Below are 229,772 nucleotides of genomic sequence, written 5' to 3' on the forward strand. Positions count from 1 at the left end.
TTTATACCTGAAAAAAAAGGTGCTGCACGTACCTGAAAGACCACTTCTTCCTGGATTTGGTTAAGTAACTATAAAATCCTTTGGAAAAAGAACCGAGGAGGCCACAGTAAGCTTATGCGCTGAAGAGACCATAAATATTCTTGTGTGACATAAAGAGTGAGAATCTGAAAAATGTCTAGTTTATGATTGAGAGGGCTCAGCTTCCTATATGACTCCCTGACATGGAGGTCCTTTTCCAGCTATTGGCACCTCAAGTACCCAAATGAGTGAATTCCATTCAAAACTCCATCTTCTGCCTATTTTCAAGTTTTGAAAAGCATAAAAATCTTAGTATCTCTGAGCTCATCCAAAGTTTACCCATATACACTGGTTGGAATCTTCACATAGCAACCTTCTTCTGTCAACTGAAGAAAAGCTCTAAAACCTCCAGGAAGATTTCTAATAGAGGCCTCTCCCCAACAAGTGTTTTTGTTGCAAGCAAGAAAAAATATATATATTTAGTCAGTTAGTATAATAAAGTTATATTTTATTAATGTATATAAGTTAGTATAATAAAATTATATACACATATTTAAACATTTCAATTGGTTATTTTTATGTACATTTCAAATGTATCCCCCTTCCCAGTTTCCCTTCTAAAAATCCCCATCGAATCCCCCTTCCTTCCTGCTTCTATGAGGTTGCTACTCACCCAACCATCCACTCCCGCCTCACCAACTTAGCATTCCCCTATACTGAGGCATCGGGCCTTTACAGGACTAAGGGTCTCTACTCCAATTGATGCCAGACAAGGCCATCCTCTGCCACATATGCAGCTGGACCCATGGGTCCCTCCATGTGTATTCTTTGGTTGGTGGTTTAGTACCTGGGAACTCTTGGTGGGAGGGGTCTGGTTGGTTGATATTGTTACAAACCCCTTCAGTTCCTTCAGTCTATCTCTTAACCCCTCTATTGGGGTCCCCATGCTCAGTCTGATAGTCAGCTGCAAGCATCCATCCTCATCTGTATCAGTAAGGCTCTGGCAGAACCTCTCAGGAGACACCCATATCAGGCTCCTGTCAGCAAGCACTTCTTGGCATCAGCAATAGTGACTTGGTTTGGTGGCTGCATATGGGATGGATTCCCAGGTGGGGCAGTCTCTGGATGGCCTTTCCTTCAGTCTCTCCTCTACTCTTTGTCCCTGTATTTCCTTTAGACAAGGGCAATTCTGGGTTAAAATTTTGAGAGGGGTGAGTGGCCCCATCCCTCAACCAGGGGCCATGCCTAATCTTTGGATATGGTTTCTACAGGTTCTCTTCCCCCTTTGCTGGGTATTTCAGCTAATGTTATCCCTGTTGGGTATTGGGAGCCTCTTGCTTTCCTGACACCTGGGGCATTCTGTTGGCTACCCCCAGTTCCCCATTCCCCATTGCTACATGCCTCTGTTAAATTTTCTGACCCTCTGTACATCTCCTGGGCATATAACCAAAAGGTGCTCCAACATATAACGAAGACACATGCTCCACTATGTTCATAGCAGCCTTATTTATAATAGCTGGAAGCTGGGAAGAACCCAGATGCCCTTCAACAGAGGAATGGATACAGAAAATGTGGTACATCTGCACAATGGAATATTACTCAGCTATCAAAAACAATGACTTCATGAAATTCTTAGGCAAATGGATGGAACTAAAAAATATCATCCTCAATGAGGTAACAGTAACAAAAGAACACACATGGTATGCACTCACTGATAAGGGGATATTAGCCCCAAAGCTCAGAATACCCATGATACAACTTACAGACAATATGAAGCTCAAGAAGAAGGAAGAACAAGTGTGGATGCCTCAGTTCTACTTAGAAGGCAGAACAAAATAATCATGTATGGTAGAGGGTGGGAGAAACTTGGGATGAGGAGAGGAGGGGAAGAGGAAAAATGGGGGCAGGATCAGGTGTGGGAGTGCATGGGGAAGATAAAACTATATTTTATTATGCTGAATTTTATATAATGCTTATATCTTAATTTTTAATTATGGTTTCAAGCTTATTTTAAGGCTGTGTATTTATGTAATGTATTTTAGCTAAAGGTTAGGCTTAGGTTTGAATGGAATTTTTTGATTTGAGGGTCAGGATTTTGGGGGAGATTTTTAAGACCCAGGGCAGATTAGGTGGCATTTCTTTTAGATGTGCAGAGCTGAGCATTACTTTTAGTTTTTGCTTATATGCTGTTTAATTGGTGTTATTGGATTCTAAAGCTGAGTTTGATTATTTTAAGTAAGTAATGTTACTAAGTTTTAATTATTAGGTGCAGCCTTGGGTGTAATAAAATTTTTAATCAAGTTATTTTACACTTAAGCTGCACTTTCTTTTTTTTTTTTTTTTATTAACTTGAGTATTTCTTATATACATTTCGAGTGTTATTCCCCTTCCCGGTTTCCGGGCAAACATCCCCCTCCCTCCTCCCCTTCTTTATGGGTGTTCCCCTCCCCATCCTCCCCCCCTTGCCGCCCTCCCCCCAACAATCTAGTTCACTGGGGGTTCAGTCTTAGCAGGACCCAGGGCTTCCCCTTCCACTGGTGCTCTTACTAGGATATTCATTGCTACCTATGAGGTCAGAGTCCAGGGTCAGTCCATGTATAGTCTTTAGGTAGTGGCTTAGTCCCTGGAAGCTCTGGTTGCTTGGCATTGTTGTTCATAAGGGGTCTCGAGCACCTTCAAGCTCTTCCAGTTCTTTCTCTGATTCCTTCAACGGGGGTCCTGTTCTCAGTTCAGTGGTTTGCTGCTGGCATTCGCCTCTGTATTTGCTGTATTCTGGCTGTGTCTCTCAGGAGCGATCTATATCTGGCTCCTGTCGGCCTGCACTTCTTTGCTTCATCCATCTTGTCTAATTGGATGACTGTATATGCATGGGCCACATGTGGGGCAGGCTCTGAATGGGTGTTTCTTCTGTGTCTGTTTTAATCTTTGCCTCTCTATTCCCTGCCAAGGGTATTCTACTTCCCCTTTTAAAGGAGGAGTGAAGCATTTGCATTTTGATCATCCGTCTTGAGTTTCATTTGTTCTAGGCATCTAGGGTAATTCAAGCATTTGGGCTAATAGCCACGTATCAATGAGTGCATAACCACGAGTGTTTTTCTGTGATTGGGTTACCTCACTCAGGATGATATTTTCCAGTTCCGACCATTTGCCTACGAATTTCATAAAGTCGTTTTTTTTTTATTAATTGAGTATTTCTTATTTATATTTCGAGTGTTATTCCCTTTCCTGGTTTCCAGGCAAACATCCCCCTAACCCTTCCCTCTCCCCTTCTATATGGGTGTTCCCCTTCCCATCCTCCCCCCATTGCCGCCCTCCCCACAACAATCACGTTCACTGGGGGTTCAGTCTTAGCAGGACCAAGGGCTTCCCCTTCCACTGGTGCCCTTACTAGGCTATTCATTGCTACTTATGAGGTTGGAGCCCAGGGTCAGTCCATGTATAGTCTTTGGGTAGTGGCTTAGTCCCTGGAAGCTCTGGTTGCTTGGCATTGTTGTTCATATGGGGTCTCGAGCCCCTTCAAGCTCTTCCAGTCCTTTCTCTGATTCCTTCAATGGGGGTCCTGTTCTCAGTTCAGTGGTTTGCTGCTGGCATTCGCCTATGTATTTGCTGTATTCTGGCTGTGTCTCTCAGGAGATGAACCCCATTTTGTAATAGGGTTATTTGTCTCCCTAGCTCTAACTTCCTGAGTTCTTTGTATATTTTGGATATAAGCTCTCTATCAGTTGTAGGATTGGTAAAGATCTTTTCCCAATCTGTTGGTTGTCATTTTGTCCTAACAAAAGTGTCCTTTGCCTTACAGAAGCTTTGCAGTTTTATGAGATCCCAAAGGTCGATTCTTGATCTTAGAGCATAAGCCATTGGTGTTTTATTCAGGAAATTTTCTCCAGTGCCCATGTGTTCGAGATGCTTCCCCACTTTTTCTTCTATTAGTTTGAATGTGTCTTGTTTGATGTGGAGGTCCTTGATCCACTTGGACTTAAGCTTTGTACAGGGTGATAAGCATGGATCGATCTGCATTCTCCTACATGCTGACCTCCAGTTGAACCAGCACCATTTTCTGAAAATGCTATCTTTTTTCCATTGGATGGTTTTGAGTCCTTTGTCAAAAATCAAGTGACCATAGGTGTGTGGGTTCATTTCTGGGTCTTCAATTCTATTCCACTGCTCTATCTGTCTGTCTCTGTACCAATACCATGCAGTTTTTTATCACTATTGCTCTGTAATACTGCTTGTGTTCAGGGATAGTGATTTCCCCGGAAGTCCTTTTATTGTTGAGGATAGTTTCAGCTATCCTTGGTTTTTTGTTGTTTCAGATGAATTTGCAAATTGTTCTATCTAACTCTCTGAAGAATTGGATTGGTATTTTGATTGGGATTGCATTGAATCTGTAGATTGCTTTTGGTAAAATGGCCATTTTTACTATATTAATCCTGCCAATCCATGAGCATGGGAGATCTTTCCATCTTCTGAGGTCTTCTTCAATTTCTTTCCTCAGTGTCTTGAAGTTCTTATTGTACAGATCTTTTACTTGCTTGGTTAAAGTCACACCGAGGTACTTTATATTATTTGGGTCTATTATGAAGGGTGTCGTTTCCCTAATTTCTTTCTAGGCTTGTTTCTCTTTTGTGTAGAGGAAGGCTACTGATTTATTTGAGTTAATTTTATACCCAGCCACTTTGCTGAAGTTGTTTATCAGGTTTATTAGTTCTCTGGTGGAACTTTTGGGATCGCTTAAATATACTATCATATCATCTGCAAATAGTGATATTTTGACTTCTTCCTTTCCAATGTGTATCCCCTTGATCTCCTTTTGTTGTCTGATTGCTCTGGCTAGAACTTCAAGAACTATGTTGAATAAGTAGGGAGAGAGTGGGCAGCCTTGTCTAGTCCCTGATTTTAGTGGGATTGTTTCAAGTTTCTCTCCATTTAGTTTAATGTTACCTGCTGGTTTGCTGTATATGGCTTTTACTATGTTTAGGTATGGGCCTTGAATTCCTATTCTTTCCAGGACTTTTATCATGAAGGGGTGTTGAATTTTGTCAAATGCTTTCTCAGCATCCAATGAAATGATCATGTGGTTTTGTTGTGGTTATGACTCCCTTTTCATTTCTGAATTCATTAATTTGGACACACTCTCTGTGTTCTCTCGTTAGTCTGGCTAAGGTTTTATCTATCTTGTTGACTTTCACAAAGAACCAACTTTTGGTTCTGTTGATCCTTTGTATGGTCCTTTTTGTTTCTACTTGGTTAATTTCAGCTCTGAATTTGATTATTTCCTGCCTTCTACTCCTCCTGTGTGTATTTGCTTCTTTTTGTTCTAGAGCTTTTAGGTGTGCTGTCAAGCTGCTGATACATGCTCTCTCTTTTTTCTTTCTGCAGGCACTCAGAGCTATGAGTTTTCCTCTTAGCACATCTTTCATTGTGTCCCATAAGTTTGTGTATGTTGTACCTTCATTTTCATTATATTCTAAGAAGTTTTTAATTTCTTTCTTTATTTCTTCCTTGACCAGGTTATCATTGAGTAGAGCATTGTTCAACTTCCATGTATATGTGAGCATTCTTTCCTTATTGTTATTGAAGTCCAGCTTTAGCCCACCTTTATCTGATAGGACACTTGGGTTTATTCTATCTTTTTGTATCTGTTGAGGCCTGTTTTATGGCTGATATAGTCAATTTTGGAGAAAGTACCATGAGGTGGTTAGAAGAACGTATATCCTTTTGTTTTAGGATAGAATGTTCTATAAATACCTTTGAAGTCCATTTGGTTCTTAACTTCTGTTAGTCTGTCTATGTCTTTGTTTAATTTCTATTTCCATGATCTGTCTATTGATGAGAGTGGGGTGTTAAAATCTCCTACTATTATTGTGTGAGGTGCAATGTGTGGTTTGAGCTTTAGTAAGGTTTCTTTTTTGTATGTAGGTTCCCTTGTATTGGAAACATATACATTTAGGATTGAGAGTTCATCTTGGTGGATTTTTCCTTTGATGTATGTAAAGTGGCCTTCCTCTTCTTTTTGATGACTTTTGGTTGAAAATTGATTTTATTCGATATTAGAATGGCAACTCCACCTTGCTTATTCAGACCATTTGCTTGGAAAGTTGTTTTCCAGCCTTTTACTCTGAGATAGTTTCTGTCTTTGTCTCTGAGGTGTGTTTCCTGTAGGCAGCAGAATGCAGGGTCCTCGTTGCGTATCCAGTTTGTTAATCTATGTCTTTTTATTGGGGAATTGAGTCCATTGATGTTGAGAGATATTAAGGAATAGTGATTGTTGCTTTTGTTATCTTCGTATTTGGAGGTGTAATTATGTTTGTGTGCTTGTCTTATCTTTGTTTTGTTTCAAAACGATTAGTTTCTTGCTTCTTCTAGGGTATAGCTTGCCTTCTTGTTTGTGTTGGGCTTTACCATTTTTTATCCTTTGTAGGGCTGCGTTTGTAGAAAGATAGTGTGTAAATTTGGTTTTGTCATGGAATATCTTGGTTTCTCCATCTATGTTAATTGAGAGTTTTGCAGGATACAGTAACCTGGGCTGGCATTTGTGTTCTCTTAGGGTCTGTATGACATCTGTCCATGATCTTCCGGCTTTCATAGTCTCTGGTGAGAAGTCTGGTGTGATTCTGATAGGTCTGCCTTTATATGTTACTTGTTACTGTGTCAGGAGTGCTGTAGACCTGTTTTCCTGTTTTCTTTCAGCCAGTTATGGAAACAGAGTGTTCTGCTTTCAGGCCTGTATTTGTTCCTGCCACTGGCTTTCACCTGTTCCTGTGGGCGTGTGTCCTGAGTCCACCAGGCAGGTCACTTGGAACAGAAAAGTTGGTCTTACCTCTGATCTTGGGCCTGAAGTTGCTCCTCAGGGCTGGCTTTCAGCTCTGCATGAGGGCAGCATCCAGAAGGTCCTGCCCCTACTTCTGGGTCCCTGTGCGCAGGAGGCCCTGATGGTGCTAGGTGTTTTCCTTTAGAGTCAGAAATGTGGGCAGAGAGTAGTCTCCTCTCATTTCCCAGGTATGTCTGCCCCTCTGAAGGTCTAGCTCTCCCTCCTGCGGGATTTGGCTGCAGGGAGCTGTTTGACCAGGTCCGTTCAGATCCGGGCGCAGTCTGGACCCCAGGGCTCCTGCAGCTTGACTGCCCCAATCTTCCTGTTCCCAGAGGCCCTAAACAGTTTTCTCCTGTGACAGGGATGTGGGCAAAGATGGGGAGAAGCGGTGGTCTCTCCTGCCCTGCAGCCTCAGGATTGCCCACAGGTCTGGGTGATCAGCTCTCTCTCCCATGGGGTTTGGAGTAGGGAGCTGTGGGCCTGGATCAGCGAGGTTCGAGTGCCAGCTAGAAACTGCTGACAGCAATATAAACTCTAACACAAAGCTAAGGAAATTGAAAGTAAATTTTCCATAATGATCCTAGGGAAGGGTGGGAGATTAAGTCCAGGAGTTCTGGGGTTGAATATAGCATCCCTTGATGCCAGCTCTGGGCCAGAGACCAAATGATTAGAGCTTCCTGCTTCTCATTCTCAGGTACCCACAAATATCCTTGAGAAAGACCCCTGAAAATAGCTCTAAAAGCATTAGAAGCTCCAAGGCTTCTTCCAATCTGTGTTTATTCAATTTATTTAAGTTTGTGTTCTCTCTCCCACTTTCTTGCTCCCATTCTCATTTTCCCCAGAACTTCACATGCAATACATTGTGGCCAAAATAGGCAGCTTTGTGTTGCATGAAATATTTCAAAAAGCAATCCACGCTACCACGGGGGCTTGGCACCAGCAGACAGGCTGGCCTGTTCTCAGCCCAGCAGATACTCTGATTCAAGAGCTCTGAAATCTCTCCACCGCGCACACCCTATGCTTCCAAATTCTCGTGGCTGGCTGGGGTGCCCTGCCAGTGTACCTTTCTCTGGTACTCAAGTGAGTCACCATGTGAAGGAATACACCACACAAATTTGGTTTAGAGTCAACCGGTAACACAATCATTGGGTACAGCAGCTAGCTTCTTGATTTGTAAGCTATTCTAAGTTATAAATCCTTTGGTAGCAGATCCCTGCGGAACTGCCACCTGAACTGGGGTGGGGGGTGAGGGTGGGGGAGTGGGGGCTTGGGGGACCTTCTGCTACCTACATTTCGGCCATTTTGCTCTCTCCTGTCCCAAAAGCCATATCTTTTCTCTTGCTTCCCCTCTTCCTCTCTCCAACTCAAAGCCCCCCCCCAACTCGTCCAATGATTGGCTCCTTGAAATCTTTATTCATTAGGGAAAGGTTCTGCCACAGATTTGTGTGTGTGTGTGTGTGTGTGTGTGTGTGTGTGTGTGTGTGTGTGTGTGTTTGTGTATTCATTCTTTCCAGATATTTTAATGCCACATCCAAGGGAGACTTGCATTCCTCTTCTATGTGGAAAAAAGGGTTAAGCCCTGCAAATGAAGGCTACTAGTGAGTCAATAAAAACTCTCAATGGTTGGGAAACAGTCCTTGGTGGGATTGTAACTCCAGAATTACAGGGAGAACATACTACCTAAATTTCCAGTAAACTTTTAGACCTTGATCTAAACAAAGTAACTCTGGAATTGAGAAGTATATGCTGCTACTTTCCCACATGACTTGTGTGCTTAGATCTCTGTTGGTCAGTCTGTGTGACTAAGATAACTTTGGATTTCTATTAATTTACCTTTCCGATATGGTTCTCCACAATTACAGAAATTCTCTCAGATGTTCAGCTAGCAAAGACATTCTCCCAGTTTCTAACTATTTCTACATTGTGACAGCCGTTTCCTTTGCTATACAGAAAATGTATACATTTTTATTTTTTAATTTAACTTAAAAATTAGTATACAAAGCAATGTTTTTCAGCCTGGTATTTTATGCTGTCCAGTTCCCTTGGTCTCTCATGCTGGTGTCCATTCACCACCCACTAGCTTCACCTCTGCTTTCTGTTCACCTCTTTCATCTTCTTCATAGCCCCCCACTATAACCTCATTTTCCCCTCTTAGGATCCCATTTTAAGTGTTGTAACCTATGTAACATCCACATGCATATACACATACATAAAATTTAAAGCTTAGGATCTGTGTGTGGCATTGCGTTTGTGAATCTGGGACACTCCACTTAATAAAACTTCCACCCATTTTCCTGTAAATGTCATGATTTGGTTGTTTTACAACTGAAGAACATTCCAGGGCATAAGTGGAATTTTTCCTTATCCATTCAACTGTCAATGAACATCTAGTGAACTGTGTGGCAAAAAAAAATATTCTGAACAAAACTTTTTGGCTCTGTCCAGATGTGGTACAGCTGTATCATGAGCTAGTTTTCCTTTTAGTTTTCTGAGAGAGTTTCCTGCTGATTTCCATAGTGGCTACAGTACCTTATACTCTTGCCAGCAGTGAATCAGTACTCCTCTTTACACATATCCTCATTGCATTTGTTCTCACTTTTTTTCCTTATGCTGATGTCCCATCCAGGGTGAGATGAACTCTCAAAGTAGTTTCAGTTTGCATTTCTCTGATCACTATGGATGTTGACCACTTTTCAAGTGTTTATTGACCATTTATATTTCTTATTTTGAGATCTGTCTGTCCAATTCCTTGTCCCATTTATTGGTTTGAAAGATTTGGTGGTTTCGTATTTATTCTATACAGCTTTTTGTGTAAATATAATCTTGAAGTAGTTACCTGTCTGAGGTATAACTACTAACAAAGACTTTTCTCCCATTCTCTAATTTGTCTCTTCACCTCAGTTTCCTTTGATATGCAGAACGTTTGTAATTTCAGATAACTTCATTGGTTGATTCTCCAAGTTATTTACTGTGCTACTGGAGTCTTGTTTTTCCCTCCAGAAATTTTTTCCCTATCCTGTATTTATTAATCATTTTATTCGTTCACATTTCAAATGATATCACCCCTTCCTGGTTTCCTCTGTGCAAACCCTCCAACCTCTCCCCTGCCCCCTTTCCCTCTCTCCCTCTCTGAGGGTGCTCCCCCAACCATCCACCCACTCCTGCCTCACTGCCCTAGCATTCCCCTACACTGGGGCATCAAGTTTTCACATAACCAAGGGCCTCTCCTCCCATTGATACCAGATAAAGCCATCCTCTGCTACATATGTATGTGGAGCCATGGGGTCCCTCTATGTGTACTCACTCTTTGGATGGTGGATTAGTCCCTGGGAGCTCTGGGTGGTCTGGTTAGTTGATGTTGTTCTTATGGGGTTGCAAACCCCTTCTGCTCCTTCAGTCCTTCTCCTAGTTCTTCCATTGGCATCCCAGGGCTCAATTTTCCTTGTTTTCCTCTATCAGCCTTTCAGGCTTTATAGTAATGTCTTTGATTCATTCTTGTTCTAGCTTGCTTTTCTACTGCAATGATAAAATACTAACAAAAACATGTAGAAAAAAGTATTTATTTTGCTTACATGTTCCAATCACAGGCCATTGTGAAATGAAGTCAGGGTAGGAGCACAAAGCAAAGACGTCGAGGTAAGAACTGAGGCAGAGGACATGGACATATACTGCTTACTGCCTTGCTCTCCATAGCTTGTTTGGTCTGTTTTCTTATACAATTCAGGGCCAGGAAGATATTGTCCCCAGTGAACTAGGCCCTCCAACATAAATAATGAATGAAGAAATGTTTCCACAGACTTGTCTACAGACCAATCTGATGAAAACATTTTGTCAGTTGAGATTCCCTCTTCCCAGATGACAGTACCTTGTGCTAGGTTGGCAGAAAACTAACCGTCACACAGTCCTCAATTGCTTTTTGTACAGAATGAGACATGCACAATCAATTTGCTTTTGTGTACGTATGACCAGTTTTCTGGTATCATTTAGTAAAGAACTGCTTGCTTTCCAGTAGTTTTTCACGCCTTAAGTTTTTTTTAAGTTGGTTGTATTTATGTGTATTCATTTCTAAGTGCTCTATTACACTGGTCTACATATCTGCCTGTGTGCAAGTCCCATGCTGTGTTTGTCATGGAGGCTTTGCAACATAATCTGATGTCAGATGTTATGATCCTTCCTGTACACTTTCTGTGTATGCTGGCTCTGACTGTTTGGAATCTTTTGAATTCCTATGTGGATTTTAAGAATTCTTTCTTAGTTCTGTAAAGAATGTCACACTTGTTAGTTTTTGTCAACTTGTCACAAACTAGAGTACCCTGGGAGGAGGGACCCTCAACTGGCAATTATTGCCTCCATCGGACTGGCTTATAGGCAAGTCTGTGGGGACATTTTCTTGATTAATGATTGATATAAGAGGGTCCAGCCCGCTCCTGGGCAGGTGGTCTTGGGTTGTATAAGAAAGTTTTTTATTGAGCCATGGCAGTAAGCAGAACTCTTCCATGGTCCTGCCAGCTACGGCTTTCAGGTTCGTGTTTTGAGTTCCTGCCCTGACTGACTTCCCTTGAAAATGGTCTATAACCTGTAAGCCCAATAACCCATTTATTTCCTCACCAAGGTGTTTTGGTCAATGGTGGTTATCACAACAGCAGAGAAGCAAACTAGAACAAATGTCATTGGACTTTTGAATGGGATTTTGTTGAATATAGACACTGCTTTCAGAAATATACTTATTGGCACACTGTCATTTGCCAAAGCATGACCATGGATTCTTTCCCGTCTTCTAGTGTCTTCAGCTTCTTTCACCATTGTGGTAAAGTTTTCATTTTAGAGACTTTTTCCTTCCTTAGTTAAGATAATTCTCAGGGTTTGGTTTGCTGTGTTTTGTTTCTGAAACTGAGAATAGGATAAATTTTGTCACTTTATTTCACAGCAAGTTTATTACTGCTCTATAGGAAACTTCAGGGAGTGTGGGAGGTGACTCGGCAGTTAAGATCAGTGGTAGTGACTGACAACTCTCGACAATTCCAGTTCCAGGAAATCTGATACCCTCTTTTAGCTTTCATGGGCACCAGACACTGATGTGGTTCACAGACATATATGCAGACAAACCACCATGTTTTCCTCTAAGAGCTCCAGTATTTCAGATTTTAAAATATTTTTTATTTTATCATTGTTTTCTTTGAATTGACTTTTGTGCAGAATGAGAGATAGAGATTTCCAGCATTTGTCAGAAAGGATATCTTTTGTTTTCCACAGTAAATGTTTTTACATCGTTTTAAGCTTTAGTTTTAAGCTCTGTGGACTTGGGTCTCAGTCCACTATTATGATTCCTTGCAGTACATGTCTGTCTTATTTGTCTATGCTGTCTTTGTGTCTACTGATGTGTACTATAGTTTTACGTCCAGTAGCGTGATGCCTCCAGCAGTGTTCATCCTTTGGTTAGTTTGAGTATCCATAGCCTTTTATCTTTCGAGACAAATTTTACGATAGCTTTTGTAGTTCTTTCAAGAATACCATGGGAATTTGGATGGGAATTGCACTTAATATATAGATTACTTTGTACTCTAAGCACTTTCTTATATTAATTCTGTCAAGCCAGAAGAATGACAATTTCCTTTTCGTCTTACTGTTTTGAAGTTTACCTTATAAACTTCCCTTCTTAGTTTTATTTCTAGATTTTAAAAAATCAAGTAATTAATTGAGAAGTTTTGTAACCATGTTCATCATGGAATATGCTATTTTCCTTTTTGTTTCTATGAATTTGAGTGTCAGGGTAATATTAGCTTTGTAAAGTGAGATTGTTCACTTTCTTTTCTGTTCTAGTGAATGATGTGGGAAAAATTGGTATTTGTTCTTTAATGGGCTAGTAGAATTCATTTGTGAATACATTTGGGCCTGAATTTTGTTGTTGTTTTGAATCTTTATTACTACATTAACCTTATTGCTTACTATAGATCTCTTAATATTGTTCATACATTATTTTTAGCTTTTAAAAGATTTTTTATGTGTTTACCTCCATATGACTGTGCATCCAGTATGCACAGTGCCTATGAAGAACAGAAGAGAATGAAAGATACCCTGGAACTGGAATTTCAGATGGTTGTGAACCAGAACCAAACTCAGGACTTGTGCAAATGCATCAAGTGCTCTTAACTGCCGAACCATCTCTCCAGCTCCTTCAAATATCATTGCTTTAATTTTAGCACAAAATGTGTGTTTAGATATTGATCTATTTTATATTTTTCAATTTATCATAGAATAGATTTTTAAAGTCGTGCTCTCATGATTGTAATTTTATTGGTATCTTTGTACTATCTTCCTTTTCAATTCTAATTTTTTAAATTTGATATTCTCTCTTTTAAGTTAGCCAATAGTTTGCTAATATTTTGTTAATCTTTTCCAGAAGCAAGTTTACTTTTTACTTCATTGGTTTCTGTTCCATTTCTTTAGTCTTTGCTGACATTATTCATTTTTGGTGCATGTTTTTTCCTATGACTCTGAGGGGGCCTCCTTAAGTTATTTCTGATATATTTTCAATAGAGGTAGTACAATTATAAACTTCCTTCTTAGAACTTCACATTGTTTCCCACAAATTTTGATGTGTTGTATTCTCATTTTCTTACTTTTTAATTTCTTGAATCATTATTTCATCATTCAATAGTGTTTTGTTCGGTATCCATGAAATTGTGTATTTGTGTAGCTCCTCCTACTTTCACCTCTAGTTTGACTCCATCATGTTCACATAGAAATACAAGCAAGAGAAAGGCTCAGCAGTAAAGGGCACTGACTGTTCTTCCAGAGACTATGATAGGATTGAACTCATTAGTATAGGAAACACTTTCTGAATAAACCCTAAACAGTACAGGCATCTTAAGCAATAATTAATAAATGGAACCACATGAAACTGAAAAGGATCTGTACAGCAAAGGATATTTATCTGAGAGAAGAGGTAGTCTACAGAATAGCAAACCATTTTTACAAACTATACATCTTGATAAAGGGTTAATATCTAGAATACAAAAAGAATTTATAAAATGATCATCAAGAAATCAAATAACCTAATTAAAATGGAATATAGAACTAAACAAAATTCTCAGAAGATGAAACATAAATGACTGACAAGTATTTAAACATTTTCAACATCCTTAGGTATCAGGAAAATAAAAATTAAAATTACTTTGAAATTTAATCTTACCATAGCCAGAATGGCCAAAATTAATAAAACAAATAACAGGACATGCTGGTGAGGATGTGGGGAAAAGGGAATATTTTTCAGTACTCGTGGGAGTGGAAATTGGTGTAATCACTATGGAAATCAGTGTGGACGTTCTTCAGAAAGATAAAAATCAATCTACGACAAGATCCAGCTATACCACTCTTGGGCATATAATCAAAGGATTCTACAACTTACCACAAAGATACTTGCCCATCCACGTTCATTGCTGCTATATTCATAATAGCCAGAAATTAGTAAAAGCCTAAATATCCATCAATTGATGAATGGATAATAAATATGTGGTACATTTTACATGATGGAAATTATTCATCTGTTAATAAAAATGAAATTATGAGATTCACAATAGATGGAGCTAGAAAGAACAATTGAGTGAGGTAACTCAAAATCAGAAAAAAAAATTGTTTTCTTTTAGATGTGTAATTTAGCTTTTAAGCTTTAGAAATGTGCCTTTCATTTAGAATATCCACAGGTGGAGCAGGGCGAGGAGAGGCTCTTCCACTTTTTTCTTTTTTTCCGGAGCTGAGGACCGAACCCAGGGCCTTGCGCTTGCTAGGCAAGCGCTCTACCACTGAGCTAAATCCCCAACACCTGAGAGGCTCTTCCACGTAAGAGGAACTACAATATAGTGCCACAGACAGATAAAAGGAAAAGTAGAATAGGGAGATTAAGTGAAGGGGGATGGAAGGGCAGGAATATAGAGGGATTACTAACACTAAAGGCCTTTTGTTTTGTTTAGTTTTTATTGGATATTTTTTATTTATATTTCAAATGTTATCCCCTTTTCTCGGTTTCCCATCCATAAACACCCTATCCCATCCTCCCTCCCCCTTCTTTTATGAAGGTGTTCCCCCACCCATCAACCCACCCCTTCCCGCCTCCCTGCCCTAATATGCCCTTACACTGGGGGCTTGAGCCTTGGCAGGACCAAGGGTTTTTCCTCCCATTGGTGTCCAACAAGGCCATCCTCTGTTACATATGCAGCTGGAGCCATGGGTCTGTCCATGTGTACTCTTTGGGTAGTGGTTTAGTCCCTAGAAGCTCTGGTTGGTTGGCATTGTTGTTCTTATGTGGCTGCAAACCCCTTCAGCTCCTTTAAACCTTTCTCTGACTTTTCTAATGGTGACACTGTTCTGGGTTCAATGGTTGGCTGCGAGCATTAGCTTCTGTATTTGTCATGCTCTGGCTGAGCCTCATAGAAAACAGCTATATCAGGCTCCTGTCAGCATTTCTTGGCATCAACAATATTGTCTGGGTTTGGTGGCTGTGTGTATGGGGCTGGATCCTCAGGTGGGGCAGGCTCTAGTTGCCCTTTCCTTGAGTCTCTGCTCCAAAGTTTGTTTCCATATTTCCTCCTGTGAATATTTTTGTTCCCCCTTCTAAGAAGAACTGAAGCATCTGGACTTTGGCTGTACTTCTTGAGCTTCATGTGGTCTGTGGATTGTATCTTGTGTAATTCAAGCTATTGGGGTAAAATCCACTTATCAGTGAGTGCATACCATGTGTGCTTTTTGTGATTGGGTTAGCTCACTCAGGATGATATTTTCTAGTTCCATCCATTTGCCTAAGAATTTCATGAAGTCATTGTTTTTGATAGCTGAGTAATATTCCATTGTGTAGATGTACCACATTTTCTGTATCCATTCCTCTGTTGAAGGGCATCTGGGTTCTTTCCAGCTTCTGGCTATTATAAATAAGGTTGGTATGAACATAGTGGAGCATGTGTCCTTGTTATTGCCCTTGTTAATGTTGGAGCACCATTTGGGTATATGCTTAGGAGTGGTATAGCTGGGTCCTCAGGTGGTACTATGTGTAATTTTTTGATGACTAAAGGCCTTTTGAAAAGCCATATGGAGACACTAATCTAGAAGCTTCCTGAAATATATACATATATAAAAGGAATTTAAATGGAGTCATCACATGATGGGGGAGAGACAGTGCTCAAATTAGACACCATGTGCTACCAAATACAACTCCCAATACCACACAAGTTTTCTAAACAAATTTAAATTAATAATTTGATACAGATTTAAGATTTATTGTAATGGCTACTTAGAAAAAAGTTTTTATTAAAAATTTCTTTTTTGTTCTAGTTCCCAAGGCAAACAAGAGCAGAATAAAGCCTGGTATTCTGTTATTTCAATAATACCCTATCTTTTTTTTATTAATTGGCCATTCTGTCTAGGATGTGATAACATTTCAATGTAGTTTTATTTTGCATTTCCTTAATGGCTAATGGTGTTGAACATTTTAAAAATGTTTGTCAACAGTACATCCAGAGGGATCTTCATTCTACCATAAGGACACTTGCTCAATTGTATTCATTGCTGCTCTACTCATAATAGCCAGGAATTGGAAACTACCTAGCTGTCCCTCAACAGAAGAATGAATAAAGAAAATGTTCATTTCCACAATAGAGTATTGCTCAGTTGTTAAAAAAAGTGATATCATGAAATTTGCAGACAAATGGATGGAAGTAAGAAAATCATTCTGTGTGAGGTAACCCAGACTAAGAAAAATAAATATGGTATGTAATCACACACACACACACACACACACACACACACACACACACACACACACACACACACAAAATCAAAGCTACATTCTGTAGACTCAGAGAAGTTAGGTATAGAGGAAAGGATTAAGGAGGGAACATGGATTTCCTTGTGAGGGGAAATATAATATATTTTATGGGTACACTGGTGGTGGGGTGGGGTACTAAGACAGGATGATCCGATGGGGACAGAAGGGGTGTCTGAGGGAGGGAATGCAGGGAGAGACAGGTAGAATTGAGGGGCATTTGAAGGGCCATATGGAAACCAAGTGCAGTGAAAACTTCATAATACATGAAGGTTATTCTAATAAAGTTTCCAAATAATGGGGAACTGATCATCACTTGGCACCAACCAAAGCTTCTAGTACTAGGTCTGGGTTGCACTCAATTGAATTATTGGCCAAAGGAGTCCCATGGAGATCCCCAGGCGGTTGCTTTTCACAAACTGACAACAAGACTCTATTGCAGAAGACAACACTCACAAAAGTCAATAACCATGGAGACATAGACTCTGTGTTCTTGTGTCTTTGGTGTAGGAAAGTACTCAGGAGGGTTCTAAAAGAGAAACATTAGTAACAGCCACAAACCTTTGATCTACAATGCTGTCCTGCCTATAAAATATGCTAGGGCAATGGTGGCATAAAACTTGTGCCAATATTGGATTTAAGTTAACGACTACTCCACTAGGTGGAATCCAGGCCCTGCAACTGCTTGAGTGATCAAGAATCAGAGACTAGATTTCCCAGGAACCTAAGGGAAAATCCAAATATTACTGGTCTTAAAAATACTGATAAAATAACTCCTAATGATATTCCGCTGTACTCATAGATCAGTGCTGTATTCTGGAATCATCAGAGAAGTTTCCGCCTGCAGAAGGTGGGAATAAATACAAAGACACCCAGCGCAACATTACAGAGAGAGAGAAAGAGAGAGAGAGAGAGAGAGAGAGAGAGAGAGAGAGAGAGAGAGAGAGAGAGTTTTGTGATGCATAGCTCTAGATGGGATGCCTCAATTAAATCCCTACCCCTTAGAGCTCAGGGAACCCTGAAGAAGAGGAAACAGAGAGTTTAAGATCCAGAGGGGATGGAAGGCATCAAGAAAACAAGGCCCTCTAAATCAACTGAGCAAAGTTTATAATATGAACTCACAGAAAATTGAGGCAGCACACACAGGACAGACTTGGGTCTACACTAGGTCCTTTCTCTCTCTCTCTCTCTCTCTCTCTCTCTCTCTCTCTCTCTCTCTCTCTCTCTGTATGGTTTTCAGTTTAGTGTTTTTGTGGGACCCCTGAGTTGCCAATGTATGGGTCTCTGATTATTCTACCAGGTCTTAGGATTCTTTTTACTTCTAATTGTTTCTCCTTTCTAACTTCAATGTGATGACTTTTGTTTTGTCTTATTTGTTTTGTTATGTTCTGTTGGTATTTCTCAGAAATCTTTCCTTTTCTAATGAGAGATGCAAAGGGAATAGATCCAGACGGGAGAAGAGGTGGGGAGGAACTGGAAGGAGTAGAGGGAGGGAAAATTGTAATCAGGATAGGTTGTACAAAAATAGAACCTATTTTCAATAAAGGGGATGAAAGAACAAAGGACTATTGTCAAGATATGATATGCATATAAAAAAGACAAATGATATGGAACTAGCCTGCAATAAACTCAAGAGCAAGTCTTCCATTCTTCTCGCATCACTGGATTTTATTTCTCTCTCTTCCCTTAGCCCTCGAGAAAAAACTAAGAAATTGCTATCTGCTTCAGATTTTCAAGGGAACAAATGCCTTGTGTATTTTCTCTTCTGACGTTTCTTGTTTACAGCGTACTTTGCTCTCCAACATTATTAGAAGTTCAGTTACCTCTAGCAGCTATTGCTGCTGGTAGAACCTCTCAGGGAACAGTCATACCAGGCTGCACTTTTTGGCATCAGCAATACTTATAACTTATATAAGTCATATCTAATATGAGGAGACATATGGTATTATAAAGGACTTTCAAACTTGTTAAGACAATATTTAAAATCAGTAACAGAATCTTTCCCCAGTGGGCTCCCAGGAAACAAAGAAATCTGTGATTTCATAAATGAAAAATTAAATATTATATCAAAAACTTCCTTAATCCTGAGGGGAGAGGGTACTGTTAGGTACTTCTCACCATGACCTATGTTGCAGAACTGTAAGTGATGAACTCTTAAAATCTTACGTCTTACCTCAAATTTGTGCAGTTTTTGTTGTTTGCTCCTTGACAGTCAAAGTATAGCTCTAACGACATTTTTTTCTGATGTCTTTGTTTACAATTTTCAAAAGTCTTTATATTCATTTCACAGGAAAAGGACAGGGCAGTTATATATATTCTTACTTGATAGATGATGAGGCCGAGGATCAAATGAATGAGGGAGTACCAAAAGTAACAAATGGACAGTATCTGTGAAAAGACTCTATTTTCAGAACAATGAGGGCAACTTCCTTAGGACTTATTGTTGACCGCATTTGGTGTTGGCTATTCATGACTCAAGTGGCAGGGAATTGTTTTCCTTTCCCTTTATAAACTTTGTATACTTTGTAAACCCTCAAGGCAGAAAAGTAGCCATTCCAGAGTAGCTACAACAGCCAGCAAGCACACATCCCAGCAAGACTAAAAGAAATCTTGACCTGAACTTCATTTTTTTAAGTGAAGAAGTCTTTTACTTATTCGCTCTACATCCCACTCCTTCCCCACTCCTGGTCACCCCCATCCTCCGTCCCCTTCTCCTCTGAGCTGTTGAGCCCCTCCCCAGGGATCTCCCTACCCTGGTACATCAAGTCTCTGTGAGGCTAGGTGCCTCTTCTCCCACTGGAACAGAAAAGGTAGCCCAGCTAGAAGAACATAGTCCACAGACAGACAACAGCTTTAGGATAGCCTCTCTTCCAGTTGTTCAGGATCCACATGAAGAGTGAGCTACATGTCTGTTACATATGTAGGGAGAGGCCTAGGTCCAGCCCATGTATGATATTTGGTTGATGGATCAGTCTCTGAAAGCCCCAAGAGTCCCAGGTTAGCTGACTCTGTTGATCTTCCTGTAGACTTACTACCCCATTTGGGGCTTGCAATCCACCCCCAGACTCCCTTCAATAAGAGTCCCTAAGCTCTACCAACTGTTTCACTTGTAGATATCTGCATCCCTCTGAGTCAGCTGCTGGGTGGAGCCTCTCTGAGAACAGCTATGTTAGACACCTGTCTACAAGCATAACAGTATCATTAACAGTTTCAGGGATTGGTGCTTGCCCATGGGATGGGTCTCAAGTTGGACCAGTTATTGTTTGGCCATTCTCTCAGTCTCTGCTCCACTCACTGTCCCTGAATTTCTTGTAGACAGGATAAATTTGGGTGTCAAAAGTTTGTGGCTGGGTTGGTGTCCTTGGGTTCCTTTCTGGCTGTAGGAAGTGGACTCTTCTGGTTCCATATCCCCGGTCACAGTTACAGTCATCCCTGTTGATTTTTGGTAATTCCTTAATACCAGGTCTCTGTCTCATTCTAGAGATGCTCCCTACCTCCCCACTCCTATCAGTAGCAGATTTCCATTCATTCTTATGCTGTCTATCCATCTTCCCTGTCCCTCTCCACACCTAATCCAGGACTCATCATTGCCCATCCCATCCCCCTCACTCCCAGTTTCCTCCCTCCATCTGTCTCTTGTGACTATTTTATTCCCCCTTTTAAGTGAGATGCAAGCATTCTTGCTTGGGCCTTCCATCTTGTTTAGCTTCTTTGTGTCTATGAAGTGTAGTGTGGATATCCTGTGTTTTATGGCCAATATCCACTTAACAGTGAGTACATACCATGCATCTCCTTTTGGAACTGGATTACCTCACTCAGGATGACATTCTCAAGTTCTGTCCATTTGCCAGCAAAATGTATGATGTCTTTGTTTTTAATAGCTGGACAGAAGATGTACCACATTTTCTTTATCCATCCTTAAGTTGAGGGGCATCTAGGTTGTTTCCAGTTTCTGGCTAGTACAAATAAATCTACTATGATCATAGTTGAGCAAGTGTCCCTGTGGGATGGTAGAGCATCTTTTGGGTATATGTCCAGGAGTGGTATACCTGAGAACTATTCTGTTTTCTGAGAAACCACCAAATTAATTTCCAGAGTGACTGTACAAGTTTGCTCTCCCACCAGCAGTGGAGGAGTGTTCCCCCTTGTTCCACATCCTCCCCAGCATGCACTGTTGCTCTTACTCATTCTGATGGGTGCTCAGCCTTGTTTTGATATGCATTTCCCGAATGACTAAGGTCTTTGAAAATTTCTTTAAGTACTTGTCAGCTATTTGAGATTCATCTGTTGAAAATTCTGGTTAGTTCTCTACCCCATATTTTATTTGGGATATTTGGACTGTTGATGCCTAACTTCTTGAGTTCTTAATAAATGTTGTATATTAGCTCTCTGCCAGATGTAGGGCTGATGAAGATCTTTTTCTGATCTGTAGGCTTCCATTTTATCCTATTGACAGTGTGTTTTGCCTTGCAGAAGCTTTTCCATTTCATGAGGTTTCACTTATCAATTGTTGATCTTAGAGCCTGAGTCATTGGAGTTCTGTTCAGGAGATTATCTCCTGTACCAATTCTTTCAAGGGTATTTCCCACTGTCTCTTCTATAATAGTCAGTATATATAGTTTTAAATTGAGGTTTTTGATCCATTTAAACTTGAGTTTTGTGAAGGGTAATAAATATGGATCTATTTTCATACTTCTACATGTAGACATCCAGTTAGAACAGTACCATTTGTTGAAGATGGCTTCTTTTTTCCATTGTATGGTTTGGACTTCTTTGTCAAAGGTGACGTGACCATAGGTATGAGGTATGTGGGTTTATTGCTGGGTCATCAGTTCTATTCCATTGATCTACCTGCCTATCTCTGTACCAATACCATACAGTTTTTAATCACTATTGCTCTGTAGTAAAGCTGGATAGTGATCCCCCCAGTTCTTTTATTGTTGGGAATGCTTTTTGCTGTCCTTGGATTTTTGTTATTCACTATGAAGTTGAGAATTACTCTTTCTATTTCTGTGAAGAATTGAGTTGTAATTTTGATGGAGATTTCATTCAATCTGTAGATTGCTTTTGGTATGATGATCATTTTCACTATCTTAATCTACCAATCCATGAGCCTGGGAGATCTTTCCATCTTCTGAGATCTTCTTCAACTTTTTCCTTCAGGGAGTTGAAGTTCTTGTCATACACATCTTTCACTCCCTTGGTTAGAGTTACACCAAGATATTTTATATTATTCATGGTTAATGTAAATTTGGTGTTGTTTCCCTAAATTTTTTCTAGGTGCATTTGTCATTTGTATAAAGGAGGGCTACTGGTTTCTTTGAGTTAATTTTGTATCCAGCTACTTTGCTGGAGGTGTTTACCAGCTGGAGTTCTCTGGTAGAGTTTTCAGTAGAATATATTACAGGAAAATCCTTGTTTGACCACTACAGAGATACACCTCCCTCTCACCACTATCATCTCCTTCTCACCTACCCATTTTATCCTACGTGTCTACACATGCCTCTTCTGTGACCCTGTACTTCTGATGCCACATTAAGTATCTTTCTTGGATGACGGTTTCAATTTTGATTGTGCAGTCTAGACCACTTTCCAGATGTATTTCTCCTTATTCCACTTATTTCTCATTGCCAATACGAGAAAAACTTGCCACTGATTTCTCTCGTACTCTCCATTCTCACCTTCACTCAGGACACCAGTGTTGGTGTTGAAAACTGAATGTTGAACATCTATTTGTAGACTTCAATGTGGCATCCACATTCTTACGTCCCCAGATGCTGAGGCCAACTTGATCAGGTTCACCCCACTGTAGTGTCCATATCTACAAAACAGCCAAAAGGAGACCACCTATATATCAACAATGGGAGATACAATGATAGCTAAGATTTGTTTCAATCTGAACAGTATGTGCCTAAGCATTAGAAAAAAAGACTTTTTTATACAGACATTATTGCTAGTCTGTACAACAAGGTATAGCTCATTTTTCCTATTTTATATATTAAGACACTGAGGCTAGCAGGCCTAATTTATCCAATGTAATGCAGTTGGTATGTTTTAAAGTAATGTATAGGATCCAGGTCTATCAGTCTCGAAAATTTGTAATACTATGTAGGCTCTTATGTGTTTTAATGAATAATGACAAATGAGCTCAGGAAATTTGTCTCACATTCACAGTTAGTGTAATAAAATAAATAGACATAATTATTTTTGAGGTGGCCTTTACAACTTTATGTATGTTTTGTTCTTTAACCAACTTCTTCTTTTTTTTAACTTACAGGTTTAGCTCTTTATTGGACATGTTAACAAAAGCAGTTTAGTCAAAAAGACAAAATCCCATGTCATCCTCGGATTCCTCAGATTCTTCCTTCTTTGCTTCTACTTTCTTCTCCTCAGCTGGGGCAGCAGCGGCGGATGGAGCTGGCCCACCAGCCCCTACATTGTAGATGAGGCTCCCAATGTTGACATTGGCCAGAGCCTCTGCAAACAAGCCAGGCCAGAAAGGTTCAACATTGACACCAGCTGCTTTAATGAGGACATTGATCTTATCCTCCGTGACCGTCACCTCGTTGTCATGCAGGATGAGGGCGGAGTAGATGCAGGTGAGCTTGGAGACAGAAGCCATGTTGTGGACTGCCAGCATGGTGCTAGTCACCAGATGAAGTGAGGGCCTCACCCCAACGCGGCCTTAACTTCCTCGGAAGGACCGAGCACCTTGGCGGCAGCTGAGGAAAGGCTTTAACCAACTTCTTGACTTCAAATGTTTAATTGGAACTGAGATTAGGAGGCTGTTGAATGACCTACAACATTTCTTGGGAAAGATTAAAAATCTACTTGGAGAAATATCTAAGTGCAGAAGTAGAGAAGGATAATAGATATAAATCAACCACCCTAAAATTATTGCCATAAACTTTCACATTTTCACTTTTACTCTAACACAGTGTAGACTTAGTGTGAAATCTAGTTGTTCAAGAGTGTCTACAATTGAACATACATTTGTAGACTAGAGTATCACCACATATGAGGTGAGTCAATAAAGTTCAAATAAAGGCACTGACAATACTAAAAACTAAAGTCAGCTTTGAAATGGTGTTAAGAACGAAACATCTAGGAACATAATGGCTCTAAACACCTCTGTTTACATTAGGTAGTCCCTGAGATATCATGCTGTGTTTGTGGACCTACATACACTAGGAGCATCTAAGATGGGGCAAAGCTAAGACCCAGACCACATGGGGAAATGGAAAGAACTTGCCATGGTCTCAGTGTTTACGAATCCTTAAAATTTATGGGCTGAAACCTAGCCCTAAGTTTAATACTATTAAAAGATGGAAATATTAGAATGTCATTGAGTCTTGAGTATTCCGTCCTCATGAATTGAGTTAGCTCTTTTTTAAAGAGGCCTGGTAGGATCTCTTTCCTTTGCTCTCTGTGTGAGGACATTATGCAAGTGGCATTCATAAGAAAGCGAGTCAACCCCCCGTACACACCAAAGCTGCTGGTGCTATGGTCTTGGATGGTATAGCCTTTATAACTGCAAAGAATACATTTTAGTTGTTTACAAATAAGTTGATTAATGGTATCTTATAATAGTAACCTGAGAAGAACAAGACAAAACTAAAGGTGTTAATCTGAGACTATTTCAAGTGACAAGTGACATGAGTCAGTTCATGTCAATGTTTCCATGTCAGTCCAAAAGCCAGAGCCTTTAAAATCTACAACTCCCTTTTAAATTACCAAGCTCTAGAATTACATCTGTAATTTTTTTTACCCCCATCACTGTTCCTTTATTCACTCTGCTTCAGCAACACTGGACCCATTTGTATTCCTCAAATACATTATCAGCGCTCACCATGGCGCTTAGCTCATCTCTCAACTATGACCTACTTAGTGAGTCTTTGCTGATCATTTTATTTAAAACTGTGATCATCATGTCTTTTCCTTGGCTGTACTATTCATCATCTAGTTTCATTTATTGTTTCCTCTGACAAGCCGAAGGTTTGTGCCCTCACAAAAGGAAAGATAAAATATCTTTCCTTTTCATCACTGCATCCACAGTCTAGAACAACATCTGGCACATCAGAGACACTAAATATTTGTTGGACTAAAGAACACTACCTTTGCCTTCAGATTTTGAAACATTGTAAATGGGGGGGGGGGGCGAATTGGTAACAGAAGAATTTATGTGGACCCCAGGGACTAAGCTAAGTCAATTCTAGCTCTGTAAGAAGAAAACTCTCCAGTAACCTGTGTCCCTGGAGGTGAGCAGGCATAGGACAGATACAACCGAAGTAAACAGGTCCTCAATAGGCTTCTTATTCTTTAGTTTGGTCTTCACATTTGCTTTTTGTCTTTTGAAGCAGGATCTTTCTATACAGTCCACACTGGCCTTGAATTAGTGATCCCCTTGCCTCTGCCTCTGAAGAGCTGGGTTACAGGTAGAGATCACCTAGTAAACTACTGGTTACTAGGATTTTTGTTTGTTTTTATTATGTTGGAGTAAGAAGTCATGTAGATGAACCTAGAGCTTCATGCATGCTAAATGTGTGCTCTACTATTGATCTAAATCACCAGCCATACAACTTTGCAGTAAAGAAAGCTGAAAGCAATAAAATCATCTTCCTTTTCACAATAGCCTGAAAACCCTAAAGGGGAAAAAGGGAGAGAAGAAAGAGATCTTGGGGAGGAGGTAGTAGGAGGGAAGGAGATTTATACTGATCTTGTGTTTGAGTTGGTGTTGGTGGTGGTGGTGGTGGTGGTGGTGGTGTGTGTGGCTGGGGGTTGTACTGATTCTGTGTTTGAATTAGAGGAATTCTTAGCAGAGGAAAGCAGAACTTAAATCTCTAGATCCTTCTCCTTCCCTGTTGTAGGCATGGAAAATAAGATTATCAGATTTGAAATTAGGAGCCTTTATCTTAATTTCTGGACACTATAAACTTCCTTTGTTTCCACTGCTTACATGTGCAGAAAGCTCATTCACAAGCAAGATGGAATTTTCAGTTTCCCTATTCAAACAAGGAGCTCGAGGAGTTACAAGTAAGCTACTTTAAAGTATATAAAAATGACTATTTCTTGTCTACTAGTGTGCGAGTTTATACGCAGAGATATTCATTTCTTTCTGGTTTTTTTTGCCCTCTTTTAATCTGAATCTGTTTTCTATAAACCATGTACTTCCTGTCAATGATGGCGCTACAGGGAGACCTTGGGAAGGCACAGCGAACTGTTTTGTGGGTTAGAAGGATGAAAAGGAAACTGCACTAGCATCAGGTAGAAAGAAATGGCGATAGAAGAAAGAAACTGAAGGGACAAAAGAAGGAGTTCTCAAAAGCACACAAGACAGGCATGGTGCTAAACATCTTTAATCCCAGCAGTTGGGAGGCAAAGGCAGGCTGATCTCTATAGAGTTCAAGGCAAGGCTGGTCTGCATAGAGCTCAAGACAGCTCAGCCTGCACATCCTCCTTACAAAAAAACAAAACATAAGGCATGAAAGCCCAAAGCACACTAGGAACAATTGTCTCAGAGAAGGAGACTTTGTCCCTGCTGAGGCTATGAAAGTGATTTACAATTAAGTAACTCTTCTTGAGGATATTCTCCAACTGATGGTGAAGGTCTGAGTGGGAGAAAGATTATTTGCCAAGTATCAAGGTACTCATATCAATCGATTCATTTCTATCTATCATATTTCCTCAGCCTACTTATTAGCAAGTTCAAGTAGGAGGAGAGTTGGGCCCACCTGATTAGGTACAATGACTATGGACCAAAGCGTGAGGGTGGGAGTGAGGAGAGGTAGTTCACCTCAATCCTCTGAGTCCAAAAGAGGATTCAGATCCTGTTACGCTGAACTAGGCCTGGAACTGTATGTCTAGTTTAGGTCTCAGGGGGATGGGAAACAGCACATGGTGTGTTTCAGCAGCACTCTCTGATCTGGGACAAGGTACAGGAGTCACTGCTAGAAACCATTACGTTATTACAGTGTATTGGGAAAAAATAGTGAGCTTTGAAGTCCAGCCAGAATACTGATCTGGCTGAGTGAATTTAGCCAAGGGTTTTTAAATGATCTGAGATTCCCTTCCATTTTTTATCTTAAGGCAGAGATTTATAACAATGTTATTCTCATAGATTTATGTGAGGCTTACATGAGAAAACGTAGTTAAATTGTCTGGTGTCTGGAATGTATCAATGATATTACTCATGCAGTGTTTAAAGAATTATTAGCAATGATCTTTGTCTTCTACTGCGGCCTGCATGGCACTGACCCGCAGTCACTATTCTGTTCAGTGAAATATGCAAATCTCTTTTCAATATCCTGATTTCTTGTGCATAAAACATCGATGAAATCACTTGCTCTGTCCATATGCCTTTTAGGGTCTTAAAGAAGGAAGAGGTGATGGAGGAGATTTTAAACTAGAAATTGATGCCCTTGAGTTACTTGATTTTTCTGGCTGAATCTAACTTGTAGAAATTTTGTAGTCTAGATAAAACTTAGGACTTATCCAGAGGAATGGATAATCAGTAGAACCAAGACCCCTCCTTGTGGAGAGCGGTGGGAAGTTAGCAGCTTTTCCTTAGCAGTCCCTATTTAGCATGACTCCTTATCTGTTTACTTTTGTTCTAAAGGAAAACAGAAGAAAGGCAGCTTGCTATGTAGGCATAACCCTGACTCTCAAACCACAGAACGGTGTGGAGTGGACTAAAGTGAGAGTTATGTGGTCTGGGAGGAGTTGGAGTAAATGAGCTAGAAGTGAATATGATCAAAATACGGGCCACATGTATGACATTCTCAAACTGTGTGTGTGCGCGCGCACGCACGCGCGCGTGTGTGTTTAGCAGATTCCTTCCACAGTTATGTCTTCATTTGAAAAAGACTTCCCAAGTGAGCACAGCCAGGGCAACCATCTGTCTATCTAAAAATGGAAGCATGTTTTCCACCTATTTTGTCTGGTGGTCTAATATACCAGTCATGTGGGCAACACAAATAGTAAGAGAATCCTACTTCAGGCCAAATGAATTTCTGTTGTAGGGAATACTGTTCAACTTAGTTGAAAAAAATCCTATAGGATGCTGGGTGTGGTGTTGCATGTCTTTAATCTTAGCACTATGGGGGTAGCCACAGGTACATACTGAGTAGAGGTTAGCCTTATCTACATAGCGAGTTCCAGAAGAGCCAAGGCTAGTGAGACCTTGTTACAAAACAAAAAGTCATGTAGGTTACAGACACAGTGTAATATTTTAATCTGTACTGATGGAAATTACCAATGATCAATTGATTGAGGCACAAAAAACAGCACAGAGGCCTGGGCCACTTTTGATATCTTAATGCCAGTGAATTTCCACTGAATGCAATCAGACTAGGTAGACTTCAGCAATGCTTTTGCTCCATACACCCACCCCTTGGCAATCCAAACCTACCATTCCCTAACTAAGCAGCACAGGACACAGAACTAATGTTCTGTAAAATACCCACTTGCCTCAGATGATATTCTCTATCTCCTAATTTCCTTCTGACTTTCCTTGATTCATATGATCCTGGGGTCACTTAGCTTCTTTGCTGGTTTGAGAAGGGAACCCAGGGATCTTTTCCATGGTGATCCTTTTTCAGAGAGATAGCATGACCTGAGACTAACTGCAGAAGTGCAAATTAGTCCGTGACAATGTCCAGATACTTCACGGACAGGTCTTAGAGTGTAGATGATGTGATGAGACTGACTGGGATACATGGCACAGGTTGAATGAAATATGTGAGTTTCTTCTAATTTCAGTTTCAGCTTTGGCTTGTTTCCCCTGTTGAGTGACTCCCTTAATATCTTGTTTTTTTTACAGTTTCCCTTTAAGAGAAAACCCATCACCCATAGATCACACGAATGCTGTTGTGAAACAAACAACAAGAAAACACTTTAGTGACTGGAGGTCCCTCATGAGCATAGAAGTTTATTAGCATTCAGCAAATGAAATATATGTTGTAACATACAGGCAGTGTATTAAGATATCCAGATGCCAGTGAGTGCTAGGGATGGAGAGGTCACAATGCAGATGATTCCATGGTGTCTCAGGAATGGGGAAGGGAAGCTCAGGCACAGCAAAGAGCTACAGTCCCCTTTCTATACCGGAAGAGAGAACTCTTAGACCTAGACTGGGGATGTACTGCACTTTCTAATATCTTTCTTCTTCCCCCAGCCATTTTATTTAACATGACCTAAATATACATTTCTGGTATACCCCAGCCCTTCCCCACCCCCATATACAGCAGGGAAAATAAGCACCAATAGTAACAGAAATAATTAAAGCCCCCTCTTAATAGACCCAACCCTCACAAATGTACACGCCATGTGGATTTTCTTCTTTGGAATGACTACAGGATGGAGAAACCGTGGATCAGGCCACCCAGCCATGACTGTAATAGTCACCATTCCCAAAAGTGCCATCCTGGTTAAAGAGGCAACTCAGCCATTAAAGGCTAAGACTTACAATCAAAGGACAAGAGTTCGGTTTCCAAAAGTACCATCCACTTGTGAGCTGGAACAGGGAAGGGAAGGAGGAGGCAGGATGGGGAGTCTCCCAAAGTAGCAAGAGGGACCAAGGAATCACCTAATGCCTTTTCTGGCATTACTAAATTCCTGGTAAGTCCCATTCAAGGGTTTCCCCAAGGAGATGACCAATTCCTGGAGGTTGAAATGGCATTGTCATCTGCCATCCCAAGTCTCTTGGTGTTAAATGAGCCCCTAATGCTCCTTTGGAGAAACTTAATACAACAAATCACACAATGTGGGCATGATACTTTGCAAAAACAAGCACAAACAATAAAGAAAGGAAAAGAATAAAAGTCAAGAAGCATGAGTACTTTTAAAACGTCTACACAAGAGAAGGGAGGGTTCAAAAGGAAAAAAAAACCTTAAAGCTAGAAAACATGCTGTCTGCCAAGTTCCACATGCTTGAGTTACCTGGTATTGGTCTTCAGTACATGGGCATCTTCTGTTCTTACCGTGTGGAAAGAGAATGAATAGTGTGACACAGCCAGGTGGGAGAGGGAAAAGAGGGAGGGCCCTAGACAGTTGAGATGACATCCCTCTGCATGAGCAGCAGCAATTTTTATGTCATCTATTTTTTTGTTTAAAACTGTAAACAGCACCGCTTAAAAATAAAATATATCAGAAAAGAACAATTGATAAACATTGTTTCCATGAATATAAAATGCAAACAATATAAAAATAGATAATTGGCTTTTGATATATATATTTATATATATATTAAAAACAACTTGGATGCAACATACATATGGGTAAACTTGAAGTATCCCTGGTAAACCCCCATGCCTCCCTCTAGCAAGTGAGCCTAGGGGCTGAGGGCAGTGGTGGCACTGGTGCAGGTGAAAAAGCCACTGGCGGCAGGATGAGAGCATGCACCCAGCATTCTGAGTGTGGAAAGCTACTTCCCTCCTTGAAATAGCACTAAGAGGAGGGACACTGGCATTTACTGAAACCATTATCCACGAGGCTTGTGGTCTGGTATCTAAGCTAAAGCCAGATGATCCCCAAGGTAGAGCTTCCTTGGAGAATCTAAAGCACCAAGTAATTGGCATCCTGGCTTTGGAAGAGGCCTGCTAGGTGGCTTTCCATACCCACAGTCACTGGTCCTCTATGAACTGGGCTATCAAGAAATCTTCAGGATCAGAGCTGACAATATGTAGTAGTACTGAGTAACAAGATGAAGCTAGCCTCCTTCTGTCAGCACATCTTCCCTTGAAGTCACATCCAAATGCATTGTCCAATGACCTACAATGGAGACAGGAGGTTCATCTGGCCACAGCCTTAGGGTGAACATAATAGCAGCACTTCTGGTAGTTTGTAGCATATTTGGTGCCAGCCAAGGAAGTACTTGTCCATGTTTGGACAGATACCTGGAGATTAGTTGCATATTCCATTGTTAACCATGTTGCCAACACCATATGTCCTCAGCCAAATCTTGCTTCCCCTTCTAGGCTGCAGTTAGCGTTTGCTTTAGAAACTCAAAAGGAGTCTGCTTCTGTAGACATCTTGGCTGTCCCATTTCAGGTTGTAAATATTTTGTCCCTAGGCTAGCAGCTAGGTCAGTGAAAGGACTTGCAGGCAATGATGTTACCCAATCCACAACCTTCTACTTTGCCCCAGGTCCTACTCTAAGGTATAAATTTTCAAAGTATAGCAAAAATATGTCCGAGTTATAGCAGGTCCCTTGAGAGATATTGCACTGTGCTGTCCTCCTGAACTGTTGGGGGTAACCCTCAGTTAAAGGTAGATTACCTCTTCCAAAACAGGCTGCTAGCCCTTCTCCAGTGGGCTATGGAGGCTGTTGACAGTTCTACTGCCTGCTGTAGATGGCAGCCAAATGTAAACAGGAACTCAAGCTACCTTGAACAGGCAAGAGGTGTGGGTTTTTTTTCCTGTTGTAAAGGCATTTGGTGCTTACTTCCTGCCACCCAACCAGGCCAAGTTCAGCCTCACCTTCCCAGAACAGCTTTGGTAAGAGGCCAAGTGGTTAAAATCTGGGCATGTGTCTCTTAGGACAATGTGGTTGGGGTGAGGAGGCCCTTTCTTACTCTCTTTCATTATCCAGTTCCACAAGAGATGCACTTCGTGATGTAGCCCAAGTCATCCAAGAGAGCTTATCACAGGTCCTTGTGGGGTGGTTCTGCTGATGGTGCCATGCAAAGTTATGTAGTTACTTCCAGGGGGTTAGATTTTACAATCAAGTCTGCTCTTTTGGGGTAAAGGCACAGGGCCAATCCCAAGCTTAGAAACTGTGACAGATATGAATATATCCCCTGGCAAAGAAAGTATGTCTACAAAGTAATCTTGACTCAGAAGGCCACCAGCATCTGTTCTCAAGGTAAATTGCCATATTTCCAGCAAGAGCCCTATGGACATCTTCACTTAGGAGATGTGAAGATGGCTCTGAGGTGAAAAGAAGGACATGGGCAGAAGATAAAAAAGTTCTAACTTAGATCAACATATCCATCCCCAAAATATTTCATATGGCATTTCCAATAAAGAAATCTTTTAAAAACAAGGTCTTTTCTTGCTATGTAGCCCTAACTGGCCTAGAACTCACTATGTAGACCAGGCTAGCCTCAAACTCATAGAACACCAATTGCCTCTTCCTTCCGAGTGTTGGGATAAAAGGCACATACCTCCATGCCGGACCTGATGGAGAATTTTAAAGAAACTGTCTCATATAGATGGTTAAGGAAATGTTGAGCCTGGTCAAGATAAGCCTGTCACAATGTCTTCCTGACACCAAACTCTTCCCTGGTGTTTCCAACTTCTAGACTGGGCTTGGTAGGAGGCAGAGGCAGGTGGATCTCTGTGACTTAGAAGCCTTCCTGGTCTACATGGTGAGTTCCAGGCTAGAGAGGACTACAATGTGGGACCTTGTCCGAAAACAAAACAAAATAGAAAAAAAGCTGCGTGGATGCAAGAGAAGGGAGGGTGCTGTTCAATTTCAGAAAGGATTGCAACTGCCATGCAAATCAGTCCTTTAGCTTGGCAGAGCAAGGGCACATTACAATCTTTCCTCTCAAGAAGCCTGGTCCTTGGATAATACTAAGAACTTGGCTAACTGAAAGATGAAAGCTTTTTAGCGTGCCTGCAACAGGTGAGGTGCCTTTGGCATCCTGTCTTAGACAAGCTTGGATCCACTTCACAAAGGGGTGGGCAAGGGTTTATTGATTTCTTTTTTGGTTTGGGAGGAAGGGTGGGAAACATTTTCCCTCCTAAGCTGAGTTGCTTCAAGTTCCAAAGTCTGAGGTCCCTTCTTGGTGTCTGGAATCTAGCTTTCTGTTTTCCTCCTTTGCATCCCACAACACCCAATGCTCTATGGAGTCAAGGCCAATTTAGGTAGCTTCTCTTCCCTCGTCTCATTTAAGAGACTACATTCCTTGTGATGAGATTATGGAATTTTCAGTTACAGGAAAGGGAAGATCTAAAGGGCCTGCAACAGTTACAGGCTTAGGAAACAAACAAGATATATTATTATTATTCCACAGCTCAAGACCTCACAACATTTTCCATGATCTATCTACCTTTGTATTCTGCTTGAATATGGACAGATTTAATCACTCCATTATGAGGGCTAGTGTTTTTGTCTTCAATCTAGACTATGGCAGGCCAGGTTAAAAGGACATCATCTAGTTGTGATACCAAAGTCCACAGCAACAGGGAGCGAGACACATGCTACTTGACCCACTCTAAACATAACTAACTGGGATAAACAGGTTATAGTCATTTGATGTGCTGGAGAGGAATGGGGTTAGGAAGGATATGTACCATAACTTTATATTGCTAATAGCCAGCAAGCCTCCCATCTCTGGGTGAGAGTCAGTGCAAAAACTAGGCTGCTCATCAGTGGTTCATTAGTCAACAAGGGACCAGAGAAGAGGGGTTCAGCCTGCAGTAAGGATGCATCCCAAGCCCTGTACAGGTTAGAAGAAACTCCAAAGCAAAAACTGGAGCACAGAAGCAGCAGCCTCCCTGGGCAGATGTACTTGAGCTGAACCTGGCCAAAGATGGCAGAGGAAGGTGGGCAAAGTGAAAACTCAGAGGAGTTGATCTTGGCCAAAAGGATTTTCAAGTGAAACAGCACTACCCACCCCCACCCCTCTGCTCAAGCCCTGACCCCCATTCACATGCTCAGGTCTCCACACTGGAATTGATGACTACTTGGCTAGGTTTCCATTCATGGCAGTGGAGGAGTAGCTGGTAGAGAGAGAGGCACCTTGTTCACCCCTCTCCTTTGAAAGGTCAAGGTTGGAAGCTCGGTAGTGATTGGGTTGAAGCTGAAGGGGTTCAGGCCGTACCCTGGGCAGCTGAGGGATACCATGGGTGATGCCTACAGGCTTGGCTTGAGACAGAGAGTTGGCTCCAGAAATGGAGGAGCAACTGGGCTCATCTACAGGCAGCAGTACATCCCGAGGCCTGGCCCTCCCACTCTGGGAGGCCTGTGATTGAAGGTTATAGCAAGGACCCATGGGCAGGGGTAGGTGTGAAGGTCGAGCTGGCTGAGACACAGAGTCTCCAGGTGCTCTTCCTGGCACTGACATTGCCACAGGAGGTACACAACAGGTTGCTTGCACATATGAAGACTGATTGAAAGGCTCATCCAACTGATTAGGGCTTAGCCAAGCAAGACCTGGTCCCACTGGAACAGGACAGTGAGCCCAGGGTGGCCAGTCATAGACCCCTGGAGGTTCAGTGTAGAGTGACAAGGGGCTGTCCCGGCCCCATTCTCCTTCCTCTTCTTCACCTTCTTCATCTGAATCTTCCTGGTGGTCCTGTAGCTCATCAGACTCCACATAACCCTGGGCTAGGTGAGAACTGGAGAGCTCCAGCTCCAGGGTCTCTGCATTGTCAAGGGAACGGCTTCTCCTATTGAGTGCCATTGCAGCGGGTGGAGGTCGAGGATGTACACCCGGGAGTCCTAAGTATCGAGGGAGGCTGCTAACACCCCAGGGCAGGCCTTGGTAGAACCGGCTGTGATAGCTGTTGAAGGCATGTTTGTGGTAATAACCCAGCTCAAAAGCTTCCAAGGAGGCCGTAAGATCTTCATCATTGTTGAACTCAGGATTCTCTTCACACTTGCCTTCTCCATCCCGTTCCACATCAGCAATGTCAAAGGTGACCATGGGGGGCAACTCAGGGAGATTTTGAGTGAAGGATGAGTCAGAATCAGAGCTGTAGGACATGCTGGTAAAAAGGTTTCCATTGCTGGTAAACTCTACTAGAGCTTGTGAAAAACTCACAGTGGCATTCCCTTCGTTCTCATCTTCCTCTTCCTCTGGCTCTTCAGGGGGTGAGTAACTAGGGTAGGCCTTCCTGGGAGAGCCTCCGAAATTTGCTTCTTGCATGTCTGGTTCAAACATGGCATCACTCTGAAAGAGCTGCATTAAACAAGTACTTTGATCTTTTTTGGAGCAAGTCCCCTCAAAACGCTTCTCCAGAGGACGGAAATCCCGCCAGTCTGGTTCACTACTGGAAGTAGCTGGGAAAGCTGAAGTGGTTCCCCGGTGTGAAGTCTGAGAACCTCCTGGTGTCCCTGGCACCAGACCCATCACCGAGGGGCCTAATGGCCTCATCTGATATTCCAAGGCAGGCTTCTCTTGCCGTACTTTGGTCTCTTGGACTCGACCCTCTTGAGAATGAACCTCTAGGGCTTGGGTTTCTCGGGCTCGGGTATTTTTGCCGTAAGATTCCCGAGTGTGGGTGTCTCGAGAATAAGCTTCTCTGGCATGAGCCTCTCTGGCACATGCCTCTTGAGCCTCACGCTGCTCCCGGCGAAGTTCCCAGTACAGCAACTGCTTCTGGATGGTTACCAGCCGTTCTTCTTCTGTTTCCATTGCCCCAGGTGGTCGAGAAGAAAAGGGCTCCAAGTTCAAGAAAGGATCCAACATCTCTGAGTTGCGTCCACGGAGGTCATAAAGGCAGTCATCCCCAGGTGGGGAGTGCTCAAGACTGTCATCTGGCTCATAGAATTCATAAAGAGCATCACCACTATAGCTGTCTCTGGGTAGACAATCCCTATGGACAAGCCCCAGGGCCTCACCCGAATCATCCTCAAATCCTGGTGTGGTAGAGTCATAATAACCTTCATCACTATTGGGAGCAGACTCTTGCTGGTCACTCTGAGGTGTCAAAAGTTCTCCCAGGCCTAGGTTAGGATAAGACTGAACTGGGTCAAGAAGCATGTAGCCCTGGTGGCTGGGAGATATAGCAGTATGATAGCCCAGGTTCATATTAAATCTTGGGTATATCTGGGCACTTGCCCACAGATACTCTAAGTCATCATCTTCCTCCCCATCCTTGACCTCCTCTTCCTCATCCTCTAATTCTACCTCCTCATCCTCTTCTTCTTCCTCTTCATTGTCATCGTCATCTGGCAAGGCCATTTCCTCCCCACCTCCTTGGTAGGTCACCAAGCAGGAACTTCGCTTGGTCCCATCTCGGTTGGCCCTCTGGCCACCAGAGGCCATGCTATCTGTCATACTGTCCATGTCCTGTTCTGCTATAATGTCACCACAACCTGTCAGCGAGTCAAAGCTTTTCAGGGATGTAACATCCCCAAACAAGAGGCTTAGCTGATCCCCAACCGGGCCATTGGGTGGGTTTGCGTCTCCTGTTACCACTTTTCCTTCTGTTTCTGAAGTGTGGGGCTCTTCTAGACTACTAGCTTCAAGAATAGGCTTGGGCTGCATGAACTCTGAGGCACAGGTCATTGTAAGTTTTTCTGGATTTTTACAAGCTGTCTTCTCAGTAGTTAGTGAAAAATGTTCTCTTGCTGGAGACATTTTTGGTCCAGGGGCATCCTGGGGTTTGGTATTTTCCTTTATAGCATCTCGGAATATCTCCTCAGAGCTGGGCAGAGAGATTGAACTCACATGCTCTTGAGACATGGTTCTTGTCCCCTCAAGTTCCTTGGCCCCTAGCCCACTTTGGTCAGCCCCAGAAACCTTGCTCTTTCGGTGACGGCGGATACTGTTTAAAAAGCCTTTTAGGCCTTTCTTCGGCTTGTGCACAGAGGGTACCTTCTCAACTCCAGCTTTCTCTACAGCTTCAGTCACAGATGTCTTATGTCTAGAGCCTATCTCCAAAGCTCCATGGGCACTCTGGGAGCTAGGAAATTGAGAAGGTGACTTGGACAAAGGTGTAGAGAGCTCTGTTTCTTCAACGACAACATCTTCAGGGCCGTGAGATGATTCACTCAGACCATCGTGGGTCTTGCTCTTGTTTAGACCCTTCTTGGAGCTGCCTTTCCCAGAACCTTTGCTTCGTCCACCCCCAAAGAAACTAGGCAGAGTACAGATTCCCTTCTTGCCACCAAAGAGTTTCAAGGCAGTTTTCTTCAGCCTACCTGGGCCTGATAAGGGTGGCTCTGATGTTGATCCTTCTGTTGTCTCAGCTGTCTTATTCTTGGCTCCCTTCTCAGCTCCCTGATCTTGGGCATCACTGGAAGTTGATGTCCTCTTGATTTGAACTGTTTCATCCTGTTGAATCTCCATGATGATGAAGAGAACTCTCCAATTGGAAACGCTGCCTTTGGATTCCAGGCACACTTATAACATGATCAGTCAGGAAGCATCACAGTGGGGTCTGAAGGAGATAAGAGAGACAAACACAGAGACAGATACTGGTGAGCAAATACACAGGCTGGGCTTGTCTTTATGGGTGCTTTTTGCCTAAGGATCGAATGGGAACAGAGAGAAAAGAAGTGAACATTGGGAAAACCTTCATCTATTTCAATGTTTGGTTTGCTGGCCTAGCGTCTTCTGGGCCCTGGGGCAGTTAAAACCCTACAAGGAGCAACAGGCAGCTATCATTAGCTACCCCCTTACTAGTCCACTCCCTTTAAGCTGTTGTAAGTACAGAGCAGGATTTGGCAGAAGCAATTGTAGGTGTGTAAAAGCCGAACTAGGCTATTGTCTGTAAGGAAGCTTATCAGTTATCAGGTGGGGGTCAGGAAAGGAGTAGAGAGGTTGCTTTTTAACATCACTGAAGTTTTGAAATTGTGTGGGGAAAGTTGCTCATTGAGTCTTCATGGGGCTCCAGGCCTTAGTTGAACATTAACCTGTACTATCACCAACATTTTTGTGAGAGCTGAGAAGACAAGTGTATCTACAGCTTTATCTTCTGTCTAGAGGTTCTCTTAATTGCCCCTAGGACAATGGCCAAACCTTTGAAACATCAGAGAAGGAACAACATTGAATTGCAGAGCAGGGCTGTAATGTAGCACTGGCAAAATGACATGGCAGTCTCAGAAAAAATATCCTCCTGGCTTCTGTATCCTCTGTCTAAAAAGCTTACCAACATCTACCTCTGTAAGTAAATCCCTTGTAGAGACTATGTGAGGGGTAGGTCTAGACCAGAATCCCTATTAACTGTTCCTGGCATGCAGAACCACCAGATTCTACTGCAGAACTGTAAGGCAAATTTTTTCTTCTACTTTGTTTCTCTCAATTTCTTGGTCCCCATCTGGGTTGCTATCTAGAAGAGGAACTTGAGAACGCACAACCGTAAATGATTCATGCTCCTAGTATAAGAAATATTTAAGTATGTAAACATGGTATAAGCTGCATAATTCTGGGCAAGGCTACCGAGTCCCAATGTCAATAGAGCTGGAATAAAAAGAAGGGCTAACCACCTTCTACACCAACACATCTCATCATTCCCTCGGTTCCTGAGAAGTCTGGTATTTTCCACTGACAGTAAACATCTGGCATTTAAACTAGTGATTAGCCTGCAAAAATCCAGTCATCCCTTCTTAGAAAGCCCTTCCCTCCTCTGAACCGTCTTTGTAGATCTAGGGTGGCAAAGGGAGACAGAACAGCTCTTGGGCTTGAGAGATCGAGACGCTAGAAACAGGAAGGGAAGGGAGAGAGTGAGACTGCAGCATTCCCAGGAACTGGGACCAGAACACTAGTCTAGTGAATGAACGCCACATTAAGGAGATTCACACTGTTATCTTCCGTACAATAATGTAGTCCAGCACTGGGGATGAAAAGAAACCAGCAACTCTACTCCAGCCTGTGATTTCACTAGACAAACCTTTCCTACTACCTAGGCTTCTAGCTTCCAGTTTTGTGCCTGGTGCCTCACTTAGTTTGATACATCTAAATCATCGGAGTAAACCGAGTTCCAGTGCTTTGCTAAACAAGCAGAGTCATATCCTCCAGACAGAGTAATGCATATAAGAGAAAAATTCATCTGATCTTCCCAGTGCAGAGATTTAAAGTACTATTCTATCAGGTTATGCATTTCTCTGTGCAATACATCTTGACATTACACTCTCCACACTCAGCTCTCTAATAAACAGACAGTACCCTTACCACTAAGCATGTGACTACCTAGAATTCTGGGCCTCGTGTTATAGTGAAAATATGGGCCCAACATATATCTGAATTCCTTACTTTTCATAGTATTAATCTACTCACCTCAGCTTGAAATTACTAACACGATTACCATTATGACATTGGGGATGGGGGTGGCAGCTGTGAAGTTATATGTGAAATTGTATTTTCTGGTGTGGAATTTGTAAATTAAATCTTTCTGAACATTCAGTAAGTGACAGACACTCACGTTGGTGCATTAGGCCATACCAAGAAGTGGAAATCTTGAGTCCTAGCTTTAGAGAGCTTACAGGCTAGTAGGGAGGGAATCTTACCTACAGAAGTTTGAAGATGCAGCATAAGGTAGGTCTTCAAAGAATAGTCTCTTATTTCTTTTTGTTTGTTTGGTTGGGTTTTTTTTTATTGATTTATTTATTTTTTTGAGATAGGGTTTCTCTACATAGTCCTGGCTCTCCTAGAGTTTGTCATATAGACCAAGATGGCCTAGAACTCAAGGAGATTTTTGTGCCTCTCCCTCCTAGAGCTGGGATTAAAGATGTCTTGTTATTTCAAACTAAGTAATGTATATTTTGTTAATGAGCCTTTAGATAAAATTAAAAGGTAAAACATACTCCCTGGGCTCAGAAAAGTTGCCTTGTCCCAAAACCCACAGCTGGAGAGATTACAGACCCTAGGAGAAAACCTACTACTATTATTTTGCTATACAGATTTACTACCAAACTGTTTTCTAAGTACTTTATACTTACACATCAGTGCAGCTCTCAACCCCCATCAGAGCTAATTATTGTAGTAGACAGTGATTAATGAGATACTGTGGAGTACTCATTCCTCAAGAAAATTCTGTATCATGCCTTCCACCCCAAAACTCAGGGTTCATCAAGGACGATGGGGCAGAAGTACTGTAAGAACAAGAGATAATGGAAGGATATTGTGAAATCTTTCCTGGATATATAAGACTACTGCACTGATGACCTCTCAGCATCTGTGACTGTATGTGCAAGACCTACGGTAGATCAAGCTAGCCAAAATTTCAGCATGGATTGGTAGAGAACTCGAGAACCCCTTTCCCTACATGAAGAGCTACTGGTGGGTAATGATGGCTGCTGTGGGGAGGGAGAGTCGGCTTTCTTCCGAAGTGTGGCTCCTAGTGTGTTGCCTATGTTCCAGTGGATAGCCCTATATCCACAAACATATGGTGTCACTAATTGAATTCACTGTGATAGAAAATAAAGAAGAGTGAATGAAGCTGTAAGGGAGATGGAAGGTGGGTCTAGAGGAGGAGAGGGGAATGATAGCTGGGTATAGTCAAAATCACTTTAGACATATATGAAATTCTCAAAGAACAGATAGTAGGTTGGAGATAAATAGAAAGACAGATACACTGCCACATAGATTCATAGATTTATGATAGAAAAAAGAAAAAAATGGAAGGTAAAGAGGCTTTTAAGAGGAAGAAGCTTCAGTCTGGACTTTGTTAAGCAGTTGTGAATGGAAATAGCAGTAATCTAGATGGGGTATGTGTTCTTATCCATCAAAAAGGGACTCATTCTGATGGAATCAAACAGTTCGTGGCAATGATGATTACAAACTCAATGCCCTCATCCAGTCTCTTTGGACCTTGCAGGGCGTGCTATATGAGGGGAGAGACCAACTCATCACCACTCTCTACAACATCGGTTCTCAACCTTCTTAATGCTATGACCTTTCACACAGCTCTTTATGTTGTGGGGACCACCGACCATAAAATTATTTTGTTGTTACTTCATAACTGTAATTGCTACTTTTAGGAATCATAATGTGAATGTCTGTGTTTTCCCATAGTCTTAGACAACCCTTGTGAAAGGTCATTTGACCCCCAAGAGAGTCATGGCCCACAGGCTGAGATCTGCTGCTCTACATTATCAGCTGTCATAGGCTTTGTCACAGGGCTAGAATCCACATCCTACCAGCCCCCTCACCTGCCGGGAGACACCGATCAGACCCAGGGAACGGTTCTGGTTAGAATGAGACTATCCCCCATAGACTCAGATGTCTGAACACTATCATATGGTGGTGGTGTTGGAGGAGGCTTAAAGATTCTTGGAGGAAGTTTTGTCACTGGAGGAAGGCTCTGAGAAAAACTCCATGCCATCTGTAGTCTGTTGTCTCAGCTTTATGTGTGAAGTTCAGGCTATGCACTCTCGGCTTCCTGTTGTTGCTGCCATGCCTGCTTCGTGTTGTCCATACTATTCCAATCATTATGGATTCTAAACTTCAGGAACCATAAACCAAAGAAACTCTTTTTGGTTTTTTTGTTTGTTTGGTTTTTTTTTTTTTTTTTTTTTTGAATGAGGAAGATTTTTTTGACCTTTGGACTCGAAAAGCAGTTGAATGGTGTAAGCAGAGCTGAACGTTAGGGCTGAGCCTGGAGACCGTGCTAGAAGCCTGAGTCAAGATGCTTCAGCAGGAAACAAAGACTTTAGTAGCAACTACACTAGAGACTTCGGTGGAATTTCGGCAAAGAATCTGGTTGTATTTTGCCTTTGTCACAAGAACTTGGCTGAGGCTAAATTAAAGAGTAATGTCCTCATTTCTTTGGTGGAGAAATGTAAACTGTATAGTTTGAAGAAAAAAAGAATCACCAGGAAACTTAATGCTGCACCAAAGCTTCCAAAGCCCGAGGCCATGGACTATATCTCATTTACCCTGGGGCCGAGCTTCTAACATCCTAATGTAGATCTCCCTCTTAGCCAGACCCCAGTCACTTTTTGCTAAGCAAGGATCAATCTTGAAACTATGTTATAGTTTGATTAAACTATGTTATAGTTCATTATCTCTCTCTTGCTTTTTTCCTCCAGAACCATGCCCAACCCCCCTCAAAGCTGCTCACAGCATCTTTGCCTGGGTTCCACAGAACACCTTGAAGGGGTACAATAGAAGTATTTTAGAGCGTGAAGCTCTCTAATCTGATCTTATTTAGCTATCTCTACCTCAAGGCTTCTTCACACTCCTTATTAATCTATCGTGTACATAAACTGTCCTAAAACAGGCTATTCTGCTTTGACTTAGGGCAAAAGAAATTCTTCAGGAGATAGAACTGGAGCCTAAAACAAAAGAAACAGCAAAGGACAAACTGAAGTTCCCTTAGGCTGGGACTGGCTTTCCTTAGGCTCTTGCCAAGAAGCTGGTCCTGCCAAATGCAGAGCTCCTCAACACTCAGATTTCTGGCTGTTTTTCAGATGGGCTGATGGGAACCCTACCAAGATACTTGATATTCCCAGATAGAGGCTGCAGCCCCGGTCCTGTGACTGCAGCAAAGAACAGGCTATGGTAGAAAATGATGGAACCACTCAATATCCAAGAACCAACCTCAGTCCATTCTGGGACAGGTAAGGGATGGCTCCTAAGGAAGTATGGCTTTCCTTTGACCTCCACTCAAAAACCAAGTAGAACAGCCACAGACCTGTCTGAAACCCTTCTCTTGAGGAAGAAAACAGCTTTAGCCCAACCTTTACATTTTCTGCTCTTGGCCAAGCTTCAAGAGATCAGCTTAATAAACTTGGGAAAGGCTGGGCTCAGAGAAGAACCCAGGGTACAGCTTCAGAGGCATGGCCTTACCCATTATAGTTCCCAGACTCATTCCAAGCAGTATTTGTGAAGACAAGCCCACTCTTAATTTATCCACTCCCTCAGTGTGTTAATGGAGAGGGGGTAAGGAAGATGTAAGAATGCTGAGTGTCCTCCCTTTAGAGAGCCAGGCAGTTCTTCACTGGAATTAGCTATGCCACACAGGGAGAATTCAGCAAGTTATCCAACCTGTCTGACCCTCAATGTCCTGAATTGTGAAATGGGGTTATTGAGAATGTCTACTTATTGAGACTATTGGAGAAACAAAACCAATGCATGTGAAGTAGAAAATAAAATTCACTGCACAGCAGAAGCTCAAATGTTATGGCAGATTGTATTGATGTTTATTCCAACAATGTATGGCCGGACAATTTCTAGCAGTCAATCGACCCCAGTCAGGGTTGACTAGGGTGTTCTCAAAAGCTTTACAGGGATCTCTGAAACCTTTCCAGTTTCCCCTAAATAAACATTATAGTGATTTTATAGTTATCCCACAGGAAGCCTTACTTGTTCATTAGACCAACTTTTAATGTTCAGGGAGCTAACAATGCTAGATCATCTGGTAGATTCTTGATAGGATCCTTAGTCCAAACCAGAAAGATCAACATTTTAAACTGAGCTAAAAGTGCCACAATCAACAGAAATGCAGTTAACAGGTACCCTCCAACCACTTTGGTACCTATCAGTATACAAGACATGCCCTATTCACCATTCCCACTATTTCTTCCCCGTACCCCATTAATCTCTGCTACTTTCATATGGCGAAGCCTTGTTGCAGAAAAGAAAATTGTGCCCAGACTTGGGGAAAGATTTGTCTAAGGTCTCTAATGGGATTATGACAGAATTCGAGTAGCTTTGAGGCCTTTTGAATTTCACTTCCATGACACTCTGCTCTACTGTGCAGGGCCCCCCATTAAAGAATTAGGAGGGGTGTGAATATGATTGAAACACACTTAGGAAATTTTCAAAGAACCAGTAAAACATATTTTTTAAATATTGGGCCAAAATATTGGGCTGGGAGAAATGTGAAGGTTTCCTTTATACTGGTGAATAGCTGGTGAATAGGTGTCATTTCCTTTCCTTATTCCACCCTGTCCCAGCTCAGTTTAACTTTTCCTGAAGGATTGCTTGTCTACTGCTGCTTTCAAAAAACAACCTCCACTGCTGACTTGAGTACTCAGGTGCTGTCTATTCAGCTGGTGACCTCTTCCCTAATCAACAATGCTATCACCACTCCTGTAAATTACTGGACATAGCTTCTGATTTGTTTCCTTGGAAGAGAAGTTTAAGGTTAAAAAAAAATGGAAAGGTGACAGTGGACAATTTTGAAAAGTTTGAACTACTTAAACATAATGACCTCTGAGATTATCTGGTACTCAAGTAGTAGTACATTACTGGTGCCCATAAACAAGACCCGAGGTCAAAATGTCCGTGGTGTGAAAGAAGGGCTTCTGGTTTGGATCCTTTTGGTGGAACAGTGGAAGTGGTAGAAAGAGTCCCTCTTACCCACTCCTATACCACTCTTTGCACTCTGCAGCATTCCTGCTGTGGAATTCCTTCTTTGTAGAAAACAACCCATCAGTTCCAGATGATCCACAAATCCCAAACCTGGCTTCTATCCCTGCCTCGATTCCCTCTGTCTTCAGCTGCCTTGCTCACCCGTGCATCCTTGCTGATGTCCTTCTGGCAGACGTCAGTCTGTCCACTTAGTTCTGTCACAAGGACTCTGTCTCATAGTCACTGCATTTCCCACGGAGCAGGTGCTTGGGATGCTGGTTCAGTTGGACTCTAACTGAGCTGAACTTTGCCAGCCTAAAACTGGAATGGCACTCTCACCCCTTTCAGGCAGAACTGTTTGAGAAAGCATCTCTCTGAGACAGAAGTGCCTTGTGTGTGAAGAAAAAAATACCTACCGCGCAAGATGGTGGTTATGGATTAAAGACGATTAGAGCAAAGGCAAGCTGATTACTATGCATGGAGCAGATACTACATAATGGGCTCTTTTGATGAGGCTGCTTGCAGTCCAGGCACCTTCTCTCTACTTTTTACTCAGTCTCCACCCAGAGTCCTCTGAAGAGGATACAAGCTTTCTAGACAAGCCCCTTTGTCTGACCTTCAACATTTGCTTTTCCCAAATGTCCACTGCAAGTTTTTAGCTTTACTTCTCTATCCTAAAATCTCAGCTCCAAAAAATATATTGGGATCTTATTCAGTTCAGAAGCCAGGGTACCAAAACCCAGCCTTGAAACAGAGCTTTCCTGATGAGTTCTATTTTTCTGTTTTATTGTTGGGTTGTTTGTTCTTTGGTGCTGGGTGAACACACACAGTACTTCATATGTGCTGGGTCGGGATTCTAATACTCAGCCACACCCCACCCCTGAGGATCTTCCTGATGTCGAAGCACTGATCATTTCTTACTTGCCCCTGACTTCGAGTCTCATCAAGAGAGATATTTTGCCAAATTAGGAGCTATGTGTGCATAGCCCCTGCTGTGTGTCAGTACTAGTCAAGCAAAAGCAAAATCAGAGACAGGCTGTACCTGTTCCATTATTCAGAAAGGCTAGGAAATACTTCCTCTTGGGGATAAAACTTTATCATCTAGTTCATCTGCCTAAACTGGCTTTGCACAGAGGAACTCAGAAGATAACACCCGGAGTTTCCCTATTCAGTTTCAGGCTGCCTAACTGCAAGGGAGTGAGAGAGCTAGAACTCCTTTCTCTGTCTTTGGTTCTGAGGGACTGGGATTTTGGAATTACATATATTCCCTGATAGGCAGAGAGACAGGGAGAGGGGTCCATGGCTAGGTGATAAAGATGGTGAACTTCCAACGTGGCTAGCTTCTTCCTCATCCCCACCAGACCTGAGACAAAAGCCTGGCAGCTTAAAACAAAAGCCTTGCAGGCTTTTTCTCCAGGTAGAGGGCCCCTTGCTGATGGACTGGCTCAACAAGTTCAAGGCCAGATCAGGGCATGTTTACACAACAGTTATGGGTCAATTGGCCACCTGGTTTTCTTCAAATTGACCAATCCTAAATTAGGGAAGGAAGACCCTTCACAAACTTACAAAAATAACCCACCTCAAAACAAGCAAACAAAACCCAACAACAGCAACAACAACAAAAAGAAAAATCAACCAACCAACCAACCAACCAACCAAACAAACAAAAACAAGCTCCAAGGAGCCACTGAGCTATGACTTCCTGAGTACCCCTCTATTTTGCGATGGGTCTTTCCCTCCGTATGCTTGCTGTGTGTGTCTCTGTATATGTTTCCTCACCCATAATAAAAGCATTTCTTTACTTGCTGTTTCTATCTGCTCCTGATTGCTGTATTCCAGAATTTTCTCACTGCTACCTGCATGTTTAAGATTTGTCCTGCCTTTTAATTATTTAACAGGCAGAGAAAACAAACCTGATCGAGACCTTTAGACAGTAACAGTTGTACAAGTAAACTCATGAAATGATAAAGCTTGCTGCTGTTTCTCTCCTTTATTTCTATGGACCAGTGAAGCAGGGGTATTTTTTCCATACACTTTGAGTGCAAATATTACAGTTCTTAGGTGCCCCGATACCTCCCTTCTCCAGATACTTCCAGCCCCCAGCATGCTGCAGGCCTTAATATGCTGAGAGGCAAAAAAAAAGTGTTCCCAGGATGCAACTGCCACAGAAACCCAGGTAGCTTTCACTTTTTAAGGAATGGGATAGTGGGAGGAGGGAGTAGTAATTCATCAAATGTGCACTGAATGGTGCTTCCTGGAGATCTTGGGGCACAACATAAAGGTTTACACGCAAGAGCAATAGGCCATCCCCTCAAATTGCTGTGTACCTTGCTTGCTTTCTAGGGCACATCTATGACCACAGGGGTCTTAACTGCTAGTCCACACAAGGACCTGTGTAGCTGAGAGAAGGGGAGTGAAAAAGAGGCCTGAAAGATATGTTTTAGCTTTTAGCTAATAAGTATTTAGGCCCAGGTGCACCTCCCTCCCCACCCCCCACACCTATGAAAGGTCAAAAGGAATTTTACACTGTGAAATTTCCCTTTTGTGATAGCATGCCCCTCCCCACACCTCTATTTAGAACTTTGAGCTGGCCTTTTACCTGTCTGACTTGTAGGATGCTTTCAATCTCTAAGACCCCATTTTAAAACTCTTTCAAAAACTCCATCATTGGGCTGGTGGTGGTCTACCTCTTTAATCCTAGCATTCAACACTGGCGAATATCAATGAGTCCAAAGGCACTGGCCTACAAAGCAAATTCCACGACAGCTGGGACTACCTAGTGAGGTCCTGTCTCAAAACCGTAACAAAACCCCAAATCCCCCAATACAAATACCCCCAAAACAAACAAACACAAACCCCTCCATTCTTATCATTGGTTCACCGTGTGCCCTCCCACCCAGATCCAGTGCTCTTCTCCTAAAAAATATTACATCACCATTCCAATGCCTGATGTTTTGGAATTTCCACCACTCGGTCCTAAACTCTTTTGCACCTCTGAGCTACGCCATTTCAAGCAGATTCATGTGGCCTGCTGGCCACTCCCTTTCATTTCTAATTCTGTCTATTCTTTCTCTACCAAACTCCTGCACTTCCCAGATGCTTTCCAAAAGACACCCCCACTGCATATATAGATCTCTCCATGGCACTTTGCCTGTAGGCTCATGAATCAGCAACCAAAGGTATGCAGAGCCCCAGGGTTTGAGCAGCCCAGACCCTGATAACAGACGGGACTAATTATGACTTTCTTTTTCAATGGAGTAGCAACCCAATCACTCTTTCCACCCACATTAGGCATATTATACACATATCTGAGCCTTAGGCACCTTTACTTTATGTTTCATGAATTAGGATAAACGCAAGTTGCTAGGTTAAAGGCATATTATACACATATCTGAGCCTCAGGCACCTTTACTTTGTTTCATGAATTAGGATAAACGCAAGTTGCTAGGTTAAAGGTCTTTTCTAAAGTTCTACAAAGACAGCAAGTCCTTCTGGAACATTCATTCATTAACTAGTTTGTAATTCTAGGATCCAAGAGGGTTGTAGCTGGGGCCTAGGTTTTATTTACCCATATGAGGGTTCTGAGAGAACCTAGATATCTCGATTAGGGAAACAAAGCAGAGTCAGGGAAACTTAACTGTACAGGAGTTCCAAGAAGGAAGTCTGGTCATCAAGAAACAGCCCGAAATGCCACAAAAGAGAAAGTTGGTTGAGAACTGGGGCCTGAAAGGGAGGGCCTTGGACAGGTATAGTCTGAGTGTTTGAGTGCTGGAAAGATAGCTGCTGGACTGAAGTAAAGGCAGGAGAGAGCCAGACGTGGGAAATAAAATACCAGCTGCAAGTAGAGGCTTATGTTGATGTCTGGTCAGTTTAGGTAGGGGTGACAATAATGTGGTTGGTATCCACAATCCTGGCTAATATAAAGAAAAAAGGTTCCGTGTTAACGTTAGCAAACAAGAGATTTATTTACTGGGTCTCAATGCCCCATTATAAAGATGTCCAGCCTGCAAATCCCTTAGTCAAATCCCCTTTCTTATTCTTCAGGAATGCCTTACTGGTCCAGAGCGGTGCACAGAGTACGGCACTCGAAAGAATGGGCTTTGTTGGAATCTCCACTGGTAGGACAGAAAGTCCAACAACGCAGTGCCCTGGGTCCAGTCCATACCAGTGCTGCTGAGGCGGCCAACCAGAGACGCAGAAGATGTTTGTATGCGGACTGTCTAGACTTCTCTCAAGGCGAGTCCAGTGACAGGGAGGATGGTTCTGTTCTATTAGTCCTGCTGCTGCCTCTGCCTCTCATGGCTCATCTGGCAAGCTTAGCCCCTCAAAGGGGAGCTCAGGAGAAGTCACGCCTTTGGGCGGTCACCAGTGTCAGAGGTGTCTGCAGCAGACAATGACAGCAGTCTGGCAGGCTGGGTATTTTAAGTAACTGAGAAGTTGTAGGATTTGTCTACCTTACATACACCGTTTGCTCTTTACTACAACGACAGCCCCCTCCGACTCTAGCGCGGAAATCCCCCTACAATATTGTGCCTATTGCTATTTTAAACCGAAGGCTAGAGAGAAAAAAACGCGCCCTATGCCCTACAAGGGAAAAGAGGCGCGTAGGGGGTGGGGGCGGCAACAAAGCGGCCTTGCAGCTCTAACCCAAGGACCAGTAAGAGCTCCTAGTCCATCCAGCCTGCCTGCAATGGGGGTGGAAGCCAAACGAGAAACTGGAGGCCCAGGAGGGGGTGCGGCTCATTGGGACCACAGGACCAAGGTTCCAGGATAAGTGGGAAGTTCAGAAACCCAACTGTGCTCCCTTGAGCAGGAACAGACTGGATATCTTAATCCACCCTAAAGCCAGTCTCAGTCTGGCCGTAAACGAGCGCGCCAGCTTCCTCTGCAGAGGAGAGACATAGGAGATGCACCGCAGAGGGGAGGGGCCACAGCAAGGCCTCGCGGGTGAGCAGCACCGGCCTAACAGCTGTTCCAGCAAATGCACTACAAACAAAGCTAAGGAGTTCCCGGCCTGCAAATGCATTCTTGGGGTGCTAGCTAGCGGCGCCCTTCCCGGAACCACGCAACAGCACGTGTGGGCCCATCCCAGCTTCCCATTACAACCTAGAGGCGTAGCCCAGGATAGTCCGCCCGCCTTCCGGCCCTCCCACCCCACCCCCCAGCCACGGTCGCCTGTACCCTAAAGACTAACGGCCGCTGGGCCCCTCGCTGGACAGTACGCAAAGCGAGTTCCAAGAAAGACCAGCAAGAGGCTGGGACTCCGACCAGCCAGGCTCTGGATGCCCTCGTCCAGGAGACCAGAGCAGAGCACGCGGGGATGCACTAGACCTTCAGCAGGATGGCTCCTAGCTGTGCGTAATGCTTACCCTGCCAGGTCCTGCTCCCAGCGCGGTTATTGTCTGCTGCGCTGCTCGGATCTGAGCTGGAACCTCTGCTGAGAACGCCGCCACCACTGCTCCTGCAGCAGCCCCCACCAGGACTACAACAGTCTCCTGCCCCGACTACCCTTCTCCAGGCTCTGAGCAGCTCCCCCATACCCCCTTCTCCCCGGACTCCACAGTTATAGGGTGGGACGTCCGTGATCTGATTGGCAGGCATACAGTCCAATCACCACGGTTGGAAGGCATGCCCTCTCCCGCCCACTGTTTTCCTTGGTGCTTCTCTCTTTAAATGCAAATAAGTCGGGCGTGGTATTGGCAGGAGGCGGAGAGGTTGCCGAACCCCTTGCAGGGGCTCCCCACTTCCGCTCCCACGCGGGGCGGGTTTCAGCGTGGCTACACACCCGACTCCCAGAGCTAGTCCCGCCCAGATGGGACTTGCCAGATTCTTGGAACTCGGTTTCGATTTTGCATACATTCCCCATTCCATAGCCCGGTGCTTTGGCGCTGCTGCTCCCGGGTTGCTACCAAAGAGTTTCTCCACACAGTTTGAGACTAGCTAGGAGAAATGGGACAGAGAATTGGGGAGCCAAGGATTGTGGGGCCTGCAGAAACCTTTAGCACCGTAGCTGGCCAATTATTAAGAGTGACAGCAGGGTCGGGTGGCTGGTCTTTCCTGAGAGAACATCACCTGTCAGGAAAGTGACCGGCCTCTTGGTCTTCCCACCACCTGCCTCCCCAGCCCTGCACTTTCCGAGCTTGCTTAAGGCCCTAAGGGGAGGCAAGATTGAGGTCTACTGCCATCAGCCACCAAAGGGCCTAGTGTTGCCCAGGAAAAGGAAGCGGCTTCACCTAGGTTATTTGGACTCCCAGTGACTGGGATATGTCTGGAATAAAAACCTATACTCACCTTTTAGGGGACCTTTCACTTTTCTTCCCTAGGAAAATAACCTTTTTTATAGTTTACTATTTCAATAGTTTGCCTCACACCCAAATTCCATACCTCCCAATGAACATGGAATGATTCTCAAGATCTCCAGAACACACTTCATCGATTGTGAGTCTGGTCTGTGCAGATCTCTTTTCTAGATAGGGAAAGAAGTTTTGTCAGAGCCCTAACCAGAGGTCATACTGAGGAACAGTGAGGAGGCCTGTCAGACCAGCCTTGCAGGCTACTGTGTCTGGAATGTGGCAAGGGGCCAGCTGAGCTTAGGCCTCTAACTAGCCTAAAGACATTAAGTGGCATTAGTAACTGCCTGTGCCAGGTGAGCTGGAGCAACAAAGAATCCGGTTGTATAACCAGCTCTGGAATGCACAGAAAATCCCAGCTCGAAAACTCTGTCAGGGTTTAAAAGGGGCGGGAGAAGTGGTTTGAGGGTAAGGAGCTGGGAGGATTAGAGAACAATGATAGTCCCCACCCCCAACCCCAATGTAGAGTTGTCTGCTGCACTGTCGGATCTTGTCGACCTTGTGAAGACACAGATGCAGAACTAGTAAGACATGAACTGCTGCCACTGCCTGTGTGAAGTTACGGAGCAGTTGAGAGCTGGCGTTTACTCTCCTTTCTGCCTCAGACTTGCTAGGAGACCTTGGCCAACCTGGTCTTCCTTCTGAGCCAGTCAGTCTATTTTCCCAAAGAGGGAATAAGCTCTATCAGTTCAACTCAATCCTTTCTATAATATTCCATGACCTTCCTTGAGAGTCTAGCTATCTCCACCAAAAATTAGCACTATGAATCAGACAGTCCTAGTCCTGGGTCTCAATAAATGTTAATGGCAACCTGCTGCTAATGTCTCTGTGTAAATCGTTCCCCCTAGCCTGGTTTGAGTGACTGGACTCTTAACATTTCCTTGGATCTCTGCTTTCCAGTTTTGCAATCTGGATTCTCAATTGTTGGGCCCGGCATGCCACACTTTCTTTTTTAGCACCTCTGTCATATTCTGCTAACCTGTGTCTCTGTCATTGAAACTTGCTCACATTTCACACAGATCCTTGCTTAAAAAACAAAATTAGACCGAGATTATTATTTGGAAAAGATCATTTTAAAATATGGAGTTCAGGGAAACAAAAGGCCAGACAGTCCTGGCCATGGGAACGTACAAAACAGCCAGATTGTGGGCTTGAAGAAGCCCTGGGCACTACTGCGCTGGTGGCAGGAGATAGTCAAGCATGACCGTTTCTCAGTTTTGAAACACACTATCTTTGTTATACTTTGTTACACAGTATCTTCTAGATCCAATGAGAAATCTATGTCAGGTTCCTGGGAGGCCTGCTCTTTTCTGAAGAGAACCAGAGGAGGAGTGGGTCTGGGGGAAAGGGGAGCTGCAGTAGATTGGAAAGGGAAAGTTCTGTAGAGTGGAAACTGAGAGGAGGGAAAGGAGGGGAAACTGAATCTGGATGCAGTGGACATACCAGTCACCTCTGGGAGTGGTAGACATTAGGCTGAGATCAAAAGGAAACAGAACAAAAGGAAAAAAACAGGAAAAAAGAATAAAAGAAAAGGCCTAAAAGCACTCTTTGAAATGCTAAAGGCTTCAAATCGGACTCTTGTTTGTGATCGAAAGTCTCAAGACTTAAGAGCAGAATACGGATATTTTACAGCAATGAATAGTACCAAGAAAGACTGTGGGAAGGGCTGGTCTAGTACCTCAATGGAATATCACTCCCGCCTAAAGAGTTGAAGAATGAAGTAGGAATAAAAAATGCCTCCTCTCAAGGGGGTCCTCTAAAGCAACCATCTCACTCGATGAATGGTGGTCAGATCCTTTAGGCAGGCGAGAAGTTCCTTTAGGCAGGCCAGGAGTTGACAGTGGGAAGCAGAATTTCTTTCTTGTTTTAAATTCTTTTATCTGTAAAAACAAAGACCCTCATTTTGTTACACAGCGAAAACCTTATGCCAGGTTAAGTTGATATGCCTGGGAGGCCTGCTCCTATCTGAAGGGAATTGGAGGAGGAGTAGATCTGGAGGAAGGAGGAGGTAGAGTGAGGTGAGGACTGGGAGGAGGGGACAGAGGGGAAACTGCAATCTGGTTGTATTGAGAGAAGGAGAGATAGATAGATAGATAGATAGATAGATAGATAGATAGATAGATAGATAGATAGATAGATAGAAAGAGACCTATGAGACTGCTATGAGGTGTGTGGTGGCAAGTCCATAAACAATTTGACAGTCATGTATGATTACATGCATTCCATGGATACTTCTTCCAGCCTAGGCCTGGTAATATAGATTAGAAGTTTCCATAGTAATATTCTTAGGGGACCTGAGGATGAGATTCTGAGTGGAGCAGAAAGTTAAATCAGTTATCAGGCAATAATGCTTTGGAGCAATATACACAGGATGATTTCTTCTTTACAAGTTGGTAAGGAGTATTCTGGGGGATGGGTTCAATAGAAGATGACCTGGGTAATGGAGTCAAGTCAAAAAAGTACAGGAAGGATTCCTACCCAAAGTAAGAAAAAAAATGCCCAGTGCTGTGATCTGGTAAGCTGGATTGAGCAAGAACTAAAATTCTGATTGGCTACTTTTGTATTTGTAATAGTGAAGAGGGAGAAAACGTAAAGTTAGAACTAGAAAAATAGATTGGAGCCAAAAATGTAAAAAAGCATGACTAACTGGGCATGAACATGCCAGTTAGCTAATTTCGTCATTTCTCTGGAAGCAATAGAGAGAGTACAGTGTGGCACATTCCCTGGGCTGGGATACCAACTCATGCTGGCTGGTTTTATGCAACTGGACACGGGATAGAGATATCTGAAGGAAAGAAACCTCAATTAAGAAAAAGCCTCCATAATATTTGACTGTAGGAAATTCTGTAGGGCATTTTCTTAATTAGTGATTGGTGGCAGAGGGCCCAGTGAATTGTGGTTAGTGCCAGAGGGCCCAGTGAATTGTGGTTAGTGCCAGAGGGCCCAGTGAATTGTGGTTAGTGCCATCCCTGGCCTGTAGGTCCTGGGTTCTATAAGACTGAGCAAGTAAGCAGAATTCCTGCACCTGCCAACCCCACCCCCCAACCCCCAGCCCCACCCCATGGTCTCTGTACCAGCTCCTGACTCTAGGTTCCTGCCCTGTTTGAGTTCTTGTCCTGAATTTCTTCAGTATTGAACAGAGGTGTGGAAGTGTAAGCCAAATAAACTCTTTCTTTCCAACTTGCTTTTGGTCATGGTATTTCATCATAGCAATAGTAACTCTAAGATAGAAATTGGTACGAAGATTGTATGGTTGTGACAGACTTGACCATCTTTGGGGACAGACTCCCCCATGTTTTGGGGAGGATTGTGGAAGGAATTTGGAACTTTGGGCCAGAAAAGCCATTGAGTATTTAAAACTTGGTGAGCTGTTTTGTGGGAGCTTGGAAGATAAGAATGTTAGAAATGCAGATAATAGAGTCTTGGCTTCTGAAGTTCCAGAGGGAAGTTTGAGAGTCACTTAAAGACCCTTTCAGGGTTATTGCATAGTCTGAAGTAAGAATTTATGGTTCTGGTCAGCTAGAACTGAAGAATCAGCCATGACTAACAAGCACCACTAAAGTAAAACCTTTGTTTTATTGGGACAATTGATGCTGGTCAGTTGGAGCTGAGAAATTATCAGTGATTAAGACCAGTATCATTGACGTAAAACATTCTGGGAATTGTTTCTTTATGACCAGCACGAACAAGCTGTGTTCCAGAGGTTACCATGGTTGTACCTTGTGTTGGCAGCCGAACTTGGTAGTGTAAGGGTCACAGATTTGGTACTGGTTTTGAAACCAGGAAGGGGTCATGGAGAAAAGTGGAGGGGTTGGCATCATGAGCCAGTGTTAGAGTCTCTGAAGAGAGTCCAGGAGAGGTTATTGTTAAAAGCGTAGCCCAGTTGCAGCAAGAGATACCAGAATATGGAGAAGAACCATTGGATGACCACCAAGAACATCAGCAGGCATGTAACGGAGCTGACTGGAGCTGAGAAGACAATCTGTGTGTTGCAAGGACAGAGACAGAGATGTGACCCAAGTCCTCTTCAAGGAGCTCACAAGATCATAAGTGGATTGGAAACTAAGTTGTTTACACAGTTGGAGTTTAGTTTTGCTTTGTTCAGATTGTGACTATGCCTTGGCTCTTCCCTATTGAAGAAAGTTATTAACTTATTTTTGATTTTACAAGACCTCACAGTCAAAGACTTTTAATTTTTAAAGAGATTTTGGAATTTTATAGAGACTTTGGATTTTACAAGAGACTGGGTATGGTAAAGAGATGGAAGTTTTTAAGTGTTTGAAGTTGAAGGACTGTAGGAATTTTAAAATTTGGAATGTTTATATTGCAATGTGTGATATAAAAGAGTGATCTTGAGGATGAACAAGAAAGGAAAGGTTATGGCTTAATAGTGATGTGTTTGGGTCAAGTTGGCAAGGGGTGAGTTGTCCTGGCTAGTTTTATGTCAACTTGGCACACATAAGAGTGATCTGAGAGGAGGAAATCTCAATTAAGATAATGCCTCTATGGCACCACTCCATTGTAGTTGGTGCCATCCCTGGGCAGGTGGTCTGGGTTCTACATGAAAGCAGACTGAGGAAACCATAGGAAGCAAAACAGTAAGCCGCACTCCTCCATGGCTTCTCTGTACCCGCTCCTGTCTCAAGTTTCCTGCCCAACTTACATTCCTGTACTGACTTCCTTAAACATTGAGCAGTGATGTGAAAACATAAGCCAAATTCTTTTCTCCTTAAGTTTCTTTTGGTCGTGGTGTTTCATTGTATGAATAGAAACTGCTGACTAAGGCACAGCTCTATCACTTAGGGGCAACACAACCTATCTGGGAAGGTTAATCATCACTTTGAGTCTTAATTTCCTCTTCTAATTAGGATACCATCCTTATCATTTCTCTGTTCACTGTAATAGAAACAAGTTAAAAGGAAGGTTTTATTTGACTCTTAGTTCGAGAGGGTATAGTTCATCATATTGAAGAAGGCATGTCAGCAAGAGTATCTCACAGCCATAGTGGCAGACAATAGTTATGTAGTGCTGACCAAGAAAGAGAGAGTTTGTCCCAGAGATCGAGTCAGGCTAACCTCAGTGCTTGCTCCAAGTTACCCAATTTCTCTAGCTAGGCTCCACTTTCTAAAGGCCCAATATCCTCCCCCCAAAAAGTGTCACAAATGGGGTGAGCAAATATTTAGATACTTTAGGGGACATTTCACACTCAAACTATAACTTCTGCAATACAGTGCATTCAACTCAATTTCATAAGTCCTCATGGTCTGAGCTGCCCTAGTGCCGCTCAAAATTTAGTCTCTCTTGAGTCTCTTAGCTATGAGCTATTTGTAAAATAATTACTTATTTTTAATACATATAGTGAAGAAAAGTTACCCATTCCAAAACAGAGGAATAGAGGTATGTTAAGGAAATATTGGGCCAGCTGGGAACTTCAATCCCAGATCTCAGGAGGCAGAGACAGATTGATCTTTGTGAGTTCAAGGCCTGCCAGGCTTACACAGAACCTGTCATAAATAAATAAATAAATAAATAAATAAATAAATAAATAAATAAATAAATAAACAAACAAACAAACAATAAATGGAGAGAGAGAGAGACTAGACCAAAGCAAGACAGAAACCCTGCAGCTCAAATATCAAACTCTGCCACTTTATATCCATGTCTGTGGTTTATGATTTGGGCTCCAAGTAGCTTTGTAGCCACATCTCTGCCATCTACCATGGATTACAGGCTCTGGTTCAGGCAGACTCCATTGAGTGCCTGCAGTTTTCCTGGAACCTTCCATGTTGTTGGCACCTCGACTTCTTGATGTTTCCATTGCAACTTAGACTTCATCTTCACAGCTTCATACAATAACACATCTTTCACTATTTCATTGTTTCTTGTTATTATACGGATGAAGTGTATGCCATGGCACAAATTGTGGAGGTCAAAGTATAGCTTTGTAGAGTCAGTTTTCTCCTTCTAACTTTATGTGGATTTGGAGATTAAAATTAGGTTGCCAGGCTTGTGTGTCAAGCTCCTTTTACCCATGGAGTCATCTCACTGGCATGCATACAATGTCCTCTAAGGAGTTCCTTGCAGGGAATTTGATTCTCACATACATTTGCTGGCCTTAGCAACTTTTTGAACCTCTCTGACCCTGTGACTCTTGCATTCCTTGTGGGTGCAAAACGAGCAATATGTGGATTATGACAATTTCTATTTTTACTATGAGTTATAATAAATAGTCTACCATCTTTTGGTCGCAAATGCAGAGGCCTATGTGGGCCTTAATGCCTGAAGCTTGGAAAATAATTATCTAGAGGTTTGTCTCTTGAATAATCCCAAATCCAGTCAAGTTGGCAATGAAGAATAACTATCATAGCCTTGGAGCTTTCAAATAGTAGGATATTATTCTTATTGTCTTAGTGCAGAGGGCATAGTTTGTCTTAATTTTCACTAATCACTTTAACAGTTCCTACCTCTTCGTCTCTATCTGCAGCTAGTCTGTTGATGGCATTGAAAGAGCTCACACTCCTTTCTAGCACTCCTTTCCTTGCCAACTGCACATTTTTCATATGCTTTGGCTCCACTTTTTGTCCTCTAGCACCTTAAATCTTCTGTCTGGCTAAGAGCAATGGGGATGAATGCTTTGCTGCACTGAATTTTTCCGCAAACAACTTAATCCATTACTCTTATGTTCTGCCTGAAGATTTTAGGACCTGGGCAGATCATGATCACTTTTTTTGCCAGAATATAGCACAAATAGTTTGTAGCCAAGTTTCTGGATTCCATCAGTCAATCCACAATTCCAGCAGTAGTCTGGTTTTTCAAAGTCTGACAAGCATTTATCATTAAGCTCTGTTTATAACATTCTTGGACTTCTGTAGCCTACAGTTCCAAACTCTTCCATATTCCTCTTACAAATCACTTTGCAGGGCTTGTCACTGATAGAACATTACATTGTGTTGAGTCTTCTTGTATTCAGAAGTATAGGACGTTGTGAGCCACTTGATATGAGTGCTGGGTACCAAACTTTGGTTCTATGTAAGACTTGGTTCTCTGAAAGAACCATATGTGCTCTTAAATGTTTAGTCATCTCCCTAACCCTAAAAGGTGATGTTGTCATCAAGAAGTTTGAGTCATATCTCAAGAAAGTAACATTTGAGTAAAGAATGTAGGAATTGAGAGAACAAAACATAGGATATCTTGAAGAAGGCTGATGAGGCAGAGGCAACAAAAAAGTACAAAAGCCCCAAGGCAATCCAGTTCTTTCTAATGAGATCAACTACATTATATGAGATATTACGGAAATAACAAGACAGATAGTGCAGCTAGAATAGAATGATGAAAGACAAAAGGAGAAGAAAGGGACAAAGAAAGTATAGGGACAGGTGACACATGGCTTTGTGGGTCACGTGAAATACTTTTGAACTTGCTGAACCTAGAACTGTGGAGATTTGTTATTTAGGGAAATGTCCAGGGAGGTGTTGCAGCATGACAAAAAGTGAGGGAATTAGGAAGGAGGCTTTATCTGATTTGATTTGATTTTGGTTCCATAGTCCAATGCAGATGTGGATGCTTGGAGTCAACCGTCAGATGGAGCTCAGGGAACCTGGTTGGGGAGCTGGCAGAAGAACTGGAGGAGTGGAGGGGGATTACAACCCCATTGGAAAAACAACATAAGCTGGCTGGACTACCCAGTTCTCCCAGAGTCTAGACCACCAATCAAGGAGTGTACCTGGAGGGAATCCATGGCTCCAGATACATATGTAGCAAAGGATGGCCTTGCCTGACAGCAATGGAGGGAGTTTCTATTAATGGTCCAGGTGAAAGGTAGTGATGTGCTGAGAAGGATTTGGATTCTGCATATGTTCTGAAAACAGAGGTAGCTGAACCCAGTGATGGCATCTTAGACGAAGATTGTGAGAGAAACGGTACCCACAAAACTCTGAGAGAAAAGCAAAAAATAGACCCTTGGGTATGAACTTAGAAATTTACCGGGGATATGGGCAACACTAGCTGGAGCAGAAATAGGATAGACACCTACCAGTATGGGTTCAAAAAAGAATTTCCTTATTACTGAAGTTTGGTTACAAAAGCTGGTGACTGGGGCAGGCCATAGAGTGCAGGTTTGTTTTTACACATTCAAAGAATGTGAGTTTGTTTGCATGCTGATAGAAAAAGATCAATTAATTAGAAGAGAAATAATCTATCTTAATGGATAAAGGTGCTTGCCTCTAAGCATAAATACCCAAGTTCCATTCCTACAACTCACTTAAAGGTGGAAGCAGAGTTGACGCAACAAAATTATCCTCTTTTTTCCACATATGTACTGTGTTATACACTCAACAAATAAATCAAATGTATGTGGTGTAAAATAAAAAAGAAAGCAGGTTAATCTGTTGAGAGTCTGTATGACTGGTGATACATGGAACCCAGAGTCCCTAAAGATGAGTTAGGCTTGGGTAAAAGGAAGACTAGGAGGATTCAGTACTATGTTGACATAAAAGTTAAAGATTTCATACCTACCTGCTCTGGGAAGCAGGAGACACTATAGTTCAAATTTGATAGTGAGAAGAAAATCAGTAAGAGGGGGAAATTTTAAGAAAGATTGATATTACTACACAGACAGAACTCTTTTAGAAAATGTCTAATTAATAAAGGCCCAAGTAGTATGTTACCTAGGTAGCTACATTCACCCCATTCGGTAGGTTCATGAGGGCCTACTCTTTACTTTGAACCACTTAACAACAATGGATCTCAGTATTCTAATCTATAAAATGACCATGAGTATAATGTTGTAAAGTCAAATGAGTTAATCTACACAAAATTATTATTTGAGCACATTTCCCAATGTATAAGAAGTGTGAGTGAAATTAACTCTTAAAATATTATACTTGATTAATACAAGATAATTTTATATACAACTGAGAATGTAATATTTTCATTAAATGTAGTATGATTACATCGAGATGGTTGACATATCCATCACCTCATTTTCCTATATTTTTATGGTTTGACATGTAAATTTTACTTTTAGTTATTTTGAAAAATATACTGCAGAATTATTGACTATAGTCACCCTGTATACAACAGATATCAAAGTCTCCTGTCTATGTGAAAATTATATTCCTTTGATCAGTAATTCCCCATTATATTTCTCCCCATACCCTTAGCCTCTGTTATCAATCAGTACTCATTATGTTGAGAGAAATAACTCAGGCATAGAAAAGGAAGTGCTCAATGATCTAACTTATACATGAATTATAAAAATAAGTTGATATCTCATAGAAGTTAAAAGCAGAATCATAATATTCTTTATAAAATGGCCAAGAAATTCTTAAGTACTTTATACTTTAGGGGAGCTCTAGTTTCTTTCCTCTTTGGGAAGACAGAACAAAACAAACAAAACCATTATCTATCACCATCCAGTTTATAGCCTGCTTACTAGTTCCTTGATAGCCAATCCAAGAAGGAGACTTTGGTTCCTTATTCTTTTCTAATTCACATTAACTATACACAGCATTGTTGAACTATATAAACATTTCAAAAAGCTAAACAAACTAAAATTTTTACCACAAAATTTTAAGTATTTAAGGAACTAATCCTCTTAACCTGATTTAAACATTAGACCAATGTATAAGTGTATTGAAATATTGTGCACTTCATACATATGTACATTTTTATATTTTTACATATAGATTAAAATAAAATTAAGATTGAAAATGTAAATAAAGAGAAAAATGGACAGGAAATAAGTCAAAGGAAGGGGGATGGAGAAGAAACCAGGGGTCATTTATTTCTGAAATATAGTACTTTAGCACAGAATAGAGAGACTATGTGGAACTAAGCCATGAAGTTCTAGTAATGTAATTTCTAAAAAAGAGGGCAATTCCGACGAGAAAGAATGACTAATGAGGCAAATGCTTCTAAAACCAAATTGTAGCATTGAAGCAATTTAACTACAAGCCAGAGCACTGGTGAGCATGGTCACTGAGCCAGATCCTACTCTTAGACGATCATGCAGTGCTTTTATACTGAATAACGGAAGTCTCCTTATTGGATTGGCTATCAAGGAGCTAGTAAGCAGGCTATAAACTGGATGGTGATAGATAATGGTTTTGTTTGTTTTGTTCTGTTTTCCCAAAGAGGAAGGAATCTAGAGCTCCCCTAATGTATAAAGTACTTAAGACTCAACCTTGTGAAAGTTGGCAGAAGCACCTAAGGGAATGGAGGTAATAGATTCTTCACACTGAGGGCAAGTGACAGGAAACAAAATGCCAAGGGGAGATTGTATTTAGTAATGTTTTCTCAACTTACTTGTCACACCTCATAGGGAAGATACTCTTGGAAGAGTTTGTAGAATTTGAGATGATCTAATCCAACTCTTGACCCATTGTCTAGAAGGGTCTAGTGAGATGTGGGGAGAGGAAAGGACTGGGGCACTAAAACTTTTCATATGCAATGGGAATAGAAAAAGAACACATAGAAGCAGGCTAGAGAGCCAGTTTACCCCAAACATAGACACTCAATGTTGCCAGTGTCTCAGTAAACCCCATGTACTTAAATAGGGCTATTTCAGCCACTCTTCATTGTCCAAAATTTGGCATGCACCAATAATAGTCTCAATTTCAAAGGCTTTTGAAATGCCCAGTGTCCATATGTTTTCATGGGTCAACCAGAAAATATATCTCATGTGCCTAAAAAGGCCACTCTGGTTATGTCCTATTCAAATGGGTGTACTTCTGTAGACCCTAAACCAGATGGAGATGCTGACATTAACATCTAATTCCCAAAAGCTTTAGATTTGAGGAAAGTTAGCATGGGCTAGAGTAGATTCTAGATAAATCACTTTCAGAAGCCTACTTGGTTTCTTTCACATTCTTACATTTTTCAAAACCCTTAAACCAGGGCAGCAAACTCTTACTAAAAGCCTTGTTGAGAAGGTAGCACAACAGACTGTTTTTGTTTTCTCTTCATTTTTGAGCAGTCAAGATCCCTACACTTGTCAAGATCAGACTTATGGTCATCCTTCCCTATGGTTAATAAAACCCTTTCCCCAGTGGTCCTCCCCAATCCCCACATACAAACGTAAGACACTATAGCCGCCAGCAATTACTTTGCTGAGGATTTTATTGTGGAGAATAATGCGCCAGAAAAGTTATGGGGTGTATTATTCTCAAGCAATCTGGGTTACCAGGTGTATTTTTGGAGGTATCATGCATTAGGTTCCTGAGAAAGTTGAAAATTTATTGATGCTTGAGGTAGCTAATCAACACAGGGGGGATATCCAACTGGTCGATGGCTTGTGGCTGGTTGGCTCGGCACAGGGATCTGCGGATAACTAAGCGGGCCTGGGACAGGAGTGACCGTGGAGTAGCTGCAAAAATGAGAAACAAATTATGAGCATCGATTCTCTGTGTACTTATTCTGTCCAAGTGTCTATCTATTCTGCCATGGCTATTATAATGCCTTCTCCCGTCTAAGTATTGTCACAATCATCTCCAAATGCATGGTAACATACACCAAGGCCTATAGAAGAGAAGCTCAGGGCATCAAAAGAGTGAGTCATTGGCAGATCTAAGGCCAGAGACTGTATAAATGCTTTCTACACACCTCATCTTAGTAACCCTTTCACTCTTGTGAAATCTTTAACTTTTTCTCCACAGGGACCACAGGAGAATGATGGAGCCATTTCTAGGTCAACCCAGTGGGAAGGTCTTATGATTTGGAACCCTGAGACCTCCAATAAAGAAGCCTATGAGGTATGCCTGATCACTATTCACCTCGGGCTTGTAGCAGCAACTTGATGCCTTTATCATCTTGAGATGTTGGGTCCAAAGGTAGAGATGGGAGGTAGATGTTCGCTCCAAAATCTATTAAAAGCTGTATGTACTCTGGCTCACAATTATGATGAAGGCAGATTTCAAGGAGTGTGCGAGGCTGTGGAACTCGACTTAAGAGGGCCTGGTCAATACAGTTGTAATCAGGATCTGCCCCATAGAGCAAAAGCAGGCGGAAACAATCAAGATGACCATAGACTGCAGCCAAATAGAGGGGGCCAGAACATGAAGCTATGTTTGATGCCCAGACTGGCAGTTTCGCCTTGACATTAGCCTCTGCACCATGCCCTAGGAGCTCCTGTAAGATGGCAAAGGCCCCATCACGTGAGGCAGTGAGAACAGGAGAGCAATTGTTGTAGATGCTACCACTAGGACAGGCACCAGCTTCTAAAAGTATTCTCACACACTCCAGATGACCGTGACTAACAGCAGTGAAAAGTGGTGTTTGTGCTTTGACATCCAAGCTATCAACATCAGCACCATGTTCCAGGAGGACTTTCACACAATCTAAGTGACCATAAGAGGCTGCCAAGCGCAAGGGTGTTCCAGGTATACCCCAGCCACTCCTGCTGTTGATGAACCGTTTATAACGTTCCTGGTGTAGAAGGTGGTCCAGGGTACAAGAGTCATTGTCATATACAGCTTGATTGAGAGCCTGCTTTTCGCCTGTGTCGGCGTCCTCCTCCTCTTTTTCTGGTTGCAGAAGAGAGAAGATCTTGGCGATATCCATGAGGTTCATTCTGGTTTATTGGAATAGAGCTATTCTCATTGTAAAGAGGAGGAAATTCCCGATCTGAGAGTAATGAAAAAAGGGAGGGTGTAAGACTAAGCATCATTATCAATGCCAGACTCTATGTTTACTCTCTGACCTTCACCATTAGGGTACTCATCCATGGGTGTCTTGTTTCCCAGTTTCAATGTTATTTTAAGACACAAGATAGCTGTTGAAAAAGTCAGGTCATTTCATAGCTTGGCGACTTAGCATATACTCTTCTGCCTGTCCTTGGAACTCCTGGGAAGATTTCCTTGAGTTCTTGGAGATTTCAAATTATCATAATTGGATTTCATCTACAAACAGACAATCATATTTACCTTTGTGCCATTAGTGAATCAAATGTATGGCAAAGGCCCTATATCCACCTGGGATTGCTAATAGGACTTACCTCATACATGGAGACTTGGAGATATACTTACCTTAGTTTAAAATGTGATATTAATGAGTTAGCCTAGGCCTGGCAGTTAGGAAATCAATGGAACAAGAATTTGTGCTATCAAACTGTCATCCATAATCTTTCCAATAACAATCTCACAAAGTAAGCTTGCAACACTACCTCTTGTCATTTTAGATGAATTTAAACTTTTGCAATCCCCTCATCCACAACTAAATAAATATTCCTCTCTTGAGCTTTCTGTAATCTTGTTTCAGATTAAAACCCTGAGGGGTTCTGGAAGAGAGGTACCTAACAAATTAATGCTAAGGGTATTGGCTAATTAAATGAAGAGGTGACATCACAAAGAATAGAATTAAAATGAAGGAAAATAGATAGCAGAAAGAACAGGTCTCCGGAGTAAGTTCTCTTTGATAAAGATTAGCTCACCGGGCCCCAGTACTATTTCAAACCAAGACTGCCTTTGATTGCTAATATTCCTCAGAGTCTTCTGATTCTCCATCTTTTGACTCAAGCCTTATCCCATTCTTTGTCAAATACAGTCTAGAGCTTTGTCTCAAACCTCAACTCTTTTTCTTTCCATAATCATTATACCTCAAGGAATCACCTATGACCCAATGATGGACTCAGCTTAAACCCTAACCATTCCAGTCCCTTTCTAGCTTCTCTAAGTGAGGTTTTCTCACCATAATTATAATGCCATCAGGGTGAGATGGCAGGATTTGCAGAGCCCAGGGCTGCTTACTTTGCCAGATTTTTTACCCTAGGCCTCAGGGACTCACACCTCCATTAATTCTCTACCCCATTAATTCGCCCTACCACTCTTTGTTTGATAGGAGCCTCAGGTACATGCCTCTTTAAAGAATATTATGAGGTAGATGGGTGAGGTCACCCTCAACTTTAACCCTGTCCTCACTTGCCAGCAAATGACCTGAATATTTATTCTTGGGTTCTGATGTAAATAGAATTATGAGAATCAATCAGACCTAGGTTTGTTCCTCACCTCTCCAAGATCCTAACAAGACACCTTGGGCAAGTCTCTTCTCTTTTCTGACTTAGTTTCTTCAGTTACAAGACAAAAATAGTAGTCCATACTTTGTAGGACACTTAGGATAAAGATAACTACCTCAAAATAAAAGATTCAAAGACAAAGTGTATAGCATTTTCAACCTCTTTACACTAGGTCCTCTCCTTCAACTAACTTAGTAAGTAAAACCACTTAGTTTTCCCACCACTTTTCTTTACCAAACATAGTCAAACAGATATCTATTATTTATATACCTAACCCCATTTACTTCTTTACTCTGTGCAGTGTGGCTTCATCCACGATCAATCATGAAAAGCACTTAAAAAGAAAATCTGTGTAACTAAACCTACCAGAAATTTTGAAAATCTTTTTTGTCTTCATCTCCTTCATTTCCTTTTCTTCTCCTTTCCTCCCTTCCTCCTTCCTTCCTTCCTTCCTTCCTTCCCCCCTTTCTTTCTTTTGTGGTATTAGGATTGAACCCAGGGCTTCACGCATGCTAGACAAGCCCTTTACCACCCTCTGCTTACTTTGCAGACTTTTCTAAAGTATCTGTCCTTATTGACTGTTCTAGCACCTAAAACCACATCAGCATCTTAAGGAACTGACATTACTCCTTACAGTTCTTCACTGGAATATGTATGCTCCCCTGTTTTCTTCCTGTCATCTTCATTTTATTCCCATTGCTTTAGCCCTCATTTTTATTCTAATGTTTTATAGTCTGTGACACCACCACTCTACCCACAGGTTTCTTTTAAGTTCCGGGTATATATCCATTGAATTACTACAGGTACTTAGTACTAGAACCATTACTACCATGAGACTCAATCCATATCTCAGTTCCTCATCATCTGTCAAACTAAATCTCCAAGACATATCTAATCCCCTATCTCTTACCACTCCCATTCAATTTGATCAAGTCAAATTTTGTACCCTAGAGATTCTTCCAGACCATCTATCTTTCTTAGAGTTTCATACCTAATCTACTACTTTATCTAGGCCTCCACTGTCTTGCCTCAACTGTTATAGTTATCACCTAACTAGTTTCCTAAAGTTGTGACATAAAAATAAAAGTATGGTCGTGTGTGGTGGTGCATGCCTTTAATCCCAGCACTTGGCAGAGGCAGGGAGGCAGGGAGGAAGAGAGGAAGAGAGGAAGAGAGGAAGAGATGCAGAGAGGAAAGGGGACAGAGAGACAGAGGGGCAGAGAGACAGAGGGGCAGAGACAAATGGATCTCTGGAAGTTTTAGGCCAGTCTGGTCTACAAAACTACTTCTAGGACAGCCAGGACTGCTACATAGAGAAACTGTCTGGAGAGTGGGAGGGGGTAAGCAAACATAAAACAAACACGATCTTTTCTAAATCAGTTAATAAATTCTCCTTTCTTTGTTTTATTTTCTTCTTTTCAGTACTGGGTATTGATCACACAGCTTTGTACATGCTATTGCTCTATCACTGAACTACACCCCAAGTCTTTTTATGTTTTAATTTTCAGGCAGAGTTGCATTTGAACTTGGAATCCTCCTGCCTTAACCTCCTTAGTAGCTGTATCTCCAGTCCAAAACAATGCTTTTTCTTTTGTTCAAGCTACATATCAAATATTTTATTTAGCTCATCTCACACAGCTTTGTCAACCTATCCAGTCTTGTTTCAAATTACACCTTGAAATACAGTGATAAGGGATGAAAAATGATACCTCTTCATTCTACGTCATCATTCTTTCTGCCCTTACAAGTCTTTTGGGTTACTTCATCCATAATTTATGTTTTCATGACTCTAATGCCTATCATAGTATTAGCACTGTAACTTATATAGGGATCTCCTTTGACTCCATTGCAGATGAAGAGGTCATGCGGGGGTAATGGTAAAACACAGGTCTGGAGTTGGGTTTCAATCATGAATTTACTGCTTACATAGTAACTGTGTGGTTTAAAGGCATTTTACTCTCTCTGTATGAACGTCTTTATCACTACAGAGAAGATAATTGTAGTAATTAATTTCTTAAAATATTCCTAAACATGTTTTTCAATAGCTAACTGGATTAAGCTCCAACTTTTATTATTTTTAAAGGCATATAGGTCAGATTGAATTGGAAAATGGCAGACTAGGGACAAACAGTACTCTCCTAAGTCTTCAGAACTCTGAAAGAAAACATCTGACTCCTGACTCAAAAAGAAGTTAAGAATCATGGGAAGGCAAGAGAGGATCACAGTAAAGAAAGGACTGAGATGTTTGGAAAAGAAAAATGTTTACTGTTTGATGCATGAAGGAAATAAAACTTTACTATCATCTCAATAGATTTTAAGAACACTTAAGACAATGTCCAACATTATTTGATGATAAATACCTGAAGAAACCATAAATATAAAGAACACAACTCAATATAAAAAATGTTATATATAACAAACCTATGGCCAACATTATACTAAATAGGGAAAAATTCAAAGCATTTCCATTAAAAACAGACAGGAGACAGGGGTCAATATTTTTTCTATTTTTGGTAAATGTAGTCCTTGAAGTCCCAGTCTGACCAATAATACAAAGAAATAAAAGGAACACAGATTTTTTTAAAGGCAGAAATCAACTTATCTATACAGGCAGAAGTCCACTTACCTGTATTTTCAGACCATATGATACTACCCTAAAGAATTTGCAAAATCCGCAACCCTCTCATAACGGATAAACACTTTCAGTGACATAGCAAGATAGAATATCAGCGTATAAAACTCAACAGCCTTCTTGTATACTGACAATGAACATGCTGAGAAAGAAACCATGAAACCATTCCCAGTTGCTTCAAAGGATATAAATTGGGATAAACTTTTGACTGGAGTCCTTTTTTGTGAAAATTTATGTAACTGAATAAAATAAAACTGACTAAGATAGCAGAGGATGGAAATACCTCAGATGATCATGGATTAAAAGAATTAATGTTGTGAAAATGGCCATATTGTCAAAAACAATCTACAGATTCAATTAAGTTTCAATCAAAATTCCAACAACATTCTTCACAGAAACAAAGAAAATAACCCTAAAGTTCATAGTGAGCCCCAATAGACCCCCAAATAGCCAAAGTAATCCTAAGTAAAACTACCTATACTACAAGTATCAAAAACTGATTTTAAATTATACCACAGAGCCACAGTAACAATATCGGCATGGTACTGGTACAAAAACAGACACATAAACCTACAGAATAAAAAACCTAGAAATAACTCCATATCTCTACAGTCACCTGATTCTTAACAAAAGTGCAAAAATCCAACCAATCAACCAGACAAAAAACCCTAAATCACAGAAAACACAACCTGTTCAACATTTAGTGATGGGAAAATTAGATATCTATGTGTAGCAGAATGGAGCTAGATACATATCTCTCAGTTTATATAAAATCAATTCAAAGTTTATCAAAGACATCAATATAAGACTTGAAACTCTCAAACTGCTAGAAGAAAAATAAGACTAATGCTTAAAGAAATTGGCATTGGCAATGATTTTCTGAAAAGGACTTCAATAGGACAGAAAATATTTTCCAAACTTCACAAATATAATTATGTAAAATTAAAAGGTTTTAATTGATAAGAGAAGCTATTCATAGAGTGATGATGCATTTTACAGAATGGGAGAACATATTTACTTAGCTATACATCTAACAGAGTATAAAAGAGAATGAAAAGAAACTCAAAATAGAACAGCTATATGACTCATTATTACTCCTCATGGGCACATACCTGAAGGATCCGTAAATCAACATAACACAATTATTTACACTTCTACATTAATGGTGCTATTAACAATAGCCAAGTTGTGGAATCAACCTAGGTATCCAACAATGGATGAATGGTAAAGAAACTGTAGTTTTTATAAACAGTGTAGCTTTATTAACCCATAAAGAAGAACAAGATTATGTCACCTGAAAGATGATGGATACAACTGGACATCATATTTTGCAAAAATAAGTCAGATTCCGAGAAATATATTTTCTCTCACTTGTGGTTCTTAAAGGTTTTATATAGATGTATAAAATCATCTAAGTATATATTTCAAAGTAGACATAGACTTTCTGGGACAATGAAATGAAATAGAGAAAGAGAGTTGTAGGTCTCAGTCCCATTGAACTCAAGTTGAAAGAGGCGAGTCTGGTCTCAAAATGGAGGGCCATGATCCAAAGGAACCAGAGCAGCCAAGGAAGCTGTTTATTGGTGGTCTGAGCTTTGAAACTACAGATGATAGCTTAAGAGAACATTTTGAGAAATGGGGCACACTTACAGACTGTGTAGTAATGAGAGATCCTCAAACAAAACCTTCCAGAGGCTTTGGTTTTATGACGTACTCTTGCGTTGAAGTGGTGGATGCTGTAATGTGTGCTCAGCCGCACAAGGTTGTGGAACCAAAGAGAGCTATTTCTAGAGGGGATTCTGTAAATGCTGGTGCATCATATATTTGTTGATGGAATTAATATAGTCTGAGAGACTACTTTGAAAAATATGGCAAGATTGAAACCTTAGAACGTAGGGAAGACAGGCAGAGTGGGAAAAAGAGAGGATTTGATTTTGTAACTTTTGATGATCATGACACAGTTGATAAAATTGTTCAGAAATACCACACTATTAATGGGCATAATTGTGAAGTGAGAAAGGCCCTTTCTAAACAAGAGACGAAGTCTGCTGGATGGATTACAGAGAGGTCATGGAGGTGGATCTGGCAACTTTATAGATTGCGGAGGAAACGTGGGTGGAAGAGGAGGCTATGGTGGTGGATGTGGAGGCAGCAGAGGCAGTTATGGAGGTGGTGATGGTGGATATCATGGATCTGGAAGTGATGCTGGCAGCTATGGTGGTGGTCCTGGTTACAGTAGTAGAGGAGGTTATGGAGGTGGTGGACCAGGATATGGAAACCAAGGTGGTGGATATGGTGGTGGTGGAGGAGGACATGATGGTTACAATGAAGGAGGAGATTTTGGTGGAGGTAACTATGGTGGTGGTGGGAACTATAATGACTTTGGAAATTACAGTAGACAGTAACAGTCACATTACAGACCCATGAAGGGGAGACAGTTTTGGTAGAAGAAGCTCAGGCAGTCTCTCTGGTCGTGGCTATGGACTGGAGGTGGAAGTGGTGGATATGGTAACAGAAGGTTTTAAAATAAAACAAACAAATGGCTACAGTTCTTAGCAGGAGAGAGAGGCGTTGTCAGGAAAGCTGCAGGTTACTTTGAGACAGTTGTCCTAAATGCATTAGAGGAACTGTAAAAGTCTTCCACAGAAGGAACAATGACCCCTAGTCAGAAAAGTCACTGTGGCTTAAACAGGAAGCCCTTCTTGTTAGGACACTCACAGCCACAGTTTACCAAAGTGCAACTATCGATTAATGCAATGCAGTGTCAATTAGATGCACATTCCTGGGGTCTTCTATCTGCTGTAGTTTGTCTTTTTCTTTTCATTACATCAGGTATATTGCCCTGTAAATTGTGGTAATGGTACCAGAAATAAAAAAAAATTAAGGAATTTTTAGCTTTTCAATCTTTGTGTAGTTTAGTTTTTCTACATTTTAGTACAGAAACTTTTACAAAATGCAGTTTTGAAGGTGTTTCCTTGTGAGTTAGCGAGTAAAGAAGATCATTGTTAATTATTATTTTGTACGAATTTTGCTAAAGTTAACTGTAAAGAAACACCTACTGACTTAACAATTTAAAGGGAATCTATTCTCCCCATTTCCAAGACCATGATGAATGGGCGCTGACATGTGGAGAGGACAGAATTTGTATGTTTGTAATGTGTGTATTAGATATTTCAGATTGGGTAATAAAAATAACATATTTGTGAATTTAATAGCACTAAGATTACCTTCAAATGAAAAAGATCTCAAAAGTTAAAAAAAAAAAGATGATTGTAAGGGGCTCGGGGAAGAGGAACACATCCAGTGAACATGGTCAAAGCACACAACACATTTGGATGAAAATACCCTTTGGAAACCAAACACTTTGGTAATGAGTATACACTAACAAAGCAAATTTAAGTATAATTTCAATTTTACTAAGTACTGATTTCATTTTCTTTTTTCTTTTACTTTCTAAAGACAAAGTCACTCTACATAGCCCTGGCTGACTTGGAATGTTCTATGTAGACCAGGCCAGGGTAAAACTTGCAGAGACCCTGTCTCTGGCTCCACAATGCTGGAACGTGATTATTGATTGCTGATTTTGTTGACTATTCTCTATTGTGTGGTGAAGTTTCCTTATCTATAGGCACAAATGATAGTCCATGCTTTGTGGGGCTATTAGGAGAAATACTTATTCCTATAATATTATTTTCTTTCTATTTCTTCCTTCTATTTTTTTCATAATGGGATATCAACTACTATATAGAAGAAAATAGAAAAACAGCTATAGTATGTATGTTGTGTTTTTCTACAGTTGTTGCTCCCTACTTAATATTTTAAAAACTCAGAGCTAGAATGAATGGATCTTATAGGTAAGTTTCTTCACCTTAGAGATGGGGAATTCGAAGATTAATAGGTATCAGGAACTTTTTTTAATGTTACATCATTGTTATTGTGAATTATCTTATTATCATGAATCCAGAATACATCTATAACCTTGTACTTTTCAAATATATTTCACATAGTTGCATAAATAATACCGTCAACTTGAAAGTGGTAGAAACTAGAGCTTGGGAGTTAATACATTTGCGAAGTGCCTTACACCAACCAGATGCATTCTACCAGAGCTCAAAATAAAATCTAGATTTCCCTAGTTGCTATCCACCCCCTTTTTTTTTGATTACATGATGAAACATACATGCCCCTCCACTTCTTTGCTTCATGCTTAGCTACACTGCAGCTTTTAGCCTTTAAGCACCATAAGGAATTCCCAGACCTTTTGTAAAGGAAGTTTCATTCCCATATTCTTTTTCTTGACATTCCACGAGGGTTCCCTTCTTATTTCATTTTGGAGACTTGGGGCTGGTGGGGGGAAATGCTGAAGTTCTCACCTAGGTCACACAGTGAGTTCATAGTACAGTCTATATTATAATGAACCTCCAGAGAGAAATGAAACCGTGGCTCAATTAGATACAGACAAGTCTCCTGTGTAGCTTCACATTGCTCTGATTATTTAATCAAAGTTAGTCTTCTTTTTCATCCCCATAGTGAAGGTATTTGAAAGATTTTCTTTGCGACACCGATAGTGATAAAGTCAAAGACTGTGGGTCCTTTTCATTGTGTTTTTGGTACATGATGTAAAACGTATATGATCAAAGAAGCAGCTATCTTGAAATGTTGCTGTCAATACATTTTTAAAACTGTATGAAATAGTAAACAACAAGATCTATTAATAATTTGTAAGTGGTGGTTGATGGTCAATGTAATTCAGGACCTCTGCCACATTGTAATATGATATACTTGTGATTTATTCTGGTACGATCAAGTCACACAAACGTGTAACATTACCACTACTTGTCGCCTACATTCATCTTAGAAAAAGATGGCAAGTTTCAGTCAGAGGTTAGAGGTTAGGGAACAAAATTCGTCTTGTTTGCTTATTTTTCCAAGTTTTTAAAACCCTTTATATTTTATCTAAGGTCCTCTTAGAATTTGTGAAGCCAAAGTAAGAACTTACAGAGGAGTTAGGTTTTTGTGGGTGCTAGAACATTCCTGCAGACATTACTAGACTCTTTTAAAAGCTTCACCTTTTTTTACTCCAACTTGAGAAACTCTGTCCTTATGTCCTTAAGCCCATTCTACTGCAGTTAAACACATATTATGAATACATAAGTGTGGCCACACATAGTGACCCATACTTGTAATCAACTACTAGGAAGCCTGAGGTAGGATTTCCAGTTTGAGGAAGTTCAAAGCCAGACTATACAGTGGGGTGAGACCCTGCATCAAAAAGCACCACCACAACCACCAAAATCAAGCAAATAATATTAAAAAATAAAAATAAAATAAAAAGCTGAAACCGAAACGATATAAAACAAAGTGACAGAATATTACAGACACACTTTGGGACAGATAGGGCAGGAAGTTAACATGATATAGTTTCTCCTTTCTAAAAGTTCTTCCCTTTCTACCTTCTAAGCACTCCCGAATTCTTGGTTCAATAAGAACAGGGCTTTGATTTAATGTCCCGGATAGAGCTGAAAGTTAGGTTTGAAGTACTCACAAGACTTCAGCTGGAGTCCGTGCTCAATGGAGAGTTGCAGTCCTAGTCTCTGCGAAGCACAAAGGTCCTGGTGGGCCCTCTTCAGAAAGCCACTACCACCTCAGGCTGGAGCTGTTTGGGACCTCTGTTCCCACTGGAAAGAGTGGGAATTGGTCCCTAGGCTGATTTATTCTAGGTGGCTATTTTTAGTCTGCCCTCCTTCTCCCTCCCTTGACTGTGTTATCTTGCCAGTGACATTCTGGGAGTGATCCCAGCGAGAGGAGGGGGGCTGCCACAGGGTAGTCCTAGAAGGGCTGATTGACAGATGGGCATCTGGTAAGGCTAAAACATGCTCTCAGTATGTCCTCACATACTCTGCCACAGTGCTCACCAGGACACTCAGATAAGTGCTGTGAGCAATAGACATTCCTATGTACCACAAAGGGGCAAGAGAAACCCCAGCTTTAACTAACTTACTCACTTTCCTCTGCACTACACTTTCTTTTCCCAAATGAAACTTTCTATATTCTCTCTTTTTTAGGGCTCTGCAATATATTACCCCATTATCTACAGAGTGAAGAGAAAGATTGGTAGGGGGAAATGTCATACTGGAATGAGCTCTCTCTCATCTTTTCTAACGCTTAAGCAAATCTTGTTGTCTTATAGAACTTCCTCATGTTCTCAGCTACCAGTTCAGTCTGAATGAAAATGCTCACCACCTCCCACTCTTCTTACTAAGAGGAAACACTACAAGATTAAAGTGTGCAGCACCAGAAACTTAGTCAAATCACAGTTTGTAAGGGTATCATTTTTCTCTCTCTGATTACTTTTAAATGATGGAAATGGTATAAAACTCATTTTTACAAATAACTACATCGTCAATTTTAGATGTTACAAACAAAAGTGGAAGCAGCATCCTGCCTCCCTCTGGGATAAAAACCAGCCTGTCTAACAGGATTTGCAGCACATTCCATAGATAGGAATGTATATGGTGCTATAAAACCTGGCCAAAAGCCTGTGGCTTAAGAGGTCATAAGTCCTACTGGGAAATCTTCTGCTGCTTTTACAAATGATCATGACATCCCCATCACATTGTCTTCTAAATAACTGTTTATATCTACAGATGAGTGCTGCTAGAGAAGCCTCTTTTTTTTTTTTTTTTTTAGTGACTTCCAGCAACTGCACAAACTCAACTGGTCAAGGCACTAAGAATAAGTGATTGTTGAATGCTGAGCCCCAAATGCAACATCAATACCCACCCCTTTCAAAGTTTAAGGAATGTAATGAAAGGAGGGTTGGAAAGAGTGAGAGAGCCAGAGGAGGAGAGGGGAATGGTGAGGAATTCTGTTTTCCTGGCATGACACAGACTTGGATGTTGCACTCCAGAATTCATAATAGATATGATTACATGCACAACACTGGGCTCCATCAAAAGCCTGTCTCTTAGTGGAAGGAGCTTATGGAAGGATTTGTAACACTTAATGGTTGCTAGGGAAGGGGAAGACATTTCTGGTAAGGTTCCCATGTTCCTGTAAACAAAACTCTCACCCATGTTTCCGGGTAAGTAACCCTAATGAAACTCACAGGTATACACGCACACACACACACACACACACACACACACACACACACACACACACACACGAGAGAGAGAGAGAGAGAGAGAGACAGAGAGACAGAGAGACAGAGAGAGACAGAGAGAGAGACAGAGAAAAGTAGAGAAGAAAAGTGATTCCACTTCTCCAGTGGCAATGGGAGAAGGATGTGAGGATAAGGAGAAGTGAAGGAGATTGATATACATTATGAAAATGTACATGTATAAAAATGAAATAATGAAACCTATTGCTTGTATAATTAATCCATGCTGATTTATTTCTTAGTCCTTTTTAGTTCTTCTTTTGAGAACTTTCTGTTCTGATCCATCCTATCTTTGATAGGAAGATGAAAGGAAGAAGATAGCAGAGGGATGTTAGGTACGAGCAAAGTATAAGTATATATCAAGATAGTATATGCACTGTCATCACCAGCTATGGTATATATGGTAACATATGGTATAATAGGTCTAGAATTATTTCTTGTAACTCCTAAACCTGCCTACACCAAGGCTCCAGAAATTCTTCAATTACAGCCTTTTTTACTGTCATATTAGTTCTTGTTTGTGGTTTCTGCTTACAGATTTATGCTTTGATAAACTGTGATTCTTTTACATTGATATGTCTATTCCTCCAAATTAAGGGCCAGTGTTTTGCTCCATGATCTTGTTACTGGCCTGCCAAAACATCAAAATATTCTAGAGACACTTTTGCTTCTCAATCTGACAATCAGATTATTCAAACAATGGATCCTAAAGAAATAGGAATTTGCCCTAAAAATCTTACGTTGGTAGAAGGACAGGCACCAGTCCAATGGAAAATGTATTTCCCAGGAAGAGAATTCACAGAGGCCTAACAACTTGTAAGATCACTTTAGAGGATGAGAGTGAAGCCCAGACAAGAAAGGGTAAATGGCAGGCAAGGCCATACCTTATCCAGAACAGCTCAAATATGGATATCTCTAGCCCTCCATTTAAACTTTAATCTCATTTAGACATCAAGATGGACTAGAAGAAGTCAATGGATCTCTTTGTCAATGTTGCCAATGTGACCACATTGAATAAATACCCTTTCTCTGCTTTCCACTAACTGACTCATTGAGGACGGGTAATAAAACTTGGCCTGGAGCATAGAACGTGACTCACCAAGTTTGATGTCAAACTCAGTTTGGATTTAAGAAAAGTTGTTAATTTTGTTTGCTTACCTCTTTTCTTCTTATATAAATTGGAATGACAATTTCCAAAATGTTCCCATGCTGAATTACAAACAGGAAAGCCTTTTAAGGTTTTACAGTTCCTTCGAGGCCTCATAGATTATATAGAATGTTTTCATAACAAATTGCCTAGAGACTTTTGCTGTTATCTTTCTGCTATAAATGCCTAGTTTTACGACTTGTGGTGAGAATGTCCAATCTGCATGACTATCATTCCTTTAAAGTTGTTGGGGCTTGTCTTAGGGATAAGGATAGAGGTTCCTTGGGCATGTTATATCAGAGCTTGAAAACATCTATTCTGCAGTTGTTAGAGACATATACCAGACTCTGTTCATTGGAGGGCCCCCCTCATTACTATATTCTAAATTTTCTTTTTTCTTTCGGAGCTGGGGACCGAACCCAGGGCCTTGCGCTCACTAGGCAAGCGCTCAAATTTTCTAATAATTTTTGAGTTGCTGAAATATAAATGTTAAAGTTTTTAACTATAATTATGAGTCTACTCATTTCACTTTTATCTGGGTTTGTTTTTATGTATTGTTGGATTTGTACTCATTTTGGGATACAATGTCTATTTCCTTCTCTGGTTGGTTTTTCCATACTATGTTTTATTATTTGTCATCCTCCTGACTAGGCCTCCTGCTGGCTACAAATATTCGTCCTGTCCTTTTTTTTGTTTTTCAGGGACAGGATTTCTCTGTGTTCCTGCCCATCATGGAACTTGCTCTGTAGGCCTCAAATCTAGAGAGCTATCTGCTTCTGCCTCCTGAGTGCTCAGAATAAAGACACGTGCCACGCTGTCATTTCAGTTTTTGACATAGATCAGATCCTGATGTGTAACCTGGAATGAACTTAAACTTGAAGAAAGTATTTCTTTCTTTCTTTCTCTCTTTCTTTCTTTCTTTACTTCCTTCCTTCTTATCTATTTATCTATTTATTTATTATTTAATATAAGATTTCACTATTTAGCCCTAGTTGACCTAGAACTTGCTATATAGAACAAGTTCTGGTATGAAAGTAAGGGTGAGTCTCCTGTCTCTGCCTAATGAGTATTGAAATTACATGTACTATCAAATCTGACTTTCTATTACTCTTTTCTGCCAATCTACCTATGTTGATGCTGAATGTCAAGTGAGATACTTCTATTCACTATATGGTAAGGTTTTGCTAATAGTCTATGCTATTCTCTTATAGTATATGTAAAGTATTTTAATTTAGCTATTATTTATGCTGATTCTCATTCAGAGTTCATGAACATTACCTGATATGGTAATTTTTAGTATTATATACTTATATTATTTTTATAGAGATTGCAAACAATATTAAAATATGCCTGCACCACTGGAGAAAATTTCCTGAACAAAACATCAATGGCTTATACTCTAAGATCAAGAATCCACAAATGGGATCTCATAAAACTGCAAAGCTTCTGTAAGGCAAAGGACACCGTTGTCGGGACAAAACGGCAACCAACAGATTGGGAAAAGATCTTTACCAATCCTAAAACTGATAGAGGGCTTATATCCAAAATATACAAAGAACTCAAGAAGTTAGACTGCAGGGAGACAAATAACCCTATTAAAAAATGGGGTTCAGAGCTAAACAAAGAATTCACAGCTGAGGAATGCCAAATGACTGAGAAACACCAAAGAAATGTTTAACATCTTTAGTCATAAGGGAAATGCAAATCAAAGCAACCCTGATATTTCACCTCACACCAGTGAGAATGGCTAAGATCAAAAACTCCAGTAACAGCAGATGCTGGCGAGGATGTGGAGAAAGAGGAACACTCCTCCATTGTTGGTGGGATTGTGGACTGGTACAACCATTCTGGAAATCAGTTTGGAGTTTCCTCAGAAAATTGGACCTTGAACAACCTGAGGACCCAGCTATACCTCTCTTGGGCATATACCCAAAAGATGCCCCAACATATAACAAAGACATATGCTCCACTATGTTCATCGCAGCCTTATTTATAATAGCCAGAAGCTGGAAAGAACCCAGATGCCCTTCAACAGAGGAATGGATACAGAAAATGTGGTACATCTACACAATGGAATATTACTCAGCTATCAAAAACAATAACTTTATGGAATTTGTAGGCAAATGGATGGAACTGGAAAATATCATCCTGAGTGAGGTAACCCAATCACAGAAAAACACACATGGTATGCACTCATTGATAAGTAGATATTAGCCCAAATGCTTGAATTACCCTAGATGCACAGAACACATGAAACTCAAGAAGCATGACCAAAATGTGAATGCTTCACTCCTTCTTTAAAAGGGGAACAAGAATACCCTTGGCAGGGAATAGGGAGGCAAAGTTTAGAACAGAGGCCGAAGGAACACCCATTCAGAGCCTGCCCCACATGTGGCCCATACATATACAGCCACCCAATTAGATAAGATGGATGAAGCAAAGAAGTGTAGGCTGGCAGGAACTGGATGTAGATATCTCCTGAGAGACACAGCTAGAATACAGGCAATACATAGGCGAATGCCAGCAGCAAACCACTGAACTGAAAATGGCACCCCCGGTGAAGGAATCAGAGAAAGGACTGGAAGAGCTTGAAGGGGCTCGAGACCCCATATGTACAACAATGCCAAGCAACCAGAGCTTCCAGGGACTAAGCCACTACCCAAAGACTATACATGGACTGACTCTGGGCTCCAACCACATAGGTAGCAATGAATAGCCTAGTAAGAGCATCATTGGAAGGGGAAGCCCTTGGTCCTGCTAAGACTGAACCCCCAGTGAACGTGACTGTTGGGGGGAGGGTGGCAATGGGGGGAGGATGGGGAGGGGAAGCCCATATAGAAGGGTAGGGAGAGGGGTTGGGGGATGTTGGCCCGGAAACTAGTAAGGGCAATAACAATCAAAATGTAAATAAGAAATACTCAAGTTAATAAAGATAAAAAAATAAAAAATATGCCTGCACTTAGTATGATATGTGACTAATCAGAGACAATTAGTATTAATGTTTTACCACTCATTAAAATATAGAAACATGACACCAGTTTAGATTTCCATACCTCCTTTAGATAACATTGTCTTTGGTATCACGTGGTATTACTAAACAAACAAACAACAATACCTTCAAAGTAAGGTTTGGAGACATCAAAACTTCAAGAAACCTTGAAAGTCCCCAAATCCTATCACATATACTAGAGTCAAGAGGTCCCAATCCTGGAAGTCTGACTTAGGATCCGTCCCATAGCTTCTGTTTAAAAAGGCAGTGTCTGGACTAAAGACAGGCCATCTTTCCCTACTCTCTGCCACAACAACTATTTCTTGAGTTCTGAGCCCTTGGATACTAAGCCACAGAGTTTGGAGGCACCAGCTTCTCAAAGTTTGCTCTTGTTTTTAAGTTGAATCAATCTATTCTTTCATTTTTGCCCACCAACTCATCTCCTACATTTGGTACAGACCTCTGGGAATGGATTCCTGGTAGATCCAGCCTGACCACGCCCTTTCCTTTGCCAGGAGCTTCTTTTTACTTCCCATCTCTCATCTTTCCAGAACCTTTGAAGAGTCATCCTACTCTCCAAGCACACTATGACTGAACTGTGGCTGGTACACAACCCAGAGACCTCAACCCTTCTGGGACCATGACTACCAGCAGCCTTATTGCAACACGAGTGGAGAGAATTTTATCTACACTCATGCCCTTTGCTTTGTTCTACCATTTCTATCAAACTTCTAAGTCCAGCTCACCAATACTCTCTGACACGTTTGAGCTGGCCAGTGAGGATGCTCCCTATCAAACTGCTCCCCCACTCTGCTTTTCTACACACACCTTCTCTTCTTCCACACCCCCATATCTACAATCTACCCACTGCTGTCATTATTCTCTCCCTCCAGCCCTGCTGCTCACTCTATATTCCTCAGGTCTGAACTGCTGTCCCATCGATCTCTTTTCCTTTGACACAAAAGGTCCAGTTGATATGTGAGAACTCCTCCCTCCCAAGGGACCACTTAAGGCCTGCTGAGAATAAAAAGATGGTTCTGGACTGTAAGATTCCTGATTATTTTAAGTTATCCCAAGTGTGCTACAGTAGTATTTTGTCTGTGCTATGGCACCAAATGGGAGTGCTAGAGCAAAAACAGTGAAGGCAGAAACAAAACAATCATTATGTATAGGTTATGTTTATCCCATGCTGTTGAAACTCGATAACAAAATGACTTGAGAGATGGGAATTGGCTCTGTGGCTATATTGTCTCAATATCCTCCAAAACCCTTATCCTGGATCAGGCTAGGAGAAACAGAAACAACAAACCAGTTCAAGAAATAAAGACATTGTATACATGTAGACAGCTGATGGGTGGACTATTTCCAGTGTAGCTTACTATTATTAATTTTCTATGTAGAGATGTTCATAGTAAAACAACTCCAATACAAGATACAAAGGTGTAACTATTGAACTACTGGGCACACTTTCCCTAATCCTTGGATACTAAGCCACTGAGTTTGGAGGCATCAGCCTCATAAGTTTGCTCTTGTTTTGAAGTTGAATCAAGTCTATTCTTTCATTTTTGCCCACTAACTCATCTCTTACATTTGGTACAGAACTCTGGGAATGGACTCCTGGTAGATCTAGCCTGACCACACCCTTTCCTTTGCCAGGAGCTTCTTTTTACTTGTATTTCCTTCTTCTCTGTAACAAGAAAGGTTTCCTTAGGTACTCCTCCTTCTAACACTAATGTTTGTATATCATAGGAAGCAATTTTGACTCTTTGGTGACAAGAGACCTGTGGATAAAAACTAAAAGTACATTGTTAATCTAAGGCTTGGCTCCAAAGTAATGTTGCCTCATGTTGGTCAGGGTGTAACCTGATCCAAGTGACAGATGGAGGGACTTTCCTTAGTGAGACTTGGAAAGTTACTCTCCACTTGGAGACAGGCTAATCTTCTGATCTTTCAAAACATATATATCTCCCACCCTTCCCTTATTGAGAGAGGGAGGGAGGAAGAGAGAGAGAGAGAGAGAGAGAGAGAGAGAGAGAGAGAGAGAGAGAGAGAGAGAGAGAGAGAGACCCAGAGCTATTTGGGAGACACCTCTTACTGATTCTAGCCCTTTTAACAACTACATATAGACTCTGCTTTGTTGAACAGAGACCATAGACTTTTTTTCCTCTGTTTATTTGATAATTTGGTCTTACCTGCCTAGGCCGTAAGTACCAATTCTTCATATATCTATACTAACCTAACTAATGTATCTTTTTTTTTTAAAAAAAGTTATGTAATGGTCCACATTTATTCAGTGAGATGGTGAATCCCAGAGAGACTTCTGCTCTCATGGCAAGTAGGCTCACTTTACCATGGACCTGGGCTCACTATGAGCAAAATGCAACCATATGGCTTAATACCATCTTGGCTAGTAACAAAATGTAAAGGATGAATGTCATATGGCATCAATATCACCTAAACTGATGGAACCACATGGCATCAAACAAAACAGCAGCACCAGAAAACTTCCCCATCCCACTGAGCCCTCAGAGGATCACTGCAACCCTTTTGATATTAGGCTAAGAAGGTAACACCAGGTCTCCAAGTTGTTTTCTTTTTGTCATTTTTAATGTTTTGTTTGTTCTAATTTTGATAATTTTTCCATGATACATTCATAGGCTTCTCCCAATCTAGATTGCTCTCTTGAAAATAAAAAAATAAATAAAACAAAACAAAATCCCAAATTCTCAAAGAAACAAAAATAACAAAACAAACCCAAACTAACAAACAAAACTCCCAAAGTTACATTGAGTACTGATAGAGCTTGCTTTCTTATTTAATTTTTTCCTTTCTATTTCATCAGGAACAATATGTAACTTCATATCCTCCTTAACCCAAGAAACCACCCTCCCAATATTTCTAGAGCTCATGTCAGGCCAAGGACTCGTTATTAGCTCTCACTTGTTCAGGCTACTGCTCAGGATTCATTGTTGAGAGAAAAGATATTGATTTACATCACAGTTAACACCTTAAGCTATTACGTAGCTTTAAAAATAAAGTTCTATTTCTTTGACAGCAGGTGCTTCTTACCTTGATTTGTCCTACAGATGAGGTTAAAAGAAAACCAGTATCTAGCACATAGAATGCAGGACTTCTGTTATGTGGTGCTTTGAATAAAAATGACCCCCAGAAGCTCCTGTATTTGAATGGCTACTCGTTAGGGTATGACATTATTTCAGAGGACTATAAGGATTAGGAGATGGGGCCTTGTCAGAGTAGATATGGTCTTGCTGGAGGAAGTATGTCAGTGGGGGTGAGCCTTGAGATTCAAAAGTCCATGCCAGGTCCACTCTGTCTCTGTCTCTGTCTCTCTCGGTCTCTCTCTCTCTCACCTACTGCACCAATGCCTGCCTAAATGCTGTCATGTCCCTCTCAACAATGAGAATGGACTAAATGTTTGAGAGTCTAAGCAAGCCCCTAATTAAATGCTTTCATTACAGCCGCCTTGGTCATAGTGTCTCTTCACAGTAACAGAACAATGACTGAGACATATTCTGTCTTCTATTAAACAGCTATACTTTTAGGTGTACCTTCCTAAATGATTATAGCTGGACTTGTTAAATGTTATATTTCTTCACAGAAAAGATGAAATAGACAGGGTCACCTCAGCCAGTTGCATACAATTAGGCCCTGATAACATGAGACCCTAAAGTTTTATAGAAGACCTAGGGTAATAGACTGGGAAAGGCTAGAGAAAGGAAGATTTACCTATGTGGCTAAGAGAAAGCCACATATATACAGAGGGTGAAGAGTCTTCAGTGTGATTACTTTTGAGTTATCAAAACTCCTGTCAGTAACCTCTCACCAATTCTCTGTAAGTAATCCCAATAAACTCATTGGTTTCTGCCTCCCCCACCCCCGGAAAGGGGAACTCTGATGAAATGGGACTTTGGTTTGTCAGTGGAACCTTATGAGCATGGGCTATAGTATAGACACCACTTAGTACTCCTTACCACCACACAGGAAGAAAATTTCACATAGATAATAAATTAATTTATTAATACTAGTATGTCTCCCAGTATTAAGAAAGGAAATTAGTAAATAATTGGAAATGCTGGAAGAATATAAACATGGACTTTGCTTCAATAAAGAACAGATTCTATGTATGAAAATTAAAATGCCTACATGTTTCCAGAATGGAAGACTGGATAGATTACACAAGTTATAAAAGTAACTTTTATATTTAAGATACATAAAGATTGAAACTTAAAGATAACGTATATAGTATTAAATTTTCTAAGGTCAAGGATCAACAGTTACAAGAACTAGATGAATTATATGCCTAATTAAAGTATATTTAACGTGTCTAAAATACAATACAGTAATTAAAAGTAGTTGAAAGTTAAAATATAATACAGTAGTTAAAAGTTTTAAAAGGAGAGCAGAAGAGACCACCAACACTGCCCACCCCTGCCCACATCCCTGGCCCAAGAGGAAACTGCATAAGGCCTCTGGGTTCCCGTGGGGGAGGGCCCAGGAGCAGCAGGACCCCTGCGCCTGAGACACCGCCGGAACCTGAAGGAACAGACCGGATAAACAGTTCTCTGCACCCAAATCCCGTGGGAGGGAGAGCTAAACCTTCAGAGAGGCAGACACGCCTGGGAAACCAGAAGAGACAGCACTCTGCACACATCTCTGACGCCAGAGGAAAACACCAAACACCATCTGGAACCCTGGTGCAGGGAAGCTCTCAGAAAGGGCGGCGCAGATCTTCCTGGTGGCTGCCGCCCCAGAGAGCTCATAAGCAACACCCCACGAGCAAACTTGAGCCTCGGAACCACAGGTAAGACCAACTTTTCTGCTGCAAGTGACCTGCCTGGTGAACTCAAGACACAGGCCCACAGGAACAGCTGAAGACCTGTAGAGAGGAAAAACTACACGCCCGAAAGCAGAACACTCTGTCCCCATAACTGGATGAAAGAAAACAGGAAAACAGGTCTACAGCACTCCTGACAAACAGGCTTATAGGACAGTCTAGCCACTGTCAGAAATAGCAGAACAAAGCAACACTAGAGATAATCTGATGGCGAGAGGCAAGCGCAGGACCCCAAGCAACAGAAACCAAGACTACATGGCACCATCAGAGCCCAATTCTCCCATCAAAACAAACATGGAATATCCAAACACACCAGAAAAGCAAGATCTAGTTTCAAAATCATATTTGATCATGATGCTGGAGGACTTCAAGAAAGACATGAAGAACTCCCTTAGAGAACAAGTAGAAGCCTACAGAGAGGAATCGCAAAAATCCCTGAAAGAATTCCAGGAAATCATAAATAAACAAGTAGAAGCCCATAGAGAGGAGTCACAAAAATCCCTGAAAGAATTCCAGGAAAACACAATCAAACAGTTGAAGGAATTAAAAATGGAAATAGAAGCAATCAAGAAAGAACACATGGAAACAACCCTGGATATAGAAAACCAAAAGAAGAGACAAGGAGCTGTAGATACAAGCTTCACCAACAGAATACAAGAGATGGAAGAGAGAATCTCAGGAGCAGAAGATTCCATAGAAATCATTGACTCAACTGTCAAAGATAATGTAAAGCAGAAAAAGCTACTGGTCCAAAACATACAGGAAATCCAGGACTCAATGAGAAGATCAAACCTAAGGATAATAGGTATAGAAGAGAGTGAAGACTCCCAGCTCAAAGGACCAGTAAATATCTTCAACAAAATCATAGAAGAAAACTTCCCTAACCTAAAAAAAGAGATACCCATAGGCATATAAGAAGCCTACAGAACTCCAAATAGATTGGACCAGAAAAGAAACTCCTCCCGTCACATAATAGTCAAAACACCAAACGCACAAAATAAAGAAAGAATATTAAAAGCAGTAAGGGAAAAAGGTCAAGTAACATATAAAGGCAGACCTATCAGAATCACACCAGACTTTTCTCCAGAAACTATGAAGGCCAGAAGATCCTGGACTGATGTCATACAGACCCTAAGAACACAAATGCCAGCCCAGGTTACTGTATCCTGCAAAACTCTCACTTAACATAGATGGAGAAAACAAGATATTCCATGACAAAACCAAATTTACACAATATCTTTCTACAAATCCAGCACTACAAAGGATAATAAATGGTAAAGCCCAACATAAGGAGGCAAGCTACACCCTAGAAAAAGCAAGAAACTAATCGTCTTGGCAACAAAACAATGAGAAAAAAACCACACAAACATAACCTCACATCCAAATATGAATATAAAAGGAAGCAATAATCACTATTCCTTAATATCTCTCAACATCAATGGCCTCAACTCCCCAATAAAAAGACATAGATTAACAAACTGGATATGCAACGAGGACCCTGCATTCTGCTGCCTACAGGAAACACACCTCAGAGACAAAGACAGACACTACCTCAGAGTGAAAGGCTGGAAAACAACTTTCCAAGCAAATGGTCAGAAGAAGCAAGCTGGAGTAGCCATTGTAATATCAAATAAAATCAATTTTCAACTAAAAGTCATCAAAAAAGATGAAGAAGGACACTTCATATTCATCAAAGGAAAAATCCACCAAGATGAACTCTCAATCCTAAATATCTATGCCCCAAATACAAGGGCACCTACATACGTAAAAGAAACCTTACTAAAGCTCAAAACACACATTGCACCTCACACAATAATAGTAGGAGATTTCAACACCCCACTCTCATCAATGGACAGATCATGGAAACAGAAATTAAACAGAGATGTAGACAGACTAAGAGAAGTCATGAGCCAAATGCACTTAACAGATATTTATAGAAATTCTATCCTAAAGCAAAAGGATATACCTTCTTCTCAGCTCCTCATGGTACTTTTTCCAAAATTGACCATATAATTGGTCAAAAAACGGGCCTCAACAGGTACAGAAAGATAGAAATAATCCCATGCGTGCTATTGGACCACCATGGCCTAAAACTGGTCTTCAGTAACAATAAGGGAAGAGTGCCCACATATACGTGGAAATTGAACAATGTTCTACTCAATGATAACCTGGTCAAGGAAGAAATAAAGAAAGAAATTAAAAACTTTTTAGAATTTAATGAAAATGAAGGTACAACATACCCAAACTTATGGGACACAATGAAAGCTGTGCTAAGAGGAAAACTCATAGCTCTGAGTGCCTGCAGAAAGAAACAGGAAAGAGCATACGTCAGCAGGTTGACAGCACACCTAAAAGCTCTAGAACAAAAAGAAGCAAATACACCCAGGAGGAGTAGAAGGGAGGAAATAATCAAACTCAGAGCTGAAATCAACCAAGTAGAAACAAAAAGGACCATAGAAAGAATCAACAGAACCAAAAGTTGGTTCTTTGAGAAAATCAACAAGATAGATAAACCCTTAGCCAGACTAACAAGAGGACACAGAGAGTGTGTCCAAATTAACAAAATCAGAAATGAAAAGGGAGACATAACTACAGATTCAGAGGAAATTCAAAAAATCATCAGATATAAATATAAAAGCCTATATTCAACAAATCTTGAAAATCTGCAGTAAATGGACAATTTCCTAGACAGATACCAGGTACTGAAGTTAAATCAGGAACAGATAAACCAGTGAAACAACCCCATAACTCCTAAGGAAATAGCAGCAGTCATTAAAGGTCTCCCAACCAAAAAGAGCCCAGGTCCAGACGGGTTTAGTGCAGAATTCTATCAGACCTTCATAGAAGACCTCATACCAATATTATCCAAACTATTCCACAAAATTGAAACAGATGGAGCACTACCGAATTCCTTCTATGAAGCCACAATTACTCTTATCCCTAAACCACACAAAGAACCAACAAAGAAAGAGAACTTCAGACCAATTTCCCTTATGAATATCGATGCAAAAATACTCAATAAAATTCTGGCAAACCAAATCCAAGAGCAAATCAAAACAACCATCCACCATGATCAAGTAGGCTTCATCCCAGGCATGCAGGGATGGTTTAATATACGGAAAACCATCAACGTGATCCATTATATAAACAAACTGAAAGAACAAAACCACATGATCATTTCATTAGATGCTGAGAAAGCATTTGACAAAATTCAAAACCCCTTCATGATAAAAGTCCTGGAAAGAATAGGAATTCAAGGCCCATACCTAAACATAGTAAAAGCCATATACAGCAAACCAGTTGCTAACATTAAACTAAATGGAGAGAAACTTGAAGCAATCCCACTAAAATCAGGGACTAGACAAGGCTGGCCACTCTCTCCCTACTTATTCAATATAGTTCTTGAAGTTCTAGCCAGAGCAATCAGACAACAAAAGGAGGTCAAGGGGATACAGATTGGAAAGGAAGAAGTCAAACTATCACTATTTGCAGATGATATGATAGTATATTTAAGTGATCCCAAAAGTTCCACCAGAGAACTACTAATGCTAATAAACAACTTCAGCAAAGTGGCTGGGTATAAAATTAACTCAAATAAATCAGTAGCCTTCCTCTACACAAAAGAGAAACAGGCTGAGAAGGAAATTAGGGAAACGACACCCTTCATAATAGACCCAAAAAATATAAAGTACCTCGGTGTGACTTTAACCAAGCAAGTAAAAAATTTGTACAATAAGAACTTCAAGACACTGAAGAAAGACATTGAAGAAGACCTCAGAAGATGGAAAGATCTCCCATGCTCATGGATTGGCAGGATTAATATAGTAAAAATGGCCATTTTACCAAAAGCAATCTACAGATTCAATGCAATCCCCATCAAAATACCAATCCAATTCTTCAAAGAGTTAGACAGAACAATTTGCAAATTCATCTGGAATAACAAAAAACCCAGGATAGCTAAAACTATCCTCAACAATAAAAGGACTTCAGGGGGAATCACTATCCCTGAACTCAAGCAGTATTACAGAGCAATAGTGATAAAAACTGCATGGTATTGGTACAGAGACAGACAGACAGACAGACCAATGGAATAGAATTGAAGACCCAGAAATGAACCCACACACCTATGGTCACTTGATTTTTGACAAAGGAGCCAAAACCATCCAATGGAAAAAAGATAGCATTTTCAGCAAATGGTGCTGGTTCAACTGGAGGTCAACATGTAGAAGAATGCAGATTGATCCATGCTTATCACCCTGTACAAAGCTTAAGTCCAATTGGATCAAGGACCTGCACATCAAACCAGACACACTCAAACTAATAGAAGAAAAACTAGGGAAGCATCTGGAACACATGGGCACTGGAAAAAATTTCCTGAACAAAACAGCAATGGCTTATGCCCTAAGATCAAGAATCGACAAATGGGATCTCATAGAACTGCAAAGCTTCTGTAAGGCAAAGGACACTGTGGTTAGGACAAAACGGCAACCAACAGATTGGGAAAAGATCTTTACCAATCCTACAACAGATAGAGGCCTTATATCCAAAATATACAAAGAACTTAAGAAGTTAGACCGCAGGGAAACAAATAACCCTATTAAAAATGGGGTTCAGAGCTAAACAATCAATTCACAGCTGAGGAATGCCGAATGGCTGAGAAACACCTAAAGAAATGTTTAACATCTTTAGTCATAAGGGAAATGCAAATCAAACAACCCTGAGATTTCACCTCACACCAGTGAGAATGGCTAAGGCCAAAAACTCAGGTGACAGCAAATGCTGGCGAGGATGCGGAGAAAGAGGAACCCTCCTCCATTGTTGGTGGGGTTGCAGACTGGTACAACCATCCTGGAAATCAGTCTGGAGGTTCCTCAGAAAATTGGACATTGAACTGCCTGAGGATCCAGCTATACCTCTCTTGGGCATATACCCAAAAGATGCCCCAACATATAAAAAAGACACGTGCTCCACTATGTTCATAGCAGCCTTATTTATAATAGCCAGAAGCTGGAAAGAACCCAGATGCCCTTCAACAGAGGAATGGATACCGAAAATGTGGTACATCTACACAATGGAATATTACTCAGCTATCAAAAACAATGACTTTATGAAATTCGTAGGCAAATGGTTGGAACTGGGAAATATCATCCTGAGTGAGCTAACCCAATCACAGAAAGACATACATGGTATGCACTCATTGATAAGTGGCTATTAGCCCAAATGCTTGAATTACCCTAGATGTCTAGAAGAAATGAAACTCAAGACGGATGATCAAAATGTGAATGCTTCACTCCTTCTTTAAAAGGGGAACAAGAATACCCTTGGCAGGGAAGAGAGAGGCAAAGATTAAAACAGAGACTGAAGGAACACCCATCCAGAGCCTGCCCCACATGTGGCCCATACATATACAGCCACCCATATAGACAAGATGGATGAAGCAAAGAAGTGCAGACCGACAGGAGCCAGATGTAGATCGCTCCTGAGAGTCACAGCCAGAATACAGCAAACACAGAGGCGAATGCCAGCAGCAAACCACTGAACTGAGAATAGGACCCCCGTTGAAGGAATCAGAGAAAGAACTGGAAGAGCTTGAAGGGGCTCGCGACCCCATATGTACAACAATGCCAAGCAACCAGAGCTTCCAGGGACTAAGCCACTACCTAAAGACTATGCATGGACTGACCCTGGACTCTGACCTCATAGGTAGCAATGAATATCCTAGTAAGAGCACCAGTGGAAGGGGAAGCCCTGGGTCCTGCTAAGACTGAACCCCCAGTGAACTAGACTGTTGGGGGGAGGGCGGCAATGGGGGGAGGGTGGGGAGGGGAACACCTATAAGGAAGGGGAGGGAGGAGGGGGATGTTTGCCCGGAAACCGGGAAAGGGAATAACACTCGAAATGTATATAAGAAATACTCAAGTTAATAAAAAAAAGTAAATAATAAAAAAAAGTTTTAAAAGTACCAAACCGATGTAATTGACCTTCTAGGTGTTCAATATTTTAGGAAGCTATATTAATGTGCTCAGAAGAGTTAAAAAGAATAATATGTCCTCCTTGCCCTCTAAGGTAAATTCTAACTAATGTCCATTCTACCAAAGGAGAATTAAGACAGAGGAAAAATTTCTGGCCACCTACATGGTCTTAAACACCCAGCAGGAAAGCATAACCAGAATTAAAATGATATAGTATGTTTGTTTAACAGTACTCAAATACTATACTTAACCTTATGAGATGTTATTTGGAGAACTATTTATCAATTTACCACAAAATAAGGCGTTTCTTGATTTAAAAATTGTATATATATATATATATATATATATGTGTGTGTGTGTGTGTGTGTTATATAATAGATCTTGTCTTTCTATATATATATGTGTATATTATAATATATATATATATATATATATATATATATATAGAGAGAGAGAGAGAGAGAGAGAGAGAGAGATCATACAAAGACAAGACCTTGGCTCAGTTCAACACTTCAGTATCTACCTGCAGCTAAACATTCACACACACACACACACACACACACACACACACACACACACACACACAAAGACACACAGACACCTATCTTCTTAAATGTCATTATTCCTTTCTAAACTCTAATCACACATTTTCCCTAACTAAAAGAGATCATTAGGTAACCCATCATCAAACTCACAGGTTTGGGGAAATTATTCAAGGACTTGTGTCCTTGGGACATTTCTAGATAACCTTATAAAAAGGAATCAACAGGATTCCATTTTTTTCTTGTCTAGATGCTGATTTTAACTGATTTCCTTCACAAAGTTTCCAGGTACTTATTCCTTATACTGGAGTCTGACATAATAAACAGCTGATTACATGGTTACCTAATCATTTAACAGGACTCTGGTACAGGACAAGAAAACCCCTCTTGCTAATACCTATGATACCAAGTGTTCTTTAAGTGGTTTTCTTACCTGTTCTCATTCTCTAATGAGAAATACTGTTCCAACTATTTTTAAGACCTCTCTCAGTAAAAATTCTAATAGTACCCATAGCCTCAATTTTTTATATTACACATGCTACCTTGCTTGCATAACATGTTCCAAGGGTGCATATTATCATTACATGACTTCCTTATTTTCTGGATTTTTCTGTCCAGTTTTATTATGGGCCCTAAACGGACCCTCCTCTGAGGCACTCCAGCTTGTTCCTCTTCTACAATGCTCCTCTTGCTAGCTATGAAGCAGTTAAAGTGTCTTTGCCCTGAAACCTCTAATACCAGTTAGATTCAGCTTGACATCCCTCAGAATCAAATAAATTCATTAACTGTGATGGTTCTCCAAAATTGAAAATAGTTATATTTCCAGACTAGTGAAATGGAAGGATTTGGGCCCTTCTCCAGGTAGAATCTTGCATCTACATCAGAAGACTCAACCTGGTTCAAGACAAAGTCCAAAGACATACGTACCAGGCTCAAAAAAATCAACAAAAAGACCTCTTCCTCTGGATGGGCTTTTTGTTCTCTCTAATCCTTCCCTTAATCACTCCTTTCTTCCTTATTATCCTCGTACATATATTTTTACATTGTCTTTTAGACTATTTATAGAAGTTCCCCTTGGATGGTATCACGACCATCACTAGATTCACTACACAGGATAAATTCAAAACAATGCTTCTCATAAAGTCACTACAGACTGAAAAGCTTCTGAAAGAAGCCCCTGCTGCCAGCACAAAGTAGCTGGACAGAAAACAGCTCCTCCTACCTTTTACATGTAAAGGGTATGAAAGAGATCAAATCACTTACACCAAAATCAGGCCTATGAAACAGGCCAAAAGCTGTAGAAGCCTGATGCCCAAAGAATTCTAGAAAATAATCATCCCCATTGTGACTGGAGCCTGAAGTTTATAGCAACAGGCACTCTGACTTATCTCTCTGCATTCACACAAAAGGGGCAGTTTCTGAGCCAGTAGAAGTCAGTCCTACAGTGAGATTTTCAGTTTCTTTTAAAAACATAGGCATTAAATAAATTAAGTCATGGAAATAAAGAACTGGGTGGGAGACTGGGTGGTAGGGGAAGAGAGAGAGAGAGAGAGAGAGAGAGAGAGAGAGAGAGAGAGAGAGAGAGAGAGAATTGATACTGATGGGGTGGTGGAGGGGGGTTTATTTCTAGGATTTTAGGACATGCCAGAGACCTGGGATGAGGTAGTCTCCAGGAAGTCTATGTGGATAACTCTAGCTGAGACTCCTAACAGTGGTGGATATGGAGCTTGAAGTTGCCTCTTCCTGCAGCCATGCAGGACTCTCAGTGGAGGGATAAGGACACCAACCCACTCACAAAACCTTTGACCCCAAATTTGTCCTTCCTAGAAGAAGTACAGGGACAAAGATGGAGCAGACACTAAGAGAATCGCCAACCAGTGACTGGTCCAACTTGAGGCCCATCCCGTGGTCAAGCACCAATCTCTGACACTAGTAATAATCTGTTATGCTTGCAGACAGGAGCTTAGCATAACTCTTCTCTGAGAGGCTCCACCTAGCAGTTGACTGAAACAAGTGCAGAGACCCACAGGCAAACATTGGACAGAGGTCAGGGAGTCTTATGGAAGAGTTGGGGGAAGAAGTGAAGGCCCTGAGGGGATAGGAACCCCACAGGAGGACCAACAGAGTCAATTCACTTGTACCCTTGGGAGCTCTCAGAGACTGACCCACCAACCAAAGAGCATACACAAGCTAAAGCTAGCTCGCCTGCACATATGTAGCAGATGAGCAGGTTGGTCTTCATGTGGGCCCTAAACAACTGGAGCTAGTGCTGTCCCTACTCTGTTGCCTGCCTGTTCCCCTAATTGGACTTGCTTTGTCTGGCTTCAGTGGGGAAGGTTATGTCTAGTCCTTCGGTGACTTGATTTGCCAGTTGGGTTGGTACACAGGAGGGAGCCTCCCCCTTCTGGGAGGAGAAGAGGGGAATGATAGGGGCTGTGTGAGGGGAAATGGGAGGAGCAGGGACTGGGAAGAGGGGGGGGCGCTGCAGGTGGAATGTAAAATGAATGAATGAAGAAAGTAAGAAAGAGAGAGAGAGAAGGAAGGGAGGAAAGAAAGAAAGAAAGAAAGAAAGAAAGAAAGAAAGAAAGAAAGAAAGAAAGAAAGAGAACACATAAATATAAGAATATGCTTTCACTTGAATCCCACATGTGGGATATGGGCCTGCTTCAGGTTGTCCACAGCAGCTGACACCGATTTGTGTAATGCTCTAGCAGGAGCATGATTTTGCCAGCTGCAGATAGTTTCTGTGCTTGTGTTTGGAATTCTGAAACCTTTCAGAGGGTATATAAACGCTAGAGCCCTGATAGGTGGTTGGTTTTTGGTGAGCTGCTGGTTGCTTGGTGGATTGTTATTGGTTGCTCCTGGTTGTAGTTTGTAGAGTAATTGTGTGTAAATAGAAGAAACAACAAGAAGAAACTAGACATCCTGATCGCAAAGATCAAATTTGCCCCCAAAGAACTCAATGTACCTAATTAGCAGGAAGTAGTATAATGATTACATCATCTTTTTCTGACTGCTGGCTTTTTTCAGGGATCTCTTTCCTTTCTTCTCTATCCCTTTTTCTCTCTTATCTAGGAAGGGTGGAAGAAAGAAGTCACAAAGTAGCAAAAGTCTGGCTACACTGTCCCTCCTCACTCTCTTCTCTCCTCTACAAAATAATGATTCTCAAGCCCCATGTAATGTATCTTGCTGTATCCTTGGATACTGGGCCAAAGCATTCTGATATGCCAGCCTCTCAGGTCATATCTGCTCTTGCCGTTTCGGTGTTGAACTGAGTCTGTTCTTTCACTTTTCCATGATGACTTACTTCCTGCAGCTACAATGACTGTTTCAGTTATCAAATATGGTTTATAAAACCACTTTTATTAGCTGTAGTCCCAGTGGAAATTTAATTTTAGAGTCCTTACTAATGTTATTTTATCCTATTTGCTTATGTGTTACTAGCGAAATTCCCACCTGTTTTCTTGTGCTGCTTTTTCAGGATGAAAGAACTTTCCTTATTTCCACTGTGTCTTAGCTAGGGCTGGGATTGAAGGTACTGATGAACAAAAATATTTCCCTACCTTTTGTCTTGTTTTTGCAGGCTGTGGCGGTGGAGAGAGCTTCTTGGATCACTGATTATTGTGGCTATCCTCTGGTTGACTAATGCCTACGTGGAGAAGATTAGAGATAAATGTCCTTAATTTGCTTATTGTTGAAATTGTAATGTTAAATGTTCACCATACTCTATATATGTAAGCCAAATAAATCTTTTCTTCCCAAACTTAACCTTTGGTTCCAGTATTTAATCGAAGCACAGAAACAAAACTAGACGACTTAAACCCAAGGCCTATCCACAACCATAAGCGTAACCCCAACCATAACCCTTAAACTAGCCCCATCCGTAGTGTTAAAATTAACCCTATCCCATGCTGGCACCAAAAATCCAAAGTCTAGACAAAATATTTATCCTAACCCAAGCTTCAACTATAGCCCTAGCCCTCACACCAGCCCTATCCCAAATGTAAAACCAAAACATAATATTAGCTTAGCCCTAGCCCTAACACTGTCTTGAAAACAATATCTAATCCTAATTAATATCAATACTAATAATAGATATCTAAATTAAGACCTAATTAAATTTAGACCTAATCTGAAGGATAGATTCAAGTCTAAATTTAATCTTATAACCATCCTAGTTTATCCCTAAGCAAAACCCAAAGAACTACCACTATCTTTATCTGTAATTCGAACCTTAGCCTTAGCTAGAACCCTAGCCTTCACCCTGTCCTTGCCCTAGAATTAACCCTAGTCAAAGCCACAGCCCTCTTAACCCTAGAAGATAACCCTTTCCACAACCCTTCCATTTACCTGTTCTTAATATAACCTAGTGACATTAAACATTAAACTTAACCTTAGCCTAGACTTATTTCTTACCCTAGCCTTGGCCATAGCTCAAACCTAAATCCTAACCAAACTCTAGCATTAATCCCAATCCCATCTCTAACCTTAACCCTAATCCTAATCATAGGCCTAAACTTCAGCTTGGGTTATATACCAAGACTGTGCTTGTCTCAAACACACAACAAAAACAAAAACTACCTCCCAGAATAGATAAAAATATCTACTTGTCTGTATATGTAAAATTAACCCCAATCATAAATATTACCATGAAACTAACTCTAGGCCTATCCTTATTCTAAACCTAGATCTACCCTTAGTCCTAGCTCAACGCCTAATCCTTACCCATAGCCTTAAACTCAACTATAAAATTAGCCCTAACGTGAACCCTATTCTTTGCCCCAACTTTTGCCTCAGACCTAACCCTATCCACAGCCATAACAATAACCCTAAATACAATATAGAATTAGACTGTAGCATTAGCCTTAGATGTAATTATAGCACACCAAAAGTCCAGCCACAGCCTAAAACATAACCCAAAGTCTTTCTTAAAAGATTTACTTTTATGTATGTAAGTGTTTTGCCTGCCTAAAGAGGATGTTCAATGACTTAAAACTGAAGTTACAGATGGTTGTAACCTGCCATATGGATATATGAAAATAAATATAGGTCCTCTGAAAGAACAGCGATTGCTCCTAATTGCTGAGCCATTTCTCTAGTCCCCTTGCTGAAACTTTTAACCTAGCCCTATTCCTAGCAATAGTCTGAATTCCAGCACAATCATAGCCTTAAACTTTACAAAAGTTAAATCCTTGCCATAGCCATATCCCCTAATGCTCAACCTAGCTCAATTTCCTAGCACTGATCCCAACTCTAGTTATAGACATAGCCCTAACCCTAAACCAAGACCAAACATTAACCATACACCAAATTCTAATTGTTACTGAAAACAAGACCTCAGACTTAGTCATATGGTGGCCATAGCCATAGCATGAGCCCTAACACTATTACTACACATAACTCTAGAATTACCCTATTCTTGGTCTGGAACGAACATTCATCAAAGCCCCAAGTCCAACCCTATGCCCAATTCTAACCAGAAACCTAACCTAGGATTAACTCTAGAATTAGTTTTATCCAAACCTTAACCAAAATCCTGAGTTTAATCCTACAGAGTACCTATTGTGTTGGTTGATTTTTGCCAACTTGACACATATCCAAGACGAGGGAATTATGATTAAGAAAACACCTCCATAAAACAAGCCTGCAGGAGGTGAGCAGCATGATGCCCCCTCACCCCTCCCACTGAGCTCTATCACGTTTCCTCCTGAGGAGTCCTGCTAGATCCCAGGAACATCCAGGCCTCCTGGACCCCAGGAACACCCAGGCTAGACCCTTCCCTGCTTATCCCCCTTCCTGCTTAATCCATCTGGGGCACAGTCAGCAGAGGTGAGCTGCACTCTGTCCTCTAAGCTCCATGACTCTGCCTCTCTTCCTGAACAGGCCTGCAGGACCTTAGGAACATACAGTTCTACCTGGAGCAAAGCCAGCAGTAGTGAGCAGAGTGCTGTACCCTGAGCTCAGCTGTTAGGCCTAAGGCTCTACCTGTCTCCCTGAAAAGTCTTCTTGGCATTTTAGGAAGATCCAGCCAACACCAGGGACAAACAGATGGTGAAAGGCAAGAGCAGGAACCTAAGCAACAGAAACTAGGACTACTTGGCATTATCAGAGCCCAGTTCTCCCACCAAAGCAAATACTGGATATCCAAACACACCAGAAAAGCAAGATTTGGATTTAAAATTACATCTCATGATGATGATAGAGGTCTTTTAAAAGGACCTAAATAACTCCCTTAAAGAAATGCAAGACAACACAAGTAAACAAGTAGAACCCCTTAAAAAGGAAACACAAAAATCCCTTAAAGAATTACAGGAAAACGCAACCAAACATGTGAAGGAATTGAACAAAACCATCCAGGATCTAAAAATTGTAACAGAAACAATAAAGAAATCACAAAGGGAGACAACCCTGGAGATAGAAAACCTAGGAAAGAGATAAGGAGTTGTAGATGCAAATATCACCAGCAGAATACAAGAGATAGAAGAGAGAATCTCAGGAGCAGAAGATTCCATAGAAAACATTGACACGACCATGAAAGAAAATGTAATACACAAAAAACTCCTAACCCAAAAATCCTGGAAATACAGTACACAATGAGAAGATCGAACCTAAAGATAATAGATGTAGAAGAGAGCAAAGATTCCCAACATAAAGGGCAGGTAAATATCTTCAATGAAATTATAAAAGAAAACTTCCTTAACCTAAGGAAAGAGATGCCCATAAACATACAAGAAGCCTACAGAACTCCAAATAGATTGGACCAGAAAAGAAACTCCTCCCGTCACATGATAGTCAAAACAACAAATGCACAAAACAAAGAAAGAATATTAAAAGCAGTAAGGAAAAAGGGTCAAGTAACATATAAAGATAGACCTATCAGAATTACACCAGACTTCTCAACAGAGACCCTAAGTCCTAGAAGAGCCTGGACTGATATCTCAAAGACCTTAAGAGACCATAGATGTCTGTCCAGACTATACCCAGCAAAACTTTTAATCACCATAGATAGAGAAAGCAAGATATTCCATGATAAAGCCAAATTTACACAATATATTTCCACAAATCCAGCCCTACATAAGGAACTAGAAGGAAAACTCCAACCCCAAAGTTAACTACACCCACGAAAACAAAGAAAATAAATAGTCCCACACCAGAAAAGCCAAAGACGGGACACACACACACACACACACACACACACACACACACACACACACCCTCTACTACCACCACCATCAAAATAACAGGAATTTGTAATTATTGGTCATTAATATCTCTTAGCATCAATGGACTCAATTCTCCAGTAAGACACAGGTTAATGGAATGGATGCAAAAACAGGATCCATCATTCTGCTGCTTACAAGATACACATCTCAGTAGCAATGGTAGACTTTACCTCAGAGTAGAAGACTGGAAAAGGTTTTCAAAGCAATCAGATCCAAGAAGCAAGAGTAGTTGTTTTTAATATCTAATAAACTAGAATTTCAACCAAAATTTTTTGAAAGAGGTGGAGAAATGTAGACTTATATTTTCTAGAACCTGTTTTAATAAGTGTACTTAAATGCTTTAACTTCCCTTCTAGCCCACCACCTACCAGAGGTAGTGGAAAGGAAAGATTAATACGGCAAAGAAGGATGTGGACCTGTTTAGAAATACTTCTTTGGGGTGAATCCAGTCTGTGTTGTTAGGATATCAGCAAGTTAGTTCACATGAATCACCAGTGGCAATTCATTCCACTTGCAAACAGTGATGGCGGTTTGATCCAGAAGAAACCTTCCAAGTCTCTGTCACTCAGCCAGAGTCTGCTGAAGCTGCAAGAAGCTGCCTGGACACCACCAGGAGTTCTTTCTATAAAGACAAACAATGATCAGTGAGGAAGGCAAGGCAAACCAATGGCACAGCATTGTCAGCGAAGAGTGGCAAGGCAAACCAATACCACACAGGGTCATCCACTGTCTGTTGGATTTTATTTATACCCTTTCCAAACTACATGTGTTCTCTCAAACATCGGTCTGCTCTAGCAAAACATCACCTACCCGTTTCCCAAGAAAAACACCATGTGTCTGTTCTCAGCAACCCATCTTCCCAAGTTTCTGCTTCAGCAAAAAGAAAATCCTCTCATTAGAGAGTTTCCAGAAAAAAAACATCATATGACATAACCGAGTCTCCAAAGCAACCAGAAATTTTGATACCAGGGAAGGACATTTTATGCTCATCAAAGGAAAAAAAATTTACCAGGATAACATCCCAGTTCTGAAACTCTATGCCACAAATGCAAAGACACCCACATTTGTAAAGGAAACTTTACTGAAGCTTAAATCACAAATTTATCTCCGCACATTAATATTGGGAGACTTCAACACCCCATTCTCACCAATCTCCTGGACAAACAGACATAAACTAAACAGAGAAATAATGAAATTAACAGATCAAGTGGACCTAACAGATATCTATAAACATTTCACCTAAACACACACAAAAAATACCTTCTTCTCAGCACCTCATGGAACCCTCTCCAAAGCTGACCACATACTCCGCCACAAAACAAGCCTCAACATATATAAGAAAGTCAAAATAACTCCTTGTATCTTATCAAACCATTATGGATTAAGGCTGGACTTCAACAACAAAAGAAACAACTAAAAGCTTACAAACTCATGGAAAGTTAACAAATCTGTACTCAATGATCACTGCATTAGGGAAGAAATTATGACATTCTAGATATCAATGGAAATAAAGGCTTGAACACCTGAACCTATGGGACACAATGAAAGCAGTGCTACGAGGAAAGTTCATAACACTAAGTGCCTTCATATGGGAATTGGAGAGATCTCATACTAGCAATTTAAAAGCACACTTAAAAGCTTTAGAACAAAAAGAAGCAAACATACCCAAGAAAAGTTGGTGGCAGAAAATAATCAAACTCAGGCCTGAAATCAATAAATTAGAAGCAAAAAGAACAATTCAATGAATCAATGAAACCAAGAGCTAGTTCTTTAAGAAATTCAACAAGATACACAAACTTAGCCAAACTAACTAAAAGGCAGAGAGATAGTACCTAAGTTAAGAAAATCAGAAATGAAGAGACACCGAGGAAATCCAACGAATAATGAGATCTTACATCAAAAGCCTAGGCTCCACAAAATTGGATAATGTAGACAAAATGGATGATTTTCTTGATAGATTCCACTTAGCAAAGTTAAATCAAGATCTGATGTAATAAAACCAAAGTCAAATGTAAATAGTCTTATTACCCTTAAGGAAATAGAAGCAGTCATCAAAAGTTTCCTAATTAAAAAAAAAAGTCCAGGACAAGATGGCTTTAACAGAGAATTTTACCAAACTTTTGAAGAACAGTTGACACTAATACTCCTCAAAATATTCCACAAAATATTAATAGAAGGGACATTGCCAAACCAATTATTCAAAGTCACAGTCACCCTGATAACTAAACCACACAAAGATACAATAAAGTAAGAGAATTTCAGACCAACCTCCCTAATGAACAAAAGGGTTGTTCATGAACCCTTTTGAAAAGAGTACTGATGCAAAAATACTCAATAAACTCACAAACTGGATGGGGGGAACAAAAACACATAATCATCTCATTAGATGCTGAAAAAACTTTTGAAGAAGAATTCCACATCCACTCTGGCTTTTCACATGCAAGTGCTTTCCCCATTGCACAATCCACCTTGCAGAATACAATGTGATGGTCAGTGATAAACAGACTCTAGGATCACATGGAAAATTAGTCTCCAAGCATAGATGTGGAAATTATTTGATTTTTTAAAAATAAAACCTGGCCTGTAGGTATTGTCTCGATTAATGTTTGATGTAGGTATTGTCTTGATTAATGTTTGATGTAGGTATTGTCTCGATTAATGTTTGATGTAGGTAGATGGAGTCAGCCCAGGGTGGGGGTTGTCACTACTGGGAAAGTGGTCCTGAGTTGTATAAAAATGTAGGCTGAGCAAGCCATGGAAAAAAACCAGTCAACAGGTAAGTAGTCTTCCTCCAAGACCTTTGCTTCGTTTCCTGCCTCCTCCAATTTCCTGCCCTAACTTTCCTCAGTGATGGGGAGAATTTCAGGATGAAATAAACCCCTTCCTGTTCAAGTTCAACTAGACACCTATCTCTAACATTGAGTCAAACCACAGCCTAGCCCTTTACCTAGGCCTTGCACTAGCCTTAGCACTAAACCAAGACTAACCATAGCTCTATATTTAACCATAATCCTAAGGGGGATCCCTAACAAAATATTAAGCCTGAATATTAGCACTAGGTCTAACCAAAACTTAATTCTAGCCTTATACTTATCTCTAACCTCTTATTAGTCCTAGACCTAGCCTTAGCCCTATCCCAATCCTAATCTTAGGCCTTAGTCATAGATTTCAGTCAACTTTGTGGCCCTAGTCCTAACCCTAACCATAATCCTAGTTCTAACATTAGGATTTACCATGTCAAAAAGTACTCAGAACATTTGGCTGTATAATATCAGATAATGATTTAGCACTAAAAGATCCTCAGTTAATGAACAGATTTTCTTCATTTGAATGCTAAATGATCTATGAGACGCATGTTAACAAAATTATACAGATATATTTAAAAAGCATTAGTATGTGTTATTCTAAAAGCACTAAAACTTGTTAACTCTACTTAAGCAGTGCTAAACTGGAATATAGAACATGTTATGTTTCAAGACCAGAATATGTACTTTCTTTTTCTCTCTAGGAGTCACAAACATAAACCATAGGCTCTCCAAGTGTGACTAAGGTGGAGACTTGAGGATACTTCATGTTAACTGGTGTATGGTCGATAACATTTGAGGCAGGACTAGACATGTGTCATTAAACACTGATTACCTAGAGATTTTGGTGTATACATTTTCTCCTGATGGCTCAGTTAGCCAATGAAACTTTAACTATAAGAAGCAAATGGGGGCGTTCATGAGTCATCCTTGGGGATATTTTAAGAGGAAATAAAGCCACTCTCTTTGATTCTCTAAGACAGTGATTCTCACCTTCCTAATGTGACCCTTTAATACAATTTCTCTTGTTGTGGTGACCCTCAACCCTAACATAATTTTTGTTGCTACTTCATAAGTGTAATGTTACTAGTGCCAAGAATTGTAATGCAAATAATTTTGGGGACAGAGGTTTGCCAAAGGATTGCAACCCACAGTTTGAGAAAGAAAACCCAAGAACATACAATCCATCAGAGAAATGTATTGAGAAAGAAAACACATCTCAAGGCATTCTTAACAAAAATTCCTATGAGGATAAATGTTATCCTGGGAAAAATAGTTTAACTACAGTACTTCTCAGAGAATACCCGTTTTGAACTTAATTGCAAACAATTTAGTTTCCAAGCATGAATAAGGTTTAACTGGTCAAATGTATTTATCTATTACCCTCTCTTTCTTTCCTGTAACCTTATCCACAAGTGGGATTCTATGAAGGCTGATGTGTGGTCTTCAAAAGAGAAAACACTCTTTAAAAGCTATAACGGTAGTTAAAAGGCACAAAGCTTTTGAAACAGAATTAAGCTTTTCATTCACTCACACATCTTTAGAACACACCAAGGGACAGGGCACTGGTCTTAATATGGAAGGCATCCTTTTCTCACATGCCAATTCATGAATATGTTTTGTTCAGCCCTTGCAAGATACACAGGACTAAATTTCAAAGCTCACACATTTACTGTGAAGTAAAAAAAATCACAAAGCATGTAATGTCTTTTACTTGCTCTGGTATCTAAAGAAGATGTGGGATACCATAATTGGCAACAATACCAGTACTTTCTGTTTAAGAAGCAGACACAGACTCTCACTTTCACAGCTGGAGGGTAACATAACACATGTTCTGTGGGACTTCAAAAGGAACATTTTTGCTTTTGGAAAGGCGACATTCTATGCTATCACAAGAGACTTTGAAAAACAGGATTTCCTTTAAAGGATAATAAAGCAAGAGTCCTTTATGATCCCTAATCTTTCCTTTGTCCTTTGTCTGTTTGGTGTCACCTAACAGGCCAGCCATTTCTTTGGATTTTATAAAAACAAGTTCATAAGAAAAAATTCAGAGCTTAAGTTTTGTCTACTTTTAATTCAATTTAAAATGTTTTTATTGAAAATAAGTTCTATATTTGGCTAGGAGAAAATGTGAATTAGTTGCATTCATACCTGCTTATATCAAATATAGAATTAAACCTTGTTATAATTATTATTAAATTGTTGATAACTAAAGAGAGAACAAACTATCCAGGCATGACCACTATAGAGCACAGTTAACTATTTTTAAGAGTATTTTTTATTAAAGATTATTTACATTTTCCAACACAACTGAAAAAGGCCACTTTACAAAAAAAGATTTTTAAACAGTATATCAAGGCTTAATAGCACCAAAAAGGTATTATATGTTTAATGAAAGCCAGAAGGTAATAGAAATGTTACATGAATTTCTTTAGTTTACAAACATCTCTTTATGTCAAATTCAGGCCAAGGTTAATTTGAAAATGCCTATTAAAACACTCACGTCTTAAAAATGACAACAAAAATTAAAATGAAACAAAAATTCCCTTCCCGACACAAAATACATGGAGCCCCTTTTGTGTTGCCCAACTACTAGTGGGCATGAGGCTTGCCCTGGTGTATGGTTGGTTTACCCAGTGACTCTTCTTTGGAGAAAATTAATTTTCTCATTTCCCAGCAAGTATCAATTGCAAATTATTTCTTGGCTGATGGTGGGCCGTCGTGTCTACTTCCTCTTTTCAGTGCAGTGATTCGTCTGGCTTGAACATGTGTAGGTGCTGTGAGTGCTATCACAGTCTCTGTGAGTTCCCGTGTGCATCGGGACTGTTCTGTCAAAGAGATATTGTTTCCTTGGAGTCATTCATTACCTCGTCTGACTCAGAGTCTCTTGGCCTCCTCTTTCTCATAGATCCTTGAACACTGACAGGAGGAGTTTCATGAAAGACACTCCATTAAAGACTAAGTGCTCCAAGGTCTATGACTTTCTTCTTATTGCCCAATTATGGGTATGTTTGTTAGTGCCCATCTACAGCAAGCAGAAACTTCTTTGATGAGGTTGATTGCAGCACTGATTGATGGGTATTGCAGTCTGTTAGTAGAGTTCTAGTAGGCTTTCTCCTAGGCCCATGCATATCTGAGCTCAGGTTCTTGGCCACTTTAACAGTTTCAGGTATGTGTTTGATCTTGTGAAGTGGGCCACACATCCAATCAAAGTTGGTTGGTTACTCCCATAACATTTGTGCCACTATTGAACAAGTATATCTTGCAGGTATGTTGTTGTAGTTTGCAGGTTTGTAGCTGGGGTAATATTAATGACTACCTTTCTTCTCTCTGTTAGTTTGTTTTCATTTTACTTTTTTTTAAATTTTTGGCTTTTGATGAGGAGAGATAGATTAAGAATGGAGTTGGGTTGGTAGGGAAATGGGCAAGATCTGAGAAGAGTGTGGGAAGGGGAAAGACATGATCAAAATTATTGTATAAAATTTTAATAAAATAAAGTAAAACAAAAACAATGAATATATACTTTTTTAAAAAAACTGCTTAGATACAGGGGCCGGGTGTAGATAAATTGGTATAGTGTTTCACTACTATGCACATGATCTATTTCCAGTATCATATAAACCATCAACAGTGCTACATGCCTATGACCCCAGCATTCAGAAGGTAGATGGAAAAGGAGTGGAAATTAAAAGCCATCCTCACTGTAAGGGAAGTTCACTGTTAACATGTACTAGAGACCCTAAGTCTTCAAAAACCAAAAACAAACCCCCCAACACACACACACACACACACACACACACACACACACACACACACACACACACACACACACCCCAGAAGGAAAGGGAGGGAAGAACAAAAACATTTAGATTCAGGCCAGGTATGGTGTTTCACACCTATATTGTCAGTAGATGAGGGAGGAGGACTGCAAGGTTGAGGCCCATCTTGGCTATTGGGTAAGGCTTCACTTTCTGGGCAGCAGCTGGTGTGCTTCAGACAAAAGATTGCGTGTTGGCCGGTGATAACAATTTACTTGGTGATAAGTGTACAAAATTTCCAAAGTAACTATCCAAAAATACACATACCTACTATGTCTACCATAAACTTTACATTATTTCTATTTGTTATGGGAGTTTCAGGCTTTCTTACATTAATGCAAACCCTATTTCTGAATTGCTTTTTTTTTCTTTATGAAATACTGCCTTACTATAGATCAGGTTGTTTTCAAACTGATGGTCATCCTGTTTCAGCCTCACACGCACTAAGACTAATATCTAAATTACAGCATATAGCTGGATTTTTTTCAAGAAAGTCAGAATGTTAGCTTTTACCTGTTTGTTATTTAGGATTTTTTAACTGTGATAAATCCATCATTCTAACAGCTAAGCAATAATAACGACTTGCTTTATTTTTAGCCTATTAATAGGAATACTTTAATTTGGAATCCTTTGAAGTTATGTTTTAAAGGTCTATGCTATTTTCTTCTCTAAACAATCATTCTCTTGACATTTTTATCTTAAAAAGTTTTATTTTTCTAGGATATCCCGAGTTAGTGCAAGATTCACTTGTGACAGACTGAAATTCTTATCCATTTTTTATATTTGATATTAAGGGATATTATTGGTCTATGAAATAGTCTTTCAATTTACTTAATTTGTAAATGAGTCCATTATCCCTCTAGTTTTTCAAATGTTTTATTTTCTTATAATATATAAATATGCCATGCAGAGAGAGAGAGAGAGAGAGAGAGAGAGAGAGAGAGAGAGAGAGCGCAATTAGGTGTCTCTCTGCAGCTGCTGACATCAACTTAGTAACTAAACTGCATGAAGTGTATTTCTTTTATGTCAGATTACTGTTACAAATTGAACTTATTCTTATTTTTTCCTTTAAAAATATTTCATTTTTATTACTTTAATTTTTTTGAGATTAATTACATTCACCCCTTCCCTTTATCCTTTCCATACCTTCTCATATATCCCTCCTTGCTCTCTTACAAATTCATGGGTTCTTTTTCATTAATTGTTATTGTATACATATATGTGTATGCACATATATTCTGAAACATAACCTGATCATTATATACGTTACTTGCACATATGATTTCGGGACTGACCATTTGGTACTAAAGAACCAATTGGTGTGCTCTTCTCTGGGGAATACTATTTCTCCTGCTGCCTGCCTGTAGTCCTTTGGGTAAGGTTGAGACCTCCTAATCTTTCTTCCATCCACCTTGGCATGTCTAGTGTTGTCCTCCATCAGCTAATGTTTAGGCTGTCATAATAATGAGTCTATGGGTATAGCTTCTGTCATTCTTTTTTTCCTTGTTTCTCCATTTATTTTGTCAATTTATTAACATTTTAGTCTTCAAATTGCAAACATATTAAAAAAGACAAGCTTAAATAATGCCTTGTGTGCTCATAACTGATCCTCACCATATCTGCGGAGGCCACGCCAATCCCCTGGGTATTATTCCTTTCCCTGTACTTTGACTTTGTTTTACTTTCTGTTTTTTTATTAGATATATTTCTTTATTTACATTTCAAATGTTATTCCCTTTCCCGGCTTCCTGTCCATAAGCCCCCCATCCCCTCCCCCTCCCCCATACGGGTATTCACCCCATACATCCCCCCTTAAAGCCCCTGACATTCCCCTGCACTGGGGGTCCAACCTTGGCAGGACCAAGGGTTTCCCCTTCCACTGGTGCCCCACCAAGGCTATTCTCTGCTACATATGCAGTTGGAGCCCTGGGTCAGTCCATGTACAGTCTTTCGGTGGTAGTGGTTTAGTCCCTGGAAGATCAGGTTGGTTGGCATTGTTCTTCTTATGGAGTTGCAAGCCCCTTCAGTTCTTTCAATCCTTTCTCTAATTCCCCCAAAGGGGATCCTGTTCTCAGTTCAGTGGTTTCCTGCTAGCATTGACCTCTGTATTGGACATGCTCTGGATGTGTCTCTCAGGAGAGATCTATATCCAGTCCCTTTCAGCATGCACTTTTTAGCTTCATCAATCTTATCTAGTTTGGTGGCTGTATATATATGGGCTACATGTGGGGCAGACTCTGAATGGTTGTTCCTTCAGTCTCTGCTCTGAACTTTACCTACATATTCCCTCCTATGGAAATTTTTGTTCTCCCTTTTAAGAAGGAGTGAGAGCATCCACATTTTGGTCATCCTTCTTGAGTTTCCTGTGGGATGTTGATTGCATCTTCGGTAATTCGAGTTTTGGGGCTAGTATTCACTTATCAATGAGTGCATACCAAGTGTGTTTTTCTGTGATTGGGTTACCTCACTCAGGATGATATTTTCTAGTTGATTCCATTTGCCTATGAATCTCATGAAGTCATTGTTTTTGATAGCTGAGTAGTACTCCATTGTGCAGATGTACCACATTTTCTGTATCCATTCCTCTGTTGAAGGGCATCTGGGTTCTTTCCAGCTTCTGGCTATTATAAATAAGGTTGCTATGAACATAGTGGAGCACGTGTCTTTGTTATTTGTTGGAGTATCTTTTGGGTATATGCCCAAGAGAGGTATAGCTGGGTCCTCAGGCAGTACAATGTCCGATTTTGTGAGGAACCTCCAGACCAATTTCCAGAGTGGTTGTACCAGTTTGCAGTCCCACCAACCATGGAGAAGTTTTCCACTTTCTCCACATCCTCCATAGGTTGTCACCTGAGTTTTTTTTTTTTTTTAATCTTAACCATTCTGACTGATGTGAGGTGGAATCTCAGGGTTCTTTTGATTTGCATTTCCCTGATGACTAAGGATGTTGAACATTTCTTTAGGTATTTCTCGGCTATTAGATATTCCTCAGCTGAGAATGTTTTGTTTAGCCCTGTACCCTATTTTTAACAGGGTTATTTGGCTCTCTGGAGTCTTCTTGAGTTCTTTGTATAATTTGGATATTAGCCCTCTATCAGATGAAGGATTGGTAAAGATCTTTTCCCAATATGTTGGTTGTCATTTTGTCCTAATGACAGTGTCCTTTACCTTACAGCTTCTGTCACTCTTAGGAAACACAATCTCATTACAAACTCTCTGATCCTCTGTCTCTTTGATTTATTCTTCCCCAATTTTCTAAAATGTTCTCTGAGATTTTTATGCAGGAGTGTTTTGTAAATGTATCCATTGGTACTGGGTTTTACCATTTTTTCATAAATTGTTTTTATTTTAGCACATCCTTAATTCCAGAGCTACATATCAAATTATGACCAAAAATACTTCTTAAAAAAAAAAACAGAAGTCAACTAGACAAATAGCAACACCTGATTGTTTATTGTGGTGGCATGTATATGTTTGGCCAGGGAATGGCACTATTAGGAAGTCTGGCCTTGTTGGAGGGAGTGTATCACTGTGGGAGTGAGTTTTGAGACCCTTCTCCTAGCTCCCTGGAAGACCAGTTTTCTCCTTACTGCCTTCGGATCAAAAAATAGAATATCTGACTCCTTCTCCAGTACTCTGTCTGACTGGATGCTGCCATGTTCCCACCTTGATGATAATGGACTGAACCCCTGAACCTGTAAGCTAGCTCCAATTAAATGCTATCCTTTATAAGACTTGCCTTGATCAGGATGTCTCATAGCCATGGTAACCCTAAACTAAGACAGTTATATGAGGAACCAATTGTGGACGAAGATCAGAGAAGATTTATTAGGGTCACTGGACATGGTAGCACATATATATGTAATCTCACCCCTGGAGAGGATGAAGAAGGATGATCTTAAGTTTGTGTTGTGGGTACATAGCAAGGGAAGGGTGAGGTAGAGTGGGAAGAGAAAGAATACTACATAGAAAGATGGAGGAGAAAGAGTAAGTTGGAAAAGGGTCATTGGAAGAGGGATTTAATTAAGTAATACAACATTTGGCTACCATGCACAAAATTTTAGGTTTCATCCGCAGTAACATCAAAGAACAATTGCAATATGAGCAGTATATTTGTAACTATTCACCTTCATTGTTACTCTGTAAATCTGTTTTCTTTAAAATGTAATGAGGAGGAAGGAAAATGCTTTTTATTTATGGATTAAAAGCACCCTAATAAATTCGAGTTGAGAACAGAGAACTAGATGACTTCCAGAAAGCCAGGTACACTGCCTGCAGTGCCTTCCCAACTCTGTTACTCCAGAATCAGCTCTCAGGGTTGCCCCTAGCACTGCAGCAGAGCACCAGCTGTAGCATCCCTTCTCTATTATATACACTTCTTGGAGATCCCATGGATCATTCCTCACTGCTCTTCCTTTCCCACCTCATTGTTGTGTCCCAGCCACCAACCCAGTAGACACACCCTGCTCAACCACAGGCCACACCTGCCAAAAGACTAGGTAGGCTGCACAGACATCCTCTACTCTATTACCCCAGACCCAATTCTCAGGGTTGCCTCTAGTGCTGAAACAGAACACCAGAGGCAACTTCCCCAACTCTGTCCATGCTTCCTGTTTATCCCTCACAGCATCTCCCACTGGCTTCCCTTCCCCCAGCTTCCAGTAATAGCAAGAATTTTTCCATGAGCACACCAGTCAAACAGACCTATAAAACAATCAACATTCGGCCAACACACTGTGTGTATATCCAGAGAGAAGACAGAAATGAAGGGGGGGATGGAATCCTACACAACAAAGACAGACCCAGAATACAGTACCCAGACCTATAATCACCCAAATCTCAGATAACTAGAAGCCAGCATAAGAACACAATAACAGCTAGGACAATATGACACAATCAAAGCCCAGCTATCCTACCATAGCAGATCCTGAATATTTCTAGCATAGCTGAAGCACAAGAAAAAGACTCTAAAAGCAGCTATATGAATATGATAGAGGTCGATAGAGGAAATGAATAAATCCCTTCACGAAACCCAGAAAAACACAAAGAAACTATTGGAAGAAATGAATCAATCCCTCAAAGAGAGCGAGGCAAATACAAATAATTGGAGGAAATGAGTGAATCCCTTAAAGAAAGCCAGAGAAACCAGACAGTTGAAGGAAACAAATAAAACTGTTCAAAAACTGAAGATGGAAAGAGATGCAATAAAGAAAACTCAAACAGCGGGAATACTGGAAATGCAAAACGTGGGCATTCAAACAACCACATAGGCAAGCTCATCAACAAAACACAAGAGATGGAAGAAAGAATCTTAGATATTGATGATACAATAGAAAAAATGGATAGATAGGTCAAAGAAATGTTAAATCTAAAAATTTCCTGGCATAAAAAAATCTGGGACACTGTGAAAGGTAATAGGAAAAGATGAAATAGAAGAACACTAGCAACTCAAAGGGCCAGACTACACTTTCAACAAAATTACAGAAGAAAAACTTCCTAACCTAAAGAAAGGGGATGCCTATAGGGAAGGAAGGAGTCCACAAAGCACTAAGTAGATTGGACAAGGAAAAAATATCCCCTCAGCACATAATAATCAAAACACTAAACATACAAAACAAAGAGGATATTAAAAGCTGCAAAGGAAAAGCACCAAGGAACATATAAAAGCAGACCTATTAGAATTGGTCGTGACTTCTCAATGGACGCAATAAAAGCCAGAAGGACTTGAAGACTTGTGCTGCAGACTCTAAAAGATCACAGATTTTACCCCAGACTACTGTACCCAGCAAAACTTTCAGTCACTGTAGGAGAAAACAAGACATTCTATGACAAAGCCAAATTCAAGAAATATGTGTTGACAAGTCTAGCCTTACAGAAGGTGCTAGAAAAAAAATCCAAACCAAGGAGGTTAACTACACCCATGAAAACAATAAAATAAATAATCTCACATGTACAGAATCAAAAGAAGGGAAGTACATACATACACACACACACACACACACACACACACACACACACACACACACACCACCCCCTATCAACAACACTATCGCCAGCAACAACAACAAAACAACAAAATAACAAGAATTAATATTCTTTGTTCACTGATATCTCTCAATATCAATGGCCTCAATTCCCTCAATAGAAAGACATACTGTAACAGCATGGATATAAAAATAGGATTCATCCTTGCTGTATACAAGAAACACCTCAACATTGAGGATAACTATTATCTCAGTGTAAAGGGTTGAAAAATGACTCCAAGTAAATGGACCCAAGAAGCAAGCTGGCATACCCATTTTTGATATCTAACAAACAGACTTCAAATCAAAATTAGTGACTAAGAAATACTCAAGGAAATGTTCAACATCATTCGTCACCAGGAAAATGCAAATCAAAAGTACTTTGAGATGTCATCTTACACTTCTCAGGATGGCTACGATCAGTATCTTGAAGAGACATATGCTGCTGAGGATGTGGAACAAGAGAGACACTCCTCCATTACTGCTGGGAATGTACAGATACTAGGGAAATCAATGTGGAGGTTCCTCAGAAAGTTGGGAACCGATACACCTCAAGACCAGCTATAACACTCTTGGTCATAGACTCAAAGGACACTATCCTACCACAGGGACACTTGGTCAAACATGTTTAGTATAGCTTTTCTCATAATAGCCAGTATCTGGAAACAACCTAGATGTTCCTTAACAGAAAATGGATAAGGAAAATGAGGTATATTTACATAATGGAGGATTACTCAAATTGTCCTGACTGAGTTAACCCAGACTCAGAAAAACAAATATGATTTGAATCCACTTATAAGTGGATATTAGCTGTTAAAATGATAATTAATCTACAATCTACAGACCCAGAGAGGTTGAATAAAGAGGAGGGCTTGGAGGAAGGGGCACATGAGAAAATTCTGCAAGAAGTCTGCAAGTAGTGGGCAGGTAGTGACAGGAATGGGAGGCAGAACATGGAGAGGGTGGAGGAAGAGATTGCAGGGGAAAACAGCTGGAATTTTGGAGGCATTGGGTGGAATGTATGGAAACCCAGTGTAGTAGAAACTTTCTGGAATCTGTGAGGATGACCCTAGCAAGGACTCCTACTACTGAAGGATATAGAGTCTGAACTTCTCATCTTTTGTAGCCAGGCAAGGCTTTTGGTGGTGGGACTGGGTTACATTAGCTTTAGTTATAGTGTGTGTGTGTGTGTGTGTGTGTGTGTGTGTGTGTGTGTGTGTGTGTGTGTGTCTCCCATAAGCCTGTCTGAACTTGAACTCTCTATGGAGCTGAAGCTAGCTATTGAAATTCTTATTTTTCCCTTTACTTCAAAAATGTTGGGATTATAAATTTGTACTGACCATGCCTATAAAACCTATTAGAATTTTTAAATTGTGTCAACTGTATAAAAATCTACAAACTTTATGTGATACCTAGATGAGTAAAATAAGAGGTCCTAAAAAAGCTTGTTTTGCAAAACAATTAGATGAGCATATGAATTATGTTTCAGTAAGTGACAGAACATTAAGTTTCTCAATTGCTTGTGTAACTATGTCAAGAATGCCAAGAGTATTGATTGGTCAAGAAAAACAAGAACCATGTTTTGTCCTGCTTGTTTTACCTATAGTATCACAGCGTGAATAGAGATACAAAACTTACTGTAAAAAATTAACTTTGGGGTTAACAAGATGTCTCAGAGAGTAAGGACATTTGCTACCAAGTCTGATGACCTGAGTTTAACCCTGGGATTTATAAAGTAAAAAGAGAAACTCCTGAAATTTGTCCTCTGACATCTGTATGTACACTGTGACATGCACGCTTGTAGCCCTGCCACATACACAGAAAAGAATAATAAAAATATAACAAAACACTTGAAGCCAAAAAGAATCATATTACTCAATATTAATACAGACCTCCACTGATTTGAAATTGATGATTTCAGAGTAGATTGGATTAAACATTTACCTGTGGGATATTTATAAAAAAGGAAGTAAGCTAAAAGAGTATTATAACAAGAAAGAGCTGAGGTATAGGCTGGGAAAGGTGACTAGTGTAAATAAAATATTTTTGTGTTACAAATCTTTAAGCATTTCATGCCCTCATGCTAACATGGCTGTGATTCAAACACATCTAAAAGTAAATTTTTTCTTAAAATACTCTGCAATTCATGGATGCCTTCTGCATAACACCTCTCCACCTTTTCAACAAGGTTGTAATTTTCCCCTGTGATATTTTTACTTTAACCTCAGGCTAAAGCCATGAGGGTAGGGAAGCAGGAAAGGGTAATCATAATCATTAAGGAAGCAGGCAGTGTAAGGAGGCCTTTCACCTGAAGGGCAATGTTTCTAAACTTAAATCCCATCTTAAAAATTAATAACATGTTATTTTCTTAATTGCATTCTAGACAGTTTACACTGGCCACTAAATCAGTAAGGGCCCTAAATCTCCTTCTAGAGATGAGGACTGCCCTGGTCTTACCAATTTAAACCAACTGAAAGAGCAGCATAACCCTATTTGTGACAAGGCTAACTGTGGTCTCTGTAGATATCCCTATCTGTTTCTAGAGACACTCATATCACCCATAATGTCCATGCCTACCAGTAAGTCCATGTTTCCAGGAAGCCTCTGCCTCGCAACTATCCATGTTCCCAGGGATACTAAGCCTTTATGGATTCCAAAAGCCTTAGATGTGTCTGTGTTCCCACAGATTCCCGTATCTTTGGAGATAATCACACTCCCAGAAGATTCATTTATGGTCATAAAGAGGTTTATTTATGATCCTACAGCAGTCATCATGAAGGTCTGCATATGAGTTTTTGCTTGATCTATCTGATTGAAGGACTCCTCTGGACAAGGTGCCATTTAGACCTCCACTGACACTTACGAAGAGGATTAACAGACTTTCCAAGTGCTAGGGCAATGCATTCCTTAACTGACAACTCTTCTAGTGCTTCATCATAGGTTTCTAGTTTCTATCTCCAGAAAAAAACTGACATTAAAAAAAAAAAACAACAACCAAAGACAAAAAAAATGGCCTTCAGCGATCCTGCTTCTATTATTTATATGTAGCAAATTATCTTTTCTACTGACCAGCTTGGACACTAGACAGCAGGTGTGCAGAGAAAGAAGTCCCAGGATCTTTAATCTGTAAATCCTGGGTAAGTGTGCAGAGCAGTGGAAGTATGTATAGAAAAACAAAGTCCCAAGGCTTCTAACCATTCTGCATATGTTGGGTACGGAAAGATGGAAATGTACAGTGGGGGTTGTGAAATGGTTCACAGGAGGCAAATGGTCCTTTGAAGGCAAATGTAACAAGTAGTGTTCATTGGAGGCAAAAGGTTGCAATACCTCTAATCTGTCTGGCTGGGATGGACATAAGGCCAGGAATGGCACAGTATATAATCACTGAGACTTCTGGCCTGATCAAGTTGGCCAGGTTGGTTGTAAGGAGTGTGCAGCTGAGGGAAGGTGTCCTGATACATGAGACCTGAGAACTCTAATCTGTCCTGTTGGTATGCGCACAGCAGAAAAATGGAAGAGTTCTCCAAGGCTGGGGGTTCTATGTTCTCTTAACTGTACCAGCAAGGGCAGCATAAGTACCCAGCGGTAGTGGTACTTATGCAGATCTAGCCTATCTGGTCAGAGTCATGGCTAAGAGTATCCTTTGGGGACTTTTCTAGTTCATTCACTTTTTTTCTCAAGCACTGCACTGACTTTTTAATTTCTCCAAAGCTCCCTGATATACTCTCTCTTTGGTGTTGCTGTCCTGTGTAAAAATATATTATATATCCACACTTGCACCTTAGAAAATAAAAAGGAAAAAGTGGATTAGTGAAGTATTTTAGCTGGAGGAATTAATCACCAATACTTTTGTATTCCAAAAAACAAAACAAAACAAAACAAAAACAAAAACAAAAAAACAAAAAAAAACAAAAAACAAAAAAAACCACAAGTGTAGGTGAGTATGTGTCAAAAGTAATATAACTTTAATGATATTGAAGACTGGACTTACCAATAAATAAAGGACAAATACTCCAGTAGAAAGATCCCTGCAGAAGACACATGGACTTCAATTAAATATAAAATTCTTTTTTTTTTAAATCAAGTTAAACTTTTGAGAAAATTGTAGATCTCATGTAGTTTTAAGACCAAAGTGGGAGGACTAGCGGTAAGATGGCAGAGTACTAAGGTGTGGTTTCTCCTTCCCTGTATGGCCATCCTGATTCAACGGCAACAGAAGGACAGATCCCTTTGTGAGAAATCCAGACACATGATAGGCTCTTGTTCCTGTAAGTGTCACACTTTCCACATTAAAACTAATGGGGAAGGTAGGAACATCTATTCATAATGCTTACTGCAACCAGATGTTCTACACAGGAAGGAACCTCAACTCTCAGCTTCTGCCTGAGATGTAATCTGAATTCTGTAAAATAATTGAATTACATATCTACTTTCCCGACTCTCCAGGTTCTACCTGAATGGCTGGCTTCTGCCATGTCTTAGCGCTAACAGAGCCTTGCATCTCAGTAAGGACTGAAGAGAATTACATGGCAGCTTTAACTAGCAGGCAGGCATTCAACACACCTCCTTTTCTGAGCTGAAGAAAGGAGTGGTCGAAACGTCTAAGTCTGATTCTCTCTAAGGCAGGAATGAGTTGAGCCAGGCATTCAATATTCTAACTTCTCTAGAAGCATCTGAAAGAAATGTCATCTGTAGAATTTGTGGAGGAGTGTGGATGGAACTGGGCATGGTCTAGATACTGGGGATACATTAATAGCAGTTCAAAAACTGGTCAGGTAACCTGCTGAAAAGTCTTTTATACAAAGTTGATCCACAGAACCTAGCTTTTTCTAACTAGATATGTCAAGATACAAACATGGTCAAGAATAACGAAGAAAAAGTGAAGCATAAATCAAAGAAAAAGAAATACTGATTCCTTAACAGTTTAAAAACAATCATAGAAATGATCAGAGAAATGAATATGCAAAAAAAGCATTTCAATAAAAATAAAGTTCAAAAAATGAAAAGAACATCAGAATTCTTGAAGACAAAAGAATAAATGAACTCAACACTGAATACAGGAGTCTAGAAGCATAAGAAAGAATCAATAAATTTAAAAACAGATTATTTAAATTTTCATTCTGAGACACAAAAAGTCATAAAACAAAACAAATGAAATGAAACAGAACGACAGGGAAGGCAGCTTACGTCAACTCTGGGACATCATCGCACAAAACAGTATATTCAGTGTAGAAATCTTAGGGAAAGAAACGAAGAAAAAATTTATTTTAAAAATTGGCCAGGCGACAGGGTAGTGGTGGCATCCACCTTTAATGCCAGCACTCAGGAGGATCTCTGTGTATTCGAGGTCTGGTCTACAGATTGAGTTCCAGGACAGCCAGGGATTGAGAAACCTTGCCTCAAAAAACAAACAAACAAAACAAAACAAAGCAAACAAACAAACAAAACCCAAACCCAAAAATTGGCTGTGTGTGGTGATTCACACCTTTAATTCTAGTACAAAGGAGGCAGATTTCTGTGCATTCCAGGCAAACCTGATCTACATAGAGAGTTCTAAGCTAGTAGACTACAGAGTGAGGGCCTGAAAATTCTGCAACTACAAGAAAAGAAATAGATATCCAGGTTTAGAAAGTGAAAATACATAAACACACACACACACACACACACACACACACACACACACACACACACACTCACACACTCACACCGAATTAAAAGAAATACACACTGAGGTGCACAATAGTCAAGCATTCAGAAGTTAATGACAAAAGGAAGTGGAAGAAGCAGTAAGTGAAAAGTAAGTAATGTGAGAAGGGAATTTTCATATAACGATTCAACAAAATCTCTAATATGTCAGAAGCAGGTCATTCTATTGAAATATGTTCAAACTACTAAAAATGGGGAGAAGAAAAAACTTGCCAATCAAGAACGCAATAGAAGTCCCCAGGGGCTTACCAAAAATGTGTTATCTATTGTGAGCCCCGTTCCCACAACCCCAGGAGCCAGAGAGACCATGTATGAATGTAAAAATGCCACCTCACTCTCAGGCAAGCTTTTTCAGTAAAGAAGAGGGGTCAGGGACAGTGTACTTTGCTAGGAAGGAGAGCTCCTTACCCGCTATAAACATGCCTAGATTGCCTGTCCTCCAGTATTGCAACCATAGCAAGAGTTAGGGCCACCCCAGTGCAGGGGCAAAGCAAACCTGATAGATCATTTTGTCTTTTCTACCCTCACCCCACCTTATGCCCCCCTTTTTGCCACATTGGCAGAGGGACCTAAAGGTCCTACACAGTCCCCCCTGTGTGTTCGAATTCTTTCATTAGCAGTTCAGGCTGGTTGGACAGGTTTGAGTCAAATTATACTTTATTCCATTGTTAATTGAGAAACTGTTACAATAAAATATTCTTTTTCATAAAAAAAGGATGCAATAGGAGGTAAAATTGTCTTACAAAAGTTAAAGTGAGAAAAATAGTTTCTGGGACAGACAAATATGGAGGAATTGTTACCATTAGACCTGCCTTGTAGAAAATGCTAAGCGAGTTCTTCAAGTTGAAGGAATGATAAAGCAGCACCAGACTCATGAGAACATATGGGACTTAGTAACATTGATAAATATAAATGTTTAGATAAATGTGGAATGTTGCATTGCACTGTTGTTGGTGAATAAAGCCATGTGTATATTCCTACTCAGGACACTAAATGAAGACATTGTAACTTTAAGAGAGTACTCCAAAATCTGAGCCTTATTGGTGACCTTTTTTCCACCAGATCTGCTCAGACCGGAAGGGAAAGGCTGATTTGTCACTTTAGAAAGAAACACATCCTTTCTTCTACCCTGGGGTTCAGTTTCTTGTTTAAAGAAACGAGTATGGTTTGAAAACCCCCATCCATTTCTCTAACCAATAGATGATCAACTTGGCAGAATTATTTAAAGAAGCAGTAACCAATTGATTATTACAATTTCCACAGTTCTGTGTTAGGTTTTGATTCTGGTTATACTCCATGAGGTTATTCTCCCCCCCCCTCTGTTATCTGAATGACATCTTCAGTCGCCAAAGTAAAGCCCTTTTTTCTCTGTGGATCATGATGATTTTTATTCAACAATTTGATATAGTTATCTGCATCCTTTCAATGTAAACATTATATCATAGTGTCCTTGAATATTTATTCACTTGCTTCTCCTTTTGTTTTCTTTTTGGATATTCTTTAGACAAGAGTTTTATGTATAGCAAGTTGACCTCAGAATCACTTTGCAGCAAATTATGGCCTTAAACATGATCCTTCCAATGCTACTTCTAAATGCTGAGAAAACAGGCCTGCACTAGCAGGCTCAGCTTCACTAAATTTTTTATTCCATTATTTATTATTTTGGATATGCAAATATTTCTGTGGCTTCACTAATTTTTTCTTGGGGTTCAAATATTATTTGAACTCAGAGCAGTGTGCACGCTAGGCAAGTGTTTCATCAATAAGCCATCTACCTATCCCAGAAGAGTTGTTCCTTAATGGGACATTTTAAGGTCATATTAAATTCCTATTTTGTTCTATACAAAAACATACTTGGATTTTGATAAACCTTATCTAAGTGAAATTGTGCTCTTTAATTGTCTACAAAAGGAAGTGTTTTATGTTAGAAGAATCATGAAATCAATTAATCCCCTGTAGGAGTATCAAAATACTTTGCTGAAATGGCTGAATTATCAATCAGGTTCATTTTCCAAATGATACATTAAATTTCTTTCATTCCAACTGTAGGTATGTACAGGATGCTTTTTAAAGTTCCTATGATTTTACAATAAATTATTATGTATCAATGCATAAATCATAACTAAATACAATTCTGATGAGCATAATGTGAAAGTCAATCTCTGACAACAGAAATACAAAGCAGTATTTGAATTAGTATGGAGAACTTTAGAAAGAAAAGTCCAGTGAGGATAAACCAGTATTTGGGTTCTGTTTCTTAGAAAGACCAAAAAGAAGTCTTGGAATCTGAACCAGAAAACAGTAAGTATAATATTCAGACAGATGAGCCCAGAAGTCAGCCTATGTATATGTTATTCATCAACTTTTACAATCGTTTTTGAGTCTTTCCTACCTATGATGGTTTAAAAGAAAGATGTCCTATGTATGCTCTGGCATTTGAATACTTGTTCCACTGTTGCTGGCACTGTTTGGGGCAGTTTAGGTTGTGCAGCCTTACTGAAGAAAGTATGGAATTTGAGAATTCAAAGCCTTGCTCTACTTCCAATTTGCTTTCTGCTTTCAGTTTGTGGTTTGTGATATGATCTCTCACTTCCTGTCCCTGTCACCAAGCCTGCCTGCTGACAGCCCTTCCATTTGGTAATAAGTAAGGAGAACAGACAGAGAGGAAATTAGTTTGGAACTAGGAAGACAAGTGAAGGAACTTCTCGTATCATGAATGTCTATAGTATCTGAAAAAGGGAAACCGTAGTGAAGCCACAGAGATGTTTGCATATCCATGTTTATTGCTATCTAAATATGAAATCACGGAATTTTAAGGTAAATGGATGGAGGAGAAAAATCATCCTGAGTGAAGTAAACCAGATCTCCAAAGATAAATATAGTATGTACTCACTTACATGTTGAGGTTAGCTTTTTTTAAGCCTTCGTTTTGCATGCTGCAATCTATATAACCACAGAAGTTAGGTATGGAGTAAGGAACTGGGAGAGGGGAGATCACCAAAGTTAGGGTAAACAGAATATATAGTTATAGACAGACAGGGGGCTGAAACAGGATGACTAAATCAAGAAGGAGGAGAAGAAGGAGATTAGGGAGGGAATACAAGGAAAGGCAACTAACACTAAGGATCATTTGAAGAGTCATATGCAAACTTTCTACAGATCTAGAAGCTTCTTAAATATATATTCGAACACGAAAAAATATAAATGAACTTACCAAATAACTAGAGGAGACAATACCTGAACTAGACATCATTTTCTGTTAAGAGAGATGTCCAGTGCCAAGAACAGGTTGCAACGAAAATGAGTTGTTGGCCAAAGAGGCCCCATGGAAAACCTCTAAATTCAGGCTGTTGCCAACATTATTGATTGCAACCCACAATCTGGTGGTAAGGACATATTGTTGAAGACAACACTTAAATAACTCACCAAAGATGGATAAGTTGAGTTTGTGCTTAACTAGAACCTTTACACCTACTTACTAGTGTTCAGGGTAGTGGAACTTTTCATGCTCCTAAGAGGAGAAAGAAAAACATTAATCCAGTAACAAACCTTGACAATTACTATGGTAACCAGCCTGCATGACATACCGATGCATTAGTGGCACAATCATTGTGGGAGTAACCAATCACTATCTGGATGGATTTGACGCCCACTTTATGAGATAAAATCCATGCCTGATACTACTCAGGTGGCCAAGAACCTAAGAATAGATAGGTTATGGGTCAAGGGGAAAACCAAATACTATTGTTCTGATAAAGCAGTGGTTCTCAACTTTCCTAATGCTATTACCCTTTAATATAGTTCATCACATTATGCTAATCCTCAACCATAAATCCATTTTTATTGCTACTTCATAGCTGCAAGATTGCTACTATTATGGATCATAATGTAAATATCTCTCACTTTTGGTAGTCTTAGGTGGCCTTTGTGAAAGAGTTGTTCAACTCCAAAGGTTTCAAAACCCATAGTTTGAGAACTGTTGTTCTAAAGGAACATAACCATAAAATGACTGCTAAGGACATTCTATATTATATCCATAGATTAGTGTCTGACTCAGCCATCATCAGAGAAGTGATGTCTTGTAGTAGATTGGAGTAGATTCAGAGACTAAAACTGAACAATATAGAGATGGCCTTGGAACACAGAGTTCTAAATGGGATGTTTCCATCAAATCCGTCTACTCAGGGCAAATCCCCCAAGGAAGGGAGAAAGATTGTAAGAGCTGATGGGGATTGATGACACCAAAGAAAATGTAACTTCTAAATAAAATGAGACCAGTGTATAAATGACCTCATAGAAACCGTAGCAATGTGCATAGAGCCTAAAGGTTCAAGCCAGAAAAGACCCAGCACTGAGACAGGGAGTGGACACAAGCTCCAGTTCCTAACCCTATCTTTAATTGACAACCTCTTGCAAAGAAAAGGCTATATTTTCCAATGGAGTATCATGGATATATGAACCACAAGCACCATACCCACTAGTAAGTGAACAACACTAAGAACTAAATGGTATTTTTGTAATTTTTGTATCATATTGCTTTTAGTATTTAGGTACTTTCAAACCTACTGATTGTATAATGGTTTTCAATTTTTGTGGTTTTATGGGTTTTGTTTCTATAAGTGTGTATCTGTTTCTTGTGCTTTTGCTTCATTTTTAAAACTCTGGTCTGGTTGAGATTTTTCCCATTTATCTTCCAAAGAGAAAGAGAGAGGGGGCATGGAATTTGATGGGTGGAGGGTGGGGAGGGGATAGGAGGAGAAAGGGAAAGGGAAACTGTGTTGAAAAAATTTAGACAAAATTATATAAGCAGCTTATGTGCCCGTCAAGAGATAAATACATAAAGAAAAATCTGGTATATGGAGTATTACTCCACCATAAAGGGGAATGAAATCTTACTACTTTTAGTAAACTAGGATGAACTAAAGGGTAGCATGTTAAATGAAAGAAGCCAAACACAAACAAGCATGGGATCTTGTCTCTCATATATGGAAGCTTACAAAAACAAAGGTGACCTAAAAGTTGAATAGCGATGATTAGAGACTAAGGTCTTTTCCTTTAATGGGAAAAGGAACAAGGATGGAAAATGGCCCTATGATTAAAGCATGTTTGCCTATGTGGTACTTGTATATGATAAATACAAACTTTTCTATATGTGGAAATCAATGTGAATATACATATATATTCATAATGTTTTAATACAAATCTAAATGAAAAAAATAATAAAGTATGAGCTGAGAGATGGCTCAGCAGTTAAGAGGACGGGCTGATCTTTTAGAGGACCTGGGTTTACTTCTAACACCAACATGGTGTTTTCCAACTATCTGTAAGTCCCAGGAGATCTGAAGCTCTCTGTGTGGGGATATTTTGTAGTTCTCCATAAAAATAGATTAATTTTTTAGGTAAGGTAAAGTAATAAAATCACAACAACCTGACCTAAAAAATATTCATGATGCAGTAAGTATAAAAATGGCAATTACAAGTTGCAAATAGCGGTGTACACCTTCAATCACAGCCTTCTGGAGGCAGAAACACCTCTCTGAGTTTGAGGCCACTTTATCTATGTGGTGAGCTCCAGGCTAGGCAAGGCTAGTGAGACCCTGTTTAAATAAAGCAATCAAAGACCAGTATTATATTTTTATAAAATAGAACTAATTGAATTTGCCAATTGTCATATAAAACAAAAGAAGGTAAAGAATTCAAAGTGACTTGTGATATAGAGTGGGTGGTAAGGGAATGAGCAAACAGAAGAACTGTGAGATCCCCAAAACTATATTTTTGGTACGCTAATTTTGTTTTTTACATTCTGAGTGGAGCTGGTTTGTGTGTGTGTGTGTGGGAGGGGGTATGTACCATGGCATATTGTGAGGGTTAGAAGACGACTTGCTCTAGTCAGCTTTCTTTTTCCACCATGTAGGTCCTTGGAACAAACTCCGGTTAACCAACTCCGGTTGTCAGGCTGGTCTGTCACCTTGTTTGTCTGTTCTACTAATTTTAACTCAACCAATACTTTTTTAAAATGAATTTATCCTTTGATCCTAACCACAGTTTCCCTTCTGTCCCTCCATCCCTCTCCTCCTCCCTCCCCTACCACTCCTCTTGTCTTACTTCAGAAATGAACGCGTCTCCCAGGCTTATCAAACAAACAGCATATCAAATTGTGATAAGATTAGGCACCTCTTTTCATATTAAGGCTGGGCAAGGTAACCCACGAAGAGGGCAAAGGTCCCCAAAGCAGGCAAAAGCATCAGAAGTGGCACCACTCCCTCTGTTAGGAAAGTTCAACCAATATGAATGGATTTTACTACTGATGCATTTGTTCCGGTTCCAGCTTTACTGTCTTTGGTCTAGTAAATGTGGGTTCATAAAGAGCATACTGATATTTAGGTATAGGATATATGAAGAAGTAACAGTAAGCAGAATGGTTAGAACACAGGGCTTAAAACAACCAAGAGCATCAGGAAGTAACTAGTAATAACATTTCAATGAAAACAGTACACAATGATACTAGGAAAGTAAAAAAGTTACAGCTGGATTATTTAAAAGCAGTTAATTATGCATACTTCTTTTTTTAGATTTTAGAAATAATTTATTAATCTTTCTCTCTCTCTTTGTGTGTGTGTGTGTGTGTGTGTGTGTGTGTGTGTGTGTGTGTGTGTGTAAAGGCCATAAGAGGCTGCCAGATGTCCTTCAACTGGATTTATAGGCAAATGTAAGCCTCCTGATTTGTATGGTGGGAATCTACCCCAAGTCCTCCGTAAGAGTTTCTGGTGCTCTTAACCATTTAGCAATCTTCACAGTTCCTGCTTGAAAAGTATCAAGCCATAAATATGTTTCTACACACACACACACACACACACACACACACACACACACACACACAAATTATAATTACTTTCTATTATCATTTAAATAAATCTTTAAAAAATTTTTCTACTAAATGATAAGAGTGGGGTTGTCCTGTAGAAATATCTAAAAATAAAATTTCAAAATAAGAAAATGCACATTCTCAACATCTTCTGTATATACACCTGAACACACAGAAACAGCAGAGAATTGTTGAGTTCGAAGGACCACCAGAAATCACCCTCAGAATGTTAAGCTGAGATTCAGGATCTGTGGATCTCCTGACATTGAGATCCATTATTACATACACATTTTGGAAAAGGGGAGAGTTCTGTGAATCTTTCGTTCTAGTCCAACCACTTTCCTTTACAGATGGGAAAACCTGAGAGAATGAGAAATAGACTTACCCAGGATACACAGTGAAATGCTAGCAAAGCTGAATCCAAAACCTTCCCTTTTCATATTCTGTCCACCATTGCTAACTACTACCTCCTATAATTAAAATCAGGCAAATTCTTAAACTCTGGGTATCTTACCCTTGCACTTATTTTTTAAACTTGCCTGAACTTGCAAGGCTGCTAAGAAATTCATGCCTTGGAATTTTCAATTCACAAACTAAGACAGAAAGGAAGCAGAGATTGAAACTGATGGTCATCCCTGTCTATCCATCAAGATAAAGAAAAAAGTGGCTCTCCATTTTGGATAAATGGGTATGCTAGTATAAAATGACTGAACAACTAGAAACCATATAGCGAGTGGGACTAAAGACTATTGCATCTTCCTGTGTGGATCTTTGCTTTCTTGTGTGGGAGAACCTACACCTAATCCCTCAAAAATATCTCAAGAAGAAAGTTGAAAGATTTAGTCAGCCCCTGTAAGAAACAACTCAAAACTGCTCTAATTAGAAAATATATTTGATTCTTGATCCTACCCATTGATGAAACTTCTTCAAATTGTATATCTATACTCCACCTCAGTCTACCTCCGGGATCCCTGTGCTGTCTTAACATATTCAAAACATTTACACTAAGTATAATGTTCTTTGTCCTGATTATCCAGCAAAGAGCAGTATTTTGAATGAAAAGCGTCTAAAACTAGTATTAATCTTTTTTCATAGAATATTTTGAGGTTAAAAAGAAATCAGAAGGAAGCCAAAGGAAAAGAGACAGTAACCTAAAAGGTATTTATAGTAAGAACAAATGATCTAACAAGGATTCCATGTACAGTAGAGGTCCTGGAAGACAAAGGTGAAGAAAACAAGGAGCAACAGAGTTATGGGTGCATATAATAAGACAGGTTTCCCTCTTTTTCTCAGTTAACATACAACATTAAGGGTCCTAAATAGTGGTATTTAAAAAAGCAACTACTGGGTTGGGGATTTAGCTCAGTGGTAGAGCGCTTGCCTAGCAAGTGTAAGGCCCTGGGTTCGGTCCCCAGCTTCAAAAGAAAGAAAAAAGAAAAGAAAAAAAAAGAAAGAAAAGCAACTACTTTTCCTACATGTATGTTAATCTACCCACCCCTGAACACCGACCTCTAATTCTATGGAGAGAATTTATTTCCATGATTTGACTCAGATACTTCACGAAACTGAATGCTTCAATTGACTTGCCAGGCCAACACTGATATAATTAATTCAAGTACTATGTCTACAGGGTTTACAGTTATACTATAGTGGACCCTGCTCATCTGCTGGCTTTTATGTTCCATTCTATATCAGGCATACATTTTGCTTACATAATAATACAAAACCATAACCTTTGGCCCACACAAGGTGAAAAACCTCTCATATATAAGGATCAGGAATCCAAGGCCAGACTCAGCTACAGTGAGTTAAAGTCTAGAAGAGACCCTCTTTCAATTTTTTTTTCTTTAAATGAAACTAATAAGAGCTACTTTGTCATAGTATTAAAGTTGTGGTGACCACAGCGTCACAAAAACACAGGTTTTGAATAAGTAAAATCTACAGAAAGTAAATATTAATATTAATACAATTACTACAAAGCAGCCAGGATACTATCCACAATGAGGACCATCTCAATGAATGATTTTCTGTTGTCTGGACCTGTATTTTCATCTCCCAGTACTCTGCACCTCAAAAGACAAGAAGGGTATGTATTTTGACAAGGTATATTTTTTTTATATTAATGGAAAGGAACACAAAAACCTCAAACCAAAAATTGTACAGAGAGATATAGAGGAATTTTAATCTAGCAACATGACTGCTCTGGCAAGGGATCACATCCACACAGACCTTCTAAACCTATGTTATAGGGATGGTATGCAGACATGCCCTGGATTGCAGTATGGTGTGAAGAGAATACAGATACACCCTTAGTATACATCTTCAATACCTAACAGTGAAGGTAAGGTTAGTTTGTAGAAGGAAGCAGCTATGTTTAAAAGTGACAACTAATTGGGGGGCAGACAAAATGGTCAATCAGAGAAAGATTTGACACAATGAGTCAGAGATAGGATATGCACAGCTCTCAGGAGAACAGACAGGAAGGAAAGGCTAGTTAAGAGCAATGCAGGGAGAGAAAGGTGTGTGTGACAGTTTTTAGCAGAATAGTTTTACAGAGACAGGTGGTAGACAGAGTAAGCTAGACACAAGTGAAAACAGAATGAGTCAGAGAATGAGGACACAGAAGATTACAACATATTGCCAAAGTTAGTATGAGGCCAAGCAGAGCAATTTGGTGAAAAGCTGAGAGAAGCCAGATTGAATCAGTCAGCATGGAAGAGTAGCTTATATGAGGCTAGAAACTTCCAAGCCTAGGTGTAGGGATAGGTAGAAAAGAGAAAGAAATGTTTTTGTGTATTTCCTCAGAAATAATAATGAAATACACATTGGGAAAAAGTCAATGTTTTAAAACAGGGAAACATACTAATAATAATTATGGTGCCTTATCACACTAATAGTGTCATTGATTTTTCACTAAATCAATGATAAATATCAAAGGAATATCTATGAAATCACAAACAACAGTGGGCTGGTACCAAAGAAGTTTGCTATGAGTGATGCTTCAGCAAACAAACTAATAATTGTAACATTCTCAATTTCAGTTAGGCTACCTAATGAAAATAGTAACATGCTCTTTGAAAAATACATCTGCCATGCATACACACACACACACACACACACACACACACACACACACACACACGGCACAGAGGCATGGGTATAGCCTCTGAAGGTTGATACTATCATCACCCCATAAGAAAATATGTTCATCAAGAATACCCTTGGCAGGGAATAGAGAGGCAAAGATTAAAACAGACACAGAAGGAACACCCATTCAGAGCCTGCCCCACTTGTGGCCATACATATACAGCCACCCAATTAGACAAGATGGATGAAGCAAAGAACTGCAGGCCGACAGGAGCCAGATGAGAGACACAGCCAGAATACAGAAAATACATAGGCGAATGCCAGCAGCAAACCACTGAACTGAGAATGTCACCCCCGGTGAAGGAATCAGAGAAAGGACTGGAAGAGCTTGAAGGTGCTGGAGACCCCTTATGAACAACAATGCCAAGCAACCAGAGCTTCCAGGGACTACCCAAAGACTATACATGGACTGACCCTGGACTCTGACCTCATAGGTAGCAGTGAATAGCCTAGTAAGAGCACCAGTGGAAGGGGAAGCCCTTGGTCCTGCCAAGACTGAATCCCCAGTGAATGTGATTGTTGGGAGGAGGGCGGCAATGGGGGGAGGATGGGGAGGGGAACAACCATAGATAAGGGGAGGGGGAGGGGTTAGGGGGATGTTGGCCGGGAAACCAGGAAAGGGAATAACACTCGAAATGTAAATAAGAAATATTCAAGTTAATAAAAAAGTTAATTAAAAAATATAGTTATGCTCTTAGTGGGGTTGGGGATTTAGCTCAGTGGTAGAGCACTTGCCTAGCAAGCGCAAGGCCCTGGGTTCAGTCCCCAGCTCCTAAAAAAAAGAAAAAGAAAAAGAAACTAAAATATAGTTAGGCTCTTAGCAACATTTACAGAAAAAATGGGTTAGAAAACAAGATTTTATGTTTTTAGATAATTGCTTACAGTTTCTGTTGCGTTTCTCAGGATTCTTACTAAGAATCTGAGTATTCTGTTTTGTTTCGCTATTTTTTTTTTTTGGTTGAGACAGGGTTTCTCTGTGTAACCCTGGCTATCCTGGAACTCCCTCTGTAGACCAGGCTGGCCTCAAACATGGAGACATGCCTGCTTCTGCTTCCAGAGTGCTGGGCTGAAAGACATGAGTCACCACTGCCCGGCAGGAATATAAGTCTTAAAGAAGTCAAGATTCCTGTAACAATGCTTGCATTAAAATGTATTTTTAAAGATTTAAAAAAATATGTTCATACAAGGTAAATCAATTTGTCTAAGATAATATGAGTACAGGTTGAGTACATGACTTGATCTCAGACTTACAGGACTCCTAAGAACAAAATTTTGAAAGCATGGTATAATTTGTACTAATATATATATATATATATATATATATATATATATATATATATATATATATATATATATATGAAAGGAATTGTCTACATATTCCTAAACCTATTAACCTGCTTGCATTTTCTATGAATGCATCTAGGTAAATACCTACTTATCTACATGCACACACACAGGCACACACAGGCATAACATGACTTTCTTGAATTTGAGAAATATGAACTGTTAAGAGATTTCCTTTGAGTTTGTTTATATAATGGATTATGTTAACAGATTTTCATATGTTGAACCAACTTTGAATCACTGGGATGAAGCCTATTTGGTTGTGGTGAATGATGGTTTTGATGTGTTCCTGTATTCAGCTTGTGAGAATTTTATTGAGTATTTTTTCATTGATATTCACAAGCAAAATTGGTCTGAAGTCCTCTTTTCTGTTGTGTACTCATGTGGTTTAGGTATAAACATAATTGTGGCGTCATAGAATCAATAGGGTAGTGTTTCTTCTGCTTTGATTTTATGGAACAGTTTGAGGTTTGTTGGTATTAGTTCTTTGAAGATCTGGTAGAATTCTTCACTAAATCCATCTGGCCCTGGGCCTTTTTTGGCTTGGGGCGGGGTGGTTAATGACTTCTATTTCCTTAGGGGATATGGGCTTGTTTAGACAGTTTGATTTAACTATGGCATGTAGTGTCTGTTTAAAAAATTATCCATTTCATTTAGATTTTCCAGTTTTGTTGCGTATACACTTTGATAGTAGGATCTGATGATTTTTTTGAATTTCCTCAGTTTCCATTTTTATGTCTTCTTTTCATTTCTGATTTTGTTAATTTGGATACTCTCTCTGTGCCCTTTGGTTAGTTTGGCTACGGGTTTATCTACCTTGTTGATTTTCTGAAAGAACCAGCTTTTGGTTTTGTTGATTCTTTGTATTATTCTTTGTTTCTATTTGGTTGATTTCAGTCCTGAGTTTGACTACTTCCTGTGTCTACTCCTTTGGGTATGTTTGCTTTTTTTGTTCTAGAGCTCTCAGGTGTACTGTTAAGGTGCTAGTGTAGAATCTTGCTAATTTCTTTACCACTTACTGATATTAACATACAGATTACCCAGGATACAATCTACAGAACTCAAGAATGTTAACAAGTTAAAGAGGTCAAGTGAAAATGCCTCAATTCCACTTGGGAGGGAGAAGAAAGAAATTACGGGGAGAGGGTACAGAAGGAAGGAGGGACCTGGATAGGAGAGGGGACAAGGAGGGGAAAGGGGGAACATGATTAGGTATTGGCAGGGCAAGGGGGACAGGAGTGAAGCCCTGAGGGCCAGCAGAATGAATGGAAAGAGGCAACCTCAGAAGGTAGGAGGTGGGGGACCCTCTAGAATGTACCAGAGACCTGGGAGGTGAGAGACTCCGACTCAAAGGGAGAGACCTGAAATGAAATGTACAACAGGGGGAGAGGGAACTTGTAGAGTCCACCTCCCTTAGAAAGACAGGGCATCAAGTGGAGGGATGGGGTTGCCATCCCACAGCCAAAAACTCTGACCCAGAATTGTTCCTGTCTAAAAGAACTGCAGGGTCAAAAATGGAGAAGAGCTTGAGGAAACGTAGGTCCAGTGACAGACCTAAAGTGGGATCCAGCTTAAGGGGAGGCACCAAGGTCTGATACTATTACTGAGGCTATGGAGTGCTCACAAAAAGGGATTTACCACGTCTGCCCTCCAAAAGTCCCAACAAGCAACTAAAAGAGTCAGATGCAGATTTTTAAACCTAAACAATGAACAGAAGCTGATGACTCCTGTGGTTGAATTAGGGAAAAGCTTGAAGAAGCTGAGGAGAAAGACCAGAAGTCTCAACTAACCTGGATCCCAGAGATTGCTCAAAATCTGAGCCACCAACCAGGCAGCATATACTAGCTGATATGAGGCCCCCAACACATACACAGCAGAGGAATTTCTGGTCTGGTCTGGTTGCAGTAAGAGAAGATACACCTAACTCTGGAGAAACTTGAGGCCCCATAGAGTGGGGAGGTCTGGTGGGGTGGGGGTGGGGACATCCTTTTAAAGATGGAGAGGGAGGAGGAATGGGAAGAGGAACAGTCAGAGGGCAGAATGGGAGGCAGATAATGACTGGACTGTAAAAAGATTAAATAATAATAATAATTTTTAAAAAGGTCTTAGATGGCACTCGAGCAGCAGGTCCCCTGCGCTCCAGACACCGCCCGGACCTGAAGGGACCGGATCAACAATTCTCTGCACCCAAATCCCGTGGGAGGGAGAGCTAAAACTTCAGAGGGGCAGACACACCTGGGAAACCAGAAGAACTACACTCGGCCCACATTTCTGACTCCAGAGGAAAACACCTAACACCATCTGGGACCCTGGTGAACAGGGACCCCGGGAAAAGGGGGCCCAGGCCCTGCTGGTTGCCACCCTCACGGAGAGCTCAACAGCAGCCCCCCACGAGCAACTTGAGCCACGGGACCACAGGTAAGACCAACTTTTCTGCTCCAAGCACCCTGCCTGGTGGACTCAGGACAAACAGAGGCAAAATTCCTCTGGGACCGGACACTTCCGGTTTCTAGCTGGAGCCCCAACCTCACTGATCCCGGACCACAGCTCACTGCTCCCAAACCCCTTGGGAGAGAGAGCTCACCGCCTGGACAGGTGGGCACTCCTGAGACTGCAGAGTGGGAGAGACCACCAATACTGACCACCACTGCCCACATCCCTGGCCCAAGAAGAAACTGTATAGGGCCTCTGGGAAACGGAAGATAGGGGCACTTAAGCGGCAGGTCCCCTGCGGTCCAGACATCGCCCAGACTTGAAGGAACCTGGTCAACAGCTCCCTGCACCCAAATCCAGTGGGAGGGAGAGCTAAACCTTCAGAGGGGCAGACATGCCTGGGAAACTAGAGAAGACTACTCTCTGCCCACAATTCTGACTCTAGAGGAGAATACCTAGCGGCATCTGGGCCCCCTGTGCACAGGGATCTAGGAGAAGTAGGGGCAGGCCCTTCTGGTTGCCGCCCTCATGGAGAGCTCAAAAGCAGCGCCCCAGGAGCAAGCAACTTCAGCCCTGGGAACAGAGGTAAGACCAACTTTTCTGCTCCAAGTGACCTGGTGGACTCAGGACACAGGCCCACAGGAACAGCTGAACACCAGTAGACAGGAAAGACTACACTCCTGAAAGCAGAAAACTCTGTTCCCATAACTGGCTGAAAGAAAACAGGAAAACAGGTCTACAGCACTCCTGACACACAGGCCTATAGGATGGTCTAGCCACTGACAAGAATAGCAGAACAAGGTAACACCAGAGACAACCTGATGGCGAGAGGCAAGAGCAGGAATCCAAGCAACAGAAACCAAGACTACATGGCATCATCGGAGCTCAATTCTCCCACCAAAGCAAACACAGAATATCCAAGCACACCAGAAAGGCAAGATCTGGATTTAAAATCACATTTGATCATGATGATGGAAGGCTTCAAGAAAGACATGAAAAATTCGCTTAGAGAAATGCAGGAAAACATATAGAAGAGAGTGAAGACTCCCAGCTCAAAGGACCAGTAAATATCGTCAACAAACTCATAGAAGAAAACTTCCCTAACCTAAAGAAAGAGATGGCCATAAACATACAAGAAGCCCACAGAACTCCTAATGGATTGGACCAGAAAAGAAACTACTCCAGTCACATAATAGTCAAAACACCAAATGCACAAAACAAAGAAAAAATATTACAAGCAGTAAGGGGAAAAGGTCAAGTAACATATAAAGGCAGACCTATCAGAATCACACCAGACTTCTCACCACAGACTATAAAAGCCAGAAGATCCTAGACAGATGTCATACAGACCCTAAGAGAACACAAATGCTAGCCCAGGTTACTGTATCCAGCAAAACTCTCAATTAACATAGATAGAGAAACCAAGATATTCCATGACAAAACCAAATTTACACAATATCTTTCTACAAATCCAGCACTACAAAGGATAATACAAGGTAAAGCCCAACATAAGGAGGTAAGCTACACCCTAGAAAAAGCAAGAAACTAATCGTCTTGGCAACAAAGCAAAGAGAAGAAAAGCACAAAAACATAATCTCACATGCAAATATGAATATAACAGGAAGCAATAATCACTATTCCTTAATGTCTCTCAACATCAATGGTCTCAACTCCCCAATAAAAAGACATAGATTAACAAACTGGATACGCAATGAGGACCCTGCATTCTGCTGCTTACAGGAAACAAACCTCAGAGACAAAGACAGACACTACCTCAGAATGAAAGGCTGGAAAACAACTTTCCAAGCAAATGGTTGGAAGAAGCAAGCTGGAGTAGCCAGTCTAATATCAAATAAAATCGATTTTCAACTAAAAGGCATCAAAAAAGAGAAGGACAGGCACTTCATATTCATCAAAGGAAAAATCCACCAAGATGAACTCTCAATCCTAAATATCTATGCTCCAAATACAAAGGCACCTACATACATAAAAGAAACCTTACTAAAGTTCAAACCACACATTGCACCTCACACAATAATAGTAGGAGATTTCAACACCCCACTCTCATCAATGGACAGATCATGGAAACAGAAATTAAACAGAGACGTAGACAGATTAAGAGAAGTCATGAGCCAAATGGACTTAACAGATATTTATAGAACTTTCTATCCTAAAGAAAAAGGATATACCTTCTTCTCAGCTCCTCATGGTACTTTCTCCAAAATTGACCATGTACTTGGTCATAAAACATGCCTCAACAGATACAGAAAGATAGAAATAATCCCATGCATCCTATCAGACCACCATGGGCTACAGCTGGTCTTCAATAACAATAAGGGAAGAACGCCCACATATACATGGAAGTTGAACAACGCTCTACTCAATGATAACCTGGTCAAGGAAGAAATAAAGAAAGAAATTAAAGACTTCTTAGAATTTAATAAAAATGAAGGTACAACATACCCAAACTTATGGGACACAATGAAAGATGTGCTAAGAGGAAAACTCATAGCTCTGAGTGCCTGCAGAAAGAAACAGGAGAGAGCATATATCAGCAACTTGACAGCACACCTAAAAGCTCTAGAACAAAAAGAAGCAAATACACCCAGGAGGAGTAGAAGGCAGGAAATAATCAAACTCAGAGCTGAAATCAACCAAATAGAAACAAAAAGTACCATAGAAAGAATCAACAGAACCAAAAGTTGGTTCTTTGAGAAAATCAACAAAAAGATTAAACCCTTAGCCAGACTAAGGAGAGGACACAGAGAGTGTGTCTAAATAAACAAAATCAGAAAGGAAAAGTGAGAAATAACTACAGAATCAGAGGAAATTCAAAAAATCATCAGATCCTACTACAAAGGCCTATATTCAACAAAACTTGAAAATCTGCAGGAAATGGACAATTTCCTAGACAGATACCAGGTACCAAATTAAATCAGGAACAGATAAACCGCTTAAACAACCCCATAACTCCTAAAGAAATAGAAGCAGTCATTAAAGGTCTCCCAACCAAAAAGAGCCCAGGTCCAGATGGGTTCAGTGCAGAATTCTATCAGACCTTCATAGAATACCTCATACCAATACTATCCAAACTATTCCACAAAATTGAAACAGACAGAATGCTACCAAATTCCTTCTACAAGCCACAATTATTCTTATACCTAAACCACACAAAGACCCAACAAGAAAGAGAACTTCAGACCAATTTCCCTTATGAATATCGACGCAAAAATACCCAATAAAATTCTGGCAAACCGAATCCAAGAACACATCAAAACGATTATCCATCATTATCAAGTAGGCTTCATCCCAGGTATTCAGGGATGGTTTAACATACAGAAAATCCATTATATAAACAAACTGAACGACCAAAACCACATGATCATTTCATTAGGTGCCGAGAAAGCATTTGACAAAATTCAACACCCCTTCATGATAAAAGTCCTGGAAAGAATAGGAATTCAAGTCCCATACCTAGACATAGTAAAAGCCATATACAGCAAACCAGTAACTAACATTAAACTAAATGGAGAGAAACTTGAAGCAATCCCACTAAAATCACTCTCTCCCTACTTATTCAATATAGTTCTTGAAGTTCTATCCAGAGCAGTCTGGCAACAAAAAGAGATCAAAGGGATACAGATTGGAAAAGAAGAAGTCAAAACATCCCTATTTGCAGATGATATGATAGTATATTTAAGTGACCCCAAAAGTTCCACCAGAGAACTACTAAAGCTGATGAACAACTTCAGCAAAGTGGCTGGGTATAAAATTAACTCAAATAAATCAGTAGCCTTCCTCTACACAAAAGAGAAACAAGCTGAGAAAGAAATTAGGAAAATGACACCCTTCATAATAGTACCAAATAATATAAAATACCTCGGTGTGACTTTAACCAAGCAAATAAAAGATCTGTATGATAAGAACTTTAAAATCTCAGAAGATAGAAAAATCTCCCATGCTCATGGATTGGCAAGATTAATGTAGAAAAAATGTGCATTTTACCAAATGCGATCTACAGATTCAATGCAATCCCCATGAAAATACCAATCGAATTCTTCAGAGAGTTAGAACAATTTGCAAATTCATCTGGAATAACAAAAAACCCAGGATAGCTAAAACTATCCTCAACAATAAAAGGACTTCTAGAGGGATCACTATCCCTGAACTCAAGCAGTATTACAGAGCAGTAGTGATAAAAACTGCATGGTATTGGTAGAGAGACAGACAGATAGACCAGTGGAATAGATTTGAAGACCCAGAAATGAACCCACACACTGATGGTCACTTGATTTTGACAAAGGAGCCAAAATCATCCAATGGAAAAAAGAGCATTTTCAACAAATGGTGCTGGTTCAACTGGAGGTCAGCATGTAGAATAATGCAGATCGATCCATGCTTATCACCCTGTACAAAGCTTAAGTCCAAGTGCATCAAGGACCTTTACATCAAAGCAGATACACTCAAAGTAATAGAAGAAAAATTGGGGAAGCATCTCGAACACATGGGCAATGGAGAAAATTCCTGAACAAAACACCAATGGTTTATGCTCTAAAATCACGAATCGACAAATGGGATCTCATAAAACTGCAAAGCTTCTGTAAGGCAAAGGAAACTGTTGTTCGGACAAAATGACAACCAACAGATTGGGAAAAGATCTTTACCAATATTACAACTGATAGAGGGCTTATATCCAAAATATACAAAGAACTCAAGAAGTTAGACCGCAGGTAGACAAATAGCCCTATTAAAAGATGGGGTTCAGAGCTAAACAAAGAATTCACAGCTGAGGAATGCCAAATGACTGAGAAACACCTAAAGAAATGTTCAACATCTTTAGTCATAAGGGAAATGCAAATCAAAACAACCCTGAGATTTCACCTCACACCAGTGAGAATGGCTAAGATCAAAAACTCAGGTGACAGCAAATGCTGGTGAGGATGTGGAGAAAGAGGAACACTCCTCCATTGTTGGTGGGATTGCAGACTGGTACAACCATTCTGGAAATCAGTGTGGAGGTTCCTCAGAAAATTGAACATTGAACTACCTGATGACCCAGCTATACCTCTCTTCGGCATTTACCCAAAAGATGCCCCAACATATAACAAAGACACATGCTCCACTATGTTCATCGCAGCCTTATTTATAATAGCCAGAAGCTGGAAAGAACCCAGATGCCCTTCAACAGAGGAGTGGATACAGAAAATGTGGTACATCTACACAATGGAATATTATTCAGCTATCAAAAAACAATGACTTTATGAAATTCATAGGCAAATGGATGGAACTGTAAAATATCATCCTGAGTGAGGTAATCCAATCACAGAAAAACACACATGGTATGAACTCATTGATAAGTGGATATTAGCCCAAATGCTTGAATTACCCTAGATGCACAGAACACATGAAACTGAAGAAGGATGACCAAATTGTGAATGCTTCACTCCTTCTTTAAAAGGGAAACCAGAATACCCTTGGGAAGGAATAGGGAGGCAAAGTTTAGAACAGAGGCAAAAGGAACACCCATTCAGAGCCTGCCCCACATGTGGTCCATACATATACAGCCACCCAATTAGATGAGATGGATGAAGCAAATAAGTGCAGACCGACAGGAACTGGTTGTAGATCTCTCCTAAAAGATACAGCCAGAATACAGCAAATACATAGGCGAATGCCAGCAGGAAATCACTGAACTGAGAATGGGACCTCCATTGAAGGAATCTTAGAAAGGTCTGGAAGAGTTAAGGGGCTCAAGATCCCATATGAACAACAATGCCAACCAACCAGAGCTTCCAGGACTAAGCCACTGCCTAAAATTATACATGGACTGACCTTGGGCTCCAACCTCATAGGCAGCAATGAATAGCCTAGTAAGAGCACCAGTGGAAGGGGAATCCCTTGGTCCTACCAAGGCTGGACCCCCAGTGAATGGGATTGTTGTGGAGAGCGCAGTAATGGGGGAGGACTGGGAGGGGAACACCCATAGCGAAGGGAGGGGGAGGGTTTAGGGGGATGTTGGCATGGAAACCCGAAAAAGGAATAACATTTGAACTGTAAATAAGAAATGCCCAATTTAATAAAGATGGGGGGGAGAAATTCAAACACAAAGGAACTAAGTGCTTTAATTCAATTTCCGTAAATTATTTTAAACACAGAAAGAAAGAATAAAGGATATCATATTCCTGAGAAAAACATAGACCCCCAACGTACTTTTATAAAAATAAGCCTTTTTCATTATACAACCTTAGCCTGAGCTGGAACCCAGAGAAAAGAAACAAATGGGCACACAAAAAATTGCAGTTCTGTTCTACTGCTGGGGAGACACCTCAACTGCAGCAACTCTTACAAAGGGAAACGTTTAGTTAGGGCTTGCTTATACTTTCAGAGGTTTAGTACATTATCCTAATAGTAGGGAATGTGGCGGCATACAACAGACACGGTAGCTGAGAGTTCTACATCCAGACCTGAAGGCAGCAGGAAGACACGGAACCTAGCTTGTGCATTTGAAACCCCAAAGCCCACCCCCAAGTGATACACTTCTTTTGATGAGACCACACCTATTCCAAGGTCATTTCTCCTAATTGCTGTCAAGCAGCACCACTCCCTCATATAACCAAACATTCAGATATATAAGCACGTGGGGGCATTCCTATTCAAATCACCACATTCCACTCCCTGGTCCCCAGACGCTTGTAGCCATATCATAGTGTAAAAATGCATTCAATCCAACTTCAAAAAATCCCCGTAGTCTATCTATAACAGTTCCAACATGGTTTAAAAGTTCAAAGGCTCTTCAGAGACTTGTGACAATCTCTTAACTGTAACCTGCTATAAAATCAAAGTCAAAAAGCAGAATACTTACTTCTAACACACACTGGCACAGAATACATATTACCATTCCAAAAGGTAGTAAAAACATAGTGAGGGGATACTGGGCCAAATCAAGACCAAAATCCAGTTGGCAAATTCCTTTACATGTCCATGTCTGATGTCAAAGCTCTCCTCAGATCTCTCTCTCTCTCTCTCTCTCTCTCTCTCTCTCTCTCTCTGTCTCTCTCTCTCTCTCTTTTCTCTCTCTCTCTCCCTCTCTCTCTCTCTCCCTCTCTCTCTTTCTTTTCTCTCTCTCTCTCTCTCTCTCTCTCTCTCTCTCTCTCTCTCTCTCTCTCTCTCTCTCTCTCTCTCTCTCTGGTGTGTTCCACACTTAGTCTGCAGCTTTCCTCAGCAGTTATCCTTCATCTCTGGCATCTCCAACATCTTGAGGTCTCCAAAGCAATTTAGGCATCAACATTACAGCTTCACAAAATAGCCTCTCTGGGCCACCATGCAGGGAGATCCTCAACACATGTCTGACCTCAGTGACTTTCCTTCATCACAGAAGGGAGATCCCACAATCCTCTTCTCCTATCCTCTACTCTAAAGCCAGAACCATGTGGTTGAAGCTGCTTGCTGAGACTTGAACGTGCCCCTCTACTTCAATTAAATCTTTATCAGCTGTCTGTTTTTGACGATTTCCTTCACTGAGTTAACTTTTCTTTGATTCCTTTTCACAAGTTGGAAGCTTAGCTGTGTGGAGTCTTGCCCTGAAGTCACTACTTCTTTATTCTGTTTAGGATCAGTCTTTTCTTCAAACTTTAACTCCTTGAGTTAATATTAGACTTAGCTCTATTATACTTCCTGGTGCTCCATTTCTCCTCAAACTATACATTTTGTACTTTTCTTTGTTCAGATTGCTCCTTTTCATTATAGATTTACATAAGAGCAACCACTAAAAGGCACAAATCTCCTCTGCATCGAACAAAGCACCTAAAGAAATGTTCAACATCCTTAGTCATCAGGGAAATGCAAATCAAAACAACTCTGAGATTCCACTCACAACAGTCAGAATGGTTAAGATCAAAAACTCAAGTGAGAGCAGATGCTGGCGAGGGTGTGGAGAAAGAGAAATGCTCCTCCATTGTTGGTGGTACTGCAAGCTGGGACAACCATTCTGGAAATCAGTCTGGCAGTTCCTTAGAAAATTGGACATAGTACTACCTAAGGAGCCAGCTATAGCACTCCTGGGCATATACTCAAAAGATGCTCCAACCTATAGCAAGGACACGTGCTCCACTATGTTCATAGCAGCCTTATTTATAATAGCCAAAAGCTGGAAAGAATCCAGATGTCTTTCAACAGAGGAATGGATACAGAAAATGTGGTACATCTATCTACACAATGGAATACTACACTCTAGCTATTCAAACAATGACGTCATGAAATTCTTAGGCAAACAGATGGAACTAGAAAATATCACCCTGAGTGAGCTAACCCAGTCACAAAAGAACATACATGGTATGCACTCATTGATAAGTGGATATTAGTCCAAAAACTTGGATTACCCAAGATACAATTCACAAACCACATAAAGCTCAAGAAGAAAGAAAACCAAAGTGAATGCTTCAGTCCTTCTTAGAAGGGGAAACAAAATACTCGAGGGAGGAAATACAGAGACAAAATGTGAAGCAGGGACTGAAGGAAAGGCCATCCAGAGACTAACCCACCTGGGGATCCATCCCATATACAGACACTAAACACAGTCACTATTGCAGATGCCAAGAAATGCATGCTGAGAGGAACCTGATATAGCTGTCACCCGAGAGACTCTGCCAGTGCCTGACAAATACAGAGGCAGATGCTCAGTCATAGGACTGAGAATGGAGTCCCCAGTGGAGGAGTTAGAGAAAGGACTGAAGGAACTGATGGGGTTTGCAACCCCATAAGAACAACAATAGCAACCTACCAGACCTCTCAGAGCTCCCAGGGACTAAATCACCAAGAAAGAGTACACAGTGGGGAAATCCATGGCTCCAGCTGCATATGTAGCAGAGGATGGCCTTGTTGGGCATCAATGGGAGGATAGACCCTTAGTCCTGTGAAGGCTGGATGCCCCAGTGTAGGGGAATGCCAGGGTAGGAAGGAGGGAGGGAGGGAGTGAGTGGGTGGAGGAGCACCTTCATACAACCAGGGGGAGGAGGATGGCATAGGGGTTTTGTGGAGGGGAAACTGGGAAAGGGGATAACATTTGAAATGTAAATAAAGAAAATATCCAATTAAAAAATTTCCTGCCAATGGCATTAATCCCAAACTCTTCAATTTAGCCTCAGGCTAATTATTTTTTGGACAGGGAAGAAAGCAGCCAAATTATTCACCAAAATAATGCAATTTTAGACCTCTTTTTAATAGTCTTTTCCTCTGAAATCTTGTGAGCTGGGCCACCACAATCTTCATTGTTTTTAGCCCCACAGACTTACCTGCTCCTATTAGTATGGCCCATTAAGTCCTACTTAAAGCTTCAACAGATTTCCTAATCCAAAGCCCCAAATTCCAAATTCTACCAAAAAGCAGCATGATCAGGCCTGTCAAAGCAATATCCTGCTCATCTCTGTGGTACCAACTTTTGACTTAGTCATTGTTTTATTTCTCTGAAGAGATACCAAGACCATGGCAACTCTTATAAAGAAAAGCATTTGATTGTGACTGGCTTACGGTTTCAGAGATTCAGTCCGTTAGCCTCATGGCAGGTAGACATGGTGGCTGTCTACATCTGGATCTGAAGGTAGCAGGGAAAGAAGACACTGGTACTACCTTGACCATTTGAAACCACAAATCCCATCCCCAGTGACACATTTCCTCCAACAAGGTCATACATGTTAAGCCCTGTCAAATATCACCACCTCCTAATGACCAAGCATTAAAATATATGAGTCAGTGGTAACCAACATATTCAAACCAATGTAACGTCTATGTAACATTTTACATATATATGTGAGAGAGGAGGGGGAGAAATCATTGTGTTACCCTTATAAAGTTCCCACAACTACTGAAGTTAAAAGGAGTTAAATAGTTTGCTTTAGGTCATAGAGCTCTGAGTGCTAAGGTGGCAGGGTTGGAGTTACACTCAAGTATTCTCCTGCTGACTTTAATTCTTATTAGATAATTGTACTTAACTTGCACATTCTCTTTACAGAGGTAGGAGAAAAAAGTTTAAAAAAAAAAACTTCTGAATTTCAAACTCCCAAGTACTTTCCCCAAGGAAACAGATATGGAAATGATTATTTCAGGAAGGTATGTACTATATATCCAAAGACATTAAGCTCCCTATTATTTTTACATTTATGTCACTTCTTAGAAAGTGGCTATAGCTAGCAAACACTTACAATAAAGATGATAAAGTTCAATTAATAGGTTCAAATAAAAATACAGGTGCAGTTGAAGATAGAGGAAAATATAACTTACTCTTTCACAAATCATCTAATGAGTTCTACGGAGGTGTTTTTATATACTAGTACAGGGGTAAAGAGGATCACATTTTAGGTGTTACTCTAAGAAGACAGACACAGGGGAGTAGCTCAATTTGAAGCGTGTTTGGTTAGCAAGCAGTAGGTCCTGGGTCCAATCCCCAGCACTATATAAAACTGGCCATGGTGATACAAACCAATACTCCTAGCACTAGGAGGAACAGGCAAGATGATCAGAACTTTATGTTCTTCCTGTGCAACACACGGAGGTCAAATCCAGGGGGCTAGAGACTCTTGTTTCATAAGAAAGAAAACAGACATGTCTTTTTTTAAATCCCTTGAGGGGTAGCAGGGTGAATCATTCCAAAGATGGAATATTATAACATTGGAGGCTTGAAAACAACTTAAATATTTCCTAACTTTTGACAAGAGATAGTAGAAGGAAAAGGAGGAAGAAAAGGAAGAGGAAGAGGAGGCTACTCTTCCTTTTACCTCATCTTTTTTGAGGATTTGGAATTATATGAAAAAACAAAGATCTTCAAGTATGCTAAAGAAGTCAGGTATGGAAACAAACAACAAATGAAAATTAAATATTACCAAATAAAGGAAACAAAGATTACTTTCTCTTGTAAAGGAACATTTACCAAACAATTCAAGAAAGACATCTGACTGAGGCCTTAGATTTAACAAGCTTATTTATTGCTTGAAGTTCTTCTTTTATAAATATTTTAATTTGGTGGCACCAAAATCAAGTCATCAAGTGAGAATTTCTAGTCTAGCATGCTGTAACAAAGGTGTTGAATAATATACTGAACAGAGGTGTCACGTTTCATGTGCTAAGAAATCATGGCTTAAGGAAAGTTGTTTAAAAGAGCTTGCCTGCATCCTAATTGTATTGCTTGTTGGGACATGTTGCACATTAACAATAGTTTTTGCATTTTTCTTGTCAGGCCAAAAACAGATTATGGTCGATGATATTGAAAAACATTGGCAGTTATTTTTTTCTTTTTATTGGTTCTGCTTCCTCCTATCACAAGAAGAAACATGTAATCCTCACTCTTTGACCCCTTGAACTTTTATGGAACAACTGTTCCAATAATGAACCTTATCAGCCTTGTAAAGTGATAGGTGGGATAACAAACAGCTCTGTCAATAAAATACAAAAAAAAACTGAGCAATTATTTTGAGGAATGGGGATAACAAAATGGATGGGAGACATGATCATAAAAAACAAAAGGAATCAAGTGGCAGTAGGTTAGTGCTCAGGAGTAAGGGATTGACAACGAGAAGGGGGAGACTGAAAGAAGTAGGAATGTCTGTATTATGAAGTGTCCAGTTACATTCCCTTTATCTTCTAGAGAGGAACTGATTGATGGTAGGGGTAGTAACAATGGGAAAATCATAAAGATTATAGACAACAGGCAACACTAGAAGGAAATATCTATTAGCTATCTACTAAGTACATAGCAAACTGCATCAATGTATTCAACTTTCAAAATACTGGCATTACACTGAACAACCTGAGGATAGACCCTACTAGTGATGAACAACTTCTCTCCGGAGGCCATGTGATGGAATACAATCCAAAACACGGAAAAGAAGCAGAGAGACACCCTGAGACCACAGGACAGACTGCCACTTCTGCACATCTCTGCCCACATCCCTGGTCCAAGGGGAAAGTGCACAGTGCCTCTGGACACAGGAACATAGGAACAGTCAGCTGCGGGTATCTGTGGTTCTGGTCTGCACCCAGGATGGAACTGAACCGGCCAAACGGCTCCCTGAACCCAAATCCAGTGGGGAAGAGAGCTGGACCCTTAGAAGTGTGGACACTCCTGAGAAGCGAGAGGACACTCCCTCTGCCCACATTCCAGACCCAAGAGAGAAACACCTAGTGCCAATCGTGCCCCTGGGTGCAAGGACCTAGGAGCAATCAAAGGCAGGACCCTTCTGATCCCTGCCCATGCCTAGAGTTGGAAGACCATTTCCAGGAGTGGCTACACACCTCAGAGCAGAGGTAAAACCCACTTTTCTACTACCAAGTGACCTGCTTGGTGGATTCAGGATACACAGAGGCAGAAGTCCTCTGGGTCAGAGCACTTCCTGTTCCTGGCTCTGCCTGGAAGTGAACTGATACCATCCCACAGTTCCCTGCACCCAAATCCCATGGGGAAGAGAGCTGAACACCCAGGAATGCAGACATCGTGAGACCACAGGACAGACTGTCACTTCTGCACACCTCTGCCCACATCTCTGGAACAAGGATAAAATGCACAGTGCCTCTAGACAAAGGAATATAGGAACAGTCATCTGCCAGTACCTGCCGTTCTGGTCTGTGCCCAGGATGGAACTGAACTGGCCAAAGAGCTCCCTGAACCTAAATCCCATGGGGGAGAGAGCTGGACCCTCAAAAGTATGGACAATCCTGAGATGTCAGAAGAGACTACCCCCTGCCCACATTCCAGACCCAAGAGGGAATCGCCTAGTGCCAACTGTGTCCCCTGAGTGTAAGGCAAGGACCTAGGAGCAATCAGGGGCAGGACCTTTCTAATTCCTGCCGGTGCCTACAGTTGAAAGACAGTCACCAGGTGCGCCTACACACCTGAAATCAGAGCACCTGTTCTCAGAAAAGGCTGAAAGAAAACAGGAAAACAATTCTACAGCAGTGCTGACACAGAAGCCTACAGGGGGGTCAAGTCACTCTCAGAAACAGCAAGACAAGCAAACACTAGAGAAAATGGCTAGAGGCAAGCACAGGAACCTAAGCAACAGAAACCAAGATTACTTGGCAACATCAGAGCCCAGTTCTCCCACCAAAAAAAAAAAAAATACTGGGTAAGCAAACACACAGGAAAAGCAAGATTTGGATTTATAATCACATTTCATGATAATGATGGAGGACTTTAAGAAGGACATAAAAAACTCCCTTAAACAAATGCAGGAAAAAAACAAGTAAACAAATAGAAGCCCTTAGAGAGGAAACACAAAAATCCCTGAAAGAACTACAGGAAAACACAAACCAAACAGATGAAGGAACTGAACAAAATCTTTCAGGATTTAAAAATGGAAATAGAAACAAAGAAGAAAGCACAAAGGGAGACAACAATGAATATAGAAAACCAACGTAAGAGACAAGGATTCGTAGATATAAGCATTACCAACAGAATACAAGAGATAGAAGAGAGAATCTCAGGGGCAGAAGATACCATAGAAAACATCAACACAACTGTCAAAGATAATGTAAAATACAAAAAGCTCCTAGCTCAAAACATACAGGAAATCCAGGACACAATGAGAAGATAAACCTAAGGATAATATGTATAGAAGAAAGTGAAGACTCCCAAGTTAAAGGGCCAGTAAATACATTCAACAAAATTATAGAAGAAAACTTCTCTAATCTAAAGAAAGTGGTGCACATAAACATACAAGAAGCCTACAGAACTCCAAATAGATTGGACCAGAAGAGAAATTCCTCCCAACATATAATAGTTAAAACACCAAATGTACAAAACAAAGAAAGAATATTAAAAGCAGTAAGGGAAAAAGATCAAGTGACATATAAAGGCAGTCCTATAAGAACTACACCAGACTTCTAACCAGAGACTATGAAAGCCAGAAGATCATGGACAGATGTCATACAGACCCTAAGAGAACACAAATGCCAGCCCAAGCTACTGTATCCAGGAAAAGTCTCAATTAACATAGATGGAGAAATCAAGATATTCCATGACAAAACCAAATTTACACAATATCTTTCTACAAATCCAGCCCTACAAAGGATAATGGATGGAAAACTCCAACACAAGGAGAGAAATGACACTGTTACAGAAAGCATGAGTATAATATCCTTGCAATGAAATGAAAAGAGAGACACACAAACATAATTCCACTTCTAACGATGAAAATAACAGGAAAGAACAATCACTATTCTTTAATATTTCTCAACATCAACAGACTCAATTTCCCAATAAAGAGACATAGACTAACAGATTGGATACATAGAGAGGACACAGCATTTTGCTGCATTCAGGAAACACACCTCAGCTACAAAGACAGACACTACCTCAGAGTAAATGGTTGGAAAACAACTTTCCAAGCAAATGGCCCAAAGAAACAAGCTGGAGTCCCATTCTAATATCAAATAAAATTGACTTTCAACCAAAAGTCATTAAAAAAGATAAGGATTCATCAAAGGAAAAATCCACCAAGATGAACTCTCAATCCTAAATATCTATGTTCCAAATACAAGGTTACCTACATTCATAAAAGAAACCTTACTAAAGCTCAAAGCACACATTGCACCTCACACAACAGTAGTAGGAGATTTCAACACCCCACTCTCATCAATGGATAGGTCATGGAAACAGAAAGTAAACAGAGACATAGAGAAACTAAAAGAACGTATGAAACAAATGGATTTAACAGATATTTATAGAGCATTCTATACTAAAATAAGAAGGATATACCTTCTTATCAGCACCTCATAGAACCTTATCCAAAACTGACCAAATAATTGGTCCCAAAGCAGGCCACAACAGATGCAGGAAGATAGAAATAATCCCATGCATCCTATCAGATCACCATGGACTAAGACTGGTTTTCAATAACAACAATAAGAACAGAAAACCCACATATACACGGAAGTTGAACAACACTCTACTCAATGACAACTTAGGGAAGGAAGAAATAAAGAAATTAAAGACTTCTTAGAATTTAAAGAAAATGAAGATACAACATACCCAAACTTATGGGACACAATGAAAGCTGTGCTAAGAGGAAAACTCATAGCTCTGAGTGACTGCAGAAAGAAACTGGAAAGAGCATATGTCAGCAGCTTCATCACACCTAAAAGCTCTAAAACAAAAAGTAATAAATAAACCCAAGAGGAGTAAAAGGCGGAAATAATCAAACTTAGGTCTGAAAACTACCAAGTAGAAATGAAAAGGAATATACAAAACATCAACAAAACCAGGAGCTGGTTCTTTGAGAAAGTCAACAAGATAGATGAACCTTTAGCCAGACTAAGCAGAAGTCACAGAGAGTGTATCCAAATTAACAAAATCAGAAATGAAAAGCGAGACATAACAATAGAATCTGAGGAAATAAAAAAAATCATCAGATCCTACTACAAAAGCCTATATTCAACAAAACTGGAAAATCTGGAGGAAATGGACAATTTTCTGGACAGTTACCAGGTACCAAAGTTAAATCAAGAACAAATAAACCATCTAAACAACCCCATAACTCCTAAAGAAATAGAAGCAGTTATTAAAAGTCTCCCAACACAAAAAAGAGCTGAGGACCAGATGGGATTAGTGCAGAATTCTATCAGACCTTCATAGAAGACCTCATACCAATACTGTCCAAACTATTCCACAAAATAGAAACAGACAAAGCAGTACCAAATTCCATCAATGAAGCCACAATTACTCTTATACCTAAACCACACAAAGACCCAACAAAGAAAGAAAACTTCAGACCAATTTCCCTTATGAATATCAACACAAAAATACTCAATAAATTCTTGCAAACTGAACTAAAGAATACATAAAAATGATCATCCATCATGATCAAGTAGGCTTCATCCCAGGTATGCAGGGATGGTTTAATAGACTGAAATCCATCAACGCAATCCACTATATAAACAAACTCAAATATAAGAACCACATGATCATTTCATTAGATGCTGAGAAAGCATTTGACAAAACTCAACACTCCTTCATGATAAAAGTCTTGGAAAGATCAGGAATTCAAGGCTCTTACCTAAACTTAGTAAAAGCCATATACAGCAAACAAGTAGCTAACATCAAAGTAAATGGAGAGAAACTTGAAGCAATCCCACTAAAATCAGGGACTAGACAAAGCTGCCCACTCTCTCCCTACTTATTCAATATAGTTTTCGAAGTCCTAGCCAGAGCAATCAGTCAACAAAAGGAAGTCAAAGGGATACAAATTGGAAGGGAAGAGGTCAAAATATCACTATTTGCAGATGATATGATAGTATATTTAAGTGACCCCAAAAGTTCTACCAGAGAACTACTTAACCTGATAAACAACTTCAGCAAAGTGTCCATCTCAAGATGGAAAGGTCTCCCATGCTCATGGACTGGCAGGATTAATGTAGTAAAAATGGCCTTTTCCCCAAAAGCAATCTACAGATTAAATGTAATCCCCATCAAATTCCTAGTCAATTCTTTATAGAGATAGGAAGAGCAATTTGCAAATTCATTCCCAATAACAAAAAACCCAGGATAGCAAAAACTATACTCAACAATAAAAGCACTTCTGGGGGAATCACCGTCCCTGACTTCAAGCAATATTACAGAGCAATAATCATAAAAACTGTATGGTATTGGAACAAAGACATGCAGACAGATCAATGGAACAAAATTGAAGACCCAGAAATGAACCCACACACCTATGGTCACTTGATCTTTGACAAAGGAGCTAAAACCATCCAATGGAAGAAAGATAGCATTTTCAACAAATGGTGCTGGTTCAACTGGAGGTCAGCATGTAGAAGAACGCAAATCGATCAATTCTTATCACCATGTGCAAAGCTTAAAACCAAGTGGATCAAGGACCTCCACATCATACCAGATACACTCAAACTAATAGAAGAAAAAGTGCAGCAGAGTCTCAAACATATGGGCGCTGGGGAAAATTTCCTGAACAAAACACCAATTGCTTATCCTCTAAGATCAAGAATCGACAAATGGAACCTCATAAAATTGCAAAGCTTCTGTAAGCCACCGGAAACTGTCATTAGGACAAAAGGGCAACCAACAGATTGGGAAAAGATCTTTACCAATCCTATATCTGATAGAGGGCTAATATCCAAAGTATACAAAGAACTCAAAAAGGTAGACTCCAGAGAGCCAAATAACCCTATTAAAAATGGGGTACATAGCTAAACAAAACATTCTCAGCTGAGGAATATCGAATGGCCAAAAACCACCTAAAGAAATGTTCAACATCCTTCATCATCAGGGAAATGCAATTCAAAACAACCCTGAGATTCCACCTCACACCAGTCAGAATGGCTAAGATAAAAATCTCAGGTGACAGTAGATGCTGGCTAGGATGTGGAGAAAGAGGAGCACTCCTCCATTGTTGGTGGGATTGCAAACTGGTACAACCACTCTGGAAATCAGTCTGGAGGTTCCCCAAAAAATTAGACATTCCACTGCCTGAGGACCCAGCTATACCTCTCCTGGGCATATACCCAAAACTCCAAAATGTAACATGCTCCACTATGCTCATAGCAGCCCTATTTATAATAACCAGAAGCTGGAAAGAACCCAGATGCCCATCAACAGAGGAATGGATTAAAAAAATGTGGTACATCTCCACAATGGAGTACTACTCAGCTATCAAAAACAATGACTTTATGAAATTCATAGGCAAATGGAATCAAGTAGAAAATATCATCCTGAGTGAGATAATGCATTATAGAAAAATACATTTGGTATGTACTCATTGGTAAGTGGATATTAGCCCAAAAGCTCGAATTACCCAATGTGCAATCCACAGACCACAGGAAGCTCAAGAAGGATGACCAAAATGGGGATGCTCCCCCTCCTTCTTAGTGGAAAATATCCATAGGAGGGGATATGGAAGCAAAGTTTAGAGCAGCCACTGAAGGAACTGCCATTTAGAGCTGGCCCCACATGTGGCCCATACATATATATATATATATATATATATATATATATATATATATATATATATATATATATAGCCACCAAAAGTAGGTAAGTTTAATAAAGCTAAAAAGTGCATGCTGAAAGGGACTGGATATAGATCTGTCCTGAGAGACACATCCAGAGCATGTCCAATACAGAGGTCAATGCTAGCAGCAAACCACTGAATTGAGAACTGGACCCCCTTTGGGGGAATTAGAGGAAGGTTTGAAAGAACCGAAGGAGCTTGCAACCCCATAAAAACAACAATGCCAACCAACCAGAGCTTACAGGGACTAAGCCACTACCGAAAGACTATACATGGACTGACCCAGGGCTCCAACTGCATATGTAGCAGAGAATAGTCTTGTTGGGGCACCAATGGAAGGGGAAGCCCTTGATCTTGCCAAGGTTGGACCCCCAGTGCAGGGGAATGTTGACGGGGGCAGTAAAGGGGTTGGATGAGGGAAGGGGATTGGGACTTATGGACAGGAAACTGGGAAAGGTAATAACATTTGAAATGTAAGTAAAAAAATCTAATAATAAAAAAGAAAAAAAGAAAAGAAGCAGAATAACGAATAACGGTGCAGCTCTACCATTATCAGTTTACCTAACTCTCAGTGATGACCAATGTTATTACCAGAAATATATAGTCACATCTGTAGACAACAACCATCCTTTGGTAAGATAACATGGGGTTTCTACAAAACTTAAAGCATAATAATGCTAAACCAGTAGAAAGCAAATCAGCATTAGGAAATTTTTGTCTGTCTCACCTCTCTCTCTCTCTCTGTCTCTCTCTCTCTCTCTCTCTCTCTCTCTCTCTCTCTCTGTCTGTCTCTGAGTTAATTCATTTCAATTTTATGTGTATGAGTGTTTTGCTTGCATGTGTGTATATATGTGCCACATGTATGCCTGGAAGAGGTCATTGAATCCCCTAGTACTCGAATCACAGAAAAGCTATAGGAAGCAATGTGGATGCTGGGAACTAAGCCTGTGCTCTCTGTGGAGCAGCAAGTGCTGTTAACAACTGAGCGTCTTTCCAATCCTTTTTCTTTTGAGTTATAAGATCAATGGCTTTAGTAGATCAGGTCAGAATAAATGAGTAGAAGTATACTCTGATAGAGTTTGAAAGTCATAGAATTTTTTTACAGAGGACAAATAAAATTTCCTTTTCTACCAAATTACCTATTTAAATGCTTAGGAATTAGTAAATATGCTTATTAATTTCAATGTGATCTACATTATCTATTTAATCCATAGAAAAGTTTTTGAAGGTATAATCATCCAAGTTTCAGAATGAAGAAATCCAAATTCTGAGAAGTGAATTTCTTTTTTTTCTTTTCTTTTCTTTTTTTCAGAGCTGGGGACCGAACCCAGGGGCTTGCGCTTGCTAGGCAAGTGCTCTACCACTGAGCTAAATCCCCAACCCCGAGAAGTGAATTTCTTATTTGAGGTCACCTTTGGATCATGGAAGACAATTCTAGATACATCCTTCTTTCTCTTACAAGTTTAACAACTTTAAATCTAGACTTAAAATTTAAGTAGAAATGGGAAACCTTTCTGCGCTACCTGGGAACCGGTCCATATGGTGTTCATCTTGGTTCCCATCGTAACTTAAAAGGGAAACTTACACAATGTCTGGAGCCCTTGACGTCCTACAGATGAAGGAGGAGGATGTTCTCAAATTCCTTGCTACGGGAACCCACTTAGGTGACACCAACCTTGAGTTTCAGATGGAGCGGTACATCTACAAAAGGAAAAAAATGACTGAATCTATATCATAAACCTGAAGGGGACCTGGGCGAAGCTGTTGCTCGCAGCTCGCGCTATTGTTGCCGTTGAGAACTCTGTGATGTCAGCACTATCTCCTGGAACCCTGGCCCACGAGCAAACTGTACTGAAGTTTGCTACTGCCACAGGAGCCACTCTAAGTGCTGGCCTTTTCACACATGGGACTTTCACTAACCCAATCCAAGTAGCCTTCAGGGAGCCACAGCTTCTAGTGATTAACTGAGGCCCTCACAAAGGCCTCTTATGTCAACCCGCCCACCCTTGTTCTGTGTGATACAGATTCTCCCCTGCACTATGTGGACATCCCTATCCCATGCAACAAGGGAGCTCAGTCAGTGGGTCTGATGTGCTAGATGCTGGCCCGGGAAGTACTCTGCATGCAAAGTACTATCTTCGGTGAGCATCCATGGGTCGTTGTGCCTGATCTTTACTTCTACAGAGACCCAGAGGAAATTTTGAAGGAGGAGCAGGCTGCTGCTGAGAAGGCTGTGACTAAGGAATTCCAGGATGAGTAGACCTCACCAGCATCTGAGTTCACTCCTGCTCAGCCTGAGGTGGCCGACTGGTCTGAGGGTGTACAGGTGCCCTCTGTGCCCACCCAGCAGTTCTCCACGGAAGACTGGAGTGTGCAGTCATCCACTGAGGACTGGCCAGCAGCTCCCACAGTGCAGGCCACTGGGTGGGTTGGAGCCACCACTGAGTGGACCTGAACTGCTCTGCATTCACCTGAGCAAAGGGAAAAAAGGTGGAAGGAAAATAAAGTTCCTAAAAGCTAAAAAAAAATTACAATAAAGCAAAAAAAATAGGAAGATTACTCTTCATGTCAAAGCTGAGAGGAGAGAGAGAGAGAGAGAGAGAGAGAGAGAGAGAGAGAGAGAGAGAGAGAGAGAGAGAGAAATGGTAAAAGAAAATATACCTAGAACCATAGTTGAGGAGTAGACTTTTAAATTATCCTCTTATCCATTTTGCTGGAACCTTGATGTGTTTTTTTTTTCAATTCTTTGGACTTGTTGCTCTATGTCTGAAATGGCCTTGTAGCCAACAGTCTTTTCTTCTCATTCCTTGTGAAGTCTAAGTTCTCCATTCATTTGGAGATGTCGTCTCTGAAATTTTCAATCACATCTACAAAAGCCAGGCAGATGCAGGTATCACACATATATTCCCAGAAGGAATATTTTCCTTTTCTTTTTTGAGGCAGGGTTTCCTTATGTAATCCAGTCTGGACTGGAAATCACAAGCCTTTTTTTCAGCCTCCTAAGTGGTAAGGTAACACGTGGAATACTAAGGAACATTTTCCTTCTTTTATTACGTGTGTGTGTGTGTGTGTGTGTGTGTGTGTGTGTGTGTGTGTGTGTGTGTTTTCCTTCTTTTATTACGTGTGTGTATGTGTGTGTGTGTGTGTGTGCGCGCGCGCGTGTGTGTGATTATTCTGTCCTCCCACCCATTCTCATCTCCCTCCCATTCCTATCAACTTCCCACTCCTCCTACCAGCCCTTTCCCCACTTCCTAGATCTATCAGCTGTGGCACTTACACAAAGCTCAGAGAACAATTACATAGTTCATTCTCTGCTTAGACCATGTGAGTCTCAATGATGAAACTCAGATCATCAGGGTTCGGAGTAAGTACTTTTACCCATCTTGGTAGCACCAAGAAGAAATTTTATAGATTAAGTGCTTTGTCAAAAACTCTCTCCCTAAAAAGGTTTTGGAGAGGCAAAGTAACCAAATGAAAACCCCAATCGGTTCTACTTACCACTGCTGAACTATGTTCTACTGGTACATTTATGGAGAAGGTGAGTCAGTCAGTGCCTTGAACTCCTAAACATATATGTTCCAAACACCAGTATGTTCAATTGCATAAAAAATTACTAGATTTAAAGATACACATCGACACCAACACAATAATAGTAGGGATTTTAATACCCCACTTTTCCTAATGGTCACTATTACTACCTACTGGTGATCGCACTAGATTCCAATGGGGAGTATCAATCCAATGTTCCCTTAGATGTCCCTGATTAAATTAAATGGATCATACAATAGAGCCAAAAGTCATAGATTTGGGGAAGGAACTGGTAAAGGTGAGGAGGGTGTGATAGGAAAAGAGGTAAAAGAGAGGATGTAAGGAGACAGTAACCAGAATGTATCACTCATATATATTTATATGTTATATATGTTTATGTTAATGTATAATTTTCAAAGACAGAAACATAATAAAACCTCTTGATAAGATAATAAGAAGCAATATATCAAATATCGAGGAACCAAAATCCTACTGGTCAACAAGAGCTATGTAAGTGTGGGTAGTAAACCACTGATCATCAAGATCAAGAACCAAGCAAGCAACATGACAAACTTCTAGACATGATGGAAGGAGGCTAGAAAGAACTTTATCAATCTGATGAGTTATGTGAATATTTCTCTCATATCCAGATGAGTTCAGAGACCAATTCTACCATATATGAAAAGATCTAAAGCCCATCCTTTCTAAACTATTTTCTAAGATACAGAAGGAGCATTTCAAAACCACAATAGAAAACCACAACTGATCAAAATGCAGAGTTGCAGAGCCCATACATCTCAATAAAACTTCTTCACTAAAGTTTCAGAGAACATTACAGGAAAGAGAGACGAACCATTGTTAGAATCAGAGGATCAAAGAATTCACTGTGAGAGTGCATGACTTCTAGCAATGTCAGAAACTACAGACAAAGTCTCACTAGCATGAGGGCCTAAGCATGACCTGAACAAGGAGGACACCAGTAGACATGCAAATGCTGGCAGGAGAAATCTCAGGAAACCTCAGTTCTACACAAGTAACTACAGATACCTAAGGAATGCTGAGAGCAGAAGAAATAGTGTTCCCCAGGGAAGAGCACACAAATAGTTATGCAATGCCAAATAGTCAGCCCTAAAAACATATACATACAAGTAACATTATATAGAATGAACAGGTTGTATTTATGTATTTAAGAATGCACACACAGACACACATACACACAAAGACACACATGAACACACATGTATAGCAACAATTGATAAAAAAGAGGTCATGAATTTGAAAGAAAGTGAAGAGATATATGAGAGGATTTAGAGGGATAAAAAGGAAGGAGAAATGATATGATTATATTAAAATCTCAAAAGATAAAAAAATTAAATAATAATAAATAAAAGTAATTTTAAAAGAAAACTATAGAATAACACAAAATCGCTTTCATTCTATCTCAATACAGAAATCATTTGAGGAATTTCCTAACGAAAAATAAATTACCATGATCTGATCTGTGTAATTTATATATGTATACATTTTGCATATTTATATATGTATATATGTAATTTTATGTATGTATATATCTCACTATGCTCCATAAAATGTCCAGTATTATGTGTAAATCAAAATGAAAATGAATATATTTATCTGTAGTCTTTTTAATTTTAAAACATTTAATAATTTGTTACTATTTAGTAGTCCACTCTTTAAATTTTTATTTTTATTTATTCTTTAAACATGTCCTTCATGTATACACTATATCTTGATCATATCCACCCCACACTCTCTCCCCATCCAATGACCTCCATCATACCTTCTCCTTAACCCCATAACCTCCATGTTAATTTTTTTTTTTTATATCTGACAGTGAGTTTTATTAAGAAACGTTCGGGTTAAACAAAATGGGAGTTACAATTTCCAATATGGAGATCAAAGTAGATGGAGATATTTGGGGGTTGATACAAAGTCCAAGGTGAACTCAGCTGAGGAATGTGTAGCTTTCCTTTCATCTTGGTCATCCTGTAAGCCCCTAGAAACAGTGATCACTGGGACTTTGACTATTGTCTTGTTTATTCCTTGGCCTTTTGTGTTTGTTGCCTTGTTTGTTTCTTAACATAGAACAGACCTTATTCTTTGCATGTACTTAAAATGGTATAAAAGCAGACAGGAAACAATAAATCTGCTTCACCCTCAGCACTGGCTAGAGTCATCTCATAGTGTTGTCTAATTGTCTTTGTCTTTTCAATCCTCCCTCCCTCCCTTGAGACCTGGTTGACTAAATGAGCTGGCTTGGTCACTTTTATTAGACTGATATTTTAAAATTAAGAAATCTTCATTTTGAGAGCTTCATACATGCATACAGTAAAATATGAACATGTTTACAGCCATTTTTCCATACCAATTCTTCTCATATGTTCCCCAGCATTTCCCTTCTCAGCTTCATGTTGTTCCTGTTTTGAATAATCCAATATATCCAGTTAGTGCTGCTCATATGTGTATGAGTATGGGCCATCCATGAGCACATGAAAAATCTTTAAGTGGAACGGCTGCAACCAACCAAACAAACGAAAAAGTAGACTCTTCCTTCCCTAGCAACTGCCAGTTGACCATAGCTCTCCTTTAAGGGATGGGCCCTAGAGATCTCTTTGCCATATCAGCTGGAACCATAGCTGACATTATTTCATGCAGGGAACTAATTACTGCGAGCTGGTGAGTGCAGGACCGTGCAATTTCAGAAGACAGAGTTCCCTAAGTCTCTGTGTCTTCTAACTCTTCCACTCTTGCCACTCCTTTTCTGCAATGTTGCCTGGTCCTTTGTGTGGGGAATTTAATCTACAAGTTCCACTCAGGGCTGAGTACTCTTCTGGATCTCTTCTGTATCCTGAGCTGTTTGATACACACCTCCCTGATAACTGCTGATTATTACAAAGATATATATGTGTGTATATATATGTATATGTATGTATATATATATAACATAACATTTAACAGTATTGTACTTTGTATCATAAAGGTATAATATCAAACACTGAATCATCTAGGCTCATTCTTGAATCCATATTTAAATTTAGAGATTAGTATAAAGACAGGGAAGAGCTGATTTCCAGTAGCTCCTGACTTTTGCCTCCTCTATTCTAGGAGCTTCATCTTGTTTTGCATATCTGCTATTTTATTGTATTCATAGAACATATCTTAAACATCTAACTTTGCTTCCAATCTTTCTTTTGATTACTTGTTTTATAGTCTATTCTTTTTAAAACACTTTTTTTGCTTTTGAGTTTGGATGTACATCTTGATTCTCTACAAATACTTTTTTTTGAGATGGTCATTTTATTTTTTTTATTTTTTATTAGATGTATTTCTTTACTTACATTTCTTAAAAGTCAAAGAAAGCCTAATTTTATTGGACATACATGTGATTTTACCAGATGACTTTTTGTTTTGTCTTCATATACATAAGCAAGTTCTGTACATAAAAACACTGTTCTATTAAAGAGGTTAAGTAAACCATTATGTAGAGGGGGAAGTGGCCTCTCATTAGAACTCATGGCTAATTGACAATACAAATATTCCCACCACACACTGACTAGAACACACTTCATTCACAAGAGTAATGTTGTGAAATACACTTTGGGAAAAGCTGAATTTGGGCCAGGAACGATGTCTCTTGCTTCCGTCTGAAGGAAGAAGAATATCTAAGAGGGGAGAGAACAGACGGTGGCTCCTGTAGTGTCCCTTCTTTAGTAAAACTGTACATTCCACTACGATGAATTTCTAAGTCACTGTGTGCCTGATTTGGCATGTGTTTCAGAAACAATCAGAAAAATTTGAAAGGAAGACCTGAGCCTCTAATTTCCACTTCATGCACTTTCCCCAGGTGGTTTCTTGATTAAAAGGCCACATCGTCTCAGCTTTCTCATTTGTGCTGACACCTTTGAATATACCTGTGTATCCCCTGTAATCCTTGGTCAGCAGTAGACACTCAGAATCTAAATACATTTCTCTTCTCATACTTTATAGGGTGTGTATTAGTAATTGATGTAGTTATTTTCACCTCATTCCTGACCTGGACATTATATATTTGAATGTACTTAACAGATTGTTTTTAAATAACTTATTTTGGCTCAACTTTGAATTTTCAATTAAACTTATCATTTGATTTTTTTCTTTTTTTTGTTTGTTTTTTTATAGAATGTTAATAAAACAATTTATTTACACAAATTAATATGTAGGACACTTGAAGCCTTCCCAGTTTTTGCTAGGATAAAGAAGGTTCAGTGACTATAGTTGTTCATACTTCCTGGTAAAATTTCTACACAGTATCTTGCACAGACAGGCAGTTTCTGTACCACGCAATAATGTCACTGGTTTGCCACATACACACCAAGACTCACATGCAGACCAGGAAAATGAGATTATCTGTACATTCTATCCATCATCCAATATTGTGAATGTTACTTCCCACAAACTGAGTCATCATGATTTGTCATAAATATCATGTCCAAATAATTTCCTATTATCAACAGCCTGTTCAAAACTTTGCTCTCTTGTTTTATTGAATGAGTTTTTTCTTTGCACTTAATTGATAAGACTTCTATTACTATGATATTTTTGATGATTTATCATTCTTTGAAGGTCGTTCTGAGGTTTGCAATTGTTCCTTTCCCTTTAAAAAGCACTTTGGGACCTAACTTGCTTAACTATTTGTTATAAAATGATATTGGCAGTTTTAACACTTTTCATGCATGCACTAAGCTGTAAATACGTCCACAATCATCCAATTGATCTCACAAATGAAACCCTGCATTCCAGCCATGATCTTACCATAATCTTACCCCTAACCACAAACATACCCTATGATTGCCACAGAGAACTTTTGAGTAGCTGGCATTGATATCCATAAGTAGAGTTTATATATAGCTTTTAATATTTCAGGATTTTCCAAATAATTATGATAGCCTTAAAAGTTGATTTTTTTTGTCATAGTACTAAGAAAAGCAATTAGTACAGCATTCTTCTGAGCCATTTTGGTCACAGGCACCTTTCACATACAAAACATTCTTAAAGTAATCTGTTGACAAAAGGTTGAGGAGGAGATTTTGACGAGTCAAAGCCTATGAGAAAAGAGCATTTTTTACACAGCAATAATCTTTTTTTTTTCCAGGAACAAAGCACAAGTTTATAGTTTCACTGGGCACTGATGCAAATTATGTTCAATAATTTTCTGACAACTTTTGTCTTTGCTCAACAAGAAGGCTTCCTGTCACTTTTCTTTGTCAATTAGTACTCCAAGATCATTTGTAGTAGCTATAGTTTTTTTTTCTGTATATATATATATATTTATATTTATATAAAAAGACCAATAATAGCAGTGTGTTATGCATCAACAGCAGCAACAGCTTTTCCAGGTTCTGCAGTCATCTGAACAAAACTGTAGAGACATCCAGCACACTCCATTAAAAAAAAAAAAGTAAAAAAACAAAACCCGAGAAAACAGCACAGTTCTGTTACTCTTGTGGTACCTGGCACCATTTTTTTTTAAATTAGCTTCTCAATCATCATCTGGAAAGAAAACATTCTGAGCAACATCATTAAAAACAGCTCTGATAAAGCACGGTCACTACTACGTATCATAAAGCAGGTACAAGCTATTTTACATCCACAGAGGTATGATACAGTACTGTCCTACATCTATAATACTAGAGGATACAATTTAAAAGGCATTATTTGAGACTTGATTCTACTTTTCCAGCAGAGGGCCCAAAGGATGGTGTGACACAGCTTTGTAAAGAAACATACTCTAGACAGGATTTCCTTTCACTAGTGGCACACTTCTAAGGATTCATTCTCTCCATGAATGTCAGCTAAAACCGTTATTAAAAAAATGAAATATCCCTAGAACAAAACCGTATAACCACCGGATTCACATGAAGATGACCTAGTGGAGACAAGCTGGACCTCACCTTACCAACAAGCTATCAAATCTGTTATGTTTAAACAGTGAGACCTCCAAGGAAGGAGATGCCAAGTAGTGCTTCAAAGCTTCGGACCACAATCAAACACAGCATCCTTTTCAACAGAAGCAGAAGCTCATCTGAATATGCTCATGGATGCTGACATCAACATTTAATCATCTCCTCACTCATCCAGGAAGAGGGGGAGATCAGTTACTACTGTACTTTAATGTGTTCAACCAAATCACCATATTACAAAAATAGCAAGCTGCCATAATAAAAAATAAGGCTCCTCTATCCAGCACCAGATAGCATCATTTTACTTTCAAGCCTAGAAATTGCACACTTGTATATAAACCAATCGAGGATGAGGATTGAGAGTTCATCTTGGTGGATTTTTCCTTTGATGAATATGAAGTGTCCTTCCTTATCTTTTTTGATGACTTTTAGTTGGAAATTGATTTTATTTGATATTAGAATGGCTACTCCAGCTTGCTTCTTCTGACCATTTGCTTGGAAAGTTGTTTTCCAGCCTTTCACTCTGAGGTAGTGTCTGTCTTTGTCTCTGAGGTGTGTTTCCTGTAGGCAGCAGAATGCAGGGTCCTCATTGCGTATCCAGTTTGTTAATCTATGTCTTTTTATTGGGGAGTTGAGGCCATTGATATTGAGAGATATTAAGGAATAGTGATTATTGCTTCCTGTTATATTCATATTTGGATGTGACGTTATGTTTGTGTGCTTTCATTCTCCTTGTTTTGTTGCCAAGACGATTAGTTTCTTGCTTCTTCTAGGGTATAGCTTGCCTCCTTATGTTGGGCTTTACCATTTATTATCCTTTGTAGTGCTGGATTTGTAGAAAGATATTGTGTAAATTTGGTTTTGTCATGGAATATCTTGGTTTCTCCATCTATGTTAATTGAGAGTTTTGCAGGATACAGTAACCTGGGCTGGCATTTGTGTTCTCTTAGGGTCTGTATGACATCTGTCCAGGATCTTCTGGCCTTCATAGTTTCTGGCGAAAAGTCTGGTGTGATTCTGATAGGTCTGCCTTTATATGTTACTTGACCTTTTTCCCTTACTGCTTTTAATATTCTTTCTTTATTTTGTGCGTTTGGTGTTTTGACAATTATGTGACGGGAGGTGTTTCTTTTCTGGTCCAATCTATTTGGAGTTCTGTAGGCTTCTTGTATGCCTATGGGTATCTCTTTTTTTAGGTTAGGGAAGTTTTCTTCTATGATTTTGTTGAAGATATTTACTGGTCCTTTGAGCTGGGAGTCTTCACTCTCTTCTATACCTATTATCCTTAGGTTTGATCTTCTCATTGAGTCCTGGATTTCCTGTATGTTTTGGACCAGTAGCTTTTTCCGCTTTACATTATCTTTGACAGTTGAGTCAATGATTTCTATGGAAGCTTCTGCTCCCGAGATTCTCTCTTCCATCTCTTGTATTCTGTTGGTGAAGCTTGTATCTACAGCTCCTTGTCTTTTCTTTTGATTTTCTATGTCCAGGGTTGTTTCCATGTGTTCTTTCTTGATTGCTTCTATTTCCATTTTTAATTCCTTCAACTGTTTGATTGTGTTTTCCTGGAATTCTTTCAGGGATTTTTGCGATTCCTCTCTGTAGGCTTCTACTTGTTCTCTAAGGGAGTTCTTTATGTCTTTCTTGAAGTCCTCCAGCATCATGATCAAATATGATTTTGAAACTAGATCTTGCTTTTCTGGTGTGTTTGGATATTCAGTGTTTGCTTTGGTGGGAGAATTGGGCTCCGATGATGCCATGTAGTCTTGGTTTCTGTTGCTTGGGTTCCTGCGCTTGCCTCTCGCCATCAGATTATCTCTAGTGTTACTTTGTTCTGCTATTTCTGACCGTGGCTAGACTGTCCTATAAGCCTGTGTGTCAGGAGTGCTGTAGACCTGTTTTCCTGTTTTCTTTCAGCCAGTTATGGGGACAGAGTGTTCTGCTTTCGGGCGTGTAGTTTTTCCTCTCTACAGGTCTTCAGCTGTTCCTGTGGGCCTGTGTCTTGAGTTCACCAGGCAGGTTTCTTGCAGGGGAAAAGTTGGTCTTACCTGTGGTTCCAAGGCTCAAGTTTGCTCATGGGGTACTGCCTAAGTCCTCTCCGCGGCGGCAGCAACCGGGAAGATCTGCGCCGCTCTTTCCGGGAGCCTCCGTGCACCAGGGTTCCAGATGGCGTTTGGTGTTTTCCTCTGGCGTCTGGATGTGCACAGAGTGCAGTTTCTTCTGGTTTCCCAGGCGTGTCCGCCTCTCTGAAGGTTTAGCTCTCCCTCCCACGGGACCTGGGTGCAGAGAACTGTCTATCCGGTCTGTCTCCTTCAGGTTCTGGCGGTGTCTCAGGCGCAGGGATCCTGCCGCTCCTGGGCCCTCCCCCACGGGAACCCAGAGGCCCTATACAGTTGCCTCTTGGGCCAGGGATGTGGGCAGGGGTGGGCAGTGTTGGTGGTCTCCTCCGCTCCGCAGCCTCAGGAGTGCCCACCCGATCAGGCGGTGAGGTCTCTCTCCCACGGGGTCTGGGAGCAGAGAGCTGCTGGGGGCCGGGATCCGCGGGTGTGGGACTTCCGGTAAACACAGGAAGTGCCCGGTCCTAGAGGAATTTTGCCTCTGTGTGCCCTGAGTTCACCAGGCAGGTTTCTTGCAGGGGAAAAGTTGGTCCTACCTGCGTTTCCAAGGCTCAAGTTTGCTCGTGGGGTACTGCCTAAGTCCTCTCCGCGGAGGCAGCAACCGGGAAGATCTGCGCCGCTCTTTCCGGGAGCCTCCGTGCACCAGGGTTCCAGATGTCCATGTTAATTTTTAACCCATTGATTCCAATTAGTGCTGTCTATATGTGCATTTGCATGTGTCTGCAGTCATCCACTGGTCCATAAAGAAACCCCAGTGTCCACATTCCTAAGGAAAGGTGACTCTCTTTTCCTTGTGAGCCAAAACTGCCCAAAATAGCTCCTCAGCCAGAGATGGAGCCTTATGAACCCCTCTCTGATCCCCACTGATATTTTTTAACTAGCTTGATCTTGTACAGATCTTTGTGTAGGAATTCGTGTGTGCAACAGCTATGTCATGCTCATAGGACAGTATTTTGTGTAACTCCTCATCTTCTTTCTGCTTCTTTTCTACAATGTTCCCTGTGTCTAGGGAGGCTGGTGACTAATGCAAATACCTCATCTACTTAGCTAAGCACACACAGTCACTTGTTTCCACTTTTGTGAATAATAACACATCTATATTAACCACATATAACAATTTGTTTGTTTTTATTAATCAATTATTTTTTTACAACCCAAATGTTTGCCCTCCTCCTGTTATCCTCTCCCTGAGTACTTCCCACCATACCCCTGAGAATTTCCCCACCCTGGGGCATCAAGTCTGTACCGGATTAGGCACATCCTCTTCTACTGAGGCCAGACAAGGTAGCCCTCTGCTACATGTGTCAGGGGCCTCAGACTAGCCTGAGTGTGCTGTCTGGTTGGTAGCTCAGTCTCTGGGAGCTTCCAGGGGTCTGGATTAGTTAACACTCTTGTTCTTTCTGTGGGGTGACCCTCTCCTTTAGCTCCTTCAGTCCTTCCCCTAACACTTCCATCAGAGGGTGGATATTTTGTGGAATTATCATCATCATCATCATCATCATCATCATCATCATCATCATCATCATCATCATCATTTATTCCAGAAATACTCTGAGATATGAAGTAGGTTTCCAGGCTGTCATTTTTATAGATCTTTTTTAAAATTTACTTAAACCAATAATTTTGTTCTATCTTCATTCATAATTTCATACATAATCCTTTACTTTAAAATATTATTTTCAGGATAAATTCATGAAAACACAATTTATTGTAAGTACAAATCCAATGTGAAGATTGATGGCTTCAAGATGGCCAGCCTAATCATAAAAATTCACTGAAATGTATAGACTTGGGATCTAGATAATAACATTGTGTGATGTTATTTATTTGGAAATTCTTAACAATAAAGATTTAATAAGTTTTATAATTTATTTTTAATGTTTTCATTAAAAATATATTCTTATATATAAACACTTTCCATTACTTAACCCATTATTTTTATCTATCCATGTGTCCTTTTTTTAAATTTACAATTTGAAATAGTATTTTATGAAATCTCCAAATTAGACAGAATCATTTTCCCCAATAAAAGTGATGAGAAAAAGAAACAGAGAAACTAGTCAGGCAGTTTGACCTCAGAAAGAACCAGGCTGAATCTTGTCCATGACCAGAAGCAGGAAATGTCCTGTCTTTCCTGGGGCCGGGAATGCCAGAAGGGCAGACTGCTTTGTTATCTCTCTTCCCCTTAATGAACTTTTCTATTATCAAAGTTGAAGGGACCAGCAAACCTACTTCAAGAACAGGCCCAAGTTGTAGAACCACCTCATTCCCTCATTCCTTTCTTCATGCCTTGCCCTAGTTTCTGTGGTTGTATCACAAAGGGGTTAATAGCCACGGAATCTGAGGATTGGCTTTCCAAAGTCAAAGGAAGAAACAACAGAAAATAAAATTCGTAGACAAAAGGAAACATCATGCCTAAGACAGGATGTCTAAACATGATTTTTGAATAGATATAATAACAATCCCAGATTCTGATTCTGAAAAGTTCCAGAAAGATCCTCAGAGGGTCACTGTTTTCTCCCATCTCTGTCAGGGGCCCAGGAGATCAAAGAGAAGGCTAAAAAGAATGACTAGTTGATATATCATTTTATTCATTTGTTTATTTATATTTTCCCAGATAAAACCTTCATTTTGAAGATTTATATCACTGAAACTATGCAAACTACATCTCTAAGGGTTATGGAATATAAAACAAAGCCAAGAAAAAAAATGAGGCTTCACTTCCCGCTGGATCTTCTTAACCTTTATGTAGGCCTGCAGGCTGGGAAGTGATCACTGATTTACCAAACTTTAAACTGCTCACAACTAGAATTTTTCCTGGCCCTCAGGACTCTGATTCCTCCCCTCCCAGACTGAGACTCCTTTTCATCTCTCAACCTTTGTGTCAGCATGAATGTAACAATCCCTCTGTTTTCCAGACGTATCTAAGTTTATAGTTGACCCTTTGTATATGTCCTTAATCTTTCCAGTTGTCATTCTGTTATAAAATGTCTATTAGGTAGCAAAAGAGTACTATACTATTCACCAGTCTGGGGCAACTGCTGAGAAAAGATTTAAAATGGTCCCAGTTTTCTTAGGACAATGGTGGATCCAAGAAGCTGTTCTTATAACTTGGGAATTGTCACCAATAATATAGGAAGGCTGAAGACAAGGTTTTTTGTATGTTTGTTTTTGTTCTGCTTTTGTTTTTTGCATTACCTGCTGGAATTTGAAAAACAGTACCTCAAAAGTCATCAAGAGGAAGGTCCCATCTCAGAAAAGCTAATTTATAAAAAACACAATGGGTTCACTTCTTGGTGAAAACAGTGAAGATATCAGAATGGAGAAAAATTTATTACCTGCAGCAAGTCATAAAGCAGTGCCACCATGAACAAAGGATGTTAGAGTATATTTATGCCTTCCCGGTGAGAAATCACACCCAGCAGTTATAGACTAATAAAAGGAAAATGTTTTAATACTAGCAGGCAACCGGTTCTGGCTGATGCACAAAGGGGAACAAACCGAGAACAGAAATCCTCCTCAACTTCTAAAGATTCACAGTGAAAGTTATGCTTTGAGCAATTAAATACATTTTAAGCTTTTGGTTTCTTTCTGCAGTTGGAAATGACTCGGTGCCACAGCTCTTTGTGCCCAGATCCTGCTGAGAGAGAGCTGGTCTCTCAAGAGTATTGACACACCTGAGAGCACAGGTAGAACTACCCCATCTGCTCAAAGTGACCTACCTTGAGGGCTCAAGACAGAATCCGAGGATCAGTCTGGGACAGGATCCTTCCCGTTTCCATCTATGCCCAGAGCTGACCCTGTGCCACAGCTCTCAGTACTCAAATCCTACTGGGAGAGAGCTGGTCTACCAGGAGTGCTGACACACAGACTTACAGGAGGATTAAGCCACTCTTTGTTTATATGTTTATTTTATGTATGGGAGTACACTGTCGCTCTCTTCAGGCACATCAGAAAAGGGCAACTGAGCCACCGTGTGGTTGCCGGGATCTGAACTCAGGACCTCTGGAAGAGCAGTAGGTGCTCTTAACCACTGAGCCATCTCTCCAGCCCCCTTGATTAAGCCACTCTTAAAGACCAGATAACTCCAGAGGTAACCAAATGGCAAGAGGCAAGTGCAAGAAACCAAAACAACTCGGCATCTTCAGAACTCAGTTCTCCCACCACAGCAAGTCCCGGATACCACAACACAAGGGAAAAGCAATTATGATTTAAAAATCTCATCTCATGATAATGATAGAGACCTTTAAGAAGAACATAAATAACCAACCCCCCTAAAGAAATCAGGACAACATGGTAAACAAGTAGAATCCCTTAAAGAGGAAATACAAAAATTCCATAAAGAATTACAGGAAAACACGATGAAACAGGTGAAGGATTGAACAAAAACCATCCAGTATCTAAAAATGGAAATAGAAACAATAAAGACATCACAAAGGGAGACAAGCCTGGTGACAGAAAACCTATGAAAGAGATCAGGAATCATAGATGCAAGCAACACCAACAGAATACAAAAGGTAGAAGAGAGAATCTCAGGAGCAGAAGATACCATAGAAAACATTGACAAAACTATCAAAGATAATGTAAAACAGAAAAAGCTTCTAGCCCAAAACATCCAGGAAATCCAGGACACAATGAGAAGATCAAACCTAAGGTTAATAGATATAGAAGAGAGTGAAGACTTTCAAATTAAAGGACCAGTAAATATGTTCAACAAAAATCACAGAAGAAAACTTCCCTTGCCTAAAGAAAGAGATGCCCATGAACATACAAGAAGCCTACAGAACTCCAAATACATTGTACCAGAAAAGAAATTCCTCCCATTACATAACAGTCAAAACACCAAATGCATTAAACAAAGAATATTAAAAGCAGTAAGGGGAAAATGTCAAGTAACATATAAAGGCAGACCTATCAGAATTACATCAGACTTCTCACCGGAGACTATAAAAGCCAGAAGATGCTCGTCAGATATCATACAGACCCTAAGAAAACACAAATGCCAGCTGAGGCTACTATATCCAGCAAAACCCTCCATTACCACAGGTAGAGAAACCAAGATACTTCATGACAAAACCAAATTTACACAATATATTTCTACAAATATAGCCCTACAAAGGATAATAGATGGAAAACTCCAACACAAGGAGAAAAACTACATCCTAGAAAAATCAAGAAAGTAATTTTATTCCAACTAAACCAAAAGAAGATAGCCAAACAAACATAATTCCATTTCTAAAAAAATTAACAGGAAACAACAATCATTGGTCCCTAATATCTCTAAAGATCAATGGACTCAATTCCCCCAATAAAAAGACATAGACTAACAGACTGGATACATAAAGAGGTCATAGCATTTTGCTGCATACAGGAAATGCACTTCAGTGACAAAGAAAGACACTACCTCAGAGTACAAGGCTGAGGCAAAGTTTTCTAAGCTATTGGTCCCAAGAAACAAAATGGAGTAGCCATTCTAATATCAAGTAAAATTGATTTTCAACCAGAAGTTATCAAAAAAAGGATAAGGCAGGACACTTCATACACGTCAAAGGAAAAATCCAACAAGATAAACTCTCAATTTTGAATATCTATGCCCCAAATGAAGGGCACCCACATTCATAAAAGAAACGTTACTAAAACTCGAAGCACACATTGCACCTCACACAATAACAGTGGGTGACTTTAACAACCTACTCTCAGTAATGGACAGATCATAGAGACAAAAACTAAACAGAGACACAGTGAAGGTAACAGAAGTTCTGAACCAAGTAGATTTAACAGATATCTATAGAACATTTTATCCTAAAACAAAAGAATATACCTTCTTCTCAGCACCTCATGGTACCTTCTCCAAAACTGACCATATAATGAGACACAAAATAGGCCTAAAAACTTACAAGATGATAGAAATAATTCCATGCATCCTATCAGATAACCATGAACTAAGGCTGTTCTTCAAAAACAATGAAAATGACAGAAAGCCCACATCTACATGGAAGCTGAACAATGCTCTACTCAATGACAACTTGGCCAAGGAAGAAATAAAAAAAAAATTAAGGACTTTTTAGAATTTAACAAAAATGAAGGCAAAACATACCCAAACCAATGGGACACAATGAAAGCAGTGTTAAGAGAAAAATTCAAAAGAAACTGTAAAGAGCACATCTGAAAGCTCTAGAAAAAAAGAAGCAAACACACCAAAAAAGGTCACACAGTAGAAAATAAAGTCAGGGCTGAAATCAACCAAGTAGAAACAAAAAAAACTATACAAAGAATCAGCAAAACCAGGGGCTGGTTCTTTGAAAAAATTAACAAGATAGATAAACCTTTAGTCAGACTAACCAGAGGGCAAAGAGACATTATCCAAATTAACAAAATTAGAAATTAAAAGGTAGATACAGCAACAGAAACTGAGAAAAAAATTTAAAAAATCAACAGATTCTACTACAAAAGCCTATATTGAACAAATCTGGAAAATCTGTATGAAATTGACAACTTTCTGGACAGATACCAGGTACCAAAGTTAAATCAGGATCAGATAAACCACCTAAAGAGTCCCAAAACTCCTAAATAAATAGGAGCAGTTATTAAAAGTTTCCCAACCAAGAAGAGCCCAAGACAAGATAAGTTTAGTGCAGAATTCTATTAGACCTACATAGAAGACCCAATACTGTCCAAACTAATCCACAAAATAGAAACAGAAGGACTAGCACCCCATTCCTTCTATGAAGCCACAATTGCACTTATATCTAAACGACAAGACCCAACAGAGAAAGAGAACTTCAGACCAATTTCCCTTATGAATATCGATGTGAAAATACTCAATAAAATTCTCACAAACTGAATCCAAAAACACATCAAAACAATCATCCATCATGATCAAGTAGACTTCATCCCAGGCATGCAGGGCTGGTTCAAAATTCAGAAATCCTTCAACGTAGTCCACTATATAAACAAACTCAAAGAAAAAAACCACATGATCATGTCATTAGATGCTGAGAAATCCTTTGACAAAATTCAACAAACCTTCTTGTTAGATGTCTTGGAAAGATGAGAAATTCAATGCCCATACCTAAATATAGTAAAACCAATGTACAGCAAAGCAGTAGGCAACATCAAATTAAATAGAAAGAAACTTGAAGGCTCCCATGGGGAGGGCCCAGGAGCGGCAGGACCCCTGTCCCTGAGACACCGCCGGAACCTGAAAGAAACAGACCGGATAAACAGTTCTCTGCACCCAAATACCGTGGGAGGGAGAGCTAAACCTTCAGAGAGGCAGACAAGCCTGGGAAACCAGAAGTGACTGCTCCCCGCACACACATCTCGGACGCCAGAGGAAAAAGCCAAAGACCATCTGGAACCCTGGTGCACTGAAGCTCCCGGAAGGGGCGGCACAGGTCTTCCTGGTTGCTGCCGCTGCAGAGAGCCCGTGGGGAGCACCCCACGAGCGAACCTGAGCCTCGGGACCACAGGTAAGACCAAATTTTCTGCTGCAAGAAAGCTGCCTGGTGAGCTTGGGACACAGGAAAGCAGAATTTCTCTAGGACCGGGCACGTTCTGTGTTTACCTGAAGTCCCACACCCGCGGATCCCGGCCCGCAGCAGCTCTCTGCTCCCAGACCCGGTGAGAGAGAGACCCAACCGCCTGGTCAGGTGGGCACTCCTGAGGCTGCAGAGCGGAAGAGACCACCAACTCTGCTCACCCCTGCCCACATCCCTGGCCCAAGAGGAAACTGTATAAGGCCTCTGGGCTCCCGTGGGGAAGGGCCCAGGAGCGGCAGGACCCCTGTGCCTGAGACACCGCCGGAACCTGAAAGAAACAGACCGGATAAACAGTTCTCTGCACCCAAATACCGTGGGAGGGAGAGCTAAACCTTCAGAGAGGCAGACAAGCCTGGGAAACCAGAAGTGACTGCTCCCTGCACACACATCTCGGACGCCAGAGGAAAAAGCCAAAGACCATCTGGAACCCTGGTGCACTGAAGTTCCCGGAAGGGGCGGCACAGGTCTTCCTGGTTGCTGCCGCTGCAGAGAGCCCGAGGGGAGCACCCCACGAGCGAACCTGAGCCTCGGGACCACAGGTAAGACCACATTTTCTGCTGCAAGAAAGCTGCCTGGTGAACTCAAGACACAGGCCCACAGGAACAGCTGAAGACCTGTAGAGAGGAAAAACTACACGCCAGAAAGCAGAACACTCTGTCCCCATAACTGACTGAAAGAGAGGAAAACAGGTCTACAGCACTCCTGTCACACAGGCTTATAGGACAGTCTAGCCACTGTCAGAAATAGCAGAACAAAGTAACACTAGAGATAATCTGATGGCGAGAGGCAAGCGCAGGAACCCAAGCAACAGAAACCAAGACTACATGCCATCATCGGAGCCCAATTCTCCCACCAAAACAAACATGGAATATCCAAACACACCAGAAAAGCAAGATCTAGTTACAAAATCATATTTGATCATGATGCTGGAGGACTTCAAGAAAGACATGAACACACTTAGGGAAGCACAGGAAAACATTAATAAACAAGTAAAAGCCTACAGAGAGGAATCGCAAAAATCCCTGAAAGAATTCCAGGAAAACACAATCAAACAGTTGAAGGAATTAAAAATGGAAATAGAAGCAATCAAGAAAGAACACATGGAAACAACCCTGGATATAGAAAACCAAAAGAAGAGACAAGGAGCTGTAGATACAAGCCTCACCAACAGAATTCAAGAGATGGAAGAGAGAATCTCAGGAGCAGAAGATTCCATAGAAATCATTGACTCAACTGTCAAAGATAATGTAAAGCGGAAAAAGCTACTGGTCCAAAACATACAGGAAATCCAGGACTCAATGAGAAGATCAAACCTAAGGATAATAGGTATAGAAGAGAGTGAAGACTCCCAGCTCAAAGGACCAGTAAATATCTTCAACAAAATCATAGAAGAAAACTTCCCTAACCTAAAAAAAGAGATACCCATAGGCATACAAGAAGCCTACAGAACTCCAAATAGATTGGACCAGAAAAGAAACACCTCCCGTCACATAATTGTCAAAACACCAAACGCACAAAATAAAGAAAGAATATTAAAAGCAGTAAGGGAAAAAGGTCAAGTAACATATAAAGGGAGACCTATCAGAATCACACCAGACTTCTCGCCAGAAACTGTGAAGGCCAAAAGATCCTGGACTGATGTCATACAGACCCTAAGAGAACACAAATGCCAGCCCAGGTTACTGTATCCAGCAAAACTCTCAATTAACATTGATGGAGAAACCAAGATATTCCATGACAAAACCAAATTTACACAATATCTTTCTACAAATCCAGCACTACAAAGGATAATAAATGGTAAAGCCCAACATAAGGAGGCAAGCTATACCCTAGAAGAAGCAAGAAACTAATCGTCTTGGCAACAAAACAAAGAGAATGAAAGCACACAAACATAACCTCACATCCAAATATGAATATAAAGGGAAGCAATAATCACTATTCCTTAATATCTCTCAATATCAATGGCCTCAACTCCCCAATAAAAAGACATAGATTAACAAACTGGATACGCAATGAGGACCCTGCATTCTGCTGCCTACAGGAAACACACCTCAGAGACAAAGACAGACACTACCTCAGAGTGAAAGGCTGGAAAACAACTTTCCAAGCAAATGGTCAGAAGAAGCAAGCTGGAGTAGCCATTCTAATATCAAATAAAATCAATTTCCAACTAAAAGTCATCAAAAAAGATAAGGAAGGACACTTCATATTCATCAAAGGAAAAATCCACCAAGATGAACTCTCAATCCTAAATATCTATGCCCCAAATACAAGGGCACCTACATACGTAAAAGAAACCTTTCTAAAGCTCAAAACACACATTGCAGCTCACACAATAATAGTGGGAGACTTCAACACCCCACTCTCGTCAATGGACAGATCATGGAAACAGAAATTAAACAGTGATGTCGACAGACTAAGAGAAGTCATGAGCCAAATGGACTTAACAGATATTTATAGAACATTCTATCCTAAAGCAAAAGGATATACCTTCTTCTCAGCTCCTCATGGTACTTTCTCCAAAATTGACCATATAATTGGTCAAAAAACGGGCCTCAACAGGTACAGAAAGATAGAGATAATCCCATGCATGCTATCGGACCACCACGGCCTAAAACTGGTCTTCAATAACAATAAGGGAAGAATGCCCACATATACGTGGAAATTGAACAATGCTCTACTCAATGATAACCTGGTCAAGGAAGAAATAAAGAAAGAAATTAAAAACTTTTTAGAATTTAATGAAAATGAAGGTACAACATACCCAAACTTATGGGACACAATGAAAGCTGTGCTAAGAGGAAAACTCATAGCGCTGAGTGCCTGCAGAAAGAAACAGGAAAGAGCATATGTCAGCAGCTTGACAGCACACCTAAAAGCTCTAGAACAAAAAGAAGCAAATACACCCAGGAGGAGTAGAAGGCAGGAAATAATCAAACTCAGAGCTGAAATCAACCAAGTAGAAACAAAAAGGACCATAGAAAGAATCAACAGAACCAAAAGTTGGTTCTTTGAGAAAATCAACAAGATAGATAAACCCTTAGCCAGACTAACGAGAGGACACAGAGAGTGCGTCCAAATTAACAAAATTAGAAATGAAAAGGGAGACATAACTACAGATTCAGAGGAAATTCAAAAAATCATCAGATCTTACTATAAAAACCTATATTCAACAAAATTTGAAAATCTTCAGGAAATGGACAATTTCCTAGACAGATACCAGGTATCGAAGTTAAATCAGGAACAGATAAACCAGTTAAACAACCCCATAACTCCTAAGGAAATAGAAGCAGTCATTAAAGGTCTTCCAACCAAAAAGAGCCCAGGTCCAGACGGGTTTAGTGCAGAATTCTATCAAACCTTCATAGAAGACCTCATACCAATATTATCCAAACTATTCCACAAAATTGAAACAGATGGAGCACTACCGAATTCCTTCTACGAAGCCACAATTACTCTTATACCTAAACCACACAAAGACACAACAAAGAAAGAGAACTTCAGACCAATTTCCCTTATGAATATCGACGCAAAAATACTCAATAAAATTCTGGCAAACCGAATCCAAGAGCACATCAAAACAATCATCCACCATGATCAAGTAGGCTTCATCCCAGGCATGCAGGGATGGTTTAATATACGGAAAACCATCAACGTGATCCATCATATAAACAAACTGAAAGAACAGAACCACATGATCATTTCATTAGATGCTGAGAAAGCATTTGACAAAAGTCAACACCCCTTCATGATAAAAGTCCTGGAAAGAATAGGAATTCAAGGCCCATACCTAAACATAGTAAAAGCCATATACAGCAAACCAGTTGCTAACATTAAACTAAATGGAGAGAAACTCGAAGCAATCCCACTAAAATCAGGGACTAGACAAGGCTGCCCACTCTCTCCCTACTTATTCAATATAGTTCTTGAAGTTCTAGCCAGAGCAATCAGACAACAAAAGGAGATCAAGGGGATACAGATCGGAAAAGAAGAAGTCAAAATATCACTATTTGCAGATGACATGATAGTATATTTAAGTGATCCCAAAAGTTCCACCAGAGAACTACTAAAGCTGATAAACAACTTCAGCAAAGTGGCTGGGTATAAAATTAACTCAAATAAATCAGTTGCCTTCCTCTATACAAAAGAGAAACAAGCCGAGAAAGAAATTAGGGAAACGACACCCTTCATAATAGACCCAAATAATATAAAGTACCTCGGTGTGACTTTAACCAAGCAAGTAAAAGATCTGTACAATAAGAACTTCAAGACACTGAGGAAAGAAATTGAAGAAGACCTCAGAAGATGGAAAGATCTCCCATGCTCATGGATTGGTAGGATTAATATAGTAAAAATGGCCATTTTACCAAAAGCAATCTACAGATTCAATGCAATCCCCATCAAAATACCAATCCAATTCTTCAAAGAGTTAGACAGAACAATTTGCAAATTCATCTGGAATAACAGAAAACCCAGGATAGCTAAAGCTATCCTCAACAATAAAAGGACTTCAGCGGGAATCACTATCCCTGAACTCAAGCAGTATTACAGAGCAATAGTGATAAAAACTGCATGGTATTGGTACAGAGACAGACAGATAGACCAATGGAATAGAATTGAAGACCCAGAAATGAACCCACACACCTATGGTCACTTGATTTTTGACAAAGGAGCCAAAACCATCCAATGGAAAAAAGATAGCATTTTCAGCAAATGGTGCTGGTTCAACTGGAGGGCAACATGTAGAAGAATGCAGATCGATCCATGCTTATCACCCTGTACAAAGCTTAAGTCCAAGTGGATCAAGGACCTCCACATCAAACCAGACACACTCAAACTAATAGAAGAAAAACTAGGGAAGCATCTGGAACACATGGGCACTGGAAAAAATTTCCTGAACAAAACACCAATGGCTTATGCTCTAAGATCAAGAATCGACAAATGGGATCTCATAAAACTGCAAAGCTTCTGTAAGGCAAAGGACACGGTGATTAGGACAAAACGGCAACCAACAGATTGGGAAAATATCTTTACCAATCCTACAACAGATAGAGGCCTTATATCCAAAATATACAAAGAACTCAAGAAGTTAGACCGCAGGGAAACAAATAACCCTATTAAAAAATGGGGTTCAGAGCTAAACAAAGAATTCACAGCTGAGGAATGCCGAATGGCTGAGAAACACCTAAAGAAATGTTCAACATCTTTAGTCATAAGGGAAATGCAAATCAAAACAACCCTGAGATTTCACCTCACACCAGTGAGAATTGCTCAGATCAAAAACTCAGGGGACAGCAGATGCTGGCGAGGATGTGGAGAAAGAGGAACACTCCTCCATTTTTGGTGGGATTGCAGACTGGTAAAACCATTCTGGAAATCAGTCTGGAGGTTCCTCAGAAAATTGGACATTGAACTGCCTGAGGATCCAGCTATACCTCTCTTGGGCATATACCCAAAAGATGCCTCAACATATAAAAGAGACACGTGCTCCACTATGTTCATCGCAGCCTTATTTATAATAGCCAGAAAATGGAAAGAACCGAGATGCCCTTCAACAGAGGAATGGATACAGAAAATGTGGTACATCTACACAATGGAATATTACTCAGCTATCAAAAACAACGAGTCTATGAAATTCGTAGGCAAATGGTTGGAACTGGAAAATATCATCCTGAGTGAGCTAACCCAATCACAGAAAGACATACATGGTATGCACTCATTGATAAGTGGCTATTAGCCCAAATGCTTGAATTACCCTAGATCCCTAGAACAAACGAAACTCAAGACGGATGATCAAAATGTGAATGCTTCACTCCTTCTTTAAATGAGGAAAAAGAATACCCTTGGCTGGGAAGGGAGAGGCAAAGATTAAAACAGAGACTGAAGGAACACCCATTCAGAGCCTGCCCCACAGGTGGCCCATACATATACAGCCACCCAATTGGACAAGATGGATGAAGCAAAGAAGTGCAGACCGACAGGAGCCGGATGTAGATCGCTCCTGAGAGACACAGCCAGAATACAGCAAATACAGAGGCGAATGCCAGCAGCAAACCACTGAGCTGAGAATAGGTCCCCCGTTGAAGGAATCAGAGAAAGAACTGGAAGAGCTTGAAGGGGCTCGAGACCCCAAAAGTACAACAATGTCAAGCAACCAGAGCTTCCAGGGACTAAGCCACTACCTAAAGACTATATATGGACTGACCCTGGACCCTGACCCCATAGGTAGCAATGAATATCCTAGTAAGAGCACCAGTGGAAGGGGAAGCCCTGGGTCCTGCTAAGACTGAACCCCCAGTGAACTAGACTATGGGGGGAGGGCGGCAATGGGGGGAGGGTTGGGAGGGGAACACCCATAAGGAAGGGGAGGGGGGAGGGGGATTTTGCCCGGAAACCGGGAAAGGGAATAACACTTGAAATGTATATAAGAAATACTCAAGTTAATAAAAAAAAATGATACCATATTTAAAATGGTAGACTATTATTGTACCTCGACAATGTATATAGAACTTTGCCTTGGCAGCCTTGGTTGTCAGTATATTTAGTCAGCTAAGTACACAGTATTCTGAAGGAAAATAAACAGTTGGAAGCACAAAAAAAAAAAAAAAAAAAAAAAAAAAAGAAACTTGAAGCAATCCTACTAAAATCAGGGATTAGACAATGCTGCTCACTCTCTCCCTACTTATGCAATATAGTTCTCGAAGTCCTAGCCAGAGCAATCAGACAATGATTGGAGGTTAAAGGGATACAAATTGGAAAGGAAGAAGTCAAAGTTTCACTATTTGCAGATGATATGATAGTATACTTCAGTGATCCCAAAAGTTCCACCAGCCTGAAAAACAACTTCAGCAAAGTAGCTGGGTATAAAATTAACTCAAACAAATCAGTAGCCTTCTTTTACTCAAAGGATAAATAGGCTGAGAAAGAAATTATGGAAATGACACCCTTCACAATAGTCCCAAATAATATAAAATACCTTGGTGTTACTCTAACCTATCTTCAAGTCTCTGAAGAAAGAAATTTAAGATCTCAGAAGACGGAAAGATCTTCCATGCTTATGGATTGGCAGGATTAATATAGTAAAAAATGCCCATCTTGCCAAAAACAATCTACGTATTCAATGCAATCCCCATCAAAATTCCAACTCAATTTTCTGTAGAGTTAGACAGAACAATTTGCAAATTCATTTGGAATAATAAAAAACCCAGGATAGCTAAAAATATCCTCAACAATAAAAGGACTTCTGGGGGAATAACTGTCCCTGAACTCAAGCAGTATTATAGAGCAATAGTGATAAAAACTGCATGGTATTGGTACAAAGACAGACAGATAGACCAGTGGAATAGAATTGAAGACCCAGAAATGAACCCACACACCTATGGTCACTGGATGTTTGACAAATGAGCTAAAACCATCCAGTGGAAAAAAGACAGCATTTTCAGCAAATGGTGCTGGTTCAACTGGCAGTCAACATGTAGAATAATGCAAATTGATCCATGTTTATCACCCTGTACAAAGCTTAAGTCGAAGTGGATCAAGGACCTCCACATCAAACCAGATACACTCAAACTAATAGAAGAAAAACTAGGGAAGCATCTCGAACACATGGGCACTGGAGAAAATTTCCTGAACAAAACACCAATGGCTTATGCTCTAAGATCAAGAATCGACAAATGGGACATCATAAAACTGCAAAGCTTCCGTAACGCAAAGAACACTGTCATTAGGACAAAATGGCAACCAACAGATTGGGAAAAGATCTTTATCAATCCTATACCTAATAGAAGGCTAATGTCCAATATATACAAAGAACTCAAGAAGTTAGACTCCAGAGAATCAAATAACCCTATTAAAAATAGTGTACAGGGTTGGGGATTTAGCTCAGCGGTAGAGTGCTTGCCTAGCAAGCGCAAGGCCAGGGGTTCGGTCTCCAGCTCCGAAAAAAACAAAAAGAAAAAAGAAAAAAAGAAAAATAGTGTACAGAGAAAAACAAAAAATTCTCTGTTGAGGAATATCGAATGGATGAGAAGCACCTAAAGAAATGTTCAATATCCTTAGTCATCAGGGAAATGCAAATCGAAACAACCCTGAGATTTCACCTCACACCAGTCAGAATGGCTAAGATCAAAAACTCAGGTGACAACAGATACTGGCAAGGGTGTGGAGAAAGAGGAACACTCCTCCATTTTATTTTATTTATTTTATTTTATTTTATTTTTTTTTGGTATTGTAAGCTGGTACAAACACTTTGGAAGTAAATCTGGAGATTCCTCAGAAAATTGGACATAGTACTACCTGAGGACCCAGCTATACCACTGTTAGACATATACCCCAAATGATGCTTCAACATACAACAAGGACACATGTTCCACTGTGTTCATAGCAGCCTTATTTATTATACCCAGAAGCTGGAAACAATCCAGATGCCCTTCAATAGAGGAATGGATACAGAAAATGTGGTACATTTATACCATGGAGTACTACTCAGCTATTAAAACAATGACTCATAAAATTCTTAGACAAATGGATGGAACTAGAAAATATCATCCTGAGTGAGGTGACCCAGTCACAAAAGAACGCACATGGTGTGTACTCACTGATAAGTGGATATCAGCCCGAAAGCTTGGTTTACCCAAGATACAATTCACAGACCACATGAAGCTCAAGAAAAAGAACAACTAAAGTGCGGATGCTTCAGTCCCTCTTAGAAGCGGGAACAAAATACTCACGGGAGGAAATATAGGGATAAAGAGTGAAGCAGGGACTGAAGGAAAGGTCATCCAGAGACTGCCCCACCTGGGGTATCTGTCTCATAGAGAGACATTAAACCCAGACAATATTGCAGATGCCAAGAAGTACATGCTAACAGGAGCCTGATAAAGCTGTCAGTTGAGAGGCTATGCCAGAGCCTGACAAATAGAGGATGGTTGCAGTCAGCCATTCGACTGAGTACAGGATCCCCAATGGACAATTGAAAGAAAGGACTGAAAGATCTCAAGGGGTTTGCAACCCATTAGGAAGAACAACAATATTAACCAACCAGACCACCCAAAGCTCCCAGAGACTAAACCACCAACCAAAGAGTACACATGGAGCAACCCATGGCTCCAGCCGCCTATGTAGCAGAGGATGGCCTTGCTGGCATCAATGGGCAGAGAGGCCCTAGTTCCTGTCAAGGTTCAATACCCCAGTGTAGAGGAATGTCAGGGCAGGTACTTGGGAGGGAGTGGATGGGTGATGAATCACCCTCTTAGAAGCAGTGGTGGGGTATGTGATAGCAGGTTTCTGCAGGGGAAATCCGGAAAATGTAAATTAAAAATTCATTAAAAGAAAAAAATAATAAAAAAAACATTTTTAGAGATCAAAATGTCAAAGTTTCATTGTTTGGACAAGTAGAGAGATTTGAAATGTAAAAATGTTGTTATAGTGTTGTTGTTATTACTGTTGCTATTATTACTTAATCCTTAGCCATCAGGAAGTTTCCCATCAAAATCCAGATTTCCTGTGTCCCCCGAGACACTCTAAGAAATTGTGTGCAATTCGAACACTGGAGGTACTGTGATTTTAAACTGTAAATGGCCACAATTTCAGGCTCCTATCCCTCTATCTGGATGTTTCTCGTCTGTATCAAATGGTGTAAGGTAGACGCACTGAAATGCTTACCCAGAATGCTCCCTGACTTAATGGGGTATTGCACACCATCCTATTCCACCTGTAATTTCCACCCCAATTTCTATGTTATATCAAATTCTCCTCCATATAGTTTTTCCCATTGGGACCTATTTTCTCCCTGCCCTTGTTATGAGTTTTATCCAGATCTTGCTTTCCTTACTTGGGGCTGCTGAAAGAATTAATCCTTCACCCTTTCCCCTTCTCCTACCCCATAAAAATGTTGTTATAGTTTTCTTGAGACAGAGGAGGTTGCTTTCCCAGGGCAGCCTGTAGCCAAGGTCATCCTACCTATGTAACAGAATTATGCTCTTCGTGAAAAGAAGCAGAAGCCTTGATTGATTCGTGACTGTCAGCCATGGCTGTCTAAAGTGCCTGACAAAGACAGAGTACCACTTTATCTAAAGTTTTTACCTTCATGTAAGTCAATATTTTCTAAGCAAATTTATGGGCAAATTCTTTATAAGCATCACTATTACATCTAGAGAACATCAGAATTTTATTCAGATAGTCTATACATACTTATATAGGAGTTAGCCCATTCCTTGAGCATGTTCACTTAAGGTTATGGAGCAAATATTTTGAAAACTCAACTGGGGCTACTGAGATGGCCCAGAGAGTAAAGGCATTTGTCTATATGTCTGAGGGTCTGAATGTGAACCTTGGAACCCATGTAGTAGCAGGACAGAACTATAGATAACCTCCAAGTAGCTCTCACCCTCTAGGTGCAAATTGTAGCACACAAGCACCGCACCACATACAAAGTAAGTGAATAAATTTGAAAAGGTAAAAGCATAAAAATGAAACAGACAATAATACCTCTGAGCATGCACAGTTTACACCATGAAATTTGGCTTGAAAATAAAAGAAAGACTCTTTGAAAGCACCATCTCTATTCAGTGGCTAGCGAAACTGACAGAATCAAACAACAGTGGAGTTCTTTATGCCATATATCCGCTAAAGAAACACTTTAAGATTGCATAGAGACCCATGCAAAACAAACTTTTTCCACTGAAAATACAAAATTCAAATCAACCCTTGTCAGAGTAGCTTTTCTTTCCTTCTTCTTTTTTTTCTTTTGTGCCATTTCTTTGTTCTCCTCATACAAAGCCCTCTCTCCTCTTGTTGCCTGGGAGTTCTTATTCAGTTTTGTTTAATGGAGACTCATCTATTCATTACCTGCTAATAAGTCAAATAGATCCAATGAAAGGAACAGACAGTTCTTGAAAAAGAAACACAGATGGCCACAAATTGTGCAAAAAGAGTTTTCCACATTCTTAGTAATCAAGAAAATGCATATTCAAACTGCTTTGAGATCATATCTCACTACACTTAAACTTGCTAATATCAAGAAAATAAATAACAGATGGTGGTTAATGTGTGAAAGAAGAGGAATCCCGGCTCACTGCTGGTAGGTGTATAAAAAAAAGTTCAGACACTAAGAACATTAGGATGAAGGCTCCTCGAAACTCAGAAAACGTATGTTAACATGTTTTTCTCTCATGTGTGGATCCACATTTGTTTGGTTTGTTTGTTGGTATTTTTTTATTCTTACATATATTTCACCTAACCACAGTTTCCCCTCCCTCTTCTCCTATCAGCCCCTTTCCAACCAGCCTTATATACTCTTCCTCTATTTCCTTTCAGAAAAGGCAGGCCTCCCAGGGATGTCAACCAAACATGGCATATTAAGTTTCAATCAGATTAGACGTGGAATCCTCCTCCTCCTCCCCCTCCTTCTTATCCTTCTCTCTCTTCCTCTCCCTATTCCTCTCCTTCTTCCTCCTCCTCTTCCTCCTCTGCATGAGGGGCATCTGTTGTCTTTCTTGCGTATCCTGAAACTAACACCCAAAAGGAGACAGGAAATCCTCAAGGAGTTCTTAGCATAACCCCCACCCCCACCCCAGGAGTAGCCAGGTTCAGAATGATCTTAAGTATCAGGCCAATCATGGCAAGTTGGAGCAGGGGTAGAACAGATTGAAGTTCTTTACTGAAAAGGAAAAAAAAAACCACACTGTGGAGGGAAAATAAATAAAGGAGACCAGAGTTATTTCCATAAAGTGTTATTCATTTTACACTCTTCATACTCATCTGGAACTATATGCTCTTTGCTTTTAAGCTCTAATCATGTCTCATTTGCCAGTCTCATTTCAGTTTTAACTTCCTTCTTTGACTTTCAATAGTTTGTCATTTAATTAAGGCAACTAAGAGGTCAGATGCTCTGACTGAACTAGCTTTGCACTACTCAACAGGCATGTTTCCATAAACAGTACCAACTCATAATGATGGCTAACCAATGCTAAATTAAGCATCTATCCCAGGCCAGAAACCATTTTAGCATTTTAAAGAATACTAATTCATTTACTGCTTAAAATAACTCTGTAAGATAGGAACCATGACAACAATTTTAAAAAAAGAAGAAGAAAACTGCATCCCAAGAGGTCAAATATGCCCCAAGATCACAAAGCTATTTAAGAGTCAGAGGTGAGATATAACTTCAGTCTGGTGTCAAAGTGTGCACAGTTAATCTCAGTAAATTTTCTTTGATGTCACTAACAGAATAAATCTTACTTAATAAGATTCCATTCCAATAATGGCAATTAACAACTCAGTACTAAATGACATTGATACAATGACAATAGAAAAAAACATAAAGAGCAAGCTGATTCCAACAAGAGAGTCAATAAAATTTATGACAGGCATGAAATACTATAGTAATAGTCATTGAACCCTAAATTTTAACTTCAAGGGCAGGTCTTTTCTCAGATGCAGGTGATAGGAGTATATGTGAATTAATACTATCTAGCTGAACAAATGACTATTAATCAAAAACTCTACTTGTATACATTTTACTTCAGAAGTGCAAACACATTCATCAGAAGGAAATTATATTGGTAATTCTAAAATCTAAAACTTCGTCATAAACAGTGGGATGCTAACAAAACCAAGTAGCATACAGCAATAAATATTTTCTATAACTACAAGGAAGAAACAAACAAATCTTTCAAACAACAGACTACATGCTGCATAAATCAATTCTGATGTCTTTAAACAGCCAGACATGTTGGCACACGCCTTTATTCTCATCACTGAGGAGGCAGAGTCAAGATGATCTCTGATTTCAAGCCTGGTCTGCAGAGCAAGTTTCTGGACAGCCAGAGCTTTGGAGAGAAACCCTGCCTTTGAAAAAATAAGGAGTAGGTGAGCAAAACTGACATATTCTTAAATATCAGAATAGGGTTTTATGCATGGGTTGGAGGTTGATTAGAAGAAACATCTATCTTCATACTAAATAAGTGGGTATGTCCAGCATATAAATTAGTAATCTATGATTATATGTCATTATGCCAATAAGTTTTCTTGAGCAGGAATCTTACATTTATATCACTCTAAAACTGAGTATTCCTATATTAAGAAAGCCATTTTATGATTATGGGCCTCTGTTTGCTTATATAATAATAATAATAATAATAATAATAATAATAATAATAATAATATCCTTCGTGGACTAAATAAAGAAGTGTGGACCAAATTCATGAAAACTACTGGGGACTGCCACTTACTTAAACACTCAGTATGTCTCAACTGCTATTATTTTTCTGGGCCAGTTCTTTCTTTTAGTTACTAGCCAGTTTATAGCTTTAATCCACCTCGACCTGTGGACACAGAGAATATTAATATTCAAAACATTCACTCAAAAACAGGACAGTTCCACTGCCTTATCTTTACCCGAACAAAAGAAAGAAAAGTAAAATGTGTATTCAGGCAAACTGCATTTGAGCTGGGTACCTACAAGTATACATAGATTGGGAGAAGTGTGGCTCCAGCAGAACTGGAGGGACTTTGCTCTTTTATGCCATGCCAGGAAACTTAGTATAAATGACATGGATTGGAAATGAAGGGATCAAGAAAAAGTTAATGCTGGATGTGGTTATCATTTATAGAGAAGAGTCCTGAGGAAACTGAAGTCAGAAAAAGAGGTTTGAAGAGTGGAGTTCTTGTCTTACCCATTGCATCAGGCAAAGTCTCAGGCCAACAGGTGAGCACAATATTATTTTTTTAAAAAACTGGAGAAAAATAGTTTAAAAATTGAGGGAAACAGGCTCCCTGCTCCCAAGTCCTGAGGGGAAGAGAGCTGAACACCCAGAAGTATGGACCATCATGAGACTACAGTGCAAACTGCCACTTCTGCCCAACTCTGCCCAAATGCCTGGTCCAAGAGGAAACTGCATAGTGCCTCTAGACACAGGAATTGAACACAAGAATTGAACACAGGAATATAGGAATAGTCAGCTGCAGGTATCTGTGGTTCTAGTCTGCTGCTAAAACTGAACTGAATCGGTCAAACAGCTCCCTCCACCTAAATCACATAGGGGAGAGAGCTGGACCCTCAGAAATGAGGAGACTTCTGAGAAATCAGAGGAGACTACACTCTGCGAACATTCCTGACCCAAGAGGGAATCATCTAGTGACAATTGTGTCCCCTGGGCGCAGGGACTTAGCAACAAACAGGGGCAGGACCCTTCTGATTCCTGTCTGCACCAAGAGCTGAAAGACAGTCACAAGGAGCACTTGCATGTCTGAGAGCAGAGCACCTGTACCCAGAAATGGCTGAAAGAAAACAGGAAAAGAGTTCTACAGGAGTGCTGACTCAGAGGCCTACAAGAGGGTCAAGCCACTGTCAGAGACAGCAAGTCAAGCTAACACCAGAGACAACCTGATATCAAGAGGCAAGCACAGGAAACTAAGCAACAGAAAGCAAGACTATGGGGCATCATCAGAGCCCAGCTCTCCCACCAAAGCAAATACTGGATACCCAAACACACCGGAAAAACAAGATTTAGATTTTAAATCCCATTTTATGATGATGGTGGAGGGCTTTAAGAAGGACATAAACAACTCTCTTAAAAAATGCAGGACAACACAAGTGAACAGGGAGAAGACCTTAAAGAGGAAACACAAAAATCCCTGAAAGAATTGCAGGAAAACACAACCAAACAGGGAGAGGAATTAAACAAAGCTGTCCAGGATTTAAAAATGGAAATAGAAACACTAAAGGAAAAACAAAGGGAGAGAAGACAGGAGATAGAAAACCTAGGGAAGAGATCAGGAGTCATAGATGCAAGCATTACCAACAGAACACAAGAGATAGAAGAGAGAATCTCAGGGGCAGAAGATACCATAGAAATCATCGACACAGCTGTCAAAGATAATGTAAAACTCAAAAAGCTCCTAGCCCAAAACATCCAGGAACTCCAGGACACAATGAGGTCAAACCAAAGGATAATAGGTATAGAAGATTGCGAAGAATGCCAACTTAAAGAGCCATTAGATATAGTCAACAAAATTATAGAAGAAAACTTCCCTAACCTAAAGAAAGAGATGCCCATAAACATACAAGAAGCCTGCAGAACTCCAAATAGATTTGACCAGAAGAGAAACTCCTCCTGTCACATACTAGTCAAAACACCAAATGCACAAACCAAAGAAAGAATGTTAAAAGCAGTAAGGGAAAAAGGTCAAGTAACATTAAAAAGCACACCTATAGGAATTACACCAGACTTCTCACAAGAGACAATGAAAGCCAGAAGATCCTGGACAGATGTCATACAGACCCTAAGAGAATACAAATGCCACCTCAGGCTACAATATCCAGCAAGACACTCAATTAACATAGATGGAGAAATCAAGATATTCCATTACAAATCTAATTTATACAGTATTTTTCTACAAATTCAGCACGACAAAGGATAATAGAAGGAAAACTGCAACACAAGGAAGGAAACTACCCCATAATGAAAAGCAAGAAAGTAATCTTGCAACAAAACCAAAAGAAAAGAGACTCACAAACATAATTCCACCTCTAACAATGAAAATAACAAGAAGCAACAATCACTATTCCTTTTCTTTTTCATCTTTATTAACTCAGGTATTTCTTATTTATATTTAGATTGTTATTTCCTTTTCCGGTTTCCATGCCAACATCCCCGTACCCCTCCCCCTCCCCTTCTATATGGGTGTTCCCTTCCCCATCCTCCCTCCATTACCGCCCTCCCCCCAACAATCATGTTCACTGGGGGTTCAGTCTTGGCAGGACCAAGGGCTTCCCCTTCCACTGGCGCTCTTACTAGGCTATTCATTTTTATCACTATTGCTCTGTAATATTGCTTGAGTTCAGGGATAGTGATTTCCCCAGAAGTCCTTTTATCGTTGAGGATGGTTTTAGCTATCCTGGGTTTTTTGTTATTCCAGATGAATTTGCAAATTGTTCTGTCTAACTCTTTGAAGAATTGGATTGGTATTTTGATGGGGATTGCATTGAATCTGTAGATCGCTTTTGGTAAAGTGGCCATTTTTACTATATTAATCCTGCCAATCCATGAGCATGGGAGATCTTTCCATCTTCTGAGGTCTTCTTCAATTTCTTTTTTCAGAGGCTTGAAGTTTTTTTTTTTTTGACATAGACAAGAATTTTATGTAAAGGATTCCAATAGCACATAAAAGTAACTCCAAGAATTGACAAATCAAAATATATGAAGTTAAAATTCCTTTGCACAACAAAAGCAATAATCACCAGATTGAACAGGTGGCCTATAAAGTGGGAGAAAATCTTTGCCAACTATATATCAGATAGGTCGAGAATATATATTTCAACATTTCATCTCACTCCAGTAAACTCTAAGAAAACACACGGTAGTGCAGGCTAATAATGTAGAGAAAGAATAAACTTATTCAATGCTGGTTGAAACACAATTTAGTAAGCAACTATAGGAACTGGTATGGAGGTTCCTTGAAAACTAAAAAATTAGAAATAGCATGTCCCGATTATATTATTCCTGGATATATATCTGAAAGACTGTACGACTTACTGCAGAGATCCTTAGTCATCTATTTATTGTTGCATTTTCCAAAATAGCTAAAAAATATAACCAGCGTAGATGTCTATTAGTAGATAAGAAAAACATGGCACATATACACCATGGGATTTAGCTACAAAGAAAAGTGAAATCATAATGCTTGCATGAATTTGTATGTGTGTGTACACCTCTCCTCTGTGTGTGTGTGTGTGTGTGTGTGTGTGTGTGTGTGTGTGTGTGTGTGTGTGAAGGTATTTACTGGAATATATATGAGGCAGAAGCAGTGGGAGGTTGTTAGTGGAGTAACAACAAGAGGGGGTTAGAAGAAAGGAAGACAGGAGTTGGGGATGTGTTGTCAGATGAAAGTTGGACTGAAAACATCATAATGAAATCCATATGGTGCATGCTCACTAAAGAAAAACTAATGAATGGGAGGTGGAGATGTTGCTAAGGGGAAGAGTCCTTGAACAGCAAGTGTACAGCTGGGTTCCATCCCCAGCTCTGGAAAAGAAAAAAGAAAAGAAAGAGGCGAGAATAAATGGTTTGTTTGTTTGTTTGTTTGTTTGTTTGTTTTAGCATTCACCAAAGTGATTAGCGAGATTCTTCTAATTTTACTTCAAAAAGTTTTCATTTTTATTTCTGTATTTGTGTCTGTGTGTGTCACATACATGAGGAGGATGGAAGAAGGTGCTGGATCCCCTGGTTCAAGTTATTGGAAGTTGTGAGTTACCTGGTGTGGATGCTGAGAACTGAACTAAGCCCTCTCTCTAGTAGAGCAGCTCAGCCAACCTCTTTGGTCCTCACTTTACTTTGTAAGACATTGCTGTGGACCCATGGGTTTTAAAGCAATTGGGATATCAGTTTGTTGTCACTGGTATTCTTTTTATTGTGTAAGTCATCCCATCTTGGGAAAATGAGAACTTCTTTAGAATTTGATAGATTCTTTGATAGAGCTCTTCTATATATTTCAAATTAGGCAGATTCTACTGCCTGACGAGTAAAAGATGTTTCACCCTATTATTGTACATTTCTCTCCCAAATCTTAGAGTCATCATGTTTTCAATGAGTTCTGGTTGCTTTTAGTAGAGAGAGATATTTGAGTACCAAAACCTAGGTGCTTGAAATGGAGAACTATTGGCCTCTTGGTCATTGTTCCTTGGTCCTTTCAGTAGACATGTTAGGAAGTACATGCTTTAAAAAAACAGTTCATATTCATATTTTCATGTCAAATTCAGGCTTAATTCTGTTTTTTAATCTTTTTCCTTAGTAACACTATTGTGGTTACTACATACTCATATTCCTACATATCTGTGGAAGTTTTAGATGAACAAAGCTGATATTGAATTTAAAAAAAAACACAGTAGCCTGGTAGTGGTGGTACATGCCTTCATACTCAGTATCCAAGAGGCAGAGTCAGGTAGATCTCTCAAATTAAAGACTATCCTGGTCTATAGAGTAAGTTCCAGGACAGCTAAGGTTACACAGAGAAACCCTGTCTTGAAATACAAGAAAGGAAATAAAATAAAGACACAGAATAAAGATTGGCCTTGCTCTCCTCTGCTTGTTCTTGTATAATTGAGAAGAACGAGGTTTACCAAGCTTTTCTACTCAGTTTTCCTTCTGATTCAACTGAATACTCAGTCCTGTTTTAAGTAAAATCACTATTTATGGCTATGTGGAGTATATTTAAAACTGTTGTATACATGAAATGAATAAATGTTTAAAAAATGTTGTACACACTTCATGTAATAACATTAAAAATGCAATCATTTTATTAGTTTTTATTAATCTGCTGATCAATATATTATACCTCTATAATATGTAATGATTCCATTCAGCTTTGATATGATAACACTAAGCAGACAGAAATAAAGGTGGGTTTTGTGTGTGTGTGTGTGTGTGTGTGTGTGTGTGTGTTGTGCTGTGTTGTATGGATTGTTTGAGACATGGTGTCTTTGTATAGTCACACCTGTCCTGGAACTCTTTAGACCGGACTAACCTCAAACTTAGAGATCTACCTGCCTTTGCCTGCTGAGAGCTGGATTAAAATCGTGAGCCACCAAAGCCCGACAGCAATAAAGTTGCTTTATGTTTGTTTGTTTGTTTGTTTGTTTGTAATCTTTATTAACTTGAGTATTTCTTCTTTATATTTCGATTGTTATTCCCCTTCCTGGTTTCCAGGCCAACATCACACTAACCCTTCCCCCTCCACTTATATATGGGCATCCCCTCCCCATCCTCCCCACATTACCACTCTTCCCACAACAATCACGTTCACTGGGGGTTCGGTCTTAGCAGGACCCAGGGCTTCCCCTTCCACTGGTGCTCTTACTAGGATATTCATTGATACCTATGAGGTCAGAGTCCACGGTCAGTCCATGTATAGTCCTTAGGTAGTGGCTTAGTCCCTGGAAACTCTGGTTGCTTGGCATTGTTGTTCATAAGGGGTCTCGAGCCCCTTCAAGCTCTTCCAGTTCTTTCTCTGATTCCTTTAACGGGGGTCCTATTCTCAGTTCAGTGGTTTGCTGCTGGTATTCGCCTCTGTATTTGCTGTATTCTGGCTGTGTCTCTCAGGAGAGATCTACATCCGGCTCCTGTCGGCCTGCACTTCTTTGCTTCATCCATCTTGTCTAATTGGGTGGCTGTATAGGTATGGGCCACATGTGGGGCAGGCTCTGAATGGGTGTTCCTTCTGCCTCTGTTCTAAACTCTGCCTCACTATTCCCTCCCAAGAGTATTCTTGTTTCCCTTTTAAAGAAGGAGTGAAGCATTCACAGTTTGGTCATCCTTCTGGAGTTTCATGTGTTCTGCGCATCTACAGTAATTCAAGCATTTGGGCTAATAGCCACTTATCAATGAGTGCATACCATGTGTGTTTTTCTGTGATTGGGTTACCTCACTCAGGATGATATTTTCCTCTTCCAACCATTTGCCTATGAATTTCATAAAGTTATTGTTTTTGATACTTGAGTAATATTCCATTGTGCAGATGTACCACATGTTCTGTATCCATTCCTCTGTTGAAGGGCATCTGGGTTCTTTCCAGCTTCTAGCTATTATAAATAAGGCTGCTATGAACATAGTGGAGAATGTGTTTTTGTAATATGTTAGGGCATCTTTTGGGTATATGCCCAAGAGAAGTATAGCTGGGTCCTCAGGTAGTTCAATGTTCAATTTTCTGAGGAACCTCCAGACTGATTTCCAGAATGGTTGTACCAGTCTGCAATCCCACCAACAATGGAGGAGTGTTCCTCTTTCTCCACATCCACAACAGCATTTGCTGTCACCTGAGTGTCTGATCTTTGCCATTCTTACTGGTGTGAGGTGAAATATAAGGGTTGTTTTGATTTGCATTTGCTTTATGACTAAAGATGCTGAACATTTCTTTAGGTGTTTCTCAGCCATTCGGCATTCTTAGCTGTGAATTCTTTGTTTAGCTCTGAACCCCATTTTTAATAGGGTTATTTGTTTCCCTGCGGTCTAACTTCTTGAGTTCTTTGTATATTTTGGATATAAGGCCTCTATCTGTTGTAGGATTGGTAAAGATCTTTTCCCAATCTGTTGGTTGCCCTTTTGTCCTAACCACAGTGTCCTTTGCCTTACAGAACCTTTGCGGTTTTATGAGATCCCATTTGTTGATTCTTGATCTTAGAGCAGAAGCCATTGGTGTTTTGTTCAGGAAATTTTCTCCAGTGCCCATGTGTTCGAGATGCTTTCCCACTTTTTCTTCTATTAGTTTGAGTGTATCTGGTTTGATGTGGAGGTCCTTGATCCACTTGGACTTAAGCTTTGTACAGTGTGATAAGCATGGATCGATTTACATTCTTCTACATGCTGACCTCCAGTTGAACCAGCACCATTTGCTGAAAATGCTATCTTTTTTCCATTGGATGGTTTTGGCTCCTTTGTCAAAAATCAAGTGACCATAGGTGTGTGGGTTCATTTCTGGATCTTCAATTCTATTCCACTGCTCTATCTGTCTGTCTCTGTACCAATACCATGCAGTTTTTTATCACTATTGCTCTGTAATATTGCTTGAGTTCAGGGATAGTGATTCCCCAGAAGTCCTTTTATTGTTGAGGATGGTTTTAGCTGTCTTGGGTTTTTGTTATTCCAGATGAATTTGCAAATTGTTCTGTCTAACTTTTTGAAGAATTGGATTGGTATTTTGATGGGGATTGAATTGAATCTGTAGATCGCTTTTGGTAAAACGGCCATTTTTACTATATTAATCCTGCCAATCCATGAGCATGGGATATCTTTCCATCTTCTGAGATCTTCTTCAATTTCTTTCTTGAGAGGCTTGAAGTTCGTATCACACAGATCTTTCATTTGCTTGGTTAAAGTCACACCGAGGTATTTTATTATTTCGGACTATTATGAAGGGTGTCGTTTCACTAACTTCTTTCTCAGCTTGTTTATCTTTTTTGTAGAGGAACGCAACAGATTTATTTGAATTAATTGTATACCAGCCACTTTGCTGAAGGTGTTTATCAGGTTTAGTAGTTCTCTGGTAGATCTTTTGGGGTCACTTAAATATACTATCATATCTGCAAATAGTGATATTTTGACTTCTTCTTTTCCAATCTGTATCCCTTTGATATCCTTTTGTTGCCTGATCGCTCTGGCTAGAACTTCAAGAACTATATTGAATAAGTAGGGAGAGAGTGGGCAGCCTTCTCTAGTCCCTGATTTTAGAGGGATTGCTTCAAGTTTCTCTCCATTTACCTTAATGTTAACTATTGGATTGCTGTATATGGCTTTTACTATGTTTAGAATGGGCCTTGAATTTCTATTCTTTCTAGGACTTTTATCATTAAGCGGTGCTGAATTTTGTCAAATGTTTCTCAGCCTCTAATGAATTGATCATGTGGTTCTTTCAGTTTGTTTCAGTTGTTTATATAGTGGATTATGTTGATGGTTTTCTGTATATTAAACCATCCCTGCATGCCTGGGATGAAGCCTCCTTCATTATGATGGATGATTGTTTTGATGTGCTCCTGGATTCTGTTTGCAAGAATTTTTTTTTGAGTATATTTTACAATTTTTTTTCTTTTTTTTTATTAACTTGAGTATTTCTTATATACATTTCGAGTGTTATTCCCTTTCCCGGTTTCCGGGCAAACATCCCCCTCCCCCCTCCCCTTCCTTAGGAGTGTTCCCCTCCCAACCCTTCCCCCATTGCCCCCCTCCCCCCAACAGTTTAGTTCACTGGGGATTCGCTCTTGGCAGGACCCAGGGCTTCCCCTTCCACTGGTGCTCTTACTAGGATATTCATTGCTACCTATGAGGTCAGAGTCCAGGGTCAGTCCATGTATAGTCTTTAGGTAGTGGCTTAGTCCCTGGAAGCTCTGGTTGCTTGGCATTGTTGTTCATATGGGGTCTCGAGACCGTTCAAGCTCTTCCAGTTCTTTTTCTGATTCCTTCAACGGGGGTCCTATTCTCAGTTCAGTGGTTTGCTGCTGGCATTCGCCTCTGTATTTGCTGTATTCTGGCTGTGTCTCTCAGGAGCGATCTACATCCGGCTCCTGTCAGTCTGCACTTCTTTGCTTCATCCATCTTGTCTAATTGGGTGGCTGTATATGTATGGGCCACATGTGGGGCAGGCTCTGAATGGGTGTTCCTTCAGTCTCTGTTTTAATCTTTGCCTCTCTCTTCCCTGCCAAGGGTATTCTTGTTCCCCCCCTTTTTTTTTTTTACTTTTTTTTTATTATTAACTTGAGTATTTCTTATATACATTTCGAGTGTTATTCCCTTTCCCAGTTTCCGGGCAAACATCCCCCTCCCCCCTCCCCTTTCTTATCGGTGTTCCCCTCCCCACCCTCCCCCCATTGTCCCCCTCCCCCCAACAGTCTAGTTCACTGGGGGTTCAGTCTTAGCAGGACCCAGGGCTTCCCCTTCCACTGGTGCTCTTACTAGGATATTCATTGCTACCTATGAGGTCAGAGTCCAGCGTCAGTCCATGTATAGTCTTTAGGTAGTGGCTTAGTCCCTGGAAGCTCTGGTTGCTTGGCATTGTTGTACATATGGGGTCTCGAGCCCCTTCAAGCTCTTCCAGTTCTTTCTCTGATTCCTTCAACGGGGGTCCTATTCTCAGTTCAGTGGTTTGCTGCTGGTATTCGCCTCTGTATTTGCTGTATTCTGGCTGTGTCTCTCAGGAGCGATCTACATCCGGCTCCTGTCAGTCTGCACTTCTTTGCTTCATCCATCTTGTCTAATTGGATGGCTGTATATGCATGGGCCACATGTGGGGCAGACTCTGAATGGGTGTTCCTTCAGTCTCTGTTTTAATCTTTGCCTCTCTCTTCCCTGCCAATGGTATTCTTGTTCCCCTTTTAAAGAAGGAGTGAAGCATTCACATTTTGATCATCCGTCTTGAGTTTCATTTGTTCTAGGCATCTAGGGTAATTCAAGCATTTGGGCTAATAGCCACTTATCAATGAGTGCATACCATGTATGTCTTTCTGTGATTGGGTTAGCTCACTCAGGATGATATTTTCCAGTTCCAACCATTTGCCTACGAATTTCATAAAGTCATTGTTTTTGATAGCTGAGTAATATTCCATTGTGTAGATGTACCACATTTTCTGTATCCATTCCTCTGTTGAAGGGCATCTGGGTTCTTTCAGCTTCTGGCTATTATAAATAAGGCTGCTATGAACATAGTGGAGCACGTGTCTTTTTTATATGTTGGGGCATCTTTTGGGTATATGCCCAAGAGAGGTATAGCTGGATCCTCAGGCAGTTCAATGTCCAATTTTCTGAGGAACCTCCAGACTGATTTCCAGAATGGTTGTACCAGTCTGCAACCCCACCAACAATGGAGGAGTGTTCCTCTTTCTCCGCATCCTCGCCAGCATTTGCTGTCACCTGAGTTTTTGATCTGAGCCATTCTCACTGGTGTGAGGTGAAATCTCAGGGTTGTTTTGATTTGCATTTCCCTTATGACTAAAGATGTTGAACATTTCTTTAGGTGTTTCTCAGCCATTCGGCATTCCTCAGCTGTGAATTCTTTGTTTAGCTCTGAACCCCATTTTTAATAGGGTTATTTGTCTCCCTGCGGTCTAACTTCTTGAGTTCTTTGTATATTTTGGATATAAGCCCTCTATCTGTTGTAGGATTGGTAAAGATCTTTTCCAAATCTGTTGGTTGCCGTTTTGTCCTAACCACAGTGTTTTTTATCACTATTGCTCTGTAATATTGCTTGAGTTCAGGGATAGTGATTCTCCAGAAGTCCTTTTATTGTTGAGGATGGTTTTAGCTGTCTTGGGTTTTTGTTATTCCAGATGAATTTGCAAATTGTTCTGTCTAACTTTTTGAAGAATTGGATTGGTATTTTGATTGGGATTGAATTGAATCTGTAGATCGCTTTTGGTAAAATGGCCATTTTTACTATATTAATCCTGCCAATCCATGAGCATGGGATATCTTTCCATCTTCTGAGATCTTCTTCAATTTCTTTCTTGAGAGGCTTGAAGTTCGTATCATACAGATCTTTCATTTGCTTGGTTAAAGTCACACCGAGGTATTTTATTATTTCGGACTATTATGAAGGGTGTCGTTTCACTAACTTCTTTCTCAGCTTGTTTATCTTTTTTGTAGAGGAACGCAACAGATTTATTTGAATTAATTGTATACCCAACCACTTTGCTGAAGGTGTTTATCAGGTTTAGTAGTTTTCTGGTAGATCTTTTGGGGTCACTTAAATATACTATCATATCATCTGCAAATAGTGATATTTTGACTTCTTCTTTTCCAATCTGTATCCCTTTGATATCCTTTTGTTGCCTGATCGCTCTGGCTAGAACTTCAAGAACTATATTGAATAAGTAGGGAGAGAGTGGGGAGCATTGTCTAGTCCCTGATTTTAGAGGGATTGCTTCAAGTTTCTCTCCATTTACCTTAATGTTAACTATTGGATTGCTGTATATGGCTTTTACTATGTTTAAGAATGGGCCTTGAAGGAAACAGACCGGATAAACAATTCTCTGCACCCAAATCCCGTGGGAGGGAGAGCTAAACCTTCAGAGAGGCAGACAACCCTGGGAAACCAGAAGAGACTGCTCTCTGCACACACATCTCGGACGCCAGAGGAAAACACCAAAGGCCATCTGGAACCCTGGTGCACTGAAGCTCCCAGAAGGGGCGGCACAGGTCTTCCTTGTTGCTGCCGCTGCAGAGAGCCCGTGGGCAGCATCAAGCGAGCAAACTTGAGCCTCTGGACCACAGGTAAGAGCAACTTGTATGCTGCAAGTGACCTGCCTGGTGAACTCAAGACACAGGCCCACAGGAACAGCTGAAGACCTGTAGAGAGGAAAAACTACACATGCACGACAGCAGAACACTCTGTCCCCATAACTGGCTGAAAGAAAACAGTAAAACAGGTCTACAGCACTCCTGACACACAGGCTTATAGGACAGTCTATCCACTGTCAGAAATAGCAGAACAAAGTAACACTAGAGATAATCTGATGGCGAGAGGCAAGCGCAGGAACCCAAGCAACAGAAACCAAGACTACATGGCATCATCAGAGCCCAATTCTCCCACCAAAACAAACATGGAATGTCCAAACACAGCATAAAAGCAAGATCTAGTTTCAAAATCATATTTGATCATGATGCTGGAGGACTTCAAGAAAGACGTGAAGAACTCCCTTAGAGAAACACAGGAAAACATTAATAAACAAGTAGAAGCCTACAGAAAGGAATCGCAAAAATGCCTGAAAGAATTCCAGGAAAACATAAATGAACAAGTAGAAGCCCATAGAGAGGAGACACAAAAATCCCTGAAAGAATATCAGGAAATCATAAATAACCAAGTGGAAGCCCATACAGAGGAGTCACAAAAATCCCTGAAAGAATTCCAGGAAAACACAATCAAACAGTTGAAGGAATTAAAAATGGAAATAGAAGCAATCAAGAAAGAACACATGGAAACAACCCTGGATATAGAAAACCAAAAGAAGAGACAAGGAGCTGTAGGTACAAGCTTCACCAACAGAATACAAGAGATGGAAGAGAGAATCTCAAGAGCAGAAGTTTCCATAGAAATCATTGACTCAACTGTCAAAGATAATGTAAAGCCGAAAAAGCTACTGGTCCAAAACATACAGGAAATCCAGGACTCAATGAGAAGATCAAACCTAAGGATAATAGGTATAGAAGAGAGTGAAGACTCCCAGCTCAAAGGACCAGTAAATATCTTCAACAATATCATAGAAGAAAACTTCCCTAACCTAAAAAAAGAGATACCCATAGGCATACAAGAAGCCTACAGAACTCCAAATAGATTGGACCAGAAAAGAAACACCTCCCGTCACATAATAGTCAAAACACCAAACGCACAAAGTAAAGAAAGAATATTAAAAGCAGTAAGGGAAAAAGGTCAAGTAACATATGAAGGCAGACCTATCAGAATCACACCAGACTTTTCGCCAGAAACTATGGAGGCCAGAAGATCCTGGACTGATGTCATACAGACCCTAAGAGAACACAAATGCCAGCCCAGGTTACTGTATCCTGCAAAACTCTCAATTAACATAGATGGAGAAACCAAGATATTCCATGACAAAACCAAATTTACACAATATCTTTCTACAAATCCAGCACTACAAAGGATAATAAATGGTAAAGCCCAACATAAGGAGGCAAGCTATACCCTAGAAGAAGCAAGAAACTAATCGTCCTGGCAACAAAACAAAGAGAATGAAAGCACACAAACATAAGCTCACATCCAAATATGAATATAACAGGAAGCAATAATCACTATTCCTTAATATCTCACAACATCAATGGCCTCAACTCCCCAATAAAAAGACATAGATTAACAAACTGGATACGCAACGAGGACCCTGCATTCTGCTGCCTATAGGAAACACGCCTCAGAGACAAAGACACACATTACCTCAGAGTGAAATGCTGGAAAACAATTTTGCAAGCAAATGGTCAGAAGAAGCAAGCTGGAGTAGCAATTCTAATATTAAATAAAATCAATTTTCAACTAAAAGTCATCAAAAAAGATAAGGAAGGACACTTCATATTCATCAAAGGAAAAATCCACCAAGATGAACTCTCCATCCTAAATATCTATGCTCCAAATACAAGGGCACCTACATATGTAAAAGAAACCTTACTAAAGCTCAAAACACACATTGCAGCTCACACAATAATAGTAGGAGATTTCAACACCCCACTCTCATCAATGGACAGATCATGGAAACAGAAATTAAACAGAGATGTAACAGACTAAGAGAAGTCATGAGCCAAATGGACTTAACGGATATTTATATAACATTCTATCCTAAAGCAAAAGGATATACCTTCTTCTCAGCTCCTCATGGTACTTTCTCCAAAATTGACCATATAATTGGTCAAAAAACGGGCCTGAACAGGTACAGAAAGATAGAAATAATCCCATGCGTGCTATCAGAACACCATGGCCTAAAACTGGTCTTCAATAACAATCATGGAAGAATGCCCAAATATACTTGGAAATTGAACAATGCTCTACTCAATGATAACCTGGTCAAGGAAGAAATAAAGAAAGAAATTAAAAACTTTTTAGAATTTAATGAAAATGAAGGTACAACATACCCAAACTTATGGGACAAATGAAAGCTGTGCTAAGAGGAAAACTCATAGCGCTGAGTGCCTGCAGAAAGAAACAGGAAAGAGCATATGTCAGCAGCTTGACAGCACACCTAAAAGCTCTAGAACAAAAAGAAGCAAATACACCCGGGAGGAGTAGAAGGCAGGAAATAATCAAACTCAGAGCAGAAATCAACAAAGTAGAAACAAAAAGGACCATAGAAAGAATCAACAGAACCAAAAGTTGGTTCTTTGAGAAAATCAACAAGATAGATAAACCCTTAGCCAGACTAACAAGAGGACACAGAGAGTGCGTCCAAATTAACAAAATCAGAAATGAAAAGGGAGACATAACAACAGATTCAGAGGAAATTAAAAAAATCATCAGATCTTACTATAAAAGCCTATATTCAACAAAACTTGAAAATCTGCAGGAAATGGACAATTTCCTACACAGATACCAGGTACCGAAGTTAAATCAGGAACAGATAAACCAGTTAAACAACCCCATAACTCCTAAGGAAATAGAAGCAGTCTTTAAAGGTCTCCCAACCAAAAGGAGCCCAGGTCCAGACGGCTTTAGTGCAGAATTCCATCAAACCTTCATATAAGACCTCATACCAATATTATCCAAACTATTCCACAAAATTGAAACAGATGGATCACTACCGAATTCCTTCTACGAAGCCACAATTACTCTTAAACCTAAACCACACAAAGACACAACAAAGAAAGAGAACTTCAGACCAATTTCCCTTATGAATATCAACGCAAAAATACTCAACAAAATTCTGGCAAACCGAATCCAAGAGCACATCAAAACAATCATCCACCATGACCAAGTATGCTTCATCCCAGGCATGCAGGGATGGTTTAATATATGGAAAACCATCAACGTGATCCATTATATAAACAAACTGAAAGAACAAAACCACATGATCATTTCATTAGATGCTGAGAAAGCATTTGACAAAATTCAACACCCCTTCATGATAAAAGTCCTGGAAAGAATAGGAATTCAAGGCCCATACATGAACATAGTAAAAGCCATATACAGCAAACCAGTTGCTAACATTAAACTAAATGGAGAGAAACTTGAAGCAATCCCACTAAAATCAGGGACTAGACAAGGCTGCCCACTCTCTCCCTACTTATTCAATATAGTTCTTGAAGTTCTAGCCAGAGCAATCAGACAACAAAAGGAGGTCAAGGGGATACAGATCGGAAAAGAAGTCAAAATATCACTATTTGCAGATGATATGATAGTATATTTAAGTGATCCCAAAAGTTCCACCAGAGAACTACTAAAGCTGATAAACAACTTCAGCAAAGTGGCTGGGTATAAAATTAACTCAAATAAATCAGTTGTCTTCCTCTATACAAAAGAGAAACAAGCCGAGAAAGAAATTAGGGAAACGACACCCTTCATAATAGACCCAAATAATATAAAGTACCTCGGTGTAACTTTAACCAAGCAAGTAAAAGAACTGTACAATAAGAACTTCAAGACACTGAAGAAGGAAATTGAAGAAGACCTCAGAAGATGGAAAGATCTCCCATGCTCATGGATTGGCAGGATTAATAGAGTAAAAATGGCCATTTTACCAAAAGCGATCTACAGATTCAATGCAATCCCCATCAAAACACCAATCCAATTCTTCAAAGAGTTAGACAGAACAATTTGCAAATTCATCTGGAATAACAAAAAAACCCAGGATAGCTAAAGCTATCCTCGAAAATAAAAGGACTTCAGGGGGAATCACTATCCCTGAACTCAAGCAGTATTACAGAGCAATAGTGATAAAAACTGCATGGTATTGGTACAGAGACAGACAGATAGACCAATGGAATAGAATTGAAGACCCACAAATGAACCAACACACCTATGGTCACTTGATTTTTGACAAAGGAGCCAAAACCATCCAATGGAAAAAAGATAGCATTTTCAGCAAATGGTGCTGGTTCAACTGGAGGTCAACATGTAGAAGAATGCAGATCGATCCATGCTTATCACCCTGAACAAAGCTTAACTCCAAGTGGATCAAGGACCTCCACATCAAACCAGACACACTCAAACTAATAGAAGAAAAACTAGGGAAGCATCTGGAACACATGGGCACTGGAAAAAATTTCCTAAACAAAACACTAATGGCTTATGCTCTAAGATCAAGAATAGAGGAATGGGATCTCATAAAACTGCAAAGCTTCTGTAAGGCAAAGGACACTGTGGTTAGGACAAAACGGCAACCAACAGATTGGGAAAAGATCTTTACCAATCCTACAACAGATAGAGGCCTTATATCCAAATTATACAAAGAACTCAAGAAGTTAGACCGCAGGGAAACAAATAACCCTATTAAAAAATGGGGTTCAGAGCTAAAAAAAGAATGCACAGCTGAGGAATGCCGAATGGCTGAGAAACACCTAAAGAAATGTTCAACATCTTTAGTCATAAGGGAAATGCAAATCAAAACAACCCTGAGATTTCACCTCACACCAGTGAAATGGCTAAGATCAAAAACTCAGGGTACAGCAGATGCTGGCGAGCATGTGGAGAAAGAGGAACACTCCTCCATTGTTGGTGGGATTGCATACTAGTACAACCATTCTGGAAATCAGTCTGGAGGTTCCTCAGAAAATTGGACATTGAACTACCTGAGGATCCAGCTATACCTCTCTTGGGCATATACCCAAAAGATGCCCCAACATATAAAAAATGCACGTGCTCCACTATTTTCATTGCACCCTTATTTATAATAGCCAGAAGCTGGAAAGAACCCAGATGCCCTTCAACAGAGGAATGGATACACAAAATGTGGTACATCTACACAATGGAATATTACTCAGCTATCAAAAACAACGACTTTATGAAATTCGTAGGCAAATGGTTGGAACTGGAAAATATCATGCTGAGTGAGCTAACCCAATCACAGAAAGACATACATGGTATGCACTCATTGATAAGTGGCTATTAGCCCAAATACTTGAATTACCCTAGATGCCTAGAACAAATGAAACTCAAGACGGATGATCAAAATGTGAATGCTTCCCTCCTTCTTTAAAAGGGGAACAAGAATACCATTGGCAGGGAAGAGAGAGGCAAAGATTAAAACAGAGACTGAAGGAACACCCATTCAGAGCCTGCCCCACATATGGCTCTTACATATACAGCCACCCAATTAGACAAGATGGATGAAGCAAAGAAGTGCAGACCGACAGGAGCCGGATGTAGATCGCTCCTGAGAGACACAGCCAGAATACAGCAAATACAGAGGCGAATGCCAGCAGCAAACCACTGAACTGAGAATAGGACCCCCATTGAAGGAATCAGAGAAAGAACTGGAAGAGCTTGAAGGGGCTCGAGACCCCCTATGTACAACAATGCCAAGCAACCAGAGCTTCCAGGGACTAAGCCACTGCCTAAACACTATACATGGACTGACGCGGGACTCTGACCTCATAGGTAGCAATGAATATCCTAGTAAGAGCACCAGTGGAAGGGGAAGCCCTGGGTCCTGCTAAGACTGAACCCCCAGTGAACTAGACTGGTGGGGGGAGGGCGGCAATGGGGGGAGGGTTGGGAGGGGAACACCCATAAGGAAGGGGAGGGGGGAGGGGGATGTTTGCCCGGAAACTGGGAAAGGGAATAACACTCGAAATGTATATAAGAAATACTCAAGTTAATAAAAATAAAATAAAATAAAATAAATTTTCAGGTTAAAAAAAAAAAGGATGGGACTTGAATTCCTATTCTTTCTAGGACTTTTATCATTAAGCGGTGCTGAATTTTGTCAAATGTTTCTCAGCCTCTAAAGAATTGATCATGTGGTTTTGTTCTTTCAGTTTGTTTATATAGTGGATTATGTTGATGGTTTTCTGTATATTAAACCATCCCTGCATGCCTGGGATGAAGCCTACTTGATCATGGTGGATGATTGTTTTGATGTGCTCTTGGATTCTGTTTGCAAGAATTTTTTTTTGAGTATATTTTACAATTTTTTTTGTCTTTTTTTTTATTAACTTGAGTATTTCTTATATACATTTCGAGTGTTATTCCCTTTCCCGGTTTCCGGGCAAACATCCCCCTCCCCCCTCCCCTTCCTTATGGGTGTTCCCCTCCCAACCCTCCCCCCATTGCCGCCCTCCCCCCAACAGTCTAGTTCACTGGGGGTTCAGTCTTAGCAGGACCCAGGGCTTCCCCTTCCACTGGTGCTCTTACTAGGATATTCATTGCTACCTATGAGGTCAGAGTCCAGCGTCAGTCCATGTATAGTCTTTAGGCAGTGGCTTAGTCCCTGGAAGCTCTGGTTGCTTGGCATTGTTGTTCATAGGGGGTCTCGAGACCCTTCAAGCACTTCCAGTTCTTTCTCTGATTCCTTCAACGGGGGTCCCATTCTCGGTTCAGTGGTTTGCTGCTGGCATTTGCCTCTGTATTTGCTGTATTCTGGCTGTGTCTCTCAGGAGCGATCTACATCCGGCTCCTGTCGGTCTGCACTTCTTTGCTTCATCCATCTTGTCTAATTGGGTGGCTGTATATGTATGGGCCACATGTGGGGCAGGCTCTGAATGGGTGTTCCTTCAGTCTCTGTTTTAATCTTTCCTCTCTCTTCCCTGCCAAGGGTATTCTTGTTCCCCATTTAAAGAAGGAGTGAAGCATTCACATTTTGATCATCCATCTTGAGTTTCATTTGTTCTAGGCATCTAGGGTAATTCAAGCATTTGGGCTAATAGCCACTTATCAATGAGTGCATACCATGTATGTCTTTCTGTGATTGGGTTAGCTCACTCAGGATGATATTTTCCAGTTCCAACCATTTGCCTACGAATTTCATAAAGTCATTGTTTTTGATAGCTGAGTAATATTCCATTGTGTAGATGTACCACATTTTGTGTATCCATTCCTCTGTTGAAGGGCATCTGGGTTCTTTCCAGCTTCTGGCTATTATAAATAAGGCTGCTATGAACATAGTGGAGCACGTGTCTTTTTTATATGTTGGGGCATCTTTTGGGTATATGCCCAAGAGAGGTATAGCTGGATCCTCAGGCAGTTCAATGTCCAATTTTCTGAGGAACCTCCAGACTGATTTCCAGAATGGTTGTACCAGTCTGCAACCCCACCAACAATGGAGGAGTGTTCCTCTTTCTCTGCATCCTCACCAGCATTTGCTGTCACCTGAGTTTTTGATCTGAGCAATTCTCACTGGTGTGAGGTAAAATGTCAGGGTTGTTTTGATTTGCATTTCCCTTATGACTAAAGATGTTGAACATTTCTTTAGGTGTTTCTCAGCCATTCGGCATTCCTCAGCTGTGAATTGTTTGTTTAGCTCTGAACCCCTTTTTTTAATAGGGTTATTTGTCTCCCTGCGTTCTAACTTCTTGAGTTCTTTGTATATTTTGGATATAAGCCCTCTATCTGTTGTAGGATTGGTAAAGATCTTTTCCCAATCTGTTGGTTGCCGTTTTGTCCTAACCACAGTGTCCTTTGCCTTACAGAACCTTTGCAGTTTTATGAGATCCCATTTGTCGATTCTTGATCTTAGAGCAGAAGCCATTGGTGTTTTGTTCAGGAAATTTTTTCCAGTGCCCATGTGTTCCAGATGCTTCTCTAGCTTTTCTTCTATTAGTTGGAGTGTTTCTGGTTTGATGTGGAGGTCCTTGGTCCACTTGGACTTAAGCTTTGTACAGGGTGATAAGCATGGATCGATCTGCATTCTTCTACATGTTGCCCTCCAGTTGAACCAGCACCATTTGCTGAAAATGCTATCTTTTTTCCATTGGATGGTTTTGGCTCCTTTGTCAAAAATCAAGTGCCCATAGGTGTGTGGGTTCATTTCTGGGTCTTCAATTCTATTCCACTGCTGTATCTGTCTTTCTCTGTACCAATACCATACAGTTTTTTATCACTATTGCTCTGTACTACTGCTTGAGTTCAGGGATAGTGATTCCCCCTGAAGTCCTTTTATTGTTGAGGATAGTTTTAGCTATCCTGGGTTTTTTGTTATTCCAGATGAATTTGCATATCGTTCTGTCTAACTCTTTGAAGAATTGGATTGGTATTTTAATGGGGATTTCATTGAATCTGTAGATCGCTTTTGGTAAAATGGCCATTTTTACTCTATTAATCCTACCAATCCATTAGCATGGGAGATCTTTCCATCTTCTGAGGTCTTCTTCAATTTCTTTTTTCAGTGTCTTGAAGTTCTTATTGTACAAATATTTTACTTGCTTGGTTGAAGTCACACCGAGGTACTTCATATTATTTCGGTCTATTATGAAGGGTGTTGTTTCCCTAATTTCTTTCTCAGCTAGTTTCTCTTTTGTGTTGAGGAAGGCTACTGATTTATTTGAGTTAATTTTATACCCAGCCACTTTGCTGAAGTTGTTTATCAGCTTTAGTAGTTCTCTGGTGGAACTTTTGGGATCACTTAAATATACTATCATATCATCTGCAAATAGTGATATTTTGACTTCTTTTCCGATCTGTATCCCCTTGACCTCCTTTTGTTGTCTGATTGCTCTGGCTAGAACTTCAAGAACTATATTGAATAAGTAGGGAGAGAGTGGGCAGCCTTGTCTAGTCCCTGATTTTAGTGGGATTGCTTCAAGTTTCTCTCCATTTAGTTTAATTTTAGCAACTGGTTTGCTGTATATGGCTTTTACTATGTTCATGTATGGGCCTTGAATTCCTATTCTTTCCAGGACTTTTATCATGAAGGGGTGTTGAATTTTGTCAAATGCTTTCTCAGCATCTAATGAAATGATCATGTGGTTTTGTTCTTTCAGTTTGTTTATATAATGGATCACGTTGATGGTTTTCCGTATATTAAAACATCCCTGCATGGCTGGGATGAAGCCTACTTGATCATGGTGGATGATTGTTTAGATGTGCTCTTGGATTCAGTTTGCCAGAATTTTATTGAGTAGTTTTGGGTCGATATTCATAAGGGAAATTGGTCTGACGTTCTCTTTCTTTGTTGGGTCTTTGTGTGGTTTAGGTATAAGAGTAATTGTGGCTTCATAGAAGGAATTCGGTAGTGCTCCATCTGTTTCAATTTTGTTGAATAATTTGGATAATATTGGTATGAGGTTTTCTATTAAGGTCTGATAGAATTCTGCACTAAACCCGTCTGGACCTGGGCACTTTTTGGTTGGGAGACCTTTAATGACTGCTTCTATTTCCTTAGGAGTTATGGGGTTGTTTACCTGGTTTATCTGTTCCTGATTTAACTTCGGTACCTGGTAACTGTCTAGGAAATTGTCCATTTCCTGTAGATTTTCAAGTTTTGTTGAATATAGGCTTTTATAGTAAGATCTGATGACTTTTTGAATTTCCTCTGAATCTGAAGTTATGTCTCCCTTTTCATTTCTGATTTTGTTAATTTGGACATACTCTCTGTGTCCTCTCGATAGTCTGGCTAAGGGTTTATCTATCTTGTTGATTTTCTCAAAGAACCAACTTTTGTTTCTACTTGGTTGATTTCAGCTCTGAGTTTGATTATTTCCTGCCTTCTACTCCTCCTGGGTGTATTTGCTTCTTTTTGTTCTTGAGCTTTTAGGTGTGCTGTCAAGCTGCTGACATATGCTCTTTCCTGTTTCTTTCTGCAGGCACTCAGCGCTATGAGTTTTCCTCTTAGCACAGCTTTCATTGTGTCCCATAAGTTTGGGTATGTTGTACCTTCATTTTCATTAAATTCTAAAAAGTCTTTAATTTCTTTCATTATTTCTTCTTTCACCAGGTTATCATTGAGTAGAGCATTGTTCAATTTCCACGTATATGTGGGCCTTCTTCCCTTATTGTTATTGAAGACAAGTTTTAGGCCGTGGTGGTCCGATAGCACGCATGGGATTATTTCTATCTTTCTGTACCTGTTGAGACCTGTTTTTTGACCAATTATATGGTCAATTTTGGAGAAAGTACCATGAGGAGCTGAGAAGAAGGTATATCCTTTTGTTTTAGGATAGAATGTTCTATAAATATCTGTTAAGTCCATTTGGCTCATGACTTCTCTTAGTCTGTCTACATCTCTGTTTAATTTCTGTTTCCATGATCTGTCCATTGATGAGAGTGGGGTGTTGAAATCTCCTACTATTATTGTGTGAGGTGCAATGTGTGGTTTGAGCTTTAATAAGGTTTCTTTTACGTATGTAGGTGCCCTTGTATTTGGGGCATAGATATTTAGGATTGAGAGTTCATCTTGGTGGATTTTTGCTTTGATGAATATGAAGTGTCCTTCCTTATCTTTTTTGATGACTTTTAGTTGAAAATTGATTTTATTTGATATTAGAATGGCTACTCCAGCTTGCTTCTTCTGAACATTTGCTTGGAAAATTGTTTTCCAGCCTTTCACTCTGAGGTAGTGTCTGTCTTTGTCTCTGAGGTGTGTTTCCTGTAGGCAGCAGAATGCAGGGTCCTCGTTGCGTATCCAGTTTGTTAATCGATGTCTTTTTATTGGGGAGTTGAGGCCACTGATGTTGAGAGATATTAAGGAATAGTGATTATTGCTTCCTGTTATATTCATATTTGGATGTGAGGTTATGTTTGTGTGCTTTTCTTCTCTTTGTTTTGTTGCCAAGATGATTAGTTTCTTGCTTCTTCTAGGGTATAGCTTGCCTCCTTATGTTGGGCTTTACCATTTATTATCCTTTGTAGTGCTGGATTTGTAGAAAGATATTGTGTAAATTTGGTTTTGTCATGGAATATCTTGGTTTCTCCATCTATGCTAATTGAGAGTTTTGCAGGATACAGTAACCTGGGCTGGCATTTGTGTTCTCTTAGGGTCTGTATGACATCTGTCCCGGATCTTCTGACTTTCATAGTCTCTGGCGAAAAGTCTGGTGTGATTCTGATAGGTCTGCCTTCATATGTTACTTGACCTTTTTCCCTTACTGCTTTTAATATTCTTTCTTTATTTTGTGCGTTTGGTGTTTTGACTATTATGTGACGGGAGGAGTTTCTTTTCTGGTCCAATCTATTTGGAGTTCTGTAGGCTTCTTTTATGCCCATGGGTATCTCTTTTTTTAGGTTAGTGAAGTTTTCTTCTATGATATTGTTGAAGATATTTACTGGTCCTTTGAGTTGGGAGTCTTCACTCTCTTCTATACCTGTTATCTTTAGGTTTGATCTTCTCATTGAGTCCTGGATTTCCTGTATGTTTTGGACCAGTAGCTTTTTCGGCTTTACATTATCTTTGACAGTTGAGTCAATGATTTCTATGGAATCTTCTGCTCCTGAGATTCTCTCTTCCATCTCTTGTATTCTGTTGGTGAAGCTTGTATCTACAGCTCCTTGTCTCTTCTTTTGTTTTTCTATATCCAGGGTTGTTTCCATGTGTTCTTTCTTGATTGCTTCTATTTCCATTTTTAATTCCTTCAACTGTTTGATTGTGTTTTCCTGGAATTCTTTCAGGGATTTTTGTGACTCCTCTCTATGGGCTTCTACTTGTTTATTTATGGTTTCCTGGAATTCTTTCAGGGATTTTTGCAATTCCTCTCTGTAGGCTTCTACTTGTTCTCTAAGGGAGTTCTTCACGTCTTTCTTGAAGTCCTCCAGCATCATGATCAAATATGATTTTGAAACTAGATCTTGCTTTTCTGGTGTGTTTGGATATTCCATGTTAGTTTTGATGGGAGACTTGGGCTCTGATGGTGCCATGTAGTCTTGGTTTCTGTTGCTTGGGTTCCTGTGCTTGCCTCTCGCCATCAGATTATCTCTAGTGTTACTTTGTTCTGCTATTTCTGACAGTGGATAGACTGTCCTATAAGCCTGTGTGTCAGAAGTGCTGTAGACCTGTTTTCCTGTTTTCTTTCAGCCAGTTATGGGGACAGAGTGTTCTGTTTTCGGGCGTGTAGTTTTTCCTCTCTACAGGTCTTCAGCTGTTCCTGTGAGCCTGTGTCTTGTGTTCACCAGGCAGGTCACTTGCAGCAGAAAAGTTGGTCTTACCTGTGGTCCAGAGGCTCAAGTTCGCTCGCGGGGTGCTGCCCTCGAGCTCTCTGCGGCGGCAGCAACCAGGAAGATCTGTGCCACTGTTTCCGGGAGCTTCAGTGCACCAGGGTTCCAGATGGCGTTTGGTGTTTTCCTCTGGCGTACGAGATGTGTGCAGAGTGCAGTCTCTTCTGGTTTCCCAGGCGTGTCTGCCTCTCTGAAGGTTTAGCTCTCCCTCCCACGGGATTTGGGTGCAGAGAACTGTTTATCCCGTCTGTTCCTTCAGGTTTCAGCGGTGTCTCAGGCGCAGGGGTCCTGCTCCTCCTGGGCCCTCCCCCAGGGGAACCCAGAGGCCTTATACAGTTTCCTCTTGGGCCAAGGATGTGGGCAGGGGTGGGCAGTGTTGGTGGTCTCTTCCGCTCTGCAGCCTCAGGAGTGCCCACCTGACCAGGCAGTGAGGTCTCTCTCCCACTGGGTCTGGGAGCCGAGAGCTTATGCTAGCTGGGATTCGCGGGTGTGGAACTCCCGGTAAACACAGGAAGTGCCCGGTCCTAGAGGAATTCTGCCTCTGTGTGTCCCGAGTTCACCAGGCAGGTCTCTTGCAGCAGAAAAGTTGGTCTTACCTGTGGTCCCGAGGCTCAAGTTCGCTCGCGGGTGCTGCCCACAAACTCTCTGCGGCGGCAGCCTGTTTGCAAGAATTTTATTGAGTATTTTTGCGTCGATGTCCATAAGGGAAATCGGTCCGAAGTTCTCTTTCTTTGTTGGGTCTTTGTGTGGTTTAGGTATAAGAGTAATTGTGGCTTCATAGAAGGAATTCGGTAGCGCTCCATCTGTTTCTATTTTGTGGAATAGTTTTGGATTGTATTGGTATGAAGTCTTCTATGAAGGTCTGATAGAATTCTACACTGAACCCATCTGGACCTGGGCTCCTTTATTTGGGAGGCATTTAATGACTGCTTCTATTTCTTTAGAAGCTATGGGGTCGTTAAAATGGTTTATCTCTTCCTGATTTAACTTTGGTACCTGGTATCTGTCTAGGAAATTGTCCATTTCCTGTAGATTTTCAAGTTTTGTTGAATATAGTCCTTTGTAGTAGGATCTAATGATTTTTTGAATTTACTCTGATTCTGTAGTTATGTCTCCCTTTTCATTTCTGATTTTGTTAATTTGGATATACTCTCTATGTCCTCTCATTAGTCTGGCTAAGGGTTTATCCATCTTGTTGATTTTCTCAAAGAACCAGCTTTTGGTTCTGTTGATCCTTTGTATAGACCTTTTTGTTTCTACATGGTTGATTTCAGCTCTGAGTTTGATTATATCCTGTCTTCTACTCCTCCTGGGTGTATTTGCTTCTTTTTGTTCTAGAGCTTTGAGGTGTGCTGTCAAGCTGCTGATATATGCTCTCTCCTGTTTCTTTTTGCAGGCGCTCAAAGCTATGAGGTTTCCTCTTAGCACAGCTTTCATCATGTCCCATAAGTTTGGGTATGTTGTACCTTCATTTTCATTAAATTCTAAGAAGTCTTTAATTTCTTCATGTCTTCCTTGACCAGGTTATCATTGAGTAGAGCATTGTTCAACTTCCATGTATATGTGGGCGTTCTTCCCTTATTGTTATTGAAGACCAGCTTTAGCCCATGGTGGTCTGATAGGATGCACAGGATTATTTCTATCTTTCTGTATCTGTTGAGGCCTGTTTTATGACCAATTATATGGTCAATTTTGGAGAAAGTACCATGAGGTGGTGAGAAGAAGGTTTATCCTTTTGTTTTAGGATAGAATGTTCTATAAATATCTGTTAAGTCCATTTGGCTCATGACTTTTCTTAGTCTGTCTACGTCTCTGTTTAATTTCTGTTTCCATGATCTGTCCATTGATGAGAGTGGGGTGTTGAAATCTCCTACCATTATTGTGTGAGGTGCAATGTGTGGTTTGAGCTTTAGTAATGTTTCTTTTATGTACATAGGTGCCCTTTTATTTGGAGCATAGAGATTTAGGATTGAGAGTTCATCTTGGTGGATTTTTCCTTTGATGAATATGAAGTGACCTTCCTTATGTTTTTTGATGACTTTTGGTTGGAAATCTATTTTATTTGATATTAGAATGGCTACTCAAGCTTGCTTCTTTAGACCATTTGCTTGGAAAGTTGTTTTCCAGTCTTTCACTCTGAGGTAGTGTCTGTCTTTTTCTCTGAGGTGTGTTTCCTGTAGGCAGAAGACTGCAGGATCCTCATTGCGTATCCAGTTTGTTAATCTTTGTCTTTTTATTGGGGAGTTGAGTTCATTGATGTTGAGAGATATTAAGGAATAATGATTTTGCTTCCTGTTATATTCTTATTTGGATGTGAGATTATGTTTGTGTGCTTTTCTTCTCCTTGTTTTGTTGCCAAGACGATTAGTTTCTTGCTTCTTCTAGGGTATAGCTTGCCTCCTTATGTTGGGCTTTACCATTTATTATCCTTTGTAGTGCTGGATTTGTAGAAAGATATTGTGTAAATTTGGTTTTGTCATGGAATATCTTGGTTTCTCCATCTATGCTAATTGAGAGTTTTGCAGGATACAGTAACCTGGGCTGGCATTTGTGTTCTCTTAGGGTCTGTATGACATCTGTCTAGTATCTTCTGGCTTTCATAGTCTGTGGTGAGAAGTCTGGTGTGACTCTGATAGGTCTGCCTTTATATGTTAGTTGACCTTTTGCCCTTACTGCTTTTAATATTCTTTCTTTGTTTTGTGCATTTGGTGTTTTGACTATTATGTGACGGGAGGAGTTTCTTTTCTGGTCCAATCTATTTGGAGTTCTGTAGGCTTCTTGTATGTTTATGGGCATCTCTTTCTTTAGGTTAGGGAAGTGTTCTTCTATGATTTTGTTGAAGATATTTACTGGTCCTTTGAGTTGGGAGTCTTTACTCTCTTCTATACCTATTATCCTTAGTTTTGATCTTCTCATTGAGTCCTGGATTTCCTGTATGTTTTGGACCAGTAGCTTTTTCTGTTTTACATTATCTTTGACAGTTGTGTTGATGCTTTCTGTGGAATCTTCTGTTCCTGAAATTCTCTCTTCTATCTCTTGTATTCTGTTGGTGATGCTTGTATCTATGATTCAGTGTCTCTTCCTTTGGTTTTCTATTTCCAGGGTTGTCTCCCTTTGTTCTTTCTTTATTGCTTCTATTTCCATTTTTAATTCCTTCACCTGTTTGATTGTGTTGTCCCGAAATTCTTTCAGGGATTTTTGTGATTCCTCTCTGTAGGCTTCTACTTGTTTATTTATGTTTTCCTGCATTTCTTTAAGGGAGTTCTTTATGTCTTTCTTAAAGTCCTCCAGCATCATGATCAAATGTGATTTTAAATCTAGATCTGACTTTTCTGGTGTGTTTGTGTATTCAGTGTTTGCTTTGTTGGGATAATTGGGCTCCGATGATGCCATGTAGTCTTGGTTTCTGTTGCTTGGGTTCCTGTGCTTGCCTCTCGCCATCAGGTTGTCCCTGGTGTTATCTTGTTCAGCTATTTCTGACGGTGGTTATACTGTCCTATAGGCCTGTATGTCAGGAGTGCTGTAGACCTGTTTTCCTGTTTTCTTTCAGCCATTTATGGGAATAGAGTGTTCTGCCTTCAGGTGTGTAGTCTTTCCTGTCTACTTGTCTTCAGCTGTTCCTGTGGGCCTGTGACCTGAGACCACCAGGCAGGTCGCTTGGAGCAGAAAAGTTGGTCTTACCACCTGTTTCCGCGGCTGAAGTTGCTCCTGGGAGGCTGCTTTTGACTGCTCCATGAGGGCAGCAACCAGGAGGGCTTGCACCGCCTTTTCCCTGGGGTCCCCATGCACTTGTGTCCCAGATCGCGTTAGGTGTTTTCCTCTGGAGTCAGAAATGTGGGCAGAGTGCAGTCTCTTCTGGCTTCACAGGCATGTCTGCCCCTCTGAAGGTTTATCTCTCCTTCCCACGGGTTTTGGGTGCAGGGAGCAGTTGATCAGGCCCCTTCAGGTCCAGGTGGTGTCTGGACTGCAGGGGACCTGCCGTTTGAGTGCCCCTCTCTTCCCGTTCCCAGAGGCCCTATGCAGTTTCCTCTTGGGCCAGGGATGTGGGCAGGGGTGGGCAGTATTGGTGGCCTCTCTGCTCTGTAGTCTCAGGAGTGCCCACCTGTCCAGGAGGTGAGCTCTCTCTCCCATGGTGTTTGGGAGCAGGGGTCTGTGGGCCAATCACTATTCCTTAATTTCTCTCAACATCAATGGACTCAGTTCCCCAATAAAAAGACATAGACTAAGAGACTGGATATGTAAAGAGGACCCAAAATTTTGCTGCATAAAAGAAACATACCTAAGAGACAAAGACAGACACTACCTCATAGTAAATGGCTGGAAAAATATTTCCAAGCAAATGGTCTGAAGAAACAAGCTGGAGTAGCCATTCTAATATCAAATAAAATTCACTTTCAACCAAAAGTCATCAAAAAAGATAAGAAAGGACACTTCATATTCATGAAAGGAAAAATCCACCTAGATGAACTCTCAATCCTAAATATCTATGCTCCAAATGCAAAGGTACCTACATTCATAAAAGAAACCTTACTGAAGCTCAAATCACACATTGTACCTCACACAATAATGGTAGGAGATTTCAACACCCCACTCTCATCAATGGATAGATCACGAAAACAGAAATTAAACAGAGTCATAGAGAAACTAACAGAATGTATAATGAAATTGACTTAACAGATATTTATAGAACATTCCATCCTAAAACAAAAGGATATACCTTCTTCTCTGGACTTCATGGTACCTTCTCCAATACTGACCATATAATCAGTCGCAGAACAGCCCTCCACAGATACAGGAAGATAGATATAGTTCCATGCATCCTATCAGATATCATGAACTACTACGGCTGGTCTTCAATACCAACAATAACAACAGAATGCACACACACATACATGGAAGTTGAACAGTGCACTACTCAATGACAACTTGGTCAAGGAAGAAATAAGGAAAGAAATCAGAGACTTCTTAGAATTTAATGAAAATGAATTTACAATATACCCAAACTTATGGGACACAATGAAAGCTGTGCTAAGAGGAAAACTCATAGCTCTGAGTGTCTGAAAAAAGAAAATAGGAGAGAGCATACATGAGCAGCTTGACAGAACATCTAAAAGCTGTAGAACAAAAAGAAGCAAATACACCCAAGAGGAGTAGAAGGCAAGAAAAAATCAAACTCAGGGCTGAAATCAACCAAGTAGAAACAAAACATAATATAAAAAGAATCAACAAAACCAGGAGCTGGTTCATTGAGAAAATCAACAAGATAGATAAACCCTAAGCCAGACTAACCAGAGGTCAGAGAGAGTGTATCCAAATTAACAAAATCAGAAATGAAAAGGGAGACATAACAACAGAATCAGAGGAAATTTAAAAAAAAAACAGATCCTACTACAAAAGCTTATATTCAAAAAACTGGAAAATCTGGAGGTAATGGACAATTTTCTAGACAGATACCAGGTACCAAAGTTAAATCAGGAACAGATAAACCAGTTAAACAACCCCATAACTCCTAAAGAAATAGAAGCAGTTATTAAAAGTCTCCCAACCAGAAAGAGACCAGGATGAGATGGATTTAGCGCAGAATTCTATCAGACCTTCATAGTAGACTTCATACCAATACTGTCCAAACTATTCCAAAAAATATAAATAGAACACTACCAGAGTCCTATGAAGCCACAATTACTCATACATAAACCGCACAAAGACCCAACAAAGAAAGAGAACTTCAGACCAATTTCCCTTATGAATATTGATGCAAAAATACTCAATAAAATTCTTGCAAACAGAATCCAAGAACACATCAAAACAATCATCCATTATGGTCAAGTAGGCTTTATCCCAGGTATTCAGGGATGGTTCAATATATGGAAATCCATCAACACCATCCACGACAACCAAACTCAAATATAAAACCACATGATCACTCCATTAGATGCTGAGAAAGCATTTGACAAAATTCAACAGCCCTTCATGATAAAAGTCCTGGAAAGATAAGGAATTCAAGGCCCTTACCTAAACTTAGTAAAAGCAATATACAGCAAACCAGTAGCTAAAATCAAACTAAATAGAATCTTGAAACAATACCACTAAAATCAGGGACTAGACAAGGCTGCCCACTTTCTCCCTACTTATTCAATATATTTCTCAAAGTCCTAGCCAGAGCAATGAGACAACCAAAGGAGGTCAAAGGGATACAAATTGGAAGGGAAGAGGTCAAAATATCACTATTTGCAGATGATATGATAGTATATTTAAGTGACCCCAAAAGTTCCACCAGAGAACTACTAAGCCTGATAAACAACTTCAGCAAAGTGTCCGGGTATAAAATTAACTCAAACAAATCAGTAGCCTTCTTCTACTCACAGGATAAGCAGGCGGAGAAAGAAATTAGGGAATTGACACCTTTCACAATAGTCCTAAATAATATAAATTATCTTGGTGTAACCAAGCAAGTGAAAGATTTGTATGACAAGAACTTCAAGTCTCTGAAGAAAGAAATTGAAGATGATCTCAGAAGATGTAAAGATCTCCCATGCTCATGGATTGGCAGGATTAATATAGTAAAAATGGCTACTCAAGAAGGATGACCAAAATGTGAATGCCTCACTCCTTCTTCAAAAGGGGAACATGAATACCCTTGGGAGGAAATAGGGAGGCAAACTTTAGAACAGAGGCAGAAGGAACACACATTCAGAGCCTGCCCCACATGTGGCCCATACATATACATCCACCCAATTAGAAAAGATGGATGAAGCAAAGAAGTGCAGGCCGACAGGAACCAGATGTAGATCTCTCCTGAGAGACATAGCCAGAACACAGCAAATACATAAGCAAAGGCCATCATTAAACCACTGAACTGAGAACAGCACCCCCGTTGAAGGAATCAGAGAAAGGACTGAAAGAGCTTAAAGGGGCTCGAGACCCCATATGAACAACAATGCCAACCAACCAGATCTTCCAGGGACTAAGCCACTACCCAAAGACTATATATACATGGACTGACCTTGGGTTCCAACCTCATAGGTAGCAATGAACAGCCTAGTAAGAGCACCAGTGGAAGGGGAAGCCCTTGGTCCTGCCAAGACTGAACCCCCAGTGAACGTGATTGTTGGGGGGAGGGTGGTAATGGGGGGAAGGTGGGGAGGGGAACACTCATATAGAAGGGGAGGTGTAGGGATACGGGGGATGTTGGTCTGGAAACCGGGAAAGGGAATAACATTTGAAATGTAAATAAGAAATACTCAATTTAATAAAGATGGAAAAAATTGAGCGAAACAACACCTAATTCAAGTCTCCTAATTTCAAAACTCATACTAGTCTCATTAAAATGTGGACGTTAGATAACCTGGGCCTAATTTGCAATAATCAATAGAAAACACTAATTACAGACTAGTTATAAATTCTTCACTGTTCTTCAGCCCTAAATGGAAAAACTAAACTGCCAGCAGGGAGAACTGAGAATATAAAGAGACAGGCTGGACTTGGAAAGGAGGGAGTGTCTGACAATATGAGAGTTACACGAGTAGCTCTAAATGGTGGACAACCTTCAAACAGGTGTCAACTGAGCTTTTAATGCATTTCTTTCCTCAGATGAGCTGAGCTAGGTCCTCTCAGCTTTACCTGCTTTCTTTACAACTGCCAGGCTGCGACTGGAGAAATGCTCAAACTCATATACTTACATGAGGGCAGGTGTGGGGTGGAGCACCTGTTTAGAGACAGAGGATAGTGAAGGGAGTGAGAATGAAAGGAAAATGTTGGTGAGAGAAACTTTCCAAGATGTGATCCCAGAAGGTATAGGGGGAAATGGGGCATTGTGATGGTTTGAATATGCTTGGACTATTAGGAGGTGTTGCCTTGTTGGAGGGAGTGTGTCACTGTTGGAGACCTTCCTCCTAGCTGTCTTCTTCTGTTTACCTTTGGAATAAGATGTAGAACTCTCAACTCCTGTAGTGTTATGCCTGCCTGGATGTTGCCATGGTTCCTGCAATGATGATGCTGGACTGAACTTCCGAACCTGTAAGTCATCCTCAATTAAATGTTGTCCTTATAAGAGTTGCCTTGGTCATGGTGTCTCTTCACAGCAATGAAAACCCTAACTAAGACAGGCATGTTTACTAAAAGCAACCTAAGAAGCTAAGGTAACGATGATGAGAGGTACCGGCCTGGAGTGTGTAAGGGGTCAGACTGCGTAAGTAGGAAAGCATCAAGCACTCACCGAGTATGTAACAGACAAGGACTCAAACCACCTTTTTCTGCTCCATCGCTTCCACGTGTTCCCTGAAAAGCAGAGAAGATTGACTGAAAGGGGCTGTAGTTTCAGAAAACAAAAACAGATGCTGGCACTGGACAGGGGTGTCAAAGACCACTCTGAGTAGTATAGGGAAGTGAGCCTCAGCTTAGAACTGAACACCAGCAGGGAGCCCTTGAATCCCAGTCCAAGTTAATTAACTTACCTCAGGCACCATGAAATGGTTCATGATTTACAGATGCTGCCAGCAATAGCATCTGATTCAATGCTTCTTAGTCTTGCCCCTGATGAAAGTCTCATCTTCTGGTACTAACGAAGGCTCTATTACAACACTTGTTCTACAGTTATGCTGGAATCTTACTCTCTAGCAGGTGCCTTTTTTATTCTGCCCCTAATTGTTCTGGTTCTGGATCAAGATTTGGCACAGATCTTAAGATTCCAGATTCCAAGTCTCATTTGCTATAGAGGCTGCCAAGTATGCTGCATACACAAGGTACTGAATTACACCCTCATACTGCATAAAACCAGTCATGGTGGTGAATGCCTACTATCCCAACTCTTGGGAGGTGAAAGCAGGAAACCAATGGTTCAGGTCATTCTTGACTACATAGCAGGTTTTTGACCATGTTTCAAACAACAAAAAAAGTACCAGGATTTGAATAGTGCAGCCCTTTTAGCATTTCTACTGATATTAAGGGTATGATAGAAGATGATAGGCCATCTGATGCTGGGAGCCTTCTAAAGAGCTCTTCTGTGATGAGAACTTGGGTTAGTCAATATTGAATAAGTTTTGAAGCTGTGTTCTCTGTATTCCCTGCTTTCATATGTCTACTGCCATTCCCACAGGCTGCACTGTTCAAACCTTAAAAGAAAAAAAATCTGTCTACCATCTTTACCCCAGGAGTTTACCATCCTGATCATTTTCATCACTTGGTCTTTTATATCCACTCAACATTAGTAGCTTAGTACATTTTTGCCTCAGTACTTATTTTTGCAATATTTGACATGGTTATGTGACATTCTCATTCAACATTCTTTCTTCCTGTGGCTTTTGTTATGAAGCGAAGCTGCCCCAATTGATCTCTTTGGCTGCCCAGCTCTTTTACAAATTCAACTCTTATTCTTTGATAAGTGTTCCTACAGTTATATCTCAAATCCTGTGAAAAAGAGTTCCATTTCTATATGCCTGGTAGCATGTTAAAGGCCAGGGAGCTCTCACCAATCATGGGTTTCCCTTCATACCCCCCCCCCCCATTTGATTTCTTCATTCTCCTACGTGTGCCATCTGCTGTTCCTTAAGTTTAACTTTTTCCAACCATCCCAATTATAGTTTCTCAATGAAATCATTACCTTGCAGTTGTTTGAGATAGTGAAAAGAGTGTTTTAAGGTTGCTTTCTTTGTTTTCAAGAAAGCCTTGTGTGTGTGTGTGTGTGTGTGTGTGTGTGTGTGTGTGTGTGTTTGTGTGTGTGTGTGTGTGTGGTGTGTGTGTGTGTGTGTGTGTTGTGTGTGTGTGTTCATGTGTGAATGGGCACACATGTGTGGATGTGTGGAGATCAAAAGATAACCCCAGATATTGCTCATGTTATTTTTTTAGGCAGGGACTGGAATACACCAGGGGCCTGTTTGTTTCTCTCCCCTCAGAACTGGGATTGCAATAGAGCAGAATCAACTTCGGCATCTTTGTACATGAGTCCTCAAGTTTGCTTTACCAGCACTTGACCAACTGAACTATCTCCCCAGGTTCCCTTTTTGATGTTTTATTTTTAATTTCTGTTTTTGAGACAATGTCTCATGTAAATTGTCTTGAATGTTTAGGACTCATGTAGAAGAAGGGAGTAGAAAGAAAAAAGGCCTAACTAGGTTCCATTTTCTGAGCCCCTTTATTTCTTAAAGGCTTTGTCTCTGAATAGCTTTGTTGTTGATACCGTTTCTTTTACCCAGGGTCAAACTATATATCCTGTTTGAATCTGAAATGCTCTATTTTCCTGCCTCCCAAGTACTGGTATTATAAGCATGCACTATCACAGTTAATTTGAAAATATTTCCAAATTGGAGATACAGGTTCAACATACTTTCAGAAGGAACACACATATTTAAATCATATTACAATTGTTCAGACTCAAATCCTAGGAGGTATCGTCTTTCTCTTGTTTCGTATGTGACACAACTTAATGAATGCTTCCTTTGCCATGGGCTCCAAACCCAATCATTTTTCACCTTGCATCTTAGCCTAGGCCTTAGGACTTTTTGGCTGAGTTATTGTCACAGCATGCTACTTGGTCTTGTTTTGGCTCTAATCCCCATAGAATCTATTTTCTACACAGTCTAAAATGATGCTAGCATTTTGAATAAAACCTTCATATACAAACTAAATGCTTAATCATAACCCATGAAGATATAAATAGAAATTTAGCACAGTACCTCTCAGAAACATCTTCCATTACTCTATTCTCTCTTTCTCTGCTCAAGTCATATTGGATTCCTTGCCATTTCTCCTAACATTTGCTATTTCTTCCTGACTAGATTGTTTTCTTGCCTCTGAAATGTACATATTTATTCACTTATCTCTGTAAGATAGCTGACCAAATGTTATGTATCAGAGAATCCTTATCTAAGTACCTTAGAATAAATAAACCCACTACTGCTGCTCTAGCATTCTCCCTCTTTTTTGTCAAAGTTGTCTATGTCATTTGATAAAATAGAAATGTATTTATCATCTGTTATTTATTTTTCTTTCTGTTAAGTCATATTCATGAAGACAGAATCTCTCTAAAGTCCGAGACAAGTCTACTTTACAGTAGTTAGTATGTAGTAATTAATAAGTACTTATTGAATGAATGGATATTCAGAACTACCACAGATTTTTGACACTATTAATATTAGTGGTTCCTTATAGTTGTTCTCTTTAAGACATATTAGAGCAGAATATCTTAACAACAAATATAGGGGAGTCAGAATTCAGAAAGGGACTTTCACAGGATTAGGAAATCCAGGGAATGGATGAGAAAATTTAGAAGAAAATGTTAGATTCCTAAAGTATTTTCAGTAAATGATAATATCATCTCTCTGTCCTTTGGAAAGCCAGTTACATTATTCCTGAAATCTGTCTATTTAATTCACTACCCAGGTACTTAGGAAAATACTTGGCATATACTAAATGCTCAATACCCTGCTGAATAAGTGATAATGATAAATCACTCTAAATTTAAAGTTGATGTAGACTAGAGAGTAAAATAAAGGCTAGAAAATAATAAACAGCTAAAAAGCATGATAATGTCCCTATAAGAAGATGTGAACTGGTATCAGGTCACTAAAAGGTAGTATCACATGGTAAACACTATTTGTTATAGTAAGTTTCACCTGTCTTGCTTATACACAAACTTACAACTCAGTTATTACATGTTTATGTTCTACTTACCTATTGGAAGCAGATGTTCTTCCCATAGCAATTAGGGTAATAGGTTTACTTCATCCCCTTGTCTTACTGACCACAGAGGTAGCCCCAGAATGCCACTGCCACAGGGTTCTGATGATGTAATGAATTATGACTATTATGCAAGTCATAAAGCTGTGGTGAAATAACTCCTGCTTCAAAAGTACTAGCAGTCAGCTTGGGGCACAACTTCACCCAAGACTCCACTAACTTGCCACTCAGAGAAGCCTCAAGAATCAGACTGAGCTGTTTTTCAACTTTCTGTCAGTCTTAAGTGATCAGACTTCTTGAGCCAGCTATTAACAAACTTTCTGTGAAGACCAACCTTCTAGGAACTTTATATTCACCTTACAGAGACAGCATACTTCACCTATGCAGTTCATAGAGGATGTCAGCCAAGAAATCTGGCAAGACTGTGTCAAATTGTTCCTACAATCTGAGATGTGCAGTGATGCAGCAGTTATTGCCAATTGTCCACCCTGGTTATTAGCTTCTTCTACTGAAGGGAACTTTATTCAGATGACCCAGGAAGAAGTTCAGACCTTGCTGACAAGAGAGGGTAGAGAAAAGCTGTTTCTCCAGGGAGTCACCCTTGCTGGAATCAAATGCCTGTTGATCCGAGACAACTTGTTCACCCATGGCAATAACAGCATGGACCTCCGTACCAAAGGCCAAAGTCGAGGTAGCCAGGCAGTGACTGTAGTTCAGATGGAGTCTGTGTATCTTGTGGTGATGGGAAAGAAGGGGACAGAAGGAGGACCTCTCAACCTCAAAGCTTTTGAGATAGCAGGCTACATGAGAGAGGCCATTCTTCAAAAAATGGCTCATTGCTAAGTAAATAAAAGACCTGATATGGGACCTACAATTTGAATTCAGTTTTATGTTTTACCTGTTAAATTAGTTTATTTTTGAAGGATAGATAAGACCTCAGATATGATTTGAAGGCATATATGTACCCTTGTAGATGGAGAGAGGGGTATAGCTTGTTCCTTTAGACATATAGGAACCTGCCTAATGCTACAACCTTTTAATACATTTCTTCATGTTGTAATGACCCCTCCCCCAACCAAAAGATTATTTTTGTTGCTACTTCATATCTTCAATTTTGCTACTCAACCAAGTCCTGCTTGGCCATGTGGAAGGGATGGTATGACATGTTTCCTGCCCCTGGAAAAGGGCCAACAGAGTATGGGCCTCTACAAATGTTGACAGTTGCTGGGAGTGAGGAATGTTTGAATATATCAATATGTGTGTGTGTGTGTGTGTGTGTGTGTGTGTGTGTGTATGTGTGTGTATGTTTATATTCCTCCTTCAGAAAATATTGTTCCTGTCAAGGTTATCAGGAAATATGCTTCCTGTTGAGGTTAATGACTCCATGATAATTAGAAGCACTACAAGTCCAGGAAGGAAGGCTGCCTATGTTTCAGAAAAATGGCAAACACTGATACATTCAGGACAGTCCTTTAGGCTGTGGGAAAGAACTCTGAAAACATGAGTTCACAATATATAATTTGTCAACTATTAAAAATATAAGGATGCAATATGAATTACATGAGGGGCTTTACAGACCTAAAAGAACAGAGGCAGCCGCACTATGAATTAGCTTGTCAGAAAGATACAAAGGCAGGTAGATACAAAGGCAGGCAGATTCCTGAGTTCAAAGTGACAGAGTGAATTTAGATTAAGGCATAGTAATAATGGTAATCTCAGGACAGGATCTCATCTAGCTAAGTTTGTGCTTATAAAGTCAGGCAGATCTCTGAATATTAAAAAAAGAAATGTGCTTGCTGTCTCTTTCTAAGAATCAGGTGGCTAGGCTCATAAAATGCTGATAATCAAAAGTGAACCTCAAGCAAATGAATAAACTGATATGTAAATAATAGACTGGGCCTTGGTCCATGAGCGCTGAGATAACTGAATGTGCTGTCTGGAGATCTTCAAAGAAAGCTGTCTTGAGCAGAATGTAGGCCATCAGCTTATAACCCATAATTTGACTCCCAGATACTCCTTCTTTAGAACCCCTCTCCAAGCCAAGGCTGGTCCTTGGCACCACTTTTATGAATTGTAAGGTAAATATCTGATATGCAGGATATCTGATATTTGACCCCAGTGAAAGGGTTGTTTGACCCTCCCCCAACAAGGGGTCATGACCAATATGTTGAGATGGCTTTAGGTCCAATTTCTAGGTCTTTACTTTTTGGCTGTTTGTATTTTTTTACACCTAAAATACTGTCCTTTCTTTCTCAGTGGAAAGTGGTGGGCTGGGAACCAGAATATCTTGAACCTAGTCCTAACTTTTCTTACTCAGCTTACTCTTTGGGAATTTCAATCTCCTTAATCTATACAATGGCAAATGCACTAAGCTTCTCAGGGTCCTTCAAACTGGAAATCCAGAACGACAGCAAACAATAACAACAACAACAACAATAACAACAACACACACACACACATACACACAAACACACACAATTTCAAAGATAGCCTAAGCATCACCTTGTCAAAGGTACTTTTTCTGGCTACCTTAGCTGTTTAGACGGATCCTGATTGAACTAGAGCACAGCAGTCTGGGTCATTTTTTTGCTGTTGATCACAACCTCCCCCACAAGAGAGGTACATACTCACAGGTCAAATCTATTGAGTTCAATCTCCAGATCCCATAATATGACAGGAAAGAACTGACTCCTGGGAGTTGTCCTCTGACCTACACATATATGCCATGGCAGCTACATATTTATACACATACATACACACACATACACACACGCACGCACACACACACACACACACACAGAGAGAGAGAGAGAGAGAGAGAGAGAGAGAGAGAGAGAGAGAGAGAGAGAGAAACTAAACAATATTTGGAATAGAAGTTACTTTTAACCTTCCATTAACACCATCCATTTTTCCTCTTATACCCAGGTCAGCAACACTGAACTTAGTGTTTTCGAGACATACACCATAATTTATTATATGGTATTCTCAGGAATGATCAATTACATGTCCTTTACTGGCTAACAACCTTTAACCCATAAGCTACTATTTTTTTTTCTATTCCTAGCCACCAAGCCCTATACCTTGAAGGATATTCCCTCTTCCTCATACTTGTAAAAGTTTCCTTAGGCCCTAGATTCAACCTTTATTCTTGGCACCTTTCTGTAACACTTCTTTCAACTTTTAGTCCTTACAACACTTCCTGTCTTAGTTTGCAAGGTTCCCAAAATATTCTTCTTTTAGGGGAAATCCCAATTTAACATTTTTTCAGGAAAGTTGTTAAGTAATTGCAACACTCTGGATGATTAAAATTAGTGACTGGCATAACAAGTGATTGATTCAAGGAGATTTTGGCCAAGTTCTTTCTTGGTTTCTATAGTTTAACTGATGACAAATATAGGGAGCTTATTGATGATCCTTCAGTCTTCCTCCCTCTTCGTCAGCTCCTTAGCACTAGTCAGTAATTCTATTTTATCTAGGCAGCAGAGAGAGGGACGTTGTCTTACACTAGGAAATCTTAGATCTGGTCTTTGGGCTTTATGCAATTAGCTATCATGTTCTCTGTATAGGATAAGCCCTGTGCCATGTGAATAGTCTATAAAATTAGCAGTGTAGTAGCTGAATGAAAAAACTGCCTTTGGGTGTTAACAGAGCATTCTTAGTCTTTGCTAATTAAGACTCCTTCACTTGGCCATGATAGTGCACAAGTTATCCCCTCTCTTGGACATTTGAAGAAGGATTGCCACAACTTTGAGGTCAGACTAGGCTACAAAGTGAGACTATTTCTCTAAAAAGCAAGACAACTTAAGAGTTTCTGTACAGACTAGAAAGCTAGAAAGGATCATGAGACCACAGAGAGATATTAATGAGAGGACAGTAGTGTATAAGTGATATAAAAGTATAGGATAGAATTCCAGGGTGGGGGTGTGTGGAAATATTAAGCAGGAAGAAGGATGGGTGGATTCAATAGACAAGGGAGTTGGGAAGTGTTAACCCAAACCAAAAGTGATAAGTAGAGGAACCCTGCATGAGGGGATAATGCTACTCTCAAAAGTGATGGGTTGTTAATTTAAAAATCCCAGTGCTCCCTGCTCCCAAACCCTGTGGGAGAGAGAGCTGATTGCCTGTGGGCAATCCTGAGACTGTAGGGCAGGAGACACCTCCACTTCAGCCCACCTTTGCCCACATCCCTGGCCCAAGAGGAAACTATATAGGGCCTTTGGGAACAGGAAGATAGGGGCAGTCAAGCTGCAGGAGTCCTGCCGTCCAGACAGCACCCGGACCTGAATGGACCTGGTCAAATAGCTCCCTGCACCCAAATCCCATGGGAGGGAGAGCTAGACCTTCAGAGGGGCAGACATGCCTGGAAAACCAGAGGAGACTACTATCGCCCACATTTCTGACTCTAGAGGAAAACGCCTAGTGCCATCTGGGACTCCTGTGCACAGGGACCCAGGAGAAAGAGGGGCAGGCCCTTCTGATTGCTGCCATCACGGAAAGCTGAAACCTAACCCCAAGGAGTGACTTCAGGCCCAAGACCAGAGGTAAGACCAACTTTTCTGCTCCAAGTCATCTGCCTGTTGGACTCAGGACACACAAAGGCAAAATTCTTCTGGGACACTTCCGGTTTCTAGCTGGCACCCAAACCTCCCTGATCCTGGCCCACAGCTCCCTGCTTCCAAACCCCGTGGGAGAGAGAGATGATCGCCCAGATGTGTGGGCAATCCTGAGACTGCAGAGCAGGAGAGACAGACACTTCGACCCACCTTTGCCCATATCCCTGACCCAAGAGGAAACTGTATAGGACCTCCGGGAACAGGAAGATAGGGGCAGTCAAGCTGCAGGAGCCCTGCAGTCCAGACTGCACCCTGATCTGAACAGACCTGGTCAAAGAGCTCCCTGCACCCAACCCGTGGGAGGGAGAGCTAGACCTTCAGAGGGGTAGACATGCCTGGGAAACCAGAGGAGACTACACTCTGCCCACATTTCTGACTCTAGAGGAAAACACCTAGCGCCATCAGGGCCCCCTGCTCACAGGGACCCAGGAGAAGTAGGGGCAGGGCCTTCTGGTTCCCACCCACAGGGACAGCTAAAAGCCAGTGGACAGGAACAAGTACACGCCTGAAAGCAGAACACTCTGTTCCCATAACTGGCTGGAAGAAAATAGGAAAACAGATCTACAGCACTCCTGACACACAGGCCTATAGCTACTGTTAGAAATAGCAGAACAAGGTAACACCAGAGACAACCTGATGGCAAGAGGCACGCGCAAGAACCCAATGAACAGAAACCAAGATTACATGGCATCACCAGAGCCCAATTCCCCAACAAAGGAAATACTGAATATCCAAACATACCAGAAAAGCAAGATCTAGATCTAAAATCACATTTCATTATGATGATGGAGGACTTTAAGAAAGACATAAAGAACTCCCTTAGAGAAATGGAGGAAAATACAAGTAAACAAGTAGAAGCCATTAAAGAGGAAACACAAAAATCCCTGAAAGAATTTCAGGAAAACACAATCAAACAGGTGAAGGAATTGAAAATGGAAATAGAAACAATAAAGAAAGCACAAAGGGAGACACCCCTGGAGATAGAAAACCAAAGGAAGAGACAAGGAGCCGTAGATACAAGCATCACCAACAGAATGCAAGAGAGAGAAGAGAGAATCTCAGGAGCAGAAGATTCCATATAAAGCATCGACACAACTGTCAAAGATAAGGGAAAACAGAAAAGGCTACAGGAAACATACAGGAAATCCAGGACACAATGAGAAGATCAAACCTAAGGATAAAAGGTATAGAAGAGAGTGAAGACTCCCGACTCAAAGGACCAGTAAATATCTTCAACAAAATCATAGAAGAAAACTTCCCTAACTTAAACAAAGAGATGCCCATAAACATACAAGAAGCCTACAGAACTCCAAATAGATTGGACCAGAAAAGAAACTCCTCCCGTCACATAATAGTCAAAACACCAAATGCACAAAACAAAGAAAGAATATTAAAAGCAATAAGGGGAAAATGTCAAGTGACATATAAAGGCAGACCTATCAGAATTACACAAGACTTCTCACCAGAGACTATGAAAGCCAGAAGATACTAGACAGATGTCATGCAGACCCTAAGAGAACACAAATGCCAGCCCAGGTTACTATATCCAGCAAAACTCTCAATTAACATAGATGGAGAAACCAAGACATTCTATGGAGGAGCGTCATCATAGAAGCAGGGGAGAGGGAGGTTGGGATGGGGGATATCGAAGGGGAAATTGGGAAGGGGATAACATTTAAAATTTAAATAAATACATAAATAAATAAGAAAAAACTATTTTTAAAAAGGCCTGACACTGAAATTCTTCAGTCACTTGTCTAACTCTTACAAGAATAGAAACCATGTGAATAGTGAGTCTTCCAAATTCTCTTTATCATTAGTTGAAAAACTCCTCAGATTCCCAGACAATTTATATCACTTCTCTTTTTCATTTTTCTTCTCTTTCCTGCTCTTCAGCATTTGGCATTTACAAAGACAAAATTGGAATCAATCACAAGGATGTATAAGTAAGAAATTAGACAGTAAATTACTAAAGTCAAACAATAAATCAATGCTGAAAGAAGCATAATCCAATACCAAACCTTGGAAAATTGGAAACTCAGCCAGTGGCAAATACAGGGTTTTGAGGATTCTACAAAAATATCTAGGAGATATTTTTGTCTCCTAGGTACTAAGCAAACAAATCAAGGCAAATCAAGATTTCTGGCAGTCCCACATCTGGCAAAATGTCATTCCCAATGAGCTCACCACATTGTTTATATGACAGTAAAAAGAGAAACCAAAATTAGAACCATGGAAAGCACACTGACTAGAAGCAATGTCCTATTGTACAGCATTTCCCTAACTCCTAACTCCCTCTCTACAGTGATGACTGTTGTGGTGGAAATTTTGACCACTCCTTCCATGCTAGCATGTTTAACAGTAAGGCCTGTACAGTTTATTCTTTCTCTAGTTAAGCAAAATGGTATGTCAGCAGAGCCTGTTGTGAAGAATCAGGCTTTATGTTTTGTCATTATTGTGAGAAACACCAGAATATCAGAAAAGTTACTGCCTCATTTATAATTGTCATTGTGCCTGAGACTAATTATGTAGTTAGCTGGTTAGATCAGTCCTTGATGGCCTTCAATGAAAGTCTTTCTTAACTCATCCTCAGAGACCACGTAAATGCATCAGCACATTATTGCAATTAAATTATATCCAAAGCTCCACTACAAAAAATGCCATGATGTCATCTATTTTATTTCCCACCTCCATCACGCTCATCTATATCATGCCAGATAAAATCTTCAGCATAATCTAAAAAATGAGTTCCAACAATATAAAATGCGCTACCACCAATTTTCCACCTTGACAATTTTTACATTTTGCATAGCAAATAACTCTTTACCATATTATTCCTTTGCCATCAGAAATTTAATTTCCCAGATGTAAAGCAGTAAGTTTCTCCCATACTTTCTTCTAAAACTTCTTAATCCCAAATGTCCCAAATCAGAAATTCTAGACTTAAATGCTTATTTCACAAATTGTCCTCAATAGAGGTCCTGACTGAGACCTGTCTGGTGGCACCTCTTTTTCATACTGCTATACGGTTGGACTCCATATATTGTTTTAGTATAGGTAGCTATGCTATTCTGTATCGATTCTGATATGCTAGAATGAGTTCCTAGGCATTTTGAGTGGCTTCATAGCCACTGTATACTGCACACAGGAAGGAGGGCTGAACAGAGAGCAACTGAAAAGTTAAAGAGGCTATGTCAACTTCCATATGGAGTACACTGAAGAGTCAAGCATCTGTGCTAGGGCACAATAGGGCATGATGACACTAGTCTATGACAAATGTTTGATGCTAGAGCAGCAGTGTGCTGTAAAGACCATAGTACCAAAGGCTGCTTGTAAATAATTAATAGAGATGCCAAGAAAGACTCGAGACTACTGGAACCTGTATCTCTCCACATCATGAGGACCTTTCGATCAGTAGATACATGGACACATGGAGCCTTAATACTAAAGAGGAAAGGCGAAAAATGAGAAAATTTTGTCTGTGAGTTGATCCTAGTTGATACTAGATTAAAATATTTATGCAGTGTGTCTGGAACAGAAAGTCCCTACTAACTTACAGCATGAGAGACAATTCCCATAGCCCATTTCAGGGTCCTAATGAACTTTTAGAGTTTGTCTTTTTCCTATATATGGGTATCTACAGCCTAGAAGTTGCAGGAGTGAACATGTACAATATATGACCACACAGCCAGACACAATCCTCCTATTATATTTAATTTACCAAATGTGTATTTGATGGGAAGTCACTCATCTTTTTACCCTCTCTTTTCTGGGTTAGAGCTTAGGAATCAGGGAAGACTGTGTTCCTCTTATTCTACGTAGATGTTTTCTAAACCCACCCAAGAATATGATTTTAGTGGGAAGAAAAGGAGTTCTGATCTCAGAGGGTGACTACACCTTACCTGAATCTTCATTAAAGCAGGTGGATCCTGAAAGCAGGAGCATGCCCAAACCTTTTCCTTACTAATCCCTTCCTCTGCAAAATTTTTTGTGATCACATGACTGTCATATGCTTTTTACTAGGCAAGGTCCTAGGTCTCTCTTTTTTTAATGAATATTATTTTATTTTATATTTATTTTATTTTTACTTTTAAAAATTGGATATTTTATTTATTTACATTTCAAATGTTTTGAAATGTTATCCCATTTCCCAGTTTCCTCTCCAGAAACCCCCTATCCAATTACTCTCCCACTGCATCTACGAGGGTGTACCCCATTCACCTATCCATGCCTCCTCACCCTGGCATTCCCCTACACTAGGGCATCAAGTCTTCAGAGGACCAAGGGCCTCTCCTCCCACTGATATCAGGCAAGGGCATCATCTGCTCCATATGTGGCTGGCTGCCATAGGCCCATCCCTGTGTACTCTTGGGATGCTGTTTAGTCCCTGGGAGCTCTTGGGGGGATGGGGGGATGGTTAGTTGATATTGTTGCAAACCCCTTCAACTTCTTCAGTCCTTTCCCTAACTTATCCATTGGGCTTCCCATGCTCATTCCAAGGGTTGGCTGTGAGCAGCCACATCTGTATTGGTCAGACTCTGGCAGAGCCTCTCAGGAGACATCCATATCAGGCTCCTGTCAGCAAGCACTTCTTGACATCAGCAATAGTGTCTGGGTTTGGTGTCTGCATGTAGGATGGATCCCTAGGTGGGGCAGTCTCTGGATGGCCTTTCCTTTAGACTCAGCTCTACACTTTGTCTCCATATTTCCTTTAGACAAGAGCAATTCTGGGTTAAAATTTTGGAGATGAGTGGGTGGCCCCATCCCCCAAACAGGGGCCTTGCCTAACCTCTGAATATGGTCTCTAGAGGTTCTCCTTACCCTTTGTTGGGCATTTCAACTAATGTCATCTCTGTTGGGTCCTGTGAGTCTCTTGCTTTTCTGGTATCTGGAATTGCTGGTGGCTACCCTCAGTTCCCCATCCCCTATTGCTATACACCTCTGTTGAAATTCCTGATCCTCTGTATATTTTCCAGCCTTTTGCTCTGAGGTCGTGTCTGTCTTTGTCCCTGAAGGTGCATTTCCTGTACACAGCAAAATGCTGGGTTCTGTTTAGGTATCCAGTCTGTCAGTCTATGTCTTTTTATTGGGGAATTGAGTCCACTGATGTTAAGACATATTAAGGAACGTGTCGCTTCCTGTTATTTTTCTTTTTAGAGGTGGAATTATGTTTGTGTGGCTATCTTTTGGGTTTGTAGAACACTTTCTTGCTTTTTCTAGGGTGTGGTTTCCCTCCTTGTATTGACATTTTCTTTCTACTATCCTTTGTAGAGCTGCATTTGTGTGAAGATATTGTGTAAATTTGGTCTTGTCATGGAATATCTTGGTTTCTCCATTTGTGTTGAGAGTTTTGTTGGGTATTGTAGCCTGGGCTGGCATTTGTGTTCTCTTAGCGTCTGTATGACATCTGACCAGGATCTTTTGGCTTTTAGAGTCTTTGGTGAGAAATTTGGTGTAATTCTGATAGGTCTGCCTTTATATGTCACTTGATCTTTTTCCCTTACTGCTTTTAATATTCTTTCTTTGTTTTGTGCATTTGGTGTTTTGATTATTATGTAATGGGAGAAATTTCTCTTCTCGTCCAATCTATTTGGAGTTCTGTAGGCTTCTTGTATGTTTATGGGCATCCTTTTCTTTAGATTAGGGAAGTTTTCTTCTATAATTTTGTTGAATATATTTCCTGGCCCTTGAAGTTGCGAGTCTTCACTCTCTTCTGTACATTATTCTTAGGTTTGATCTTCTCATTGTGTCCTGGATTTCCTGGATGTTTTGGGTTAGGAGCTTTTTGCATTTTACATTTTCTTTGATGGTTTTGTCAATGTTTTCTCTGGTATATTCTGCCCCTAAGATTATCTCTTCTATCTCTTGTATTCTGTTGGTGATGCTTGCATCTATGACTCCTGATCTCTTTCCTAAGTTTTCTATCTCCAGGGTTGTCTCTCTTTGTGGTGTCTTTATTGTGTCTATTTCCATTTTTAGATCCTGGATGGTTTTGTTCAATTCCTTTACCTGTTTGGTTGTGTTTCCCTGTAATTCTTAAAGGGATTTTTGTGTTCTCTCGTTATAGGATTCTACTTGCTTACCTGTGTTGTCCGGTATTTCTTTAAGGGAGTTATTTATGTTCTTCCTAAAGTCTTCTATCATCATCATGAGATGTGATTTTAAATCAGAATCTTGCTTTTCACATGTGCTGGGGTACCCAGGACTTGCTGTGGTGTGAAAACTGGGTTCTGGTGATGCCAAATAGCCTTGGTTTCTGCTGCGTATGTTCTTGTGCTTTCATCTTTCCACCTGGTTATCTCTGGAGTTAGCTGGCCTTCCAGTCTCTGTCTGGAGCTTATTTCCCCTATGAGACTGTGATCCTATGATCTTGGGTGTGTCAACACTCTTGGGGGACAAGTTTTCTGCTATGGGTTGTGTTAGAGAAGGCTAAATGGTTATAACAAATAAACCCAGACAAAGTGTCTGAATACCATAGATGTGTGTTTATCTTTTGAATACCAGTGTTTCATTTGTGTCTGTTGTGTGGGGTCATTAACTAAGTAGGCTTTACTTAGTTATTTATATCCTCATTCAAGTGAACCCTGTTCCTTGCAAACTGCAGACTTCACAGTTGCTCTGGTCATTGCAATTTCCACCATTGGAAAAAGGGAAAGAGCATAGCTGATCATGTAGAAGTTTTCGTGGGTCAGGCCTATAAATAACATATAATTTCTACCCTCAATCCCTTAGAGAAAATTTTAGTCCACATCTGTATCTGTAAATGAAAAAATTCTAGTGATCCTGTGCCTATTGATCTGCTTGTATACCTATCATTAGCGGAAATGGGCAGATTAGATTTTGGTTAATAGTGAGTTTCATCATATACACACATGTGTAATTTGAATAAAGTTTGCCATCTTTAAAGCTCTGGTTTATTAGTAGATGATCATCATTGTACATGCCAATATTGATAATAGTTTTCATGGTTTCTTTTATCACAGTCACCGGACAGCTTTTATTTCTCTCAGGGTTTCTAGAAACCTTTATATAGATCTCTCTATATTGCTTTGACTGGTCTGAAGCACATTATGTAGAACCGATTGACCTCATACTCACAAAAATTTACATGCTGCTGCTTCCCAAATGCTGAGATTAAGCTATGTGCCACTATTCTCATCTAGAACCTTCTTCCATAGTGAGTTCCTAGTCTACTAGTCTATTTGAATTCTTAAATATCAACGTTTCTTCCCCACCATGCTTGCTGTATCTCATGGCCTTCTATCTCATTCCACACATCTTCTTTATCCCATTCCATCCATTTGCTTAAATTATAGTGTCACTTTGAGATCCAAAATATAAGGCAAGTCTAAATTATATACTAAAAAGAAACTGTATTGGCACCACTTACATATTGATAGCATGGGGTTTTACATTGAAAAAGAGCTCAATTTATATCAATCAGGTAAAAAGGAAGAAAGCCTCTTATTGCACCTTGCATATTTTGTAATCTTTCTTTATTTCAGCATCTTAATGTAAATTTTATACCAAAATAGGATAGTAATTGTGAGAGTTTTGTTTGTTTGTTTGTTAATGTTTTTGAGACAAGAACCCTCTATATTGTCTTAGCTGATTAGGAACACATTCTGTAGTACAGGCTGGCTTAGAACTCACTAAGTATCCTTGATTTGTCTTGAATTCATGGAAATCCCCCTGCCTTTGTTTTTGGAATGCTGTAATTATGAACATGTGCTACTACACCTAGCTTTCTTTGTGTTTGTATTTTTTGTTTATTTGTTTTTACATAGTTTAAGCTAAACTCAAAGTCCATAGTAAATTATTAGGAAAGAAATAAAAATGGACATGTAATAGTCGATCTTTCAATCAGGAGTAGGCTTATTTGTCACAATTATTGCAACCAATAATCTGATATTTACTTTGATGACATTTGACTTGTTATTGTGACACAATCAGTACCTGTTTGTACAAGGCAAACAATTTCCAGTTGGACCTCTCGAAAAAGTTACTCAAAGAAAACAACTGAATCTAATCCATTAAAGACTTCAAGTATGCTTTGTACAGGATGATAAGAGTGGATCGATCTGCATTCTTCTACATGCTGACCTCCAGTTGAACCAGCACCATTTGCTGAAAATGCTATCTTTTTTCCATTGGATGGTTTTGGCTCCTTTGTCAAAAATCAAGTGACCATAGGTGTGTGGGTTCATTTCTGGGTCTTCAATTCTATTCCACTGGTCTATCTATCTCTATACCAATACCATACAGTTTGTATCACTATTGCTCTGTAATACTGCTTGAGTTTAGGGTTAGTGATTCCCCCAGAAGTCTTTTTATGTTGAGGATAGTTTTAGCTCTCTTGGGGTTTTTGTTATTCCAGATGAATTTGCAAATTGTTCTGTCTAACTCTATGAAGAATTGGGTTGGAATTTTGTTGGGGATTGCATTGAATCTGTAGATTGCTTTTGGTAAAAAGGCCATTTTTACTATATTAATCCTGCCAAACCATGAGCATGGGAGATCTTTCCATCTTCTGATATCTTCTTCAGTTTCTTTCTTCAAAGGCTTGAAATTCTTATCATACAGATCTTTCATTTGCTTGGTTAAAGTCACACCGAGGTATTTTATATTATTTTGGACTATTATGAAGGGTTGTTTCCCTAATTTCTTTCTCGGCTTGTTTCTCTTTTGTGTAGAGGAAAGCTACTGATTTATTTGAGTTAAATTTATACGCAGCCACTTTGCTGAAGGTGTTTATCAGGTTTAGTTGTTCCCGTAAGTATACAATCATATCATCTGCAAATAGTGATATTTTGACTTCTTCCTTTCCAATCTGTATCCTTTGATCACCTTTTGTTGTCTGATTGCTCTGGCTAGGACTTTGAGAACTATATTGAATAAGTAGAGAGAGAGTGGGCAGCCTTGTCCCTGATTTTAGTGGGATTGCTTCAAGTTTCTCTCCATTTAGTTTAATGTTAGCTACTGGTTTGCTGTATATGGCTTTTACTATGTTTAGGTATGGGCCTTGAATTCCTAGTCTTTCCAGGACTTTTATCATGAAGGGGTGTTGAATTTTGTCAAATGCTTTCTCAGCATCTAATGAAATGATCATGTGGTTTTGTTCTTTCAGTTTGTTTATATAATTGATCACGTTGATGGTTTTCCGTATATTAAACCATCCCTGCATGCCTGGGATGAAGCCTACTTGATCATGGTGGATGATTGTTTTGATGTGCTTTTGGATTCAGTTTGCAAGAATTTTATTGAGTATCTTTGTGTCGATATTCATAAGGGAAATTGTTCTGAAGTTCTCTTTCTTTGTTGGGTCTTTGTGTGGTTTAGGTATAAGAGTAATTGTGGCTTAAGTTCAAGTGTATCAAGGACCTCCACATCAAACCAGAGACACTCAAGCTAATAGAAGAAAAAGTGGGGAAGAATCTCGAACACATGGACACTGGAGAAAATTTCCTGAACAAAACACCAATGGCTTATGCCCTAAGATCAAGAATCGACAAATGGGATCTCATAAAACTGCAAAGCTTCTGTAAGGCAAAGAACACTGTTGTTAGGACAAAATGGCAACCAACAGATTGGGAAAAGATCTTTACCAATCCTACAACTGATAGAGGGCTTATATCCAAAATATACAAAGAACTCACGAAGTTAGACTGCAGAGAGATAAATAACCCTATTAAAAATGGGGTTCAGAGCTAAACAAAGAATTCACAGCTGAGGAATGCTGAATGGCTGAGAAACACCTAAAGAAATGTTCAACATCTTTAGTCATAAGGCAAATGCAAATCATAACAACCCTGAGATTCCACCCCACACCAGTCAGAATGGCTAAGGTCAAAAACTCAGGTGACAGCAGATAGTGGCAAGGATGTGGAGAAAGAGCAACACTCCTCCATTGTTGGTGGGATTGCAGACTGGTACAACCATTCTGGAAATCAGTTTGGAGGTTCCTCAGAATATTGGAAATAGTATTACCTGAAGACCCACCTATACCTCTCCTGGGCATAAACTCAAAAGATGTTCCAACATATAACAAAGACACATGCTCCACTATGTTCATAGTAGCCTTGTTTATAATAGCCAGAATCTGGAAAGAACCCAGATGCTCTTCAACAGAGGAATGGATACAGAAAATGTGGTGCATCTACACATGGGTACTACTCAGCTATTGAAAACAACGACTTTATGAAATTCTTATGCAAATGGTGGAACTTGAAAATATAATTCTGAGTGAGGTAACCCAAACCCAAAACAATACACAGGACATGCACTCACTGATAAGTGGATATTAGCAAAAATGTTGAGAATAACCAAGGTACAACTTATAGACCACATGAAGCTGAAGAAGAAGAAAGACCAAAGAGTGGATGCTTCTGATAATCTTAGAAATGGGAACCGAATACTCATAGAACAAAATTTGGAGATAAAATGTGGAGCAAAGACTGAAGGAAAGGCCATCCAGAGACTGCCACACACGGGGGTCCATCCCATATACAATCACCAAACCCAGACACTACTGCGGATGCCAAGAATTGCATACTGACAGGAGCCTGATAGAGCTGTTACCTGAGAGGTTTTGCCAGAGCCTGAGAAATACAGGGGCAGATGCACACAGCCAACCATTGT

The 229,772-nt window shown here is 40.2% G+C and overlaps 3 protein-coding genes and 2 pseudogenes across 5 annotated transcripts; 2 read left to right on the forward strand and 3 right to left on the reverse strand.

Annotated features, from left to right (window-relative positions):
• Positions 1 to 22,892: 22,892 nt before the first annotated feature.
• Rplp1l2 (ribosomal protein lateral stalk subunit P1 like 2) lies at positions 22,893 to 23,377 on the reverse strand (annotated as a pseudogene).
• A 9,947-nt stretch (positions 23,378 to 33,324) lies between these two features.
• Positions 33,325 to 49,213, reverse strand: Amer1 (APC membrane recruitment protein 1). Its single transcript, NM_001109320.1, has 2 exons — positions 48,982 to 49,213; positions 33,325 to 36,755 (listed from the first exon to the last, which is right to left on the reverse strand). The coding sequence occupies exon 2, from the start codon at positions 36,662 to 36,664 to the stop codon at positions 33,329 to 33,331; it is 3,336 nt and encodes a 1,111-aa protein (NP_001102790.1). The 5' UTR covers positions 36,665 to 36,755; positions 48,982 to 49,213; the 3' UTR covers positions 33,325 to 33,328.
• Positions 49,214 to 61,062: 11,849 nt separating this feature from the next.
• Asb12 (ankyrin repeat and SOCS box-containing 12) lies at positions 61,063 to 214,589 on the reverse strand. 3 transcript variants are annotated; one of them, NM_001434360.1, is made up of 6 exons: positions 214,516 to 214,589; positions 211,064 to 211,125; positions 148,226 to 148,341; positions 92,833 to 92,918; positions 61,734 to 62,583; positions 61,063 to 61,327 (listed from the first exon to the last, which is right to left on the reverse strand). In NM_001434360.1, exons 5-6 carry the CDS (start codon positions 62,527 to 62,529, stop codon positions 61,197 to 61,199), a joined length of 927 nt encoding a protein of 308 aa, NP_001421289.1. In that variant the 5' UTR covers positions 62,530 to 62,583; positions 92,833 to 92,918; positions 148,226 to 148,341; positions 211,064 to 211,125; positions 214,516 to 214,589; the 3' UTR covers positions 61,063 to 61,196. The 3 variants fall into 3 exon arrangements, with proteins under 3 accessions (NP_001421289.1, NP_001032444.1, NP_001421288.1); NM_001037367.1 differs by lacking the exons at positions 211,064 to 211,125; positions 214,516 to 214,589 and adding an exon at positions 148,561 to 148,570; NM_001434359.1 differs by lacking the exons at positions 92,833 to 92,918; positions 148,226 to 148,341; positions 211,064 to 211,125; positions 214,516 to 214,589 and adding an exon at positions 72,148 to 72,275.
• Rpsa-ps14 (ribosomal protein SA, pseudogene 14) lies at positions 148,229 to 149,095 on the forward strand (annotated as a pseudogene).
• A 113-nt stretch (positions 214,590 to 214,702) lies between the features above and the next one.
• On the forward strand, positions 214,703 to 215,401 carry LOC102551431 (profilin-2-like). The gene has a single exon (XM_087601221.1). It carries the CDS (start codon positions 214,903 to 214,905, stop codon positions 215,362 to 215,364), a length of 462 nt encoding a protein of 153 aa, XP_087457347.1. The 5' UTR covers positions 214,703 to 214,902; the 3' UTR covers positions 215,365 to 215,401.
• Positions 215,402 to 229,772: the final 14,371 nt, after the last annotated feature.

Source organism: Rattus norvegicus, chromosome X, assembly GCF_021556685.1.
Source record: "Rattus norvegicus strain SHRSP/BbbUtx chromosome X, alternate assembly SHRSP_T2T, whole genome shotgun sequence".
In the NCBI taxonomy this organism is placed as follows: Eukaryota; Metazoa; Chordata; class Mammalia; order Rodentia; family Muridae; genus Rattus; species Rattus norvegicus.

Coding starts and splice junctions, on each gene's coding strand:
- LOC102551431 (XM_087601221.1), top strand. CDS start 214,903: ATGCAGTTCATAGAGGATGTCAGCCAAGAAATCTGGCAAGACTGTGTC.
- Asb12 (NM_001434360.1), bottom strand. CDS start 62,529: ATGAACCTCATGGATATCGCCAAGATCTTCTCTCTTCTGCAACCAGAA. Junction 61,328..61,733: donor GTTGCTGCTACAAGCCCGAG/GTGAATAGTGAT, acceptor TCATTTTTGCAG/CTACTCCACGGTCACTCCTG.
- Amer1 (NM_001109320.1), bottom strand. CDS start 36,664: ATGGAGATTCAACAGGATGAAACAGTTCAAATCAAGAGGACATCAACT.